Genomic DNA, 282552 nt, shown 5'->3' with positions numbered 1-282552 from the left:
ACGAAGTATTAAAGGATATCAAACACACGAAAATTATGGCGTATAAGTAAATCACAAAGAACAAATCTTCAATATTTTTCTTGAATAAGTATAATGGAAGATTGAAGGGATTGCCGATGAAGGAGATGGAGGATATGGAGGAAATGGAGGAGTGGTGAAGAAGATGAAGTTGATGATATTGAATCAGTTATCTAATTAATCACGCACAAAGAATCTTAATTGACAGAAGAATAATGCAAGATTGTAGGGATTGTCATAACAAGACACTTGACAAAATATCATTTCTATCCTTATATAATTTTTTATGTTTAAAATAATAATACTTAAGAAATTAATGGATCCATTAGATCTTTTAATCTTAAGATCAGATCAGCTAATCCTATGGTCCAAAATCAGCCTGTATTTTTTTATTTAAAGGCATTTTTGTTTTGATCATTTCCCTATATATATATATATATATATATATATATATATATATATATATATATATATATATAGGGTTGCGTTAGTGTGCTAACTGTTAGGATTGGTATACTGAAAAGCATATTTCGAGCATGTTGCACGGATATAATTGCTTGTATACAATAAACTCTACAATCCACTTTTAACCCAAGGCGAGAAGAATTAATTTTATCTCATTGGTGTTTGCTTATGCATTTATAAGATGTTTCTCAAACATTTAAATGTATAAGAAGCAAATAAGTCTAATTCTTCTGCATAGTAGACTGGTCGTGAACGACGTTCACAGAAGGTGACGTAGTCGGTCCTTTGTAGAAGAGAAATAGAATTTCACAACCTAGATAGGCTTTGGCTACCTATCGTGAAAGGTTGCAGTGTCAGTCCGCATATTTCCTTACCTTAGGAAATAAACGACACTGGTGTGGTATAGCACTGAAGGATCTAACAGTTGGGATAAGTCTTTCTTGCTATTTACTGAAAGACGAGGTTTCGGTGATTGTTATTTCTTAATCATTGTTGACATAACATTGAGCATACGATATTGATCATGCACTACTTTGATTTATCAAATGGTGCGGATTTTTCGCAATCCAAGAATCCTGATATCTTGGGTAGTGGTGATCTATGTCTAGAGGTGCTAGTGTTGTTATTGCAATGAATCGTGTGCTAGGTGAGTCCAGTTTGATAATATCCTCAAGAGGTGTTCGAAAAAGGTTTTATTATTCAGAAACCCGGCCGATTGGAATTTATTCCAGAATAATAAATAAAGATTTTGAACTAGACAACTCCTGGAAAAAGATATTAATTAATTAAAGTCAAATAGCATACTTAAATTAATTAATGGATATTTATATCTTAAACACGGGAAATAATAAATTAAAGAGGTAAAGCCCGGATTACTCGTAATTTGGGATTGGACGGGCAGTCAATATTATTATACTATAGTGGATGATAATAATATTCTATTGGACTTGTATTTAATTAGTAAAAGTCCAACAGGTTTGGCCCAAGTCCAACCTCCATGGATCCCTAATCTGGCCCATAATAACTCTATATAAAAGGAGATTAGAAAGAAGATTAAGAGTGAATTAACACATTAATTTTCGTGCTCCCCTCTGGGAGTGGATGAAAAATCAGTTTTTGAGAAAACTGATATTATGTCTTCTTTCTAATCAAGCCCTTTTCGATTCTGATAAGCTTTGCCCACCCAAAGGTCAGATTCTGAGTTCGGGATACAGATTAGAAGATTCGTGGTTGAGTACGAAGATCTTCATGTGGAGAAGGCGCAAGCAATCGTCGATTCTTTGGAGAATCAGATCGGTAATTCTAAACCGTAGGAAATTCATGAACTAGGTTTTAATTCCTTTTACATGAATTGTGTGCGTTCTTGTATGCAATTGATTGTTTAACATGTAGATAATTTATCCCATAATCGGTCAAATAGATCTGTAGATCTGATTTATTTGTTTTTGTATGACTTCCGCTGTGCAAGGGGCACCAAACCCCAACAATTGGTATCAGAGCCAGTTTTTTGCTCTGATTATATGGATTAATTTCACATAACATGCATGATTCTATTCGTGGCTTGGTTGTTATTTTGTTGGTTAAATATAACATAAGAATGAAACATCGCGTCGGTATTACTATGCCGAACCATGTTTATTAGTTGTCAATATTTGTTGATTCATTATTTGGATAATCATAGCATATAATGATGATTAATAGATTGGGATTGTTGGTTACGTAATTCATGTACGTGAATTTGTTTCAATTGTTTCCTAATGGAGAATCAAAACGGTCGCTTCATGATTTTGCGGAGATATCCGCAAGGAATCTGACCAGCGCGTCGTGGCTGAGACTCGGTCAACTCCAGCAGCTACGGCGAGGGCAACTAACGACGCATGTCGGCGGCGACAGCAGTTCAAGTGGGAGCCATTTTTGTGGGCAGTTTCCAGGCTCGGAGGAAGCTGTTGTCGCAGCCACTGCAGAGACGACAACGTCGCATTAGTGACGACGACGCAGCAGCAGGGATCGGGCAGCGGTGGGTACGACGACGCAGCGACAGTCGCGTCGGTATACCGCAAAGCGACAGAAACGAGGCAGCTGCAGTGACAGCAGCGACGACGTCATCCAGCAGTACAACGCCAGAGCTGTGACATCGACGCAACAGCGTCGAAGAGTCCAGCAGCAGCCGCTGAGATGAAAGACGGTCGACGGAGGCAAGAGCAGGCTGTTATGACAGCGGCGACGCGTGCGCGGGTCTTCGCCATGTGACATCACTTTCCAAATTAGTTAGGGTTTCCTAAACTCTTGAAACTAACTTTGGATTTAATTCAAGATATGATTTTAGAATAATATTTGAATATATCTTAAGTGGATTATCTAAAATTTAATTTTTAATTAAATTATGGATTAATTAGATATGTATTCTTATTTTATGGATTAGATAGATTAAATTCTATCTAGATAAATTCTAAATAAATTTGGATGATAATAATTAATTTTATTTTGTCTTATGGATTTTTGTAGGATTTAATTCTATGTAAATAAATCCAAGATAGACTAGATAAATAATTAATTATGTTTGGATTTTATCCTTATTTTATGGATTTGGATAGATTTGATTCTCTCTAGATAAATCCTAGATAAATTTGGATAATAATTAATTTTATTTTGTCTTATGGATTTATATAGATTTAATTCTATGTGAATAAATCCTAGATAGACTAAGATAAATTTTAATTAAGTTTATCCGTATCTTGTAGATATTGATAGATTTATATCTATCTAGAATATATCTTAGTAGATTTGGATAATTAAAATCCATGTTTATCTTTATCTTGTGGATATTTATAGAATTAATTCTATTTAGAAAATATCCTAGTAGATTTAGATAATTAAATGTATCTCTATCTTATAGATATTGATAGATTTGTATCTATCTAGAATATATCTTAGAAGATTTAGATAAGTGTTAATCCAGTATTGTAATTATCTTTTGGATTTAAGATAGATTTAGTTCCATCTAGTTAAATCCTAGTTGAATTATTTAATATTAATTCTATTTTATCCTAATTTTATGGATATAAATAGATTTATTTATATTTAGAAAATATCCTAGATAAATTTGGATAAAGATAATACAAGATAGTCCTTATCTAATTGGATTTTGATAAAATTAACTTTATCTAGAATAAATCTTAATCGATATGATATATTCTAGGTTTCTATTCTAAATAATCTAAGATTCTTTAAATCTTGGAATGATTGGATTTTATCTTCGTCTTATGGATTTGGAGAAATTTGTTTTTATCCTGAAATATCCTGATAAGATTTAGATAATGATAATCCAAGGTCAGTTTTATCTTGAATTTTAGGATTTGATTTTATCCATGTAAAATCTAGAATAATTCTAAGAGGATTTAGATAGATTCAATTCTATCTAGATAAATCCTAAATTAGTTTGGATAGTCATTATCCAAATAAATCGTATCAAATCCGAAATTCCTATTTTGGATAAGATAAGGAATTAATTATTTAATTAAATCTCCCTAGATTTATTAAATAATTTCAATAATTATCCAGTGAGATTAATTATCATATTATTAAATGGATTTATCTATTTATTTGGTGTTAATATGTTTTAAGTGGATTATCTGTCTTATCTACTTATGTGATGATTATGCAAAAATCATGTTTAAAATGACTAAGCGATAATTACAACAGTGCGTTGTATATGGTCTCCATAAATTGGTCTATATATGAAGCAGTTTATAATATTATCGCGACCCACCTTAGTGGGAGCAATAATCCTACGATATAGCAAGTTCATAAGATTAGACTTCTTAATGGTAAATTGTTTAAACTGGAAGCATGTTTCTAATATTATCGCGACCCACCCGAGTGGGAGCCATAATCCTACGAAATTGCAAGTTCATATGATTGAACATATTTATAAGATATCTATGGAATTTTGTTAGTGGCGTGCCACCTTCCCTAGAAGGAGTATCAAAACAGAAACGAAATTCCTAGATGCTAATATTTATGGTTAAAGCTTAGGCAATGTTTGGCGGCCATGCCACCTTAGTGGTCTCTGGACTATTCGTCGGTATTGTGACCAGGAAATTGTTGTAATCCAAATTTGTATGACCTCCCTAGAGGCGTACTTATTTTGGTTGTCACGGTTGCGAGATACATAAATTGTTTTGTGGTTGTTTGCGATTATGTATTAAGCATAGTATGTGATAAATAGTTTTATTTCTTCTCAGCCAAATTCTTAATAATGTCTGTGAACCTTAAAGAAATCAAACTCGAAGGCCAAAATTATGTAGACTGCAAATATTAAATGGATAAGATTCTCATTGCTTAAAACTTAAAGTTTGTACTCACCAGTTCATGTCCTCCGTTTCCTCGACAAAATTCTATAAAGAAAATCCAAGAATGCATTTCATGCATGTACTTGACAAGTTCTTTGAGATAGAAGGTCAAACTACTTTCTTTTAAGTAGTAAGATATGACTTGGTTTATACCGATGATAAAGGGATATCCAATGAGGACGTTGTCCAGATTCTATTGGAACATCCAAAAGAGATAGAATGTTTTGATGAATCTTCTGATTCAGTTACTCAAATAGTTTCTACACTCAGTTCATCGCCAAATGTAATAGGAAGTGATTATTTGAAGGTTGTTACTTAAAAGTTGGAAACCTTCGGCATTGTATTCACTTTATTACTTTTGGAGAAAGATAACATGATAGTTGGCGAATTCATTAAGGTTGCATATTTCCTATGTCTTAGTTCAACCGAACAGAAGACTAGCAATGGAAAGAGGGAAGAGTTGAATTGGCATCAATGAAAGCTATAAAGGCAAGAAATATTTGGTGAAAAGGCAAAGAGAAGATACATTGTAAGTCGGATTGACCTCTTATATAAAGGACAATGACTTAGACAACAATGCAACTTCTAAAGAGAGATCTAAATCCAGTTAGGCAGTTGTTGCAGTGGGAGCTATTTATTTATGCTCACTTTATTATTTTGTTTTGATGTTAGAGATTTTGTTTTATTGGTACAGTCTTGTTTAGAATGAATTTATATTCAGTTTATAAACTCATTTATGATTCTACGATGTTCAATTTCATTTTATAATGCTTGCATTATTGAGAAATGTGGATCGAATATCTATCATAGTACCATAGAAAAACAAATTATACATCATAGTATCTAAACAATATAATTGCAAAAGATTGAGTATAACACCACAGTTCAACTTCTTAAACAATGAATGATAAAGTATTTATGGTACTTAATCATAAGGCCAAGAAAGTACTTAGTAATTGTTCAAACTGATTTTGTCTAACTCAAGTGACTATCGAGATTTTAACAGCTTACTTGTTAAATAGCTTGAAAGTCAGGTAAGTCTGGTTGATGCACAATAAGTTAGAATCTTTTGATGGTTCAAGGGATTCAGAATACTTATAGAGGTGCGACATAGAAAGACTAGCAAGTCTTAATGGTTTATACCATAGGAGACGAGCAATGAGTTAAGATCAGTAGTGGGAGCTAAATCCTAGTTGACTACTCCAAGCATTCTTCTAAAGAATGGGATAGTCATATAAGAAGATATCGAAGTCTCTTGAAGACAAGTTCGATAAGTGAACAGTTTTACTCAATAACACCTTATCATGATGGGATATACGTTGGAAACAACGAGTTATACCTTAAAGAAACTACCATAACATCAATACCTTCTACAACACATGAGTTGTGGACTAGAGGCAAGTTTAGTCCAGCACATCTCAAGGTGTAGACTTATTCCAACACATGTTTTGGAAAAGGTATCCAAGTAATTGGAGTTGTGTATTGAGGTATGTTTTAAGGTTATCCCAAATGATAGAAAATGTACATGTTCTATAATCTTCAAGGCAAGATGGGTGTTTGTTTACACGAATACTAGATTCTTTGATGAAGATTATGTGAAGAACTACAAGCCTAACAAGCATGATAATTCTCAAAATAATGAGAATATCTATTTTCCATCTTAACCAAGAAACTAAGAAAATCAACATTTGTACCTAAGATTGTAAGAGTCATGTCGTAGTGGGAGCGTTCTTTGCGAACATAATAAGTTCATTGGCCTAAGAGAGTCTTTAGACTCAGTCTTAGATCAACTTGAACCTAATCCATGTAACTACAAGGACGCATTGACTCATCAGATAATCATTCTTGATAAGATGATAGATTCTGAATAACAATCTTAAATAGACAAGAATGTTTGCAAGACTTGCGATACTACCCATAGACTATTTTAGCCAGTGGGAGCTAGTGGATCTGCAAGTGTAAACAGAGATCTTAAAAGGCTAGAATAATGGCTGAACAGTTATACCAAGAGAGAATCATATTCTCGCATGCCATTCTGCCTAAGTCGATCTGTATCATATTGTCTATTGTAGCCTACATAAATTAGGATTTATGTACTCTGATTGTCAAGACAGTTTTCTTTAATAGAAGTCTTGAGGAGATCATATGCATGGAACATCTTAATGGTTATGTAATAAATGGCAAGAAACAAGTGATTTGGAAGTTTATGTAGATCATTTATGGTCTTAGGAAAGCATCTAAATCATAGAACATGTGTTTCATGCACGTTGTCAAATCTTTTGAATTTGACCAGTGCCCTTAACAAAGCTACAAGTACAAGAAAGTTGAAAGTGCACTATGTATGGTATTCTTGGTACTCTACGATGATGGCATCTATAAAAGTTGATAAACAACTAAGAGGGTTATCTAGAGTAGGAAACTGGTCGTCTACCCAGTTTAAGGATGATGGATTTAAGATAATCTAGTTACATTCTAAGCATCTATGTCATTAGATTGCTAGAAAAAGAATGTTATGTTTCTTAAAGAATCCTACATATACACAATACTTAGACACTTTAGCACTGAAAATTCCAAGAAAATGTTTTACTTTTCTAGATGAAATTATCTTGTCTCTAGTAAGTGTTTTACGACACTGAATGAGATCAAGAGGAATGAGACAAGTTCCGTAATTGGAAGTCTCGATTATGCTATGATGTGTATTAAGTTAGATATTAGCTTTGCTTTTGGCATAGAAGCTTGATATCATATTAACCATGGCCAAGGACATTGGATTGGTAAAGAATATACTATAGTGCTTGAAAATGACTAAACGGTATGCTCTAGTTTACCAGACATCCATGTTATGCCCTTTAGGTTACATCGACTCGATTTTATAATTGATTGATGATCGAGTTATCCTCTGACTATGTGTTAACGTTATGAGTTGAAAACTGAGTCATGAAGGAGTGTGATTACATCACAGACTCTATCATGAAAATTACAAGTGTAGTTTCTTCGGAAACTGCTAAGGTAGTTATTCATCTCAGTAATTTCCAGATAGCTTTGACCGTGAATCCGAGTATGCCTATGAGTATTATATTTTGTTATGATTACTCTAGCCAGGTGTCTAACTCGAGGGAAACACGATCTGATAAAGCTAAGCAATCACATAGAGATGAAGTATGAAATTAATTAAGGATTAAGTGCACAGCAAGACGTTATGGTTTCCAAGATATCATCAGAGAACAACCTGGCAGAATTTTTCACAAAATGCCTATATGGCAACATGTTTTACACATGAGGTGAAAAGTATGGTAGTTCGATGTATCATGGCCCGAGACCTGCTTAGAGTATAAGTGGGAGAGTTTTGGCAGTGGGTATACTCGAAAGCATGATTTTGAGTATAAGTGGGAGATTGTTAGGATTGGTATACTGAAAAGCATATTTCGAGCATGTTGCACGGATAGAATTGCTTGTATACAATAAACTCTACAATCCACTTTTAACCCAAGGCGAGAAGAATTAATTTTATCGCATTGGTGTTTGCTTATGCATTTATAAGATGTTTCTCAAACATTTAAATGTATAAGAAGCAAAAAAGTCTAATTCTTCTGCATAGTAGACTGGTCGTGAACGACGTTCACAGAACGTGAACTAATTTACAGTAATAACTAATAACTTTCAATTCTATGTATTAAAATTATCAACACAAAGACATAATTATATCAATACAACATGTAAATTTAAATATCAATATGAAGACATAATTTATCAACACAAGAAAGATTGATAAATTTATGTCTTTATGTTGATATTTTTAACATACAAAATTGATATTTAGTTATTAGTTATTACTGTAAAAAGTTAGTATTTGATCACACACCTTTATATATATATATATATATTAGAGAAAGAAATGAGTATATAAAAATAGGATCACATTCTATTTAAGTTTTTCAATCGACTTTCATCATACTTCGTTTCTATAAAGTAGTGCTAGGTCAAAATAGGTCGTTTGATGAGGACAAAATAATACTCCCTTCGTTCCATAGTAATGGAGGCGTTTCTTTTCGGCACGAAGATTAAGAAAAATTGTGTTAGCTGAGTTAAGTAAGAGCATCTCCAATGGTAATAGGCCAACCATAGGCTAGCCACAAACTCCTCCTGCCACGTCATCAGGACTAAAACTTCTTCTGCCACATCATCAGGACAAGCAACTGGACAAGCAATAGGCTAGCCACAATAAACAAAATTATAAAAAACTAATAATTAACAATCACACAAAATACGGAATTAAATTTACGACACAAATACGGGAAAATTCAATATTAATATTTAAATTAAAAAAAGTACATTAATTAAAAAAATTTACATTAATTAAAAAATCTAATGACGTGCAGTCCTCCGCGCCCACAACTCTTCAATTAGATCCTTTTGGAGTCGAATATGAGCATCCACTTGGCGCATGTCGGCATGTGCCTTGAGGCGGCCGACTTCATCGTGAGGTACCCCCCTTCGTACGTTGGGGGCGTGGCTTGGGCCGACTCATTTCACGTTGTTGTTCATTGTACATAAATTAAGATGGAGAGAAAACTCGTTAAAACAAGTGGTGCGAATGAAAATGACGTGCAAATCGCGCATATATAGTGTTTCGAAATTTTTTTAAAAAAAATCGAGCTGGTCGATCGCTCGCCGATCGGGAGCCTGCAATGGCGGCCAGTCGACCGGCGAGCGGATCGGCCAGTGCCTGAGAATCGGCGTCTGCTCGCCGATTTGGCGCTAGCCGACTCCAATGGTTCGGCGAGCGGACCGGCCAGCGCCGGGAATCGGCTAGCCGGTCCGCTAGCCGCCATTGGAGATGCTCTAAAGGGAGAATAAAGTGGAAAATGAAAAATGTAGAGAGATGAAGAGAAAGTAAAGTAGATGTGGAGAAATGTATTGACTTTTATTAAAAATGGAAATGACTCTATTACTATGGAACGTACCAAAATGGCAAAATGACTCTATCACAATGGAGCAGAGGGAGTATTAATTATCTAATAAGTCCAATCACATAAAAATATGAATACTTTTCTATTGAGAAATTGGTCCCTAAAATCATAAATTTTGCCTAAAATTTGGCATATCTCATGTATTTTAAAATTAGTATATAATATCACAAACTTTGCACTTTTTTTTGGTATTTCCCACGACATGTCTATTACTATATTTGACTAACTTACGAGGCTTTTTATTCATACTTGACACGACTAAATCAACGTGGTTTTCAACGTGACTTTTTATCCTATATGTTATGAACTTAAAAAGTGGTTTAAAATATCATAAAAAGTATCACGGTTGCCTACGTAAACTAAGATTTTAATGAAAATATCTTATTTGAGTGAGTTTGGGAAATACCAAATAAGATGCAAAGTTTGTGATATTATAAACCAATTTTAAAATTCATGGGAAATACCAAATTTTAGGCCAAGTTTATGATTCTAGAGACCAATGCCCATTTTTCAATTCCATCGAAATTAATAGAAACATACTCCTATTCATTTAATTCATTCAAAATAACGGCGAACACAACAAAATATTGGTAAGAGATCAATTATTTTTACTATAATTTTCTGATATTAATTTGATAAGGGATGATAATATATTTTATTAATTTACATAAATTTTTAAATTAAAAAAATTAATTAATTAATTAGTGGGCTTAAGCCCTAATAGGGCCATTATAGTACAAATAACATTTAGTTTTAAACTTTTTTTTAACAAAAACGCCCTTTGTGGACAAGGGGGTTTAGGCAGACCCTCAACCCGTAAATACGATCAAAATGTAATGTTCCAAAAGCATGATCTTAGCCCAAAAGTGACTAAGATCTAAACAAGAACATGAAGATGCAAAGTAGAGGTCCCACAAGCCGGGATCCTCCATTCTATCAAGTGGAAAAAAGATGACTAAATACACTAAGGGGAGAAACCAGAAAGGACCAAAATCAACCACCAGAAGAGCTAGATCAACCCACAACTCTACGTCAGAAACTTAAGTTAGGATATCCCAGCTGGTCCATCCTAACTAGCGCAGAGATTGGATCAAAATATGTAAGGGCAGGGGTCTGGACCCCCCTACCTGCCAGAAAATCAGCAGCCTGGTTCCCCTCTCTGTAGATGTGTGAGAATCGAACATGCCGCTGAGCTGTCATGCTCCGGATCAAAGCCATATGGTGTCTAAAATCCGCGGAGCCAAAGTGTCTAGATGACAACAAACTAACCAGAGCCGTTGAGTCCAGCTCTATCCAAATGTGAGTAGAAAGCTCCATAGCCATTTCCAAACCCCGAATCAGAGCCAAAAGCTCCGCTTCAAAGCTCGATGATGCAACTATCGGAGCACAAAAAGCCCGCATAAGGCTTCCGTCAGAACCACGAACCAATCCTCCCTTTCCCGCCGCCAGTGTCGATGTAGAGAAGGCCCCGTCTGTGTTCAGCTTCACCCAAGGTGCATCAGGGGGACGCCATAGGACCATGAGCGACCGCAGAACACGCTGTCTGGGGGAAAAACTAGCACATGCAGATGATGAGTGACCTGCCAAATAACATGTGAATGACGAAAAGGACGACCGCCGTGCTTGCAGCCGTTCCTCTCCGTCCAAAGAAACCAAGCAATCAAACAAGGAACAAGAAAACTAATATGCATGGCGGGAGCCCTCTGGAAAGAGGACCTCCGCCACTGACCTAGTCTAAGTGCAATATCGGTGCTCGTTTGAATCGGTGTGTGCGAAGAAGGAAACCAGGCATCGAAGTACTCCCATGCAGAAATCGCCGACTGACTGGAAAAAAAGACATGGTTGAGAGACTCGACCGAATGAGACCTACAACACTGACACCTAGACGCTAACTCAATTCCCCTCCTCTGCAACTTTTCATCTACCGGCAGCCTACCAAATAGTAACCTCCAAGTGAACACCGACATGGTAGGAGTCAACCCCTGGTTCCAAATAAGACCAAAAATCTCCCTCTTCGGCAGTCTAGTCCGGATGCTCTCCCAGGCTGAGGTCACAGAGAACTCGCCATGGCTAGTCAGACTCCACCGCCTCATATCCTTCGCCCCCAACTCGATCGGCGTGAGTATGATCTGGTCTATCACATCGAGAGGTACGCCAAACCTGAAAGATAAACTATAATGCACGTGTTTTAATGGAATAGTCCGAATTAGATGAAGTAGCAATTAATGTCTTGCGGTTCTATATACTATAGTACTAAAAATTAACTATAACAATTTTTTAAATATTATGTCTTGCGTTCAATATTTTGGTAACCGAAATACAAAGCGAATCTAAAAAAAATACTAATAATATAAATGAAAATTGAGATAGGGAAAAAATCATCATTACCTTCATGGCAACTTCTTTTTTTTCAAAGTCAACTTACTTTGGAATGTGATATTCCATTGCAAAAACATTGATCACAATATTCTTCTTGGTTCCAAAATAACTTAGATCTCGTATTTAGTTTAGTAAATAAGGAGTATGTATTTCACAAAGTCATTGTGATCATTCGTGTCATAATATATTCCAATGTCATTAGTCATTTAAAATAGGTAGTCATTTAAAATAGGAAGTGATATTCCGATGTCATTCGTGTCAACAATCCATGATTGTCAATACAGTTCTTTTCATTCCATAATAATTGGGCATTTCTTTTGGTACGAGGTTTAAGAAATTGATATGTTAAAAGATTAAAATGGAGAGAGTAGAGTAAGAGAAGAAATATAGTATGATAGATGAAGAGAGAGTAAAATATAAGAGGACAACGAATTCGAGAGGTAGACGTTATGAATGATTGATTTGAGATGTTCCAATGGATAAGAAAGTGTTGGAATACATTGATCTTATGGGTTTTGGGGTATTCTAAGAAGCGGGAAAGCAAAAATTCTTGATCACCATCTAATTACTGCGTTGATTGAACAATTGCTTCCGAACACCCATACTTTTCACTTTCCCGATGGTGAGGCCACTGTAACTTTTGAAGATGTCCAAAAGCTTTGGGGGCTAAAAGTGAATGGAGATGTTGTGACGGTTTACAAACCATCACAATCTTCGGAACAATGAGCTAGATATCACTTGGATCTCTTTTGTGTACAACCTGCTGAGGATGAATGGAAGGCCTCATACTGGAAGGCTGCGACACTATCCAAACATCTAAGATTGGAACTAGGTGATGATGGGGATTCATTTGTGTACCTACAACGAGCTCGTGTATATTGCTTGCTTGTTATAGGTGGTTTGCTTGCTCCAAACGGGTCAGACAATAAGATACCACTCTTTTACATGCAATTTTTAGAAGATCCGGATAAGTGTGGTCAGTTGAGTTAGGGTTGTGCAACTCTTGCAATAATATATCATAATTTATGTGAGGCCACGTGTGGTCAAAGGAAAGTCGTGGGAGGCCCTCTGACATTGTTGCATATGTGGGTCTGGGAAAGAATCTCTATTATTCGACCTGAGATGTCAGGTAGCATCGCTGAACCAAGCTACAAGCCATGTGCATCCATGTAAGTTTTGTATGTATTTATAGAATTATACTAGTATTATTTTAAACTTAATTAATTCTAATTTGTATTTTCGTATCTCTTTCTATTGTTTTTGTTATGTGGAGTGGACTTGCTTCAATGATAAGGTCCCCTCAGCATTGCACATAGTATTATAGGGATCAGTTCGCCCGCATGCATGAAAACCAAGTATGTTATATAAATAAATTATTTCTTTCTCTCCAGCTTTGTACTCAATATATTTACTTGTTTGTTGTTTATATGGCAACCGGATGTGAACTGACCCTTGCCCCCTACGTGTGTTGAGAGTCAAGCATGTTGGTCATCGACAATATATTTTTGTTGGGGTTTGGTGCTCCTTGCACAGCGGAAGACTTGTACAGAACAAATAAATCAGACAAGGATCTATGTGACCGATAATTGCATGTTAGAACACAAATAATTCATGCTCAAAGAAATTAAATCCTAAACATGAATACTATGGTTTAGACTTACCGATTTGATTCTCCAAAGAATTGTCGATTGCTCGCGCCTTCTCCACGATGATCTTCAATACTAGACCACAGATCTTCTGACTGGTTCCCGAACTGTATCTCAATATCAGGGTGGGTTGATCTTATCAAAATACTAGGACTCGGATAAAGAAAATAGAAAAATTCCTCACGGATGAGGAGCTAAAAATCTCACGGAGGAGAAAAATCATGAAAAAATCGTCCCCTACTCTTTTTAGGAGTGGACGAATTTTTTCATAAAAATTCAAGTCTATTTTCTGTCTCCTTTATTCTCCTATTTATAATAGTTACATATTGTGGCCCATTTAGAGATCTATGGAAGGTTTTGGATATGGTCTCCCCAAATAGCTTTTTATTAATTAAATTGAACTCACAATTTAATACAAGCTTATATTGGAATATTACGAGCAACCACTACAGAAGTAATATTGCACTGCCCATCCAAATCCGAAATTATAAGTAATCCAGGCTTCCGTTTATTTCCCGCGCTTAAGATAGAAATTTCTATTAATTAATTAATATCTGCTATAGACTTAATTAATTAACATCTTATTAAATCCAAGAGTGGACTTAGCAAGAAACACTTATTTATTATTTATGAAATAATTAAATTCCAACTAGCTAGTTTCTGAATAATAAAAACTTGTTCGAGCTCCTCTTGGGGACATTATCAAACCAGACTTACCAGACGCGCGATTCAACATAATAGCAATCTTAGCACCGCTAGATATTAACCACCACTGCCCAATATATCAGGATTATTGGGTTGCGAAAAACCCGCACCATTTGATAAGTCAAAGTAATGCATAATCAATATCGTATGCTCAATGCTAACGTATGTTGATTAAGAAATAGTTGTTTATCAAAACCTAGTCTTCTAGTAGATAGCAAGAAGACATGTCTTGCTCTTAGATCCGTTCAGTGCTATACCACACCAATGTCATCTTATTTCAGTAAGGCTTAGAAATAATCGGACTGACATTGCAACCTTTCACAATAGGTAGTCAAAGTATATCTAGGTTGTGAAATTCTTCTTTCTCTTTTGCAAAGCATTGCATAGAACCGACCGTGTTACCTTAAAGTGGACGACGCCCACAACCGGTCTACTAAGCAAAAGACTTAGACTTTGTTTACTTCTTATTCATTTAAATGTTCGTAAAACATCTTATAAATGCACAAGTAAACACAATGTAATAATGATGGTGATTCTATTCGTGCGTAACTGCTCGAATAATACCGAATCGGGTTAAAAGTGGATTGTAGAGTTTTTCGTATACAAGCAAGATTCTATTCGTGCTCATTCGTGCCCGAAACATGCTTTTCAGTATACCAAACCTAACAATTTTGCCATATGGTAGAGCTGCATTGTGTAAATAGAGTATTGCGTCAATTTGGATATTCGCAGCCCCTTTTCTACGACATACAAAATCGGTTCCATGTGGAAGGCGTTAAGAAATATGATCGACGGGGTAAAGCTGGGCTAAATTGGACGGAAAGAATACTTACTTTGACAAAGTGCATATTAAAATTCTTTTGAATTACTGGTCTACCGATCATTCAACAACAATGTAGAAGAATGACTTGTGTTGTCTCATTATTTATAATTGATAATGAATTTAATCAACAAATAATAATAGATAACAAACCAAATAAATAAACTTCTTCTTATAAAATGGAAAAATACGGAATTTTATGATATAAACAGCTAAAAACATATACATACACATAACATAGTACAAAAAACATATACATACACATAACATGGTACAACCAGTGAGATCCGTCATGCAAAGAAAATATGGTCACATTCCAATTTGCTATCGTTCCCTTTAATCTGATCTAGAATATAGACATAGGTAATCTTACTCATCCTCTTATGCATAAACGTAAATTGCAGTAGTTCATCCATACCATGTGGCTCTACTAGTTGATGTGTCTGAAATTTGCTTTTTCTTGCTGTTATCTCTTGTCGTTCTTTTTTGTTGTCGTTGGATTACTCAAGTTGAATCGTCAAACTGATCTAGCTGGCCAGATGCATGCCTTCTACCTGCAAAATGGCGGTGAGTGGATCCAATGGAGATTCAGATTGATCAACCTGACTAGATCCGACTTGAGTGAGAGCTCAAAAGCGTTTTCAAAACCTTAATCCACAATACTATTAACTAGTATAGGGAAATAATGATCGATCCCACAGAGATGATGTGTTTAACATTGGTTGAAGACACAAATGGGATGGCTGTTGCCATGCTTCACTACGGTGGGTTAAGTTGAGATTCTTCACTTGAGAGACTAAAATAACTAAAATGATCCACTTGTTAAACAAAATTAAATCTACTTGATCAACTCATCATGTGATTTCTTGAAATGGACAAACAGAATAAGTGGACACTGTCAGTCTCCTGCAAAACGTACGATAAAGTAAAACTTCTCTAACAACTTCATCTTCTTCACAGAATCAATAGAAAATACAAAGCATAAACAGATCTGAACAGTCACAAACAACAAATCTTATCATAACAACTTGTAAATCCAAATCTGCACCTAAGATCTAAACGACACTTACATAAATAAGAAACTAACCCATGATCATGCAGAAATACCAACGCATCTACCAGATCTAAACATCCTAAAACACTTTATCCATAATATTCTTCGCAACTAGACAAAACATAAATCGAAGACTCAGATCCATCTAAATCAAACCGCGACAAAACATTTTTGAGTTAAGATATGCATCATAATAGGAAATCAAACACAGATCAGGGAATTCATGCATAATAACAGAGAAATCCAACGGAAATTGAGATCATAACACTAAGATTACTAAATCTGAAAGTCAAGAGTTTGCAACAAAACGTAAACTAAAGTAGACAAAAGAAACTGAAAATTGTTTCATCGCTCCTTCTCAAAGCGTAATTACAGAGCCAAAGCAAGTTAAGTAACAATAACCAACACCAACACGCTGCTAAGCTAGACTAGACTAAGGACCAAGTGTGTATGTGACAGAATTCAGGAATTTGGAGTAGATTGAGCTGCCTTTTCAGCTCTAGAAGAGAGCTGAATTCTAAGGAGTGTATCTCTGTGTCAATGCATCCCCCCTCCTACTCGCGCTTGACTTCCTATTTATAGAGAGGCGTAGGGCTCTTATCCCTAAGGTACCGTCCTCTCGAATTGTCATTCCTGCCCTTGGCTTTTGGTGGGGGTTTTTAGCTCCATCTTCTATGCGGGACTTCGGCTGGCTCCATTTGATCCCGACTTGATCAGTTCGCGCAGCAAAGCGTCTCCTTTTCCTTCCTCCGTTCGTCCGCCCAACTGATCAGTTCATTTCTTGAATATGGCGGACTTTTATATACACCTGGCTCACATTAGTACGTTAGATTTACAGATTTGAGTGCAGTTTTATCACATAACACATGCATGAAACGAGCCTCATCAGTGTCTAACAAATAATTTTTTTGACAAATTTAAGTATAAAACGCCCATATCCAATTAGACTTAGGCATGTTATCTTTCCAAGAATTGGGCCAAGTAAATTTAAGTATAAAACACCCATATCCAATTAGACTTAGGGCATGCTCACTTTCCAAGAATTGGGCCAAGTAAATTTAAGTATAAAACGCTCGTATCCAATTAGACTTAGGGCATGTTCACTTTCCAAGAATTGGGCAATTCTTGGCCAAATTATGGGAGTTATGATTGTTCACCTTCCACTAATTAATTAGAAGAAGCCTTAAAATTGGGGGTAAGCCCGCCCTGTTCAACAAAAATGGGCAAGAATAGAAATCTTGGGCAATATGTAAGATTTGTTTGTGTATTGGGCTCTCCACCAAGAAATGAACTTGATTTTGCACATTTGCCCATCTTTCCACCTCATTACCTTCCCCACCTTTCAACATTTGGGGTTACTATTTGGGCCATATTTGAATTCAAATCTTATACACTGAATAATGGTGGCTAGAATTATATATGTGTCTAATTCTGCCTCAATTCTTGAAAAAATTTAATCTTAGAAATGTTAGAATTAAAATTATTCTAAAGTGAACAAACACATCCTTATAATTAATAGAGCGTTTTAGGAAATATTCATTACACCACTTTTATGGAAAATATAATCTTTAAACATGAAAATTACTAATAATAAACCGTGTAAAATAAAGTGATTATATGTAAATATTACATTCCTAATTTTTAGTGATTTAATTGTATCCAATTTAGTACTCTCCCGTCTCTAAAAAGCATGAACAATTCCCTGAAAAAGTATGAATATTCTAAATTTGAAAAGTTTACTCTCTAAAAAAGTGGGACTCATTATCCACTAACAGTAATTTTAATCTTTTCTCTCTATTCCTCTCTTACTTTACCAATTATACACTAAAACTCGTATCGAACCAAATATTCATACTTTTGAGGGACGTATCTTCTACCTGATCTTATCTTCTTTTTGAACATATAGCTATTGATTTCTCAATCAAAAACCTTATGCAACCATGTTGGCTTTGGAGGATGATTAGCTATTTGTTGGTGCTAGGTTCCCAGCAATCACAATCTTTTTATGTACTACCTCCGTCTGATAATAGAAATTCACATTTGACTTGGTATGGATTTTAAAATATGTAAATGAAAGTGAGTTAAAAATTTTAGTGGGTTATAAGTCTCACTTTTATATATGAGTGTTATAATGAAATGAGTTAGTGGAATGTGAGACCTACTTACCATTTATAGTAAAAATGAAAGTGGACTCTAACTGTGAGACGGACTAAAATGACAAAAATGAACTCTTATTGTGAGAAGGTGGTAATAATATTTATTTTATTTACACTTTTGTTCGCATTTTTTTTATTTTGCTATTTTTTTCGTTTTCATTTTTTGAACTCTCAGACTGAAACAATTAATCGTAGGTTACATAATGCACTCCATACTCTCTTTGTGGAATATGAAACTTGGTATAATAGCTGTCACCAAGTGCACTCTTCTAGTGCTCACACATATGATTTTGGTCCTTTTGAATTTGCCACAAATTATAATAATTTAGTCGATCTAGACTTAATGGCACAACTACAAGATCTATGAAGTAATAATAATTTAGTCGATCTAGACTTAATGGCACAACTACAAGATCTATGAAGTAGTATTAATAGGACTTGAGTTACTAGTGAATCAGGTATATATTTGGAAACAACCTTATTTTTCAAGATGCGGGTCGTCATAGCCTACACATCAACACCATTAGCAGATTTTCAATGAATGATAAAGAGTTTTCGATACTCTCAAGAATGGTCAATGCGATTTTGCCAAATCAGCTTCCACCGTCATCATTGAGCAAACTTTTAGTAATTGCGTTGTGTCTTAGGTGACAAAAGGAGTCAATTTCACACCAAAATCAGGGAAACCACTATGTTAATGATCTGGCAAAGATGGAAGTGCGAAACAAGCTATAGATTGTGGGACACTTGTGTGGAGAGTGATGGTAAAGATTTTACCCATGATGAGGCCGACGATGCCTAACAATGACAATGAGGCGGTAAGTGACAAGCACAACCGAATTGAAAAAGGTAAGCTAGGTAAGAGAATTATGTGCTCTTTCATTTTTCAACTAAATTGTAGATACATAGACAACTAATTTTTTTTTGAAAAGTAACTATAAAAGTTTAAGTTGAGCTCGATCCATTTTTTCTTTTTCCCCTTTTTGTGTGTTTTTCAACCATGTCAAAAAAGTTTTAAATTTCTTTTCTTTTCTAAAAAAAATCTTTAAAAAATCAGGATTTTCTCTACACAAGAACCTTCAAAACCATCAAAACTATGTTTCGAATCGGAACCGGTCCAGAACTTGAACGCCAAATAACTACACGGTCCGATTACGATTCCATATTTGTCGAAACCCAAGCTAGCAATTCTTGAATTTTGGGCAGTGAATATAAAAATAAAAGATAAAACTAAAAGGAGTTGGTCTGGACCATGTTGTCCTTTCTTGGGGTAAATACATAACTAATACAAAATGTATCACCTTTGTTTCATATTAGTACAAAAAAATTGAAATTGACATAAATCATACAAAAAGTTTCATTCGTGTTTCAATTTAGTACATTCTGTTATATGTGTTTAAACGGCGTTAATTCTTTGTCTATGTGAAGTACAAAATGTTTCATTATTGTTTTATATTGGTACAAAAAGTTTTTTGATTGTTTCATACTGGTACAAAATTTTTTATCATTATTTCATGGTTTGTACGTCGTATAAGGGCATCCGCAATGGGCGGACGATGGCACGCCCGATGGCGCGCATCGTCCGCGCCATTGTGGGTGCGCGCCATAGGGCGCGGACGATAGTCGCGCCCTATACTTCGGTCGCGGAGGATAGCGCGGACGATGGTCATCGTCCGCCCCATTGCGGCTGTCGCGGACGATGGCCGCGGACGATGGCCATCGTCCGCCCCATTGTGGAGGTCGCGGAAGATCAACTGCGGACGATGGCACGCGGTTTCGTTTTTTTATAAATACCGTTCATTTGTAACATTTCATTTCACTCGATTTCATTTTCGAAACTTACATTTACATAATTACTACGAAATGGATTCAAGCCCTAATAGTCCTACGTTTTTTTTTTATTAGTTCAATGATGTAACTTTTTTTATTAAAACTTCGCCGTTTGTTATTTAGACCGTTTTTTATTTACTCGTTACTTGTTATTTGAAAACAGTTAAATTAATTAAACAAAACAATAAAATGATAATGTGGCGCGCCATAGGGCGCACCTAAGGCGCGCCCCACTGCAGGTGGGGAGGTAGGAGGATAAAACTGCTGACGTGGCGCGCCATAGGACGCCTCATTGCTAATGCTCTAAGTAAAAAAATTAACACCGTTTAAACATATATAACGGAATGTACTAAATTATAACACGAAAAGAAATTTTTTGTGTGATTTATATCAACTTCAAACTTTTTGTACCAATATAAAATAAATATGATACATTTTGTATGAGTTTTGTATTTACATTTCGTGGATAAAATCTAGTGAGAGAAGAGCAGGAGAGAGAGAGAAAACTCGCTATCTGAAACCAATTAATTGGATTTGTTTATATTTTTATTGAACTAGGATATTATGGCTTGGATACACTTGCTTACAGGAAAGCGATCAACTCACAAATTCTAATCAGTAGAAGCTGTTTGCGTTGTTAATGGAGACAAATATGCAATCTTCCCTCTCATTTCCGCAATCCACATACATGCCAATTCTTGGTGGCATCGCCGACAAAAGTCAATTCCACTCAATTCTCCTCTCTCTATCCACCACTTGATCACTCTCTTGTGCGCATGACTCACGAATTCCGTTAATTTCCCAAATTCCAATTCCTGAAATCCAGCAGCTAACAGACATGGCCGCGGCGGAGGGGATTGGGAAGAGAGTGCTCGACGAAGGCTGGCTGGCGGCGCGCTCCACGGAGGTCCACTTCACTGGAGCCGAGCTGACCACCTCCCACCCTCCCACCTCCGATCAGCCCCCCTGGATGGAAGCTGTCGTTCCTGGAACGTAATTACGTTTTTCTAGACACTGAATTTTTCTCTTTTCCCACATTTCAATTGTTCTGGTCCGATTGCTTTCATGTGCTCAACATTGACTGTGATCTAACTTGCTTTCACTGGCGATGATAATATATGATTGAGAATTAGATACTGGATGTATGTTTTTCTATCTGCGAAGTCATTTTCGAGTGAATATAGGGTGGTTTTGATTGCAGTGTTTTGGCTACCCTTGTGAAGAACAAGCTTGTGCCTGATCCCTTCTATGGTTTGGAGAATCAGGCAATATTGGATATTGGCAACTCCGGAAGGGAATATTACACCTTCTGGTTTTACACAACGTTTGAGTGCAAGTTGGTATGTCTGCTTCTTTTGTGTTTCGTTTCTTTAATTTAGTTATTTGACCTCATATATTATGATGTTCCTATCTGCCTGTGTGATCTGTGAGTGAATGCCATATAATGTGGCTCCATTCCCATCATAAATCCTTAACATATTCACTTTTCTAAAATAAAAATGGGTGTTTATTTTTCCTGGAAAATGGATAATAATGTGTGTGAAGCTTTTCCTACGCCATGAGCACATGTGTCATGGAATAACGTGGCATTTAGTTACCTTATTAATATCCTTGAGAGATGTACAAGACCGTAGTTCTATATCCGGATGACCTATTTTCTGTAAAACCCAATCACATTTAAAAGTTACCTGAAATAGTGACTCTCATAGTGGAGCACAACTGAACTTTATACTCAGTTATAGGTCATTATACTCTGTTTCTGGCTCGAAGTCTTACATCTAATATTTTTCTGTAGACATGAAGTTCATACATTCAGGTTCTGTCTTATTCCTGTTCTTGTAAATTTATTTCAGTCAACGAATCAACACGTGGATCTAAACTTCCGTGCTATAAATTATTCCGGAGAAGTTTATTTAAATGGACACAAAGTGTTGCTGCCTAAGGGGATGTTCCGAAGACATTCAATTGATATAACCAATATTCTGAATTCAAATGGTAAAAATTTGCTTGCTGTCCTGATTTATCCTCCTGACCATCCTGGAAAAATTCCCCCTGAAGGTGGTCAAGGTGGTGATCATGAGGTATTCCTTGAATTCACCATAACTAGCATTTCTTTAAGGCTATTTAGTTTTCATACTTGTTGGAAATACACTGAGAAGTTGATAGGCCATAATAAGTTTTGAGAAGATTGGGAAGTTAAGAGTTGAATTTTCGGATGAGTTACCTTTCCATTTTGATGTAAAAAACTATTTCTTTGAGTTTCTTTTTTTTTTCCTGCTATTGTATTGCCTGTTTGATTGATTCTTTGTTTCACTATTTCAATGCAATGTACAGATTGGGAAAGATGTTGCAGCTCAATATGTAGAGGGTTGGGATTGGATGGCTCCTATAAGGTGATTGTTTATTTTTCATGTCTAGTAATGTTTCCTTAGTTCTTCTGTCAAATGGAAATTTATTTATTGAAGAAAAGTTCCTCTTCTTTTGGAGCTCTGTTACAGCCATTAGGCAGTTGAATTAGTACAACCATTTCTCCTGTTTCAGTAATTTCATGAAGTTCCTAGTATGTGAAAGGTCCAATCAAGAAGTTATCTCGGATTTTTCAATATTGTGAATAAGTCTTCTAGACTTCTACTAATCTTATCTCAATTTTGGGGGTAAGATAATGAACTTTTTTCGTCTTGTTTTTATATTTCAAATTAACGTATACGCTCAACTAATCATATTACATTATCTTCTTCACACAAGAACAGCAGACACTTTACTCCTCATCTTTTGAAAAATGCAGTGTAGAATGAAGTGAAAACGATATTAAGCTGCTTGTTAGTTTATGTTAAACTTCGGTAAACAAAGAACATAAATTCTTTTTTCTCCTGGTTCATTACCAAGTTCCGTAGCTTCTGCTTTATAAGGTTTCTAAGCTTAATTATAAAGTTTTAGATCCTTGTAATTCATTGGTTTGTTGAAAGATTATATCTATGAACAATGTGACTCTTTTGTTTCTGTCGATGCTTGATGCCCAAAGGCTTAGATTCCTGTTTGATTTTTTTTTCAGAGATAGGAACACTGGCATCTGGGATGAGGTGTCTCTTTCTATTGCTGGGGTAAGCTTTCCACTAAAGTGCATGTAGTGTTTTAGTGATTCATCAATGTTATATTGCTCGACCTTTTTAATACCAGTACTAGATATGAAAATATAGTTTAGTAACACCCTTTGTCTTTGGCTGAGACTTTGAAGTTGGATATTGTCTTTTCCTAAATATGGTAGACATAGGTAATGAGTTCTAATAAGAAATCAATGCTATAAACCTTTTGTTACTGCTGAATATTTTCTATTATTTCATTTTTCGACTCACGCCATGCTTTCATGCAGCCAGTGAAGATAATAGATCCTCACTTAGTCTCCACATTCTTTGACAATTACACTAGGGCTTACCTTCATACAACAGTGGAGTTGGTGAATAAGAGCAGATGGGTTGCTGAGTGCTCTGTGAAAATTCAAGTTGGAACTGAACTTGAAGGGGATATTTTCCTGGTAGAGCATCTTCAGACTCAGCATCTGTCCATTCCTGCTGGATCCAACGTGCTATATACATTACCCGAGGTTGGTTTATCCTTGTAGCTACCAATTTTGCTTTTAATAATCTTCTTTCTTTTCTTGGGCTTCCTATCTTGTAGTACTTTCGTTTTTCTTTTTTTTTTTGTTATCATGATTTGAGAAATTCAGCACTTGGAGTAAATTCCCGTGGTTCTATACTAATTATACTAATTAAACTGATAGAACTTCTTATAATATTGATTTATTTACAGCTATTCTTCTACAAGCCCAACCTTTGGTGGCCCAATGGAATGGGAAAGCAATCTCTTTATAATGTACAAATAACAGTTGATGCGAACTATCATGGAGAGTCTGATTCTTGGAGTCAGCATTTTGGGTTCCGCAAGATAGAAAGTCACATAGATACTGACACTGGTGGAAGGTATTAAAACATCATAGGCTGAGGCAAATTTATGCTTGAATTCCCTTATGTGAACTTTTTGATTGCTTTCAGACTATTTAAAGTCAATGGAGAGCCAATATTCATCCGAGGTGGTAATTGGATACTATCAGATGGGTTGCTACGGCTTTCAAAGAAACGCTATAAGACAGATATTAAGTTTCACGCTGACATGAATTTCAACATGATGCGCTGTTGGGGTGGTGGAATTGCTGAAAGGCCTGAGTTCTATCATTACTGTGACATCTATGGTCTTCTGGTCAGCCTCACTGTTCCTATCTCCTCACTGTCTATTATTTGTTCGCATTCTTGTACTAGTATGTGTGTATTCAGTGTGTGATAGAGTTGGAACTGAAGTAGGACGATATGACAATGGAGATTTTCTTGCAGGTTTGGCAAGAATTCTGGATAACTGGAGACGTTGATGGACGAGGTGTTCCAGTATCAAATCCCAATGGTCCTTTGGACCACGACCTTTTTTTGCTATGTGCTAGAGACACTGTGAAGCTGCTTAGAAATCATCCTAGTCTTGCTCTATGGGTTGGAGGTAACGAGCAAGTTCCCCCGGAAGATATCAACACGGCACTGAAAAATGATCTACAGCTTCATCCTTATTTCGAGAGCTCTGTCAACTGTAAGCATTCTGTGGAGGAGATTTTCCCGATTTCAAAGGATCCTAGCCAGTATCTGGATGGGACCCGTATCTACGTCCAAGGATCCATGTGGGATGGCTTTGCTAATGGGAAGGGGGACTTCACTGATGGTCCCTATGAAATACAGTATCCTGAGAACTTTTTCAAGGATGACTTCTATAAGTACGGCTTCAATCCCGAGGTTGGTTCGGTGGGAATGCCTGTTGCGGCTACTATTAGAGCCACGATGCCCCAAGAGGGTTGGCAGATTCCTCTGTTTAACACGTTGCCAAATGGTTACATTGAGGAAGTCCCCAATCCTATCTGGCAGTACCATACTTATATACCGTATTCAAAACCAGGGCTGGTTCATGATCAAATTTTACTATACGGAACACCTAAAGATCTCGATGACTTTTGTCTAAAGGTATGTGTAATTCTTATGTTACTTGTGAAGATCATGTTTTCTGCTACCTATGTAAATACGTGATTGTCTGTTTCAGGCACAACTGGTTAACTACATCCAGTACAGAGCTCTCTTAGAAGGTTGGACCTCCCGTATGTGGAGCAAGTACACGGGTGTCTTGATTTGGAAAACGCAAAACCCTTGGACAGGTCTACGGGGTCAGTTCTACGATCATCTCCACGAACAAACAGCGGGGTTTTATGGTTGTCGTTGTGCTGCAGAACCAATTCATGTCCAGCTAAATCTGTCTACATATTGGATAGAGGTAGTAGACATTAATATTGATCGTATTACTTGATTTACTGAACGATAACAATGTATGGGGCTCTGTATGCAGGTAGTGAACACCACGTCCAATGATCTATCCGACATGGCTATAGAAGTGTCGGTTTGGGATCTGGAAGGAGCATGCCAGTACTACCAAGTCTTTGATAAGTTCGCTGCACCATCTAAGAGAACGACACCTACTTTTGAGATGAAATATCCGAAGTCTGAGAGCCCCGAGCCTGTTTATTTTCTTCTCCTCAAGCTGTATAAGATGTCAGACTACGAGATCTTATCCAGAAACTTTTATTGGCTACATCTGCCTGGTGGCAATTACAAGCTTCTGGAACCATACAAACAGAGACAAATCCCCCTCAAGATCACTTCTCTGACTTTTATTAGAGGATCCAGGTACGAGGTGAGGATGCACATTGAGAACACATCAAAGAAGCCAGATTCAAGAATCCTACGGCATGGAAACAGAAATCTGGATATGTCACTGTGTCCCGAGAGAGAGAGGGAGGCTAATAAGAGCTTGTTTGGGAAGATGTTGAAGCACTTTTCGCATGAAGACAATGGTGCTGGTGTTGTTGAAATCAGTGGAAGTGAAACTGGGGTTGCCTTCTTCCTTCAGCTCTCTGTTCATGCTTCAGGGGAAGACAAGAAAGACACTCGGATCTTGCCAGTTCATTACTCGGACAACTATTTCTCAGTTGTACCGGGGGAGGTGATGACGGTAATCCTAAACTTTGATGTCCCTGAGGGTGTCACGCCCCAGGTTATGATCAACGGTTGGAACTACCAAAGCGGGCTTACCGTTGGCTAGCTGCTGTTCGAAGCACAAATCATGGATGTTGACATCCTTAGACTATGATCAGAGCAGAGAGTGTTGTATAAATGTGTTTGTACGCCTGTCTACGTTTATGTAATCTGTATCTTATAAGTGTACACTATTAAGGTGTAGAACTAATCATTGTTTCATACCGTCTTATCTACAATACATTGATAGTCTATTTTTTTTGGTAGTAGTATTTTATAATAAAGGATACAATAAGTGAATACTAGGTCCATTTTAACACTGAGTTTTAATATAAAAGTAGATGAAATAGGAGAGATAGAGATAAACAGTTATTGTGATAAAGCAAAGTTGTTGTGATCCAAAATGAATAATGAGTAGTACTACTAGCTAGTATTCAATTCCTTAACAGTTGCGAAATAAGAGCATTGGCAACGTGTCTCATTGCTGGCTTGGACTCGTCTTGCGCTCGAGCTCGTAGAGGAGAGCTGCTATGGAGGGCGAGCAAAATGGCTAGCCATCGCGCCACGTACCCCCCACAAGGAGAGCTGTCATTGAGCGGTGACGCCCTCTTGCTGGCCCGCGAGAGAGCGTCGTAATTTGACTGTTGAAAATTATTTTTGAAAAAAAATTGGAAAAAATAAAAATAAAAATTAGTACTCCCACCGTCCCATTACACGTGACACATTTCTTTGGGGAACAAGTTTTTAGGTAGTGGTATTTAATGGTTAAATGAAGAGTAAAACCTACAACATGGGCTCTAATCCAAGCCCCCTAGCTCAAGTGGTTGAGAAGGGTGGCAAGGATATGGCACCATCCTGGAGGTCTTGAGTTCGACTCCTGGATGGCGCGACTTTGGGATTAATTTCCCTGTGGGCCTATTCAAGGTTGTTTCCTTGAACTTTGGGATTAATTTCCCTGTGGGCCTGTTCAAGGTTGTTTCCTTGAGGCTTGGCAAGCTTTCGAGCCTGTACGCGTCTGAGGGTGGTGGGTAGTCTATCGGGGCTGAACTCGTCGGAGGGAGTGCAGTCTACGAGCCAACATTGGCTAAGCTAAAGTATTCGAGCCACGAGGGACTGTGGCGGGCTAGTTCGCTTGCCGAATGTATCTCGAACTCCTATGTATGAAAAAAAAACATGGGCTCTAGAAGAACAACCCCCGACACAGGTTGTTCAAGGTTGTTTCCTTGAGGCTTGGCAAGCTTTCGAGCCTGGACGCGTCTGAGGGTGGCGGGTAGTCTAACGGGGCTGAACTCGTCAGAGGGAGTGCAGTCTACGAGCCAACATTGGCTAGTTCACGCCCGAACCCGTCGGAGGGAAGCTAAAGTATTCGAGCCACGAGGGGCTGTGGCGGGCTAGTTCGCTTGCCGAATGTATCTCGAACTCCTATGTATGAAAAAAAAACATGGGCTCTAGAAGAACAACCCCTGGCACTGGGAAGATACTTCGCTGTCATTTTCAATAGAGAGTCAACAAGGACCTCAAAAAATTTTGTGGCACATACATGGATGAAGAATTGTGGTACCAAAGCATTACAAGTGGAGCCGACATTGAGGGCCGCTATGATGGTCTTCCAACAAGACACCTGGCGAGCCTTCAAGTGTGACAAACTGACAATACTTGGGCGAAGGTTCAGTTTATCGATTGGTGGGTGATTGGCATCGAGTTCAGCATGGACTCGAGCTCCAAACGGACGAAGAAAAAGACGGATGACCAATACACTTCAAGTGGTGGTGGTGGCCGACCGAGCCTAGCAACGAGGAGGTCGCAAGCCAGTTTGCAGGAGCTGATGTAGGGGGCTCGAGCTCCAATGGGCGACTTCGTCCGATTGGTGTGAAGGCGGCAAATGCAGCTAGGGTTAGAGGCAGGGGATGAGGCGTACCAAGCCACACGCCCCCCTCCACAGCGGTAAATCACCATTTAATGGGACTGTGGTTCGCAACGACAACGACCGACGCTTCTCGTATGATGCGATCCAATTTTGAGCACCCTGCCAAAGTATTGAGCTTCTTAAGACTCAATTGGGACTCCTCCTGGTACCGATTTTTAAATTTTTAAAATTTTAAATTATGAGCACCCTGCCAAATACATTATTTTTAAATTTTTAGGATTTAAATTGTGTATTTTTTTAATTTTTAGGATTTTAATTATGTATTTTTAACCATGAAAATTTTAATTTTTAAGCTTTTAATTTGTAACTTTTGATTTTTTTAATTATGTATTTGAGCTAAAATATTTTTTAATTAATTATAGTTTTCAATTAAAGAAATTAAATAAGAGTAAATAATAGGGATGTCAATCGGGTCGGCCCATCGGGTTTCGGGCCAACCCTACTCGGGTTGCGGATCAATCGGGTGAGCTAGTCGGGTTGTGATTTCTTTCGGGTTATAAAGGTTCAACCCTAGCCTTAAAAGCTCGAGTTTCGGGCTAGCCCAACGGGTTAATCGGGTTGCTATCGATAAAATTTACATGCGATTAATCCAATAAATAGTGATGAAAATTAGTTATATTCATAAAATGTAAAACATTTAATTATGATAAATTTGAGATGTATACTTAAACTCAAACATAAACATGATCAAATAGTAATATTTGAGATATTTTGTGAAATTTTAATGCATGTTTTAGAAATTTATATATTTTTTAGTGAATTTGAAGTTTTAAATATATTTATCAATTATTATAATAATATTAATTTAATATATAATTTTTATATTTAATATAAAATTGAATGTTATTTTTTTAGTTATCTATATTATGCAATTAATCAATAAAGTGTCGACTTAGTAGTAAAAAAATAGAATAATAGAAATTTTATCGGGTTTTCGGGTCTGGCCTAACGGGTTGCAGGTTAATCGGGTGCGAGCTAATCGTGTTTTAATTTTATCGGGCTAGAAATTTCCAATCTTTACCCTATAAACTTGCCGGGTTATTATGCTAGCTCACGGGTTACGGGCTACACTAAGATCCCTGGTTACAGGTGATGTGTATGGAGACTAGACATGCCCATGGTTCGTAAACCGGCGGTTCCGGTTTCGAGAAATGTGGAACCGGAACCGGAACCGAACCGTGAGGCTATTTCACGGTTCCAGTTTCTTTTCGAAAATCGGCGGTTCCGGTTCCGAACCGCCGGTTTTCCAGAGGTTTTTTTACGGTTTTTCACGATTCTGAACCGCCGGTTTCCGACGATTTTTTGCGGTTCCGGCTAGATTTCACAGTTTTCCGACGGTTTTTCACGGTTCCGGTTTGGAACCGTCCAGAACCGGCGGTTACGGCACAGTTTCCGTTCGTAAAATTTGAAACCGGAACCACCCCGCGGTTCAAAATATGGAGGTTCCGATTCTAGAAAAAAGTCATGGTTCCGGTTCGGAACTGGAACCGGTGGTTACGGTTCCGCGGTTAACCACCGGAACCGAAAACCTTGGGCATCTCGGAGACCATAAATTATGAAGAAAAGAGGAGATCTCTTATTGACTAATCAAAACAAAAATATATACGTTGAGTTAATTTTTAATCATTTCATTTTTAAGGGTGACGCTGCATTACTTTGATGGATGAGTGCTATCAGATGCGTTCTCACGAAATTCCGCCGTCCGCCGCCTCCGCCTCCGCTTCCGCTTCCGCTTCCGCTTCTTTCGTGGTGCCGTTCCTCAACCTCTTCTCTCCACATTTCACCTCACACGTCCAAAAATACATTATCTTCCATCACAGATGCGAACCTCATCGAATTGATCAATTCTTGCGGAAGACAAGGCAATATCCGCCTGGGTTCTCACCTTCAAGCCTACCTCATCAAGAACCATCCATCTTTTAATGTCGGAGCTCCACTCACTCGTCGAAATGCTCAGCTCATCTACAACTGTTTACTCCATATGTACTGCAAATGCGGACAACTCAGGGATGCAGTCCACCTGTTCGAAGAAATGCCGCTTAGAGACACTGTCTCGTGGAACTCGCTCATTTCGGGTTTCCTTAAAGTGGGAAACTTGGAAACTGGATTCGGATATTTCAAATTGTTGCTGGGCTCTACTGAATACATGTTTGATCACGCGAGTTTAACTTCGGTGCTATCGGCTTGTGGTGGAAAGGAGTTGCTTGCCATTGTGACGAGGCTACACGCATTGGCGATCCTAAGTGGTTATCACAGGGATGTAACAGTCGGAAATGCCCTAATCACTTCGTATTTCAGATGTTTGTCTCTGGAGTTGGGGATGTGCGTTTTTTATGAGATTCCGGAGAGGAATGTTGTTACTTGGACGGCTGCTATTTCGGGAATGGCGCAGAATGAGTATTATGCTGGGAGCTTGAACCTGTTCATGGAAATGTACCACAGTCCAGTTTCTCCCAATGGTTTGACGTATTTGGCCGCGCTGACTGCCTGCTCTGGACTGCAGGCGCTCATGGAAGGTGCTCAGATTCATGGTGTGGTTTGTAAGATGGGGTATCAGTCGGATTTGTGCATCGAGAGTGCATTGATGGATGTGTATTCGAAATGTGGTTGTGTGGAGGAGGCGTGGCGGATATTTGAGTCTGCTGAGGTTCTTGATGAGGTGTCTATGACTGTTATACTTGCTGGTTTTGCACAGAATGGATATGGGGAGGAGGCTACACGGTTGTTTGTGAAGATGGTGAAGGCCGGAGCCTATCTCGACCCCAACATGATTTCAGCCATTCTTGGGGTGTTTGGCATTGGTGCTTCTCAGAGTCTAGGCGTGCAGATTCACTCTATGGTGACCAAGAAGGGAATTGCTTCGAATGTCTTTGTTTGCAATGGCTTAATCAACATGTATTCCAAATGTGGGGAGTTGGAAGGATCAGTTAAGGTTTTTGAGGGTATGCTTAAGAAGAATCAAGTGTCGTGGAACTCCATGATTGCAGCATTTGCTCGCCATGGTGATGGGCTGAGAGCGCTCGAGTTATACAAACAGATGAAGTTAGCCGGTGTGGAACCAACAGATGTTACATTTCTGTCCTTGCTTCATGCTTGTAGTCATGTAGGGTTACTGCACACAGGAATGGAGTTTTTACAATCCATGGAGAGGACATATGGAATGAGGCCGAGGATGGAGCATTATGCGTGTGTAGTAGATATGCTCGGCAGAGCAGGAATGTTAAGAGAAGCCAAGAGTTTCATAGAGGGGTTGCGGGTGAAACCAGATGCACTTGTTTGGCAAGCATTGCTCGGTGCTTGCAGCATCTATGGCGATGTTGACGTGGGGAATTATGCAGCCGAGCAGCTGGCTCTGGCAGCACCTGATAGTCCAGTGCTGTTTGTCTCCTTGGCCAACATCTACTCTTCTAGAGGGTTGTGGAAGGAACGGGCAAGAACAATAAAGAAGATGAAGGAGATAGGAGTTGCGAAAGACACAGGTGCTAGTTGGATTGAGATTAAGAAGAAGATTCACAGTTTTGTTGTTGCTGATCGAATCCATCAACAAGGCGACGATGTTTACGCTGTGCTGACGATGTTGTTTAGACATATGAGAGATGATGGCCTCTCCACCACTGACCTAAATTGCCCAAGCTCCATTGCACATTTTCCACTAGATTATTGGATGGTTTGTTGTGCATGAAGATGATGAGTTTTGATGCTTGCTGCAGAAAATGTACGAGTTGATTTTTGGAGTTTGAATATAGAGCTTTTGATGGATTTGAAGGAAGAATGCAAAAGCGTTTACTTATTGATCTTTTTGGCTAAAGTGACCAAGTTATTTTCTGCAATGACATTGTAATTTGTGATATTAATCAATCTTCATAAAGAATGACTCATTTTATAAACAATTCAATATGTTAATAGACTCGACCAATTTAGTGCAAGCTTCAAAAAATTTCGCAGTTTTATACATCGATAAAATGAAGTAGATTTTTCAAGATTCACCCTTGCAAACACTAATTTAGGAGTTTGCATTTAAACGTTTAGTATAACAAATAACGAGTACTTCCATTTCGCAACAATTTTATCTTATTATTTCCAGTAGTGACCATTATTTTGAATAAGAATACATATATTGCAGATAATCTGTACGCATTTGGAAAGAAGTTAATGTAGTATCTAAATATTTTGACCTAACAATTAATTTAGGGCCCGTTTGTTACCCATGTTAGGCATAGATAGGCCTCCCTATCTACCCTAATTTCTTTGTTTGGTTGCCATGTTAGCTATCTACCTGACCCGGTTCTTCCATCCCAGAACCCGACTCACGCGAAGATATGGGATGCCAAAACAGAGATAACTCTGTCTCTGGTGAAACATGCGATAGGGATGAAGAAACGCATTGAAGCTTTCGCATTTCACCCAATTGACTTGAATACCCCTTGATTTACTCCATCTCCATCTACTTTACTCCACAATCAACCACCAATTGCTCTTGTTGTTGTCAATTGCCGGTGTTGTTTACGCCCTGGTTAATTACGATTCCGATAAATCTGCGCTTCTCGAGTTCAAGGCCTCAATTTCAGACCCCTACAGAGTGCTTAGCAGCTGGGGTTCCAACAATCCGAATCACTGCTCATGGGCCGGCGTTTCGTGCGGGCCGGGTTCGCGGGTCGCTGCGCTGAATATAACCGGCGGAGGTAATTCTTTATCTTGTGCTCGAATTGCTCAGTTTCCGCTCTATGGGTTTTGGATTAGGAGGAATTGTTTGGGTGGAAATCGTAAAATTTTGGGTAAATTGTCTGCTGCTGTTGCTAAGCTTAGTGAACTCAAGATTTTATCACTGCCTTTTAATGAATTGAGTGGTGAAATTCCTGCTGAAATTTGGGGTATGGGAAAGCTTCAAGTGCTTGATCTTGAAGGGAATTTGATCTCAGGTGCTTTGCTCTCTCAATTTAGTGGGTTGAGGAAATTGAAAGTTCTTAACTTGGGATTCAATAAAATCTTTGGAGGGATGCCGAGCTCTTTGTCAAATTGTACGGGCCTTCAAGTTCTGAGTTTAGCTGGGAATCAGTTGAATAGATCAATTCCGGGGTTTGTGGGCGGGTTTATGGATTTAAGCGGGCTTCACTTGTCGTTTAATCTGCTTAGTGGATCTATTCCAGTTGAGATTGGTGATAATTGTGGGAAGATGGAGCATTTGGAGCTCTCCGGGAATTACTTGACTGGTGGTATTCCAAGAGAAATTGCTAAATGCAGTGGGCTAAAGACCCTTCTCTTGTACTCTAATCTGTTGGAGGAGGTTCTTCCTAGTGAGCTTGGTCAGTTGAGTCAGCTTCAAGTGATGGATGTTTCGAGGAACAATTTTGGGGGCCCGATTCCACCTCAGATTAGTAACTGTACAAGTCTTTCAATCCTTGTATTGGCAAACTCATGGAATCCTCTTCCAAATGTTTCGATTTTAGGTGGTAGTTATTCGATGGAGAAGCTGGCATTGCCTGTTGATTAGTACAATTTGTACGAGGGTACACTCCCTGATGAAACAAAGGCCACACAAGATATTGTCATTCATGGGATTGATTGTATTTGTTGTAGTTTACTTGTAGAATTCATAAACTGGTGGAACAACTTGCTGATTTTGATGGACATGTGTTGGTCCAAATCCAATCCAAATATAGCACTCGCTTTGCTGTTGTGTATCAATAAATGAACTTTGTTTCATGTTTCTGCACTCATTAAGATGAAATTTGTTTCATGTTTCATTTTTCATTAAGATGGACTAATTCAGATTACACAAATTTGTTCATAATGGGGAATGAGGACAATCTGAGAATTATGAAAAATTAATGAGGATAAATTCGTGAATTCATGTGTGTATCTACAGTTTGGCTACCTCATACCAAACAGAGTGTTTACAAACGTGGGATATGTATCTGTACAAACAAACAAATGTATGTGATTACTAACTCCAACCCTAAACATGAGATTGGAGTTTACAATCTTGTAACATATGTTACACCGTCATAGAAAACAAACGAGCCCTTAGAGCATTGGGAATTTGGTATTGTAGTAACTATACTTACTAAAAATGTTTAAGCACAGAAAGGTATTAACGCTGCAACCCGACCCGGCCCAATAAGCTGGCGTTTTCTAACTAGCCGTTATAGTCCAATGGATCCTCTCAATTTCAAAATTTTATGTTTTCAAATTCTAAATAACGCCCTTTTCCGACCGTTTCCATATCTCTTTCACCATTCCTCTCTCTCTTAATCATTCTTTGTGTTCTACCTCTTCGATCTCCACTCAATTTCACAAACTGAGACGTTTACTCTAACTGCGATCATGGACGGTATGCTCTCTGTTCCACACTCACGCGCGCATACACATTTGATTCTCTCTGTTTTTTGTTTGTTTGTTCATCGGATAATTCTTTGTTTTTTACAGATCGAGCTCTGGAAACCCTTTGTTCCAGTTTTAATCAGTGTATAACTCTATCCCGTTGTAATGCTGGTCAGTTTGAAATTCTTTCTTGTATATAACTGTTTCCACATACATCTGGAATTAAGTAGTGAATTTGAACTTGACTCTGATAGGGTTTTATTTTAAATTCTTTTCAGATCAATCGATTGAGTCACCACAGGAATGTTCAGGTATTCTGCTTTTTTTTTCGTTCTCTCCTCTTTCTCTCGACACAAGTTTCAGAATTTGCGAGGTTATCGAATCTTGTAAAATCTTGATCAAAATTTTGGTGAATTTTGCATTTTCCTTATTTTGGGAGATGGATGAAAATATCCATTTTCTGTGCAGTTCAGACTGATAATAATTGAGTAAATTTATTGGAGATCTTCTTTATTGATTAGTGGTGGTGTATTTTTTTCTGGAAATTTATTTTTCTCGACTTTGAGATGTGTCTCAGGATGTGAAGGTAATTGCGATTCAGTGGGTGCCGGTGTTTCTTCTGATGATACTCAGGAAGCATGTTCACAGACTCTTCCAATTTTTCGCAAAATTGAAGGTCTTAGCAACAGACTTCAGGTATATAATTTCTGTGACATACATTCTCTTTAAAGATCTTTCCCCAGCGTCAAGTCTAACGGCTATCACTCCGGTTGCAGAGTATCAGAGAAGAACATGCACGCCTGAGTAATGAAGTAAAGAGCATCACTATTGATTCTTTACTTGGGTCTGAAGCTTTCACTGCTCTTGAGAATCTGAGTGCGTCACCCTTCTTCATCTCATGTCTCCTTAATTTTTGACCTATAATTGACCTTTTGTGTGCTGTGTTTTAATTGATTTTAGGTGTGGAACATGAACTTCTAAAGAATAAGTACCATGAAGAGTGTGATTTACTGAAGAAGAAGTATCTCCAAGAATGCTCGGAAAGAAAGAAGCTTTACAATGAAGTGATTGAACTCAAAGGAAATATTAGGGTCTTCTGTAGATGCAGGCCACTGAAACAAGATGAGACTGAGAAAGGCTCCACATCAGTTGTTGATTTTGACTCATCTCAGGAGAATGAGCTCCAGATGATTTGCTCCGATTCTTCCAAAAAACAATTCAAATTTGACTACGTGTTCAGACCTGAGGACAACCAAGGTAAAGTTGAATAATCCGACCCACTTCTTTAAGCATGTAGATGTGTTTTTCTCAAACTTCTCATAACAATTTCTTTGTTAACTCCACGTGTTCCTCTTATGCAGAGGCTGTCTTTGACCAAACTATGCCTATAGTTACCTCCGTCTTGGATGGTTACAATGTATGCATATTTGCCTATGGACAAACAGGCACCGGAAAGACATACACCATGGAAGGAACTCCAGACAATAGAGGAGTAAACTATCGCACCCTGGAAGAGCTCTTTAGGATATCCAAGGAAAGGAGCTGTGTGATGAGATATGAATTGTTTGTTAGCATGTTGGAGGTCTACAATGAAAAGATAAGGGATCTTCTGGTTGAGAACCCGAACCAACCTGCAAAGAAGTAAGTTCTGATGGTCTTTACTATCTTTCCTTTTGTTTCTTGAGGAAATCTTTTGCATAAGAAATAAACATGATATAAATTGCTTTCATCAGTATTCTAGATACTCTTCATGCGAAATGTTAAACAATAGAAATTGTTGAATGAAGTTGCAAAGCAAAGAAAATCTTGTAAGCAAGTGGAATGGATGGATGTCGAATTTTGCACAATACATAACTCACAATCGTTTTACAAGGGTTAAATTACAAATTCAGTTTATTTTACAATGAATTCATAGGCAATGGATGATGAGTATTTAACTCTTGTGCAAATGCAGGTTGGACATAAAACAATCAGCTGAGGGTACTCAGGAAGTCCCTGGACTGGTTGAAGCTCGTGTTTATGATACAGATGGAGTTTGGAGTCTGCTTAAATCAGGAAGTCAAGTAAGATCTGTTGGGTCAACCAATGCCAATGAGTTCAGTAGCAGATCTCACTGGTAATGATGAGCTTATTCTGTTATTATCTACATAGCTCTCTTTCTTGTTTGTATGCTGCTTAGACTATAAAACAGCTTAACGGACTTGGTGGGAAAATGAGAAGTCTGTTTGACTACAGAGTCATGCAATGTTCTTTGTAGTGGTATTTCTTGTTTTCCATTAACTCACCTTTTTCAATATTGATGCAGCTTGTTGCGGGTAGCTGTAGTGGGAGAAAATATAATAAACGGGCAAAGAACAAGAAGCCATTTATGGCTGGTTGACCTGGCAGGAAGTGAGCGTGTTGGTAGAATCGAAGTTGAAGGTGAAAGACTGAAGGAGTCTCAATTCATAAATAAATCCTTAGCAGCATTGGGAGATGTTATCTCAGCCCTAGCCTCAAAGAGTTCTCATGTTCCTTACAGGCATGACACTATATCTCTACATAATTGTGTATTTTCTATAATTCCAAAGCTGCTTCCTGATCAATTTATTTCTTGGACAAACAGGAACTCGAAGCTTACTCATATGCTGCAAAGTTCCCTAGGTCTGTAAAACCTGACTGTTAATATTTAGCTGTTGTAGTCTCTTGAAAACCTGATTCTTTCTTTCCTAGCATATGGTGGTGTATCAATGCTAAGTTCAATTCCATTGCAGGTGGAGATTGTAAAACTTTGATGTTCGTTCAAATTAGCCCGAATTCGGCTGACCTTGGAGAAACTCTTTGCTCCTTGAATTTTGCCAGCCGTGTCCGAGGAGTTGAACATGGGCCTGCCCGGAGACAGACAGATCATGCAGAGCTTTTGAAATACAAGCAGCTTGTATGATGCAATACTCTTAACCAAGTATTATTCATGCAGTATATGGATGCATTACGAAGTCTTCCAACTAATCTTTAGTTCTTTTGTGCTTGTATTGCAAACAGGCAGAAAAGGTAAAACAAGATGAGAAGGAAGCCAAGAAGTTGCAGGATAACGTGCAGGCTTTGCAGTTAAGGCTTGCTGCTAGAGAACATATCTGTAAAAATCTTCAAGATAAGGTACATATATCTGTAGATCATTAAATCTTTTATTATGCAATTAAGTTGGTCTTTGTTCTGATTAGTTTTTTAACACTCCCCAAAACAGGTTCGAGATCTCGAGGCTCAATTAGCTGAGGAAAGGAAAACAAGGATAAAACAGGAAAACAGAGCTTTGGCCTCGCTTGCTACTCAATCAACAGTAACATCAAACCAAGCAGAGAAGAGCTCAACTGCAGATAAAAAGAAACCACCATTGGGCCCATCACTAAGGTTGCCACTTAGAAGACTCACAAACCTCATGCCACCAGCTCCTGCAAACAAGAAGAGTATGATGTCCTATCTCCCTGCTGTTAGAGAAGACAAAGAAAATGTCTCGAGAGAAAACAAGGGGAAACAAGTTTTGAAAGCAAGACGAGGTTCCATGGCTGTAAGACCACCTCCAGGAACGACAACAGGTCAAGTTTTCCAACCTAAAAGAAGAGCATCAGTTGCAACTTTCCGGCCCGAATCCAACTCAAGCATGGCAACTCCACTTCAAAAATCTTCTTCTAGAATGATGAGGAATGAGCGTGCCATGGGCCGGCAATCATTTGTTTGGGATCCACAAAGAGTTTGGAGAACTTCAAGAGTGTCTTCCCCGTTGCCACAGTCGAGAGAGGCAATAGAAGCAACACCCATTGGCCCCAGAAGTAGTAAATTTAGAGGAAGTCCTCCTTCGCAGGTCCCTGGGTCATGGAAGCCTAAGCATCCAACAGTGGTAGCACTGCAAAAGAAAGTGGTTTGGAGTCCGCTGAAACTGAGAGGCATGAAAAATAAGAGAAATTCTATGATGTCTTGAAGAACCGTGGCCAAATACGACGTTCATTATATCTCATGTGGCTTCATTTTTTGTGCCAGTGTGTAATGCTTCCTGCTTACACTTGCTGGGTTCCATACACTGTCCAGGCATGAGTGCTGCTATACATATTCTTTTTGAAATGCATACACTGACTGCATACTTGTATCTGTTAGATTGCTCTTATAGTATTGTTAGTGGGAGATTAAAAGCATCTTTTGTTTTGACTCCACATCTCCATTGGATAACAGGATCAGATTAATTGCTATATCACCTGACGTTTCATGTTGTACAAACTGATGAATAAATAAATCTATCAATTTCATGAAAATAACACCTGGGGTTGTAGTATGTTCCAAGGGTTGTGTGCTGTTCGCCCAGTAAAGCAGTACAGATAACTAACATCTTTTGCCTTTTTTGTCCCTCCATTCTCCAGATCATAGCTGCAACAATGAAAAACACATTCAGCCATCTTCTTTATTCAGAAATTAGTTTAATCTTGAAAATAAAAAAGTCCCTTTTGTAGTAGAGTTGTCCAAGTTACTAAAATAAATTCAAAGTTGTGATCTAGAAGTGTTGTTGTTTACTTTACTAAATTTGCTTATTTGGTAGACTTATTTGCCCGTTTTCTTCTCTGTTTACTGAATTTGTTGTTGTGAACTGATAATCTGTCTCTCTTTTTTGACTAAGGAACTGTTTTCTTGCTTTCCACATCCATTTTAAAATCTATCCTCTAGCTGCTATTAATTATGCACTGTGGCTGAATGTGTTTTTCATTGTTGCAGTAGATTACTATTGCTATTATGACAAACTCTTTTGTGCTATTACGACAAGGTTTTCTTAGTAGATTACTATTGCTATTATGACAAACTCTTTTGTGCTATTACGACAAGGTTTTCTTAGTATATTTACTGGTATGCTGTTTATTTGTTGAAAAAGTGCTGAGTGTACTGTTCAGACATGATGATGACATCAAATTGTGAAAGAATATATCAAGAAAAATGTTACAAGGACAAAAAACTGCATACTGTGATGACATTGAGAATATATCTATCTGCAACACAAATAACATAGAAGAAAGAAATCAAGAAATGTATGTACTTTCAAACTCTCCGAGGTGAGGAGAATCGCAATGAAAAAGATGAAGGACGCTGTTTCAATCCACTCATTGTCTTCTTCATCATCAACTCACTATTCTGTGGCAAGGATTTTCTGCTTTTCAGTGGCGACACCAGCTTGCTGGCCAGCCTCGAAGGCGAGAACGATCTCCGCAGCCTTGCTGCAGCTGATGACGCCCTCTCAGCACCTCGTGTTGGGGAAATACAAAGAGGAGGGCTTCTGATTTTCACTTGGAACTTGGAGGAGGCAGCAGCAGGTGGAGGAGGAGGAGGGGACTTGATCAAGAACCTATGTGGCGGGGTATGTCGATTTTTTGCAATCATGGGTGACTTTGTCTTGCCAAACTTGTGATGCTGTGATGTGGGAGATGACAGAAACAAAGGATTTGGAAATAGGACAGTCTTCCTCACCCATGGCCTATTCCTTGGTGAGACTCTATTAGCTATGTACCGGCAGTTTTCCTTGTCACACTCTCTGTTCTTCTGCAAGGGCGAGACCTTGAAGTTGATCTTGGACTTGGCTCGTCTTAGAGAAGAAGTCGCGTTGTTTGATTCTTTCTGTTGCACAACTTGCTTCTCCCTCCTTCTACGCGCATGCAGACTGGAGCTCTCCAGGTCCGGCTTCTGCTTTGTCAGTGGTGTTTTTGGCTCGTTGTCTACTGGTTTTTGAGGCTTGGATGACACTGCCTCGACTACATTTCTGGCAAACTGTGTTGCTTGTAGGATTTCTCCAACTGTTTCTCCCAATAGCATTGCTGGCAACGACATTTTGCGCCATTCCTCTGCATAAGTACAATTTTAAAAGGGTGTGAAATGTAGAGACAGATAAAATGAAGTTTTTGAAGGATATAAGGAGTAAGGAGAGAAATAGAGAGAAAGGCATAAACAAACAACCTTTACTTAATGGCAGCTTTCCAGGAGGGGATCTTCGAGATTTAGCATTTTTTAACCTTGAATATGAAATGTGATGTTATTGAAATTCTATGATCTCAAAACATTTAGACTGAAAGCCACAAGCCACGCATATAATTTAAACTAGAAATTTACAAGTGTTGATATGAATAGAAGAAGAGGAGGAGAAAATAGTACTAACCTGAATGAATCATTTTTGCAGCGGGGGCTTGTTGGCATAGTCCCAACTGTGACTGTGTGTTGAAGCTCTTGCAGCCGAGCCATACATCGATCCACCTTAAAATCAAACACACAAACATACATAGGTTTTGTGGTTTAAATATATTGTGAACTCTAAATTGAAACCACAATTCGCTATCAAAGCTACGAAGCAATCACAGTATAAACCCCCTTACAAATGCAAATTACTTTAAATTTTGATTTTCCATCCATCACACATGTTAGTTCAAGATTTTAGGAGTATGTGAATTAGTTGAACATTGAATGTGAAATAGATGGAATTCAATATCACTCTGCCACTTCTTCGACTAAAAATTTGAACATGTATACCTTGTTAACGGTTTCTCGGAGGAGAGTGGGACTGATGGGCGGCGCCACCGCCGCAAGCTTGTGGTGCTGCTTTGGTGGGGTTCGTGCCACCATTATTTCACCCAAATCAAAACGAGGTGAGTTTGGGCTGCTATTTCCTTTCTTCCTCGTTGTACAAGCGCGTTCGTGTCTCTCACTCTGATTATAGCTGAAATTTGTAGAATTGCAATACTACTTTTTGATGTAACGGATACTACTCATAAGCGTCTCCCAACGGTCGGATTCATTGGTGGGAAAGGAGAAACAACGACGTTTATAAAACGTCGATTTCTTTCTCTCTAATTAATCCACTTTGACCGTTTACTCATAAATTAGTGCGCTATTATTGGATTCACCGTTACCAAATTTTAATGTACTAGTTGGTCAAAATGTTTATTTTTGAAATTTGATGAAAGAGCAAAAATACTAAGTATAGAATTTTTTTTACATTTGGACTTAACATTTGAACTATAGCTATTTTTATATTTAAAATCATTTCAAGAATATTAATTATTTTAAAATAAATTCGTATACATATTAATATTATCCGGATAAAATTAAAAAAAACATTGCTAATTATGATAGTTTTATTGGGTAACTATATGATTAATATTCGGATAAAATTTTAAATCAGTGCTAATTTATGATATCTTTTCAAATACAATAAAAGCAATTTATTGACAATATAATAACTGATTTAAACAGGAGTATTTTTGTGGTATATCCATTTTCATCTTCTACAAAAAATGGATTGGAATCAGGGAGGCAATTTGATGTAGGGGTGAGCATTCGAGTTTCGGTTCGGTTTTTTACCAAAACCGATCCAAAACCGAAAAATCGAATTTAGTTCAAAATCCAAACCGAACCGAACCTGAAAAACCGAAAACCGAACAAAACCGAAAAACTGAAAAAAACATATAATATTAATATATATGTAATTTATTTTATTTTATATATACTAATAGGATATATATATATATATAATATAAAATTAATAATATATAGTAGAATATATTAAAAGAATATATATTATATATAATATAATATATTAAATTAATAGAATATATTTATATATATATATAGGGGTGTGGTAAGGTCCTTCGCAACTTTTCAGTTCAAGCTTCAATCAGATCACAACCATTGGATCCTTGAATTAGATGGCTGCGATGATCTGCATTATTACACTATAATGGTGCATTATTAGTCGGTGTGCATTATTCAACTAAAAATCTGCATTATTAAATGACACGTGGTATCAATCTAACCGTCGGATGACAAAATCGTGGGGTTGGGATTAAAAAGAACAATAGAACAAAAGATACAAAAAGGAAATGAATACATCCCTATATATATATATATATATATATATATATATATAGAGTAGTGATCAATGTATAACTAATCTTAAGTGTATAACTAGAGAACAAATCTCAGCCACACATCTTAATGGAACAAATATTATTTATTTTAATTATAGAAAATATGCTGAGGGTAATTTTGGAAATTGCTTTCTTAATTTAAATCTGCGATCAAACATGCAAATCTGCGATCAAATTACTCCATAATCTGCGATCTTTTCTTTCCTTCCAAACTTGCGATCCGATTTTTTTCCAAATTTCGTTCCAAATCTTATTACTTCATTCAAATCGCGATTGAATTCAATTCGACGCGATTCAATTCGTTATTCAATCCGTTCATCGCGATTCAAATCAATCATCGTGATTCAAATCAATGGATTCAATTATGAGGTCGGACGAAGATTATTTCGATTCCGATTCATCAGCTTCGGGCGAGGAAGCTGAGACTTCTAAAGGTAATCATTATTCGTTCAATTCTATAACAATTACTTCACTCTTGTTCAATTCTATAACAATTCCTACTATTTATTAATATACAATATTTTCGTGTATTGTGATTATGAAAACCGTAGTTTTTGTGATTAGATTTATAGTTGTTTCACTGATGTTAAGTGATTATGAAAATCGTATGGTCTTTGTATTATGTTTACATGGTTAGATTTACAGTTGTTTTGCAAATAAGAGTGAAGTGAAATCAGAATAAGAGTGATGTGTTTTGTGAACAAGAGTGATGTGTTTTGTGAACAAGAGTGATGTGTTTTGTTAACATGAGTGATGTGTTTTGTGAACAAGAGTGATGTGTTTTGTGAACAAGAGTGATGTGTTTTGTTAACATGAGTGATGTGTTTTGTGAACAAGAGTGATGCCCTCAGAATAAGAGTGATGTGTTTACATCACTCTTATTCTGATTTTACTTCACTCTTGTTCACAAAACACTTCACTCTTGTTCAGAAAACACTTCACTCTTGTTCACAAAACACATCACTCTTATTCTGATTTTACTTCACTCTTGTTCACAAAACACATCACTCTTATTCTGATTTTACTTCACTCTTGTTCAGAAAACACTTCACTCTTGTTCACAAAACACATCACTCTTATTCTGATTTTACTTCACTCTTGTTCACAAACCACTTCACTCTTATTCTCATTTTACTTCACTCTTGTTCACAAAACACTTCACTCTTGTTCACAAAACACTTCACTCTTGTCAGTAACATCAAAGCATTATGAAGAATATGGGAAAACCAATAACATAGATGTGGAAAAAATGATTGTAAACTTCAAGCGTTCATGAACTATTGTAGAAAACTTCATCAGTGAATTAACAAGTACTTATTTTACATTAATATCTTGTTTACTATTTAATTCACTGTTGTGTTTTGTAAACCACTAAATGATGTGTTTCGTGAAGAAGAGTGAAGTAAAATCAGAATAAGAGTGAAGTGTTTTCTGACCAAGAGTGAAGTAAAATCAGAATAAGAGTGATGTGTTTTGCAAATAAGAGTGAAGTAAAATCAGAATAAGAGTGATGTGTTTTGTGAACAAGAGTGAAGTGTTTTGTGAATAAGAGTGAAGTGTTTTGTGAACAAGAGTGAAGTAAAATGAGAATAAGAGTGATTTGTTTTGTAAACAAGAGTGAAGTAAAATCAGAATAAGAGTGATGTGTATTGTGAACAAGAGTGAAGTCTTTTTCTGAACAAGAGTGCAGTAATCTCATTATTAGAGTGCTGTGTTTTTTACAGTGGTTTGCGTACCAAAATGCCCAGATGAATTGAAACCAAAAATTGGACAAAGTTTCATGACCCTTGATCGTGCATTGGACTTCTACAATAATTATGCTCGATATGTTGGATTTGACACCCGTAAAAAGGGATCGAAAAAGGAAAAAGATGTCACTACTTGGATTTACGTGGTGTGTAGCCGAGAAGGTACAAAGCAAAGAAACAGTAAACAATCTGAGGTGAAACGAAAGCGTTCTTCTATTAAGTGCTATTGTAATGCTAAAGTGTCTTGGAAGTATATTATGGGTGTTGGTTATGTTATACAAAGTTTCGTTGAAGACCATAATCATGAGATGGTTGAGGAACGCCATAAGCGTTTTATGAATTTGAACCGTAATTTGGATTTAGTCCATCAGAAATTCATCCTCGATTGTGTTAATGCAAATATTGGTCCAACTTTAAGTTTTAGCTTACTTAAAGAAGTGCTTGGTGGATTAGATTATGTAGGGTGTACTGTTTTAGAAGTGCGCAACTATAGACGTGACTTTAGAGCTTATGTAGAAGGAGCTGATGCACAAATGTTATTGAATGAGTTGCGAAGGAAGAAGGAGTTGTGTAGTGCATTTACATATGAGTATGAGGTCAACTCAAAGGATAGGATGACACGATTGTTTTGGTGTGATCCTACTGCCAGAAGAAACTACCATTTGTATGGAGATATTGTTTCGTTTGATACGACATACTCCACAAACAGGTATGTGCACACTAATTACTCTTTTGTTAAATTGTTTTCTGAAATCATAACATGAGTGATGTGTTTCTGAAAAAGAGTGAAGTGTTTTGTGAACAAGAATGAAGTGTTTTCTTAACAAGAGTAATGTGTTTTGTGAAAAAGAGTGATGTATTTTTCTGCATGCTTATATTGATGTGTTTTCTGAAATCATAACAAGAGTGAAGTGTTTTGTGAAAAAAAGTGAAGTATTGTCTGAACAAGAGTGACGTGTTTTGTGAAAAAGAGTGATGTATTTTTCTGCATGCTTATATTGATGTGTTTTCTGAAATCATAACAAGAGTGAAGTGTTTTGTGAAAAAGAGTGAAGTATTGACTGAACAAGAGTGACGTATTTTGTGAAAAAGAGTGATGTGTTTTCTGCATGCTTATAGTGAATTGTTTTTCATTTCAGATACTGTATGATATTTGCTCCTTTTACGGGCAAGGATAATCATGGTCGCCCTGTGACATTTGCTGCTGGCCTTTTGTCCAAGGAAAATGCCAACTCCTTTTCATGGTTATTTAACCAATTTGTAAAGTGTATGGGTGTGGCTCCCAAACTCATTGTAACCGACCAAGACTTAGGAATGAAAGTTGCTGTTGAGGAGGTCCTTGTCAATACAAGACACCGGTGGTGTATGTGGCACGTTATGAATAAAGTTGCTGACAAATTGCCAAAGAACATGCTTGGTAGTGAACAATTAAAGAAGGAACTGAATGCATGTGTATGGTCAGAGTTGATAGAACCTGATGCATTTGAGGAAACTTGGCATGCTATAATGGAAAGATATGGGCTGACCAATAATGTCTGGTTTTCATCAATGTTTGCATCCAGAAAATTTTGGGTTCCAGCCTTTTTCCGTGATTTTTCGATGAGTTCGTTGATAAAGACAACTTCTATATCTGAATCACAGAATAACTTCTTCAAAAGGTACTCAAAGTCTCGGGCTAACCTTATGCAATTTTATATGAACTATAATCATGCTCTGGAGACTCAAAGAAGTAATAGTGCAAAGCTTGAATACTATGATTCAACAAAAGTACCTATTTTGCGAACAGGATTGGAAATCGAGAAACATGCATCGACGATATATAGTGGTAGTGCTTATACTGAAATTCAAGAAGAGATAGTATATGCATGTTTCTCTTTGTCTTGTGCAACTCTAGGAGTGTCTACCAATACAGATATTGAAGTATATGACATAAAGGACAAGGATTCAAACTCATGGACAGTGACTTACTCCATTGGTGATGACACCTATTTGTGTGGATGCAAAAAATTTGAAAGACTTGGTCTATTGTGCAGCCATATATTTTGTGTGTTGAAACATAATTTTGTTAAGTTGATACCTGAGAAGTTGCATGGAGGAAGATGGTTGAAGTCACAGTTTGTGAAGCCAATACATGGAGGTTTTTGTGATGATCAAGAAATACACCTTGCTGTGGACAAGAAGAAGATTGCATTTAAAAACTTGTACGGATTATTCATTGAAACAGCACAAAGCATTGAAGGGAACATTGATCAAATCAATGCATTCGCTGCAATTATTGAAGAAGGTAGGAAGCAGCTTCTTGGCGAAAATGTTGTTCTGTCTTCCACACAGAAGAGAGCAATGATTGAGAACTTCTATGGCTCACATGTCCCGAACAATATTGAAGTTCATCCTCCTGAGGTTGTTAGTACAAAGGGAAGTGGAAGTAGGAAGAAATCGAAGAGGGAGTAAGCAATAAAGTTAGCAATGAAACCAGGCCGAAAGTGTGGAAACTGTCATGAGATTGGACACCATGATTCTAGGAACTGCAAAAAGGTTAATGAGAAGTCAAATCAGAGGCAATGAGGATTTGTATAGAAATAGTTCACATTGTAGTATTTTTAGAGTACTAATGATTCATTTTATTACACTTTTGAGTGAATTTTATCTCAATGCGAATTTTTAGAGTACTAATGCTCAAGTGCCAGTAAGTTCATCACTCTTGTTCACAGAACGCATCACTCTTACTGTCATTTTACTTCACTCTTGTTCACAAAACACATCACTCTTACTTTGATTTTACTTCACTCTTGTTCACAAAACACATCACTCTTACTCTGATTTTACTTCACTCTTGTTCACAAAAAACATCACTCTTACTTTGATTTTACTTCACTCTTGTTCATTAAACACCTCACTCTTACTCTGATTTTACTTCACTCTTGTTCACAAACGCATCACTCTTACTGTCATTTTACTTTAGTCTTGTTCACAAACGCATCACTCTTACTGTCATTTTACTTCACTCTAGTTCACAAAACACATCACTCTTACTCTGATTTTACTTCACTCGTGTTCACAAAACACATCACTCTTATTCTGATTTTGTTACACTCTTGTTCACAAAACACATCACTCTTATTCTGATTTTACTTCACTCTTCTTCACGAAAGACTTCACTCTTATTCTGAGTTTACTTCACTCTTCTTCACGAAACACATCATTTAGTGGTTTACAAAACACAACAGTGAATTAAATAGTAAACAAGATATTAATGTAAAATAAGTACTTGTTAATTCACTGATGAAGTTTTCTACAATAGTTCTCAATCATAACATCACTCTTACTTTGATTTTACTTCACTCTTTTTCACAAAACACATCACTCTTACTCTGAATTTACTTCACTCTTGTTCACAAAACACATCACTCTTACTCTGATTTTACTTCACTCTTGTTCATTGAACACCTCACTCTTACTCTGATTTTACTTCACTCTTGTTCACAAACGCATCACTCTTACTGTCATTTTACTTTAGTCTTGTTCACAAACGCATCACTCTTACTGTCATTTTACTTCACTCTAGTTCACAAAACACATCACTCTTACTCTGATTTTACTTCACTCGTGTTCACAAAACACATCACTCTTATTCTGATTTTGTTACACTCTTGTTCACAAAACACATCACTCTTATTCTGATTTTACTTCACTCTTCTTCACGAAAGACTTCACTCTTATTCTGAGTTTACTTCACTCTTCTTCACAAAACACATCATTTAGTGGTTTACAAAACACAACAGTGAATTAAATAGTAAACAAGATATTAATGTAAAATAAGTACTTATTAATTCACTTATGAAGTTTTCTACAATAGTTCATGAACGCTTGAAGTTTACAATCATTTTTTCCACATCTATGTTATTGGTTTTCCCATATTCTTCATAATGCTTTGATGTTACTGACAACATATTCAGTGACTGATGGTTTTTTTCGACAATAATAATGCGCTGCAATACTTTGCTCTCAGTCTTTGGAGTATTCCTTTGCTTCTTGTAGTTAATCCACACTTCCAATCTTGTTCGCGCTCACCATGATAACATTCCAAATGTCGCATCAAAAAAACTCCGCAATCTTCTACATTTGATGTTGTTCTCCAAGGCATTTTGAGCCTTATTATACTCACATCCTTTATTGATTTGGTTTGGTTGTGATGCCCCATTTTTGTCAAATAATGACAAAAATATAATTTCTGCAATATATCATCATGAATATCAGATGTAGTTCACTATAAAGAGAACTATAATTCATTGTAATCACAAAAATACTGCACTGTATATCGTGTATACTTACCACATTTTCAGGTATGCCACCATATTTGACTGTTATGTCCACATCGTCAGCATTCTTTGAATTGTCAATCAGCACTATACTGTTAGTACTAAATCTGAAGCATATGGTATAGTAATGTTCCGCAGCACAAATTGGAAAGAACACCTACATAGATAATAATAATAATTTCAGAATAAAAACAACTAGAGAATATAATAAAGAATCAATTGTGTTCAGTATTTACCAAATCTACGTCGGCCCATTTGAAATACGGAATTTGTTCAACCTCAGTTTGTAAATTGTCACAGAATCTATCAATTATGGTCATGAGGTCGACCCCATCAGGCCGGTGAACAACTGTATACAGCTGAAAAATGAGACAAGTTAAATCTGGATTGAAATAATTCACTTTGTTTTATTCACCCTTGTTCACAAAACACATCACTCTTACTCTGAATTTACTTCACTCTTGTTCACAAAACACATCACTCTTACTTTGATTTTACTTCACTCTTGTTCACAAAACACATCACTCTTACTCTGAATTTACTTCACTCTTGTTCACAAAACACATCACTCTTACTTTGATTTTACTTCACTCTTGTTCACAAAACACTTCACTCGTAAATCTAACCATGTAAACATAATACAAAGGCCATACGGTTTTCATAATCACTTAAAATCAATGAAACAACTATAAATCTTACCACAGAAACTGCGGTTTTCATAATCACAATACTGTTCAAAATTTATTCTATTCTTACCGTTGGGTATGTTGTGAAAAAGAGGCGCCTCGATGAAGATAGGGACCTGTATTCTTCCATGTTATTTAAATAAGAAGCCCATGCACTTATCACACCCACTTCTATTAGCGTATGTGACAACAGTGAACAGAATTCTCTTTTTGTTACCATTATGACATCATCATCATACACTATGGTGTCCCTGTTCAAACATGTGTGTGTGTTAGCACATCTTTTGTATGTTTTTTTTCTAAATCAGAACTATAATATAAATCTTACTCATTTAATTCATTTGTTGTCATAATCCACAAAAAGACTTGTGACTCTTTCAAGGTAAACTTGGTTTTAGCCTTAACCACTCTTTCATGGAATGGAGATTTCAATGCAGCTGATATTTTCTTCTCAGCTTTTGAGCGTATCTCCATTTGTTCAATCCTAGCAGTTTCCTGTCAGGGCAAGAATGATATGAAAACATCACTATATAAGACATATAGTTCACTTGATGTTTGTTAAAAGTGTTGGTGAATGGATGAGATATATCATTGTTTAACACTTACAATGTCTGGATTGTAAACTACTATTTCGGTTGAAGGATTTTTGCCAGATACATTTAACTCTGATTGAACACAATCATCATCAGCATATATCTCCATGCATGCTTCTATTGCAGATGCAATTTGGGCATCCACAATGTCGTCCTATTTTCATAATAAGAAATGAAAACACATCACTATCAACACGATTTTTACTTCACACTTGTTTACAAAACACATCACTCTTATTGATATTTCACTTCACTCTTGTTCACAAAACACTTCACTCTTGTTCACAAAACACGTCACTCTTGTTCAGAAATCACTTCACTCTTGTTCATAACACACATCATTCTTACTTCGATTTTACTTCACTCTTGTTCACAAAACAAATCAATATTATTCTTATTTCACTTCACTCTTGTTAACAAATCACATCACTCTTATTCAGAAAACACTTCACTCTTGTTCACAAAACACATCACTCTTTTCAGAAAACACTTCACTCTTGTTCACAAAACACATCACTCTTATTCTGAATTCACTTCACTCTTGTTAACAAACACATCACTATACACATGCAACACAGAAACCTCACTTAACAATGGAACACATCACTCGAAGCACTTTTTTATACCTTCATCTGTGTGTTTTGTGATGTTGCTTTAGCTACATCTTCATAAAATTCATTTGTCTCCTGCAAATAGTGAAATGTGATATAACATAAGAATAAAAAGTCAAAAAAGTAAATAAATATTATGCATTAGTACAGAACATAATACAAATTGTTTTTAGTTCACTCTGAATCAAATGTCAAGTGTTAAAGTTCAACAGACCACAATCAAATTGTTTAAAATATCCATGGTTTCTATTCCAAATCTTGAACTTACTGGTTTCTTTCCCAAGTTAATATCAGGGAAAATTGTTGTGCCTTCATTCACTAATTTGCATTTTTCATCATGGATTTCCATCAGTTTTTCCACAAGCTGAATCCATTCTGGATCATCTTCTTGATCCTCTTCCATAGCTTGTGTCATGTTTTCAATTGGCTTAGAAACAGCTTGGTCCCCTTGATCAACCTCCACACCAACCATCTTTAGTGCATTTATAGCTGCAACTTTGAAGCAATTGATGTCATTGGTATTTGCTGGAGCAACCTTTATATACCTCATCATTTTACTAATCGCATCTGCAGCCTCCCTAATTGAACTTTTAATTTCATCAGACGAAGGAACTTGATCAGTTGAAGGGGGGCATCATCAGTTGAAGGGGGGCATCATCAGTTGAAGGGGGGGCTTCAACACGTAAAGTTGCTTCATCAGTTGAAGGGACAGAGGTAGTGACAGTTATTGAATCCTTGTTGGCATATAAAGATTCAATGGAGACAGGATCAATGATACTTTCTATGCTTCCTCTTCCAATGGTGCCTCCATTATCAAATTCCATCTGTCCTCTCTCCTTAAGAATGAATTCTGTCCAGTTACGGACAGTTGGGAATCTTCTAACCACCAGTCTTGTTCTGTAGACAACCCTATCTACATAGCATGCCTGCAAAAACAGATCAATAATAAAATGCATTACAAGGACTTCACTCTTATTCTGATTTTACTTCACTCTTGTTTACAAAACACTTCACTCTTATTCTCATTTTACTTCACTCTTGTTCACAAAAAACTTCACTCTTATTCTCATTTTACTTCACTCTTGTTCACAAAACACTTCACTCTTGTTCTGATTTTACTTCACTCTTGTTCACAAAACACTTCACTCTTATTCACATTTTACTTCACTCTTGTTTACAAAACACATCACTCTTATTCTGATTTTACTTCACTCTTGTTTACAAAACACTTCACTCTTATTCTCATTTACTTCACTCTTGTTCACAAAACACATCACTCTTATTCTCATTTTACTTCACTCTTGTTCACAAAACACATCACTCTTGTTCACAAAACACTTCACTCTTGTTCTGATTTTACTTCACTCTTGTTCACAAAACACTTCACTCTTATTCACATTTTACTTCACTCTTGTTTACAAAACACATCACTCTTATTCTGATTTCACTCATGTATAAAAAACACATCACTCTAACCATGCATTTACTACTTAACCGTGAAAAACATCACTCTAAATTTGATTTTACTTCACTCTAAGCATGTTTTTACTTCACTATAAAGGAGTGGTTAAAATAGAAAACTCACCAAGAGGAAAGTGATTGGTCCAGTGAATGGGGTGGATTTGTTCTTGAGTTTCCAGCTATCATGTGCTGTGATTAGCGTATCCAACACGTAGCTGCACCAATTGTACTGCCTCACATTTGAAATGTTGCCAATATCGTCCAAGATACGGCCAAGAAATTTTCCGTTGGCAGTTGGTGAGATCAGAACATTGTCCAACAGAATAAGAAATATTTTCTTAAACCACTCACCACCTTCTAGATCACTATCAAGCTGCTCTTGCAAATCAGCTGGGGTTATTGCTTTGTTCTTCTTAGCATTGACAATGGTCTTCATCACATCATTCATTTCATGCTTCTTTTCTCTTTTAATCATCAACTCTCCTCTTGGCAGTCCCAACGTAGCATACACATCCTCCTCAGTGATGTGTAATGGTTGATCATCAACAAGTTTTATTCTGGAGCAGTTGTCATGATTAAAATTTTCAAGTAGTGAAAATGCCATGTCAGCAGGAATACATCGTATCTTCAAATGCACAAGCTGTCCGAAACCCATCTCTTCCAGAGCAGCTTTTTGTTTGGAGTTCATTTTCTCAATGGCATCAACCAAAACTTTCACCCCTATCTTAATGACCAATTTAGGTCTTCTGATTTTACAAGTAATAGCTTTGTCACTCTTCGCTTTAGCCTGTTTCTTTCTGGCAGGCATTTCTGGTTTGTCGATGCATTGTGACCTCCCACGCTTTGAGGCTAAATACATACAAGATTTTTGATCAAATTCGTGAATACACACTTAATATAGCTCAAAATTATACATTAATAACTATGCCCAATACATAAATAATTACATAACTCACTCTCTGGTTTCTGCATACCATTTTTCTTTTTTGACCTTATTTCGGCAGAAGTTGTTGTTCGAAGAACATCCTGTTGATTTATTGTGCTTATTTCAGTTGTACGTGCAGCACTTTGTTGCAGTCTATCTTCACGCATCTTAGACCTTTTTTCGGCTGCAGCAACTTCATGGATATGAGGAAAAAAATCAATATAGCAAAAAATCAGACACATCACACTTGTTCACAAAACACATCACTCTTATTCTGATTTCACTTCACTTTTGTTCATAAAACACTTCACTCTTGTTCACAAAACACTTCACTCTAGTTCAGAAAACACATCATTCTTGTTTACAAAAGGCATCACTCTTGTTCAGAAAAGACTACACTCTTGTTCAGGAAAAACTTCACTATTGTTCAGAAAACACATCACTCTTGTTACAAAAACACATCACTCTTATTCTGATTTCACTTCACTTTTGTTCATAAAACACTTCACTCTTGTTCACAAAACACATCACTCTTGTTCAGAAAACACTTCACTCTTGTTCAGGAAACACTTCACTCTTTTTTGCAGAACAACTATAAATCTAACCATGTAAACGTAATACAAAGGCCATATGGTTTTCATAATCACTAAACATCAGTGAAACAACTATAAATCTTACTACAGAAACTACGGTTTTCATAATCACTTAACATCAGTGAAACAACTATAAATCTAAACACAGAAACTACGGTTTTCATATTCACAGCAAACGAAGATATTGTATATTAAAATTAATAAATAGTAGGAATGACTCACGGTTCGAGCCTGAGTGAAGTGAAACGGAACTTCCGGTTGTTTTTTTCTTTGTTCGTTCGAAAGCTACAAAGAATACAAATCTAAATCAGATCTAAAATAAAACCTAGAAATGATTGTTAATCAGTAGGAAACTTACTTTTCGAAAAATCCTTTTGATTTGTATCCATTTGTTTGACAAAGTAGATGATGCTGACGAGTTGAATTCGGTTTAATCGGCGACGGCGACGGCGACGGCTTGAATGCGGTTGAGTCGGCGATTCGGATTGAACAGAGGAGAACGAGAGAGACGAACTGAATCGGCGCGAATTTCTGAATGACTAACACAATTTTGGATTTAATTCGATGGTGTAATGACAATAATACCCCTGACTTGTTATTATGGAGTAAATTTGTGATTGAGGGAGCTAATATCTCATTAAATTCGAAAATTAATATTAGCCCTTGATTTTTTTGATCTTGTGGCTATTATTTGTTCTCTAGTTATATGGTTAAGAGGTGTTTGCCATAGATCACTACTCTCTCTCTCTCTCTATATATATATATATAATTCGGTTTTTCGATTTTTTTCTTCACCTGAACCGAATCGAACCGAAAAACTGAAATTTTTGTATTTTCAAAACCGAACCGAACTGAAAAATCGAACCGAATTTCAAAATTTCAGTTTGGTTCGGTTCGGATATTCGGTTTCCGGTTTTCTTGCTCACCCCTAGTTTGCCCTAGTTTGATGCACTAATAATCTAATATACTTTAGAGTAATACCAAATTATGCATTGCGTTTCAATGGATCGCAAAATTTTTAAGATCGCAAAATTTTTAAACATGTTACTACCATTTTACTTTTTACAGTATATTGAACTTTTTTTTGAGAAAATGCACGAACCAAATAATCTTGCTATTTTAAAATTGGGTTTTCGGAAAAAAAAAATAAATGTAGTACTACAAATTTAAAAGATTAGATTTTTGGTTTTGCGGAAAGTGTCTAAATTACGCCATTTTTTACAATTATTAAGCTGGAAGCTAGAATCACGTAGGTCGGATCGTGAAAATGAGCCGCCGCGGCGGTGGCGGAGACGGCGGCGGCGGCAGCGGCAGCGGCAGCAGCAGCAGTCTAAGTTCAGTGTTCTACTCGGATGAGTACCATCCTATCCAAGCCGGAAGCATTGACGGAACCGACATTCTTCCCCACGACAACGGCGTCTACAGAGCTCTCCTTTGCTCCAAAGCAGCCCTATGTAATCAAATTCACCCTACCTATTTATAATTCATCTCATCGTGCCCGATATTAGGTTTTCGCTCTCCAATTTAAATCGTTCTTGCAGATGACCCCTTCGGCGACCCAAAAGTCACCGGCGATCCTTATTGCACCCTATTTGTCGGCCGTCTCTCTCATCTCACCACCGAAGACACTCTGCGCAAGGTATTTCATGTTGTTGCTTTATTGAATTGGAAGTTTAAATGTCGATTTGGCGTTGCTGTGCAATAAGCTTGGGTTCTTCCGTCGGTCCCCTTTTTCAGGCTATGAGCGACTTTGGGCGTGTCAAGAACTTGCGGCTGGTCAGGGACATAGGTACAGATTCCTTTCATTCAAATTTTAGTTTTTTTGTTGCTTTTTCAAGTAAGGGAAAGCGAATTTCTGGCTAAACTATAATCACTTTTCAGATTTACTAGGCATCTACGAAATTTGATGAGCAACTATATGCCTCTAGTACTTAAATTCCATTCCTTGGTTTCTTAATCTTGGCATGTGAAATTGCGTCTCTCTCCTACTGAACTGCTACTAGGCTTCTTTACGAAGCAATTCAATATGCTGGCTGAATAATCAGGTTCATACATCAAACTTAGCCTTATCAAATCAGCTGGTTGTTTTGCGACTAGGTAATCGAAATATCGTATAACTGTAAACTACTTGGTGAGTGTCTTATTTGTGTTCATAGAAGATTACTAGGGCAATAACAGATAGAATGCTGGCATTATCTAAAGTAAGAACTGGAATCGTTTTTTCTAGGATGGATGAACTCTATACTTGGACTTGCGATGTTCTTTATTTATTATGTGCTTCTTTGTTTCTATATTCCACATAAATAACCAGCTCACTGTAGATTGTTTCTCTTCAGTGACGGGTGCCTCACGTGGTTATGCATTTGTTGAATTTGAAACTGAGAAGGACATGCGTCGAGCATACAAGGTGCATGACTTTTTCTCTATACCATCCTGGTCTTAGTTTGAGTTCTTTGGATGCCCATTTCTTTTATATGTGTGTGTGTGTGCGCATGCGTGAAGAGAGCACCTCCAAGTTGCCTGAATCATTATTCTGTATCTTAGTGGTTTTCCTCAAACAATCACCACATGCAGGGATAAAAATAGAACATTGTAGTAACCACTAACCCAAAGCTTTTTTACATGGGGAAAGAGAGATAAAATTAGAACACTCAAAACGTTCTTGAAAAACTTGGATGCTATCATATTAGTCAAACTGTGTGGATCCTATGTGTGGATTTGATCAATATTCATGGTTGATAGCAAATGTATAGTAGTCAAACTGTCCCACAACATTATGTTCATTACTTCCTTTGTGATTTAGTGAGCTAGCTTATTTTCTTTTATATGTAGGACGCTCATCATACTTATATTGATGGTTCTGAAATCATAGTTGATTACAATAGGCAGCAACTGATGCCTGGTTGGATTCCGAGAAGACTAGGTAAGCCAAACCCTTTCCTTTGCTGTGTTTTCTATTCTGGGAGCTTGACTGTACCTTGTTCGACAGGTGGGGGTCTTGGTGGCAAAAAAGAATCAGGGCAACTTCGATTCGGAGGACGAGAAAGACCATTCCGGGCTCCACTGTATGTCTATATTTGCCTATTTTTGTTTTGTACTATTAGTCATTGTCAAATAAAGGGTTATAGGCATGCTACACCTCCGTTTGCTAAACTCATATATCCTTAAGTTTGTGACTAAATCTTAAACATACTTTTGGTGAGAAAACAGGAGGCTAATTCCATTCGATGACTTAAAGAGGCTGGGCATACCACCACCACCCGAAGGAAGATATATGTCCCGCTTTCAGGTAAGCAAAATAAGGAGCTGTGCACAGATGGTGTCGTCCGTGTGTCCATTTTGATTGAAACTTTCGTTATTTACTACTACTATTTGAATTAGATCCCATCTCCACCGAGAAGGAAAAGAAGTGGCTCCTCTGACTTGGATGAGAGAAGTAGGTTGGAGAAGCACCACAGACACGCTGGACATTCTTCTTCCAGGCGGTCAGCATCGCATGGCAGAAGTCATGTGGACGGAAGGAGAAGCTGATTGGCGGTATGGTTGGATCCATAACTCTCTCTTTTGCATTATGCAGCATTTTAACGAGTGGTATAACTGGTTCTACCCACCCCCCTGTAAAATTTGAGTGAATAGTATGTTTTGACGCATATCCTCTCTAAATTTCGAGTGAATAATATTTTCGATTATTTTGTGAGGCCGAATGCAATTAATTTTGATAATCTTGGTATTTAAAAAAGTTTCATACTCCCTTCCATTATAAGGGAGTTGTGTTATTTCTTTTTCGTACTTATTTTTAAAAAATAATATTATTAAATAGTTAAAGTGATAAGAAAGTATTAGAGTACAACTCCTTTTTGGTCCAAAACATATGGTCAAATTACGAATTTTGTCCATAACATTCATTTTCAGGTTTTCGGGTCCATAACGAAAATCGCTCTCGGTTAGGTCCTTTTTGGATGGCTCCGTTAAAATACGCAAGTCAATCGTTACTTAGCAAAAGTTTGACTAAATTAAACAAAAAACTAGATTATTAGTGACTAAATAATTTGCTAATTATTTTCTTAAAAACACCAATTATCTTTTTTTCTTAAAAAACACTAACATTTATTAATTGTATTAAAAAATAAAAAACACTAACATTTTGTTCTTATATTACTCTTACTCTCTTTCTTCCCCAAACAATCAGCGAAGAACCCTAATTCTTCGTCTGGTTTCCCCCATCCTGCAACACACCGACAAACCGTTTGAAATGCATCGGTCGACTTCCAGCGGCAATTCCGGCGACAACGGCGGTTGGCGCGATCTTCGATTTAGGACCCTGCGCTGCTTTTGTAAGAAGCTAGCGGTACTCCGAATCGTCAGTAGCGACATTAATCAAGGCGAAGCCTCTTCTTCGTCAACCTTAGTTGTTGCTTCTGATTTAGGGTTGGTTTTAGCATAAATTAATGAAAACATTGAGGCTGTAGAGTTGATGTTGGACGAAATTAAAGCAGAAATGAAGGCAAAATTGGAGAAATTAGTGTATGTTGTTGTATATGCTCTATGTTTTGTAGTTATTGTTGGGTTATTTTGTATGGTGAATTAATTTGATGAAAATCCTAGTTTTGTCTGAATTTTGTATTTTGAGTTCGATGCATTTGCGAGCTAGCTTGCTTGCTTCTTCTTCTTTGGCATTCGAACATGTTCTTGTTCGAAATTGGGTTTGGAATTTGGGGCATAAATATGCAAAAAATATACATGCGAAAGCCATCCTTCATATTCATAAAGTACTTCAAACTGGTCCTAAACAAACGTTACGTTACTTGCAGCTGGTTGCATCTTCACATACCGTTTTGTCTGAATTTTGTATTTTGAGTTCGATGCATTTTTGAGCTAGCTAGCTTGCTTCTTCTTCTTTGGCATTCGAACATGTTCTTGTTTGAAATTGGGTTTGGAATTTGGGGCATAAATATGCAAAAAATATACATGCGAAAGCCATCCTTCATATTCATAAAGTACTTCAAACTGGTCCTAAACAAACGTTACGTTACTTGCAGCTGGTTGCATCTTCACATACCAAAACAAAACAACACTCAAATCCAAAAACCAACAATCCAGCAACAGGCAAGAAAACCAGCAAGTATTCATTGTATATGTTACATGGCAAAAAACCGATCACACTAAATCAATCTGTTTTCTTCATCAATCTGTTTTCTTCCCTTCTTTCTTCTTCCGAGTGAGTGAGGATGAACCACGTTTCTTGTTGAGAGGGTTAGAGGACGAGGCACCGCCTTCGGGAAGCATGTTCGCGATCGTACTTTGACAACATGCCCTATTGTGTCCCGGCTGGCGGCACAAACTGCACTTTGGTAGTTCCTCGGCACGATTCCACTTCTTTCTCACAGTTGGCTCTACAAAACAATAATCAATGAATCAAGCTAATTTTGTGAACAGATTATATCACAACAAATAAAAAAACTCAGAATTCAAGAAGAGTCAATGTTAGTGAAATACCATTAGGCGCATCGGCAGCATCAGTGGCTTGGGGACATCTCCTCTTGTTGTGTCCTTTTTCACCACAAAGACATCCTTGGCCACAGGTAGAAGTACTCCAAACCACTGACATCTACCCCCCGTTTCTCCAGAGCATCATCAACCTCCAGTTTTGACCACTTGTCCATATCGCATTTATGAATGTAATCACACTCACCATTTACATAACGCTTTACACCCCCTTCCAATGTCTCCATAACACCATTGTAGTGGATCCTTGTAGTGAATGTATCATCTGTAAGCAAAGGTGTCAACTATAAGTAAACAATAAAAACATAAAGTGGTCCAACATTTATACACAACAAACCCTATTAGTCCAACACATATCAAGACAAAAAAATTCATCTATGTCGTCTGGTTTCCCTACAACCAGACCATCCACTTGTTTTCCCCACCACCAATTCAATCTATATTCGGTGGGACCACACTTACATACATATTCTATGGGACCACAATTCAATCTATTCCAATTATTGCAAACCCTAGTTTTTTACATGCAACGAATAACTCATATGCTCATTTCGAAACTAACCTTCTCGAAGTGGATTTCGAGGGCGTGGAACTGGAATTTCAAATGGCGGCTTATCTCTGAGGATTTCAACTGGCGAACTCAAATTGGATTTCGAAGAAGAAGCAACAACCTTCTCATTTGGAGGAAGTGGCGGCTTAAGAGAAACCGAGCGGTCGAGTCTCATCTTCGTCCTCCTCTCTACTTTGGGAAAATCGGCGTCAGTCGGAGGTCGTCGGTCAGCCTTCGAAGAATTAGGGTTTGACATAGACCCGTCGTTACCGGAATGTAGCTCCACTTCGACTTCCGCGACGGGGCTAAGGTTCGACGAGGCCAACCCACCTTCGAGACTAGGGTTAGCTACACACGAACCATGACCCTTCTCGCCTTCATTCTTAGGTTCAGGTGGGTTTCGCGACGGCGATTCCCAACTCATGGCTGGAACAATGGTATATCGCTTCGAATCGCTGGAAGATCGCCTAAGAGTTGGAATGTATCGCCCTGAAAGTGAGAACGACACTTTGCCTTCTTCTTTTGAAAATGAGAGTTGAAGGCAGATAATTGGTTTTTAAGAAAAAAAGATAATTGGTGTTTTTAAGAAAATAATTAGCAAATTATTTAGTCACTAATAATCTAGTTTTTTGTTTAATTTAGTCAAACTTTTGCTAAGTAACGGTTGACTTGCGTATTTTAACAGAGCCGTCCAAAAAGGACCTAACCGAGAGCGATTTTCGTATGTTATGGACCTAACCATATGTTTTGGACCAAAAAGGAGTTGTATTCAAAGTATTATAAGGGAGTTGTGTTATTTCTTTTTTGTACTTATTTTAAAAAAATAATATTATTAAATAGTTAAAGTGATAAGAAAGTAGAATAACATCCGCATTAACAATAAAACAATAAAAAATCAGGTATATAACATCCAAAATAACAATAAAAAATCAACATACGACGAGTTATAATAATTCACAATTTACATCCCAACTAAGAAAAAATACATAAGATTAAGTAATATAACTTATATAAGTCTCAGTATAAGAGTCATAGTAATTCATAATTTACATCCCAACGACCAAAAAAAAACAAAAAAAAAAAGATTAAACAAAAGTCTCACTATAAGTGAAGAAAATAGTAAAAGCCAAAAGTGGTCCTCAACCTATGACGATTTTATAATTTTGGTCAAGAACATTATCTTTGGAATTATTTGGTCCTTCACAATTGAAAATGGGTCGTATTTAGTCCTTTTTGAACAGCACCGTTAAAAATTGACAGTCAGCGACAAAATTATGAATTTTGACTGGATTATAGCTTAAATTAGAATATTTAATTATTTTTTATTTTTTAAAGATAAATTAAATTTCACTCTCTCTAAACACTCTCGTTGTTACTTGCACCTTATGTTGGAATAAAATTAAACTTGATTTTTAGCAGAATTATCTAGATATGATAAATACCTAGATATTTAGGAGAATTCCCTAGATTATAGATATTATGTAGAACTCTCTAGAATGAGTAGGTATTAGAATATTTAGATATTCCTAGAATGTTGGGAAAATATCTAGATTTTTTCGGAATCTAGTAGAGAATTCTAGAATATGAAATGAATGTCTATAAATATGAGAGAGTTGTAACATTGTGTACAAGTTGAGAACTTGAGAAGTTTGAGAAATAAAGAGTGTGTCTTACTTTCCCCACATCACCACTCCAAAATCATTTCCCATATATTCCACTCATTCTCCTCTCAAATACTTCCTCCAAACTAAATTACTCCTCCAACATATATCTTATATATTCCAACAAAGTGGTATCAGAGGCATAAGTTCCTACCTATAGTATGGCTAACTTGTCGTCGTTCCAAGTCCCCATGCTCAATAAGAGCAGTTTCGATAATTGGAGTATCAAGATGAAAGCGTTATTGGGAGCCCACGACGTTTGGGAGATCGTGGAGAGTGGCTACGAGGAGCCGCAAGACGAGACCGATCTATCCCAACAACAAAGGGATAGATTGCGAGATGCGAGAAAGAGAGACAAGAAAAATCTCTATCTCATCTAACAAGCTCTAGGAGACGACGATTTCGAGATGATCTCAAGTGCAAGCACTGCCAAAGAAGCGTGGAAGAAGCTCCAAATCTCGTGTGTTGGTGCGGAGCGAGTAAAGAAGTACGTCTTCAAACTTTAAGAGGAGAATTTGAGTCTTTACATATGAAAGAGTCCGAATCAATTTCGAATTACTATTCAAGAGTGTTTGCGGTGTCAAATCAAATGAAAAGAAATGGTGAAAAATTGGAGGATGTTAGAATCATGGAGAAAATATTGCGCTCTCTAACCCCTAATTTTGAGCACATAGTAGTTACAATAGAAGAAACAAAAGATTTGGAGGAAATGACTATCGATCATTTATTGGGTTCGCTACAAGCATATGAGGAGAAACAAAAGAAGAAACAAAAAATTGTGGAGCAACTTTTAAAGTTGCAAGTAAGCCCAAAGGAGAAAGAAGAAAGTTCGGGCAATGGTGGTGGTCGACAAGGAAGAGGTCGCGGACAAAGACAAGATCGTGGTCGTGGTCGTGGTCGAGGATATGCTCGTGGACGTGGTCGGGGATATTTTGCAAACAATGAAGAAAGAAAGGAGTCCCCAAGTATAGGACGAGGAAGGAGCAACCCACAGTCGAGGTACGATAAATCTTCAATAAAGTGTTATAATTGTCATAGATATGGGCACTATGCTTCCGAGTGCAGAGACACAAAATCAAAAGTTGAAAAGAAGGCCAATTACGTGGAGAATACGAATGAAGAAAATGGATGTGTTCTTCTAGCTTATAAAGGAGAAGCTGGAAGAAAAGATAATATGTGGTACCTCGACACAGGAGCGAGCAACCATATGTGCAGGAACAGGAGCATGTTCGTGGAGCTTGATGAATCAGTAAGTGGCAATGTCTCCTTTGGTGATGAATCTAAAATTCCAATTAAAGGAAAAGGCAAGATTCTAATTCGTCTAAAGAATGGAGCTCATGGTTTCATTTCTAACGTATATTACGTGCCCAATATGAGAAATAATATACTGAGTCTTGGACAACTCTTAGAGAAAGGTTATAACATTCATATGAAAGATTATAGCCTTTCAATAAGAGATGGAAAAAATGATTTAATAGCAAGGTGCCAATGTCCAAGAATAGAATGTTTTTATTAAATGTTCAAAATGATGTGGTGAAGTGTCTTCAAGCATGTTATAAAGATAAGTCTTGGCTATGGTATCTTCGATTTGGGCACTTGAATTTTTGGTAGCTTAAAATTGCTATACGAGGATTACCGCCCATCGAGCACCCCGATCAACTCTGTGAAGGATGCTTAGTTGGGAAGCACTTCAGAAAGCCGTTCCCAAAGGAGTCGAGTTCGAGAGCTCATAAGCCATTGGAGTTAATCCATGTAGACGTGTGTGGACCAATCAAGCCAAGCTCCCTCGGTAAAAATAATTATTTCCTACTTTTCATTGATGATTTTTCAAGAAAAACGTGGGTATACTTCTTGAAGCAGAAATCAGAAGCATTTGACGCTTTGAAGAAGTTCAAGGTGCTGCCGTCGAGAAAGAAAGTGGTCTAGAAATCAAAGCAATGAGGACCGACCGAGGTGGAGAATTCACATCAAGGGAGTTTCTAGAATTTTGCAAAGAAAGCGGAATTCGGCAGCTACTAACAGTCCCGAGATCCCCCAGCAGAATGGAGTGGCTGAACGCAAGAACAAGACCGTCGTTGAGATGACTCGAAGCATGTTGAAGACGAAGAATTTACCTAAAGAGCTTTGGGCAGAAGCAGTGACGTGCGTCGTGTACCTGTCAAACAGGTCTCCAACAAAAAGTGTCTGGAGAATGAAGCCTCAAGAAGCCTGGAACGGGAGAAAACCAGGAATCGCCCACTTGAGAGTGTTCGGGAGCAAAGCCTATGCACATGTACCAGATCAGATGAGGAGTAAACTCGACGACAAAAGCAAGCCATTCATCTTCATCGGGTACGACTCTAACACTAAAGGCTATAAGTTATATGATCCAACTTCGCAGAAAACCATGATTAGCCGAGATGTAAGAAAGAGTATGGGATTTCGGCACGGACAATGACTCCACCTTCATACCTCCATTTGGAGATCAAGGAACAATCGAGCAGGTGACAGAGGTGCAACAAGAACAAACAACTCCACCTACATCTCCTACATCAGTTGGAGGCTCGCCACTCTCTTTCTTGAATGAAAGAGCCACACAACGCACGCTAAGCTTGGATGAAGTGTATGACGACACTGAAAGGTTAGAATATCTCACCTTATTTTGCCTATTTCCTGATTGTGAACCAGTTAGCTTTGAAGAAACTACGACAAGTGAAAATTGGCGAGTCGCGATGGATGAAGAGATCAAAGCCATCGAAAAGAATGACACGTGGGGAGTTGGTGACACTACCAAAAGGACACAAGGCCATTGGAGTCAAGTGGGTGTATAAAATCAAGAAGAATTCCAACGGTGAAGTTGAAAGATATAAAGCCTCGTCGCCAAAGGATATAGGCAAAGAGCTGGAATCGACTATGACGAGGTATTTGCTCCTGTCGCTCGGTTATAAACTATTAGACTAATACTCTCTCTAGCAGCCCAAAGTAGATGGAAGATATATCAAATGGATGTGAAGTCGGCTTTCTTGAATGAGTTTCTTGATAAAGAAGTCTACATCAAGCAGCCTGATGGCTACGTGGTGAATAGGGGTGGGTAGGTACGGTATACCTTACCGAAACCACCATACCGTATACCTTACCGTAAATTCGGTATGCGAAAAAATCATACCTTTATCTTACCAAAATATTCGGTATACCGAACTTCGGTATACCTTATTTTCAGTATGGAGAATTTTCATACCGATATCGTACCTCATTTTCGGTATGCCGTACCAAAGTTCGGTATAGCATACTTTTGTGGTATACCTTACTTTCAATATCAATGAAAATTGAATATTTGAGTTTTTATAATACTATTTATATTTTATAGTAATTTAAATAATATACGGGGTATTAAATACTAGTATATTTTATTCATATTATATGATATTTCACAATAAATTTTATAATTTAAAAAATATAAAATACTTTATATATTATTATATTCATATTTTACGGCATATACCCTAAATTAAGGTATATACCGAATTTCGGTATGCCGCGGTATATAAAAATTCATACCTTTACCATACCGAAATATTTCAGTAAGGTATCATACTGTACCGAAAATCACGGTATACCAAAAATTCGTTATTTTCATTATTTTTTCGGTATTATAAGACCGGTATTTCGGCATTTCGGTATTTTTCCCCAGCTTTAGTGGTGAATGGCCAAGAAGACAAAGTTTTGATGTTGAAGAAAGCCCTATACGGGCTAAAGCAAGCACCGAGAGCATGGAATACCAGGATCGACAAATATCTTGAAGATAACGGCTTCACCAAATGCCCACATGAGCATGCGCTCTATGTGAAAAGTAAAGGAAATGATATCTTAATAGTGTGCTTGTATGTGGATGATCTCATTTTCACAGGAAACAATCCAAGCATATTCAAGGAATTCAAGAAGGCCATGACTGAAGAATTCGAGATGACAGACATCGGGCTGATGGCATACTACCTCGGAGTAGAGGTAAGGCAACGAGAAGATGAAATATTCATCACACAAGAACACTATGCAAAGGAGATCCTGAAGAAGTTCAAAATGGAGGATTGCAAACCAATCAATACACCGGTGGAATGCAGGGTGAAGCTATCAAAGAACGATAAAGAGGAAAAGGTGGATCCGACACTATAAAAGAGCTTGGTTGGAAGCCTACAGTACTTAACTTGCACAAGGCCGGATATATTGTATGCTACAAGGCTCGTAATTCGCTACATGGAGAATCCAACCACTACTCACTTCAAAGCAGCTAAGAGAATACTCCGATATCTCAAAGGTACGATCGACTATGGTCTATTATATTCAGCTACTAACGATTACAGGCTTGTTGGCTACAGTAATAGTGACTGGGCTGGTGACACTGATGACCAGAAGAGTACAAGTGGATATGTGTTCTATATGGGAGACACTACCTTCACTTGGATGTCTAAGAAGCAGCCCATTGTCACATTATCAACCTGCGAAGCCGAATATGTGGCTGTCAGTGTTTGTCATGCAATTTGGCTCAGGAGTTTATTATCGGAGCTCGGGTGGCCACAAAATGAGCCAACAACTATTTATGTGGACAACAAGTCGGTCATTGCATTATCCAAAAATCCAGTGTTCCACAACCGAAGCAAGCACATCGACACCCGCTACCACTACATCAGAGAATGCGTTGCAAATCAGGAGATTCAAGTCGAGTATGTGAAATCGCAGGATCAAGTTGCCGATATTTTCACAAAGACCCTCAAGTACGATGACTTTATCAAAATCAGGACGTTGCTCGGAATGACAAATCAAGTTTAAGGGGGGGTGTTGGAATAAAGTTAAACTTGATTTTTAGTAGAATTATCTAGATATGATAAATATCTAGATATTTTAGGAGAATTCTCTAGATTATAGATATTAGGTAGAATTCTCTAGAATGAGTAGGTATTAAAATATTTAGATATTCCTAGAATGTTAGGAAAATATCTAGATTTTTATGGAGAAAAAATCTAGATATAAAATATTAAAGAATCTAGTAGAGAATTCTAGAATATGAAGTAAATGCCTATAAATAGGAGAGAGTTGTAACATTTTGTACAAGTTGAGAACTTGAGAAGTTTTAGAAATAAAGAGTGTGTCTTACTTTCCCCACATCACCACTCCAAAATAATTTCCCATATATTCCACTCATTCTCCTCTCAAATACTTCCTCCAAACTAAATTACTCCTCCAACATATATCTTATATATTCCAACACCTTAAATCTACCCTCCCGCCGCCGCTCATTGATCTCTAATGGAAGCAAAGTCGGTGCACCTTAAATCTACGTCCTGTCACTCACGACCCCAACAACAATGCCCAAAACTTGCCCGGAGTCCATGCAATTTCATCCTCTTTAACTCCCACACCGACCAGCCCCTCGCGCTGTGAACTCAAATTTCTGACGACACAACGCACTTCATCCAAGAAGAGGAAGGCGCTAGACTCCCCCTTTATGTGGCCGCCTCTCACTCTGATCTCAGTTCGCACCATCGCCAGCTCCGATTTTCGGTTGGTCAAAGTGCGGTCTTGCCGGGGCTGTCGCCGCCTTCCATCTCTATCTCACCTTCGTTGCTTATTTCCAAATTAAAAGAGAATTGGTCTCCACAATTTAAATCTCCCCCAAACAGAGAACCCAATTTCTCCTTCTATCTTCAATTTCTCCGTCTCGATGTCGTTTCTAAGATAATCTATTTTGTTTTATTTATTTGTAGTTCTTGCCTTTCTGATTTAGATGTTCAAGCATTCAAGAAAAAATTTGGAAGAACATTAATGATTAACTATTGGGACTTTGAACCAAAAAAAAGAAGGCGCGGCCAGAGAGAGAGAATTAGACATATAAAAAATAAGAAAAAAACTAAATATTCTAATCTAAATCCTAATCTAGTCAAAATAATTTAAATAGCAGTTGACAGTTAATTTTTAACGGTGCTGTTAAAAAATGACTAAAGCCTGCCCATTTTCAATTATAAAGGACCAAATAATTCAAAAGATAATGTTCTGGACCAAAATCATAAAATCGCTATATGTTCAGGACGATTTTTAACCTTTACTCGAGAAGGAAATAACATGCAACTATGCCAAAGCGTCACAAGTCTATAATATCAAAAACCCATAATTCAATTCCATCATTCTTCATTTAATCATATTACTTGGGGTGCCTAAACATTTACTCCTCCAGTGAAGCCAGAAATTTTATATCGTTGGATCTGAATTTCAGTATATATTTATGTGTTTGGTGTAGCCGAAAATTGCCGGAACATGCACAATGGAGAGTTGAAGGAGATATAGATTAATAACGAGGAAAAAAAATATTAGAGAATGCATAAAAGAAACTATATATTGATATATTGGTTAATGTTAGAAAATAAGGTGTAAGTAAATTAGAAAATAAGACTAAAAATTGGATATATTTAAATAAATAGCAATTCCGAGTAAAACTGTTGGAAATAAGAGTGTAAGAATATAGAACAAAGACTCATATTAATATATTATTCATGTCCGAATCTCAAATGCAATTTCATATAGAAATCGTAGGGTTCTAATTAATTGCAAAGTAAGTTGTAAATGATCCCAAAAATGGATCAAAGATTAGGTACTTAAAATTAAGAGTAAAGGCCAAAATTGGTCCTAAACATATAGCCATTTTACGATTTTGGTCCTAAACATTATCTTTTGGATTTTTTGGTCCTGCACATATGGACATTTGATCATTTTGGTCCTCCGTCAATATTTCCGTTAAAAACTAACGGTCAACATTATCTTTTGGATTTTTTGGTCCTGCACATATGGACATTTGATCATTTTGGTCCTGCACATATGGAATTTTGATCATTTTGGTCCTCCGTCAACATTTTCGTTAAAAACTAACGGTCAACGGCCGATTTTTGACTAAAACAATGGGTTGGGTCGGGTCGTGTTTGGGTCGGGTTTGGGTTATACGTTAAGAAAAAAATAATAATTTCTTAAAATCTAAGCATAATATTTTCGTTAAAATCTAAGCATAATATTCTTAAAAAATTAATTAATATTTTTTAATTAATAAAATTAAAGTATAGTATTTTTGAATTAATTTTTTCATGAATTTGAAGAAAATATTATGCTTAGATTTTATTAAAAATAATTTTTTAATTATTTAATTTTATTATATAGATTAAATATTAATATACTTTAATTTTATTATTTTGATTAAAAAATGATTATTTTAATTTGGTAATTTTTTATTTTATTGTGTAATATCATGTTTAAATCGTATAATAACATCATGTTTTAGTCGTTATAATATTTTTAATCAACAAAAATAACTAAAAATTAAAGTTTTATAATTTTTTAATTAATAAAAAATAATTATTTTTTTTCTTAACGTGTAACCCAAACCCGACCCAACCCATTGTTTTAGTCAAAAATCGGTCGTTGACCGTTAGTTTTTAACGAAAATGTTGACGGAGGACCAAAATGATCAAAATTCCATATGTGCAGGACCAAAATGATCAAATATCCATATGTGCAGGACCAAAAAATCCAAAAGATAATGTTGACCGTTAGTTTTTAACGAAAATGTTGACGGGGGACCAAAATGATCAAATTTCCATATGTGCAGGACCAAAATGATCAAATGTCCATATGTGCAGGACCAAAAAATCCAAAAGATAATGTTTAGGACCAAAATCGTAAAATGGCTGTATGTTCAGGACCAATTTTGGCCTTTACTCTAAAATTAATAATCCAAAAGAAACAATGGTGTGTGGAGTTGAGGATGAAAAGATAAGATTAGGTATGGAATTAATTATATTTTATTACTAAGAGGGAGTATATATTATATATAATATGTGTAGAGTGAAAAATGGCGATTCGAAGACGTGTGAGGAGTTGAGGTGTGTAGTTTGCATGGACGCAACGTGTTGAAACCTGCCGCTTCCTTGCAATCTAGTTTTACTTGACAATCCTTTTCCCATTTTCAATTCTTGATTTTCTGCAACAATAACTTTGTCTACTCAGAATTTTTTGACAGCAACAAATGGAATGTTTTGGGACTCGTCTTGTGCTGCTTCATGCCTTCCTCTTGCTCTTTTCTGTGCAAGTACGCTCTGATGGTAATTAATTCTACTCCCTCTCTCTCATCCGCAGAGTGAGTCAATATATTTATGCTACAATTATGATTTAGTGTTTACTACTCGTGATTTTGTTTCTACTGATATTGCATTCACTCTCTCGAAAAGAACTACTCCTTCCCCTTCAGTACATACGTTTCTTTTCATCATGCAATTTAAGAAAAATTGTGTTAAGTTTGTTAATAAAAGGAAGAATACTACAGTAAGAAATGAAAAAGATAGAGATGGAGAGTGAATAAAGTAATAAATGAGAAATGTGTTGACTTTTACTAGAAAAGAAAATTACTCCACACTTAGACACCACTATTGCTCAACGGAGGAAGTACTGTATTTTAGTTTTAAGTGGAACATCTTTAGCAAATCATCTTCGAAGGCATGTTTTGATTTTCCCAATCTTCAACATGTGTTTAATTGCATATTCGATGTACAACAGTACAAGTAGTACTTAAATGATGCACAAAGTTATGATGCTATACGAATTTATCCCTTTTTTGTTTTGTTTTGTTTTTTTCTTTTCAATTTAAATAAATGTTATTAATGAGTAATTTTAGTGTGTTTATTTCAATCCAATATGAGCTTGGGTATTAATTAAGATAGAATAAATGTGGACATATATGTGCAGAAGAGCAAGACCTACTACAAGGAATCAACAGTTTCAGGACTTCAGCCAAAGCTCCGGCACTCTTGAAGAACGACAAGGCCGACTGCGTGGCTGATGAGATAGCAGACAAAATGAAGGACAAGAGCTGCACGTCCAGCACGGGGGCGACCATGCAGTCGCAGCTCATGTCGGACTACCCGGCCGTGCTGAGCAAGTGCAAGGTAGACGTGAACACGACAACGGAGGGGATGATCCTGCCGGTGTGCGTGCCTAAACGGACAGCGACGCTGGTCCTAACAAACTACACGCAGTCTCAGAACGCAAAGTACTTGAACGACTCCAAGTTCACCGGGGCAGGAATAGGGACGGAGGACGATTGGACTGTCTTGGTGCTGACCACGAACACTCATGGAGGTAGCTTTGCCAGCACAGCTTATCGTTGTGTAACTCGTTATTATGGCCTGTGTATTCTCTTTTTACTTTCTCTGGCTTGTGTGTATTAATGGAGTTGAATAATCTGTATTTGGTGAAGTAAAACGTTGCATGTACCGTACGCACTCTAGAGAATAGCATTTCAATTTCTAGTTTGTTGTTTTCTACATTCTCTAATTCCTTACTACCAACCCAATGTTTCTCCGACGTTGTATACTTGTTGTTGCCACGCCACCTTTAACTGAGAATCTTGTAATTCACAATGCATTACAAAAACGACACAGTTTTTCGAGCACAGACTTCCGGCTTGCTGCTCTGTGTCTTTCAAGCAAATTGTGAGCAACAATTAAACAAAATACAAATTGCGATCAACAGTAAATTAACTCCGAGAACTTTCCGAGTGCAAAAGGGTTTATATAGCAGTGATGTATATTTGTAAGCAGGAGCAGGTCACAGTAAAGGAGAGAGGGTAGGGCTTAAGCCCATACCAAAATAATTTTTTTTTGGTTCTTTGTACTTGTATATTTTTTGAAATTTTTGGAAAATTGTCTTAAGCCCTTACTATATGAATGCTGTAGAACTGAAAACTGGATGATTATTGGGGCTTAACATAACCTGAAAATGAAAAAAGTTGCAGGAATAAACGTAACAATGGTACTATATGAATGCTGTAGAATTGAAAATTGGATGATTAGTGGGGCTGAACATAACCTGAAAATGAAAAAAGTTACAGGAATAAACGTAACAATGTCACTACATGAATGTTGTAGAACTGAAAACTGGATGATTAGTGGGGCTGAACATAACCTGAAGATGAAAAAAAGTTATAGGAATAAACGTAACAATGGCGGACGCTAAACGGGGAAGAAGAAGACTAAGTCATTAAACATGACTACTATAATATTATTTTATACTTTTCCATAAAATGACGTGTTATTTTCCTTAAAATGAGCCTTGTTTGCACTTTGCAGTATTAAACTAGTAGTATTAGTATTACACATGTTCAATTTTCTTCAGTTTTCATTTTACTTCTAATTCAATAAAGTAAAATTTACTATTTTTAACAATTCATTATATTATAAAATTGAAAATGCTAAAATATGCTATGCGCTCTGCATTGTTAAATTTTATTTAAGATTTTGTGATACAAAGTAGTATTAACTAAATCGGTTCAGTTTACTTATTTAATTTGAGTTTAAGATGAGTTTGAGTTGCTAGAATTGTTTAAAATTTGATTTAAGTGCTATTTTGCTTCTAAAGTTAAATGTGAATTTTTTGCATTTGAATACTATTATTTATATTTTTATCCTCTAAAAATAGGCTAATTTTGAAATGGTATGCGTTTTAAATTTTAATGTGTAATTGGCAAAAATAAGAGATTCATAAAGAAAAAGTTATTAAAGCATTGTTATAGAGAATGAGACACATCCCATTAAAAAGACAAAAAAAGTTTCGTTATTTAAAGATGATCTAATTTTAAAAACGACCAAAATAAGTTATTTTAAAGGACAAATGAAGTGAAATTTACATATAGCGTAGCCAGTGTTGCGCGCCTAGGAGGGCAGCGTGCTTTGGGATGCGGAGGTTTAAGGAACTCGTCCAGCTCCCTAACCTAATGCGGCACCGGGTTTGGACTCTACCACTGAGCTAATAGCCCGTCGTGCGAGCCTCCCACTGGGGGCCCACTATGTCAAAAGCGAGAGAAACCCCATCCCTCTCTTTCCTTTTTTCGCCTCCATGTCCCCACACGGGAGACCTCTCTGAGACTAAGAGGGGTAGATGGGCTGTATGGCTTCTTCAATTTCTCGATAAAGAGAAATATGACCAACAGTGGTTCGAATGTATAGAACTTACTGAAAAAAATATTTATGGTAGCCCTTACTAAACCCTAAAAAAATATCTGCGTCTGCCCTTGTTTGTAAGCAAACACATAAAAGGGCGCATAGCGATATTTGTCAGAAAATATGAAAAGGGTATCGCGAAGTTTTTCGAGCGTCTTATTGCGAGCAACAATAAATAAATCCTGAGAACTTACCAAGTGCAAATAAGAAATGTCAGAAACTATGTACTTTCTCTGTTTTATTACAAGTGACACATTTATTTTTTTCACGTATTTTGAAAAAAATTATATAAATAGTTAAAGTGGAGAGAAAATAAATATGTCACTTGTAATGGGATGGAGGGAATAAAAGTGTAAAACGGTGTATGTAGCGATCATTTTTCGAGCATCGCTAAGGTGCTCGGAAATAGTTTTGATGTGATTAGTTTCCATGAGAATTTGTGAGGCGTTTGAAATTAGAAATTAGGTGCTTGGAGTTGGAATTTTGCAAGCACCAATTTCGAACAAACATTTTTAGTAGACGAGGTGAAGAACTTCAGTCAACAATTTCTACAAACGAGAAGTGCAATAATAGATTATGTATTTTGAATTCAAATGAAATGTATAAACCAATTTATTTACTTTATGTCATTTTTGAATTTTTGTAATGTATTTATTTATTTGATAATAGTACTAGCAAAATGTATCCAAATATAATTTAGAAAATTGGCGGCCGAAAAATACAACTTTTCAAGCATTTTTGTGCTTAAAAAAACATGATTAGCGAGCACACCAGAATGCTCAAAAATTGTGAGCACAATGTGTGCTCGTAGACGCTGATACGTGCACAAGATACTCACTACTATCCGTGATCGAAGTGGAATAATGAAATATACTCTCCAAATTATGGAAATTGTGTTAGGAATTCTTGTATTCATCTAATGAGCGCAGCGGAAATTGCAGACAAGAATAACAGATCTAGATTCATAATCATATTGCAAGTTGAGCACGTAATACACAACGGAACTAAATCTTACTTGTTGTTGTGCTTTCTTCTACGATTGTGTCCTGCAAGTTGAATCCACTACTATCGAGGTCCACGTGTATTCTGATCCGATGCAGGAACAATTCCTCGGTACAATCGTTCTATAGAGAAAGCTAGGAAATCTCTGTTGAACGTAGCGCCGCTTTTCTCTCTTAGAGAATTAGGTTTTCTATATTTTGTGTTCTCTACAATAGAGGATATATATAATAGAATAATTGTAACATTGGACCAAGCCCAATAGAATTATTTCCTATTAATCTAATCTAGCCCATTAATCTTTCAATCTCCCACTTGGACTAGCATTAGATGTAATACACAACTATAACATTGTACCCTTGAGCGGATCATAATACACATATAGTGTGACCCTTTAGGCCCCCATTATCGACGACGATCTAATCGAAGTCTGCACAAAACTCCTAGACTGCGTTGGCAGCGTAGCTCGATATATGACGGACGTTTACGTGAATTCGGTAAACAAGCCTTTACACAAAGTTTATAGTAATATCCTTTCATTCACGAACCACCCGATTGAGCCTAAGATTTGTCATGTGTCATCCAAATAGCTCAATCACTTTATCTCATCTTTATTAAATGACCCATTCGATCATATTCAATTACTTTAATTGAATATATCTTTGCATTGGCCAATGACTTAATGGTCAAGTAATATAGAGAATTTGAGTGTTCTCTCGAAATTCTAATCGAGGAATGAATCTCATTCTTGGCTCAACTACCATTTCCATTTATCTTATGATGTACCCAACACAAGTCCGTGTCTCAATCCTCCTTTGGGAGGCAAAGCATTGGACAAGATCAAAGCACACCACTCAACAAACAAAATGTGTAATGACCTCAGATCCAAGGACTATTACATACTTCATGTACTAATAAACTGTAGACACTTAACAAAACAGTTTAATAGTAGGGTATACCAATACTCTCCAAAGTATACCATGTGTCCATCACGAGTATCTAATATCTCATAGTTGTGAGAACAACTACATTCTCGAAGAATGTGATGCAAACCCCATGCTAACCTATAACATATCATCAATATCTCATTCTTGATGATCATTGGTTAGGGCTATTTTAGAATTATACTATATCATTAATGTCTCACACCATTAACGACAGTCATAATTCAAGGGAACAAATATTTAGAATAAAATCAAACATTTAACACAATTATTCCAATAAGTGCACAAAACCCATAGAAAATGAAATTTTCATATAATGTGATCAAGTAATATTGTCTCAACACAAAATGTTTCTAAGACATATAAAACTGTAACTCCCACTGATTCAAAGCCATCTACCAAGATGCTTAACACCTAAGCTCTCAAAGTGCTTGTTGTGTTTTGCTATACATAACGGTTTGGTGAAAGGATCAGCCAAATTATCATCAGTGGGTACTCTTTCTAATTTTATGTCGCCTCTTTCAATTATTTCTCTGATCAGATGATATCTTCTGGGAACATGCTTGTTCCTGTTCGTAGCTCTGGGTTCTTTTGCTTGCGCAACAGCACCAGTGTTGTCACAATACAAAGGTATTGCACTATTGGCACTCGGAATGACACCCAGTTCTTTAACGAACTCTAACAAAGCAACAGCTTCTTTGGCAGCTTCAGATGCAGCAATATACTCGGCTTCGGTGGTGGAATCGGCAGTTGTACCTTGTTTGGAACTATTCCAACTCACTGCTCCACCATTGAGGAAAAAAACATATCCAGACTGAGACTTATAGTCGTCATGGCCTTTTTGGAAACTAGCATCAGTGTACCCAGTAACTGATAACTCTGGTTGTCCACCATAGACTAAGAAATATTCTTTAGTCCTTCTAAGGTACTTAAGAATAGTCTTAACAGTTTTCCAATGTTCCTCACCGGGATTTTGCTGAAATCTGCCTGTCATGCTAAGCGCATAGGCCACATCTGGCCTAGTAGAAATCATGGCATACATAATAGATCCTATAGCCGAAGCATACGGGATCCTTTTCATGTTGTCTCTTTCTTTGTCATTAGAAGGACAATCCTTCTTCGACAATACAATGCCATGTCCCATAGGAAGAAAACCTTTCTTAGAATTCTCCATTGAGAAGCGCCTTAGCAACTTGTCTATGTAAGTGGATTGTGATAATCCTAACATCCTATTTGGTCTATCTCGATAGATCTTAATTCCAAGGATGTAGGAAGCATCACCCAGATCCTTCATCATAAAGGAACTAGACAACCATTCTTTCACGGATTGCATCATGGAACGATCGCTTCCCATAATTAAGATGTCATCAACATATATGATGAGGAAGACAACGTTTCCATTCTCGCGTTTACTATAAACACATGGGTCCTCTTTGCTTCTGACAAAACCAAACGATTTGATTTTTCTGTCAAAACAAATATTCCAACTCCTCGAAGCTTGCTTAAGTCCATAGATGGACTTATTTAGCTTGCACACTGCATTCGGCCTTTCTTTCGATACAAAACCTTCTGGCTGTGTCATATAGACATCGCCTTCTAATTCTCCATTGAGAATGCGGTTTTGACATCCATTTGCCAAATGTCGAAATTGTAGTATGCAGCAATTGCAAGTAATATCCTAATGGACTTGATCTTAGCAACTGGCGAAAAGATTTCATCATAGTCAATGCCTTCGCGCTGACTATAACCCTTTGCCACTAACCTAGCCTTGTAGGTTTGTACTTTGCCATCTGCATCTCTCTTCTTTTTGAAGATCCATTTGCAACCTATGGGGTAAACCCCATCTGGCAAGTCAACTAGTTCCCAGACTAAGTTGAAGTACATCGAGTCCATTTCAGATATCAAGGCTTCAAGCCACTTCTCTCGATCGGTGTCCGACACCGCCTCGGTATAGGTCTTAGGCTCATCGTCGTCTAAATCAACTTCATCATCTTGGTTCTCAACCATTAGATTCAGTCTCTCAGGTGCACGACGAATCCTTCTAGGCCTATTGAGTTGGTTTTCTTCTGGTTCAGGCTGTTCATTCTGTATGTGAGAAGGTTCAGGAATATCACTATGATCTTCTTGAGGTAGATGTGATGCAACTATTGTATCATCTTGTTTTTGATGCATCTCATTGTCTTGAGGTGGTCCTTCGAGAGTCTCTCTAAGGTCCTCTCTAAGAGTAATTTCCCCCCCCCCAATAGATCATCAAAAACTCCCACTGAGTTATTGTCCAATCCAGTGGATAATATCTCATCCTCATTGTTAACTTGTGGTTCTTGAATTTCTTCAAGATCTACTGTATTTTGACCTTGTTCCTTGCAGACATAACTGTCTTCAAGGAACGTCACATTCCTTGATGTTATCACCTTGTGATTTTCAGGACAGTAGAAATCGTATCCTTTAGTTTCTTTAGGATATCCCACAAAATAACATTTCTCACTTTTAGTTTCCAATTTATCAGTCATTTGTTTCTTAACAAAAGCTGGACAACCCCAGGTCCGCATATAGTTAAGACAAGGCTTTTTGCCATACCATAACTCATATGGTGTTTTCTCAACTGATTTAGAAGGAACTCTATTTAGAATGTAAATAGCCGTTAGTAAAGCATGACCCCAGAGAAATAAAGGGAGACTAGCTAAACTCATCATGGATCGAACCATATCTAATAATGTTCGGTTTTTCCTTTCAGATACTCCATTCATTTGTGGTGTACCAGGAGGTGTCCAGTCTGACTGAATTCCATGCGATTTCAAGTAATCAAGAAATTCTCGGCTCAAGTATTCCCCTCCTCGATCTGATCGAAGAGTTTTGATACTTTTCCCAAGTTGTTTCTCAACTTCACACTTAAACTCTTTAAATTTATCAAAGGCCTCAGATTTGTGTTTCATAAGATACACATATTCATACCTTGTCAAATCATCAGTGAAAGTAATGAAGTACGAATTACCACCTTTTGCTTGAGTTGGAAACGGTCCGCACACATCTGTGTGGATCAACTCTAGCACACCATTAGCACGCACCCCTTTCCCAGAAAGTGGCTTATTAGTCATCTTTCCTTTGAGACAGAATTCACAAGCACCATATGATTCAAAATCAAATGAATTTAGATAGTCTAACTTTCTCAATCTCGCTATTCTTTTCTCATTGATATGACCAAGTCTACAATGCCAAAGATAAGTAGCATTATCCGTATTACATAGCTTAAGTCTTTTATTTTGCACATTGAGAATATTCCGTTTGTATTCAAGCATATATAATCCATTCTCTAAAGAGGCATTTCCATAAAACAATCCATTATTAGAAAACGAACATCTGTTGTTTGCAAAATGGAATGAAAACCCTTCGATGTCCAACATCGGAATGGAAATAATATTCTTTGAAATAACTGGAACAAAATAACAATTATGTAAATCTAGTCTATGTCCTGAGGGAAGATCTAATCTATAAGTTCCCACGCGTTCGGCAGCAACTTTTGCTTCATTTCCAACACGTAGGTCTACTTCCCCAGGCCTCACTTTCCTGCTGTCAATTAAACCTTGCACATTATTACAAATGTGTGAACCACAAGCGGTATCCAATACCCAGGATTGTGAGTTATTCATAGACATATTTATCTCAATGACAAACATAGCTGAGCTCCCACTCATTGCACCTTGTGCCTTAAGTTTTGGGCAGTCTCTCTGCCACTCCGTGAAATTTGACCTAGTCAATTTGTTTATTTCCATCATACACTCATAAGATAAGTTTGACATATTATCTGAACAGAAAATAAAACGAAAGCAAATCAGAAAAGCATGCAAAGATCACATTCGCATCACTAATCAAACAAGGGCTTATTGTATTGATTAGCTCCCACTAATTTTGACATATATTATGTCCCCCAAACATAAAATATGAATTTATATCAAATATAAATTTTAGTGGTCCAAGATCCAAGTCTATATTATTGCAGCCCCTGCTTTGGCTGATCACTACAATAATATCACAAGGTAGGCCTCCAAGCCAATTGCAACAACTATTTTGCAATTCTTGGTTTATTAATCCAATTAATATGCATCCATAAATTATTTAGGTCGCTTTGGCGTCACTAAACAATTTAAGCAAGTCAACCCCATCACACGATGCCAACCATGCATCTATGAATGAGCCTAGGCCTTGTAGATTTAGAGTAAACACTTTGGCGTAAAACTCGTGGTCGAAAAGGCTAGGAACATCAAACAATTATGATGGGCGATGCGTTTGTTTCAAAACAAGACTTTTATTTTATGGGGAAAAGTGTGATACTAGTTTTGTGAATATAATATCCAATATTAAATTTCAAACAATTACTGGGCGCCGCCTACCCAGACATAGTATAACACGGACTACAAATACTGGGCGCCGCCTACCCAGACATAGCATAACACGGACTACACATACTGGGCGCCGCCTACCCAGACATAATATAACACGGTCTCTAACTACTATAGTTAAATAAATAAGCATAAATCAAATAGCATGCTTATCACATAGGATATCAAATAATGCTCAACAAATAACATCAAATTTTATTCACTAATTAAATGTGGATTTAATTATATTAATTCTAAATTAATATAGAAATAAATTTATCAATCTAATTAATAAATAAATAACTGAAACTATAGTTCAATAGTCTAACTAATGAATTATTTTATGTAATTGCAATTATTAAGTTACGTATGGATAAAAAATTTTGGGCCCAACTTTAAAAGTAAATTTGCAAAGCCCAATTTCCAAAGTAAGCGTAACCCAACCACTACTCTCCACTGCCTTTACTCATCTTCTACTCCAAGAGTCAAGACGACAAACAGCTACCGCCAACTATTCTCCGTGAAACAGAGATCAATCGTCGCCTCTAAGGAGACACCGGCGACGGAGCAGCGTCGGGAATGAGAAAAGCACGGCCAGACTCGTCCAAATGATGGGTCGAGCCTCATGCTTCCTCTGACGCCAAGCGCCATGCTTTCTCTGCACCTCGCAGTACATGCCTTCGCTGTCGATTCAATTCCCAGTGAGTTTGATGAAAATAGGTGGATTTCTAAAATCCATAATTTTCTTTAAAATCCGAAACCCATTTTGGTTCAAAAGATTTCAAAATCAAAATTAAAACCTTTCCAACCATTATAAAATCCGAAACATGTTTTGGTTCAAAACCACTTTTGATTTCAAATATACCACTTTTGATTTCAAATATAAATGTTGGTTTCATATTTAAAATAGAAAAGGATTCAAGATTACCTTTAAGATATTTTAATGAAAACTGGCGAGTTTGTTTTCGACAATTTTTAAAGCATCACAACATGTTCAAAACATCATTGGACGAATTTTAAATATAAAACTTCATAGTCTGACTTTAGTTTTGCAACAAGATTTTCACAAACCTTTAATTCGATTATTCTAAATTTACGAATTAAACAACAATTTCAAAATATGAAATCTGATTTCATTCCACAGATCAAGTCACAGTTTTAATTTAAAAAATTACTCCACAAATTATTAGACTACAAAAACAATTATGAATCGAGCCCTGGGCTCTGATACCACTGTTAGGAATTCTTGTATTCATCTAATGAGCGCAGCGGAAATTGCAGACAAGAATAACAGATCTAGATTCATAATCATATTGCAAGTTGAGCACGTAATACACAACGGAACTAAATCTTACTTGTTGTTGTGCTTTCTTCTACGATTGTGTCCTGCAAGTTGAATCAACTACTATCGAGGTCCACGTGTATTCTGATCCGATGCAGGAACAATTCCTCGGTACAATCGTTCTATAGAGAAAGCTAGGAAATCTCTGTTGAACGTAGCGCCGCTTTTCTCTCTTAGAGAATTAGGTTTTCTATATTTTGTGTTCTCTACAATAGAGGATATATATAATAGAATAATTGTAACATTGGACCAAGCCCAATAGAATTATTTCCTATTAATCTAATCTAGCCCATTAATCTTTCAAATTGCTCCTCAATATCTTTGCTTAGATAGGGGTGGGCTCATTAAGGAATTAGGGAAATTGATCCTCCATCTCTTAGACTTGGATAGGGGCTTCTTAGATCAATTATAATCCATTTTGTAGATGCATTCAACATCGTTAATATAATTTTGTTAGTATGTTATTAGAAGTGAGATGCTACTCAGTTATTAGTACATCACATGCACTATAGTATAAGTTGTGGGTATAATTACAATTTGTTAGTGAATGATAAGGATTCCAAGAGAATTATCGGTGGCGGTGGCACTGGCACTGGCACTGCCACCGCCACCCATCTAAATCTCATTCCCGACGTCGGACCCTGCCGACGTGTCCGCTCTATTCATATTCCTCTGCCACGTTTTCATCCTAATCCCTATTTGCACCGCTCCATCCCATCCCCCTCTACAAATTATGCTCTTCTCCCCTTCTTCCTATATCCACACTCACATTCTCCTCCACCCTCCCACCTCTTTCAAACCCCACAATCTTCCAAAACCACCACGATCCATGGCCTCCGGTGACAATCAATTCCCTCCCCAGAAACAGGATGCTCAGCCAGGAAAAGAGCACCTCATGGACCCCACCCCCCGCGCCGCCACTCACCACTACAAACCTGCCAACAAGCTCGTGGTTCGTATCCTAATCTATCCATCATAGATATTTCAGATAAATCAAAATTGGTTTGATTTTGTTTTGCAGGGGAAGGTGGCCTTAGTGACCGGAGGGGACTCCGGGATCGGGCGGGCCGTGGCGCACTGCTTCGCTATGGAGGGCGCCACGGTGGCCTTCACCTACGTCAAGGGGCAAGAGGACAAGGACGCGAGCGACACGGTCAACATGCTCTCCAAGGCCAAGCACGCCGACGCCAAGGACCCCCTCGCCATACCCACCGATCTCGGCTACGACGACAACTGCAAGCGCGTCGTCGATGAGGTCGTCAACAGCTTCAGCAGGATCGACATCCTCATCAACAACGCCGCCGAGCAGTACGAGGCCGGCTCCATCGAGGAGATCGACGAGCCCCGCCTCGAGAGGGTCTTCCGGACCAACATCTTCTCCTACTTCTTCACCACAAGGTCCGTGACCGTCCACTTCATTCCAAATTTAATTAACCAAACCAAATCGAAATATTGAATTGGTATTTGCAGGCATGCTTTGAAGCACATGAAGGAGGGGAGCTGCATCATCAACACGACGTCGGTGACTGCGTACAAAGGGAACCCGAAGCTGCTGGACTACACAGCGACCAAGGGGGCGATCGTGGCCTTCACGCGGGGGCTGGCGCTGCAGCTGGTGCAGAAGGGGATACGCGTGAACGGGGTGGCGCCGGGCCCTATTTGGACGCCTCTGATTCCCTCCTCCTTCACTGAGGATGAGAGCGCCAGCTTCGGGAAAGAGGTGCCCATGGGGAGGGCGGGGCAGCCTCACGAGGTGGCGCCCGCCTACGTGTTTCTTGCTTGCAACGTCGATTCGTCTTACATAACTGGCCAAGTCATCCACCCTAATGGAGGATCAATCGTCAATGGTTGATCCGATCAACTGCTTTTTTGGCTGCTACCTTATATACCGCTTTATATATATGTACGTGTGTTGTAAGATGTGGACTGTGATGCAACTACTTATAACAAATGGGTTTCACCTAAATAAAGTTTTGTATGTGTAGTTCGATCTTTTGCTTTTGACACTTGCCAGATAAAATACTGTTACCTACATATAAAAGCTTTACTTATGTGAAACCCGGTTTGCCAGAATCACACTGAACACTGTTTCATAGTCCATCAGATAATACTCTTCTCAATAAGTTACTGTCGAAATTTCAACAAGATGAGTTCAGAAAACAGAACAGGACAACGAATTATAACTCGAACATCACCACAAAAAGAAAGTTGCACAAATTTACTATGATCATTGATCAAGGTTTTAAGAAATTCAAACAACCACAAGAATCTATCTACTTTCTCTCTTTAGGTCTAATCTCAATCCCTTGTACAATGATGCCACCCTTCCAGTTGCCGCCCTTGACCTCCATCACGCTCACCTCCAGCTCTCCATCTTGCCCTTCAACAAAACACTCTCCCAATTCTACCTCCATCCACCCATCGCCTCTCTGCTTCGGGTACTCAGGCTCCTCTGGGAGCATGGCTTCCGGGTTCCGCATTTGAGTTAAGCGGTGGTAGAACAACCCTACGCGTCTCGGTACGAGCTGGTACCTATGCCTCTGCGCTCCTCCTGGATCCAAACAAACACTACGTTTCTCACTTTCACTCCCACTCACTTTCACATAACCTTCTGCAGATTGATGATCAAAACCATGTACCCTTGACTTGCAAGTGAACACAAGGTATGCTGCATAATTAGTGTTCACAGATAGCATGTTCATCTCTATTTTCCCCCTTATTTCGAACCAGCACACGTCGAGGAGCTCTGCCACCTCCGGAAACCTAATACGAATGAGGGTAAGCATCGCCCGTTCAGCGAAAAGCCCAATTTTGGGTTAACTGATAGTTAGAGGCATTTAACTAACTACCTGGATTCAGGGAGACTGATAAATTGCCAGTATTGAAGAGTATCTCCCCACACAATGGAGAGGTCCCTTGCAGATAGCATGTAACATTTCTTACCACTGAGCTTCTCCAATTGAAAACTCTGTTCAGTGATACAGAGCAAGCATGTCAGATGCAACCACCAAACAGCAATAAAACTTGATCTAGCTAAAAGGCCAAGCATGAGAAACTCAAAGTCCACAAAAAAAATGCAGTGTTGCAGAAATTGTAACCTAGAATTTCACTTAGGTAAACCCCATCAAGAGACCTAGAAAATTTTCAATCAACCACAATAAATTGGTGTTAGATGCAAATGAAATCAATCTGAAACAGAAAATCGGAGCTCACTCGAAACAGAATCCAAAAATCACAAAAATGTGAGTTAGTAGTTCTCTTCGCCTAATAATTAGAAATCCTGATGAGGATGTAATCATTTTCAAACATAGATAGCAGCGAAATCGCACAGTTAAGAAAAATTGGAAGCGCGATAGCATAATCCAGCAGATGATCATATCAAAAACTTGGAAATCATCGCACAAGTCCAGGCACGTAATTGCATCCAAAATTGAATCATGTTAAACGACAAAAAGTGAGTGCGACAAAAGTCGAAGAACAAATCGACATACCTTGCGGGCATCGTCAATGAGAAGGGGATGATCGCAGAGGTGGAGATAGAGATCCTTTTTGGAATGAAATTTCGAAAGCAGTGAATCGCAGCCGTCAAGAGCGCGGGAAATTATGTGTAGATAATCGGAGGGAAGGAAGCGGCCCCAAACGGCGTCGGATTGGGAGGCGGATCGGAATGTGGAAGCGACCGCCGACAGCCGGCAGACGTCCTTAGGGCTGGTGAGCGACAGCGCGGTGGCTATGCAGTCCTCGGGGAGGGCGTAGATGTCATTCGAACTCTCCACCGCCATATCTCTTCTCTTCTCTGTAGATTTTTGTAGAAATCGTGCCAAATATCTTCGTGCAGTTACTCAAACGATGCCACCGCTGCATATACTGTATATATAGAGAGAGACATGGAGTGATGAACTTGGGCAGACATGTGAAGATAATATTTTAAAACATAATATAATAATATTGGAGAAATTGGCTAAGTGAAATCAATTTGCATTTCATTTTTTGTTACATTTGCGATTTTACGATCCCGATTTCAAACAGGGTACATTTCTATTGAAATATTTACTATATTTGATAGAAAAAGAAACCAACTCAGCCTAAGCCTGCTTAAATAAACAATTATAATAATATCAATCAAACATAAAATATTTATATAAGGTAGAAGAAATCAAGTTGACTTTCTAGATGACAGTATAATCCGTAATTAAAAAAAATTGCGATGAATAATATTAGACGCCTACCTTCTAAACTAAGAAAAAGAAATTAACCTTTATTCGAATTAATATTACTTCGACAAGAAGTCTTGCACTAAAAGTCTAAAATAAATTTTAAATTGGTTGAAATTAATTTTGATTCAATTGAATTGGAAGACAGTTGGCAGATAAATTAACCATCAAGTTGACTTTCTAGATGACAGTGTAATCCGTAATTAAAAAAATGCGATGAATAATATTAGACGCCTACCTTCTAAACTAAGAAAAAGAAATTAACCTTTATTCGAATTAATATTACTTCGACGAGAAGTCTAGCACTAAAAGTCTAAAATAAGTTTTAAATTGGTTGAAATTAATTTTGATTCAATTGAATTGGAAGACAGTTGGCAGATAAATTAACCAATTTTGATTCAATTGAATTGGAAGACAGTTGGCAGATAAATTAACCAAGCATTCCATTTCTAGGTAACTAGGATTAACACCCGTGCTATCGAGATATAAGAGTTTCAAAATATAAATACAAATTTTAAGGAATATATAGAAAATCACATCTTAAAAATGTGAAGATAATGCAAATTAAACAGTCTACTATGTCTAAATGCAAAAGTTCAACAATAAAAATGCAATATGCCTAGAACTAAAAACCAAAAATCAATATGTATTATATATTCCTTGTAAAATAAAATGAGTATATAATATATTAAAACCAAAACCAAAATCAATATATATTATACATTTTGATTTATGTATATATTGTAATAATATATTGCATATTGCCTAGAACAGGTTACTTGGTTTTTCGGTTTTTTTGTCGAACCGAAAAATCAAAAATTTTATATTTTCAAAATCGAACCGAATCAAAAAATCAAAAAAATCGAACCGAATTTCAAAATTTAGGTTTGGTTCGATTCAGATATTCGGTTTTCGATTTTTTTTTGCTCACTTCTAGTACCCGGGCCGCGAGCAAGAAGCCCATCAACAACTCCAACGCTATATGATTGAAGAGATTTGGGCAGGTAACCATTAATGCGTATTTGTATTTTTATAAAGTTTGTTTCTCGTTGTATTTTTTATAATATTGTAATACAACGAAGAGTTTAGTACTCCCTTTATCCAACTTAAGATGACACGTTTGCCTTTTTTATTTGTTACAAATAAGATGACATATTTCATTTTTTAAAAACTTTCTCTCTCCAATTAGACATCCAACCACTTTTTCTCACTTATATTAAAATATTCATATTTCTTTTTCTCTCTATTTTAATAAGTACACCCAACCACTTTTTCTCACTTCTATTAAAATTCTATGCCGGCCATGAAATATGTCATGTTAGTCGGGATAGAGGGGGTAATATATTATTTGGGTATTTCGTTTTATTGTATTTTATAAAGCAATAAACAAAAATTACAACAAATAAACAAAAGAAATGGAGATGGACTGATGGATAGGGCAAACTTTTGTACGAATATAGGTTGGATGATAAATTGTTGACGTTGCAGGAGGAAAATGGAGATGGGTCGAGGGATAGACTGTGATCATTGTGAATTATCTAATTTTATTCTCTCTCCTCTTAACTTACAAAACAACACTTACATAAAATCTCGTGTAAAAAAAAGAAATGCTTCATTTTTAGTGCGACAAAAAGGAGTACGTACTTCATTAAAACACAATTGTTTACAATTTCAAAGATACACTTAAATATTACTCCTCCGTCTAGCATTAAGAGTCTCGTTTGAGCTCAGCATGAGTTTTAGAGCATCCACATCCGTGCTCTTGCCAACGAGCACGGATGTGGACTCGGACCCACTTTTACTCTCTGCTCTTAGGCAAGAGCACAACACCCACATCCGTGCTCTTTCGCAAGGACATGCTCAAGGGTCCCACCATTCTATTATTCAATTTAAATAAAAACATTTCCACAATATTAAAATGCATTAAAAATAACTGGAATAATATTACAAATTACAAAAAATTAAAAATTACATAATTAAAATCCTAAAAATTAAAAATTACTAGGGCTGGCAATTTTTGATACGACACGATAACACGACACGGACCGGCACGAAATTAACACGACACGAACACGCACGTTCAGAATTTGGGTCCTTATAGGGTCGACCCAATAAGAACACGAAGATAACGGGTTGGGTCGGGTCGTGTTTGGGTCGGGTTTGGGTTATACGTTTAAGAAAAAAAATTATTTTTTATTAATTAAAAAATTATTAAACTTTAATTTGTAGTTATTTTTGTTGATTAAAATATTATACTTTAATTTTAATTAATTAAAAAATATTATACTTTAATTTTAATTAATTAAAAATACTATACTTTAATTTTATTAATTAAAAAATATTAATTAATTTTTTAATTATTTAATTTTATTATATAGATTTAATATAACTATACTTTAATTTTATTATTTTGATTAAGAAAATAATTATTTTAATTTGGTAATTTTTTATTTTATTGTGTAATATCATGTTTAAATCGTATAATAACATCATGTTTTAGTCGTTATCGTGTCGTGTCAAGCTAACTTACTATCATTAATAGAGAGTTGACTTTTTTCTGGGTACACAATAACACGCACGAACACGACACGAACCCGTTGGGTTGGGACACCATAAGAACCCGATGATTTCGGGTTGGGTTGGGTTGGGACACGATTAGGTTGGGTCGATAATGGGTTGACACGATAACGACCCAACCCGCACGATTTGACAACCCTAAAAATTACATAATTAAATTCATAAAATTAAAAAAACCCACTACTCATGGCCGAATTTCGCCCAAATGGATGATGAATGTATGTATTTATAGATGATTTTGGGATTAATTTTTTTAAAAAAAATTCAAAAAAATGGTAATAAAATCTGTATATTTTTGAGAATCCAAAAATATTTTTTTTTTAATTTTTGGTATTATTTTTTATTTTTTTTTTTAAATGCCAACGGCCAATAGAAACGCGCCACGTCGCCCTTCTCGCTGGCACGGACGTGCTCTTAGCTAAGAGCAGCGCCGTGCCAGCGGCAAGAGCGCAGCACCGTGCCTCTGGCACGGACAGACGGACAGCGGTGTGCTCTCCGCTGTGGATGCTCTTAAGAAATAAGTATAAAGGAAATGGGTAAAAAAAATAGTGAAATGTGAGACCCATTTTTATATATTACTTCATAGTTTTATACTCCACATGTCTCATAAAAATAGAGACTTTTTTTCATTTTGGCATGTCACATAAAAATAGTTGTTTTGGGTAATGTAAGACCTACCTACCATTTATAATAAAAGTGAGTCGAGACTTTTAATGGCGGACAAAAGAGAGTACATTTTTTAGCATTATATCCATCAAACCTAAAGAATTATGTACATTGACTCGGGTATCATAGCCATGCAGTTAATAGCATTATACTGTAGGTCGTTATAGATGTATACAAATAACATTTTTCGTGCAAATTTATTTATCTTGACAAATGCAATAGAGATTTTGTTAGAATCCTTGTAAAATTACCTCTAATTTGATATTATATGATATTCAAAAAATTGATTTACATTAACAGATTTAAATAAATTTTAATTTTCTGTGATTTTAAGGATTGTCAATTGTCATTAAGAAGTATGTAACATTAAAGATTCGAAAATTTGACGGCATTATAACAACGTATTGAGTGCTTTATATACATTGCATTAGGACATTATTCTATATATACCACCAACTCTCCAAAAATGATTTTTATTGTTGGTGTCTCAACTAAAATTATAGTATAGAAATAGAAGCTTCATAAAGACAAAAGATTAAGTTAATTTGTCTTTAATTTAGGGACACATTCTTTTGCGTCATAATTTGTTATTTTTTTTAAACTTTAAAACATAAGTGATTGTATCTCAATTTTTGTGTCCCTAAGAGATAAGTTTTTTATAGTGATATAAATCTATTTTTGAGTGAGATAAAGTTAGTGGAATATAGGGTCTATTACCTAAAGTAATAAAAAAATATAATTAAGAGACGAAAATGACAAAATGAAAATTTAATTGATAGACTAAAAGAGTACATGATACTCCAATACAAACAACATACATATTGTAATAGTAATATGATTATATGAAATTAGAGTCAATAGAACAAAATAAATGTAGAAAATTTCAAACATCAAGAATGAAATTCTTCAGAACAGGATACAAGGCTCGAGCAAAGGACTGATCAAAGAACTCAATCCCATGAGATCCTCCCTCTCTAAAATCTTCCACAACCACCACACCTTTCCCTTTCAACCATTTGGCCAACTCCATTTGACGATCAATCAAGGAGTCACCTTCATAGCCTGACACCAAAATCCTCCACCCCTCGCTCACAATCTTATCCACCTCCACCAATCCCTTATAAGGATTCGAGAATTCATGGTCACGATTAGCCCCAATCGGCAGCGCCAGATCCCACAGTATATCAGCCAAATATAACGGGATTATCTCATCCTCCGCCAGCCGGATCTCCGACGCCGTCCGCTCCACCCCGCCTAGGAACGGCTGGTGCAGAATTAGCCCTCGGATCCTCACCGGCGCCAGCTCCACCACGCGCCGCGACGCCTGCAGCCCCACGCGCAGCGCTATGTTACCGCCGGCGCTGTTGCCCATGATGTAGCAGTTGGAGAGGTCGGCGTGGTCGTTGATCCACTCGTCGCCGGATTTGAGCCACAGCAGGGCCTCCATGCAGTCGTCGTAGCCGGCGGGGAGGCGGTGCTCCGGCGCGTTGCGGTAATCGACCGACACCATCAGCGCGTTGAGGTGGAGGGCGATGTCGGAGCAGAAGCTCTGGAAGAAGGATGAGGCTGCGCTGGCCACGATGAAGCCTCCGCCGTGGAAGAAGAGTATGAGGGGAAGCTTGGTGGAGGATTGGATTTTGGATCGGGGGAGATAGAGGCGGGCCCACGTGTTGTTTTGTGGGTTGATGGAGACGTCCTTGGTGAGGATGGGAACTGAGATTGGTGGATCGGGGCAGGCCGCCGTGGAATCATATATGGCGGCGATGCGTGTGAAGGAACCGTCGGAATTTTTTATGAGGCCCAGACTGGCGTAGGGATCGGAAATGGCTTGCGTCTCTGACATTGTTACTTTGACTCAACGTGTTGGAGCTCTCTCTATTCTAGTCCAGAGATGAGATATATACATCTGAATCATCCTACACCGCCGTTTTGTGCAATTAATTCCATTGCCGAATTTTACCCCCACCGGTCATAACTAACAATTTTAAAATTTCTAAATAATTAACGGTTTAACTCAGAAAAATTAGGCATTAATGTTAAATCAGATAATTAGGCCAAAGTCGGAAGATAGCTAACACCTAATACGCACACGATGCTTAAAAGGCAATTATAAATTAGGTACCCAAGTCATTCATTACTGCTCAACCTCTCAAGAACACAAGATTTGCAAGGGATAGAAATGAAAAAAGGCTTTTTTACTTACAATTCTTTCGAGCCAAATATAGAATGCAACAACAGTTTAACAGTTCGTACAAGAAAACACTGACTAGCATGAAAAAGCTATACGCACGGACACAGAAACAAGATGATAGAATGATTGGATCTGCAAATCATTATTTGAAGATTAAGATACAGATCATACATTTTCGTGTTGATTCTGGGCTGTATGTTAAGAAGAGAACCCACTAAAGCTAATCTCCATGCCTCTTCCACCAATTCCTGCAATCAAACATTTGAACCCACATTCTTCTAGCTCTCTAATTACTTTGTCAACCACTGTTGCTGCTAATACTAGGTCATCTAGTCATGGAATTCACTTTAGGTACTTGGAAGACATCAAACAAAAATAGGAAAAAAAAAATAAAAACTCTGGATGGTATAGCACATAAAGATTGTGAACAATATAACTAATCAAACAATGAAAAAGAATAGCACAAGCAAAAAGGATACGGGTAGGAAGTAGTGTGAGAACACAGCCTCCTCCACCAGCTCCAGTTAGTTTAGTGGCTAGCTTGTATTTTAAAGTAGTTTTGATCACAGTCTCAATGGTGCTATGGCTGACCCCCATGCACTGGAGTAACCCCTGATTCATCTCCATCAGTTCCCCTAGTTTTTCCTCCTCCTCTGTTATAGCAAGATCATCAGAAACTGGTGACTGGATGATGCCAACCACCTCATTGCTAATCGAATCAACAGCTTTAAAAACAGAGGTCATGGCACTACCATGCCTCGCTGCCCTTTCTGACACACCAGCCACCAATGCTTTTGTATTTCTTCCAACTTTCGTGTTAGTAACAAGCATCTTCAAAGGCATATTCGTTTTGATATGTGTGAGTTCGCCAGACCTAAATTTTACTATGTTCCCTGTAATAGATTTTGTTAGCTGAAATAGTCCAAGAAAAATTTCCCAATGTAGCAAGTAATTTACCATTCTTCAAAACCAGTATGAGGTTCTTAAGTTCCTTATAAGGAAGCATATCTCATATACAATCAGATGCTACAAGTCATTTTTTAGCTATGAAAACATGTGTAACAAATAAATCACCCATTCATTTAACTTCTATTCTATGCATGCCAGTTTCAATCCTTTTGAAGTTCAAATATTAAAAATACTATCACATATTCCATCCTTAATACTTCAGATAGTGGTTTTTCCATTAATTATACTCCCTCTGTGCCACCATATACGATTTGCATTCCTTTTTGGAACGTCCCACTTAAAATGAGTCATTTCCCCTTTTCGAAAAAAATAGTAACACATTTACACTTTTCAACTTTATTCTCTCTTCACTTTTCAACTTTATTCTCTCTTCACTTTTCAACTTTATTCTCTCTCATACTTAAATCTTTAAATATCATTTCTTAAATCCCGTGCCCAAAAGAAACGCCTTGCTTATAGCGGGACTGAGGGAGTATATATTTATCACAATAAGCATTTCAAGCAGTTTGACTGAGTACATAGGCACTCATCATACTCTGTACCTAAGACAACAGTCAATCAATTGCTTCTTCAATACCAAGTTCTTTATCATCTTAGTGCTGAAGGAGTAATAAAGATTGAGGATATCAAAGGAGAATGTTTACATACCAAAGGTGCTTACTGTATTGTCTATACCAGATGGCCTCCCATGGATCATCTTTTCACCTTCAAATGCCCATTTGTTTACCAGATCTAGTTCACTCTCCCCAAATGTTTGCCAACCTTGATGGCTAAAATCAAGTTTTGAAGAATCAGATAGTGAAAGGAGGGCAGCAGACAGTGCTACACAAAGGGCAGCAGATGAACCCAAGCCAGAACCTAATGGTAGCTCAGAAGTCACAGCAACTTTAGCTGGCTTATCACTGATAACGAAAAAAAAAATTGCAACTAAATTAGATGCAGCATATTCATGCTTAGAATAAGTATTAGAAACATTATAGAGCTCATTTGCACACCCATGAATCGATGTATATAGCCAAAGGAAAGCTGAAATTCCTGAAGCAAGTCCAAGCTTAGCATCTGCTAAATTTAGTTCTTCAACTAATGAAGCAATTGCTTTTGAGGTCTCTAATGAACACGATGAAGGCGAGGAAGCAGACTTGATTCCCAGTTCAGGCAGAACTGCCTTAAGCTTTCCAACTGGCCAAGAAAATTCCAAGTCCACATCCTTCAGCTGGAGTTTTAGTGCGTCTTCGTTATCTAGAATAAGTATTTTGAAAAGTGAGAGAAGGAAAACATAAAAATTACTACTAGCATATAGTTATATTATCAAAATAGAACAATAGGTAAGCTGTTAATAATACTACCATCGAGAGCCTGGATTCCATGATGGTGATACATATTTTTCAGCTATATCGATCGTGTAATTCCTCCATGAATCAATACCGAACTTCAGATATACAGTTCATCAACTGATTGATTAGGAATTGGAACTTTAATCATAAATAAACGAGGAAGCTCTTAAACGTAGATTGTGAAATTGATCATGTATAGCAGCTAAGAAGTAACAACTGAGCTGATTTCCACCAGTTACGGCCGCGTAAACCCCCAACAAACACAGCACATGAGTTCAACGATATAATCAAAGTAAAAATGAAGGAAAATCAATCCGAAACGAACATTTAATAAAAATTAGAAGAAGTGAAGCAAAGTACCGTGGGGAGTGGGGAAGCGAAGGGAGACATAAGTGTAGAGATCGATGGCGGCGGCGACGGCGGTGGATCCGTGAACAACGGCGTGCTCGCCGGCGAGAATGATTTTCCCAGGCGCTCTGGCTCTGACCTCCATGGTCATGGGGCTATTTTAGGATGAATGACCTCACCTAGGGATTTATTTAGCAGCAATGTGTGTGTGTGAACCAGTGAATGGCGGGCGGGTGGGCGGGCTGACAATGGCGGAGAATTCCAAAAGCGTATGATGTCAACTTTGAATGAGACAACTTTTGGGTAGGTGGGGTTTGCTCTCACTTTATTACGCGATCAATTCCTCAAATCTCATTTCCACAAATCTTGAATCTCCGTTCCGCAACAGGTAAGACAGAAAATAGAAAGTAAATTAATTAAAGTATTACTATTATTGAAGAACTAGTGTTATCACTCGTGCTATGCACGGGATAAATGATTTTCAAATAATAAAGATATATTAATGGCTAAATATATTAAAATAAAAAGTTAGAGTGGAGAATATGAATATAATAAGACAAAGGATAAATTGGAAATATGCTTCCATTCCAGAAAATGTAATAAGACATTAGAAAAATGTGTTATAGTTGAATAAAGGAAGCATATGGTATATAACACTTTATTAGATGTATTTATATCCTTATACTATATATTTGGAAAACACAAAAGTAAAAAATTCTGTATAAATTTGATCATGATAACATAGTACTCCCTCCATTTCGCCGTTATTCAAATGTCGTAAAAAAAAAACATAGTTCTCCCTCCGTCCACTATAAGCGATTAACATGTTTTTGGGGCATCCCACTGAAAATCTATTAAAAGGGTAAATGACTCCACTACTATGTAATGTACCAAAATGATAAAATGACTTCACTACTATGAAACGGAGGAAGTAGTTTTAAACTAAATAAAATATGAGTGTTAATGAGTTAGTTGAGTGTGAAGTCCACTACAAAAGATGGTAAAAGTAAAAGGTGACAAATTTTTAGGGACAAACAAAATGAGAATAAGTGACAAATTTTCAGAAATATGGACAGTAGTATTTTTTTTATAGAATTTTAGTAATTCAAGAGATTTGGTGTCTTTAAAGAATTTTCATAAGTTAATATATGAAAATATAAACACAATTTGCAAACAATTGAGTATGTATTAATAACGAAATAATTTTACTTCCAGGTATTAATTACTTTGAATTTACGTTAGATAATTTATTTATAATTAAGTTTCAATTATATATGCATCTTTCAATAAAATTTAGAAGGACCACTTTTCTATAAAACTACTCGAATTCATCAAGTTAAAGATTTATTTTACTATATATAACAATTTCCAATAATTATACCTATATTTTTAAATTAAAAATCTAATAAAAGGCAAAATAATAATATACAAATTTAATTACAAAAGAGAATTTAAATTAAAAGATATTATCATTATATTTAAAACATAAATATAATGATAATATAGCCATAACACCCAATTTGGAACTCTAAATTTTTATAAATTTTTAATCATAAAATTCATCACAAATAAAGCCCAAATAATACACTCCTTAAACTGAAATACCAACACAAATAAAGCCCAAATAATACACTCCTTAAACTAAAATACCAACACAAATAAACCCAAATAATAGTACTCCATAAATTAAACCCTATATGAAAAAGCAGCGCCTCTCCCCCCAAATCGGCGCTGCACTCTCTCATCTCCCTCTTTCTCTCTCAATTGGAGGAATTGACTCGTGCATCGCCACCACGCCGGCAAGCCCATCAACCTGCATCGCCGCCACGCCTTCCGCACTGCCTCGCCGCTCCTCCATCGCCCTTCCTCTGCCGGTCTCCTTGTCCGTACTCTTGCAGAAAATGACGTCCGGCGATGAGGGAATAGAGAGAGTTGTGCCTTAGGGTGTATTGTAGAACAGCAGCTAATTCTCCCAACACCCACTCCGCCGGTCTGCTCGCCCGGAGAAGACAGCCGAGGACGCGGCTGTCTCGGAGTTTGATCCCCGCCGCTGCTGCTACTCGCCATCATCAAACATCGTCGTCTCCTGCAGCAGGTCGCTGGTCCGGATTCGTGGGCAGCATCGCGCAGCCGCAAACTCGCAGCCTTGCCGCCGATCAGATCTTTTCACCTTCTTTTTCTTCTTCTCATCTTTCTCTCTAATTGCATTGAAGTATTGTTATTTGTTTCTGTGTTGGGATATATAGAGATTTTTCTCTCTAATTACATCTTTATATAGAAATTTTGTAAATAGTTTAAAGATTGGCTGGTACATATACCTGCAAGATTACAGCTTTTTATTTCTTGAAAATCGTCGCACAGCTGTTATTCACTCAATTTTTCTCTCTTGGAAACTGCTGAAAATATAGGCTGCAGTATAAAAAAAATCAGAAAATAAACTCCAAATTTAGCCAACTGGATTTACCCAAAGTGCCCTCTCACATACTGTAATTTTTTCCCTCCAAAAAGGGTAAATTTGTCTTTTCATTGAACTGACACTTTAGATTATGATAGATATGTCTCGGACATTACAAAAGAAGATTTTTTTAAAATTATAAAATGTATATTTATATTGAGATAAATTAAAAAGAAAAGAATGTATACTCTTTGTGGCACGGGGAGAGTACTATTTATCACACAACTCTTATAATCCCCCCATACACTCCCACTCATAGAATAGCCTATTATTAAAAAGTGTATTAGTAATTTAGTACTCCTCTGTTCACTAAGGAAAGTGTATTAGTAATTTAGTACTCCTCTGTTCACTAAGGGGCGTACGGTTTGCAAGATTGTATTCGGAATTAAATTTGCAGTATGTTTGATTTATGAGATTCAATCCCACAACTCAATATTAGATGATCATAGGATAATTAGTCATAGCTAACCTCCTATGACTAAAATAATCTCACAACTCAATCCTAGATTATATCTTGGTATTATTTTATGTTGGAAACCGAACATCACTTAAATGTTATCCACATTTAACTCGGCACGAGTTTTAAAAAATGTGAAGAACAAAAGTTGAAAAAATTAGTGGAATATTGGTCACACATTTAAATATGAATTTCATAATATAATATGAATGTAATGAGTTAGTGGAAAGTGAAGTCCACTTACTAAAAATGAAAAACAACGAAGTGGACAACATTTTATATAAAGACTGAAATGACAAATGCTGACAACATTTAGTGGATAGAGTGAGTGCTAAAATTTTTATTATTAATAAATTTAAGTTAAAACCTCTAAAATTACTAAATTAAAAATTGAACAATACATAATTTAAAATCATAAATTATTTCTAAAATAATTTTCTTGTAAGTTGATAAAGCATATTTTGATGTTTTTCTTATTCACATCTTATATCTTATCCAAGCTATTTGTTGTGTGTTTTAGTTCCTATAGGACGACTCTCCAAGATCAGGGATAGGGGAAAAGTGCAGGTTTTGTTCCATCGCGCCATTCAGATTGATGGATGATATCCCTGCCATTAGAGTATTGGCTTAAGGTGGAGACTTTGCTTCTCTGCGTGCCACTATAAACCTTATTTTATCAATTTTATCTTAATTCCCTTTCCATACCTATTGTCCATATTTTTATAAGACTTACTACTACTAAATATAGTCATTGTCCTACATTTTTGTGCAGATTGATAATGATAATGCAAATTTGAAGACATCCTCGAGCCATAATCACGCCCAACCCCAAGTGCCAACTTTTGCTTCATCTCATTGTACATTGAGGCAACGTTCTCTTAGAAAAACTTGATACTTTGGTTATGCCAAAGGTTGGATTTTCATAACATCGACGAATATTCTTGCCACCATTTTCGTCTCCTCAATCGTGTGTTTGTTATGTCTGCTTCAGCCGCTTTCTTCCCCTTTCCTTTCGATAGAGGTTCCATGTCAGAGACTTCATAGTCATCGACATTCACTCCCGACAATTAAAATGGATTGTTTGACCCTGTCAATGGACACGACATATTGTCATCCCGTCTCAACGCTCCTATTAGTTGGTTTGGTCGGATCTCTACCATTTTGCTGAACATACTTTTCAAACTAATTGAAGATATTTCCGAGATAGAAAATGGTAAAATTGTTTTCTTGAATAAGATGCCACACATGTATTTATAAATAAAAATTGGATTTAATACAAAATGTAGAAATCAAGGAATAAAATATGTCTGGTCAATGAATTTTGACCAAATAATAAATGTGACGAGACATCTAATTTTGTGAAATTAAATGATATAGCGTCTATCTACATTTTACGCAGATAAATGTAGTATATTCACTTTCTCAAATCCGATTTCCGATGAGTGAGAAATAGTGGATTAAAGTTGGGCATGATTAGTTTTTAATTAAAGCTTGGAGTTTGAGTTTAGGGAATAATTAACTAGTGTTAATTATTCCACATAGGAGAAGTGACACATCTTTTAATGTGCTTAAATTAAGTGACTTTATGTTACTTAATAATTATAGTGGACCAAGATGGGTGAAAGAGCCCACACGCCCACCGCCGCCCGCCCGAGCCCGTGGTCGTGGTCGCGGTCGCGGACCTCGGGCTCAGGCTCGGTCTCGATCTCGATCTCGGACTTGGACTTGGATCTTGGCAATTGGTCTTTGGGTGGTCTTTGGGCTCGGGTCTGGACCCGTAGTAATCATTTTAGACCACCGCTGAGTCAGCAATCCAAGTGGCTTGACACATCGTAAAGCGTGGCACAGTCAAAGCCTACACGGCTGCCACGTGAGAAATCCACACGCTCCACACGCGGAAGGCACACTCCTGCCACAAGCTTGTAACTGCTGACGGTTACGAATGAGCCATGATGAGCCTTCATGGCTTGATTGACCCTGCATGATGAGCCACACTCCTGCCACAAACTTGTAACACGCTTCACACATCATTCACAAGCATAACAACATAAGCTCTCTCCCTCTCTCTGCATTGTTTTTCTGTCGAAAGCTCAGCCCTCTCCTCCATCCAGTTCGTCGGAGCTCTGTTGATTGTGATGCTCCTTCACCAGAGACGTACCGTTTTATCTTTGGGGACGACAAGCCAAACCGAGAGCACTAACGGGGCGTATCTCGTCTTGCGGAAAGAGGCCTCCTCGACTCGGCTAAACCACTGCTCACGGTAACTGTTTCGAATTTCTCAATTGTAATTTCATTTCAGTTTCCCCTTTTGTATTCCTTATTTTGGATTGTATTACGCTCGGTTGTATCTCTTGTAATCCTAGAATCCAACAATTGCAAGACGAGATAACTTGCCTTTGAAGGAATTTGGACTATAAACTGAACTTAACACTTTCGAAACTTTTAACACCTTTGCTGGAGATGTCGACTGAATCTAACATCGCTGCTGCCACCACCACCGTCGCCGCCATTTCCTCCACCATGGCGACCACTGGACCTGTTAACACTTCGTCGATTCCCTCGATGATGCCCACTCCCGGGCTCTATCCATCTTCATCAACAACGCCTTGGGAGTTTGTTAATCCCCTTGTGCCCACTGGTAGATCCACCTTGAGTGGATCGGTTGGTTCCACTTTTAGTGGTTCATTTGAATCCTTTAATGGATCGAGTGCTGGGGCCTTCGGGTCTCACACGAATGCTAAGGCCTTCGGGTCTCACGCGGGTGCTAGTCCCTTCGGGGCTGGTACGACCATGGCGGGCTCTATGCCCAACATGAATGGTGGTGGCTCTATGCCCAACCACGTTGATGGCTCCTTCGGGGGCAACGGAATTGGTTCCTTCCATGGACCAAGTGCGGCACCTTTGGCACCAAGAATGATGCCACCTGCCTAGAAGCCACCAAAGTTTGGAGGATCTGACTTAAAAAGGTGGTACCAAAAGATGTTGTTCTACTTGACAACATTGGGCGTCGCCAACTTCCTCACGGAAAACGAGCCGCCCGCGCCAACCGATCAAGAGACCAGGCTCGAAGTCATGGCGGACTATGAAGCTTGGAGAAAAGGAGATTATCTTTGTAAAAATTTCATTCTAAGTGCTTTAGATGATAGTTTGTACAATGTATACTCCGTTGTAATCACATCAAAAGAGATGTGGAAAAGCCTAGAAAGAAAGTATAGCATAGATAATGCTGCAGGTACTGAACAAGTTGTAGCATCCAAATTTATGGACTACAAGATGGTCGACTCTCGACCCACCATGGAGCAAGTTCAAGAGCTCCAATGATCATCCACGCACTAGTGGCTGAAGGGATGACCTTGCCCGACAAGTTCTTAAGGTGCACGATCATCGACAAGCTTCCTCCTAGTTGGAAGGACTTCAAGAGCTATCTCAAACACAAGCGAAAGCAGATGACCCTTGAAGACTTGATCGTGAAATTGCGCATTAAGGCTGATGTGCGCAAAAGTGACCAAAAGGCCAAGGGCTTTAGCCCACTTGAAGCCAAAGCCAATCTGTTGGAGCGGGGCGATCCCTCCAACAAACACCCTCGCCCTAGTGATGGATATATTTCGAGCTTTTATATCAATGAATTAATAACACACAAGTAAATTAAATAGCTCTAAAATTACAACTTTTCTGCAAGAGTACAGATGCAGTTGTAGTAAAAGAGTGTCGATCCACAGGGAGGCGTATGATTATTTAACAAGATTTGACAAGATTAATAAACTAAATTTAGAAACTAAAATACGGAAATAGGGAAACTCAAGAGATAAAGAACATTGCTCCTAACAACTTTCGGATGAATCACTATTGTATTGATTCTATATTCAAGTTCATAAGCTATTGAGAACGATGTATCAATTTTACACTCTAAAAGTACTGAACATACTTAAAGAATTATAGAACTAGTGCTAGCGGAACACATAGTCACAAGTACCTACTTATTAAACTAATATTCCTGTGGAAGCGCGGTAAATACTAGACTAAGTTCTCAAGCCAACAAATATTATGGTTAGCTGAACACTTAACACATAAACATCTTCTCATAAAACTAAACTCCCACGGATGCGTAATAAGTATTAATTCAACTTCGAAGACTTTTTTACATCAATATTCACTTATGCATTCATCTCTGAACAAGGTAAAATTCACAAGTTTTTCATCTAAGTTTTCATCCAATTTCCAAGTTAAAGAGACATTAGAAAGAGGCAATTAATATACTACATTTGATGCATCAAAACATAGCATATGTAAAATCCGAACCATGGATGAAAACCAAAGCAAATGATTAAATATATAATCTCTACAATAAATTCATCCTACTAATGTTAGGAGCAATGAAGAAAAATTAGCCACACATGCTAATGAAGAAAAAACCGTAAGATTAATGGTGTTCTCCTATAGCCGGCGGTAATCCGTCTCCGAGATGATGAAGATTGGATGCCGGATCCTCCTCCCTTCTTCTTCCTCTTCTCTTTTCTTTTCTCCAATTTCGTCTTCGTCTCCCAAAAAACCTCACCCAAAATCTGCTGATTTTCCCTTTTTAATTCCTTCCAACTGCCGAGAAACTGCAAGCTTGCAGTTACAAATGAACTACCCGGCCTGGTGGAATTTTACAACAGACAATTCACCCGGTCGGGTGACAGGAATTCGAGCCCGTCTGACTTCGCATTGCTTTATGGACCTCACCCGGCCGGGTGGAATATTACAACAGAAAATTCACCCGGTCGGGTGACAGGCATTCTTCTCCATCTGGACTTCTCGCGTGTTCCATGGTTGTCCAACTTCTCTGGCAACCTCATCCCATTTCCATTCACTCCATGTGCTAAGGGCACATGTAAAGCTTGCTCCATATCCTCAGTTAAATAGCACTTACTGTTGCTCTCTATTTTGGGACTGTAAACAAAAAACATCCGCGTATAGAAAGCAATTATCCAAGCTGCAAAATATCTAAAACAATATAAGACACGAGGAGACAATTAATGGCTAACAAAGGAACAGTGATTTAGAAGGTCGGTGAATTTAGAAGTATCATTATTACGGCTAATTTCATATGCACTTTATGTCGAATGAGAAATCATAAAACGTACCCCAAAACACGAATTGATGAGTTATATTTTACATAAAAATGTGTAGTCTAAAGGGGAAAATATAGAAAATATGTTTCGCATCAAATACCCTCAAACTTGAGTTCTTGCTCGCCCTCGAGCAAGATTCATCTTAAGCACAATAACTCAACAAATTCTAACCCACAAGGTTTAGTTCAAAGGTTTTCATCACAAAGTATCAAGTAAGGACGTGAATGACAAAATCTAAACCCCCAACAATTCCAATCAAGATTTCCCACTCTCAAGAACCATCACTTATCAACATAGAACTTCAAGTCAATGTGCATTTCAAAGTAAGTCCAAGCATAAGATCATACAACTCAAACCGTCGTCATTGACTCGTCAAGCATTACTAATCGCACAGACTCGCGGATTTCAAATCAAACTTCTTTAACTCTACCAAGCTATTTACAAAACATCCACAGTGCATCAACAATAAGGTCCAAGGTCTTAATTCAAGGTTGTAATGGGGCTAGGGATGAGGTAGGATAAATATGGATAGTGAGCTCAAAAGCTACACATTTGAGTGCCAAAGTCTTTCCTCCTACTACTTCCTTCCAAAGAATCAATCAATATGACTTTACAACCAAACTTTCACTCCCCCAAACTTGAGATCCATTCTAGACAAGATTACATCTTAAAAATAGAAGCTCTATCTTTATTTCATCAAACTTTATTTTATTTTTTTTTCCAAAGGACCTCGACTTTTGCAAATTTGGAGGTCGTATTTTTCTCTTTTTTTCTCTAAGAACTTCATTCTCAACACCTATACATTAATCAAGTCTCAAAATGTCTACACTTTTACAAAACACCACCCAACACTCAAAACTCAAACAACAAAGCTCAAACTTGTATTTAGCACCCAAATAGTAGCAAGGTCTATTGATGAGACTAAAATGAGGCTTATTTAAGTAGCTAAGTGATTGGCTAAGTGTTTACAAAAACAATAGGGAATTAAGCTCAAAGTGGCTTCTAGGGGATCATTTGTTGGACTAGGCATGTGATCATTTGGCCATGGAGTTCATCCTAGTGCCTTATCCTCCCATATCATTAACACAAATGAATGCAAGCACTTCACTCAATAAAGTAAATCAATCCAAGATAATTTCCACAAGACATGTGATTTTCATACTCTCCTCAACTTAAGAAATCGGTTGTAATCACAACATGCTCTTTCAAATAAATTCATGCACAAATTCCATCCATCCTAAGCTTCAAAGATCAAGTAAAATCAAGCAAGATTTCCCAACCAGAAAGCCGAAGATAAAGCATGCATCCGTCAATTACTTGATTCAAAGCACCTTTATCATACAATACACCCAAGAAACATGCATAAAAATCATTGAAACTCAACAAAACCCCCCAAACTTAAATGCTTCATTGTCCTCAATGCATGCAAAGAAGAACATAAAAAGTAAAGGGATAGTGGACTCCCCCAAACTTGGCATGATGTCCATAGTGCATCGGGTGGGAGGGTGGGTGTATATTCCTTTGCAGGTGTACTTCCTCATAAGCTCCAATGTGAGTCATATCTCCATGTTGCTCCTACACAAAAAAAACTAAAATAACATTAAAAAAAAATACTCAATTCATTAAAATACATCGAAGAAAAGAATTGAGTAAACAAAACCCTCGATTTATTAAGAGAAAATAATAAACTAAAAACTCATTGGGTTTCCTCCCAACTAGCGCCTTTGTTTAAAGTCGTTGGCTCGACTTAGTCTTCTAGCTACAACTCTGAAACAAAAAATAAAATGTTAGAAAACTATACAAAAATAAAAACAAAAAGAATTCTAAATTAAATAACCAGTTGCCTCCCCGGCAACGGCGCCAAAACTTGATGGATATTTTTCGAGCTTTTATATCAATGAATTAATAACACACAAGTAAATTAAATAGCTCTAAAATTACAACTTTTCTGCAAGAGTACAGATGCAGTTGTAGTAAAAGAGTGTCGATCCACAGGGAGGCGTATGATTATTTAACAAGATTTGACAAGATTAATAAACTAAATTTAGAAACTAAAATACGGAAATAGGGAAACTCAAGAGATAAAGAACATTGCTCCTAACAACTTTCGGATGAATCACTATTGTATTGATTCTATATTCAAGTTCATAAGCTATTGAGAACGATGTATCAATTTTACACTCTAAAAGTACTGAACATACTTAAAGAATTATAGAACTAGTGCTAGCGGAACACATAGTCACAAGTACCTACTTATTAAACTAATATTCCTGTGGAAGCGCGGTAAATACTAGACTAAGTTCTCAAGCCAACAAATATTATGGTTAGCTGAACACTTAACACATAAACATCTTCTCATAAAACTAAACTCCCACGGATGCGTAATAAGTATTAATTCAACTTCGAAGACTTTTTTACATCAATATTCACTTATGCATTCATCTCTGAACAAGGTAAAATTCACAAGTTTTTCATCTAAGTTTTCATCCAATTTCCAAGTTAAAGAGACATTAGAAAGAGGCAATTAATATACTACATTTGATGCATCAAAACATAGCATATGTAAAATCCGAACCATGGATGAAAACCAAAGCAAATGATTAAATATATAATCTCTACAATAAATTCATCCTACTAATGTTAGGAGCAATGAAGAAAAATTAGCCACACATGCTAATGAAGAAAAAACCGTAAGATTAATGGTGTTCTCCTATAGCCGGCGGTAATCCGTCTCCGAGATGATGAAGATTGGATGCCGGATCCTCCTCCCTTCTTCTTCCTCTTCTCTTTTCTTTTCTCCAATTTCGTCTTCGTCTCCCAAAAAACCTCACCCAAAATCTGCTGATTTTCCCTTTTTAATTCCTTTCAACTGCCGAGAAACTGCAAGCTTGCAGTTACAAATGAACTACCCGGCCTGGTGGAATTTTACAACAGACAATTCACCCGGTCGGGTGACAGGAATTCGAGCCCGTCTGACTTCGCATTGCTTTATGGACCTCACCCGGCCGGGTGGAATATTACAACAGAAAATTCACCCGGTCGGGTGACAGGAATTCTTCTCCATCTAGACTTCTCGCGTGTTCCATGGTTGTCCAACTTCTCTAGCAACCTCATCCCATTTCCATTCACTCCATGTGCTAAGGGCACATGTAAAGCTTTCTCCATATCCTCAGTTAAATAGCACTTACTGTTGCTCTCTATTTTGAGACTGTAAACAAAAAACATCCGCGTATAGAAAGCAATGATCCAAGCTGCAAAATATCTAAAACAATATAAGACACGAGGAGACAATTAATGGCTAACAAAGGAACAGTGATTTAGAAGGTCGGTGAATTTAGAAGTATCATTATTACGGCTAATTTCATATGCACTTTATTTCGAATGAGAAATCATAAAACGTACCCCAAAACACGAATTGATGAGTTATATTTTACATAAAAATGTGTAGTCTAAAGGGGAAAATATAGAAAATATGCTTCGCATCACCAAGTCAAAAGGATAAAGGGAAGGGAAAGTAGCATGCAAAGATATTTGAAGACGAATGCTTCAAGTGTGGCAAAACTGGCCACTTTGCCAAGGACTGCCGCAGCAAGAAGAAGAAGTCGGCGGCCCACGTCGTTGAGAAGGAGTTCAAAGACTTGGATGAAAATGACCTCATTGTTGTGGTCACTGAAGAAGTTAACCTTGTTGATAACAAAGGTGGCTGGTACATCGACACCGGCGGTACTGCTCATGTCTACTCAGATAGGAGCAAGTTTTCCTCCTACACTGCGGTTGAAGGAAGGAAGATCAACATGGGGAATCAAGCATCGTCCGAAGTTCTCGGCATTGGCAACGTGATTCTCCTAATGACGTCTGGCGTCGCTATCACTTTGAAGGATGTACTGCATGTCCCGGACATCCGCAAGAACCTAGTGTCAGGATCAATACTAGTTAATAAGAGGTTTAAACTTGTATTTGAGTCTGATAGGTTTGCATTGTACAAGTTTGGAAAGTCACTCGGAAAAGGTTATGCAACCGATGGACTTTTCAAGTTCAGTGTGGCAACTCGCAGTGTTGCAAAGCCGTTGGCTAATAATAATAAAGCATATACTTCCTCTTACTTAACTGAGTGTTCAAATTTGTGGCATTGTAGATTGGGACATGTAAATTCAAAAGTCATTAAAAGATTAGTGAATTTAGATTTACTAAAGGCTAATGAAGTGGATACCCAAGATAAATGTGAAATTTGTCTTGAAGCAAAAATGACTAAGTTGTTGTTTCACTCGGTTGAACGAAGCACAAAATCCCTTGAATTAATTCACACGGACGTATGTGATTTAAAGATGGTGCAAACTAGAGGTGGTAAAAAGTACTTTATCACTTTCATAGATGATTGCACAAGGTATTGCTACATTTATCTTTTAAGAAGTAAAGATGAAGCAATAGAAGCGTTCAAAAATTATAAGAACGAAGTTGAGAATCTACTTGGGTGTAAAATCAAAACGATTCGAAGCGATAGAGGAGGTGAATATGTAGCCCCGTTTGAGGAGTTATGCAACGCAAGTGGTATAATTCATCAAACAACTGCTCCAAATTCACCACAATCTAATGGTGTTGCAGAACGCAAAATTCAAACTCTAAAAGAGATGATGAATGCACTGCTTCTGACTTCAGGATTACCACATAACATGTGGGGGGAAGCTGTTTTGACAGCCAACTATATCTTGAATAAAATCCCTCTCAAAGGAAAAGATGTTACTCCTTATGAGTTGTGGAACGGAGGAAGTCATCCTACAAATACCTCAAAGTGTGGGGGTGTTTGGCAAAGGTGATGGTTCCTCCGCCCAAAGAAGTTACAATCGGACCTAAAACGGTTGATTGCATCTTCATTGGATATGCACTTAATAGTAGTGCATATCGATTTGTTGTTCACAAGTCTGAAATATCGACTATTACAGTAGGAACAACAATTGAGTCAAGGAATGTTGTATTTCTCGAAAATACATTTCCTTGCAAAGACAAGAAAAAAGTCTTAACCAATTCTGAGACAAGAATTGAAGTAGAAGCCACTAGTTCTAAATCAGCGGACGAGGAACCTGAATCGCGCAAGCGTGCAAGGCCTGATCCAAAGGATACATGACTAAGACGTGGTAGTAGGGTCAGAACACCAAAAACATTTAATCCTGACTACATTGCTTTTATGTTAGATGAAGAACCGACATCTATAAAAGTAGCCTTCGATGGCCCAGATGGGCTACATTGGAGAGAAGCTGTTCAAAGCGAAATTGATTCAATTTTGCTAAACCACACTTGGGTGTTGGTAGATCTACCTGAAGGTGCGAAACCTCTAGGTTGCAAATGGGTACTTAAAAGGAAATTTAAGGCCGATGGAACAGTGGATAAGTATAAAGCCCGACTAGTAGTAAAGGGTTTTAAACAAAAGGAAGGACATGACTTCTTCGATACCTATTCACCTGTAACAAGGATTACATCTATCCGAGTGCTTCTCGCTATTGCTGCATTGCACAATCTTGAGATTCATCAAACGGATGTATAGACCGCGTTTCTAAATGGTGAACTAGAAGATGAAATTTATATGGAGCAACCCGAAGGGTTTGTAGTACCTGGACAAAAGAAAAAGGTATGCAAGCTCGTAAAGTCTCTATATGGATTGAAACAAGCGCCATTGCAATGGCACTTGAAGTTTGATAATGTGATGTTATCAAATGGATTTAAAATCAACGAGTGCGACAAATGTGTTTACATCAAGAGCACTAATAACGGCCATGTTATAGTGTGTCTATATGTTGATGATATGTTAATCTTGGGTAGCAACACTCAAGTAATTAACGATACAAATGTCATGTTAAAGAGAAACTTTGACATGAAAGACATGGGTCTAGCCGATGTAATTCTTGGAATGAAGATTCTAAGAACGTCTGATGGAATCATCTTAACACAATCACATTATGTCAAGAAGATATTGAATAAATTCAAAGCATATGATGACGCGCCGGTTAAGACTCCAATTGAACTCGACGTTCACTTGAGCAAGAACAAAGGCGAGCCCGTTGCACAAGAAGAGTACGCACGGGTCATCGGATACATTATGTACTTTACTAATTGCACTCGACCTGACATTGCTTGTGCCGTGAACAAGTTGAGTCGTTACACGAGCAATCTAAGCAAGGAGCATTGGAGAGCTCTCGTGAGGGTTTTGAGATATTTAAAACATACTCAAAATCATGGGCTAAACTTCTCGAGATACCCCCATGTACTTGAAGGGTACTATGATGCAAATTGGATATCCGACAATAGAGACTCACTTTCAACAAGTGGATATGTCTTTACTATTAGGGGTGGTGCTGTATCGTGGAAATCCACAAAACAGACATGTATAGCCCGATCAACAATGGAATCGGAGTTCATTGCCTTAGATAAGGCTGGTGAGGAAGCCGAGTGGCTTAAGAACTTCCTTGAAGATATTCCATGTTGGTCTAAACCATTGTCACCGGTGCTGATCCACTGTGATAACCAAGCGGCTATTGGAAGGGCAAACAATGGCTTCTATAATGGTATGTCTCGACATATACGTCGACGACATAACACCGTGAGACATTTGATCGCAACAGGGGTGATTACAATTGACTATGTGAAGTCAATAGATAATCTAGCGGATCCGCTAACCAAATGGTTAAACCGTGATCAAATGAATAAGTTGCTAGAGGGAATGAGTTTGAAATCAACAAACTAAAGAATTATCATAGTGGTAAACCAACCATGATGACTGGAGATCCCAAGAACTTAGTTCAAAGGGACAACTAAGCTATGAGAGTTCATGAGAAACACTCAACTATATCTATTCCCTATAGAGCAATAGAGTGTTGGAAAGCTTGCCTAGTGGTGAGGTTAAGTCTATGACTTTTAATGACTCCTAAAGGATCTCGAAGAGATTGAGTTCTCAAGGAGACCAAGTAGGGCAATATACTCGATTAGGAATCACCTATATAAGTATAAAGTGAGGTCGCTTCAAATAACACACTTATGAACCCAAAGTGGTGTCCAAGGCCGCAAAGGACACAAAACGTGAGAACGGATGAGGTTGAGGTGTTTAAGCGTTAACACCACTGTCTCGGTGCACGTCGTGGGGAATTAGTTCAAAGCATCGCGCTACTAAGCCGCCTGTGTATCCGATAGTGTCAACTATGGAGGGTTCAAAGCCAACAACTACCTATCCTTATGCTTATATACCTCTCGAGGGTTGAGCTTGTGTCTGCATGCATATGCATTTGGCTATTTTCACTCATGTGGGGGATTGTAGAAATCATGGAATAAAATATGTCCGGTCAATGGATTTTGACCAAATAATAAATGTGACGAGACATCTAATTTTGTGAAATTAAATGATATAGCGTCGATCTACATTTTACGCAGATAAATGTAGTATATTCACTTTCTCAAATCCGATTTCCGGTGAGTGAGAAATAGTGGATTAAAGTTGGGCATGATTAGCTTTTAATTAAAGCTTGGAGTTTGAGCTTAGAGAATAATTAACTAGTGTTAATTATCCCACATAGGAGAAGTGACACATCTTTTAATGTGCTTAAATTAAGTGACTTTATGTTACTTAATAATTATAGTGGACCAAGAGGGGTGAAAGAGCCCACACGCGCACACGCGCGCGTGCCGCCGCCTGCCTGAGCCCGTGCTCGTGGTCGTGGTCGCGGCCTTGGGCCTCGGTCTCGATCTCGATCTCGATCTTGGACTTGGACTTGGACTTGGACTTCGATCTTGGCAATTGGTCTTTGGGCTCGGGTCTGGACCCGTTGTAATCATTTTAAACCACCGCTGATTCAGCAATCCAAGTGGCTTGACACATCGTCAAGCGTGGCACAGTCAAAGCCTACACGGCTGCCACATGAGAAATCCACACGCTCCACACGCGGAAGGCACACTCCTGCCACAAGCTTGTAACCGCCGACTGTTACGAATGAGCCATGATGAGCCTTCATGGCTTGGTTGACCCTGCATGGTGGCTTGGTCTATAAATAGGCTAGCCATTCCACTGCATTTCACACATCATTCACAAGCATAACAGCATAAGCTCTCTCCCTCTCTCTGCATTGTTTTGCTGTCGAAAGCTCTGCCCTCTCATCCATCCAGTTCGTCGGAGCTCTGTTGATTGAGGTGCTGCTTCACCAGAGACGTAGCCGTTTTATCTTTGGGGACGACACGCCAAACCGAGAGCACTACCGGGGCGTATCTCGTCTTGCGGAAAGAGGCCTCCTCGACTCGGCTAAACCACTGCTCACGGTTACTGTTTCAAATTTCTCAATTATAATTTCATTTCAGTTTCCTCTTTTGTATTCTTTCTTTTGGGTTGTATTACACCCGACTGTATCTCTTGTAATCCTAGAAACCAACACAAAAAACAAAAAACAAAAATTGCACCCCTTCGTCCGAGCCCAACTCTAGACCTTCAATTGGGAGCAGTTTTGGAACCCGCACGCGGACAATTAGAAAAAATTGAGATTAATTGCTAATTAATGCACATAGTTTTAATTTAAATCCCAATACTTATTACCACGGCCATTTTGTTCCCAAATAGCACACTTGAATTGAATGAGCATACGAATGTCCACACTTTGATTAGTTTGTAGTAGTAAATAATATTATCAACTTTGCCGGCTTCAGCAAAATTTAGAAGTAATAAATAATTTGATCATTCATTTTATCTTCATATTTGTATTAGAATACCAAGTGTTGTATATATAGCATTGGACTAATCAATTCTGATTACAAATACATGTATTTTTAAAAATAAATTATATGGTTCGTGAACTAAATGAATTAAAAAGAATCGATTATAGGATACGCAAATACGAAACTAATTACAAATTTATTAAAATCCTTACACGTGTCTTACGAATTACACCGGAGTATTTAGAATTTTCATTAGCCAGTTATGTTAAGGGCTGCATGCACTTTTAGAAACAACCAATGTACCCAGGCCCATTAAATTTGGCCCATTAAAGAAGGCTACTTACGCCCATTAGGGCGACCAACACAACTCTGAATAATAAAATTGGTTAATTACCAGCTGCATGCAGTCAAGTTAGAGAGATGCATAATTTAATTGGTTCCCTCTAATTAATAGGTCAAAGATATTTAATCATTATGAGAAGATAAATGAAAGATTATTATTGACGATTAAAAAAAAGAGGTAAACGTATAGAAGATTAGTTGATTATAATTAAAATGAATGACTTAGTGCATGGGTTGGAAAAATTAAATATTTAAGAATTTGTTATTGGGATATTCTTATAAAGATGTGTTACTAGGCGTACTAATTTTGCACACAATACGAAAATACGAAACAAACATATAAGAGTGCCGTAATTTCATAGTATAAAATCTTATCATGTCGTTATTGTGTCGACATGATAAGACTACAATAAATTTGTATAAAATATTACTCCATGTTAGTGTCTTTATGATGTCAACATGATACGACTACAATAAATTCGTATTAAGTTTTATGTTTTGAAGAGTCCATCTAAAGTTGAAAAGCATGTTTAGTTGGGTCATTTAAGTATCATTCTCAGTTATACCAAACTCACAAATCGGCCTTTCAAATGGCGAAAGCGTGGTGTGCGAGAAAGATAGAGTTAAAGAAAGGGAGAAGTAAAGCATGGGATAAAAAAACCAAGACGAGAAAGAAGAAATGAGATGGAGTCGCCTTCAACCAATTCACCGAAGAGGGGAGCCAGCAATGACGTCGTTTTGAGAGATAGGGAAGCAAATCTCAATAGTTGGAAGAGAGTGAAGAGAGAGCCGTTTTTGAATTTAGAGTGAGAATTTTTTCATAGATAAAATGGTTAGTGATCACAAAATCATTGATTTTAGACCTAGTCCGGTTCCGCCTCCCACCGAAACGAAACCAGCAATCGCGGAGGGCAATACATCACAAATTAATACTCCCTCTTACCTAATGAAGATGACTCACTTTTTTGAATAACACGAGATTTACGCAGTGTTATTGTATATATTAATTGAAAAATAATAAAAGTAAATATAATAGTGTTTTTATTTTAAAAAAATGAGTTGATTTCGTTGGGTAACTTTAAACAGAGATAATATTATGGAGTACGTAGACAACTAAATATATTACTAGTATTAGTAAATGACTAATACCTTTTCAAAGTAAACCACGATGTTTCATGCGTAGTAGCTAATATCTTACACATGGGTCAATGATCAATAATATACCACCACCGCACCACACACTAAGAGAAAGAATAAGTCGCTAAAAATACTTTAATTGCTTCAGCTTAATTCGAAACAATTAGAAAAAATAATTAATCACTACTACTATTATATTTCTTTTCATAGTTATTAACTATTGATCAAGGACAGGATGCACAGCTATACATCCACATTTCGAAGATCCGGATGAGATATATTGTTATTGTTTTTTATGATTCTACTATGTATATACATGCGCCTTATGTTAAAAAAAATAAAAGTTTGATATTCAATTAATAAATTTCATGCAAATTTTTGTTTAGTACTATTATTTTTTATACAAACACTTTAGTTTGGTGACCTTTTGAGAAATTCACCAAGGATGTTTATTTTTCAATCATACACATGTGTTGCTTAATTTAAAAATTAATTACAGTTAAATTATGTACTGGAGTACTATCTTTGTTTGATGATCTCTGTGTTATTTAATCAATAAGTATATATATATATATATATAGGGATGTATTCATTTCCTTTTCCTATATTTCCTCCTTTTTCCTTCTTAATATCAGCCATTAGATTAGAGAAATGGACGGTTAAGATCAACATTGGGTAATTAATCCCGTGTTGCATTATTTGTCCTATTTTGTGCATTATGAGGGTACAATAGTAATCTAATAATGGCTGGAAACCGCTACGAATAATGCACCACATGGTCACGAGTAATGCATATAATTGCCTATATAATGCACAATATGTGAACTGCAATGCATACGAACAAGATGTGCTGTGTTATGATGTTTGACACACGTTTCTTGTTTCCCCTAAGGGTTTAATAAGCTTAGGGGCTAGGGTATAGTACGTAGACATGTATGTAATCTTCACATGGTAACGAGTAATGGATATAATTGACTATATAATGCACAATTTGTGACCTGCAATGCATACGAACAAGATGTGCGGTGTTATGATGTTTGACACACTTTCTTGTTTCCCCTAAGGCTTTAATAAGCTTAGGGCTAGGGTATAGTACGTACGCATTAATAACAAATTATAAAACGATACGAATAATTCACCAAATTGTCACGAGTAATGGATGTTATTAACTATATAATGCACATATGAACTGCAATGCATACGAATAAGATGTACCATGTTATGATGTTTGGACACACGTTTCTTGTTTCCCCTAAGGGTTTAATAAGCTTAGGGGCTAGGGTATAGTACGTAGACATTACTAAATGCACGTATGTAATCTTCAATCCGTTGATTAACCCATATACACAATACCTCTAATAATGCATAATATACTGAGATAATGACAATTAACAGCTACATAATGCACTACCTAAACCAAATAATGCACATACGTATATTCCAATAACAACAATTTGTTAGTAATGTCTACGTACTATACCCTAGCCCCTAAGCTTATTAAACTCTTAGGGGAAACAAGAAACGTGTGTCAAACATCATAACATGGTACATCTTATTCGTATGCATTGCAGTTCACATATTGTGCATTATATAGTTAATAACATCCATTACTCGTGACAATTTGGTGAATTATTCGTATCGTTTTATAATTTGTTATTAATGCTACGTACTATACCCTAGCCCCTAAGCTTATTAAACCCTTAGGGGAAACAAGAAACGTGTGTCAAACATCATAACACAACACATCTTGTTCGTATGCATTGCAGTTCACAAATTGTGCATTATATAGTCAATTATATCCATTACTCGTTACCATGTGAAGATTACGTACGTGTCTACGTACTACACCCTAGCCCCTAAGCTTATTAAACCCTTAGGGGAAACAAGAAACGTGTGTCCAAACATCATAACATGGTACATCTTATTCGTATGCATTGCAGTTCATATGTGCATTATATAGTCAATTATATGCATTACTCGTGACCATGTGGTGCATTATTCGCAGATACCAAAATGTGGCAGTTACTTTTCTGTCAAATGGCAATAATAACCATGTAATGCATACAACCACCTTCTATAATGCAACACGGAACCAGTTTTATAGAATCAATCTAATCCGTTGATGCCTTAGATCTAACGCGTAATATTAAGAAGGAAAAATGATCTAAGATGTGAAAAGGAGAATAACGCTCCCCTATATATATATATATATATATATATATATATATATATATATATATATAGTGGCGGAGCCAGAGATTTCATAATGGGGGGTCCAAAATTAAACTTCAAAAAAATTACATAAACTAAATTATAAGGTTCAAAATGTAAAAGTCAAATGCAATCACATCATAACATTTGTCTTCTATTCTTCATCTTCTGAAACCGCTGCATAATAGTTTCATTGGTAACTTTAACAAACACATCCTTTTCGATGTAAGGAACTAAGCAATCATTCAATAGTTGGTCTGCAATGCTATTACGTAGAGAAGTCTTGATGATCTTCATTGCTGAAAAGGCTCTTTCTACTGATGCAGTGGCAACTGGTAAGATCAATGACAACTTAACTAATGAATAAACCATTGGAAAAACTTCATGTTTCCTTGTAGAAACCATCTTTTGAGCAAGACCACTGATTCCTGATATTTGTGAAAACTTTTCATCTATGCGCACATCGAAAATAAAGTTCTCAAGTTGACTTTTAAGCTCGAACAAAGCAACTTCAGAAAATTCAGAAGGATAATACCGTGCAAGACGAAGCAGCTTCTCCAAATCAAATGCAGAAAATAATCTTTCTTAATCTTTCTTTCTTGCGCCAGACCGTAAATCCCCCTGATACAAAAGCATCTTGTCCATTTCCGTGGAGTCTTGAAAAAAGATAGCAATATAAACAAAAAGTTGCTTCCTTTGTAACACTATATTCCAACCAATCCTTAAATTCATCAAACCAATGTGAGACAAATTTAAGTTTTCGATTTCCATCTACTGTAGGACGAAAATCATGATTACGTGGTTGACACGGACCTTTAAGTAAGTAAGCTCTGCGAACTTGTTCTATTAAATTTGGTGGATAACTCATTATATCAGGTCGTTCTCCTGGATCACTTGGAAGATTCTCTAAATCAACCTTACTTTTATCTTCATTCGATAATTCTTGAGGTTGAAGAAGTGAAGGTTCAACTGATGAAGAATCAACGGAAGAAAGTTTCTTGAAATAACGATCCATATACCTACAAAAATAGTCAACACTGATTAAGTTCAAAATATTTGATATTTTCTGTATGCAAAACTATTAACACACACATCAAATAAAGAATTGGAGTTATAAAATTCCAACCACAGAACCACCGTAGTCCGTAGCCATTGAATTACATAAGCTATCTTCTTTCCCTCCCTTTGAATTATTATTACAGCCAAACAAAAAAACAACCTATGTAGAAAAATTAATTGAATTATATTTGAGTTTTGAATATACCTAGTTCTAGTTTACCAGATTTCAGACTTGGAACGGCAGAATGAATACACTAAATTCAGACTTGGATTGGATCGGCAGAATGAATACGCTAAATTAAGAGGCACGATTCATATATATTTTACTGAAACCTATCTCTAATATTATATTTATTATAAATTATAATTATTGTGAAATTACTAAAATACCCCTAAGTTTTTTAAGAATTAGTAGGGGATCATGGGCCCCCCTGGCCCCACCCTCCCTCCGCCCCTAAATATATATATATATATATATATATATATATATATATATATATATATATATATATATAGGGTTTTGATCTATGCAAAACTAGATTTAAATACAGAAACGCAGAACAATATCATAATTAGGTCACTTTTAGGTCATAATTAGGTAATTTTTAGGTCATGCTAACAAAGCATGACCTAAAACGATCTTAGCATGACATTAAACCCAAATATTATAATATGACCTAAAATTGCTTAATTATGACCTTCCGTGTTTTTGGTTAATTATTGACCATTAGATCATCTAATCCTAGGGCCAAGATTTGGTCTGCATTTCTAGATTTAAACACATACTTATTTTGATCATCTCCCTATATATATATATATATATATATATATAATAATTTACAGTTAATAAAAATGGATGGTTTACTTCAGTACTCATTCCTATATAAGTGATCCAAGTCAATATTGTTCATTGAAGTCGAAGCGACTCTACGAGTTTGAAATTGGCTAATTTGATAATGACTTAGACCAATATAATCCAAGTCACTTCAAATTGTCCAAGATTATAGTGCCACTCACATAATTTAGCTACGTTAACGTGTTCGATTGCTGACCTACAAATATTTGTCGCAAGTACTATACAATATTTCTCACCTATACATAGTTCTCAGTGGCGGACGCAAGAATTTTTGTTGGTAGGAGCTTTATTATATATTAGCATTGTCTTCGAAAAATAGTCTTAATTGTGAACGGAACAAGTTTTAAAGCGTATTAGTTACGTCACATAAATAAAGAGAAATAATAGGTAAAATACAAGAGAAAAAGAGAAAAATTGGTGAAAAAGTTTCCATAAATACAAGTGACAGTGGACATACCAAAACAACAAATAAGGCAATTTTTCGTAAAAAGATAATGAATTATTTTGTCATTAATTGAAAAGAAAAAAAGGAAAATTTAATTAATGAAAATGAATTTTGAGTTTACTTGGATTATTTATAGGAAAAAAGGAAAAAAAATACGGTGATGAAGAAAATTTAGAATATGTTGAATTTAGTTAACACTCTTAAATAAAAGTAAATTTTAAAATTTTATTGCACTGTAATTTAATTCAGTAGAAAATAAACACACTGACATTAAGTAGAAAAAATATCAGCGGGACACATTTTACAAGAAAATCTTAAATATAATATTAATTATAATTTATTAACTTCGTTTTGGTCGAGTGATCTTCTTCCTCCACGCATTTCAATAGCCGTTGTTATATTTCTATCCTATGCACATTTTTTATTTCTTGATTGTTCAGCCCCATTTCCATACAACTTCTGATGGTTTAGTCTTAAATAACAATATTTTGGTAAGGGCTAAGAGATAAGTTTTAGAATTTTTGAAAATTTTAGTAATAGAAAAAATTAAAAATTAAAAATTTGGGTAAGAGCTTAAGCGCTCCCCTCCTTGAACGTGTGTCCGCCCCTGATAGTTCCTATACAATATTTGAGTGCGTCTCTTTTCTAGTTACATAAGTAGAAAATATTAGTACTAGTATTTATTTGAAAATAAACAAATTCTAAATTAATCAATTCATCAAAATAAATACTTAATAAATTAACTCGAATCGTTTTTATCCATTCATTGTATCACGAGTCAAAGCTTAATGAATTTTGTGCCAATTAGTCGCTTTTAACAACGTAACATTAAAATAAGATTAACAATAATTACGATTTCAAGAACCCAATTGCAATGCAACAAAGTAATTTACACAAAAGTTTAGAAAATAAATGAGATGCAGCCTGAATAAAAGTGCAAAAAAGAAAACATATTGGTCCATGAACTTTGGTAAAATTTTGGTATTTCCCATAAACTTTGAAATTAATCTCAAAAATCACAAATTTTACATTTTTTTTGTTATTTTCCATGACATGTCAATCACCATAACCAACAAACTTCCGTGCATATTTTATTCTACTTGACACAACTAAATCAACGTGATTTTATACATAGCATTTTATCACACTTGTCACGAACTTAAAAAGTAATCTAAAATATCATAAACAGTTTACGGTTGCTCACGTATAATAAGATTTTTTTCGAAAATATCGTATTTGGGCTGCCATGGGAAATAACAAATAAAATGTAAAGTCTGTGATTTTTTAGACCAATTTCAAAGTTTATAGGAAATACGAAAATTTGACCAAAATTCATAATTTTAGGGACCAATATCCCAAAAAAAACATACTAAGTCAGATCGTAATCTTAAAAATATTATAACTGATGCCTTCTCTCTCTCTTTTTTTATCTATAAAGAGGTTTTCTGACTTGTGTATGTATATGTAAATTGATCTTTAGATATCCAATCAAATACCCTGTAATGATCATGCATTATAGCTAATTTTGTGGTTGACGTGCTTGAACTAACATTATACTATCATTGTTACTACTGCACTTACTATATTAATTAAAACAATAATTCAGAATATATAGATTCCTCATATAGCAGCAAAATACTTACTCCTCATTTTACTTTAATCTGTGTAATCATAGTTAGCTTAATCATTGCCAATAAAAACGGACCTAACAGCCAGAAATTTTCGGCGAATTTTAAGGTTGTAAGAGTAATTAAAATGTGATACAGTTTTCTATATATTTTATGATTGATATATTATGTATACAGCTTACTAGCATTGACTAAGACTAAGTAAACCTACCAATTATTCTCTACATTTGTTAGTATGTTTGTAAGATAAGATTATATGTCAATACACGGCATAAAGCTAGTATGAGATTATGAGTACAACATGTTTATTTTAATATGCTTAAATTAATATGAGCTTGATCACAACACGATTCAATGTTAACTAAATATTTTTGTTTGGCCATTAAAAATATGGTATTAACTTTTGTTTAAATCTTTACATGATTAGGATTGAATCAACCTATCTTTTACACTTCAACTCATCAAAATAAGATTCCAATAGGTTATAGATGCCGATGTTATAGCTTATCTCAAATCAAGTTATTTTAATGAAGAAATAAATGAAAATGTTCTGGCCCATTTCTAAATCTTGAAAAATCAAATAAAAGGGTTCCAAATTACAAGCCGAAACGCGTAAACATAAGGTCATCCGCAACGCTGTCTCTTATCCGTCTCTTAATCGTCTCATCTCTTAACTATTCATGGGTCCTACTATACTTTTCACTCCATCTCTTAACTAAGAGACAGCACCTACAACCCTTCATCTCTTATCCGTCTCTTAACTGCAACCCTTCATCTCTTATCCGTCTCTTAACCGTCTCATCCCTTAACTATTCATTCAATTTCATTTTTTATTTTTATTTCCAACAAATTCAATAAATAAAAACACACTTCATTAAATAAAATAAAATTACAACTTAAAATCCTAAAAAAATAATAATAATTAAATTCATGGCAAAATAAATAAAAAAAGATATAATTTAAAATACAAATTTATAGAAATTATAAAAACTACTCCGCTGGCGAATCATCCCCTGAAGGCAGTAGCGGTGCACCGAATGGAGGCGGAATACCAAGTTGTCCTGCCAGATACACAATGCCGGCATGATGGGCTTGATATTGGGCGGGCGTCATCTGGGAAGTGTCTGCCATCGTGGCGGTGAAGTACATGGACATTAGGGAGGAGGGCGACCCTTGGGAACCCGCCTGGCTTGATTCGTCTTGGCCCCTCCTCCCTCTACCCGCCTTCGCCGCCTTGGTCCCTTGCGGCCGACGGCGCACACGGGAGGACCCCCCTGTATCGTCTGCCGTGCCCTCAACCTCCTGCGAGGAAACCTCTTGTGCAGCGCTGCCTGAACCGCCCCCACTAGACGAGTATTGGCCGCCCGCCGTGTGCTTTGTGCGTTTCGAGGTCGAGCCCGTGCTGGACTGGACACCGCCAGCCCACCTTTCGACGTCTTTGACGGCCTCCCAAACATCGACATGTTTGAATTCTTTGTCGTTGCCGTAGAAATAGACTTGCAAAGCCGATCTCAGAATGTCGGCTCCAGTGGCTCCGCTTTGGTAATGAGCCGCTTCATTCTTGTAGATGCTGCATAATTTTTTGACCTCTCTGTCGACTCGGTCAAAATGACTTCGGAGCATCTTCAATGTGAGGCGGCGGGACCCCTTCGGCTTAATCTCGTTGTAGGCCTCGGTGACCTTTTCCCAAAAGCACTTCTGGGATTGTTGATTCTCGACGATGGGATCGTACGAGACGCTGGTCCAAGCGATGTACAGAGCCATCGTGTCCTTGCGGCTGTACGGATGACGACCTACATCCTCCTCCTCCTAGGCCACCTTCTCCTCTTCCTCCAAGGCGTCGAATGCCCTGGAGCATCCACCGCCTTGTCCTCCTTCCGGATTGGGTTCATCCGAATAATCCTCACTAATTTGGGATAATCCCTGCGAATACCTCGGGGCGGAGGGACGAGCGTATGCATCCACATCAAAAATGGGGTGGTTGGTACCCCGCCAGCGTCGACGAGCCTTGGGTGCCCGACGTCGACGAACCGGAACCGGAACTGGAACCACCCAAGACATTGTACATGCCCCCCAGTCGCCAAACGCGTTGATGTCAAACCCACCGGAGCAGCCAGAGTTTCCGTCGTTGGACATTTTGTGATAAAAATTGGAGAGGTTAGATGAATATTGGAGAGGAAATGAAGATGATTTGGGAAGAATAGATGTGTGTTTGTGTGTATAATGAGGATGAAATAGGAGTATTTATAGAGTAAAAAGAGAAAAAGAAAAAAAAACTGTCGAAAACGGTAACATTACCGTTTGAATTTTTAATTTTTTTTTATTAAATTAGAATTTAAAAAATGATTTATTGCGTCAGCGTGGCGAAGCCCACTCGCGGACCGACGAGTGGGCGTCACGCCTAGCGCCTGCTCGCGCCACGTCGCACGGGCGCGTGTCGGTGGAACGGGCGTCTCGGCGAGACCGGGAAGAGATGGGACGCTGCAACGCGTCTCGCTGCCATCTCGTCTCAGAGAGACAAGATACGAGACACTCGCGCGACGCGTTGCAGGTGCTCTAAGAGTGTGAAAGTCATAAGTGTAGTAAATTAATTAAGAGAATGACAAGCTTTACCGATTTACACGTGACACACACATGTAGAATGAAAAGCGAAAAAGCAATAGGAGTAGTAATAAAAGGCTATATAAAAGTCAACAATTCATCCAGAAAAATCTATGAGAGCATCCACAATGGCGGCGAGCGGACCGGCTAGCCGATTCCCGGCACTGGCCGGTCCGCTCGCCGAACCATTGCCGCCGGCCAGCGCTAAATCGGCTAGCGCACGCCGATTCTCGATCGCTGGCCGATGCGCTCGCCGATCGGCTGGCCGCCATTGCAGGCTCCCGATCGGCGAGCGATCGGACAGCCGATTTATTATTATTTTTATTTAATTTTCGAAATAATATATATACGCGATTTGCACGTCATTTTCATTCGCACCACTTGTTTTAATGAGTTTTCTCTCTATCTTAATTTCTGTACAAGAGCAACAACGCGAAATGAGTAGCGCGGGTGGTAGTCGTGGTGGTAGTGGTGGGGATGCTGAGAAGTACGCACGGCGAATGAATGAAGAGTTGGAGGCCTATACGTCCCGTGAGATAAACCGAATGATACAAAGGGCCTTACAGTCGGCGGTACCTCGACCTCGACCCGTTGTCCACCGTCGAGCAGTGATTGAGCGGGATCACGTAGTTGCACATCAGCGGCTATATGAAGACTACTTCGTATCGGAGCCGCGGTTCAACGCCAACCTTTTCAGGCGGCGTTTTAGGATGAGCAGGGCCATGTTTATGCGTATTGTTGACGCTTTGGAGCGTCGATATATGTGTTTCCGCTTCAGGCACGATGCGGCTGGCAGACCCGGCCACACACCTATTCAAAAGTGCACTGCGGCAATCAGGCAGTTGGCCTACGGAGGCGTGGCAGACATGTGGGACGAGTACCTTCACATCGGTGAGGCGACTGCCCTTGAATGTATGAAGTATTTCTGTTAGGGCGTGGTTGAAATATTCTGTGATCAGTACCTTCGAAGCCCTAACCCCGAAGACTGCCAGGAGCTGATGCAGATGCACGAGGAGAAGCATGGGTTCCCGGGTATGTTAGGCAACATAGATTGTATGCATTGGGAGTGGAAAAACTGCCCCACTGCCTGGAAAGGGTTCTACACGACCGGCTACAAGGGAAAGAATCCCACGATGATCCTCGAGGCCGTAGCTGATTACCGGCTGTCGATTTGGCATGCATATTTTGGGGTAGCCGGGTCGAACAACGACCTCAACTCGTCGCCCCTTTTCAACGAGCAGTGCCACGGCGCCGGTCCGACCATCAGTTTTATCGCCAACGGGAACCAGCATGATATGTGCTACTATTTGGAGGATGGGATATACCCTAGGTGGCCCGTCTATGTGAAGACGATCAGGTGCTCATCAGATGAGAGGAAGGCCTACTTTGCGGAACGGCAGGAGTCGGCGCGCAAGGACGTGGAGCGCGCATTTGGTGTGCTCCAGTCTCGATGGGCGGCAATTAGGGGTCCAACGAGTTTGTGGCATGTCGACTGCATTGCTGATATAATGTACGTCTGTATTATCATACATTGTCGAAGATGAAGGTGTACAACTGACTAGTTGGGCTAACGACGATAATGAAGCCGATCCAAGCCACGGGGTGGCCGCCCCCAACGTACTAAGTGGGATACCTCAAGATGAAGTCGTCCGCCTCCAAGCACATGCCGACATGCGCCAAGTGGAAGCTCATATTCGATTCCAAAAGGATTTAATTGAAGAGTTGTGGGCGCGGAGGACTGCACGGCGTTAATTTTTTTTAATTATGTAATTTTTTTTAATGTACCTTTTTTTATTTAAATAAATTTATTGCATTTTCCCTTATCTGTGTCGTAAGTTGAATTCTGTATTTTGTGTGATTGTTATTTTTATAATTTTGTTTATTGTGGCTAGCCTATGGCTAGGCTATTGCTTATCTAGTTGCTTGTCCTAATGATGTGGCAGGAGGAGTTTGTGGCTAGGCTATGGCTGGGCTATTGCCATTGTGGATGCTCTGATAGTTAAAAGTGGTAGTAGTTGGTGCAGTTGGTTGAAAAGACATTTAAATGAAAAACTGACAGTATAATTCTTTATTTTTTTTATTCTACATCTTCTAAAATACTACTAAAAATTTATTGGACCAAATGATTGTCCAATATAATTACAGACAATAGCTTCCCAAACAAGATTGAAATCTCTGTAATCAATCTACAAATAGAACCAAACCAATCTAAAAAATAAAACTGCAACACACTACAATCGCCGGCGCCGGAAGGAGAGCCGACGAGGCTTAGCGGTGGAACAATGAGGAAGGACGGTGGCGCAGCGTGTGAGGGCGGCAAGGCTGAGGAAGGCGGGGAACGGCGGCTGAGCGAGCTATGCAGTGCGGCGGGTTTGGAGGAAGCAAGTGAGCGGCGAATCACGGTGGTGGACTGCGAAGCAAGGCGTGCCGACGAAGTGTGCCTTCGAGGTAAGCGGAAGGAGGCAGACGGGGCGGGTGGCGGCGCATGGCGGAGAGAGAGAGAGAGAGATCAAGGCTGAGGAAGGTGGGGAACGGCGGTCGGGCGAGCTATGCAGTGCGGCGGGTTTGGAGGAAGCAAGTGGGCGGCGAGTCACGGCGGTGGACGGCGAGACAGGCGGTGGGCAGCGGTGCATGGCGGCGAATCACTGCGGCACATGGCGGCGGAACATGAAGGAGGCAGGCGGCGGCGGAAGGAGTAGGATACCGTTGAGGGGGAGAGAGAGAAATGATTTAGGGTTTCATGGAGTATTAGTTATTGTATACTAATTGGGCTCTAATTTTGGGCCATTAATGTGTCATATAATTTGGATTCTAATAGTGTAGTGTAGTATACAAATAATGTTTTTTTTAATTAAATACTAGAATTTATGTTAAACTCTATTATTATTATTATTACACTATAAAGCTAGGTTCTATTTTAGACTTTAATTTATTGTACTTTGTATATATTTTTAAAATCAAATTAAATTTGTATATTTGAATATTTTTTATTATTCTTTGGTATATTAAACATATTTTTAGAATTTTTAGAATTTAAAATGTTTCATTTATTAGGAAGACAAGATACGTACATTTTTTTAAATCTTTATGTTGTTTTGAATTCTTTTTTTTCTATAATTTCATTAATAGTATAGAATTTTATAGTTGATATTGTTTCAAAGAAAATAGAGTTTTAATTTGGGGTTGGACCATGTGTACATATTTGGAGTATTACTTTATTACATATTTTTTTACTGTTTAGTTTACTGAAATTATTTAAAATAAATATAAATTTTATTTATGTTTAATATTCAAGTCTTATAATTTATAATTATATTTATATTTAAATTACTAAAGATAGTATACCTAGTTAGAATTGAGTTGACTTTGATTTATTCTATAACATAGTACTCCAGTATATTGTTATTCAAGATATTTACTCATATTGCGTGTATAAATATTATCTATTGAATTTAAATTTGGCTAAAGTGAATATATTAATTGTGAAAACTTTAATTATGAAAGAAAAGGGGTAAAAGAAAGCAAGGCTGACAATTTTTTTATCCAACACGATTCTGCACGAAGTTAACTCGATATGAACACGTACGTTTAGGGTTTAGGACCTTATAGGGGTCGACCCAATAAGAACTCGAAGATTTTGGGTCGAGTTAGGGTCAGGTTTCGGGTAGAGTTAGGGTCAGATTTCTTATGCCCCGTGCATAGCACTGGTAATACATGGTTCATTTATTTTATTTTATTTTACTCCACTTAAAGTTTTTTTTTTGTGTCCATCTCTTTTTTATATACTCCACTTTCATAAATTAAAGTTGTAGGCATCGTTTGCTGAATATGAAATATTTCATTTATAGTGAGTTGGGAGGAGTATATTTTTCTTTTTGTTATTGTTTATAATGTTATTAATTGTTTATAATATTATGAATACTTAATATAATTAACGCATATTCTTAATCATAAATCACATTATATTCTTGTCATCCTCTTTTTTTAATCTATTTACCTTCAAATTTTTCTTTATTATTCGAAAATCATTTGTCCCATGCATCGCATGGGTGTTGACACTAGTGTGTGAAAAACTAACACCGGCCTTGGAAATCCACAGAAAAGTTGGAGCAAATGTTGACTTTTCTTTTCATGTACTGTACTGTATTTTAGTTACAAGTGTACTTCTCCAACAACAACCAATATAGAGTTGAACAATTGAACTTGATGCCACATCTACTCCATTCGTTCCTTAATAAGAGTCAAATTTTGATATTTCGATCGGTCCCATAATAAATGTCATATTTCACTTTCACCATAAATAGTAGGTAAGTCTCACATTCCACTAATTATTTCACTCACATTTTATTATAAAATCAATATAAAAAAGTGAATCTCGTATTCCACTAATTTTTTCAGCACATTATTTTTTACATTTCTTAAAATTCATGACCACACTAAATGTGACTCCTATTGTGTGACGGAGAGTATTACATATGCACAATGCAGATGTAGAAAAAAAAATATGTTAGAAGATTTATTAAACATATTTTCTTATAGTCAAATAGGTGTATATGTATATTAAATAAAAAAATATTATAATAATAATAATAATAATAATAATACTATATTTAGTGCATTTTTAAATTAATTCAGAAATAAAATATTTAGATGAGGGCTCTCAATTAATGCTTATTATATGGCGCTTAACAAATCAATTCTTGTAGTAACTAAATGGTCAAATATATTTTTCTCAATCAAGAAAGGAAATGCTGAGAAGGAGATAGTAAAAATAATGTGATTAGGGTCACTCGTATAATATGGCCCTTATTTTAAGGCATTCAGTAGATCAATTCTCTTACTTAGAGCATTTGCAATGGTGAGCAGGACGGCATCCTTTCGTCTGTGTCAGCGGCACGGAGACGTGGTTCGCTGCTGCGCTCGCGCCGCTGGTACAGCGCTGCTCAATGCATCGAGCACGTCCGTTCCAGCGAGCAGGTGATGTGGCCGGCGCTGATTGGGCAACGGCATAGCCGTTGCATTTGAATTTTTTTTAAAAAAATAACCAGATTTTAATTAAAAAACCGATTAAAAATAAAAAAAATAATTTTCCACTTTTCAAAAAAAATATATCCGTTTTCTACCCACTTTTAATCTTTTTTTAATTTTTTTCCCCCAAAAATACATATTTTCATCTATAAATACCCCAACTTTCACATCAAAAAATTCACACCACACTACACAATTCTCATCTACATTCTCTCATTTTAATTATATCTTTTTTATTTTATTTGTAATTTGTAATATTATTTCAGTTTTTTAATGAATTTTAATATTATGGAAATGTTTTTATTTAAATTGAATAATAGAATGGTGGGACCCTTGTGCTCGTCCTTGTGGAAGAGCACAATTATGGGTGTTGTGCTCTTGCCTAAGAGCAGGCAGAATCAACGAGCACGGTTGTGGGTGCTTTTAATATTCTATCTCATTTAAATATTTTTTTTTTCAAATTGATCTTTATTTAATAATAAATGGCGCCAACTCCAAGCGAAAAAAACTCCACTCGCTGACTTTTTACGTTGTGTGTAAAAAAAACGGTAAAGAAAGAGAAGAGAGAGAGAGACGAAGGTAAACTGTAAAAAGGCAGGTGTAGAAATTCGGGTGGGGAAGGAAGGAAGGAAGGTTCTCGGTGGTTGTGTAGTGGTGTGGGAGGAGAGGGCCCCACAAAATCGCCTACATTTTCACCAACTGTGTTTTAAACTATGAATTTGACAGAGTCGTGTCCCCGTCAGCTTTCGATGATGATGACCGCCTTCCTCTTCTACAATACACTCAGTATTTGACTTCCCCCCCCCCCCCCCCCCCCCCCCGAGGTACAATACGCCTCTCCAATCAATCTATATATTTGTACATATTCCAGATTTGTTTTCCTATTCACCGCTGACCCACTGTCAGTTTATCCGATTGGGGCAGGGTTACTTGGTCTATCAGTAGCTATGTTTTGTAAGGATGTTTTGCTGATTCTGTTTGTGTGCTGGATTAGTTGTGGGGGCGCTGATGCGTACGGCCTCTTCGGCTTCGATGTCCACCACCGATACTCCGACACCGTCAAGGATTTCCTCGACGTCAGGGGCCTCCCGGAGAAGGACAGCCTCGACTACTTCGCCGCTATGGCCCACCGCGATCATCTCTTCAAAGCCCGCCGCCTCGCCACCACCCCCGCCTCCTCCCCATTCCTCACCTTCTTCGGCGGCAACGAAACTTACCGCCTCTCCTCTCTCGGATTGTATGCCCTTTTTTTTCATTTTTGATTGCTTTATCATCTTATATGCTATTCTAATTTGATTTTATGAGGGCCAATTCTTTCATTTGCTACTATCTATCTGCCCTTCAAATGGGAGGTGGTTAGGATTTTGAAGGATTGCACCGAATAGAATGATAGCGCGATAATGTCGAATTTAGACACACACGCTCTTCACTTTCACTAGATTCACGAATCAGCCGTTGTAAGAATAGCATCTTTTCTTTGTGGAGATTTGGAGTATTCATGACTTGGTTACCAATTTCATGCTTAATTAGTCAATTTGCTAAGTTCAACTGCTGCAGTTAGAGTTTTAACAATCAAACTAGTAGTAGTTTGTAGTGATGAGGGGACACAAGGCATTCTGAGCTTAATAAGAAAGTTCCAACAGTTCTTTTTTTTATTGTTTGAATGCTTAGTAGGTGAGCTACAGCTTTATCTTGAAAACTGCTGATGCAACTAACTATGATAGCTTTTATATAAATATTTAGGAGAGTAAACGATGTATAGTTCAAGTTGTTCAACTGCCTCTTTTTTTCTACAGAGTTCATATTTTTCAATTCTTAGTTTCATTTTAACAGAATTGCTACAATGATAGCCAGTGTTGTTAGGGTCGCGGGGCGCACCGGGTCGATGAGGTGAAAATTCGGGTCGACGAGTCGATGGGGTCGAGAGACCCACAAAGCTAGGTTAATTTTTTTGCCTTTTAATATTAAATAAAATAAATATACTGCTCTAATGTTTATAATATATCAAATAATATAAATGTAGACGCAATTCATGTGAATAGAGATAAAATGGAAAATAGAAATGATCAAAATATCAAAACAATTCATAAGTCATAACACAATAAATAATTAAAACCATTGTCTGAAAATATCAAAACAAAGGAATATATGAAGGGTGGCAGCAAAAGATCTTTGAATTGTTTATTTGTTTAGGAGTGAAGCGGCCGAATTCTAAAGTGTAGAAAGTAGGTTTGAAAAGTTTGATGTGGTGCATGCATATATATAGAGAATTGTGATTGAGAGAGTCAGAAAACATGTGAGAGATTTGAGAAAATCAGAGATAGCATGTGTTTAGGGCGACCCAGGCGACCCACTCGACCCAGGCGACCCAGCGGTGACCCTGTATCTCGATCAACCCACCCATGTTGGGGCGGTGATGGTCTCGACCCAGGCGACCCGAGCGACATTTTGACAACACTGATGATAGCTCTAGTGATAAAATCAGGTGCTTTGTTGCTCTTTTCTTAATTTTCCATGTCTTAACGATTTTGGTGTCTCTATGTGTATTTGCAGTTTGCACTATTCACTTGTTTCTGTGGGTACCCCGGCTGTGTCATTTCTTGTGGCACTCGACACAGGGAGTGACCTATTTTGGTTACCATGCGACTGCACGGATTGTGTACGTAGCTTGAACTCGACTTCAGGGAAGGTATGTCATTCCGAGTATTCAGAAATATCCACTTCAACATTATTGATGTCGTCCGAGAACGGAGTCTTCAGTGCTCCGTAGACGGCGAATCCGATATCTCGTCGGTATGGAGGAGATTGAGTTCTCCTGTGATTCCGGTACCGAGGAAGAACAGGAATATGTCGGGGTTGAGGATTCTTCTTCCTGGAGGACACGGCACTACTGCGGTAGTGACTTTCATGTCTGGATGAGGAAGGAGAATCCTCCGTTTTCGTCTTCGGCTCTTGGCTCTTTTGCAGGAAGGCTAAGAACTCATCCTGCTTCTCAGCCAAGAACAGCTTGACAGCCTCATTCAAATCAGGCTGCTGGGAAGACTCAGTGGGACGATTTTTGGAGCGGCCTGTTCCTTCGCCATGAGAACTGGTGGTGGATTTATCCCTAGGCTGTTTTCCAGACCTATGGGATGGATTGGCTTCCTCCTGGTTCTCACGGGCAGGAATACGGGTACTCTGCGATCTGGTATGCATTTTTTGGGTGGAAAAAATGGATCAAAAATTCGCTTTATCACAAATTTTGTTCTCTGGTTCCCACAGACGGCGCCAGTGATGGATCCGCGAATTTCTGATGTTAGTAAAAGCTGGTAGAGAATGAAGATTATGACACAAAGAAATTACGTGGTTCGATTTACTGAGGTAAATCTACGTCCACGGGAAGAAAAGTGATGGATCCGCGAATTTCTGATGTTAGTAAAAGCTGGTAGAGAATGAAGATTATGACACAAAGAAATTACGTGGTTCGATTTACTGAGGTAAATCTACGTCCACGGGAAGAAAAGGGGGCAGAGTTGTATTGCTTGATCTGTTTTCTACAGCTTACAAATACAAACTTGCTATTTGCTATATGGTCTTTTATCTCTAGAGAGCTTAACCTTCTTCTATCTGATCTAAGTTCTATTTATATCTTGAACTAAGATCGTGGCTTGCATCACCACCCTAAGTCGTGGATGTCGTGTAGGTCATGGCCTAAGATCGTGGATGTAGCGTAGGTCATGGCCTACGATCGTGGCCTGAGTTGACACCACGTGGTAGTGGGTGTGTTGGACATCCTGTATGGGTCCACTAACTCCTTGTTCGGTCGAATACTGAGACCGAACTGCTTTGGTTGCCGATCTGAGAGTAGAGCTTGATGCCGACCTGAGAGCAGAGCTTGATTGGATGGCTTTTACCGAGCTGTAGGCTGAGGCCGAACTCTTTGGTAATGCCGAACTCATACTCCTGCTTTGGTTGCCGATCTGAGAGTAGAGCTTGATGCCGACCTGAGAGCAGAGCTTGATAGGTTGGCTTTTACCGAGCTGTAGGCTGAGGCCGAACTCTTTGGTAATGCCGAACTCATACTCTTCCTTGGGCTTTGGGCTGATGGGCCGTCATTGCTGTTGGGCTTGTTTAGTACGCACCCCATCAATTATCATATTCAAAACCTACTTCCAGAGAAGTTGTGATCATATTTAACTAGCCAACCTTTACCTACATCAACATTATTGCCTAATTCTTCCCGCTTCTTGATTTGCAATTGCATGCATATCTCGCTTGTCATTGATTTTACTTTATTTTAATGGATACAGAGTGTGGAACTCAACATATACAGCCCAAATGTATCATCAACTAGCTCACCCATTCCCTGCAACAGCACTATGTGTGGACGGAGACGAGCATGTGCTCTGAGGCGTAATGCTTGTGCTTACCAAGAAGTGTATCTCTCCAGCAATACTTCAAGTACAGGGATCTTAGTTGACGATGTTTTGCACTTGGGAACGAATGAAAATCCTCAAAAACCCGTTAGCGCCCCAATTACATTAGGGTACATGTTTCTGTTTATCACTAGACTTGCTCATACTTGAAAATATTTAAAAGCTCTTTTTTCACTGAGACTATTTAATTTTTGACAGTTATTTTGTATTAAAGCTTTAGCATGTGTCCTCGTTACAGATGTGGAATAATCCAAACCGGTGATTTTCTTGATGGTGCTGCTATCAATGGTCTATTCGGACTAGGTTTGGACAATATATCGGTCCCTAGCATCTTAGCCAACAAGGGGCTCGCAGCAAATTCTTTCTCGATGTGCTTTGGAGGGCGTGATGGAGTTGGAAGAATTTCTTTTGGCGACAAAGGAACTCCCGATCAAAAAACAACTCCTATCAATGTTGATGAATCATCACAGTGAGCAGCCGAATCTGTTTCTGCAAAACGTGCGTTGATTTATCCTAGTTTCAGCTCCTAATCTTGCAATCGATTTCTGCAGCCCTAGCTATAATGTGACCGTGACAAATCTTGTTGTGGGAGGAAATTCCAGCAAGATCGACTTCTCAGCAATCTTCGACTCTGGCACATCCTTTACATACTTGAACGATCCAGCTTATTCTGTTATCGCAGAGGGTGTAAGTTATATGCTATATCCGATACTACCATATTTCGGTCAATCCTTTTTTTTGAGAAAGTCTTGAAATAATCTCTTCCTTTGCAGTTTGATTCTCAAGTAACTGAGCCACGTTACCAACCGGAGAGGAAGCTTATCTTCGACCACTGCTATTCACTCAGGTCAGTTGATTTAGTCGACAACTTCCTGGGATACTCTACGTTTGATTTGTGGTCGTCCCTTGCCTCATTATTTCCATTGCCTGCAGTGCAACTCAAGATAGCTACTATGCTCCGGACTTGAACATGACGTTTAAGGGCGGAGCCTTATTTTATGTCAATATGCCAACTGTCGTGATTCCACGACAGGTGAGAAATCTACATTACATTAGATAAATTTTATGGAATTTTCTGTCAAAAAATTCTAAAAACTTTACTCATTTCCAGGGTGGATATGCATTTTGTTTGGCTATTGTCAAAAGTGAGGATATTAACATCATTGGACGTAAGTATATTGGAATCCTATGAGTCTCTGTTGCATATTTGCATTTAGCTCTTCGCGTTAAACAAATAAATCAGCGCGTTTTTTTCTCTAAAAAAGAATTACACGTTTTAAATAGTAGAAGTGATGTCTTTTTCTTCTGACATTAACACTGCCTCAATTGTGCTGACGAACTCTATAAATTTTTGCAAATCTCAGAAAATTTCATGACTGGCTACAATATAGTCTTTGATCGCGAGGAGATGGTCTTGGGGTGGTCGGAATCGAACTGTAAGTTTATTTTATCATTCGTGCAACACTGCATATATTTGAACGGCCACGAGCTCGATTTGATAAGCATTTTCGACTGCTTATCTCAGGCTATGATAATGCTAGTGGGTCAAACACCCTACCTGTAGGCAAAGGCAACAAAACAAGTGATGCTCCTGCTCCTTCCATTCTAAACCCGGAGGCCACGCCCGGGAGCAAAAATCGTTCTTCTACATCATCTACACCGCCACCGCTGCCAGCAGGGCTGCCTATAGGAAATGGAGCTGCTCAACTCAGTTCCATCGCTAACGGACTTATGATGGTCATCGCTTCGCTGTTTTTCTACCAATTCCGCATTCTTTCTACATGAGATATGCCAACCAACTACAAGGTTTTTCAGTCCCTTTCTGAGTATTCTGTTGACAAATATATACCACAGATTAATTAGTTTGACAGATTTTGTCAATTATTTGTTCTTTTTTAATTTATGTATATAGAAAAGGGTTTGGACTTCAATAATTATACATGTATAATGGATGGAATTCTGGGATGCTCTTAGAGCATTTTGTTTTTTCCTTTCACTATTGTATCTATTCAAATATTCTTGTACTATAATAATACTACCATTTTGTTTTGTTATTATTATTATAGAAAATTTGGTAAAGTATTATAGACATAGACCTCATGCTAGGACCATGGCAATATATGTGACTGAAAGGTCAAACATCTGCTTTCATGTAGTAACTGATAACCAAAGTGATTTCCGCCAAAGTTGAAACTCCTTTAACAAGAGCATAAAGGATAATCATCTATCTTCAGCTTCATCTTCATCAAAGATGTACAAGTAGGGCACAGCAGGTGTAGTAGGTTGACGAGTTTCCTTCTTCTCACTCTCTTCCCAACCTAAATGCTTAATGTACACTTGATCAAAAGCATCCATGTTGAGCCCTGATGCTACAAACACTTCTAACTCTTCTACAAATCTCTCTGTTCTCCCTGTCAAAAATGGCCTCACCGCATCCGAAACTGCTACTCTAAACTCTTCTCGTGCCTTTTCAGCTGTGATGCTTGTCTTTTTCGACCAATCCCTGCAACAATCAACGATGGGAATCATCCTGCAAATCACCTTGAGAAATTAAGATGCACAATACCTTCTTAATGAGTCGATGACACCAAGTACGTGATGCATGATAATGTCGGTATCCTCCTCCTGCATATGGAGATGTATACTCTCTCAAGGAACGGATAACAGCAGCAGTAACTAGGGAACCTAAAAACTAACTAGGAAGCATAAATCCATGTTCCTTTTCAGTTCCAAACAGTCTACAATCTTTATTTTCTTTATTAATTCATCAGTTAAGCTCCTACAAATTTTAATTCCAACTACTCAAATCAATTAGAGTGGTGAATTATACTCAATTCAGTTATCAAGAGAAGATATGGATGATATAAGATTGTACCTGCATTACAGCCTGAATTTCCCTCCTTAACCAGTCAGCCAGGTAATGATTTTGCCGTAGATACTTACGAAACTTCCAGTAAAGTGAAACCTGTAATTTTTCAGCAATATCACCTGCACCACATAACCCGGGTTTGTTCTCAATGGCTAATTTACCAGATTCAATAGAGCAATTGAATTATTAAAAAAAAAGAACCTGAGTCAGTGTAGTAGCATTTCAGCCTATATCTGTGAGCTTCTGAAAAGAATTCACTGTGAAACCAGAATAAACAATTGAATAATTTGCAGATCTCAAAGATATAGCCTCAAACTAAACCAATTCCACCATACCTATTTTCCAAACTCTTGCCAACATAATGCCGTTGATAAGAAATTCCATCATATCCACAAATAATGGAGAAATTCTCTCTCTGAAGTAACATATAAAGGAATATAGTATAAGGCAAAAAAAACAGACCCGGAGAGGAATACAGTAGCTATAAATTGCCATGGCTAACTGTAAACAAATACATATAGTTGGCAGTTTGTCTCAATCTTTTCTTACTGCCATATTCAGGCATTTGATATCACAAACTAAAGAGAACCTTATGAAAGATACATACTCCTATAAACTTAATAAACTCCTTGACCTAGGCAAAAATATCGACAAGCTGGAAAGCAAAACTATTGTTTAACTACGCAGCATCAGTAGTTTTACCTTGCTATCCCGATTAAGATTTGCTAAAAAGACTGTTGCATCAAATAGGATTTCAGTTCCATAGAAGTGAACACAAAGTATCAAGGGTGATGAAATTTGTTACAGAAACTTTCACACGATTTAAAGACAATCACATCAGAAAATGTACATAGAATATAAATTAATATCCTTGATCAACTAATACCATTATCTAATGTTGAAATAGTACTACATTGAAACCAAAATATAAAGCTTACCTTGCACAGAGGACAAGTCATTGTTGAAGATGTACAAGATTGCACACGTGCAACTATATTGATCCATTTAACTATGCAGTGATAGCAAAATTTATCTGAAACAGTTTAGCTTAAACATCAATGGATAATTGAAAACAACAGTATATCTTCTTCATTGTAGATAAAGTCTCAAAGCAGCATATTTATGAAGACAGCTTAAACTAAAGGTTTAGACAGCAGACAGCGTCTTGCAAGAACTATGAGAGATTGTAAATGCTTCTGAATTTCAAATTCCTTGTTGGCTTCTTTCTATTTTCCATTCCTAAAAATCGAATCATCACTTCTTCCAATTAAAAAATAATAATACGGAGAATAATTTGATCGAATTGTGTCACGAGCAGCTCATAGGGAGGGCTCAATTCAAGAAGAACAATCAGAAAGTAATTGCAAATCAACCATGGGAATAAAACTCGAGAATATGAAAAGGAACAAAGAAAACGAATGTGAAAAAAATGAGTGGAAGAAAAATAAAAATTGAATAAATTGAGGAATAATAACAAATAGCAGGGAGGCGTACGGAAACACTGATCCAAATAGGATTCTTGAGTTGTTGGGGAGAGGCAAATAGGGCACGGGTCCGGGCTCGGGCTCGGGCCGGAAGAGGAACCAGTCAATCTTTCTTCTTCAGCCATCTCACATCACTGTTCGATCGGGAGCGGGAGTCGGTAAGAGGGAAGTTTATTTCAATCCGAATAAAACCGGTGTGGCTGGCTCACCATCAGATTACATTAATTTAGATTAATTCTTAATTTCATAAATTTGAAATTTGATTTGAATATCAAAAATTTATAATTTTTTATTAAAATCAATCTATTTTCCTTGTATTCTTTTTCAAATCATTACCAATAGAGGATAGTAGTAGGATGCAAAAATCCAACCCAAATGTTATGTTAGTTTCCTTGACATGATATGACAAGTTCAAAAAATTATGTACTTGGAAATATGTTCTGAGCATAAAGGGATCTTTTTTCATAACAATAATTGAATCCTTGATGAATGATCAGTCCGTCCAGCACATCACCGTTTCTTCATACCTCAAGACCTTTGCAGTTCAAAATCATATTCTATTTAGGTCTGCCCAAACCTCGACCACAGCAAGATGTGTATTTTTACAATCATTGCATCTGCATCTGCATCTGAACTGAACAGCAACATCCTCTCATGAGTGCCTTTCCACAGAACCTCATCCAGAGGCTCTGTGCTATCACAAGCGTGCTTTCCACCGGAATACATAGCTGTCAAGGCATTGCTCATGTTGAAGCTGAGACTACAATCGAGATCAATCTCGACCGTGTGTGTGAAGGTGTACAGCCACATCAGAGAGGATGGTGCTCGCGCTTATTTCAGAAATATACTCATACCAACCTCAAAACTAAGAAAGAAGCAGCTCATATACATAATGCATTGCGCAGAGCCAATGTCAACTCAAGTAATTGGAGTAGTAATAGCCATTCGCAAGAAAAATACTTTCTTCATATGAATTTCACCATATATATAGCTAAGACATATTATTACTACACAAAAAGTATATTGCATGGAACAAGATCCAACTAAAACTAGAGTCACCTAGCCTAAAACAGACATGCCACAGAGATCTACAAAAAGCTTCTTCGGTCACAGAATGCAACATGTTCTCCATTCATAATCATAACCACACCAACTCTCAATTTTCCGCCGTTTTTCAATATATCATCGTGCCTCTGTTCCGGCAATTTTCCAGTTCTTCCCCACTATAATCTGTCCTGCGTCAGTGCTATTCTTCAATGGCTGTATCAAGTAGAAATGTATCCAAACAAACATGTGCGTGTGTCGTGTGTGTGTACGTAACGACATACTGGTTTGGAATCAAACAAGGGTATTCCATCTTCCAACACTCTGATTCTGATGAAAACACTTACAAACTTATAATTCAATAAAATGCTTCAAAGATTTTTAAGAAATCAAATAGACATGTCGACGCCAAATATAGCCAAATTCGCATAAGCAGTCCCAAAAGGTCTTATTTTCTTCTTGCACACTGCTGCAAAATGGGGCAGACCCTCTCTTAAATAGCTTCACCCTCAGTTTCTTTGACCCAGAAACAGAAATAGTAAACACAGATTGCTAGCTTCATATGAGCTAAAAGTGATGAATTGCGCCTTAAGTAAATCACTACAATGTTTATCATAAGAAAATACTTGTGAAACTCATTTAGAATATATTTAGCTTTAAGGAATACTAGTGTTTGGACACAATATCAATTCAAAGAAATCATCAACCATAACTAACCATCAAACTTGTATAATCACTATAGACCTCCAAAACTTGAAGCATGAACAGCATAACACACAACGACAAAAGAAGACATAGCATTTGCACATTGCCCAAAAATCATCTCAATTATCAATAAATCCCTCAAAATACTCTTCCTTTTCTTCTTCTTTTGGGGACCTTCTTCAAGCTCCCAAAATTCTTCAACCACACAGGAAAATCGGCCTTAGTGGAGACCAACCCCACTAAAACAGCACAGCAGCAAAACCCAAGAATCCAATCCCTAGCCCCTCTTCTCCACCCTTCCACAGAAAGCCCAAAAAGCACTAACCCTAAACCCCCAAAGAAGGCATCAGAATCGAATGCCAATTCCTTGCCTACAATCCACCACAGTCCCACCGCCCCGAGAATTACCAAAATGCCCACCAATCCCAATCTCGTCTTCCTCCTCCTTCTCCAACCGTCAGACCCGCCCCGTCCGAAGCCGCTCCAGAACCCGTTCCGCCCTCCGTTTCCCGCTCCGAATTCTCTCAGAATTGAATCGACGGGCTCCGGCAGAATCCGGAGCTGCGACGCGATGATGTAGGCCGATTCCAGCATTAGCTTGCCGGATTTCGTGATCATGCCATACCTGTTTCTCCTGTTTACAGCGCATACAATTGCGGTTTTCCGCGTGGCAAAAATGCGATTGCGATGGATCGGATAATTCAATTTAGAGTGGTTGGAAGGAATTTTGACGGAGTGATGGAGAAAATGGGGATCGGAGAGGAGACGGAGAGATGTCTGCATAGTTGCAGCGGCTGCTCTTTGCGACCGTTGTTACATTTGCCAAAGACTTTTTTGAAAATTTCGGAAAATTGGTAGTAATTTTTAGAGGACTCGAATTTTGCGAGTTTTTTCACCAAGTATTTTATGCGGAGTGGTTTACATGTTGGAAATTGGGCCCGCCTTCACCCTCTTTCAAGTGTGAAATGTGGATATGGATTTTGAATGCGATGGGCTGCTTTCCAATTAGAACGAGACAATAAAAACAACACAATAAAATTAGGACAACAATAGCCACTAAAATCGCAATGAACACACAAATTATGATAGCATTAGCAATGGGGGCCGATCAACCGAGCCCATGGTCTGCCCCGAAGAGGGGCAAATCAACGGCCCTCCCCCAATTGGCCGTTTCATCGGCATGGCCTATCCCATAGGGTCAATCGATGAACTCTCATTGTGGTGATAGGACCGATGATCGACACTATCATGTACTAATTTTTATTTTATTTATTTATATTTTTAATTACTTTTAACCCTCTATATACCTACATACCACATTCTTTACTTTCACCCCTTCTCACTCTATACTTCTTTCCTCTCTCTCGAAAATGAATTCTGACAACTCTCCGCAAAGTTCCGACGATGGAAGCTATATCGAGAAGAAACAGGCGATCAGCTTAAGATGGACATCTGGAAAACAATAAGCAAGATGAAGAGAAAATTGGGTCTGGATTCCGACGACGACGCTTGAGTCATTATCTTCTAGGTTTTTATCTTTGTTTTTTTAGTTTGTTTTTTTGCCTTCGTCCCTTAAATTTTGTCAAATTTTTTTATTTTCATCTATCCCACAAAATTTGTCACATTTCACTTTTTAACATTTTTAATAGTAGATCTCATAGTGCACTAACTAATTCACTCACATTTTATAATAAAACTAATATATAAAAGTAGGACTCAGTCTCCGCTAACTCTTTCAACTTACTTTACATTACATTTTTTTAAAACTCATGCCCAATCAAAATGTGATAAAATTTGTGAGATGGAGGGAGTATTTTTTTTTTAATGTAAGATGCTTTTTTCAAGTAAGTACTAGCATGTGAAATCGGCAGTCAAGGGGGCATCAATAGGTAATGCACGGCATGCGTAGTGTAGGCACTCATTATGCACGCCGTGTAGTTAGCTAACTCCTTCCGTTGCTATTGCTCCAAATCTGCCATTCATCCTCGAAAAAACTGTACACATATTTAACATACATAGCTATATAGAGGACCAATGTTTCACAGTGCATCATTTGATAGCATCGCTAACATGTAAAATACGCTAGCATTTTCATTTTATCATATCTGGTGCATTAGTTATTATGATTGTGATCATCAAATTTGCGGGAAAAAAAATGCAACTTAGAGTCGACCAATTGTAGGATTAAAGATAGCTCTACTTTTCTAATAAGATTCACACACACATAGATAAAGATGAATAGGCACTAAGCTAAAATACAACTCCTGGCATTTTCATGTTTATCTCGAGCATATACGTGAAGCAACCATTGATTCTTTTCCCAAAATTTTAGAAAGAGAAGGCTGCAATGAGTAGGCTTACCATCATGAAAATAAGGTAAAGGCCAACAAGGCAGAATCCCCAGAATCTAGGAACTCGAAATCGGTTCCACGTTACCACCAACAAAGATCCCATCAAGCTCAGTATCAAGAACACAAATGCAATCACTATACTCGTGTGAAAATGAAGCTTATACGCTTTTGGGTAAACATTTGCAGTCTGTATCACTAAACCTGTTCCCAGCCCAAAAAGCATGTTGAACATAGGCCCCGCAAAGCACCCCGCCATAGCCATTGCTGGTTGCCCAGCTTTAGCAACAGCCACGTCAGCAACAAGATCCCCAATCGAATTTCCCCATGCCAGAACAGTCAATCCCAGAAGTGCAGAGGGCAACTGCAGAAGCATGCCAAGTGCTGCAAGGCAGTTCAGCAACTCACCAGCCACCGTGGATATCCAAAACACGCTCATGACAAATGCAACAACCACGGAAGAGATGCGCTCGTTTTTGGGTGGCTCTTTTTCTACTATGTAATGAAGAATAGCTAAAGAGCTGCTTCCACATAATACCACTAACCAAAGAGGAAATTGGGTGTTTGAAATAAGAAATTTTATGGGATGGTCTAAGGACATAAATGATTTGCATGAGTATAAGAGGGCCAGTGGACAAAGAGCAATGTTGGCTGATTGGTAAAATCGGCTCCATTTGGATGGTGAAGTTTCCGGAACAGTTAGTTTTAGAAGTACTGAGACTGGAACTTCCCATATTCTTGATATCTACAAGAAGGACAGTCTTAAGTCAAAAGATTGGAAATCCGAACAATATAATCTACAATAAAGAAAGAGAGCCTCAAGTCAAATGTCGAAAATCCGAACCAAAGCGTGTAAGATCAGAAACCTTAATTATGTAGCTTTAGCTACTAATACGTGTACCACTGAACTCAAAATGCCCAACTGCAATATATACTCAAACTAGCTAGAGATATCATCAGCATTCATACATTTGATTCTATTACCATATTTTCTTGAGAGTGAATGTTTTTTCCAATCAAACTAGAAGTCTAGAACATAGTCATCAAATTATTTAGCAAGGGATAATCTTTGAAAGTGTAATAACATTCAGAAGCTAGAGCAATTTTTTTTCTAATTTTAATTTATATAGCAGAACTGTAGCAGCACTATCCCATTCTCAAACCCATTAATAGTAGCATGGTGACAAAAAATAATATGGCCATTCTAGCATCATCAAAGTATAATTATGCATTTGAACTTTAAGAGGTTGTATCATACCTTAACAGAGAATTTCATAATCAAGGCTCAAGAGTAACAAAGGAAAAGAGAACCAGTCTGTTAAAATTGATTGTATAACTATAAATAATCACATGATCTGAGAATTGTTCAACATAATAGGATCTAGAGCTCCCTTACGAAAACATACTCCTTGATGTAATGATGACTAGCTAGTAACTTCTAGACTAGGAAAATTACCAAAAGCTTCAGATAATGAGAGAAAGATAGCTTCAGGATTAGTTGTTCACACATCACATGAAGAAGCTGAAGCAGAAACTTGAGCTATTGGTTGGGTGATAAATGCATATCAAATCTTAACCAAAATGATCATCAGAAAATAAATGTCCATTTCTTTGTTCACTTATAAAAGTAAGCAGCTTTAGTAACTAATACAGTCACGTGATAGAATATCTTCTCAGGAAAAGAACAGCACATGCAGGGCAAAAAATGTCAGAGCTTAAAACTTCCTACAAATTCCTTTAAGGTTGAGATCTTTTCTTAAAGTACAATAACCTGGACTTTAGGGCAACCTAGCACAAAGAGTCAACACTTCATCAGTAAACTGCAGTCATGACTTCATACATGTCTTACTGTCAGTTTCCTCAGAATGGATGCATCATATAACATTGCAGTTCTGTTCTCAATCACAGAATCAAATCAAACAGATGCCTACAGAAGAAAAGAATAGTGAAAATTTGCAATTGACTACTCAAATGCCAAAAAGGATACTTATCATTTCATGAGTGAACATGGGAAATTATGGCCTCAAGAAGGAAGTTAGATTACTATGAAACTATAACTAATTGCCTTGCCAGGGGATCTAGAAAATATAGCCATGAGGATACTAGCTTAACAATACCATACATGTAGAACAGCGAGTGCACCCAAAGCATGCACTACGATAAAACATATAACGCGTAGTTTGACAATTCATGTAAAGCTAAAACAGTACCAACTTTTAATTAGGTTCTCTTTAAATTGACAATCACAAATTGACAATCATATAGCCGAAATTGATGAGAATGTTCACAAGGAAAAAAGTTAACCACAAATATGAAGGAAAACAGAATTTCATGATCATAGAAAACTATCACAAGCATCTCATAAAATCACAAATGCAGGACATAATATATAGACCAGATTGTGATAGTATACCTTGTCATAGGCTTCCCAAAACCCGAAACTCATCCTCCTATCGAGGTCATATGGAGCTATCAACTCCCCGACTTCACAATCAACCACCTGATTTTCACGATGCTCAACCAACCCCAACTCTCCACCATCATCCCGTGAGCTCCTACTCTTCTCTCCGGCAAGACCATTATACCCCGAATCCATAGAAAACACAATCCCAACAAAAAATATATAAAAAGCAACAAAACCAACAGCCTGCCACAAGAAGATCTCAGCGCTCAAGTAAACATAGAAGAGAAAAAACGAGGCAGTCAAATAGAACATCACATCCCTAATAAAAGGAGCTGGATCGACCGCAAACGGCGCCGCATAGAGCGCAACGAAGCCGACGACAAAAGCCGAGACGAATGTCCCAGCAGAGAGAATCGCACCGAACCCGGTTCTAGGCTGCCCCCCTCTAACAGCGGCCACCGACGCAAACACATCGGGAGCGCCATTGCCGAGAGCTAGCAGTGTCACGGCGCCCATCGACGGGGAGAGCTTGAGGTGGGCGGCGAGCTTGGTCACCACCACGGAGAAGCGATCTTGGGCGGTTTTCACTAAGATGTAGAACTGCAGGAGCAGAATGAGGAGGAGGAAAGAGACAGAGAGGAATGGATTCCCACCAAAGAAGCATGAATTGAGAGATGAGTAGTTGAATAGGCCGTCGGCCGCTGTAGTGTTGGAGGGCGAGCATTTGGAGGTCGGTGTGAGCAAAGATCTGTGGGGGGATAGCTGGGGTTTTGAGGGGTGGTAAGGAATTGAAGTGTGAGGGAGGAGGAGAAAGAAGAGGATGGTGGTGAGGAGAATGAGAGGGATCACGGTGAAGTTGAAAATCCGGCGGCACGCGGCGGCGGCAGTGAATTTGAAGGCCATGCCATTCTAGATTTTGTGCACTCATTTAAGCACTCTAGTGTTTGTGATTTTGCTTCAGTAGATTGACTTTAGATTACACTAATTTTTTAACTAATTCTTCTTTTCTTTTTACTCTGCTTCTCATTTAACGCGTTTTGTTTCCGGATCTGTGATCTCCAATGTCTCACAAACACGTGTACATTCATATCAGAAAATATTCATTAATATAAGATGGTATTCCCAATTAATAAAATTTTGACATATGGAAAGCTGAAAATTAACAAATGTAATCTATATCTACTCCAAATTTTAAAACAGAGAAAATGTATATATACGTGCATAAAAACTCAAAAAAAAAAATACTCCATAACACTAATGATATTCATAATAGTTTACTTAATTTAAATAATAGGAGTAATGATTATATAATTTTATAATAATCATTAATCATTTTAAGTCAAATTATTTCACAAATCTACTCACAAATTATTATTCTGACTATTATATTATAAAGAATACCTCCGTCCCATTAAATATGCAACATTTGCTTTTCGACACGGGGATTTTATGTTGTGTTGTTTTGTGGGTTAATGAAGAGAGAGTAAAGTAAGAGAGAAGAAAAGATAGAGGGAGTATTGTTTCTATTTTTAGAAACGTTTCATTTTTAATAGGACAGACCGAAAATGAAAACGTTTCATTTCTAATGGGACAGGAAGAGTATATAAATATTTCATAGTTTTAAAAATTTCTAAAATTTTTACATGCTACTGTGAAAATATTAAAAATTAAAATTTGTTGATTATATGGTAACAAATTTTGAGAAAAATTTCCATGTTTTAGAATTATAAGTAGATTTAGACACTACTGCGAAACTCATGCACCAACTTAGCCAATCACCTTTTCACTTTTCAGGGTCAAAGATAATCTTAAATTACAAGTTCTATAAGTAGTGAAAAATCCACAAAATTTGCTTCTTTTTTTACTTTTAACTCCATTGCTCATCACCTTCTTTAAAAGCTAAAGTTAACCAGAAATGGAAAATTTGATCATCTGTAGGCCTGAGGCAAGCGGAAGCCGGTCATCACTATTTTATCAGCAAACATCTTGCCGGTCTTCGGCATAACATGCCAATGCAATGTCAAGTTGAAGTTTTTACCACGTAGATTGCTTCCCTATATCAAAAAATAGGGAACCAGCTCTGGTTAATCTTAACTAGGATAACACCTCAATAACCAAAGTAAAAGAGACGAACTCACTTGATCAATGAAACGATACTTGTTAGTAGTGTGAATCCAATATTTTGCGTGCTCTTTGGAAGGAATAATACCATCCCACAAAGAGACCTACAAAAGAAAACATACATATCCTCGTCACCGTAAAGAAATAAAAGTGTGGTCTTGCGCGATAACCGATAAAGGCCAAGACATGAGAGAAACAAGCACTCCCTTGGAACCAGTAACTCAGAATGTCATCAATCTATGACAACTATATTTTATAAACACATTGATCACAAAGGAAAATCCAGCTAACAGCAGCCACTTACCTGGTTTAACGCATTTTTGGGGGTTTGATATTCAGCCGCTAAGAATACAAAGACCTACAAAAAAACAAGATGAATAGTTCATAAACTCTGAGTTAACTTTAACAGCAACAAGTAGTTGGAAATTCTGTAGCAAACTATGATAAATTGTGCCTAAATTAAGGAGCTAGCACTTGGCATTGTGTTTTTCTAGCTTGGAAATTCTGAACCTATGAAGAACAGAGATGCACAAAAACATAATTTGGGAACAAGTTGGAAGTAAAAATAATTGGAGGTGTCTAGGTAATCCTCATGCTCCAGTACCTTTACATAGCCTATATAGTCAAGCAATAGTAGAGATTATGCAGATAAAGTCATAGCAACTGAACTGTGCAAATGAATACATGATAAAAGGGTAATGCTAAACCAATCTTCATTATATATAGGAGACAGAAAATAAGATACAAGTCAATCAAAGCTGACGGTTAAAAAAGACGAACCTGCTTTGTGTTCCATGTAAACAATGACTCCAAATTTGCTGATATATTCAGAGTCAGGCTAACCTGCATGATGTTGAAATCTCGTTAAACAAAAATGTAAATTGTTTCTCAAAATGAAAACAAGAAACTGAGACAATTTTAATTTCTATAAGCACAGGGCATCAAATATTGCACTTGTTTATCAATTTATAGATCATCTGATCAAGTCCACAAACCCACTAAATAGAGGTGGAGCTGATGGCAGGCGGCCCATGGCTGGAAGAGGAGAGCCAAAAAAATTAGTCTTAGAGATAAAAAGTCCCTAAATGTACTACTTTTACTCCCATTATTTTGGCTGATGTAATGTTCGAATTGGGGGAGCTAAGATGATAGTTACGAACAGGAAACACCACACAAAGCGGCCAAGTGTGAAGATGAGCACACATTCACCAAGCAGCAAAGTAAGCCTTCTTTAAAACTCAACTAGCAGCCAAATCAAGTTCTCTTTTGATTTATATAGAAATGCATATGCATCATTACTGGCGTCTTATTGACAAAGCTTGGATACACACATTCACCAATCATGATCTTATTCATTGTGTTAAGAAAAACAGGTTCAGCATCACAAGGTAAACCATTATACCAATATTAATTATTAAGATATCAAAGATGCATCATGGTTTGGATGTCAATGTAATATGTAAAATAGTGTATAATTCACTTTATGAAATAAAACTTTCAGGTTAAAAACCTAAAACAACCTGAAACTGCTTTCTCAACTTTCACCTAAAAGTACAAGCTTAAAATGTAGAATATCATATTGGGGAGTGGAAACTGGCACTATTGTGTCTCATTTAATAGTAGACAGCCTTTCTGTATCAAAAAGTACTATTCCTGATATGTTTTAGAAGACTTGTTGAGAAAATTGCTCCCACCATATTAAGTTAAGTGATAACCTGCTCCATCAAGAGTGAGATAGGAGTATATAGGATACTTGACGAGTCATTTCCACTTAGGCTGGTCCTAATACATGAGCAATGGCTATCCCCTTGCAAAAATTGGCGACTAACTCATTAAGGATTCATTCATCTACATGTTAGCGTGATAGATTTTTACAATAAAGAAACTTATATGTATAACTAAGTCCCATCTTCTTGGGAAGCTTCATAGTCTAAAAAGGTTGATCCATGAGTCGTTGAGAATATCAGGCCTTTTATTTCAAGGTAAATCCATCTAGACTTTCAGAACAGGTTTTTCATAATATCTACTCCAGATTAATCTTTAGGATCCACTAATTTTTCTGACATTATTGACAAGAAAACACATGAAAATGGAGATTGGGTGTGGAATTACAGGTTGACAATAGGACTACAATTGCATGATCCGCTTAAAATAGCTAGACCTTTTTGTTGGACAAAAGCTGAACATTTTTATAGCAACAAAAGTCTAAATTTCGAAGTCGAGCGTCAGTTTCTCATTTAGAGACAGATCAGTCCACGCATTAGACAAGATTAAAGAACGATAATAGGTAATTCCTTCAATCTCTACTAAATTTAGCAAAAATCTAAAAACTATACTCCGAAATGAAAGAACTACCTCATCATCACCGTCCGGTTTCTTCTGGAACCAATTGATATTCAACACCTAAAACCCGCACGGATAAAAAAAATCAGGGCCAAAACAAAGAGAAACGCGAATCCAATCAACTAATGTAAACACACGAACATCCAAATTAAAAGTTAACCTGGACTTCGGAGGTCGGCGACGGCGAATTGAAGTTGTCGGAGACAGAGGCCATGGCGCACATTAGCGCGAGAATGGTGATGGAGAAGGTTAGCATAGCGTTAGCTCTGTAGCCGAACGAGTGCATGATGATCTTCTGCTTCAAATTTTGGCGGTCCTTCACAAAATTGAAGAGCAAATCTAGAACAAAATGGGGACTCTGATCGCCGGAGAGTGGTGGGGGTTATGAGTTGTGACTTTACCACATTTATATTTAACACACTTTTATTGCACTTAATAATCTGATTATCGGCGTCATAACTAATATTTTCTTGATTTTCTTCATTAGGACAGGACATGGTTTTCTCATAAATTCTGATTTTGTTCTGAAATCTCGGAATTTTGGATTCCACTAGATTTGATTTTTTGAACTTATTAGTACTAAAATTATAACTGGAGTGAAAAATGCAATTAATTTTTAATTTTTTTTTTCGGTGAATTACAATGAATATGATAGTAAATTCTTAGAGCATGTGCATCAGTGCTCCATGCTAAGGACGGCGTCTGTGCCGTCGGCGTGACAAGCACCTACTCGCCGTTGTGCTCTTGCCGACGGCACAGCCCTGCTCGATGCATCGAGCACGTCCGTGCCGCTGAGCAGGGCGACGTGGCGCGATGGGATTGGCCAACGACATGGCCTTGGCATTTTCCTTTTTTTTAAAAAAATTGAAATTAATTAAAAATTGTTTTTAAATTAAAAAAAATATTTTCCCACTCCCCAATAAATTATATCCGTTTACTCACTACTTTTAATTTATTTTTCATTTTTATTCCCTAAAATTCACATTTTCATCTATAAATACCCTAATTTCCACGCAAAAAATTTCTCACCACACTACACAATTCTCATCTAAATTCTCTCATCAATTCTCACTCTTGCAAAAATATGTCCGCTCCGGCGATCACCCCTCCAACTCCCGCGGATGGAACCACGAATGGTTCGGCCCAACACCATTCCCTAGTTTGGATACGGAATTCTTGCCCCCTCCTCAAACCCAAGGTTCTCAAATTTCGGGTGGCTACCAGGCTTACCCAGTGGACGAGCAAGATGCCCCTGATGGGCGATACAGGTGGGCACCCGAACAAAGATCGGGAGGGACCGGCTCCCAAACTCGGGAGGACAACCCCAACGCTCCTCCTCCTCCTCGTAGTGTTTGTATTCAGGGTCGTGCCGGTGACCCTCACGTCCGCACCTCGTACACTCCGGGAGAGATGGAGAAGTTATTCAAAGCCTATTTAAAAATCTCCGAAAATCCGGAAACCGGCACGAACCAAACCGGGGATAGGTTTTTAATGTATTTTTATATTGTGGAAATGTTTTTAGTAATTGAAGTATTTAAATTGAATAATAGAATGGTGGGACCCTTGAACATGCTCTTGCGGAAGAACACGGATGTGAGTGTTGTGCTTTTGCCTAAGAGCAGAGAGTAAAAAATAAATTAAAATGGATCCGGGTCCACTTCCTTGCTCTTACGAAAGAGCATGGATGTAGATGCTCTTATGTCTTCCTCACTCAAATATAATTTCGTGTTTTTTTTCTTACATTTCCTAAAAAAATTATTGCTTAATTTTAGGTTATTGGATTTCTTATCACTACCCTTCTACATATCTATCGCATTTACAACTTTTTTCCAAATATACTTGTTCGATTTTCAATTCAGTTTTCATTTAATTTTAGTTACCTATTAACCACACTAAAATCCAATTGTGCAAAGTTTATAGTAACACCATCCACAATAGGGACGGATGTCCCGACGGACATCCCAAAATACCTCCTGCCACGTTATAATGACATCCCACAGCACTGTCACGTTATAAGAGATATCTCACTCCACAATAGCGGACATCATCAAGGACATCCCGGTGGACATCTCAATAATCAAAATTCACAAATTCACCAATATGCAGTTTTATGGAATTAAAATTTTGACATGAATACGTGGAAAACTCAACCATTTTATTTTAAAAAAACATACATAATTAAATAAAAAAACACATAGTTCAAAAAAAATACATAGTTCAAGTTTAAAAAACATCCCAAAGCTTCGACACACGCGGCCCCCGCCTCACTCCTCGACGTCCCCTTGGCCAGACCCACCGGTACTCCCGGGCAGGGGTGCGAGACCCAACTCGCGCCTCATACTGTCGATGACCCCCTTCAACATCTCCTTGTATAAGGGGTCAGTCGTCTCCCGTCACTTTTCTATGGTGTCGAGTAAAGTATGATTGTGTTGCATGCGCGCGAGGTGGGTGAGTTCGGCATTGTCCTGGCTAGGAGCTGTCGATTGGACCTCGTGGGACCCGCTGGCGCTTCCCCTAGCCGTCCGCATCGCGGTCTTTTGCCCAATCGGGCAACGGCGGAGGGAGAACGATGGAGGGGTCGGGATCTCGGCAGCGGCTTCGGGGAGGTCGTGGGAACCGGCACTGCTGCTGTACTAGCCGGAGGCGTTGAGCTTCATCCGCTTCGGCCAGCCAGTTTCAACACCCGCACGAAACTTGGCGGAATCCTGCAGCACAAGATAGACATCCCAATATTTGAAGACGTCGAACTTCTTCTTCTTGTCGATGAACTACTGCATGGACAAACTCTTCACATCCTCCATGGACATGCCGTTGGTTGCCATATGGACGTTGTTTTCGTAGATGCCGGAAAATTGGGTGAGCGATCTCCTCAGCCGCTCCCGATGTTTTCAGCATTGCTCTCCACCGTGAGGTTTCCCACCTGTCGGGCTGAATTTGATGTAGTTCTGGCTAATGCGCCACAACATCCTGTCGATAGTCTGGTTAGCCCCGATGTAGGGATCCTCGACTATACTCATCCAAACCTTTGCCAGGGCGACGCACTCCGCCTCGCTCCAGACGGTCCTCTTTCCCTCGCCGGCCTCCTCCTCCTCTCCCTCGTCTGCCGCCTCCCCTCGTCGATGAGGACACGCGAGGACTCACTAGTGCCCTTGCCCTTGCCCTTCCCTTTGCCCTTCTTCTTCGACTTCCCTACCGCCGGTGGTATCTCAATGGGAGACTCTCTGATCGGAGATATCCCCAACTCCTCTAAAGAGAAAGTCTCAATGCCGGTGAGCTGAGTCTCAAGTGGAGTACTTTGGGAATCACTAGAAAATAAATCCATGTAGGAGCGATACACATTGTCCCAGGTGATTGGGGGACCCCCACTCTGCCACCCCCCGCAACAGCAGACATGCCCTGCATCATACCGAGCTTCATCATCCCAGGCATCATTCCTCCCATCACGGGCATCATTTGGGGCACCATCCCTCCACTCCCCCCGGGCATCACCATCCCTCCACTCCCCCCCCCCCCTCGGGCATCATCATCCCTCCACTCCCCCCGGGCATCAGGGGCATCGTCCCTCCACTCCCCCAGGGCATTTGGGGCACCATCCAAGGGCACATATTATAGTACCCGTCCATCATCGCCGACATTTAAGGCATCATCACTGCCATTCCGGGCATCATCTCGGGCATCCCTGCAGTTCCGCCGACATTTCCCCCCACCTCCAACGGGGAACGTCGGCGTTTGTGACTTGCTCGTGGCGGGAGAATCGCTGTCATGCTCCATTTATCTTCACAAGAAATGAAAGTAGAGAGAGAAAAACTCGTTAATACAAGTGGTGCGAATGAAATGAAGTTCAACGAGCTGTATATATAGAGTTTTTTAAAAAAATCAAAAAATGGGACGTTCGCCAGGACGTCCTTCGTGTCACCGCAATAGCGGAGGTCCCGACGGACGTCCTCTCACAACCGCGAACGACCTCTCGTCCGCTAGGGACGTCAGCGTCCGCCTCTTCCGCTGCAATAGCAGACGTCCCTGACGGACGACCGGCTCGCCAGTCGGACGTCCGCTATTGCGGATGCTCTAATGTTTTAAGAATTCAAATGTGCGTTATGATAATACTATGATCAAATCCACGTGTGTTTTAAGTTGTCATTTGAGGCCTGATGCAATTGTACATTTGGAAAAATAACTGTTTATTACTTAAATAAATGAACAAAAAATTGGTCTATATTAAGTGTATCAATTGAAATTAAATTTAAGAGATGATGCATGAAATACAGTTCTCACTTGTCAAAGTACATAAAAAGAAGATACTACAACAAAGATGAGAGAGGTCAAAATTCGGATCCAAAATCCTAAACAACCTGTGAATATTTTTATTGGAGATCAACCCTAAAAAGAATTGTTTATATTCTAGTCCCATGGCCAACCCACACTTCCTAAGCAAGTTGTGCAGAAAGAGAATACACTCTGCTCACACCATAGCTTACCATTATTTTCCTAATTTAGCCTTCCTTTTTTTCCACTTCTCCCTCTACTCAACAACCCAAGTTGCTCTCAACTGCTCTTGTCCTTGCCGCAGCACCTTCAAAAACCAAACCTACATCAGCAGACTCCAACATGACCATATTATATCACATGTTTCGATTCAATGCAGTGTTGTTAGGGTAGCGGGGTGCCCTGGGTCGATGAAGTGAAAATTTGGGTCGCGGGTTGACGAGTCGACGGGGTCGAGAGACCCACAAATCTAGGCTAATTTTTTTGCATTTTAATATTTAATAAAATAATATAAATGTAGACACAATTCATGTGGACAGAGATAAAGTGGAAAATAGAAATGATCAAAATATAAGAACAATTCATAAGTCATAACACAATAAATAATTGAAACCATTGTCTTGAAAATATCAAAACAAAGGAATATATGAAGGGGAGCAGCAAAATATCTTTGAATTGTTTATTTGTTTAGGAGTGAAGAGGCCGAATTCTAAAGTGTAGAAAGCATGTTTGAAAAGTTTGATGTGGTGCATGCATATATATAGAGAATTGTGATTGAGAGTCAGAAAACATGTGAGAGATTGAGAAAATCAGAGATAGCATGTGTTTAGGACGACCCAGCCGACACACTCGACCCAGGCGACCCGAGCGACCTGAACGACATTTTGACAACACTGATTCAATGGCGAAAAAGAATATGCAAATAGAAACATGGAATGAATAGTAGTACTCTCCCACGAAGCTGGAGAAGGAAACGGCCAAGTACTTCTTAGAAGACTCAAGCCAATATGAAAAGTATAAGACTGATTATTTCGAAACATGAACTGTTAGCAACTTTTTAAGTATCAAACTACAAATTCATTGTGGATTTAGATCATTACATGATGGGTCCCCATAATGTCTTGTCACTTCCTGGAAAATTTCAAGACTATTCTAAAGACCAAAAATGAGAAAATATACTGGATGTAGTAGTAAAGAGTAAGAGCAAAGTCCCGTTCTATATTGAACAGGAAGCAACACACAACATAAAATAATTCTTAAGGATCTTCTTTGGAAAAGAAAATATCATTATTCTTAATCTAGATGAGTGAGACAACAAAGGGTGACAGACACCTATAACATCCATCAATCTAAGCTACTGCCTGATTCAGATAGAGTGCTTTTGTTTAAGGTATTGCATCCAAAATCAAGTTGAAAAACCAAACCAAGCAATCGAGCATAAAAGATGAAAAAACCTAGTACATTAGATCCAGACCAACAGTTTATCATCCAACATCAGGTATTAAGAACAAATACTTTCCTAACAACTTAGGCCAATCCAATAAGAAGGAAATAAATTCTGAAAGCCACTATAGCAAGTCAGAGCCAATATTTGCAAACTAGTTTAGACTTTAGAGATTGAAACCTTTATGCAATTGGTCTTGAAAATTAGACTTTGGAGGTTTGTAGCATAAATATCCAAGTTGCAATTTAATTGTATATCCTAATAAATTATTCATTAAGCATGGCCATATTTTTCTAATACTCCCTAAAATAAGAAAGTACCTCTTGTACAACTTCTTAGAACCACAGGGGCAGGGTGAATTTCTACTTGTTTTCCCACTTTTCGCCATGTTTGATCTAGCAAGATCCAATGCAGATGATCCCATCATTTTCTGGATCTGCAATTATTAATACTAAACATATGAATAAAATAGCACATTTGATGAATCAAGAAAAAGAAGCCATGGGTAAAGGAACAACAGCATTACAGAAATCAACATTCAACACCTTGCCCCTTACTTTATAGAATAACATAAATCAAACAGATAAGCACCTTATATGCAGTATAGTCAGTATCAGAGAGATCATAAAGTTCTTCTTTGTTCTTATGCGGCCAGCACCTAGGCACCAAACAGGGGATATGCAACAGGCCCCTGTATTCCTTACTACTAATATCTTACTTACTAGTTCACAATACTTTTCTACACATAAAAGCATGAAGTTTCTTGAATGTAAATTAATAAAAATAAAATTATGATATTAGAGTCTATTTCAAATAACAGATGGCAGATGGGCACTCTATGCATCATATCATGGCCACCTAGTTTAGATGGTGCATAGCATTGCTGATAATGGCAAATGTTGGTGGACTAAGCTCTGCCTAGGCTATTTTACAATAATGAGTATATTTGTTACTTGACACTCAGTAATGCATGTTTACTCTACTTCATGTTTTGTTTTATTTGTGTCTTTGTTTGATTCAATTACAAGATTAAATTTTGCTTTGCTATTTGCTAGTTTCATTTCTTTTTGGTTAACTCTAAGAAACAGACACCCATGATACCATAAAAATCCATATACTATGATTTAACTCTCCATTGCTAGTTCTAAAAAAAAGATGTACTCCTCCTTATCTGAGACCCTACTTTATTTAGAATATCTACAATTATCACTCACTATGTTCATCATGAAATCATTGCTGAAACCAGCATATATTCAAAATTCTGTTTTTCTACAGTCAGAGGCCAAGTAAACAAAGAAAGTTTCAAACTTTTCATTAATGGTCAAACAAATGTAAGAGAAATCATTAAAATTTGCCTCAAATAGTAAGACACAAACAAACTAATTATTATCATAAATAATAATGTCCGAGTTGGCAAATCATACTTTCTCCTTCCCTCAAGAATATGCACTCTTTCCTTTTTAGTTTGTCCCACAAGAATATGCACTTTCTAATTTTGGAAAGTCTTTTCTCTCTAATGAGGTGGGACCCATTCTCCACTGACAATACTTTATTTACTTTTTACATTAAAATCCGTGTCGACCCCAAAGTGCATATTCTTTGGGGACGGAGGGAGTACTACAGAGTACAGACAATTAAATAGATTTAGTCCATACTTATATTTTCCCATCCATTATCTATAAATCACTAAATCAGAGCTGTTAAGAATGATCATTTTTCACAAACTGATAGCCTGCTTCGAATTATGTTCAAATTGAAGATTTTTGTTGATACAAACTTTTTTGCTGCATAGACTGCATGTAAAAAGTTATGTCTGTCAAAGTAAATTTGGTCCAAGAAACTTGAATGTGTCTACATTCATGTAGATCCAACCACGTAGAACTTCTATTTAGGGTTAGAGCAGTTAAATCACTCATGAACTTTCCGATCAATGAAAGATTCAATAGCAGCTAATAAAAATGAAAAAACATTGTGCATTATGATGAGCACCTCGGACATGCTCTTTGGGACAGGTTTGCCTTCTGCTTGAAGTTGTTCAAGCTTTGCCTGAGCTAGCTTGGCCCACGTAAACTTAGCTAAGGTATTCTCAACCTCTGCCAGCGTGCAATTACATTGTTTTGCTGCATCCTGCTTGTGCTTGGTTTGGATGTTCTACAAAGAATATAAAGCCAAATCAAAAGTGAGACACCATTAATGGACCACCAATTTACATAATTCTCAAACAGCCTTCAGGGATAACCCTTTATGACCTAATTTAGAGCATTGAAGTCTAAGTATGAATATATAACTTCATCCCTTCAACTTCTGTACACTTGACATTTTGAACAAAAAATATTAAAATAAGTGACAAAAAGTTAGTAGAACTCCTATACAAATCTATCAGTTCCATGAAGAGACTATCTGTTAGAAAGTTCTAAAGAAACAAGGGGAAAACTGACCAGCTCAAGTAGGCTTCGACAAAATTGAAAAGTAGAGGTTTGAGGTTTCTATGCTAACCAACAAAGGAATAAGGAAACCAGTATCTATTCATCAGTAAGTCTAGCTTTATTCCCTACTCCCTAGCAATATCAACAGAGCTTTCCAAGAAAAGAAAGAAAATGAAAAAGAAGATTGTTAGTCTATAGAACTGTGTACATTCTAGGAAAAAACTGCTGAACCAGCTCAAGTAGGCTTCGACAAAATTGAAAAGTAGAGGTTTGAGGTTTCTATGCTAACCAACAAATGAATAAGGAAACCAGTATCTATTCAGCAGTAAGTCTAGCTTTATTCCCTACTCCCTAGCAATATCGACAGAGCTTTCCAAGAAAAGAAAGAAAATGAAAAAGAAGATTGTTAGTCTATAGAACTGTGTACATTCTAGGAAGCCTGAATAAGCAAATGCATAAAAGTGGTTCTTCTCCATTGAAAGCTTTCAGAAATAAATTTATGAAAGCACTGATCATTCTATGACTGGAGTAAAAGATTTGGAGCTTAAGGATCATTTTCTGATTTAATCTAGAAACAGTCGAGTTTAAGGAAGTCAAATGAAGGCCACACCCAAGCACGGGTCTTCAAATGAAGTTAATTTCAATAAAATTCTATGAAAAAAAAGAGGAATCTGAGGAACAATTTCAATGGCAGGTGTAGTAATTCATGTAAAAAACATATGAATTAATCAGGAAGGAACCTCCCCAGTATTATCGACACCGCCTAGGTATCGAATTATGGCCTCTTGTTTCTCAAAGGCGTCGTTAAAAGTGGCCTCACTGCTTCGGCCAACTACGAATTGCTTCATAGTCCCCAATTTCCTAGCCTTCCTCATCTCCTCCGCAAATACTGTAGGCATATTACAGATAAATAACAAGATCTGTATTTACATAAACACTAGTGCTGATTAAGAGGGGAAGTACTCACGAAGAAGGGTGAACGACTGGGCCGATTGGGAGGGTGGAAGTTCGATCTTCTGGCCGGTAAGAACTCCTTTGACCTTGTCCATCCATGAGAAGCTGAGATGCGGCGTCGTAGAGATGTGGCGGAGAGTGGACGAAGAGAGATTCCGGCGGAATGGAGATGAGAGAATTGATCGGAGCATTATGTATTATGTTCACAATGCATACATACATTGCTCCGGTTTAAACTTTAAAACCCTTCTTCCCCTCTGGGGTTTAGGTATTTATTTTCTAAAATAAATTAATAAACTAATGATAATACATCCCATAATAGATTCCATATTTATATTGGATTTTAGGAGATTTCTTTATATATTAAATACATAAAAAAAATATTATATTTATTTATATTAATACGGAGAAAACGTGACATATTTTATGAGACAACAAAAAAATGAAAATATAACATCTATTATGCACGAAGAGAGTAATATTTTTTGAGTTAAGCAGAAGAAAAATAGAATGAAAAATATAATAAGAGTGTAAACATATTACTAGTCCTATTTTTTTATTAAATACTCTTTCCTTTCCTTAAAAATAAATCACATTTGTTGTTTTGGAATGTCCTTAAAAATAGACCAATTCTATTTGAGGAAACTTTTTTTTCTCAGCTCTTTATTCACTAACAATACTCTAATAATTTTTTTCTATTTCTCTCTTACTTTACCGATTGTGTATTAAAATATGTGTTGTTTTAAATGTAGTGTATTTTTAAGGGATAGAAGGTTTAAGTAGTTCATCTACAGTGAAACAATAATGTAAGATGGAGAGTAATTTTTATACGATTTGTATTCAAATTTTGAAATAAATATTCATTTATACGATTATTATTTAAATTCATGATAGATATTAAACTCGATTACATCCGTAATGAATATGCTAAATTATTCTTATGAGTTTTAGGATTTGGTTTTCAATTAATTTCATTTTAGTTTGAGGCCAACTTAGCCTATTATTAAATGGGTCTAATAAGTCTACACTTCAATAACCATAGCAAACCCTTTTTTTAACGCAGACAAAGCCTGAGAACAAACTAAACTATCTAATATAAGAAACACTTATTCTATCATGCAACAACCAACTACGGAGTTCCATATGGACTATTTCTAACACATGCATTCCTCAATTAAACCTATAAGCATAACGTGACATAAAGTCAGCATCAAAATTTCCTTCTCTATGCACATGTTGCATCACCACTGAATCAAAATCCTTCAATAACTCTTGTAACTTGTGCACAATTGTCCGACAACATACAACATATGGATACATGAAGGAGCACCATAGCAACCTTTTACTTCAAAGTAGTGCCACCACTCATGGGATGTACGGATACGAACCAAATAATTTTTACTTACACATTCTTAAAAAATTAATAAAATGGGAAACAATATTACTATGTAGTATTTAAAATCATAAATGTATAAATCAGTAACACTTATTAGACAATTAAAAACATATACTCGTGCTGTTTTTAATAAAAATAGAGTTATTTGAGACTATACATAAAAAATAATTGGACTATTTTTATTGGTGAGGAACCCAAAATGGAAGGGGTTTTGATATTTGTGAAATAGAGAAAGTAAATAAATAAATTAAAAATGAAAATAGCATAAACATGTGTAGATTAATGTACAATGCACATGCATATTCAATGTCGAAGGTTTCGTTGCAAATACTGTAAACAGCGGCGGATGCAGGTGGGGTCGCGCGGGGTCGGCCGACCCCACCGCCATCCCCGGAGAACCGCCGGAAGACTCCTCCCAACAGCCCCCGACCCCACGGCATCCGGAACTCCGCCCCACGATTCATCCTCAGACCTCAAGCAGCGCAGCTTTTCCGATGACTTCAAGCAGCGCAGCTTTTCCTCGCATTTTAAGTGGCTGAAGATAAAGAAATTAGTGTATTGCCAGCATTCGAATCAGTGCTTGAGAAGAAGAGGATAATCAGAAGAGCCATTGAAGAAGCAAAAATTCCTTATACTTATGTGTGTGTGAATTGCTGTGGAGCTTACTTCATCAACTATTTGCTCCACCCTTACCATCCCAACAACTAGGAGATCACGGTCTATGGCGACGGCGAAGCTACATGTAAGAACTCGTGCTGGTTAATCCCGTTTTGTGTCCCCAATTTTGAGTGTTTTGCAAAAAAATTTATTTATATATGCTTTAACATGTTTGGCTTAGGTTTGGGCTTTTTATTAATTAAAAAAATACAATCAAATACTTTTCTTTTTAACAATTTTATCTTTATATAAGTGTTTAAACTTTATTTATAAATAAGAATTCTCGGTTTCTAGTTTATTGATCATCTTTTAATCATGATTTATTACTTTTTAGTTTTATTTTTTAATAGTTTATTGATTATCTTTTAATCTTGTTTTATTATATTTTACTTTTATTTTAAACTAGTAGGAGTAGTAACTAATAAAATTTTTATCTAGTTTTAATAAATATAATAATTACTTTTGATCATTGATTTTAATTACTTTTCATTTAGATTAATGGATACATTTCTTTTATAAAGATTTTGCGCTTTCATCTGTTCTTCTAGTACTAATATTGAACACGAACAACGACTAAAAGATATATTCATAGCTATTTCCAATGAAATAACTTTAAGTTAGCTTCAAAACATGAATACTTGTATAAGTCAATTATCGTGTTTAATATAAAATAGAGATATTTCGTTTGCAATGTATTTTTATTACTATTTTATATAATTAAATATTACTCCTTAGTTATATTAATTTTCTCGTCCGACCCCACCATTTTTAATTCCTGGATCCGCCACTGACTGTAAATTTACGGAAGCAGCTGCAAAATTGGCAGTAGATTTTAGAAAATGGTAGTACTAACTTTTTTGTAAATCCCTCTTTAAGTATCGTAGAGAGAGAAGACAATTCGCTCACGATATTTGTGCTGCCGAATTCACAAAATTGCCGATTTCAAGTTTCCAAGGCACTAAGAACAAGTTAAGCCGTTTCCGATTGTGAAATTCCCTTTCCGTCGACGAAAATCGCGGAAATAACAGCTTTGTGACGGATGGGGGTTCCTGCGTTTTACCGGTGGCTGGCGGATCGGTACCCTCTGTGTATTGTGGATGTGGTGGAGGAGGAACCAGGTCGGGATGAAGGGCCTGTTGACATATCAAGGCCAAACCCTAATGGCATTGAGTTCGATAATTTGTATTTGGATATGAATGGTATAATTCACCCTTGTTTCCACCCCGAAGGCAAGGTAGCTTACTGTTTCCCCATTGAAATGCCATTTTTACAACGATTTCTTATGTCATTTGGTTTACTGAATCATTGTTCATGTATAGATTGTTTGGCTTTTCAAAAGGTATTATCAAGAAGGTAATAATCATGTATGACTTGTACTCCTAATATACAACGTTACAGAGTAAAAGTTAGTATCGTTTGTGTCTTTTTTTTTTGAACATGCCTCACTATGCGTTACCGTATCCAGACTTCTGTGATTATTATAAAATACTCCTACTAAAATTGGCTGCAGTAATATAATCATGAATTAAATGCTAGACAAATAAAGGCTGATTCCTGTCTTGATGTCATCTCTAGAGATTGCTTTCTTTTTCTAGAGTCAGGGTAGTAGAATTTCATGTGGCAAAGACTGTCAATAGTTTAAACACGTTACATCATTGAATATATTCATATCATTTTAATAAAGTTTACTTTGGAGTCTGTAAATTTGAGCTAGTCACATTACTTGGATGTGATGCTTTTGGCTTTTAATATGACAAGCCTGACTGAACAAACTATTAAACTCACATGATAGTTATCATCCCAGAATGAAATTAAATTAAAGGACTGCAATATACTGTTTACTTTATTCTCACTCTACTGTGATTGCAAACACATTCTTCTTCGCTATAAACACTGCCACAACCTAATAATTGGTTCCTCTTACCGCAGCCTGCACCTGCCACTTATGCAGATGTATTTAAATATATCTTTGATTACATTGACCATGTTGTATCATTGGTTCGTCCAAGAAGGCTCCTTTATTTGGCAATTGGTAAGCCTAATATAATAAGATCTCTACTCAGTATCAAACATAGTACCAATGTTCTTTCCTTTCTACAGATGGTGTGGCTCCCAGGGCTAAAATGAACCAGCAAAGGTCTCGTCGTTTCAGGGCTGCTAAGGATGCTGCTGCAGCTGTATGTATCCTGGATTTTATGTACTTAAGTAAACTTTGATATTCATGTTAGAAATTCAACCTCTGTACCCTATTTTCTTATACCAGGAAGCTGAAAAAGACAGGTTGAGGAAAGAGTTTGAACTTGAGGGGGAAAAACTATTGCCAAAAGGAAAGACTGAAACATCCGATTCAAATGTTATCACCCCTGGCACTCCATTTATGGCTGTCCTCTCTATAGCACTTCAATACTATGTGCAGTCAAGGTTGAACCGAATTTCTGGATGGCAGTTTCTCAAGGTTTGTTTGAAAATATCTTACAGGGTTTCCTGGTTGTATCTCAAGATGAGATGAATCCTTTTTGTGGAGTGATTCTTTCTATTTGCTTTTGGGTTATATTTTTCGTTTTCAGGATGACATGTCTCTCTTTATTTATTCACAAGGCATTGAATATTTTTGAAGGTTATTCTTTCTGACGCTAATGTTCCTGGCGAGGGTGAGCACAAAATTATGTCTTATATTCGTTTACAACGCAACATTCCTGGTTTTGATCCAAACACTAGGCACTGTCTATATGGACTGGTGAGATTTGAGAAACATTTAGCTTTTTCTTTCTTGTTCTTCTCTTTTTCTTCTTACCTTAATGTTTGTTTTGCATTTTGACAAGACATTCATTAATATATATTTTAAGTAGGATGCTGACCTGATCATGCTCTCACTAGCTACTCATGAAGTCCACTTTTCAATACTGAGGGAGGTTAGTTGCTATTGTATCTGAACTAAATGAAAATCTCTCTTTTCTGCGGAGGGAGGTTAGTTGCTATTGTATCTGAACTGAATGGAAATCTCTCTTTCACCTTATGTTGCAGGTGATTACTTTTCCTGGGAACCAGGAAAAATGCTTTCTCTGCGGCCAAGCAGGCCATCTGGCAGCTGAATGTCGTGGGGGAGCCAATGGTGATGGTACAAAGTATGCAGACGACACTCCCATTCACAAGATGAAGTATCAGGTTACATAATTGAAGGCTTAGTCAAGCTCTTTTACTCTTATTGTTTCATTGTTCCTCCTGATTTGGTCTCTACGATTGATTTTTATTGTGGTACTTCATATTTTGTTGCCAGTTTCTCAACATCTGGGTTTTGCGAGAATACTTGGGATATGAGCTGAATATTCCAAATCCTCCATTTGAAATTGATTTCGAGAGACTGGTGGATGATTTCGTGTTCTTATGCTTTTTTGTTGGCAATGACTTTCTTCCTCATATGCCTACATTGGAAATTAGAGAGGTATATATGAATTGAATCTAATGAATACATTGCTCTCCTGTGGACGTCAAGCTTGTCAACTATATCTATTATCCTAACTCAGGCATTAAGTGCAGATTCAATCAAATATGCTCTGTGACATATTACTATATCATCTTATCTTCCTACACATGATTTATTTATCAATCACGTGCCGTGTTCCCACCATTAAGTTTTTTCGCTTTTATAATTTTTCAATCTGCAGGGTGCCATAAATTTGCTCATGTTTGTATATAGAAGGGAATTCGCTGCAATGGGTGGTTATCTTACAGATGCTGGTGAGGTAATCTGATTAGATTAGCATTATTTAAGCATGTTGCAGTAACACATGCACTTCTAGTATATTTGCATCCAGTGCTAGTCGATGAAAATACACAGTTTGGAAAATTTCCACTGTATGCGTTTGACCCCCTCTAACTCTCCACCTGTCACTTTCCTGCTACTGGGTTAATGCTGCCACCTACCCTGTCTGACCCAATGCGCTAGACCACCTACGTTTCCATTCAATAATGTCCTTGTGATGGTTATGATATTATGATACATCATTAACTTCTTTTTCTGAATGTTTCTCTATACTTGCTTATAAGTATCAGACGTTGGGACATGCCTAGGGGTCCAACTTTGCTAGTTTTATGTTCACGGTATTGTTTTATTATCTATTGAGGTTAAGGTCTGAACCTTTCTCATTGCTATTGGTATGGATCTAATGTTTCAGGTTTTCTTGGACCGGGTCGAAACTTTTGTTCAGGCAGTTGCGGTGCATGAAGATCAAATTTTTAAAAAAAGAACCCGTATACAGCAGGTAGTTAGTTCATTTTCTCTCACCTGATAATAAGGCTAAACTTACGTAAAAATACGAGATACTTGGAACTGTTACAGAGTTGTCAGACTCATGACTGAAAGCTGACAATACAGTTTTGTAGATATCAGTTTATTGAGTCCCAGTATTTGCTGATCTAATTTCCTGGATCGTGTAACCTGGTTTGAAATATGTGGTTTTCGAGCTTGAAGTTCCAGATACAATGTTGGATCTCCTCCTGTCCAACTTATTCTAGCCATTAGCAAAAGCATGTCATTCTTTTGTTGCCTTTACCTGCAAAGACATAGATGAAACAACTTCACACCTTTTAAGTACTGTTGGATTGCTACTTGGATATTTTAAGTGGCTTATTCTGAAAATATGAGAAGTTTAGAAGGCTATAACACTTTTTGTTGGTGTTGCTGGCTTCTCTAAGAGAGCAGTTACTTAATGATGTCCCATATCATTTTGATAAGCTAAAACTTTAATAATGCATGCATATGGAAGATACTCTCTGTCCTTTTTTAACTACAAGATGATACTCTCCGTCCTTTTACTTTCTTTTGAAATTAGCTTTCTTATCTATTTGTTTTAAAGTATTCTTTCTAGTTAACTTATGAGCCATTCCAATAACTTCGATACGATGCATTGGCATTTCCGTGGTTTTACCAGGCATATGAGAATAATGAAGAGATGAAGCAAAGAGCAAGGGGGCAGGCTAGTCAAAATCCTAATGCTTCAGCTGGGGACAAGGTACTTCCTATCTTCAGAGTATTTGTTTTTGCTCGAACTTTGTATTTTATTTCAGTTCTTGACTGGTGACTTGCGCTGGTAAGATTAGAGGCATGGTGCATTGCCTGTGATGTCAATGTCAGAATACAGTATGCTTTAATGCCCTGTTTTGGTCTTAACTACTAGTCTTACATGTTGATTGTCTGTGTTTTCGTCCTCCCTCTTACCCTCTCCCTCATGTTCAATGTCAAATTACTGTTTCCCAATATGTTAGTAACTAGCCAAATGATAATGCATCAAATATCGATAAATCTCATCACAATTTTGAAAAATTTAGAGACAAATTGATTCTTATCTCGTACTCATTTAGTTAGGACCTATCTGCAGAATTTAAATTAATAATAAATAATAATAAAAATACTCCTGTAAATTTTGTTAGAATTCACACTTTTATAATAGTAAAAGGTGTACCATAAACAATGTCATACCCAATTATAGATCCTTTGGTTATAATGGAATTGGATAGTACTAGCAAATTAATTGCTGTGCTATGGAACATCGAAACTACCAATTGTCATACTTGTAACATGGGCACTATTATGAGATAATTGTGAATTCGAAAGACAATCTTGTCCTGATTTATTGAAGATAGTGATTCGCGTGTCCATAACTGGATCGTAGTTTTAATAATGTCCCAGCAGTTATATTTTATGTTTAGCAGAGGTCTGTGATTTTATCAATTATTCTTCTGTTTGCTATCATGTGTTCTCCACTGGTGTTCGGAAATTCAAAATATTTTCTTTTTGTTGATTCATCTGTTTGCATGCATCAAAGTAGTGGCTTATATTAATATTATGGTGACTTTTTTCTCACTAACAGGTGAAATTGGGGGAACCTGGATATAAAGAAAGGTATTATTCTGAGAAATTTGGCACGTCTGATCTGCAGAAGATTGATGAAATACGATCAGATGTGGTAAGTACACCTATCATATAATTTCAGTTCTCTGTTACTTTGTTTAGCTTCAGTTGTCACTACTCTTTTCACTATAAATCTACAGAAGTTTATATTTTAAATATTGCAGTAAGCATCAATAGCTCCATCGACAACTTTACAGTTGGTTTTCTACCAACCCGCGAACTCTATAGATTATTTCCCTATTGGCGTTAACAAGCTATATAATCTCTTTAAATTTTCTGTATAATATTGCATTTCTTTTTATTTTCATATCCTCTTCTTCCTTGACAATTTTCAGATTTTTTTCCCTTTCTTATTCTTCTTTAAATATTGTGCGAAAAACATAAAATCGTTTAATCCAGTGGAGAAGGGGATCAGTTGCAATGTGTTTTAAGAGGTTTAATTGCTTATGCTCATCTGCATTTATGAATCACCAACATCAACATTTTTTCAAATGTAAAGCTGACTTCTTCTTCTAGGTTTTGAAGTTTGTGGAAGGGCTGTGTTGGGTTTGCCGCTATTATTACCAAGGTGTCTGCTCATGGCAGTGGTGTGTTCTTGTGTTTCCCTTTATGATATAACAGTTTGTACAGTAAAAAATATACTACATTTTAATGCAACTTTGCACTTTTGGTCCTTTTATGTTGTTTATTACTATAAAACACATCAAATCATTGTTTCGGTAATCCTTAGCTCTTGATAGGAAGATATGGAAAATTCGATGTCAGTGAATTAATTCTTACCTGGAATACTGTGCCAATGGATTATTAAGGATGTGAAGATTTTAATGTCATTTACTTGCATGATGCATTCCAAAGTAATACCAATTGTACTTCTCCCTCCCGAATCATGTACACTTTGCCCTTTTGATATTTTTTTCTCCAGGTACTATCCATATCATTATGCTCCATTTGCATCTGATCTTAAAGGCTTAACTGATTTAGAGATAACCTTCTTCCCAGGGGAGCCTTTTAAACCCTTTGATCAATTATTGGGAACCCTGCCAGCTGCGAGGTACTTTCACCTTTTTTACAGAGCGCTGATCTGTTGATTTGCCTCTCATTATTTTCTTCTTTGTTGTGTTTCCTCAATGTTGTTTCCTGCACACAGTTCTACTGCTCTGCCTGAAAGATACAGAAGGTTGATGTCTGATCCTGCATCACCTATTGTTGATTTCTATCCAAATGGTAGTCATTTGTCTGTTGAATACTGCCCTTTTCCTTATACTCCGTATTATGTATTTTGCTGACCATACTTTTTCTTTTCTTGTGGCCAGATTTTGAAATCGACATGAATGGAAAACGCTTCGCTTGGCAGGTATTTCATATGATTAAAATATCGTTTGCTTTGGTGACCAGTTGTATCCTTTCTACTTAACCAAAAACTAATGTCTTTGATTTGCTGAAATCTCAGGGTGTTGCCAAATTACCATTCATTGATGAGAAGAAATTGCTTGCTGAGACCAAGAAACTTGAGGAAACTTTAACGGTCTGTACGATTTGCATCCATTTGTCTCTAATAACTAGCGAATAATCTATGAACTGAAAAGAAACAATTAGTATGTTGAACAAATAATTTAATTTTGAACTGAAAAGCTAGAGATTTACATATGCTTACCCTCTTTGTGTAGATCTTGCATGAATAATTAGTGATTTAGAGTACAATGCTACCTCCTTCCACAAAAAAGTCTTAGTTGTGGAAGGCACAGGTTTTAAAGCAATATTTGTAAAGTAAGAGAGATAGAGAGAAAAATTGGTTGAAGTGTTATTAGTGGAAAATGGAGCCCACCTCATTAGATATAAAAAAACTTATAAATAGATAGATACTACTAATTTCTGTGGATGGCCCAAATAGGAAAAACATGCCTTTTTTTCATGGATGAATGTAGTACTTTGTGACAGCAACAATAAGTTGGATGAATATAGTACCATGCTACGTGTTGATACAATGGCTGGAAAATGAAAATGCTGAGCCATCTTCCGTTTTCACTTAGGAGGAAGAGCAATTTCGAAATTGTGTCATGTTCGATTTGTTATATGTTCATCCTCGTCACCCTTTGGCAGCTCAAATAACCATCTACTATCGTTTTTCTGGCCTTGAAAAATCCCTATGGCCTGTTGATGCAGTTGTGAGGTTAATCCCTATCTATTATGATGGAACTTTCTATACATCAGTTTTCTGCAATGTTGATTCTTTTCTATTGTCTGGTTGTTTCAGTGCTGGAATGAATGGATTTTTGTGGTTAACTAAAAGGAATGACTTGAAAAGGAATATCCCTTCTCCAGTCTACGGTTTGGAAGACATAACAAACAATCAAGCCTTGTAATTGATATGAGCCCTTCAACCCAATTGTTTTTGCAGATTACTGAACCGGACCCTGAATGTGTGTACTGTATTTTTTTCAGAAATGCGACATATCTGAATCCAGCACCGCATGCCCACACTCCAAAACCTCCTGCTGGTGTAAATATGCCTGTACAGGTATGATTCAACTTTTATGTCCACTTCTCTTGGTCATAGATGCATAGGCTGAGGCTCCATTTGGTTTTAAAGATGGGGAACATCATTGGAGAGAAACTGAAATTCTAATTTGGTTGCAGAATTCTTTGAATGCCAATTTCTACTTAGAGAAAAATTTTCTTTGAGTTCTGTAAAGATAACAAATTCATATTGGAATTATGGCATAACTATTTTTCTTGCCATTCAACCATCGCTATTTATTCCACCTTAGCCATCTCAAATTGCTATCTTTCTTTTATTCTCACTGAACTAATTTTTATTTTATTTTATTTTAAAACATTATGTTGACATTATAATTGAAAAAATGAGCAACAAAGTTGAATTAAATTGAGAAGATGCGATCCACACACCGGAACTCGAATTTGGACTGCCAAACGTTTTCTGTCGAGTTGCACTAGGGTTTGATGGGCCAAAGTGTGTGTTTACCGTTGTGCAAGCATCCACTATCATGCCAAACGTTCATCCCCTTGTTCCTTGTTTGTATTCATATTTCTTTTTTTTTGGCATAGGCATGAGTTGGTCAAATGATGGCACAGTTTACTTTCTCTTTTCCATGCTGTAACTAATTTCATATTTTAACTGCAGACAGTTAAATCGTTTGACATAAAACCTGCCCCAACATTATGGCATGAAGACAATGGGGGAAGGCACCAGCTAGGCAAAGAAAGGTACTACTACTAATTTATGCATGGACAGCAAGGAATAGTGATTGCTGAAAATATTTATTCTGAGAGTTGTACTTTTGTAGTACATAATATTCAGTTTCATTCAGTGGTCTCAGGGTCCCTTTCTTTGCTTTGAGCTTTAGATTAGCGAACCTTAATTCAAAATACCTTTTCGGATCTAAGGAAATAAGTACGTGCTGCTCTTGTGACTGGTTTAGTTCTCTTATCACGCTTGTCTGTATCGTATGTGCTCCACAGACCACAGGTTTCTAGGGCGATGTCTGGTCCTATTTTGGGAGAAGCTGCTCATCGCCTGGTTCACAATACGTTGAAGATAAAGTCAGATCGCTCAAATTCAATCAATTTCCATGGGAATCATGTTGCCAACAGGATGAGGCCAGCTGGACCACCTGGGTATGAAATGGGAGTCTCAGAGATCCAAAATTATCCGAACCATCATGCATCTTATAGGCCAAGAGTAGCCGTGCCATCTGGGTATGGCCGATATGGTTATAACGAACAGGGATATTACACCGACCCAAACTCTTTGAGTGTCCAATACAGCCCTCACACTCTGATGGGAAGTGCTCGATACGGTGGGGCCCCAAATAATGTGCAAAACAATAGGCCGATTTACAACGCGCAAGACAGATATTCATATCACGAACAGCATCATGACCTTAGAGGCGGCATGTCTGCATTAACTATAGAAGGTGGTTCTTCCAAAGGCAGGTCACTTGCAGGATCTTCTTCAAGATCGTCGAATTCTTTTCAGATGCCACATACCGCTGCTCAACTCTCACAGCAGACAGGTCCATTTCCATCACCACTTCCTAAATGGATCGGTAAACATCTTCCAGACGGGGCTACAGACATGTATTATACGCAACAGACTTCAGTAGCAGTAGGGCAAGGGGGACACCGTTATCAGGTAAAAAATAAGACTGGCGCAGAACGTCGCTGATTCACAAGTCCAACAGTGATCTCCAAGTAAGAATGTTGTAAACTGAATATGATAAATGCCAATGCGATCTAGTTAGACTCCGATGGTAATGCACCTGAAATCAATTGGAGGTGCACAAATGTTGTTCCTTTTGTTCTGAAAATTTTCAAGTAAATTATAGCGATCGATTAAAGAGTAGACACAGGTTTAGTGTAGCATTCTCTGTAGTGGGAACGATTTTTAAGTTTCCCTTTCCCATCTGTCTAATTCCTGTTTACTGTTTAGCCTAAACAAACTACTCTTGCAGTTATAAAACAATGTTCTTGGATCTTACGAAACCGTTTCCAACTCTCTTCTAATTCTTGCTAAATCGGGTTAAAAAAAATTCGTCCTTGAAAAATATTGGTATGCATCTATTGATGTAGAAATTTGGCAACTGTCATATTAATATAGTTGAAAAGATCAGAGTGCCTAAAGTAAACACATTTCTATTACTAAAATTATAGATTGTTAGTTAGCTCGACAAGAGATATAACAATTACATGATAATTCTATACATATATAACTCTCAACATTCGGTCGTCTTCAAACCTAGCTGACAAATCCACAATTTTCCCTAATGGTCTTCTGCAACATGTATTATTACAAGTGGCTCTGAAGACGTTGCCTATTGTTCCTCTTCGGGTTCTTCCTCTTCCTGCAGAAGGTTTTCTCTGTTGTCATGTGCCCAGAATCCACGCACGTCAATTAGCATGCTTGCAACCGTGCCGCCCTGCTTGCAAGAGAGTAGATCGGCTAGGGTTATTCTCAACGGGTCAGCTGGTTTGACCATATCCCAGATTTCATCCCTCACGTCCTCAATACAAAGTTCATAGTTGCCACCTTCAATCCATTTTTGGTGAACATCCCTGTTCCACATTGGAGAAGATTTTAGTATCATTCAATATCTATTATTAACGACATAAATTACTGGAGAAGATCCAAAGCTCGGTGTGCATGTGTCTGGCAACTTGAGACATGTAGATCGTGCTCAAGAGCTACATGCAGGAATTCCAGCAGATTTTTGTAGGAAGTTTGTATCAGGAACATTCAGAACTCTTGATGCTACCCCTCTTTACTTCCGTATAAATTTTTTCCTTAAATCAAGACGAGCATAAAAAATACTATATTCCAAAGACTTCAGCAACAACATGATTTAAAAACCAAACCTGAATAATGTGTGGATATCAGCAGTCGTGAGGAATCCCCGCCCATTAAGATCAAGGCATCTAAACAAATATGTTAGTCCTTCTGGAGTATCTTTATTCTCTAAAGCCAGAACAAAGTCGAGAAAACTCTCAAAATCCATCTCGCGAGCATTACCATTACCATTCTTTCCACGCCGGACATGCTCATCAAACACTGATAAGAATATGATAACAAAAAGTTTACAACCAAAACAAATCATACATAAATATGGCAAACAAATACAGCATAGTTGGAGCTCATGTAATGGTAATAAAATTTATATCCGGTTTTTACCAATTAGAGAAGTAGGGGTATTGGAGCTCATGTAACTGTAATAAAATTTACAATATGGGATATCTTTTCTGTTTAAAACCAGCTTTTGAGTCTTCATTTCTGAAGTGGGCTTTGAAAATACTAACTAGTTTCTGATTTTAACAGATGCTGGGGTCACCGAATTGCATATTAAGGTGGACAAGATTCATTAAAGAGGTATTACCCACGGAGTATCATATCATACAATGTCATTTGTCTTCACAGAATCTAAAGGGTTCCTAGAGAGAGAAGCATGAATAGTAAGAATGATGCTAACTTCATAACATGTCGAAGAGTGCTGAAAATGTGAGGCAATGATTTGACATTCCAAACAACTGTAAAAAAGTATAATTGACTGCAGATGGGCGAAATTTATCAACTGAAAGAGGTAAATTTTTGGTATTTGTCTTTAGGGGATACAGTTGGTTCCTACCTCTCTCAATGAAAATATCAGTCAATGTCCCATCAGCATAATCTCGAAGTTCCTGTTTGCTCAGTGATCCACTCGCATCTTTATCAAGAGCAAGGAACATATCTGCAAGGACCAATTCCAGCAGTTATATGGAGTAATATTCTAATAAAAAAATCTGAAGTAGGCCACCTACTACTATCAAGGAATCAAAGCCAGTTTCCCAAGATCAGAAACAGGCAGTCAAAAGGAAACTTACAAATTTGCAGTCTATAAAACTGTTTAGAAAAACTTAATTCTGGAGGAAGGAGAAGAATGACCGTGGAGAAGTTCAAGCTACTGGATGGCTTTTGTTCCTGTTCATAAATGAACAGAGAAACAGGAACTGGAGATGGGCTTGGTATTATTTTTATGAATTCAACAAGAAAATTCTCAGCTTTGATGAAAGAATCTGACATTACACAGCGAAAAGAACATTCAACAATACCCATCTACACAAGTATTTGAATTAGTTTCATTAAAATCTCACATTTGCTAATACTTATATGTCAAACATAGTATACAGGAAGTTCCTAAAATTTAAATATGACTCGTATAAAAAGTAAACAACACTAGTAACAAGAGAAAATTACATTTTTTTGGCAAGAAAAAAGACTTGGGAAATTAACACTTCCGAAAAGAAAATTAACTATACCAAGAGACGGATAATGTTAACATTTAGCACTAAGAAACTAACTCTACAAAGTAAATTTAAGAAAAAAATAGGGCTCAAAGAACATTACTTAAAGTGTGAAGAATATTTATGAAATATAGAGAAAGGTCAACGAACAAACCACATATGCGTTGAGCAGATGTCAGTGAGAACCAGTTTTCAGCTTGCTCAGTATCAGTCGCTTCTTCCTCACTTTCCTATTGCACATACAAGATCAAAATAATGTGATATGCAAAGCATACAGGGGATGAAAAAAGAGTAACAAAATGGCTCGAGACACTCCAGCTTTTTAATGCAAGGAAGGTAAAAAGATCTAAAGACTTCAATCTAAATTCTGGAGGCAAATTCCACACGAAACGGCTACTTTCAAGGCAGATTTTTCAAATAGGAGTTTAGGCCTTAACCTAGATCAAACTGGTACATCAGGGATTGAATTGATTTCAAATAATACTAAAAAAAGAATACCTGATGTAGTTCCATTAGCTCTTGAAGGCAATTACTAAGGAGGACTTTCTTTATGCATGCCTTTCCTGATATCACAATCAGTATTTATATTTTATATGTATATTAGACAGGGACAACTCTACAAGCAAGCCAACTAATAGAACTGAAGCCAACCTCGTTTATGTGGATCACAAAAGAAGAAGAATTTATGGGCAGCTATGCGACAATACATCTGAATAAAACCAGCAGGCATGTCCCTCAACTGCGCCAAATTGGGAATAAGACCTCCTATGTAATTCTCCATTTCCTATTTCATATAGAAAAGGGATGTTAGCACATTTGAGTTTGTACTTTGTAATTAATAATTAATTCCAATCAAAGCTTCAACAGTACAATCAACATACATAAGGTTGAAGAAAGCCATCTGAATCCTCATCGAGCTCACTCATATCAATTCTTGCTTGAGTGAGAGAAACCTGGACATTAAGAGATCAAGCATTATTTCATAATTGGGAATCTTTGCATACAAGCATCTCAGGAGTCAGGACGTGGTCTCATCATTTTAATATTCGTACGGATGTTACTGAACAATTCCTTGCCCAAAAGAACTCTCGACTGAAAGGTATCCATATTAACAGACTAACAGTTCAAACTCATACGGTAAATAGTGATAGAACTAGCGGAAAATAAAAGCGATTTCAAGTGAGGCTGACAAATATGAAACTTCCAAATGTCAATCTAGCAAGAACTATGTATATTATGTTTTGAACTGTTGATTTGGTTGCATTTTTCCATATAAAGGTAAACAGAACCATAACAAAGACACAATTAAGGTAAACAAAACCATAACAAAGACACAAGTTAATATACTACACATCTATATGAGATGGGGAGGGTTGTACATATAAATGTTCGGTAGAAACCAAAGGAGCAGAAGCTTTTACCGTGCGCATCACATAGAGGTAGAAAGGGAGGATGGATATTCGTCCAGATTCATCTTTCTCAAACTTCATGAAATTTGAGGGGCTGAAAAAGCGTCGACATTTAAGGCCTATCTGCTCTGTACATACCGAGGCTATGTGGCAGAAGTCTTCATAATTCATCTAAACAATTACAAAAAGAACCATATCTCAATCCAACTTGTTACAGAAATATACAAGCATCCGATTATCCGATGCATAGAAGACAGAAACCTACAATTCAAATATAAATGTACAAAATGCAGTAATGGAACAAAATGAGGAAAACCCCGTCGAAAGCCAAACATACAAAACTAGAAAAAGAAGTCATGATAGCAGCAATTGAGATTCCACAGTGCAGATGCATGCCAGATGATGTCAATTATTAACAGCATATGGTTAGAACCCGAGTCCTTGACACTATCAAATTAAAACAAGATCACTTTGAGACATTTCAACCAGGCAGGATCAATATTAAGTGCATGTGCAGCTCATATTTACTTGATAGTGAGTATGTGATGATTAAAGTTCCAAAAACTGGCATTTATGTGATCAAAGTTCATACTCATAACTATCTAATCTCAGAAAAAAAACAATCAATAGACAAGCACTATTACATAATAGTAAGGACGTGTTCACTTTGTCGGTAATGGCAAGATTTCGATTCAAAATTGGCATTTCATGCGTTCGCTTTGTTTTAAATGAAAATTTGAAAGCCCGTGTTTTTGGGCAAGGCCCGCACTATTCATCTGATTTGGTGCAATTTTATATCACACTCTTTTGGTGGTTTATGGTTTTGGAGTGTAACAGTTCTTCAAGATTTGTCGGCAAAAAGACTATCGAGTCCTTCATCTACCCCTCTCCACTCCCCAAAATATATCTTCTAGATGCAGGATGAGTCTATGAGAGAGTATAATCGAGATGAGAGGCAAGGTGAATATGTGGTTTTGGAGCCGGAGGTCCGGCACTGAGAACCAACCGCTCGTGATGCGTTCGCTGGAGGCGGGCATTGATGATGCGATTCCGGCGACCGGTCTTGTTGAGGAGTGGAAGTATAAAAAGTTGAGTGGAGATGGCGAAAGCGTGCGCAAATACGGAGAAGTTGAGTGGAGGCAGAGCTCCGGATATGCTGCGAGATAGAGCGGAGGCGGAGCTCCGGGCAGATTTAGGCTTATTTTCGAGTTATTTTGCAGGTCTGCACTCAGGTCATTCTGGTTGGGGTGCTGATTGTCATCGTTGATGAGGACTTGGAGGGCGGGATTGGGGAAAGGAGGCAGCGGATTGTATTTCTGGGTGGGTTTGAAATCGGAAGAGATGCATTACATATGGAAAATTTCACCAAAACACAAACCCCTTCTTCAATTCAACAAAAAGGGAAGCCACGATTCCTTCCAATTTCAAAACTTTCTCCCTCTTGATAATTGATCATTTAATTCAACAGCTATGTTTCTTGAAATTATGAAGGCGTGTGTATATATTGTATCGATATATGGAAATGGGGATTTAGTGTGTGTGAGAGGTGAAGAAGAAGAAGAGATACAATGAGAAGAAGAAAGGGGCGGAGAGTGCGAGGAGTTAATGGTGAGATGAATATGAGAGCAGAGGCGACCGGCCGCCTTCAGAGGTTGGGTCCCTATGCAGGAATTGAGTTGGGATGTCGATAATGATGATGAGGAGGAAGATAATGGTGAAGGCAGGTGTTGAAGTATGTGGAAACTGCCCTCTGCTGCATGGACCAATTCTTGATCGCGATTATTGATGAGTGGAAGGAGGGTGAGGTTAAAGTGGGAAGTTTGTTAAAATAGCAGGGATAAAACAGTCTTTTACTTGTCAACAGTGATGTGTGAACAGTAATTCGGGTCCTAATCTAGCACCGAAATCTTGAATACTAAACACAGACTTTGCTCACTATATCTCAGCTCAACAGTAGCTCAAATCTTGACGGGCCTAAATCTTGTGAATAGTGAAACAAGTAAGGTGAACACGCCCTAAGAGTTAAGAATCTATTTGACATACTGCAACCTCAGCAGTTCTTTCACTACGTACATAAACATTTTAAGTATCTGTCATAATGAATGTCTGGTGGTCCTAATGGATAACTCCATGCAGCAAAGGTTGAAAGAATAATGCTTTGGTGCTCCAAATATACCAGAATAGAAACATTTACTAACTGTCCTAGGAAGAATATGAATGTAAACAAGTACAGTAGTAACCTTTTCAGCACCAGTGGCATCGTCGATTACACAATTTTCCCTCAGGCAAACCCACATAGCATCCAGGTCATCGGCATTCAGCAAAATATCAGATTGTTTCTGATTGCAGGAAAGAGCGAATTTCAGTTATACATCAAAAATTAAAGTCAAGCAACCCATGATAGAAAAAACAGCTGATTATCAACTGTACTTTAAAGTTTAAACATAACGCCCCAAGGACATCTAGGCACGCTGATACTGATTCTCAACGCAAAGAATGCTAACATACTGAAACTAAATCACATCTACATGCCGCAAAACACAAAAATTCAAATAAAATACCTTGAGAAACCGATACTTGGCCAGCCTCTGGACCCTATGACTGATAGAACCTTCTTCAGGTTTCTGAAATCGGAAATGAAAAAAACAATTACTGCAACATAACGCCAAATTTGTTTACTTTTATGTTTATTCAAAAAAAAAAAAAACCTTCTTGTAGAAGCTGGGAATGGTTCCAGCTTCAGCGTTCTTTTGTTGCTTTGCTTTGAATATGTCGAGCAAAATTCTTTTCGTCTCTAGTTCTGAATAATGATTCCGCATTTTCAGTGTAGGTCGAAATTATGAAGGAAAACAAAGCAAATACGGAGTAGTAGATACGCACCCATAAGGGCTTCGGATCCGAGGCCGGCGCCGGATCCAATGAAGCGGCGGAGATTACGAACCCAGAGCATTGAAGACGCAGCCGGAATCTTCCGCTGCGTCGATGCATCGCCATCGCTGGACCCACTATACATCTTCGCCTAATTGCTTAAGCCCTCTCTCTCTCTCTCTGCTCCCAATCTTACCTCACCAACAATACAATGTCTGCTAAAACTCCTTGTCGTGATCGTGGGTAATAATGTAAACTTTCAACTTTATTCTGGACTATTATACAATTACAACTATTTTAGGGACCTTTCTATAATATATACAGAACTTCTTCTTTTTTGTTGTGTGTGTGTTTGTACTTTGTAGACTGTAGGAGTAGTATACTCTGCTTTGTAGTATAAATGATTTGAGTAGCATTTTGTTTAAAAATCTTTTGAAATTACTGTTTTATAAAATGAGTTTCATATTAATTTGAAGGGTGTACATGACTCTACAAATATAAAAACCGCACACTGTTGATTTTCTTATGACAATTTTATTGCAATCAATATGCGGGAAAGGTATATCATTTAGTTTAAATTTAAATCCTAAACTATATTTGCGTTATTTAAAATGTACAAAATATGATACTCCATATTTAATTAAATCTCAAACTATTCGTTTTGTATTTAATTAAATCTCAAACTATTCGTTTTGTATCAAAAATATCAAGCACCCATTTTTCGGTCTCTGAAATCTCGGTATAATTCATCGACCATCATATGTCACTGTATACTTTCATTTTTATTTTTAAAATTACTTGAGACAAAATGATGTTGTTTAATACTTTAAGGTCATTCACAATAGTACGGAAGACGGTTTCCACCATGGAATCAGCTGGAAAAATTGATTTCAACTATTTTGTGAATATATTTTTCCATTTATGGGTTATTTAATTATTTACAGTGTTATTTAATTATTTTTTACAAATTGGATGGTGATTAAAAAATGAAAAATAAAATTGAGTTGTGATTGAAGATATAGTAAGAGTTTTGGCTTATCTCATAAATTGAAGGGAATTAATGACGATGTTGAAGATAATGGTGACATGATAGAACTATGATAATAAATGGAGTGGGGAATATTGATGGCATAAGATCTTGATTTCTGTTCGGTATTTGTGTTATTTTAATTTATTATGCTCTCATGGGTAATTTTAAGCTTGTTTCTCTTCTTTTAATTCACTAATTTTCTTAAATTGCTAACTCTATTTACTATTTTTCTTAAATTGTTAACCCATCAATGCAGTACATTAAAAATGTCAATAATGACATTGAAATATCAACATAAACATAGTTGATAGTTGAATATAATGTGTAGACATTGATATTTAAAATGTCAACGTAATTGTTAATTTGCTAATTCCTCAACGCAATTTATATTGATATTTTAATGTGATCGTGTTAACATTTTTATATACACTACACTGATAAATTAGCAATTTAATAAAAACTAACATTATAATGCACCACTTGTACTCCTTGTTTCACACATTAAATATTTAGGCCGTGTAATTTACATTTTAACATAATCCATCTACTATGGAACTGGACCGGGAAAATTGCCTTCAAATCCAGCCCAATAACTATGAAATTAAGCCCACACTATTTTCGGGTAATAATGCAATTTTATATTGTTTTATTTTATTTTATTTTATTTTTGTCTATAAAATAACAATAAATAAATAAATACAAGGGAATGGGAATAAGAATAAGAATAACCAAGTAGGCGATAATAAATAGGAGTAGTGGCTTCTGATAAATTCATTTGATTATTCCAATTTGTTGAATAATCCATCACAAACTTGTATCACGTTTAGATCTCATTAATTAAACTAATTAAAACGCAAATACTCCAAATGCTAATGAGATAATCGTAGTTTAATTAGAGCATCAGCAATGGCGTGGAATTCCCCGCGGAATTCCCCAAAACACCTCCTGCCACGTCATACGGACTTCCCACTGCACTGTCACGTCATAAGGAATTCCCACTGCACAGTGGCGGACATCCCGAAGGACAACCCAAAGGACTTCCCACAATTAAAAAAATTCACAAATTCACAAATTAAACAATTTCCGGAAGTAAGAAATTTACAAAATTAAATAGTCGACACGAATACGGAGAAAATGCAACCACTTTATTTAAAAAAAAAACATATTTCATTATAAAAAAAATACATAATTACTAAAAAAAATTACATTATTAAAATAAAAACCGGCTTCTCACTCCTCGGATTCCCCGCCGCCATCCCCCCGCCGTCACCGTCCGACATGTCTCCGAACGCCAAATCGCGCCGCATACTGTTGATGAGGGGTTTAAGCGACCGCTTGTAATGGGGGTCGGTCTATTGGCGCCATTCAACCATTGCACGTAACAAGGTTTCATGTACCGTGATGCGGGCGAATGAGGGGTTCTCGGGATCGTTTTGGGCGGGTGCTGCCGATTGGGCCTCGGCAGCACCGCTGGTGCTTCCCCTCGCCATCCGCGACGCGGACTTTCACCCAACCGGGCGACGGCGGCGGGCCGACGATGTGGGTGTCGAGAACTCTGCCTCGGCGGTGGGGAGTTCCGCGAAACCGGCACTGCTACTGTACTCTCCGGAGTCGCTGATCTTCGTCCACTTCGGCCAGCCAGATTCAACACCCGCAGTGAACTTGGCCGAAGACTGCACCACAAGAAACACCGGCCAATATTTGAATTCCCCGAAGCCCAACTGAGTGTTGGGGAACTGCTGATGAGACATGAGCTTCACATCCTCGGCAGACATGCCGCTGGTTGCCGAGCGGAGGTTGTTTATGTAAATGCCGACAAATCGGCTGAGCTGCCTCTTCAACCGATCCCACTGTTTCCGGCATTGCTCTCCGTTGTAAGCCTTCCCCCCTAGCGGTTTGAACTGGAGGTAGCTTTGGCTAATGCACCACCACATCCGGTCGATGTGCTGGTTCGCCCCGACGTAAGGATCCTCCACTACACTGATCCACGCCTTCGCCAGCGCGACGCACTCGTCCATGATCCAGACGGTCCTCCTGTTCCCGCTGGATCCTTCCCCCACCTCAGCGGCCCCCTCCTCACCACCGTACATCGGGATGCCCCGTCCCCTGCCTCTCCTTCGCCCTGGCATCCCCCTCCTCACTGTCGCCGGTGGTGCGTCGGTGGGAGAATCTCGGATCAGAGAAAGCCCCAACTCCTTGAGTGGGAACTTGTCATTGCCAGTGAATTGAGTCTCAAGAGGAGAACTCGCCGGGTTGTCCATTGACAGTAAATCCATATAGGGCTGATAGACGTTGTCCACCGGTGATTGGGGGACCCCCTACCTACTCCCCCCTCGCAGTGACATGCGATCCCTGCATCATCCCGGGCATCATCATCCCCGGCATTTGGGCATCATTCCCGATATTCCAGGCATCATCCCCAGCATTCCGGCACTCGCCCCGGACATCTGGGGCATCATCCCATACCAATGCTGGTACATGTTGTAGTACCCGGGCATCATTCCCGATGGCATTTGAGATAGGGGCATCATCCCCGACATTCCGGCAGTCCCCGGCATTCCGGCAGTCTTGCCGACGGGAAAATAAGGCACCGGTGACTCGTTAGGGGCGGGGGAATCGCTATCGTGGTGCTCCATTGTTCTTCAAAAGAAATGTATTTTTAGAGAGAGATACTCGTTAATACAAGTGGTGCGAATGAAATGAAGTTCAACGGGACGTATTTATAGAAAATTTAAAAAATATATTTAATGCAATAAATGGGAATTCCGCGCAGACGTCCGTGGGAGTCAACGCAATGGCGGACGTCCGCGCGGTGTCGCGACGGAATTCCGCGTAAACGCCGCGGAACTGCGGTGCCCTCGGCGGAATTCCGTATCCGTGCATACCATGCACAATGGCGGACGTCCGCCGCGGAATTCCGGCACACCGGTCGAAATTCCGCCGCGACGGGCGCCATTGCTGATGCTCTTATAGTTGTTGTGATCCATAATACTTTATACACATGTACATAAATATAAGGTAGCCATTGCTGATGTGTTGTGATCCATAATACTTTATACACATGTACATAAATAAGGTATATACCTGAAAAAGCTAATAATACAAGGCATAAGCCTGCCACTGCCACCCACTGTATACTAACTAAAAGTATGAATGATTTAGTATTTTTTCCCCACTTGCCGGATTAGTTAAATGTTGGAATTTTAGTGTATTAACACTTTAATTCTGGTGAATTAATTCGGTTGATTCGGTTGAACCTTTTCCTATTTTATTCTGATTTTGGTGACAACTGCTTTGGCAGTTTAAAACAGTTATTAACTGTTTTGGATCAGAATTCGGATTTTGGTGGCAACTGCTTTGGCAGTTTAAAACAGTTAATTAACTGTTTTGTTATGGTTAAAATAGATGACAGAAATGAGTAACACAATCAAAGAACTTAGTCTTATCCGATCATTGATTTTGATACACTCAAAATACTTGATCTGAAAGTGTTCTACACGATTCTAAGTTATCCAAGCCATTCTAATAGGATTTCCTAATTCTATTTAACGAAAATATTCCCCAACAAAGATCAAGTATTAGAAGATGACTGGACATGATTCTGTTAGAGATATGACTGCAAAATTCACAAAATTGGAGAAGTTTGAAGGAGTGGATTTTCGAAGATGGAGAAAGAAGATGCACTTCTTGCTTACCACCCTGAAGGTTGTTCATGTTCTCACCACCACCATGCCTGAATCTGCAGAGGATGAATCCCTAGAATAGACAAGAAGAAGGAAAAAATGGGAAAATGATGACTATGTGTGCAGAGGGCACATTCTTAATGGTATGACAGATTCTCTTTTCGATATTTATCAAAATGTTGAATCATCCAAAGAACTTTGAGATTCTCTAGAGTCTAAATATATGGCAGAGGATGCCTCTAGCAAAAAATTTCTTGTTAGTAATTTCAATAATTATAAGATGTTAGATTCTAGGCCAGTGATGGAACAATACAATGAATTGCTAAGGATTCTTGGACAATTTCAACAACACCAGATGCATATGGATGAATCCATTTCAGTTTCTAGTGTCATTGATAAATTACCCCCCTCTTGGAAAGACTTCAAACACACTCTGAAGCATCAAAAGGAAGAACTTTCCTTGGTGCAACTTGGTTCTCATCTCCGGATAGAAGAGTCTTTAAGAACTCAAGAAATGGAAAAGAACAAGGAAAAGGGTGTTGCTATTTCATCTTCTGTCAACATGATAGAAAATGGAAAGAAGTTTAAAGGGAAAATGAAAATGAACCAAGAAGAATCCTTTGCCAACAAGAAACAAAAGTATGTCTGCTGGAAGTGTGGGAAACCAGGCCACTTCAAGAAAGATTGTAGGTCTGGAAAGAAAGGGTTCAAGACTGGGACAAGTACCAGTGGCTCCAATCCTGGAACTGGTGGATCTAAGGATCCCAATGTACCTCAAGGTATGAATATACTTAATTCTAACATTTCTATTCAGAATTATGTTTCTGAAACACCAAGTTCATTCTATGTACAGAATGATGAACTCACTTGGTGGGTGGATTCTGGGGCTACAAACCATGTATGCAAGGATAAAAGATGGTTTACATCTTTGCAGATGATCTCTGATGGATCAGTGATCAGGATGGGGAATAGCTCTAGTGAATCAGTAGAAGGAATAGGAAATGTTAGACTTGTGTTTACTTCTGGAAAACAATTGTTGCTATTAGATGTATTGTATGTTCCCACTATTAGAAAGAATCTAATGAGTGGTACTGTAATAAATAACCTAGGCTACAAACAAGTAATTGAAGCAAATAAATATGTTTTATCTAACCATGGTGTGTTTGTTGGTTTTGGTTATTTATGTAATGGAATGTTAAGATTAAACATTGAATCACCATTTGAGGATAAATTTGTTTATGTGATCACCACTAATGAACAATCAACTTCAAATCTGTGGCATGAGAGGTTTGGACATGTTCATTATAAAAGACTTATTGAAATGTCTAAAAGTAGCCTAATCCCTGCCTTTAATGTTAGCAAAGATAAATGTAAAACATGTATGTTAACAAAGATAACAAGGCAACCATTTAGTGATGTTGTGAGAGAATCAAAACTGCTGGAGTTGATTCACAGTGACCTCTGTGACTTTCATTCAACCCCATCAATTGGAAATAGAAAGTATGTCATTACTTTTATTGATGACTCAACTAGATTTTGTTATGTATATTTGCTGAATTCTAAGGATGAAGCCTTAGAGAAATTCAAAGTGTACAAAACAGAAGTTGAGGTACAAAAGGGTGAATGTATAAAGGTCTTTAGGTCAGATAGGGGAGGTGAGTATTATGACCCTCATTACTTTGAATCAGTAGGAATAATTCACCAGACTACTGCCCCTTACACACCACAACAGAATGGAATATCAGAGAGAAAGAATTGAGTTTTGAAAGAAATGGTTAACTCTATGCTCTCATATTCAGGACTAAATGAGGGATTTTGGGGGGAAGCTATGTTACTGCTTGTTATCTTTTGAATAGAGTCCCAAAAAAGAAAAGTAAAATAACACCCTATGAGTTGTGGTTTGGAAAACCTCCAAACTTGAACTATCTTAAGGTATGGGGCTGCAGAGCAGTGGTAAGACTTAATGATCCTAAAAGAAGGACATTGGGTGAAAAATGAATTGACTGCATATTCATTGGATATGCAAGTCATTTCAAGGCTTATAGGTTTTATGTTCTAGAACCTAATAAATCTGTTTCTGTGAACTCTGTAATAGAGTCAAGGGATGCAATCTTTGATGAGAATAGATTCACATCTATCTCAAGGCCTAAGGATTTGGTTTCAAATTCTGAAAACCGATTGGTAAGCTCTGAACAACAATCAGAGGAACCCTCAACCCAACATTGGGTTAGAAGGAGTGTTAGGCCTAGGACTCATAGTAACCTGGATGAGGGATTTCAAATCCATCTCATTGAAGGATCAAGGGATGAGTTGCAATTCCAATACCCCTATTGTTTTATTATTGAAGAGGATCCCAAGACTAATGTGAATCTTAAGGATTCAATAAACATATGTTGCCCGGATTTGTTCTTGCAATAATATCCAATAACCAAAACAAGAAATATGACAATAAAAAGATGGAAAAGAAGAAGAAGATGATAAGTGTTATGATTTAGATTCAAGCTCAAGAAAGAAAAACCCAATGGCTACTTTCACAAACAAAAACCTAATGGCTCCACCAACTAGCAACACAAGAACTAGCAAGCATACCTTAACAAATAATCTAAGCCCGGCAATAGATTAAATGCAACCACAAGGGATTTTGGATAAATCTTCAATGATGAAGATGGGTGCTCCAATGGAGTCTTTGTTCTTCAATAATGTTCAAAAGTGCCCCCACAAAACCCTAGACATTGGTATTTATACAAGGGACTAAAAGTGCTAAATAAAAGAGACAAAAAGAGTCCAAAAACGCAAGTCGCGCAACACGCCCGGTCGGGCGTTTTGGCTCATGCAAAACGCCCGGTCGAGCGAACTTTCTGGAATTCGCGACCAAAAACTGACAGAATGCCCGGTCGGGCGTTTTCCCCTTGAAAATCGCCCGGTCGGCCGATTTCTCTGGAATCCTCTAAAAGTACTATCTTCGTCTTCGAAAGGGCTTCGCGTGAGTATCTTAAACGCCCCAATCGGAGTCCGGATGAGAGAGTTATGACCATTATATGAAAGTCGCGCAGTGAGGGGCAAATGACTCCATAAGAAATGTTTGGACGGGCGTCGCTTCCATTCCCTCCCCCCACGAGGCCTTGAGCACCTTGACATGTCTCCACCCTCTTTTCGGACCCCAATCAACCCACGGCCCTCGACATCGTTGTATTTTATGATTGTGAATACCCGGATTCACATCATCCTCTCCTTCTTTGTGAAAGGATTTGTCCTCAAATCCGGTTCTTCGATTTTTCTTTGGGACACTCGGGTTCACATCATCCTCTCCTTCTTTTGAAGGATTTGTCCTCAAATCCCGATCAAGTACACCTACAAAATCGAGCGAGTCCAAATCAAATATCATAGTACAATACAAGAGGTTGATTTCACTTTGGAACCCAAAAGATATTTCACAAACAAGGAGATGGTTCTCACAATCACAATCAACGAACCAACTTCCACTATCACATTCAAAAACGAATTTAGCAATGAGAACAAAGGAGATCTCAATCTTAAGATTATTTTCTTGAAGCTTACAAGGAATTATGCCAAATATAGAATCAAGTTTGTCAACATGATGCTTACTTAATTGCTCCAATACTTTGAAGAAGTGATCATTATTATGAGAAGAATGTGACCAAAAATCATTGTGCATAGCATGTAGGGTATGCTCAACACAAGACATGTGAACCTTGTATAACACCACATGAATCTTGTAAAACATAATATCAATTAACATAAGAAACTTATAAAAATAAGTCCCTCGCAATTGCTCTAACAATTTCAAGACATGGGCACACACATGGGAACAATGCATTACTATGACTTTAATCACAACATAACCCACAAAAGACATGTGAGTGGAAAAGTCCTTCACAAAACAACCATAGAACATCCCAATCCCATTGAAGGGTCTAACCATTTTGCAATGAAAACATAGCAAATACCAAGTTCTAAAGTCATCAACATTCTCATCCACATGTTTATGAAACTTAAAATTGCGAATAAGTGAAGGCTTAGACATCTTAGTATGCAAGGAAGTCATTTCATCTTTCAAGTTAGAATCCAAAATCGAAATAACATACTTATCAATGCTTGGATTTCTCAAGAAGGGGTCAACATAAGATGAAAATATGGACTTGGTATTCAAATATTCAAGCTCTTGATGCCACAAATCACCAATGACAAAGCTATCATCACAAGCCAGCTTTTCAAAATCAATCTTATTCACATGTGTCACTCTTGAATTTACAAACTCATGCTTTAAGTACAAGATAGGCTCAACATGGTTCAAATCAATTTTGCAAAGCAAGTTATTGTCCAACACATCAATCTTATCTAAGCACTTCAAAGAAACATCACAAGGAAGCAAGGATAGTGTACTTGAACCTTGGGCAATGAGTTCTTCGACTTGCTCTTGTTCCTCTTGATCATTTTTCGGTGAGGTAGTTTCCAAGCCATTTGCATCATGATGTCTCACTTCCATGTCTTCAATTTTACTCACTATAAAAGGCTCATCAACACAAAAAGAAATATAAGAAGTGTTAGTGGGTAAAAGTTTATATTTCTCACCAAGGGCAAAAAGCAAAGGATTATCTAGTGCCCACCCAAGGTTGACCTTATAATCTAACAAGCCACTTTTTTTTCTCACATGCTTGTAGTTTTTCTCTCTTGATAGCTTTGATTCACACTCACCCCCACCACTCTCTCTTGGCTTTTGCGGCTCACATTTTTGCCTTTTCTCACACTCTATTGGCTTTTGAAGCATGCCCTCACTCTCTAGCTTTTTCTCTTTCTCTCGATCCTCTCTCAAGTGCTTGTTTCCATTAGCAACCTCATGTAGCTTTGGTTCGGTGTTCAAGATTTGAAGGGCATTCAACGGTTCACATTCGTCTTCGGCTTCCACTATGCTTGGCACACCATCATTGAAAGTTGGGTGTGCGTCTTCTTCATATATGGCCGTAGACTCTTTTTCATCGTCACATTGCTCTTCATTTTCGTTGGCAATAAAATCCACCCTATATTTGACACACTCTTTAACAATGCGATTAACATTGTCACGCTCACTTTGAATCAAGCTCTTTGAAGGAGGGAAATTGGATGACAACCACGACGAAACCTTCGTGTGATAGCTAGGATGAGATAAGTCCACCTTCTTTGGTGGGACACTTCTTCCGCTTGTGCCACAACCATAATGTTGAGAGTTTGAGCTCTTCCTTGCTTTACTTGAGGTTTCTTCCCCCATTAGCCACTCATGCACCTTATGATGACCATGATCCCTCATCCCCCTAGAGTGTGACTCTCCATGGAACTTTAGAATTCGTTCCCTTCTACTCCCTCTATCAAGTCCATCATCATGGTACCTTGAGTTGTAGCCACTCCAATCATGTCTCTCTCGGTCACTAGGTGCTATGGAATGGTTATGCCTAACTCGATCTCTGAGGAGGGCTATATCCTCATGAAAAGTCGTAAATCCTCCTTGCATAGCATTCACATTGTCCCGCACCTCGTGCATCTCCTTCATGATTGAGGAGAACATCTCTTCGATAGTAACATCGGATGGTGAGGCAACTTGATTTATAGGCGAGTCATGCCTAGAGTTCACCATTTCAAGTACCTACAAAACAAATTGCACAAGACTAGGGACAAGTCCCTTTTGTTAGTAACACAAACAACCCACACACCCAAGAATGGAGATTTTAGTGAAGAGCTCACTTCCCAACCCACAAAGCATGTCCCCAATTCCCCAAACTCACACCCAAAATCTCTCGGAAGGCTTAGAGATTTAGTGGCTAGATACTCTCTCTCACTTGCTCTCGACGATGTAATCTCAAGGGTTGCACAAATAGCACAAACAAGATATACAACTAGGCAAGTGAAAACTAGTCCAAGAAGCCACAAGATAAGTGAAAGTAGGGTGCTAGGCCAATGGGACAAATCAACAAACAATTTGTGTGCACAATTTCACCCAACAACAATAGACCCAACAATTGATTCAATTTTGGTCTACAACTTTGGAATAATCAATTTGGCATACCCAACAATATGTATACCGATTTATAGCTAAAGCCCGTGGATATATTTTGAAGTATCACTTTTTTTTTTCTTTCTTTCTTTTTTTTTGATAAATTTCTAACAATTACAAGAACAAGAACCAATGGCTCTTGATACCAAATAATGTGAATCTTAAGGATTCAATAAACATATGTTACCCGGATTTGTTCTTGCAATAATATCCAATAACCCAAACAAGAAATATGACAATAAAAAGATGGAAAAGAAGAAGAAGATGATAAGTGTTATGATTTAGATTCAAGCTCAAGAAAGAAAAACCCAATGGCTACTTTCACAAACAAAAACCTAATGGCTCCACCAACTAGCAACACAAGAACTAGCAAGCATACCTTAACAAATAATCTAAGCCCGGCAATAGATTAAATGCAACCACAAGGGATTTTGGATAAATCTTCAATGATGAAGATGGGTGCTCCAATGGAGTCTTTGTTCTTCAATAATGTTCAAAAGTGCCCCCACAAAACCCTAGACATTGGTATTTATACAAGGGACTAAAAGTGCTACATAAAAGAGACAAAAAGAGTCCAAAAACGCAAGTCGCGCAACACGCCCGGTCGGGCATTTTGGCTCATGCAAAACGCCCGGTCGAGCGAACTTTCTGGAATTCGCGACCAAAAACTGACAGAACGCCCGGTCGGGCGATTTCTCTGGAATCCTCCAAAAGCACTATCTTCGTCTTCGAAAGGGCTTCGCGTGAGTATCTTAAACGCCCCAATCGGAGTCCGGATGAGAGAGTTATGACCATTATACGAAAGTCGCGCAGTGAGGGGCAAATGACTCCATAAGAAATGTTTGGACGGGCGTCGCTTCCATTCCCTCCCCCCACGAGGCCTTGAGCACCTTGACATGTCTCCACCCTCTTTTCGGACCCCAATCAACCCACGGCCCTCGACATCATTGTATTTTATGATTGTGAATACCCGGATTCACATCATCTTTCAAAGAAGTCATGTCATCGAGGGATGTCTCTTTTTGGAAAGAAGCTATAGATGATTAAATGGATTCTATACTCCAAAATAACACTTGGGAGTTAACTGATTTACCCCCTAGTTGCAAAACATTGGGGTTGTAGATGGATATTTAAAAGAAAGAAGAAAGTTGATGGATCCATAGACAAGTTCAAAGCTAGGCTTGTCATTCAAGGATTTAGACAAAAAGAGGGCATAGACTATTTTGATACCTATGCACCTATGGCTAGAATATCCACTATCAGATTACTAGTGGCTATGGCTTCTATTCATAAACTCATCATTCACCAAATAGATGTCAAGACAGCCTTCTTGAATGGTGATTTGGATGAGGAAATTTATATGAAGCAGCCTGAGGGATACACCTTACCAGGAATTGAACACAAGGTGTGCAAGTTGATCAAGTCATTATATGGTTTGAAACAAGCACCCAAGCAATGGCATCAAAATTTTGATGATATTATTTTATCAAATGGTTTTCTTCTCAATCAGGCTGATAAGTGTGTTTATTCAAAGTTTGATAAATCTGGTAAAGGAGTCATTATTTGTCTTTATGTGGATGATATGCTTATATTTGGTACTAGTCAAGACCAAATAGATGAAACAAAGGAGTTCTTATCATCTAAGTTTTCTATGAAAGACTTAGGTGAGGCCGAAGTCATATTGGGGATTAGGATCAAAAGAGAAGCACCTAACAGGATTTCTATTACACAATCTCATTACATTGAGAAAGTATTGAAGAAGTTCAATTATGGAAATTGTACTTCTGTAAGTACTCCCATAGATCCTAATGTAAAACTCTTGCCTAATAAAGGCAAGGCAGTTTCCCAATTGGAATACTCTAAAGCAATTGGATGCCTGATGTATGCTATGATCAGCACTAGGCCTGATATAGCATTTGTTGTTGGAAGGTTGAGCAGGTTTACTCATAATCCAAGCATACATCACTGGCAGGTAGTGAGGAGGCTATTCAAGTACCTCAAGGGAACCATGAACTATGGTTTGTGTTATTCTGATTTTCCTTCAATTTTGGAAGGATATTCGGATGCAAGTTGGATAACCAATCTAGAGGATCATTCCTCTACTAGTGGTTGGATTTACTTGCTGGGAGGTGGAGCCATCTCATGGGCTTCAAAGAAACAGACTTGTATCACAAATTCTACAATGGAATCAGAATTTGTGGCACTTGTTGCAGCTGGAAAGGAGGCAGAATGGCTTAGGAATTTGATATATGAAATTCCTTTATGGCCTAAGCCTATATCACCTATCTCAATGAGATGTGACAGTGCTGCAACTTTGGCTAAAGTGTATAGCCAAGTTTACAATGGGAAGTCTAGACATTTAGGTGTCAGACATAGCATGGTTAGGGAGCTGATCACTCATGGGGTCATTTCAGTTGAATTTGTTGGGACACAACAAAATCTAGCAGACCATCTAACCAAAGGCTTGGCAAAAGATTTAGTTATCAAATCTGCTAAAAGGGTGGAGCTTAAGTCCATCTAATCTTATCTGTTTGGGATACCCAATTCCCTTCTAACTTGATGTTAGATGTGGAATTCAATGTGGAAAGCCTAAACATGTGAGATTGACACATGTTCAAACCATCCGAGGTATGTGTATTATTCTGTCAGTTCAAAAGAGGTTGAAGCTTTGCTTCTTAATAGTTTTTTGACAAATTGCTTTGGCATGACAAGATGAAAAACTACCTATATAAACATGGAATCCAAGTTGTTCCAATAAAGCTCTGGACTTAGCCTTATAAATGTTTATTGAAGGATATGGACACTAGACTTGTTATTAAGGTGTCAGGTTTAGATTGATTAGTTGGAAAGTTATGTGTATCTTAAGACTGATATTCAAAGAAATTGTAAGAGTTCAAGTCTTAGACCACTCGAATATTTGTACATTAATATACTAAAATGGAAATTCAATCCTTGTGATATTTTCATTTATGCATAATTTTATTTTCTGTTTTGTTTATTTGATCATTCTTATAACACTAAAATAGGGGAGGAATGTTGGAATTTTAGTGTATTAACACTTTAATTCTGGTGAATTAATTCAGTTGATTCGGTTGAACCTTTTCCTATTTTATTCTGATTTTGGTGACAACTGCTTTGGCAGTTTAAAACAGTTATTAACTGTTTTGGATCAGAATTCGGATTTTGGTGGCAACTGCTTTGGCAGTTTAAAACAGTTAATTAACTGTTTTGTTATGGTTAAAATAGATGACAGAAATCAGTAACACAATCAAAGAACTTAGTCTTATCCGATCATTGATTTTGATACACTCAAAATACTTGATCTGAAAGTGTTCTACACGATTCTAAGTTATCCAAGTCATTCTAATAGGATTTCCTAATTCAATTTAATGAAAATATTCCCCAACATTAAATGCATTAAGTTGCGGATTACGATTTTTTTTTTGTAAAAAATGGGATATATATAATTAAAAGCACAAATCATGCAGAATTACTTGTGGAATGTGCCTAATACATTTAATCAGTTTAATATTTTGATGGTTTATACAACACCGTATTCTAAATTGTAACCGAAAACAAATATTAATAATCCATTCGTCCCATTCAAGAAGTCCACTTTGCATTTTTAGTTTATCTCATTTAAAATGTCAATTTTCTATATTTAAAAATAAATTATTTCCCTTTTTCTCCCAATTAAAATATTTAATTACTTTTTTTCTTTTTTTATTCAATCTAACAATTCCTTTTAAAATTTCGTGTCACTCAAGAATGTGGATGTCTTGAGTGAGATAGAGGGAGTACTATTTATTGTTTGTGTTATATGAATATGTAAATTCATTTGATTTAATGAAGAATAGAGTAGTAATTTTGTGAGATGGAGCAAGTTCTTCTAAATTATGTTAAATCTTAAATATTTAGACGGGACCATCATTATCTCATAGTACTTCTTATGCATAGTCTAAATAACGATATTAGTCAGAATCGTCAAAATTGGCCTAATGCTTCCTCACTACTGTGCCAACCTTGGGCCAAATAAAATAAAATAAAATAAAAGTTACAATTAAATTTGAGATGGGACATAATTTGAACAAGAAAATGAGACAAATCAAATGTTTAGCTGAGAAGTTTCTTTTCAAGAGAAATTTGGGATAAGAGAGCCCACATAATTAAGTCACCAGTCGCCGTCCACTTGCTAAATATACACAACCCAACCTTCTAAATTTCAAAATTACTATAATTTCATCCATTCCATTTATATAATTTCATCGATTCCATTTATAAGTTACCATCCATCACTTTACAATTGATTCGATTCAGATATTCACTATTTGTATCTTATGTAGTTTAAAATACTATTATCAATTAGTCATTCAAATGTTTAATCTTACGAGATCATTAATTAATACTCTCTCCGCCCCATTCTAAGTGAACCATTTTTTTATGTTTTACTTTAAATGGCACATTTCTAAAAATGATGACATTACTCAAACTACTTTCTTCACCTCTCGTACTTTATTCTCTCCACTTAATTCACAAAACAACATTACATAAGATCTCGTGTCGGAACAGAAATGCTCCACTTAAAATGGGACGGATGGAGTAATTATAGTACTCCACCGCAAATAGTCTAGTGTGATAAGGAAAACGGCGGGAAAATGTAAAAGTACATGATTAAATTGATTATTTTTTTATCAGAATACAAGGAAATAAGATTAACATAATCCATGATTTCAGTTCTAATTAAAGCCATCTCAATTTTGTTACTCTATATATTACTTCATTCGTCCCGCTTTAGCAGTCCCAGTCACTTTTAAACACTCATTTTGTAAAAATGATAATAAATAGTTAAAGTAGAGAAATGATAAAGTAAGAGAGAGAATAATGTAGAGAAGAGTCTTATCTACGTTATTCTCTCTCGTACTTTACTATTTCTCCACTTTAACTATTTATTTATCATTTTTATAAAACGAGTGCTAAAAAGTGACTGAGACTACTAAAGTTGGAGGTGGGAGTATTGTTTTTATACTCCCTCCGAAACAATACTCCATCCATCCTAAGATAGTTGAATCGTATTCCTTTTTTTTACTATCTCAACTTTAACTTTTAACACATCAATTTCTTAAATTTCATAAAAAAATGGTCCACTATCTTGTCCCTAGGACAGAGGGAATAGTAGTATTAAAAGCACATATTCCATTCAACTCTACTCAACGAAAATTTCACTTCCTTGTAGTCGTATGTAATGTTTCGTCACCACTACTGCCTCTCTCTCTCCATAGAATATTAATATATATTCACCAGCAGTATATATATGCACACAAACCTAGCTGCAAAAACATTTCAACACCCATAACCAAAACGAAGGAGCAGCTATTCTTCTTCATCTTCCTCTCGCAGGCGGCAGCCCAATCGGGCCCCACCCCGGATAAAAATCCCACCATGTACACCCGCTTCACCCCCTCCATGGCCGTCATCATCTCCATCCTCGTCGCCGCGCTCTTCTTCATGGGCTTCTTCGCCATTTACATCTGCCACTTCTTCGACTCCTCCTCCGGTGGGCCCAGTGTCAGCCGCCGCGGCACCCTCTCCCTCCTCAGGGCACGCCGCCCTGCCGCCCGTGGGCTGGAGGCCTCGGTGATCGAGACGTTCCTGACTTTCTCCTACTCGGAGGTGAAGGACCACAAGGTCGGCAAGGGCGCGCTCGAGTGCGCTAGTCTGCCTCAACGAGTTCGAGGACCACGAAACGATGCATTTGCTCTGCAAAAGCGACCACGTCTTCCACCCCGACTGCATCAACGTCTGGCTCGCTTCCCACACCACCTGCCCCGTCTGCGGCGCCGATCTCGTCCCCCAGACCGGCTCCGAACCGGTCCAACCGCCCGACGATGCAGCCGTAATAAGTCAATCGAGAGACAACGACCAGCAGATTGTAATCCAAGCGGATGAAGAAGAGCCAAACCCGAGTTTCGAGCTTTCAAACCGGAGGCCAAAAATGGTCGGTTTGGGTGAGTTCCGGTCGCATTCGACCGGGCACTCGCTGGTCCAACCGGGTGAGAATCTCGACCAGTTTACTCTGAGGTTACCCGAGGGAGTGAGGAAGGAGGTGTTAGAGGACCTTGCAAAGATCAAGTTGAAGATGGAAGCAAGGCTGTGTGCATTGCAGAAGTGAGTGAAGTTGGTGATCACGTAAGAGTGGAAAGAGCACAAGACATGGTCAAGGCAGTACCTCTGTCAGCTAGCACATGTCAGAAAACTGTCGTGGATATCCCCAACAAAAGTAAGGACCACAAGAGTACTTGGAGAGACATTGTTGTTAGAGGTTTGTTAAAGAAGAAAGCTTAGCAATTCAGTTATGATTAAGTGCCAGTAATTCGTTTGTACAAAGATTAGTGAAGTGTTCTAGATCCTTCCTAGTCTAGCTATAAGTGTAGAATGTGTGCAACACAATCATGATCAATGAAACAGTGAAAAACACATTCTGCATAACTTGTTCATTTTACAGTTTAAGCTTTCTTTTATGGAATTCCTTGTTTCTTTTCATGGTATCAGAGTAGGATCTTAGTGATCATGTCTCTCCTACCCCATTTGCTTTATTTGTATCTTTCCCAAAATGGCAGAATCAAACGATTCCAATGCCACATCTATTCCTTTAGCCATTTTGCCTATTTTCTCTCCGCTACCACCTATCTCAGTCAAGCTAACTGATGGAAATTTCTTAATGTCAACAACAAGTGGATGTTGCAGTGTGTGGTTATGGGCTGGAGTCATTTCTCAATGGAGAAGCAAGCCCGCCGCCTCAAATGGTGGCAGATCCAGTAGGATCTTAGTGATCCTGTCTCTCTTACCCCCTTTGCTTTATTTGCATCTTTCCCAAAATGGCAGAATTAAACGATTCCAATGCCACATCTATTTCTTTAGCCATTTTGCATCTTTTCTCTCCGCTACCACCTATCTCAGTCAAGCTAACTGATGGAAATTTCTTAATGTCAACAACAAGTGGATGTTGCCTTTGTGGCATGGCAGAGGCAAGACAGAAGGGTGGTTGGATGGTTGATCTCATCTTTGTCAGAGGCTGCTCTTTATCTTGTTGTTGGACTCAGGTCAGCAAAGGATATCTAGGGAGCACTTGAGACCAATTTCGCCAGCCGCTCAACAGCCAAAGTCATGCAATACAGACAGCAAATGCAAAGCCTTAGAAAAGAAGGACTCACAATGAGTGAGTACATAGGTAAAATGAGAACCTTTTTTTATCTTCTTAGCTCAGTTGGATGCAGGGTCTCTGATGGTGAACAAATTCTGCATATTCTTGGAGGTTTGGTCAAGAGTATGATCCGGCAATGTGTGCAGTTACATCTAGATCAGAACCTTGGGCAATTGGAGATGTCAGTTCCTTTCTTCTTAGCTTTGAGTCAAGAATGGAGACCACTCGGGCTAGCTCCTCCAGCACGAAGGGATCTCAACCTTCTCTCCACTTAGTGCAACAACAGTCTGGAATCAAGGAAGACAATCAGTCCTACAACAGCAAATTTCACTCAGGTGGAGGTAGAGGTGGATCCAGAAATCAAAGAGGAGGAAGATGAGACAACAAAATTGTTTGCCAACTTTGTGAGAAGCCAGGTCACGCAGCAGCTATGTGTTGGCACAGATTTTAACAAAACTACACTCATCCTCAAGTCCAGTTCAGAGGGACTCAGCCCCAGCAACATCAAAACTACTTCAATCCATTTGTTCACCTAGTTCAATCAGTGCTTAGGACTCCCACAGCCAATTTCTCTGTTGGGAATCAATCTGAGTTTGCTTACGATTCATTTGTCTCAACCAGCTGGTATCCAGATTCTGGAGCAACCCATCATGTCTTAAATGATCTTAGCAACCTCGACATAAGCTCGGAATACACAAGAGGTAAATCTTTGGTTCTTGGAAATGGAGAATTTGTTGCTATAGCTAATATTGGTGAATTTGTTCTAAATCCTCATTCCTCTCATTTTTCTAGAAAGCTTCATCTTAAGAATCTCCTACATGTTCCCAATATTACCAAGAACCTCCTTAGTGTCTCACAGTTTGCTAAAGATAACTCAGTTTTCTTTGAATTTCATCCATCTTTTTGTCTTGTTAAGGATCTGTGCTCTAAGGAAATCGTCCTCAAGGGAACACTTGAGAATGGTCTCTATCATTTCCTAGTTGATCATTCCCAAATCAAGAGAAGCAATAGCTCCAAAATCTTCACTTCCAGCCAAGAAGTTCTTGCTATTCACTCTGTTACTCTGCCAAATTCAACTTCTAGTAGTAGTTCCAGTTCCTTTTCTGGTCTAGATATAGCCTTGTGGAATAATAGACTAGGCCATCCTACTCTAGATGTTGTTAAAAATACTTTGAATAGTTGTAACATTCCTTTTGTTTCAATGAATGATCAATCACTTTGTCATCCATGTTCTGTCTCCAAATCACACAGACTGCCTTACTCTCTTTTTACCTCAGTCTCTACTTCTCCTCTTGAAATAATTCACAGTGATTTATGGGGACCATCACCTATTGTTTCCAGAAATGGTTTCTCTTATTATGTCTCCTTCATTGATCATTTTTCAAGATTTACTTGGATATATCTTCTGAGACACAAGAGTCTCAGAAGAGTGATGTTCATGTTGTTTTTAAGCAGTTTAAGACCATGAGTGAAAACCTCTTCAATTCAAAAATAAAAAACTTTCAATCTGATTGGGGAGGTGAACTTCAAGGCTTAACTACTTTTCTGAAAGATTGTGGGATTTTACACAGAATTTCATGCCCCTACACACCACAACAAAATGGGTTGGCTGAGAGAAAAGATAGACATATTTTAGAAACTGGCCTAGCTCTCTTGGCTCAGGCTTCACTCCCTCAACACTTCTGGGATGATACCTTTCTCACTGCTGTGCATCTGATCAATCGCATGCCCTCAAAGATCATAAAAAATATGTCTCCTTTTGAAAAATTACACTCACATAAGCCTGATTATTCTACCCTTAGAGTCTTTGGCTGCTTGTTCTATCCTTTCACTAGGCCATATAATAAAAACAAGCATGATTACCGATTAGTGAGGGCTACTTTTTTGGGATATAGTTCTTCTCATAAAGGATTCAAGGCATTGCTTCCTGATGGAAAAGTGATTGTCACAAGAGATATAATCTTTGATGAATCTACTTTTCCATTTCAGTCCCAATCTCCTGTTTTTGGTCAACAATAATCTGCTCAGTTTGCTTCCCCTACATCTTTTATTCCCCTTACAGATCAACATCTCTCATATCACCCTCCACCACCACCCTTTCCGCCTTCTTTTAATCCCTCAGCATCTCCCCATCAGCCACACTCAATTCCTTCCTCCCCTACCTCTGATGCTCAGAACAATTCTGAACATTCTGATGCTCAGAACAATTTTGAAAATTCTCATTCCAACATCCCTTCTGATTCTTCTCAAGCCCCATCCTCTTCAAATTCTTCTCATACTACACCTTCTACTCAAAATCAGCATACTCACCACATGACTACCATATCAAAAGTTGGTATCCACAAACCAAATTTTTTTTCTCTAGTTATCTCTTCTCATTTGATTCCTAGATCTGCCTTAGAAGCTCTTCTTATTCCCATTTAGAAGGATGCTATGCTTGATGAGTTTTTAGCCCTTCTTAAGAACAAAACTTGGATTTTAACAACTCTTCCTCCATGCAAAAATCTGATTGGTTGTACTTGGGTTTTCAAACTCAAATTCCATATTTATGGTGCCATTGCTAGACACAAGGCACAGTTGGTTGCTCAAGTGTTTTCTCAACAACCTAGTTTTGACTTTAATGAAACTTTCAGCCTAGTGGTCAAGCCCACCACAATCAGATTGATTCTTACTTTGGCAGTGAGTTTTAGATGGTCCATTACTCATTTTGGTGTGAATAATGCCTTCTTGAATGGTGATATTGAGGAGGATATTTACATGAAGCAACTTGTGGTTTTGAGCAAGGTGGACCTCACCTAGTTTGTAAGCTCAAGAAAGGAAATATATGGCCTCAAACAAGCATCAATGGCCTGGTTTTATACAGTTCACTTTGTTCTGCTTTCCCTTGGTTTTACTCAATCTAAGGCTGATGCTTCTATATTTTTTAGACAGAGAGGGGATGAAGTGATCTATATATTGATTTATGTTGATGATATGCTAGTTACAGGCAACTCCACGTCTTCTATACAGAAACTCATCTCTCAATTAAACTCTCATTTTTCTTTAAAAGATCTTGGGGAGGTGAGCTTGTTTCTTGGAGTTGAAGTAATAAAGACTGATCAGGGTGGACTGTATCTATGTCAGTCGAATTATCTCAAAGATCTTCTAAAGAAAGCAAAAATGACAGAAGCTAAAGGCTGCCCAACACCAATGGTTTCTAATTGTGAACTTAGCAAAAACATTGGGGAACCAGTTGCTGATCCTAAGCTATATAGAAGTATTGTTGGAGCTTTGCAGTATGCCACTATCACAAGGCCTGACATCAACTTTGCTGTGAACAAAGTGAGTCAATATATGGCATCACCCCTGGATGCGCATTGGAGAGTAGTGAAGAGAATTATGAGATATCTTTCTGGAACACTGGATTTTGGAGTTCAGATTCACAAGTCAAGTGGATTGATTTCAGCATTCTCAGATTCAGATTGGGCAGCTGATTTGGATGATAGGAGATCCATAAGTGGATTCTGTACATATTTTGGCAGAAATTTGATTTCTTGGTGTGTGAAAAAGCAAGGTGTTGTAGCAAGATCCAACACAGAAGTTGAATATAGAAGTTTGGCTATGGCGGCTTCTGGGGTTGCTTGGCTTGGCTCAATTCTTGGAGAGTTGAAGTTCAAGAGAAGTTCAAGTCCAGTGATTTGGGTGGATAATTTGAGTGCTATTGTTTAGCATCAAACCTAGTGATGCATGCTAGGACTAAACATATAGAGTTGAACATTCACTTTGTGAGGGACAAAGTTTTGGGAAAGGAAACTGAATTAAGGCATGTGCCCACTGCAGATCAAATTGCAGATATCTTTACAAAGCCTCTGAGCAGGCAATCCTTTGTGAAGCTTAGGGAAAGACTCGGAGTGGTATCCTCAGCCTCACTCGGATTGAGGGGATGTGTTAGAGGACCTTGCAAAGATCAAGTTGAAGATGGAAGCAAGGCTGTGTGCATTTCAGAAGTGAGTGAAGTTGGTGATCATGTAAGAGTGGAAAGAGCACAAGACATGGTCAAGGCAGTACCTTTGTCAACTAGCACATGTCAGAAAACTGCTGTGGATATCCCCAACAAAAGTGAGGACCACAAGAGTACTTGGAGAGACATTGTTGTTAGAGGTTTGTTAAAGAAGAAAGCTTAGCAATTCAGTTATGATTAAGTGTCTGTAATTCGTTTGTACCAAGATTAGTGAAGTGTTCTAGATCCTTCCTAGTCTAGCTATAAGTGTAGAATGTGTGCAACACAATCATGATCAATGAAACAGTGAAAAACACATTCTGCATAACTTGTTCATTTTACTGTTTAAGCTTTCTTCTATGAAATTCCTTGTTTGTTTTCGGGAGGTGATGGACTGGGCCACTGGGCAAAGCTGAACCGGTCCACAAGTCTTGCGGCCGGACTAGAAATGAGAGAAGGTAGTTTGAGGAAAGGATACCGGACCAACGGAGAAGAGGGCAGCGGCCGGGCCGGGAGGTTCAATAGGCAACTCGAGCTGCCCGGTCGAGGAGCGAATGCGGACCGCTGGGCGTTTTTCACGAGAGGGATATCGTTCCGATCGCCGAGGGTGGTGGCGGACAGTGGTGAAGGATCCACTTCGAAGAGGAGCGGCAGCAAGACGCCGGTGAAGATGCCCTAGTTCAAGTTCTTGGAGCCGAAGACCGACGGGGATGACAATCGGCCATTTTCTGAGCCGCCGCCGGTTTAGAGGAGTTGATTAGTCAAAATTTGGCCATGCAGTAGGGATAGGTTCAGTGGGGCCCGCAAGGGAGAAAATGTGAAATTAAGCTATTTTGATTATTCCATCGGAATCGGATCTAATATCTCTTTTTTTTTAATTTTTTTTATTTGATTATACTTGTTTACCGTTAAGTTCCCTTATGGGTGGGAAGAGGTAAATGACTTTTTTTTGTTTGTTCAAAATTTTATCTATTGTTATGTACGGTTTTCTAAAGCATAAAATACTTTTTATTAACATGTTTTTATAGGGTATTTGGGATCTAAGATTCTAAAAGGGTCGTTACGGCGACATTTAACCAATAGAAGAATAAGTAACTAATTAGTTTAATAAACTATGTAGGAGTACATGAAAAAAGATCACCCGAGTTTGAAAATTATATTGACCACATATGGACTAGCCTAAAAACAATTATTTGAATGCTATGACTACGATATAATTATGGATGTTAGTGTCAGTGGTCAATTTGAAAAGTAATACTAGCAGTACTTTTACTTTTAGTTTGGGTCGGTATTTCATTATACTATTAAATATTAAATGGAAAAATGTCAAAACATAAAAAAATACTAAAAAATTACATCATGAAAATTTACCCTGTTAGGAATTAGTATAAAAAATAATTACGTAGACAAGGTATTTTGAAAGAGAGACAAAGAGCATAGGCAATTTATAAGTTTCCAGTTACAACCATAATTTGCCATTCTCCTAAATCAAATCAATCGTCCTAAAACATGGTGGAATTGGTGATCTCGTTATTCAGAAATCATATCTTTAAATATTGCGGAAATCGAATAGAATAATTTTCTTTCAAGGAAAAATACCAGGACACTATTTTCACAGGAGCAGAATAATGGATGTTGGGTGGAGTCATTAATTAATTTTGGTCACAAATAAATAAGTCATTGCTATTTAGGTCAGTTTAAGTGGCTTTAAAATTTTCGTTGCCAATTATACTTAGTCATATCATTATGCGTTTCGGTGTTTGAAAAATCATCAATTTTTTTTTCATACATGGAAATTTATAAGTGAAAATTACTCGCAACGTAATCTTGCATTATTATCCTATTCCTCTATCATTGATGGAGAAGAGAAAAAAAAATAGGAGATCTCCTTATGTAGATGAAAATGTTCTTTGGTTTTTATTTTTCTTATTTTTTCCTAAATACTTAGACAAATCACTTTTGAAACCTATTTTAGTAAACATATTATTAAAAAAAACAGTTTTTTTCTGTGATTCTGATTTATATCCCTGCAAAAAGATTTATTTATGACGATATAAAAAGCAAAAAGATGATGATTGCGGATCATTTGTTTTTGGCAGCAAATTTTTCTTGTATACTTAATGCTTCCAAAAACAAAAATATTCCCTGTATATTAACAATTGGTTTTCATGGCCGATCAAAACACTCAAGAAATTGTTCCTATCCGCCGGTAAGCTCTAACATTAATGAATTAATTATGCCCTTTTTCCTTTGAATGTAAATTTTTTTCCTAATATTATTCTTAGAGATGTTGGTTAATATTTCTTAATTTTACGATTTGGTTTTGTTGTAAAACAAAGTATTTTCGATATTGGTAGGCTTTAATTATTATAATTTTTTTGAGATGCAGGAAACATGCAAAAAACCCTTCTATAGGAACACCAACGTACCAAAAGTTTTCATTTTCATTCCCTTGCTCTACTTCTGCTCAAGGTAACGTTACCATCTAAAATGTTATTTTTTCCCTATTCATATTATCATTTGAACTAATTTATTTCATTTTTCTGTAGACTTGAGAGCTTATGAGACAGAGCAAAAAGACACGAGCAAGGAAGCCGTGAAATATGAGACGGAGACAGAGGCAGAGGCAGAGGCAGAGGCAGAAACGAACGTGGTGAAATACGAGGAAAAACCCCCGTCAAAGAAATGCGGTAGCAAGACCTCGTGGGGGTGGAGAAGATTCGTGAAGCTTTGGAAGAAGAGCCCCATCAAGAGAATACCAGTGCCTAAAGTTGTCTCAAGAAGAATAAGCAGAAATTTTAGGCAAAATAGTTTTGACATTGATAGCAGCCCCTTCAAATATACTTGGAAAACTTTCACATATCCACAACTCAAAACTGCAACCAACAACTTTAGCCCGGGTACGCTAACAATATCAGTTTGTTGATTCATTAATATCAGTAGAGTTTCATTAATATCAGTAGAGTTCTCATATATTGCTACTCAACTATATGAGTATTGTATTAATGAAAAGTGTTTATTAGAGAACTTGATTGGGAAAGGAGGCTATTCTGAAGTATACAAAGGGTGTTTGGCAAATGAGGAATGTGTAGCAATCAAGAGGCTGAACAAGGGAGTGCCAGAAGAGGATGTGTTCAATTTCTTATCAGAGATTGGAATCATTGCACATCTTAATCATCCAAACACTGCAAGAATGATTGGATATGGAGTTGATGGAGGAGCATTTCTTGTTCTCCAATTATCACCATTAGGCAGTTTGGGTGCAATGCTTCATAGTAATACCCTTTCCATCAATTCAATAGTACTATTAAAACTATACTTTCACATTTAAATGATACTAACAAATTATTATTGTAGATTCGGATACAAAAGTGGAGTGGAGCAAGAGGTATAAGATAATGCTAGGGGTAGCAGAAGGCCTACATTATCTACATGAATGTTGCGAGCGAAGAATTATTCACAGAGATATTAAAGCCGATAACGTCCTTCTATCTGAAGATTTTGAACCTCGGGTAAATAATTCGACGTTGCTTTAGTATGTATGTTGTACATTGATGAACTAATTGGCTACATTGTGATGAAATAGATTTGTGATTTTGGGCTCTCAAAATGGTTACCCAAACATTGGTCCCATCACAATGCCACCAAGTTTGAAGGCACATTTGGGTGTGTACGTATTTCATAATTATAAAGTATCAAACTTACATACTATTTCCTAGCTAGGTATTTTATGATTGAAATAATTGGCAGATACTTGGCTCCCGAGTATTTTATGCATGGAATCGTTGATGAGAAAATCGATATATTTTCATTTGGTGTTCTACTCTTAGAGCTCATAACCGGGCGTCAAGCACTGGATGAGTCCAAGAACAGCCTTGTGCTTTGGGTACCTTATATCATTTTTGGTTTCACAAAAAAAAGAAAAAAAGTGTGATTGTAATTGCAAAATGGTAAATGTGATGTGTAGGCAAAACCATTGCTGGATAAGAATGCAGTTGAGGAGCTAGTTGACCCAAGTTTGGAAAATGAGTATGTTGCAGAGCAAATGGATTGGGTAATTTCCACTGCCAATTTGTGCATTCAGCAAAGTCCAGTTCTTAGGCCTCAAATGCACCAGGTACATTATTGCATATATACAACCATTTCATTTTATATTACATCACTATTTAATCAAATTATTGATAGGTGATTGAACTATTAAGAGGGGAAAGTAATGAAAAACGAGGGAGCCCAAAAGGAAAGAAGAAGCAGGCGTCGCATCAGAGAACTTACTCTGAAGAACTTTCTTATGTAGATGAATACAACTCAACTAAGTGCTTGATTGGTAGATAGGATAAGGCCAAGATAGTAGATTTATCATGGCTTGGCTTTGGCTTAACATATGTTTGGTAGCCACTATATTTATTTGTATGGCCTCATCAGAAAATGCATATTTTTTGTGATATGCTATCTCCCAAAAAAGGTTCGACTAACTTCTGAGTCAGATATCACATTCTTTACTTTAATACCCTTTCCCCATTTTTGGGCTTTGTAGGATAGTATGATTAAAAGAGAATGGCTGCGAGCAAAGGAGAAAGAAGCTATAAATTCTAAGTTCTTCCCAATTCATTCTTGATTTCCGTTTTCTCCCATCATTCACGATCACGATTCATGTGCATTCTCAAACTCTGTACCAAAACACACCTAAGTAAGTTAGTTTAGTTGTTAATTTGCCTATAATTATTATACACTTTAAAAATGAATAAGTACATTGTCTTGATGCATGTGTTATCATCCTTATTTTGTTTTGTACATACATGTATGATCATCCCCCAACACCTCGTTCCGCTTAATCTTGTCCAATGCTCGTGTTATGGATATGGGGTGCTTATTTAGTTATACTATCTTGGTTTAATTGAATTGAAAATATCGATTGACCAATTAAGGATTTGTCTCGACCATGAAACTGAAATCGAACCAATGTGGCGGTCAATTAGTCAGATAGCTTACTTGAACCGAATTAAAAAGTGAATATAACTTGGTCCAAATTTATTGTCGTTGATATCAATTTCCACGTTAAAGCTAATCACTTGATCTCTTCTAAAAACATCTCAAAACTTTTAGTACACAAAACTCTTTTGATTTAAATTGTTTTTCAAAAAAATATGTACTATACTATTAATGGTAAATTTTTACGTGGTATGTATAGACATCATAATTGTATATGTTCAAACCAATAAATTTGATAATATGTTGTATCACTATTCATACACTTTTGAAAAATAGTCACTCTTTCCTGGAAATTGATATATTTTACATTGTAAACTAGTAATATGATTGATTATATCGTTAGTGTTAACATACAATTTACAGTGCTCAAAATTGTTTCCAAAGCATTACATAAACTATAAAAGTTCTCTATAACTTCTAAGATTTACCTTTAATTTGATAGTATTTAATTGAGTTATCGATAATTGCCTAACCAATTACATGCAGATGGCCTAACAATATTGTTAGTAAAATTTATTAGCATCATTGATATATTTCGATATATTAATATTAAGAAATACTATTGGAGTTGGAAAAATATTGCTCCAAAATCAGATCACATTTGAAAATCGAAATCTAAGCTCGATTGATTTCGATCTATCAACACACACAGACTCAAAGGAGAGAAAAGTAGCGAACATGGTGAGAGAAGTATCGGAAAGCTGTGTGGAGAGTTTGTTGGCGGAGATAGTGCTGTCGTATTGCTCAGGCTTCTACGCCAACAAGCCCGAACTCGCAGCGCGGAGGATCGAAGCCATTGACTTTCAGGTCGGTCACCAATTAAGTGAAAGGTCAGTTGATATTCTTCGAGGTTGTTAGATTCCAGAAATGTGATGAATTGATGTCCAAAGTAGGGAATTTTCAAGGATCGTGAGATTTTCAGAATTTTGATGGAAATCATCCTATTTTGAGGGGTTTGTGCAACCTGGGTGTCGATTTCGACTCTTGGATACTTAAATCATGAGAATGATCTTAAGCTAATCAAGTTTATTATCGTTTTCGTTGAGCTTATTTCGTATACCGGAAGTGTTGGTATGGGGAAAATCGGGTTTCTAGGGCACTTTACCTTTAAAATTACAAAAATGTACTCATTTTATTATCTATTCCATATATGGGAAAAACGCCAATGAAGTTGGCGTGTTTTTAAGTAAAAACGCCACCCGTATTGGCGTGTCTTCACGTAAAAACGCCAACATAGGTGGCGTTTTATATTTGTGTCGTATTTTGGGCGTATTCTCTCCAATTACAATTACGTTGAAACACGCCAACTTGGATGGCGTGTATTACTAGAAAACGCCTTTGGAGTTGGCGTGTTTAAGGAAAGACGCCAACATAAGTAGCGTGTGTTGAAGGAAAAACGCCAACATGAGTGGCGTGTTTTTACAGGAAAGACGCGAACAACAGTAGCGTGTTTAAGGAAAAACGCCAACCTGAGTGGCGTGTTTTAACAGGCTGATATACCAGCCTCCTCTCCCAAATCGCGAAAACATCACAGCACACACACTTCACGATTTTCTCCAAGCAGCGCCAATCTCCGCGAATTCGCCCTCCATTCATCAATCGGTGCTATTCTTCCCCAAATTCATATATTTTCTTCTGTTAGTATGCTTATCTTTTACATTATTAGAGTAATTGTTGGATAGTTAGCTAGGGTTTGTAATGGGTTGTGAATTGAGTTGAAATATTATGCATTTTGGAATGTTTAAATGACGTTATTGTTGATTATTATGTTGGATTGTTTGGGTTTAAGTGAATTTGTATATAAATTTGATTATAAACCTAAACCCTAGGGTTGTTATAGCTAAAAAATTGGGCAAATTGATTTGGTTTATGTGGGTTTTGGTTGATGTATATTGTTTAGTTTGAATTGTTAATTTTGTTTATATTGTTAGGTTGGGCAATTTGAAATTGGGCAAATTGAAATTGTTAGGTTGGACAAATTGTTAATTGAAATTTTTAATTTTGTGTAGGTGAATTGTGTTATGATTTTGGATGTGCAATGTTGTGTAGGTGAATTTGTGTATTGTGAATTATTTGATTTTGGTGTTCCATTTTGTGAAATTGGATTAAATTGTATCTAATTATAGAAATGATTTATGTTTGGTAATTGTTTAATTTGGATTATGAATTTTGTGTAGGTAAATTATGGCATCATCTTCAACTTCTGGTCGTCGGCTTGCATGTGGTCCTGCGGATCCTTCTGTATTGTATTTTCAGAGACAACACGTCTCTAATAACATATGGGTAGGAGTTCCTTCCGAAGATGTACGCTGCCGACGATATGAAGGAATAATTTGGAATATTCCCATACATCACCGTGTTTTGGCAATAGTGGACCAGATGTGGTTCGGCGGTATATTGAGGTGTGGTCAACCAAAGGACATTGACCACCATCTTATCACCGCTTTGATTGAACGTTGGAGGCCAGAGACTCACACGTTTCACTTCCCAGTCAGTGAAGCGACTGTGACATTAGAAGACGTGGAGGTCTTATGGGGCCTGAAAGTTGATAGAGAGGTTGTGACGGGTTACATCCCCCCGACGGAAGCGAGATATTGGAAGGACAGATATATGGATTTTCTAGGATTCATACCGGACGCATCCGAGTTGAAGGAAATGGCTTTTAAGCAGACAAGCTTATCGCGTCAATTGAGGATTGAGCTGAATGATGAGCACGATCACAACATATATGCTCAGCGGGCTCGTATCTATTGTCTGCTATTACTTGGTGGTCTGATGATCCCGAACGCCACCGGAAATAAAATTCCGTTCTTCTACCTGCAATTTTTCATGGATATAGAACGGTGTTCTACCTATAGCTAGAGTGGTGCGACGCTTGCTTGCTTGTACTACAATTTGTGTGAAGCTGTCGTTGCTAAGAGGACGGATGTCGGGGGAGCCTTAACTCTGTTACAGTTGTGGGCTTGGGAGAGAATCCCATATATTAGACCGAGGATGCTAGATCCCGTGCATACAGACTATCTACCATGTGCAAGCGCGTAAGTTGTTCACTAATTCATTTTTTAAGCTTAATGTGCATCAATCTTCGTGTTATTCGCTCATAATTTAAATTTTTTAGATGGAATGATCCGGCGTCATATGTAAAAGCACCCGGACATTGTATTGAAAATTTCCGAGATCAGTTCTCCATGATACATGCCAACCAGGTACTTCATATACTTATAAAATGTTTTTTGTTTATTGTTTTTTATTGAAATTAATTTGAATAAATTTGTGTCACATGTAGTTTATTTGGAGGCCTTATCTCCAATGGGAGTTGCCGGAAAGTTGTGATGCTGGTCGTCCTATATGGATGTCGATAACAACGCTTTTTGCTGGAATCTGGCTGAGCCACACCTGCCACACCGAGTGTTGCGCCAATTTAGGATTGTCCAACCGTATATCCCGCAACTCCCCCGGTTCCACGGTACTGATTTTGCGAAACAGGATCGCCGTGGAAAATCTGGTCGGAATTGGGTTGAATGGCACGCCAATTATATACAGGAGTGGGACAATAGGCACTTTTTGGTGTGGACTGATCTGGAGTACAGTGATGAGCCTGTTGCAACCGAAGAATATATAAATTCACACACCACGTCATACTATCTGCAATAATGTAAAACACAAATAAATATGTATTATTTTTACATTCATCATTATGTAGAGTCAACCAAAAAATTGACAAAATATTTCTATTAAATACACTACAATATATATTATCATAACAATCCATTAAATATTGGTAACAAAATTAGATATACTACAACATATAATAGCATAACAATTGGTCAAAATATTTCTATTAAAATATATATTATCATAATAATCCATCAAAATATTAGTGTGCCCATAACAATTGGTCAAAATATTATATTAATTACACTAAAATATATATTATCACAACAATCCATCAAATCCATGAGTCTAAAATTTGATATACTAACCGATTAGAAGGACTAATGTTTGGAAGAATGAGCAAAAATCGAAATCTCCACGCTCAAATCCACCACCGGGTCGACCCGAGCAAGGGTTTCCTTAAGGTTTTTCCGCCTTGGGAAGGGTTTTCGCGTTTTGGGGAGGGAAAGTGTTTAGGGTTCGCGATGTTGGGGGAGATCTGATTGGTATATGGTTCAACAGAAACACGCCGACCAGGGTGGCGTGTTTTATGATAAAAACGCCGATCTCATTGGCGTCTTTTAGTTGAACACGCCAACTACATTGGCGTCTTTAAAATTGAACACGCTAACACAGTTGGCGTTTTTTCATATAACACGCCAATTGAGTTGGCGTTTTCTAACGTAGCTGTATTTGGAGAAAATACAGCTAAAATACAACGAAATTATAAAACGTCAATGTTGTTGGCGTCTTTACTTATTGAAACGCCAATGCGGTTGGCGTTTTTCCCATATATAGAATAGATAATAAAATGGGTAGATTTTTGTAATTTTAAAGGCAAAGTGCCCTAGAAACCCGATTTTCCCTGTTGGTTAGAGAGTGAGGTGATCGTTTCAATAAGTCCATTTGCTTGAAGCAATATTGGATCACAACTTTAATACGGGCGCCTAACATCCTTCAGTGATACTAGTTTAATTCATATGCAGCATTAGTCCTCTTGATAATGCCTTCCTTAGCTCCCTAGTAATACATGACCCTAATGTATGATTTCAATGTGGTCATTTATGTAAAATCTGCTTAGATAATTGTTTAATTTGAAATAGTTCGGTATCGTATGGGATCTAATCAAGTTTTCTACAGAGTAGTTCAGGTAACCCAGATTAAAAAAGACGTCTTTGACTCTTGGTAAATTTGACACTTGTATTTCTGCAATTGTTAGATAAAGATCCTACCTATACAGGGCATGACCATGCATATAATGGAAATGTGGAATATATTCCTACATCATGGCATCGGCCCTGGCTTAAGTTTCAAATTCAGAGCTCATATATCTGTAGCCAATCTTTGCAGCTGACTCTTTTTATTTTGCATATGGTCACCTATAAATAGAGAGTGAATATTCTATGAGACTAAACATGTTAAAGAGTAAAGGCTACAATTTTGTGGAAAAGGGAACTGATAATTTTATTGAAGGAATTCGAATGAAGGAACACTCCTCATAAAGAGGCCTACAACTGCGTCGTCCACAAAAATGATCGCCTAAGGATGATTCTCATCTTTCTAGGTTTACATGTATTTATAGACTCCCAAGTCAGCTGAATAACGAAATACATGAAAATAGGAACTAACAAACTACTTAAGCTTTCTTCCTTAATCTTCTCCAGCCGCCTCCTCATTTCTCTCTGCCGGCCAAACAACCCCTTTCCCCGCGCCTGTAAACTCTCCAACTGTTACCCGTATCAAAACATGTATCATGTGGCTTGCTCTCAGCCACCTGGGAATTCTGGACACATTGCTTGTTGAATGAGGTTTTGTTGTGACAATATGGTCCAGATTAGTTCTAAGACTTGAGTACCATCTTAACTTCATGTATGACATATTGTCCTTGTACTTTGATGTTAGTTAGTGGCCAACGGAAATATATCTCATATAGTAATGCATAATTACTAATTATGTTTGAATGTCATTGTCTGATACAAGATGAATACCAAACACGGATTTCTAAAAGGGAAGGATGTGTAATTGACAGACTGAAGTGGGGTTCTGATTTCATGGCTAATTGGTTATAAACCAAAAGATGCATAGGGTGGAGCAAATTGTTTTTGAGACATACAACTATTCTGCATCATCTGAACAATGCAATAGGATAGATATTTAACTTTAATAAATGCATTATATATTGATACTTGATAGAAAATGTTGGAAGTTTAACAGATTTAGGGGGGATGACTCAAATTAGCCTATTTTCTGCAGCATATCAGTTTTCTTATGTGTCATATATCCTACTACTTGAAGTTGAAGAAAACAATACTAGTGTATGATAATTTTTCCACTTCACACGCTGAGTTAAGATCATTATTTATCTTATCTCAGTTCGCATTTTTCGACTAGTCATTTCCGCGTTATGGTTTTTCTTTCTTTTGGATTCAGCACAACAAAGTCCTTTTTGAGAGAGAACTTTCTTATCCAAATACAGAATGTTTTGATTTACATATTTTTCATCCTCAGCCTTTCAATTTCCCACTTAGGTACACAATGGATCGACCAAGGTTCACCAATAACCTGGAGGCCATCAAATTTATCTGTAAGGACTTTTTGGTCCGAACTCTTCAAGAAACAGATAGATAACTTGAAGACAAATCATAGAGTAAGTACCAGAATTTGGGACACAGCTTCACAACTCTTATGCCAAAATTGATGACATAAACTTAATTTTCCTCTCAGGGTACTTTTGTATTGCAAGATAATCGATTTCGATGGCTAGCACATATTTCTATTGACCCATTAGTTCAAGCATCTGGCAATATTCAAGATCCTTCAGCAATGGCAGAAAACAAATTAGCTCAGGCTACTGGAATGCACCTATACTTTCCTTGTGGAGTTATAAGAGGAGCACTTTCAAACTTGGGAATAGAATGTGCAGTTTCTGCAGATATATCCTACCTCCCAGCATGTGAGCCTATTACCTTAATTACATATAATAGTTTTAGCTGTATATAGAGGGCGAAGTTAATTGTTACATGAATGCTCATGCTTAAATGATGAAGTTGTGCCATTCATTACCTTTACTTATCAAAAACATTTGCTCTTATTTCAAAAAACTCCTGAAGGTTTAGTGTTTCACACTTCCTTGACATGATGCACATTGTCAGCCCTCACCCTGTGATGCACTTTGCCAGGCCTTTCTCGAGCCTCTATAATCCTCCAGTCGTTGTGTTGGTCTATCTGATGTGCAATCCATGTTGCCCTCTGTGTTCTTATCTTCTTTCTTTCGTGTTTCTTTGGGGGAAGTTTATCTGTATTACTTATTCTGAGGCAAAACATTGTCACACTTGACATTTCTGTAAGTTTCTAAACTTGTATGCTTTCTCTTCATGCTGGTTCTTTCGTTATCCGATTAAAAGCCTGATAGTCCATCATAAAGGGCCGGAGATGCTGGTTGGTGCTGTGTTAAAACTTTTTTTTTTCATTCTTACAGTTGGAGATCATAATCTGTAGTATACCACCTACCCCTTCTTTGTGTTAGTTATGCATGACAAGTTGTCTTATTTACTGGATTGATGTTAGAAAACTTGTTATTTCAATCTGCTGTGCTATTCATTACCAGACTTTTGGTTTTGTAAAGTCTACAGCTGTGAATTTTTGGACAGATGCGTACTGATCTTTGCAAATTTCCATGTTAATAGTATTAACTTTTTTTCCTGCTTTTTTGAGCAATGGACTCGTAACATATTCAATTAGTGGAATTGCAAATATTATAATTCTAGTAGATAACTCTCCTTTTTCTATTTATACCGGATTCTCTTGATTAATCTTAACAAATATAACGAGTTTTGAGGAGCTTTTGAATTTGAATCTTCTGAAAAAGGAATTTACTACTGCGATGCAGTATTATTTAGATCAGTATGTCGACCAGTTACGCCCTGATTTATGAAATACAAGTATTACTTTATGTGTGCGTTGGCTTAGTGCTTCAATTGCTATTACCTTTAAAATTTGTTTATTTACAAATAAAAAAAAGTCACCATATAAATTGAAGTCTACTAAGGGAAACATTCAAGTGCGGAAGAAGATAAATAACTCAACAGTTAAATCAAATGACATGCCACCAGAAATGTTTTTCGACATTACTTATTCATAGATGCTGTGGTCCTGTATAAAAATGTTCCTGTCACTAAACATTCTAAATTTATAAAAACAAGAATTCACCGTAATGGCAGTGGTTTCTGAGATGAAATTCTGCTATACACAGACATGGTCACATCGCAAGGGTTTTGCCGCCTTCAATTTCTAAGCTACAATTTCACCTTATAATGAATCCCATTGCTACAGAGCAAAACGAATCAGAGGTACAAGTCAGTCACAAGCTGAGTATCAAACCAAAATTCACTTCTCTAGTTCTGCAAAGGCTGGAGTTCCTGCTCTGCTACAACCGAATCAACCGGTTTGTACGGGATTTCAGCCTGGCTCTGCTTCCTCCTCCAGATAAACCATCCCCCAGATGCCAGTAGTCCAATTACAACCACTACAGAAAATGCTATGACCAAAGCCAAGTAATGCTGTTTCCACCATGTCCTAGAAAAATGCAATCATACTCATATTTAATAACAAAACTTTGATTGTAAGATTCTGATAGTCTTACACGATGAAAACAAGTACGGAAAAATGAATGATACCACTTAGTATTATTAATACCATAATATATTGTTCCACAAAATAATCAAAACTTAAAATTTTTTAAATACATGCAATAAGAAAAACTTGAAAGCGCAAATATGACCGAGTGTGACCATATTTCAGTACATAGATAGGAAAATACTATCCTCCACTAAAGACATGAAAATCGTCCTTAACAATTTATAGAAAAAGAAAATTGCTGGAGACTAATTTTCCTTAGCAAAAAGAGAATTGTCATGCCTAGCATTAAATGTAAAACAATAAAAGAACATTTCAATTTACCTCTTAGGTGGTGGCTCCATGCTCCATTCAGACAATTTGTAGCTTCCAAAACTATCAGGGACATGCAACTGATTTCCACTCAACCTGGATAAAATTTTCTAACAAAAGATAAAATGATGTTAATCTAAACGGTGCTAGCACCTTATAACCAAAATGATGAAAATCATACCATAGCGGTACTATTGGAGATATAATCATCAGATTGTGCTGGATAAATAGCCCATTTTAACAGCGTCACATTCCCCCCAGAAGTGTAGTTCGTCAACTTAACCTGTTATTGCACACATCTCAAAGGTAAGTCACAATGTGAATGTCGCTGGGTTAAAATGCAAAGAATATTGTAGTAAAGAGTTCAATTTTAAAAAGAAAACAGAAAATCAAACTCAGTAACTGTACTCCGTATTAAAGTCCTAACATATCAGCAATTTTTATTGATCTACCTGAGAGGGCTTAACGTCTAAATCCTTTCCAATTGACTGAACAAGTTCTGGGATGTGAGGCTTCAGCTCTGTGTAGTTGATGGTCAACAACATAGAGAATTTTATCAAGCCAATTTTAACATCTCCTGCACCTCAAGGATACCAAATGTTAAAGTTATTAAACCATTTTAATTTGGCTCACACAAAGCGAAAATAGTAACATATTAAACCTGGAGTCTGGGGTTGAGGGGGTCCAGTTGGGGCAAGTTTAGGAGCCATGCCCGTGGTTGAGTCCACCTCATCCGTGTCTGAAGGAAGATGTGGTGAGGCAGGCGACAAGTGAAGTCTCTCCCATAACTCGGAGCAATTGGTTTTCCAGAAACCAATCTTTTCATGCTCACGGTCATACGTTACAAGTGTATTCCGGACAATTATACCTGCCATAAGAAGAGATAAGATATCCATCCTTCAACTTTCAAATTTTGACTACAAGATAAACCAGACAGTACCTCCCAATGTTATAAAATAGCGGATATGGTGGCGCCGTGGCGCTATGGCATGGCGTTCAGTGGTGGAAACGCCATAGTACCATGTCGCTGCCATAGCACCGCCATATCCAACATTTGACAACATTGCATGTGTACTGTATTTAGGAATGGGGCATTATGCAAGAAACATGGAGGTTAGAGTTGTATTTTATACTTAATTAATTGTTTAAAGTGTTTTAAATGTTATATTTTAATTATTTTCTAATTTCTGAATTATATTATTTTATTTATTTAATTATTGACCGCCATATCCGCCATATCCCTGTGGCGGTTTTTAGGCGAACTGCCATAAGCCGCCATACGAGATTGATAACATTGGTACCTCCCAAAAGAGTGGTTGACTCTTTTCCATTCTGGAAGATCCCAAGACAGTATGCACCATGGATCTTCGAGTGCTGTATTTCAGAAGAACAAGAATCAGTGACCATAAAATCTGACTCTACTTAAATGCTAAGCACAGCGAATATATTATGTTATTGATTGTGCATCACAGTACTAAAAAGGATATGGGGATAAAATGAAGAAAAGGACTTTACCCTGAACAGATAATTTTCGGGGGCCAACAACAGCTTTTGTCCATTACCAAATACCATTTCAGCGGATGGAAAAGCTTTTGAAAGTTGTGCAGCATCACTGGAGCAATATTGACATTTAACATCACAAATATAAGTGGCAGGAAACTTATACTTCCTCCGTTCCACTAAAGATGACCCACTTTCCTTTTTGGTTTGTCCCATTCAAGATGACCCATTACTATATATGGAAACACCTTTATCTCTACTTTATTCCCTCTCTCTTACTTTACTCTCTCCACCTAACACACAAAATAAAACTGCATAAAACTCCGTGCCGCCCAAGGAAGAGGTCATCTTCCTTGGGACGGAGGGAGTACTATATAGCCAATTCCACAACAAAAATCACATTACCTTCCAGCGCCTGAGAAGCAGATATCATTATAGTTAGGGTCAGGCCCTTGTATTCTTTTGAGGGATTGGGTTTCCTTCAAAATCTACATGCAAAAATGGGAGATTAGCTAAGACATGTCTCTTAGGACTTCCAAAAGCAGTATAATCCACAAAATGAATATTACAGCTGCTTTAAAGGCCTCAAATGCAGCTTGTGGAAGATAAGCATAGGTTGTGCCACTATCCAGAACAGTTCCATGTTTGCCATCAAAAACCTTGGGATTTAGGGGCAGCTTTTTCCCAGCAACACGAATCTCATTCAGCTCTATATTGTAATATGGACTGTTGCCATCCCGAAACTAGAGTAAATGTGTGAGATCTATCAAGTGTACTTGTTAGGATAGAGCCTAACACTCAGTTGTAAGTCTTCCGAAGCGTACCTGCGAACAGGGTCGGAATTTGAAAAAACCATCTCCTTAGGGGAGGAAATTCCTCCAAGAACCATTGAACCACCACCCACATCCATTCCACCATAGCATAACGAGAATGAATCACTGATTACACCTTTCTCAACAAGCTGATCCACGATACTAAGATCTCCACGGCCTAAACCCATTATCCCATCAGCATGTTGGCTGTAAAGATCCCCTGTTTCCATATTCTCACATCCAAAAGTAGCTCGTTGCGGTTGTAGATCACTTAGATTGCCAAATGAAATTATGTCTACTCCCAAGACCCCACTGCTCGAACTCATTTCAGCATACTGTCTTTCATAAATACATTGTTCTCTATCAGTATCGCAAGTGCAATCAATGTTGCACTTTAGAGGTTCATATGTGATTGACGATTCCGGTTGGAACTTCGGATCCTATTAAAGAAAGAGAATTTCAATCAAATTGGGTAAAAGAATACAAACGGTGTAATGAGATTACTTGTTCATAAGAAAGTGATATAAGTACAGTAAACAGAAAAGATACAGTCACCCAAAATAGTATGGATTATACCTAAAGCACTACTGAATCATTAAGTAAGAAAAAAGAAGGTAGTCCGTACCCAAAACGAAAAGAGAGGAAAATAGTGTCCAATAAACTGAAAATACACATGATAAAGTGCACTGATTTCACACAGACAGACCTATATGCTTCTCAATGGCTCAATCTAGTGAAGCTATGATTTTCTCCCCTGTTTCTCTTTCAAGTTAGCTACACCTTAGAGCATAAACCACATAGTAAGACCTATTCATCCGCTCCCTCTGCCCATTTTGTGTTATTTGATGGGAGCATAATTCAATTCATCAGGTGGATCTCAATGGCTAAGATATTAACAAATCAATGTTGGCCTTTAAATATTTGAATAGATGCATAGTAGTAAATCGTTACAGAGAAATACAGATTACCGCAACAGTATTGTTCTCGCCTTATTCTGCAAGTTGACACATATTATCATTTACCAGCTATAATGACCAGTTAAAGTTTTGATTGGTATAAATTAATTACCAGATTTATTTCCCACAATACAATAAATAGATTGAAATTCGAAAGTAAATAAGAGACGCGCTGCAATCGAGCAAACAAACGGAAATTTTGAATCGCAAAACAAAGAACTTAGAGAGAAATTGGGGGGGAGCGAACCTGATGCTTTCCACACTGTTCACAAGTGGCGCAAGGAACATAAGTAACAGTGCTGCCAGTATCAACTATGAGGGCGAAACGCTGCGGCGGAGTCCCGATCCAGAGCCGAGTGGTGTAATAGCTGCATCAGAATCGATCAGATATCCGAGATCGGATCCGGCATCGCAAGAGAAAATGTGAAATTGAAACAGAGAAGAAGACGCAAACCCGTTAAGGAGGAGATCGTCATGGAGAGGCATGCGAGCATTGGGGATGGTGCTTGCGTGGAGATGGCGGCGGGCGAAAAAGTGATCCTTGACGCGGTTGGTGGCGTGCTGCTTGAAAAACAGGGGCAAGATCATGGCGTTGCCTCTGGTACTGGTGTTATTGACGAATGTAATCGAATGGTAATCCGGAGAATTCGATCGAAATTCAGCGGCGGAGACGGCGGTGGTGAAGAAGAGGATGGCGAGAGTCAGTACCCAAGCCATTTTAGGAGACTGGGGCGAGGCCACCGTCGATCGGTAGCGCTGCAGCGGTGGTCAGCCGGCGGAGAGAGGGGAGATTCAGGTGAAGTTAAAATGGAAGAGACTTTGTGAAGTTATTTTTTTCTCAAGCTGACTTTTATTTTTGAGTTTGTGTGTGTTCTCGAATTATGGAGTATAATTTCAAAGACTTTGTAAAATTATGATAATTATCAAATATTCAAAGATAGCTTTTGTAAGCTACGGAGTAGTATTTTTTTATCCAACGATGGATACATATAACATGTGGCATTTAATAATTTCTATTTATTTTTACTCAACAATGACATACTAGCATTTGAAAGATATATTTTTACTAGTAGTACATAGTTATAGAAACTTCCACAATCATAAAATCAAATTTATGATACCGATCATCTTTGTTTTTTTCTGGAAATTAAATATGTCAAATATCAATCATCTTCATCAACGTTATTTTTTTATTTGTTTCACGTTGACGATATTCATTTTCAATCTCAATTTCTTCACATGTTCGACGATATTCACTCACTAGTGTCGTTTCTTCACATTGCTATTCAAAATAAATCTCCAATTCTCTATCTCCATCAAATCGCAATTTGATGGACGTGGGTTATAATTTTGGAGGTGATTTATATTTTATTTTTATTTTATGATAATATGTAGTATTTGATATAGTTTTTATTAACACTAAAATAAAATTGTAAGTGAACAATATTAATTATAGCTAATGGTATGTATATGTAGTATCATTTCCATGATTAGCGTCTAAATAATGCAACATAAATCTCATATACTTTCCCGTTCATAGATTTTAAAGGTTGTTTTGATTAATTAAACAAAAATAAATAGTAATAATACTAAAACTAAGAAAGTAAATAAATAATGAAAAGATCAAATAAGCAAGGAAATCATAAGTTGTTGATTTCATAACTCTCCTGCATTTCTAATTAGTTAGTTCAATGTTTACTTGTCTCAAACATTACTATGACTATCACAAATATAATCATAAACCTCATTTTAAGTTTGTTTTATATTAAGGCTGAAAATTTCAACCCGTCACAATAACGATAGCTCAATACAAACATGCATAAAAATGTTTGGATCAATCCTTATTGGGTTCACCCGTGAAAAATATGATAATTTCATATTGATTTGGGTTGGATTGATAAACACTTGATGGAGAATTATGTGCTAGATATAATATGTTCAATAGTATAAAATAAACTTGATAAAACCCTCGTGGAGAATTATGTCTACTTCAGCATTCTTTGAATCCTTGTCTTGCTTTGCATGATAGATCTCGGAGCTCCCACATGATTTGTGAATGTATTGATGAATAAAAATATGGTGTTGAACCTTGAAATCCGGGCCCTAAATTCTTATTTATTCATTTTATATTTTAGTCTAGTGATACGAGTCTAGATTACGACTAAAAAGAAAATTTTTGGGTCCAGAGCAAAAGAATCTTGTTCTGGTAGACTAAGGGCATTAGCAATATTTTGGCGCGCCACGTCAGCAGTTTTATCCTCCTACCTCCCCACCTGCAGTGGGGCGCCCTAAGGCGCGCCCTATAGCGCGCCACGTCATCATTTTTTTAATATTTACAAAATCCATACGAATTTAAAAAAAATAATACATTAAAATACGAATTTCATAAACTTCATTTCATTTAATAAAAATTAATACATTACAATGCCAATTAAAAAAAACGCAAACTCAGCGACGACGGTTACGAGCCCACACTTCTTCAATCATGTCACTCATGAGCTGTGCATGCTCCTGTTGGTTGCGTATTGAGGCCTGTCTAGATAGAACCTCTTCGAAGCCTAACGGTAACCCTCTATCGGGTGTGTCGGTCGATGTGCCGGAAGAGCTAGATGCACGGTCGTCTTCATTCCAGTCGGTGATGCTTCCGCCTTCACTCTCGACTATCATGTTGTGCATGATTATGCACGCATATATGACATCGGCGATGACTTCCTTGTACCAGAAACGAGCCGGCCCTTTCACAATTGCCCACCGTGATTGGAGCACCCCAAATGCCCGCTCGACATCCTTCCGCGCCGCCTCCTACTTTTGCGCAAATAAAACCCTCTTCTCACCAATTGGGCAGCTGACCGTCCTTAGGAAAACTGGCCACCGTGGGTAGATGCCATCGGCCAAGTAGTACCCCATATGGTATTGGCGTCTGTTGGCAGTGAACTCGATGGTCGGGCCGTTACCGTTACATTGGTCGGTGAAGAGGGTGGACGAGTTGAGGACGTTAATGTCGTTGTTCGACCCGGCTACGCCGAAGTAAGCATGCCAGATCCAGAGCCGATGGTCAGCGACGGCTTCGAGGATCATCGTCGGGTGGCTGCCCTTGTATCCACTTGTGAATTGGCCTCTCCACGCCGTCGGACAATTCTTCCACTCCCAGTGCATACAGTCGATGCTCCCGAGCATCCCGGGAAACCCGTGCGCCCTCTCGTGCATCTGCATCAGACCCTGGCAATCAGTGGTTGTCGGCTTGCGCAAATATGTGTCGCCATAGGCCTCTACTATCCCCCGACAAAAGCTCTTCAGACACTCGCGGCCTGTAGTCTCCCCACAGTGGAGGTACTCGTCAAAAAGGTCCGCCGTGGTGCCGTATGCCAACTGACGAATAGCAGTCGTGCATTTTTGCAATGGTGTAAGGCCGGGTTTCCCGATGTCGTCCTCTCGAAACGTGAAGTATTCATCACGTGAAGACAATGTACGAACAATGCTGAGAAAAAGGTACCTCGACATTCTAAACCGGCGGTGGAAAACAGTCGGGCCCCATCGCGGTTGATCGGCAAAATAGTCTTCAACCAGACGTCTGTGAGCTTCCTGGTGGTCGCGTCGGACATACGACCTATGTCGAATAGGCCAATGGACTTGCTCAGCCGCCGCTGCCGCCGCCTCCTTCTCGCGCTGCATTTGCGCATAGCATGCCGCCATGGCCTCTTCAACGGCTGCATCTAATGCTTCGTCAAGCGAACCACCGGATTCAGACGAACTAGAACTATTGGTGTCGTCGCCGAGATTCATTTTGGTTGGATGTAGAGAGAGAATATGTAAAGAGATAGTCGATATGTTCGTATGCACAACTGAATGAGAAACGAGATTTAAATAGAAAATCAAAACCGGGTGTCATCGTCCGAGTCGATCGTCCGCGACCTCCACAATTGGGCGGACGATGGCGCGGACGATGACCATCGTCCGCGACAGCCGCAATAGGGCGGATGATGGCGCGGACGATGGTCATCGTCCGCGCTATCCTCCGCGACCGAAGTATAGGGTGCGACTATCGTCCGCTCCGCGCCCTATGGCACGCACCCGCAATGGGCGCGGACGATGCGCGCCATAGGGCGTGCCATCGTCCGCCCATTGCGGATGCTCTAATACTACTTTGATGCGATCGCACTTTCCTAATGATAGAATAGTACGAAAAAACGTGACTTATGTAAGATTAAAGAAGATGGAATACAAAAAGGACGAAGAAAACAAGAATCTAACAACATAACTTAAATCCTTAGCCCGAAAAATAGATGATGCAATGAGATAACTCAATCTGAAAGGATTGAGTGAGAGTTAAACAACAATACCATAATATCATAAGTAATAAATTCTTACATCATCTGTTGTTCTAACAACGTAACCGAAGCAATGAGAAGAGTTATATGGTGCCATGCATGAAGACACCTCCTCCTCGGACATGAAGACACCTCCTCGGACATGTATTAATTAGATCAATTAAAGATTATACTTTTTATACGTATGAACTAAAACAATTTAAAATTTACATTCCATACGCATCTCTATCTCAGTACCGTCACAATACCATCTCATCCATTAACTATTCACAGCATCACTGCACTTTTTACCTCATCTCTTAACCATCTCATCCCTTAACTATTCATCCTTTTTTATTTTTATTTTTCAACAAATTCAATTAATATTTCACTGAAATATTAAATTAATACTAATAATTTCATAAATTTATTAAAATCCATGGAAATTACATCATCGGGAAATACGAAACATATATAATTGAAATCATAATATTACAATTTATTTTGAGCAATGAAATACATAGCAACGACTTGTGCAAACCCACGACGTTGGCTTCGGCGTTGTGAAGCATGTTCGGCCACGTAGATGGCGTTGAAATTGCGGCATTCCTTCCACACCCGCTGATGGTGATTCCGAAGCATGTTCAACGTGCGGGGATGATGTGAAAGTGTAGTGTTTGTGTGTGGAAAAAATAGTGGAGGAATTGGGTTATTTATAGATGAATGTGGGAAAAAAAGAAAATAAAAAAATAAAAAAAAATCTGCAAAAAACGGTAAATATATATATGTATATATATATTTTTAAATTTTCAGATTAAAAAAATGATTAAAAATCGCTGAAAATTGACCCCACTCGCAGAGCCAGCGAGTAGGCGTCACGACCCAACCGCTGCTCGCCAACATGCTCTCGGCGGAGGGATACGGGACGAGACGGAGTGGCCGCATCACTAGCTCGATGCAGTCTCGTCTCACCGAGATGAGACCGAGACAACATCGAGTTGCCACTGTTGATGCTCTAATAAATCAATCTAAATATGACCTAATTGATATTGATATCTAAAACTAATCTTCGTATCTATTAGAGTTTGGTAAATATGACCTAATTGATATTGATATCTAAAACTAATCTTCGTATGTATTAGAGTTTGGTATTTTTTAACGCTACCCTATATTTAACAACTTATATTCATGTGGACCTACTTCTACTTTTTCTCATTTCTTTTATAATTATGTAAACAAAATCAGTTGGGTTACACTCTATTGTTGAAAATAATTTTCGGAAACACAAAAGCCATGTTTGGTTGGCGGGAGAGTAAAGTTGACAGAGAAAATGATTCATAGGAAAATGAATCCCGGGAATATGATTCCCAATAACTTTATTTTCCTGTGTTTGAAAAATATCAAGATTTTAAATTTTATATTTGATTGAAACATCAAACTGAAAATATACTTATTATATTTTATTTATAAAGAACAACAATAATAATAATTTTAATAAACTATTAATTACAAATAATAATTATTATTATATTATTATCCATCACAATATATAATAATACAATTATAATTATAGTTACATGGAGTATTATAATAATAAATATTATATTATTATTATTATTATTGTTATTATTATTATACTTACAGATATTATAATTAAATAAATTTTATAATATAAAATTTTACTACGATTTTATTAATTAATTATTAATTTATAAAATAGTAATTAGTATTTATTACTATTATATAGTAATTTATATTATATAATTATATTTTAATTATTTAATAAATTATTAATTATTATTATGATAATAACAATTATATATAAATATTATAATAACATGGTTATAATTATGATAGTTTTAATTATAGTTATTTATTATATTGAAATTAAGTATGATTTATAATTTTAAATTATTTTTAAAATACTGTAATTAATAATAATAATAATAATAATAATAATAATATATTGCATTAAATATGTAAGAATCCTAAAATTGAGAAAAAGAATACCTAAGAAAAGTTAGGATTTAGAATCCTGGAAAGTTGTACTAACTTTCCTTGTTCTCAGGATTCTGATTACTTTCCCAGTTTGATTAAAAATCGAAACAAACACAGGAATTTAAAATTTAAGTAATCAAATTACTTTCCCAGACAGAATCCTGGCAACCATACATGGCTAAATTGGAAAGCGTTAAAAGTAATAAAGAAGAAGTATATATTGAGGTAGGAACCTTGGATTCTTCAACCCAATGCCATAAAAATAAATAAAAACCATTCAACTCTGGTCCATTAGCAAAATGGTGGTAATTATGGGGGAGTTCAGACAAGTGTTAACTCCTCCAATGTGACGGCAAGAGCATTCCGTAGAGCCACCAGCTCTTCTCCTGCGTCGCATATGTAGGCCGAAGCTTGTCTACCCGACAGTGTTGCTCCTTCCATGCTATCGATGTAATCCTGTTACACAATATCAGATCCATCAAAACTATGATTGTAAACAAGCCAAACAACTCGCATCTGGATTATGTGAAAACCTTAAGCTCAACACTAGCTAGCTCTTGAGCAGCCTCGTTAACTGAACTAGCTTGAAAATGCCAAATTTATCTAGCAGTAGCATGTATATATAACCGAATTGTAGAACGAATGAGGCTAACCTGTTTAGTGTAGGAGCCAGCCAGGAAGAAGTTCTTGATTGGTGTCTTCTGGTCTGGTCTAAATGGATCCTTACCTGGCCCTTCTCGATACAACGACTGTGCAATTTTTACAACGGACGACCAGGTAACCTCCAGACCTTGTGAAGATGGGAAGAGCTCCAAAACCTGATATCAACAAATCATTATCAGCAGGGGCAACATGATAACAAATATTGGTCATGGCTTGCCAAAAGCTTCATAAAGCATAAAAGACAATTGAGAGGTTAAAAGCCTAAAAATAAGTATAATCAGAGTTTGGAGATGTCACCTTAGTTGCCAGTGAAAAATCATAAACCAGTTGCTAAAAACATAGCACTTTTACCTCCCAATAGTCAATGGTTTCATCTACTAGACTAGTAGCATTTCTCAAAAGAGCCAAGCAGTGGAAAAGTAGGCAGCCTACCTGCTTTGACACTCTCCGTATGATTTCCTCATTCGGTAGACGCATGTAAGGGTCCCCAGGAGTTAGTACACATCTATTAACAGACAACATAGTGAGCCAATGCAGAAACCATACAGGAAAGAGACAACTCAAGGTAAGTAGCATTCTCTTACTGAAGCAAGGAGCCTTGGCCCTCGAGGTAATAATTCTCTGGTGACGAGAGGGCAAGGTCTGCAAAACATGAGAAATCTGCATCCGGAGTGTAAAGTAGGTTGTCCAGACCTGCAGCTTGCCACAATTGCCTGAACATCTTAGAGTTAATAGTTTGACAGAAAAACTGAAGATATTTGAAGAAAAGAAACTACGCTTGCCGTAGAAGCAGATGATAGATAACGCTCACCTTGAACGTTCCAAGTCCCTTAGCTCCGTTACCCAACCATTATATCGCAGTTGCACTGTAACAACGGGTACTCCCACCAATTTATAAATATTGTCAAAGAATTTCGAGTCCCTCCAGCTTTGGGGAAGTAACCTTTTAATTCCGGGGATATCACAAGCTGCAATCACAAAAGGTTCCGGAGTTTATCCAGCAAGAAGAAAAAAGAGAAAAGCGAAATAATGGCATGTTCATGCCCACTGACCTGCTACATATACATCAGCTTTTATGATTTGCTTTTGAGTAGCCTGAATTATGAAAGACAAGTTAATTAGAAATCAAGACGGGCGAGTACTATATACTCACACAAACAAGTTAGGACAGGGTGAAATAAATTGTCTGAATAGATGTGTGAACCTTGGACATGGCAAGCCCCTTTACATATACACTTCCATCAGCAGCTTTATCGTATAGGATTTCTCTGCATCCCCACCTCATATGGAACCTAAGATGGGAAACAATAAAAAGAAATTAATCTGTCAACCAACCCAAGAACTGTAGGTACATATATAACAACCAGGATGTATTTGTGGTCACCTGCCACCCTTTGCCAAGATATAGTCTTTGATAGGACCACTCAAATAAACATCTGGAGAACCTTTAAGCATGCGAAGTAGGGAGGCCTCGGTTTTAGTAGCAAAAAGTGAAAATATAGTGAGCATACAGCGTGCACTAATATTATCACAGTCGATGAATCCCAGGGCATAAGCAACAGGATCCCACATCTTCTGGATGCTCTTGCGAGTCCCCCCTTTAGACATGAACCAGTCCGAGAAGCTAATCTGTTGTAGTATATTACAAAGCAATTACTAGAAGCCAATATACCAATGAAAGGATAAATTAAATGCAACTACATAAACTAATAAAACAAAGTATACATAACCATTTCGGATTCTGCTTTGCTGACCCGGAGTGAAATAGGTTTATATCACAAAATGAATAATTATTCTACTTTATCCCTCTGTTGTTCACATTTTATTACCTCTAGAAACCTTAAACTTGTGCACCTACTCTTGATATGCAACTTTCTCACAAACTTCACAGATTAAATAGAAAAGAGGCTAAGGAGAGAGAACACGAACATTATCTAGATCCCGTATGTCCCGCATAGCTCCATCTGGATCAACAAGAGCCCTTACAACTGGACTAAGGGCGAGTGCCAGTGCGTTTCTTGCTTTATCATAAGGCTGCACATAACAGGGAAATCACATTATTCTTTAACTGCAAAGACAACAACATACAGAAACCATAGCTTTTTCCTTGAACTGCCTACTGTCAGTATAAATGTAGCTAAAATCTGAAAGCTCTTTTCACCAAGACACGTAATCATGATCAGAGCTAAAAACAACCTAGATGAGATACTAATATGCCACACAATGCTAAACTATAATATTGTTCCTTCAGTGAAACAGACAAACATGCAGCACGCATTGGGTACCTCAAGCTGATTGGTCGTCAAGAATGCGCTTATTCCATGAAGTGGCGCACCAATTGGTAAGCGGAAATCAAGTTCTGCAATTGGAGATGCAATGAAATCAAACATGCGATGTTTTATATGATTGCACAACCCCCTCCAATTGCAAGTTTGTTTTTGCTCAAAATATGAACTGACTGCTTATTTATTAATTGTATTCATCATACCGCCAATTTCACCGCCTTTGTTGACAAAAGTGTGAGTATGATCCTTCACAAGCAGATTTTTCTCACCTCCAACCTGTGAAAATGTTGGTAACAAATAATCAGACCATCACATAAAACATGATTGTCTACTCCCTAACCTATTTGTGATTTCAGGAGGTTCACTTCAGATACAGTTATGCAACCTATATCAAGAAAATCAAGCAGACATCCATGTTTTTTCCAACAAGGATGAGAATGCTGGTTTTACCTTTTTCAATAAACGAAACAGATTGTTGTAGCATCCAAAGAAAACGTGCAGTCCCATTTCAATATGATTGCCCTTTTTGTCTACATAAGAACCAACTTTTCCACCAATGAAAGACCTCGAGTCATATATATCGACCTGCATTTGTATCCACAGCTCATAAAATCATACATACAACTATATCGACCTGCATTTAATTTACCTCATGGCCTTGGTCCAAAAGCTCCACTGCAGTCGACATGCCAGCAAGCCCAGCTCCGATAATCGCCACTTTTAGCTTCGGGCCGCGGTAATGCTCAGGTTCTGGTGGAAATAAACCTTTTGGAGCTACAAGACAAAGAATCCAATTGAGACGAACATCATAAAAAAAACTACGACAAAACAAAGAATCAAGCAAGTCCAACACAACAAAAATCAAACTTGATAAAACCTCCAAAATTCGAAACCAATTCTGAAAGCGATCAGCAGCTCAATTTCACCTACCATTAGTTCTCATGTCGGAGACATTGGAGTCCAAATCAGAGCGGATTGTGACCCTGCGGACTCTATTGAGCTGTTTAGCAGATGAACCGATACGGAAACACGACCGGTTCCCATTTGCCGGAGGGCAAAGAGAAGCGGAAGAAGCAGCCATGCACCACACCAACTCCTTCTTCTGCTGCTGCAGCGGATTGATATAGAATAGGAGGAAGAGTGAGGAATGGTTATTTGTAGGTGGAATCGGAAGAGAAGAAGATGCTGATGGTGAAATTTGTGTGGAGTCGAGGCCGAATTTAGAGCTTCTGTTATTTGCTGGTGCGTTGTGTATGAGTATCTGTGTATGTATTTTTAATTTTGGCTGTTTTCGACACCGCCGTGACTTTTTCCATGTATTGGCCGTTTATTTGTAAGTCAATTTAACGGTCAACTGCAATGAAATGATACTAATCGTTAATGTTTTTTTATTGAAACTTTAAAGCTCACCCTCTCTCCTAGACCAATTTATGATCCTTCCCAAGGCTTATATTGATGATATACTACAAATCACCTTGTAATTATATCTGCAATTTTCTTGTAAATATGGAGTACAGTATAATTTTGTTTGAAAAATAATTACACATTCTTATTGAATTTATGATTATTTTTTATATATAATTTTTAATATCTCAACATTTTATAGCACTAATTAAAATTTCCTTCACTCACGATTTCTCGAATGCATTTCTGTTCTTAAAAAGTTGGTATCACAAGAATTCACGAAACTAAATAATCCAACTATAGTTCTTGGTTTTAAATTTTTCAAAATTTTTGAAATTATAAGTATATTTTCAAATTTCACATTTCATAAGAATATCAAATTTCAATACTGAATATTCACAAAATAATCAATTTTCTCAAAATCAAAATCCAACATTTTAAAGAAATTCTCACATTTGAAAAAATCATTTGAATTTTAAATGGGTCGTGCATCGCTCGAAGATTGACACTGTATATATGTAATACTATCTCCGTCCATGATAAATAGTCTTAGTGGTTGACAACACGGATTTGAATGTAAAATTTGTAACGTAAAAGAGAGATGGAGTTAAAAGAATAATTAAAATATTATTAGTGGAAAATAAGTTAGAGAAAAAAAATAAGACTAATTTTCATAAAAGAATATAGTGTAAGTAGTATTAATTGGTTCTTTATTAATACTATAATACTGTATGAAAAATGAGTTTCATTTTTTGAGAATGCTCATGTTTCCCCACAAGGGTGTTAGAGCATCTCCAACCGTGCTCTTAGCTAAGAGCACGATTGTGGGCCCGGTCCCATATTTATTCATGTTTTATTCTGTATTCTTAGCTAAAACATGCTTTTTCACTGTTTTATTATTCAATTTAAATACTCAAATTACTAAAAACATTTTCATAATATTAAAATATATTAAAAATCCGAAATAATATTACAAATTTCTTAAAAATAAAAAGGTAAATAATTAAAATCATAAAATTTTAAAACTGCATAATAAAATCCAAAAATTATAAAAAAACACTACTTGTGGCCGAATTTCGCCCAAAGGTGTTCGACTAGATAATGTTGATAGTATGCTTGTTCTTTTTGTTGTGCTTCCAAAATCAATCGGTCTACATCGTTCGGATCCATTTGGTGAATTGTATGAAGAAATATGAGTGAAAGATAGCCTGATGTAAAAAATGGGAGATGAATAAAGATGATTTGGATGAATTGGGGATAAAATAAAAGATAAAAATTCATTAAAATTTGAAAAAACGGTCATAAAACTGCTCTATTTTTTGGAAGTGGAATTTTTTCTGGAGGATTTTTTAAGAAAAAAACATTTTAATGGATTAAAATGTCACCGGCCACGCATAGCGGTGATTTCACTCATAGTACTACACTAAACACTGTAATTGAGTCTCTTTCTATATGTGAGAGCAATGTTAACCCAAAATTTTAAACTAAATATAATTATTTCAAGTTTTTCAACCATTTATATAATTAGAAGGAGAAATAGAAAGACGACATTTGCTACAAAAAATAAATTTCTAGTACTAGTATTCTATGTCCAGGGTTTGGTGTAAACATTACTAGTATAAGTTATAGGCTTCCCATACTAAGTTTAATTTATTTACTTAGAAACTAAGTATAGGCTGTAATTAAACTCAATCAGCTAAATTTGTCATCTGTAATCGAATTAGGATTCGCATAATTCCGCACCAAGGTTTAAATTACAGTTTATGATTAATACTCCCTCCGTCCCACTTTAGGAGTCTCATTTGAGTCGGACACATGTTTTAAGAAAGTGTTTGAGTGTGTAATAAACAAATGTTGTAGTGGATGTTGGGACTCACTTTTAATTGACTGTGTAATAAATATATGTTGTGCTGGGTGTTGGGACCTGCTTTTAACATTTTTTTACTAACTTTGTAGGCATTTTTTATTATTTTATCTCAACCGGGACTCCTAAAGTGGGACGCCTGAAATTGATCAACCTGAGACTCCTAAAGCGGGACGGATGGAGTACTTAATAAACATAATAAAATTCACATAAATTATTTGTCAAAAATTAAATCTCCTTTTCTCACTTTTCCACACAATTTGCTGCAAGGATATAGACCCATATAATATGATTCACGTGTCTGCACGGAATCACAAACAAGCTTAACAATGTTCGCTACATGAATCTTCCAATTCTAGAGAAATATAATTAGTTCTTATTAATTATAATATCCACCATTAGACAATACTACTATTGTTTGTTTGGGAATGTCCACTATCCTCCAATCCACCACATGCACCAGCAATGCAAAATTGTTGCACTTTCCGAAAGTAATGCGCCAATATAATCAGATAGTTAAAAAAATAGTTCTTCCCACCTGAAAAAAAAATGTTTTTAATTACAAAATGTCTTGATTTTTCAATAACTAGCCCGTTAATCTAAGATGATCCATTACGAAAAAAGTGTTTACTATCGAGTGATTTCTTTCCAATTTCTATATTGAAAATTCAATGATAATTTACATGTACTATACATATATTCCTCCCAAGATTATTTATTTCCATTGAATTTTAGGGCCATACACTCTCTCCTTCATTTCCCACCAAAAAATAAAAATAAAATGACTATAGATAGAACATATGCATAGTTGGCAATTTTCCTACCTCAAAAGACACCCTATATAACCAACTTGTCATGCAGCCATGCAAATTGTATATATATGTTGGTGTCCAAAGAATCACATTCCAAAATCGAGGAAGAAAAAGTGAAAAGATGAACCAAGAACAACCAAGCAAGCATGTTCAAGACACAATTAAGGAATTGAATGCTCAAGAAGCGGCCACCCATCCTCAAACCTCCTCTCCTAATGCTCATAGCAAGGCCGTCGCTAGCCAGAAAGAACCCGTTGGCGTTCAGGTATTATTTTATTTTATTTTATTTTATTTTTTTGTAAAGAAAGCAGGCTAAATTCTTTTGTTATTCAAGGGGATCGAATCAAGCCCACTAGGGTCACGGACAGAGCAGCGAGGGGAAATCACCATCGGCGAAGCACTCGAGGCAACTGCTCTCACAGCCGGCCACCGCCCTGTTGACTACAGCGACGCTGCTGCCATACAGGCCGCTGAGGTCAGGGCCACCGGCCGTACCAATATAGTACCCGGCGGTGTCGCTGCGGCTGCTCAATCCGCAGCTACTCGTAACGCTCGGTTGCGTAGTGACGAGGAAAAGACCAAGCTCGGAGAGATTCTTTTGGTCCCTCCTCTTTCACTCTCATCAAATCAAATCATACTCATACATTCAAATATAATGACATATACTAATGCATTGCATGCAGGGTGCGAGTTCAAAGCTTCCGTCGGACAAGGCAGTGACACGCAGAGACGCAGAGGGAGTGATCGGCGCTGAGCTGAGGAACGATCCTAACCTCTGCACCCGCCCGGGTGGCGTAGCGGCCTCCATCGCCGCTGCAGCCAGGCTTAACCAAAGCAATGCTTCTAATAATAATCAAAACAAAACCAACAAGTAACACAAAACTTCTAATTTAGCCATCATTTACAAACTGCAGGTGGCCTAAATATGTGACAAAGATCATAGTTGGTTTTCTTTCAAGGGATTGTGTATATATTTATTGCTAGTATTATTTTTAGTTTCGCTTTATTTGATATATGTAGTGTATATACACGCCATCCTTGGCTTGTTCTTCTTCCTTTGTTCATCACTTGTGTTTTCAAGTTTGTATAATTCAACATTTTTCTATGCATTGACTAATTGTCATTGAGCTTAATATGTACAGTTGAATAAGAAAATGTGTGTGTCTTCTGCTTAGTAGTACTACTGTTTATGAGCTTTTCAAATAAACACATGTTGACAAACCAGTATCACAAGAAATAGAAGATGAATGATAGGTAGCCGGAAACAAGAGATGGTTGCCTTGCCACCACAAATATATACTACATTATTACAAGGCCTTTGGGCAAGACCAGACTTATATAATATATCTGACGACTATACTATACAATAATGCCACAGTCCAAATACAGATTATTTTCCACTTGGGAATCTTACTTTTTCTTTCTTTCAACCATTTTCAAAGATATATATTTACAGATCAAAATCACATTCACTAGGACACATCATTTTGCTATACTCACTTGCGCAAATGAAAAAAAAAGTCTTAAGGTGTAGAATTTACTTGTGGTTGCTCTACATGTGAAGAAACAACAAGCCGCTGCAAAGGCTTTAGCGCCACACAGAGCTGGGCAAAAGAGGGTCGCAAATTCGGATCCCTGGCATGGCAACAAGCCAAGTGGAAATAAGTACGTAAAGAGATAAACATAATGAAATATTCACAAATACGTACGTTTGCCAACATTCCCATATTATCCTTCCAACAAGGGGATCAACATCTTTTGGTATATCAAGACGACGGTTTTGGAAACCTACTGCACCTACAACTTGCATAGGATTCATTCCGCTCCAAGGCAATTTGAGTGTTGCCAGTTCCCATAGAATAATACCGAAGCTATATACATCACACCTGTCAGACACTCGCAGCAGGTCAAAAGAATGGCTTGAACTATTTTTAGTACTTCAAAGATGTGATAACAAGTTAAATTTGTCTATTACTGCATTGTTAGTCGATCATTTGGCCACCAACTATACACGAGATTAAGATTAGCTATTTAATCGCTATGTGGTCACCAAAGCAGCATAGAACATCACATATTGGATATGACTGCAAATGTAGAAAGATAATAAGAATACTTACTTTTCATTTGAAGGCTCATTTCGAAGAACTTCTGGAGCCATCCACTCGGGCTTCACCCCAAAAGTCAATAAATACAACAGAAAAATGTCAGGTAAAGAACAACATATACTCCACTTATCATATACTACTAACATTGATTGCAGAAAAAGGTATCATTAGCTAGGAAGAAGCTCACCGTTCCTGCAGTAGACTTAGATGACAGAAATGTATTGTGCTTCAAGCGTGACAATCCGAAATCACCCACCTGCATCACATTTCGTATACAACTAAAACACCCAGCCACCAAAAATAAAGACCTGCCCATGGGCTTTGATTTATAAGAGATTACTAGACTTTGAAAAAATGATAAATTCAAGGGCTTGAACTGAATTTATACAATTTGAGATGAGTATGTAATCCACAAGATGGTATACCTTGACATTCCAGTTATTGTCCACTAAGAGATTAGGAGATTTTAAATCACGGTGGACGATTGTCGGTATACTTGTGTGTAAGCAGTTCATGCCTTTAGCCTACAATATGACCTCCAAATATTTGTATTGACAAAAATAGGAAAATAATGTGAAAAACATATCCAAGTTCGATATCTGTACCACATCCAGAGCCATTTTAATCCGCCTCTTTTCATCAATTTGACAATGAGGGCGATGAATGATCCGGTACAAGCTTCCACTGGAAAACAAAAAATGATATAGGAGGACTGAGGTCCACTGATATGATTACAAGAAAACCTGATCCTTAATGGTTAAATGCTAAAGCATAACATGATATACAGGAATAAGGAACAACTACAGTTGAAGCAACATACCGAGGCAGAAACTCAGTAATGATGGAAAGGTTTGGTGGGCGAGTCACTGCCCCCATAAAAAGAACTACGTTTGGATGGCGTAACCTACGCATTATCCGTACCTGAAATACAAAAAGCACATTTTGTGAAATAATATAATAGCACACAATAGTTATTACATACAGCTTTAAGAAGAAACTCAGAGGGTAGCAGCAAACAGAAAGGTGACTTGGTAACATCAGAAAGGTGACTTGGTAACATAACCAATTGTTAACTCTATGGAAGTTTACAATGTCTATTCATGTCAAACCATTGAGGAACAAGAAATGCACAGGAAAAACATATTGCCATTCATGATGTTGAATATGCTGTAAACTGAATACAATCCAGTAATTGGTTACACCAGCATAGGTAATGATTTTGACAACTTCTGTATTTTCTTCAAGGAGTTTTTGTGTTGGGTGGAAGGCAGTGTACAAGAAATTTTAGTCAGTCTTCAGTAGAAGATATGCTCAAAATCCTTTGGGGGTATCGTTGCACTAATCTAACAGACCAGTCTCTCTCAACTGTATCAAACATTTCAAGTTTACAGGAAAATCAAGGAAAGCAGGTCCTTACTTCTCTCTTGAACTCGTCCAAGGCGGCACCTGAGAAATCTTGGTCAAGAAACTTCTTCACAGCAACTTCCTGTTGACAAAACAATCCAGATTCAGGGTTCAATATGTTCAAAAATGACTTCACTGTATATCTACCAACCAGAAAGCTATTAGAAAAAGTAAGGGGTAGATGCATAAATTCCGCCCCTGCTATACCAACACTACAGAGAGACCTATCAAATTATATGCCAATGTGAGGTTTTACAAAACAGAGGAACATACTTGTATAAGTTGTATCCAAAAATCAATTATCTCAACAAGGGGGAATGTATTCACAATGCTTAAACAGGTCTTAACAATTACTACAATCAAGCAAGGGTTATTATCAAGCTATTAAGTAACAAATTTTCTGTGCCCCAGAGCAAACCTGCCTGGTCTTGTCTTATTAGACCTAAATGGGAATATGTCAATATATGTTTCTGATAGTTGAAAAAGTTCAAAATGATATCGACAACTTACAGTGCCATTCCAATCAGCATGGTAGACCTCTCCATAGGAACCTGAATAAGGTAGTACACAGTGACTAGACATAAATTATACATATGAGGAAAATTATGAAGGATGCCTACAAAACTTAGTAGATGATACAGAAACAAAGAAGAGAGAAGACAGAAGGAGCCAGTACCCCAAGCATTATGATGATGATTACAGTTTTAGGAAGTGCAACCACAGCCCAGATCACGAGCACAAAGAAAGATTTCATAGATACTTAAAACTTAAGGCATGTAATGTTGCAGCAGATAAAAAGTGGTAGACAACTACATTACCTAGTCCAATCCTTTCACCTAGGACAAGGTCTTCCCAGACGATTTCACAATCAACAACATCATCAATCTCTGTATCAGCATGGTTAGTACCAAGATTGAGCGAATTGCTAGAACCTTCATTTCCCTTCATTTTCATATTTGCCATGCTTAACCTGTCTGGCAAAATTTTCTTTTCCCCATGCAACCTAGTTATGACATTCTCGCTATCTCCTACTTTAGCCTCTTCATTCTTAACGATGTCCCTATCCTCCCTGAGATATGTTTCACTATTATTCAAACTAGAATCTTTCCCTGGAGGCAATTGACCATGTCCACTTTCACCAGATGCTGACATAAAGTTGTTATTATGTGTATCATCACGTCTATCTGCAGAATTAATTAAGGATTTTTCAGGAAACTTAGAGGTTTTGGCTGGTGGTTTTGAACTTGTGGAAAGGACTGATGGTGGATTTCCTTTCTTAGTTCCTGCATTGTTCTTCCCGGATGATCCTTCTAGAAAGCCAGGTTCGTTTTCTTTAGGAACGTCATTCCACGCATGCCGATTTTTCCACATCAAGGGTGAAGGAGGGCGGCCACTGATAAGATTATTCTTTGAAAATTGCATTTTTCCAGCTTCATTTGAAATATCATTCTGTACAACTGTTTTTCCAGATCCTTTTATTAGGAAGGGATTCAGATCAGCAAAAAGATTTTTTGGGTCATCAGCAGTTTTTGGGCTGTATGGAACCACATTTACATTTATCCTGGCACCATCACTAACTAAGTTTGGTCCACGGTCCCCTTTATACAATGAACTTCCAATTCCCTGAGACACACCATGGCCCGACTGATTAGCAGAAGGCACATTGTCATTAAGTCCAGAAGTCCCTACTCCATCATTAGCACTAGCATCTGTAAGAAGTGCTTCTGGCTTCCAGGATGTAGCACCCAAAGGCAATTTATATCCACCCAAATAACCAGGCTGAGTTGATGAAACTCTAGGGTCTGCACTGGGAAGCCTGCTTGACTGTGTACTGTACGGCTTCAAAGGAGTATCCCTTCCACTAAGAGCATCGGCAGGGATTAGTGTCCCAGGAGCTCCCATGAGATCAACCAAGCACTCACTGCACCAGAAAAATGATTTACTTCAAGTAATACGTAACAGGAAAATATGTAATGATTGACCGATAAAGTATGCAAGCCACATTAGCATGCCTAGGAGTATAGTGAGTGGATGATATGGTAAAAGCTATTACATGTGAGATTCAAGAAGAATATTCAACCATACACATGGTTCTTTAACTGACAATAGATTTATTCCAAGAAACAAGAATTTAACCCCTCAACATCGTTAACACTTACAGATGTTAAACTGCCTGTGACTCGATGAGCTGACCCAAATAACATGAGAATTCTAGGGTTAGGTGCGCAATTGTCTCAGCCTATTTAATGTGAACAGAATATCGGCCCTTTTGAACAGGAGCTTATTAATACCTTCCCTAAACCAAAGATTAGCCCATTTGACTTGTTTGAGTCGTCCAATAGTGGCCCATTTAACTACAAGCCTATAGGGTTTATGTTCACAAATTTATAACCCATTTTAACTGAAGTGATTACTCAGAGCCTGTAAGGTCCAAAGTGCTATGGCTGGCTTGCTCTAGATTAAAAGAAAGAGAATGTGCACACCACAATTTTCAAGATTTCCTGAGTTGAGAAATACAAGAGGCTTTCCCTTTACACAATATAGTTTTCAATTAGCTATAGTATCACAAGATTTACAACAAATGTTTCTCTTTTTCATAATAAACCGGTCTTCAACATTATAAGAGACGACAGGTTCATCTCATCGAATCAGGATTTAAACAAAAGAATCATTATCTAAAATAAATACTCCCTCCGTCCCAAGCTACTTGCTCCATTTCCTTTTTTGGCAAAAACTTTATCCTTTCTCTTCCTTTATTCTTTCTTTCTCTTTCTTACTTTGTTCTCTCTTCATTTAAGCTTTAAACATCAATTTAAACTTCGTGCCCAAAATAAATGCATCCACTAGCTTGGGGTGGAGGGAGTATATATTTGATATGTTACCTATCATCATGTAGCTTTATGATGTTAACAGCATCATCCTCAACACCAGTGTAATGACTACCCTTCACTAATCTGCAAGGTATTCCAACACTATCAGCTAACGCCTGCATCCAAAAAAATAAATAAATAATGGAACAGCTCAGATGCAACAAAAATTTTATATCATTATAGCATAATAAAGGGTCTTGAGCACTTCCTTTTTGCCCTTATGAACAGTATAAAGCTTTCGAGTTGAACCTATGCAAGCCTTTCAACAAGAACAAAGAATCCATTATTTGAGTGGAAAAAGAAACCTATTATGTCATAGCTAAATCCTTGACAAAAACTTCACTGTCATACTCTGGAAGAAAGGAAAATCCATTCGCTAATTGCCAACCTTTCAATCCAAGTTGTTATATAACTGGGAGATTATATGCATTGACAAAGATTGTTCACATCTTATTACACAAGGAAATCTAGAACAACCAGACTTCATGGTACTTGCTAGCATCTTAGATCACATTTTAGCTAAACGTGGGAAAGACTTTCCAAAGAAAGTATCTGCGAGTTCAAATTAAGGTTATATGCTCTAGTTTGTAGGTAATTAATGTTTATAGCCTACCTTTGGCTGCATTATGAAGGCTTCTCATGCCCTCATCTAGAGAATGTTCAGAAAATGTTGAATACGTCTTTAACATCCAACTTCAGAAAATTGTGAACCAGTCTAATATAAAAACTGCCTCAAGTACGATCTCACAATTCCACACATTACAACTATCTTGATGAGAGCTTGGTGAAGACAAACTAAAACTAATTCAAAGAAAAATAAAAGTGGATCTACTAAATTTCTTAGAAAATGTACTACTGAGTAAAGGTTATTTTTGGATAAAGCTGTATTTACTTATCAAAGAAAACAATGTGGCATTGAGTCTCAGCCTCTATTTTTTTTCCTGACGAAATTATTTGTTTGAGTATGTAAATAAATTGCAAATATGATCCAAGTAATAAAGGCCCAAGTTTTTTTTGGGTCCCAACTCCAATAGGATCACCATGCTTTGTTAGCCCATACTGCTCCAGAAAAAAATCCTATTGTTAAAAAGAGAAATGCCTCAAGGAAGCCAGTATATGACCTTGTTTTTGAACCTTTGGCCTTGCATTTACTTCATCCCCAACTCCAGCACATGCCTCTATAAGTCACTCGTAATTTCACCAGCATTTTCTGTTCCTAGATCCCGCAGACCCCAAGCAAGTATCCTGTCACCAAACTACTTTGGTGCATCATTTTCACCTCAAATCCAAAATCATTTTCACCTTATTTTTTTTAAGAGCAGGCAAAACATTATAGAAATCCAGAAAAATGTGTTGGGTCAACAGCTAATAGCTTCTAGATGGTGTGTTGTTTTAGTGTTTTACACAAATCCTAAGGTTTCACACTCCTGACTTTCTAAAGCAATACTTTCTCCTCCTATTTAACATTATAGTTGAATTCAAAACATTGAATCAGAGTTCAAGTTCACCTAAAAAGAAGGAAGGGAAACCTTTTCCTTTTTTAAGCCTAAAAAGAGCGCCTAAAAGACTTTTTCTAAAACAATCAGCAATACTTCATCTACCTATGCAATGGATATGCACCACATGTCACTTATGACTTATGTACCGCCACAGGAGGTATACCTGCCATTGGTATAACAGAGAATAAAAGAGTAAAATAATACTTAAGAACTTCATCTTGCCTTGAAAAGCAATGCTCGGTGACGTGAAAGGCCAATTCTTAAGGATCCAATAGGCAGCACACTGGTGTGGAGAGATGTTCTCAACTTCATACTTCTTTCAATCCATTTAGCCAAAATGACATTCGCATCACGTACAGGACCACCTAAATGTTCTGTAACAAGTTCAGCCAGTCTCAGTATGAGCAGATTGATCTCAGATGTAGGGCAGTCTAATTCAATGCAGTGTGCTATCTGCATCAGCTCCTCCAAAGCTGGGTCTATTTTTCTGTTTACAATGACAACCTCATAATCAGAGGCCCCAGTATCGCTTTCAAGATCTGTAAGAGAAGGCATGTTCCCTCGAGATGCTGGATCAGAAGATAGATTATATACATCATAGAACCCATCCACCACTCTCTCCTCAAAGTCGAGGACACCAAAATTCTGACAGGAGATGAAACAAACACAAGTTGACATCACAAAAATGAAGTTCAGTTTTTTTCCAATTTAGAATAATTTTAGCAGTAAAAGAAATTATATATAAAATTCAAGAGCCAAACAATACAATGAACTATAAAAAAAGGCAATTGAAAGCATATAGGATCTGGACAGAGGCCTTGTATTAAAGCCAATGATGTGCTCCAAATTGAGGCCGAAAAACTTATTCAAAGCATAAATTGTCGCTTAGCACAACTACGATTGCACATATTGTTCAAAGAATGGTATATTGCTTGCATTTTAACATATAGCTCTACATAGCAACCAATTTCAGTTTGCCACTTATACCTCTTATTGTACTAGATATCAGTGGTCTTGTACACAGAGGGAATGTTCGGTTTGCAAGATTGTATCTCTGGATTAAATATGTAGGGTGTTTCGTTCATGAGATTGAAACCCACAACTCAATCCAAGATGGATAATCATGTAATAATTAGTCATAGCCAACCCCCTCCAACTAAAATTATCTCACAAATTAATCCTAGATTATATCTTGGTACTATTTCATCTACGAAACCGAACACCACCAGAGGCCACTATTTATTACCAGGGCCATGTTCTTGAGGTCAAAACCTATGACAGGGGTGGAATATTTTAACTTCCCAAACCTGGTCTTTTCAATTCAAACACTTATAAGAAAATGTGTTTGTTTTATTTGTTCTATCAACACTTTATTTTAATCATACATTACCATTACAGAGAAAATTACCATCTAACCTTTTATCTGTTGATGTTAATTAATAACTACAGTGTAAAAATATGTCTCAAGCTCAATATATTACAGTAATCATGCTAACATAAAAAATGTTCACCACTTGTCAATATTTACTTACTAAAAACAAAACTAACAGAATGCAAAGGAAACCACCAACAGTGAAGCAATATAATAGGAAAATACATCATATATCATGATCATCCCTAAATCAGCCATTCGACCTAAATTGTATATCGTCCAAAATGACACTAGTATATTATGTTATTTGGTCTCTTGTGATGTTCTAAAAGCACTGATATGTTCATCACAAACCTCAATGACCTCATATAGAACTATACCAACCATGCAAAATCTCATCAATGATCCCAAGATTCATTTGTGTTGATGTTGCACACTTGCATAGTTGCATTTTGGTGATGTTGCATATCTGCTTATACATATATTGTTGAACATCTTATTATGGCATGCAAGACCAGATTTTCTTCTCTATTCATCAAGAAATGGAAAGAAAACAAAGATAGCAAACCCAAGTTTTTGACATATCAAAACACCATAAGCTACAGCCCGTGTTGCCATGATCCGGTAACTAAAAAGTATACCGAAATCAATTGGCATAGTAAATCTTCAATCCACATACATCAGTTGGGTTAGAGACAATTAAGAGTCGCCTGAAAGCTTAGTATATCAACACAGCAGTTACCCTTCTTCCTACCCCCACTTCATCAGAACAAAAGAACAAACCAGAAAAAAACACCTTTAAAAGTATACTCAGATGAAAAATCAAAAACAAAAAATCATCCACAAGGATTGTATTTTTAAGAGCAACGAAGTATAAATTCAAAAACTGGTCTTTAGTAAATTAAATTAACAGGTTGATTGAACCTTTCAAGTCTCGAAATGATCGCCATCCGGATTATGAAATTGGACACATATTTTCAAGGGCGCAATTAGGGTCAACAACAAGTAAAGCGAACTAACCCAGTAGCGGCGGGACAACAAATCCGCAGCAGCCTCGCCGCTATCCGTGGTGCGGATCGGGGCCTTTTCTGGGTCAATTAGGGCCGAGTCCTGGCCAGATGACGACACGCTCAGAGCTAGCGCCAATTGGACCTGGTACTCCTCCTCGGAGGCATAATAATCCTGCTGTGTGTGGTGCTGCAGGCTATTACTACCCTCGCTGGCAGCATCACCACTACTGGGAGCAGCTGAGACGGCGGGGGTGCTGGTGGATGAAGCGGCGACGGGAGAAGAGGAGGCAGTGCGATTATCGGGGATGGGCAGCGACTGAGGTGGTGGCGGTTGTTGAGGGGTCTCGTTGGAGCGATTCGGGTGGTGATGAAGCTTCTTGAAAATGTGTTTCATCTCTCTCTCTCTCTAAGCTGCTTGCGAATTGTTTAGAAAATGTGAAGCGATTACTGTAAATGAATGGTAGTATTTGTCAAAAGAAGAAGAAGAAATAAATTAGGCGCTCAATATTAAATTGGAAATGTTCAATTGGGCTGGACCGGCCCGAGTAGGTTAAGACCCAACTTGGCACATGCTTGGGCCGAACTTTTATTAACATTTTTGCATCCAGCCCAGCCTTAGTCTTGTTTTTATGACATGTATTTATGTAACATTTTGACTTTGTAGTTCACTAAAATTTTCTTTTTCTTGCGTGTTAATTTTATAATAATCTTGACTCACACTAAACATAATAGTAATTCGTTTGTCCATGATTAGAATTCACATTTTTATCTATTGCAAATGTTAAGAAATATAAGTAAAAAAGATTGAAGAATATGAATCTCATTTTTATATTATTAGTTTTATAATAAAATACGTTACCGTTGTTGAATTGTATGGTTCAGTTACTATTTGTGAAATTAAAAAAAGGTGAAAAGAGACGCTTATTATGGATAAATTGAAATATAAAATATGAAGTAACTCTTATTGTTAGACGGAAGGAGTACTATTTATATGCTATCACATAAATGTGTAATTAACGTGTTTTATTTCTTTTTTTATGTGAGTTGAGTGATATATATCAATCACTTAAGTTGACATATAAATATCGATTTTATATTTTTAATCAATTTTAGTATAATAAAATATACACTAATAAATACATAAAATCATCTTACATCCGAGTATCAATTGTGAGAAAATAAATCTAGGGCAATGATGAGAATGATGATGTTTCACAACGACAATAAGCGACAAAAGAGCATTCGACTATGACTTGGAATTCCACCATGTCCATAGCTTTGGACCCCACAGTACTACTCCTACTATATAATTTTACTATTATTGTCTTAATTATAGATGTGAGCCTACCCTAGAGTCCAAAGCTCCTAATTTGCCCACTCCATTTGGTTACATACATCTAATAATATTTGAATTAGTATCTACTCGCATGTCATAAATGGGATAAGTGAGAAAATTGAACGTGATCAATCGGGATAAGTGAGAAATTTAACACACGTTTATTAATTCAAAATCAATGAGACCAGTCATTATAACTTTCATTTATCAATATTTGCAATTAATTTGTTGCAAGGCTAAAGTCCAAAAATTATCCCAATATATGGTATTTTATGAATTTAGTCTAGAACATTATGTTTGATATATTTGTATCCTTAATTTATAAATTTGATCTATTTATTTGCCATTTCCGATAGAACCGTCAATAATTAGTCAAATAATTGAGTAATTTTTTAGTATAATAACACCACAAAGTTATAAATTATATATATTAGAATTTTAGTATGTATATAAATCATATTTTTATTTTACATGTGTTATGTGATTCTTTTATATCGATTGTGGAATGAGATAATATATGGATATGTAATTGATGCAATTGTTATGTTTCACATATGGTATTGAAATTATTTGAATCATTGGATTAAAGAAGATATATGTAAGTTTGTGACAGTCTTGCCCTAAGTTTTATATTAATGGCAATAAATATACATGTCATATACAATGATAATGGACCATCAGATCAAAGAAAAAAATGTGACATCATTTATTTAGGTAGAAGTCTCTTAAATGGACATTCTAAGTCGACTCGGTCGGGTGAGATTTGTGTCTCAAAGCACTCGTCCATGTAGAAACTACTGAAGTTTGCGATGAGTTTACCCGAACAGGTAGTATAATGGTGCAATTTTACTTGACCGGGTGAGTCGGATGGATTTTAGTGCTAATTCCCACTCGGTCAGGGAGACTCATCTATTGCTCTCTCGGCGTTCATTTCTTCGCTACTTTGCCCGTTTTCACTTATTTTCTCAATACATTCTCAACAAACTCGTTAAATTAACAAATTGCTACATAATTGATTGAAAACTCAAGATGCAAGCTATCAAACTAGACAATATGCACAACAATCAACTAATAAGACATCATTATTGTTTCATGCAAAGGAAAAATATGATAAATATTTTTTCAATGACGTAAAAAAAGCATAAGAAAATAAACAATACTCTACAACTACTAACTCATATCTCACCTACGCAAGATGCCCTAACAAGTAGATGCATTGTTATTTTCTCTCACTCTCAGATGTATAAAGTGACGTATATACACTTAAAATCAAAGTAACATGCAATGTTTACCAATAAACTCTACTCATGTATGAATGTAATCCAAAAATCAGAAAAGTCTTTAATTCATCTTATAATGTAGGCTCTATAGAATGTAGATAAATTTAAACTAAGTGGCATAAATATCACATAAAAAGGTGATCAAGCTTTAGTTCACAATAGATCACAACACTAAGTCATTAACCATATCAACTCAAATTTAAGAAAATTAGACTTTGTCGAATTCTCCCCTTTCTTACAACACCATTTATTCTTGTCTTTTTTCAATCATTTCTTCTTTTTCTCAACTTTCTTCTTCTTCTTTTTCGCTTTCTTTTGCTCATTTTCCACTATTTTCATTTTTTCTTTCTTTTTTAAATACATTTCTCTTTTTAGAATTCCTTCCTTGTGCCCCATCACAAGTAACACTATAAGATATATTTATCTGCTGTCAAGGTTCAGTATAATAAAGTTGTTTATGTGCAACATTGGCTTATTAAAAAAAATAGACTTAAAAGCTAAAAAGGGTTATGACTAAAGGGTCCAAATGTGGATTAAGATTAAGGGGACGAAATTTTCTGAGTATGAATAGTGATTTCTCTGTCTATTTTCTATTCACCTATTTATTAAGTTATGTTGGACTAATCAGAGATTTACTGAGGTTTGGATTTGAGTCACACCTATTTGGCTTTTAATTATTTAAATTGTGCTCCAATTTAATTCAAGTTTAAATAGAATATTATTATTAGTCACTACATTAAATAATATTGATTTATCATCCAAATCCTAAATCATGAGTATTTCAGGCTTCCTTTTTAATTAATTATTTCTCGCACTTAAGATATAAATAACTACTAATTAACTAAAGTCTGCTATTGACTTAATTAGCAACATATTTTTTCAAGTGGTCTAGTTTAGTGTTACCTACGGATTATCGACAGATAGCAATCTCTCGTAACACTGTTTACCGATGGAAAAATAGAAATTACCGACGGAAATTTCCGACAGTAAAATTGTCGTTTTATGTAGTGGAATATGGACGTCGACTTTTTATTCTAGTGATCAATATTTAGTTGTTGTTATATATTAGGATGGTAATAGCACTCAAATAGGACTCCAACCTCAATTTATTAATTTATTACTCCCTCCGTCCCACAATAATTGTCACTCTCATTGTGGACACGAGTTTTAAGAAATGTAAGAAAAAATTGATTGGAAAAGTTAGTGGAATGTGAGACCATTTTTTTATATTGATTTTATAATAAAATGTGAGTAAAGTGAGTTAGTGTAATGTGGAACCTACTTACCATTTATGGTAAAAAATGAAATGTGATAACTATGGTGAGATAGACCGAAATGAAAAGGATTGACAATTATTGTGGGACGGGTGAGTATTAATTAGTCATATGATGTATAACCCTGATTAGTTATTCCAAATATTTATATATGATGCATAACCCCGATTATATATGCTAATTAGTTATATGTCGTGATATATTGGTAATATGGTGATGTGGTAGTCGATGTTATTGTGTTTGATGATATTTTAATCACTATTCACTAACATAGTTCTAAGTTCGTAATGCTAAGCGGGGCTATACATCATATATAACTAATTAGGCAATTAGCATATTAATGTTTGATCATGAACGTGGAAGAGTGGTGTAGCTCAGAAAATGACTGCTAAAAGATGATGATATTGATTTTGAATCAACTTCCATTATATGACATTATTGTTGTTTTCTGGGGCATTATTCCATACTGATTAGCTAGGAGCAATGATATTCAAATTACTGCCTATAAAAATAAATAGTCCGATAAAACATGATAAAAATAGATTATCGCATAATAGACCATCTTGGCAAAATCAACAGTTCAATAAAACGTGTAAAAAGGGCATATACTGTGAATATTGAATATATTTGCATATAAATATAAATTTTGGTAAGATAAATGTATAATTTTTACTCATGTCAAATTTCGGTACAATATACGACGATATGACAATTTTAGTATGGGTAATCGTACTGACCCACCCAACTATTGCATTGCTAAAATTGATTGGCATGGTAATAAGGAAAATAAATTGCATTAATGGCACAAAGTAACAGTCTTTATTGTGAAATTAACTGTATTAGGAAATTAAATATTTTTTTTATCATAAAAACTAAAAATATTACTACATTGAGTGTATAAATTGAATTCATAATGAAATTAATTTGGAATAAATAACTCAAATGTCATTCCATTGATCAATACATTCAATTCAAAATACATACATAAATACAGATACTATACACAAAATGCTACCTACACACAAACTACACACTGCACACACATGAAACACATATTGTGTGTGTGTAATGTGTGTTGTGTGTGAGTACAAATTCTTCAAATTCAATTTCATATAAATTACTTTATTTTACTAAACATAGAATTCAGAATTAAATTAGATGTCAATTCATTTAATTCAATTTCAAATAATTCTAAGTTCAATTTCGTATACCAAACGGACCTTAAAAGCTTTCATTTTCATTTTCATTTTCATTTTAAACCGACTCAAATATTTTTTGATCAAACGAGAGATATACAAGACTTGAATTCTGACATTGGTTTAAATCGATGGCAACAATGGCTCTCTTAACGTGTACTAATAAGGGGAATTGGCATGAACATAGGCGTATGTTGATTAGTTCCTTTATTTGCCCTCCTTTTGAAAAATTGACACTTTTTGGCACCAAAGAAGAAAAAAAACAGAGAGAGGAAATTACAGAAATCCAGGGCACCATGCAAAGATGCCTCTTTCCCTACTCAATAAAACAACTTTGAAAGAAAGCATAGCCTCATCAGACGTGAATTCTTGATTCCTTGCTTTAGGAACCCTTTGCTTCCCTTTCTTTCTCTTTACTAGTATGTATATGGATTGGTGCCTAGTAGTCAAACTATATCTAGTATAAACACTACCCACTTGGTATTAATATCTCTATATAGCCTCATCCTATATATAATCATTTATAATTGGACATAATTCAAATATACACGTATGTACTTGTAAACAAATACTCCCTCTGTTCCTTGTTAATTGAGATGATTCTTTTCGACACAGAGATTAAGAATAGTTTTTTAAGTGGATGGTGAATAAAGAGAGAACAAAGTAAGAGAAAGATGATGAGAGAATAAAGTAATAGAGATGGTAACTTTTTGTCAAAAATAGAAATGACTCAATTAACTTTGAACTTCATAAAATAGTAAAATAACTCTATTAACATGGAACGGGGGAGTTACAAATATTCACTCGATCCATAAATGCTCTCCATTCGTGCATGATAGGGTATAATATGGTTTTCAAATGAACTCCTTATACATTGCTTTTTCAGAAACATAATTCTTGGATCATATAATAGTTTAATTAATTATATCATGTGGAAGACTTAGATCATGAAAAAGTGATGCTTTACTGATAATGTATGGTTTGAAAGTTAATAAAGATGTAATCGAAGCAATGATGCAGATTGATGGGATAAAATCAACAGTTCAATAAGTGGGCATTATGCTCTTATATATATGTATATAAATTTCCATTTATATTGGCTTGTATATCAATGATGGGTGTAAGAAATCATGATTGTTCATGATCAAACAAAATGAGTCACACCTGCTGCTGTCTCTAGATATATTAGTATATTTTTGTGATGCAAATACAGAAAAGGGACTGGTTGAGAATTGTACTGTCTGATCTACAAGTTTCCATGACATAATAGTAGTGGGCTTTTGTTAGCCCTTTGCAGAAAAATTTCATGTCATTCAAGGCCAACAGCACCTTGCTCTTTTCCAAGTCACCTTGTCCAAACGAACCAATGATTCCACAAATAATTGTGTCCCTCCATGGATATAATTCATATGAATGATCTTGCTTCAAAGTTTTTGCTTGGAGGGGACTCATGTCAACAAATTCATGAAAATGACTCTTCAATGTGGGCCCATCAAGATTGACATAGACATCTCATGAGGGCTTGCTCCTGTCTGTTGAGACTTGAGACAATTAACTCATGACAAAAAACCATATTTACTTGCACCTGTGTGTGTGTGTGTGTTTGGAAGTTTTGATTAATGATACAAGAGCACTCTTTTCCATGTGAAAGATAATGGATTTATCTTTACAAGTGGAGATCAAAAGCAAAGATCTCTCCTTCTCTCTCTGCTTTTGCTTTTTCAGCTCTCCCTTTAGGACTATTCCATCTTCTATTAAAGCTCAAATACACATTACTATAGTGAACATTTGGTCCCATTCGTGAAGGACAAATTAAGGAGGGAAAGAATAAAGCAGAAATTAAAAGAAGAGGGGAAGAAAAGCTTTATTGGTTGCTTCTCCCATGCAATCCTATTCATGCTAACACAATTAAACATTCTTACAAAAAAAACATTGTAATCATATAATAATAATCATCATCTTTTGCTTCTACTGTATGTTGCAGGCACATAAGCCATCTTTTCAGCTGTGGGAATTGCAAGAAAAAAAATGCTTACTTTTAATATAAACACTTATACATCAAAGTACACAAATTTTGTGTCATCAGCTGCTAATTAATTAGGTTTTTATGCACAATTTTCACAAATAATCTTCTGGGATTTTCTGTCAGTAAAATCCTCTCAGCCATTCCCCAAAACCTTTTTTCTGATTTAAATAAGAAATAGACCAAAAACTCCCTAAAAAAGAATATGTAGAAGAAAATTTTGGCAATGCTCCTTGTAAGGGTACAGACTACAGAGTGTGAGAGCCATGCAGAATCTGGATTGAATGCAGGAAATGGTCCCAAAATTCAGATATAGTATACTTTTGTTTTCATGCATTGCTAAAATACACAAAACATTAAATTACTGAAAACTTTAAAGCAAATCCACACATCTTTCAGCTGTCATTTTCATTACATGGGGTCAATGATATACTCATATGCAAGATGAGTATCTTTGTAATAGTGGCATCAATTGATTACATCAACCCCACCATTATTTATTTATATTTTTACATAGATATCAATGAGGAAGACGACCATGGTTATGATATGTAAGTGCAATTTCATCACCTTCCACTCAAAGTGAGAGAAAAAAAGCAGAGGAAAAAACTACTCCATATTTTTGATATCTCTTCGTTTAAAGAAATGAAAGTGTGACAATGTAATTCAAATAAAGAAGAAACAAAGTGAGAGAGAGAGAGAGAATCAACTTTTGCTTTTAGTTTCTTCATAATCTCTCAACTTTAAATTTCACCTTCTTTCTTCTTTTTCCCTTAGGCGTAACCTCTTGTTTAAACCTCTGCAAAAATAAAATTTCTGCCGCAACCAAAATTCGAACAAAGATGAGCTGATGATCAAAGCAAAAGAGAAAAGGCGAAGCTTAGCTTCTTCCTTGAAGTTGAAGTCTCTTTTTGCAAGATGATTGATTCTTTCCCTCTATACAAACTTCAACACTTTCATATCCCTCTGCTTTCCATTTCCTACACTTCCCTTGAACCATTCCACACAAAATGGCGCCCTTCATTATCCTACTAATTATAGCCTCACTCGCAGACTCCTCCGTCTCCTCCACCCTCATATCGGACTTCCACGCGCTGGTCTCGTTGAAGCAAGGATTCGAGTTCCCAAACTCCGGTATCAGCGCGTGGAACTCCTCAAACCCCACTTCAATCTGCTCGTGGAGCGGCGTCCAGTGCCTCCACGGCAGAGTGGCATCGCTCGACCTGTCCAACATGGCCCTGTACGGCTCCGTCTCCCCCGACATTTCAAGGCTCGACAGGCTGGAAGAGCTCTCCATCGACGGGAACAACTTCACCGGAGAGATCAATCTCGAAAACATGAGCTCCCTCCGATTCATAAACATCTCCAACAACCAATTCAGCGGCGGCCTAGACTGGAACTACTCCAGCCTCCCAAATCTCCAAGTTGTTGATGCTTACAACAACAATTTCTCCTCTGGCCTACCTATTGGAGTGGTGAGCTTGAGGAACCTCAAGCACCTCGAGCTCGGAGGGAACTTCTTCTACGGAATAATACCTCCGAGCTATGGCGAGCTAGCCGGATTGGAGTACTTTTCACTAACGGGAAACGATCTGCAGGGGAGGATTCCTAAGGAGTTAGGCAACCTCACAAACTTGAAGGAGCTGTACCTAGGCTACTTCAACGTGTTCGAGGGCGGGATCCCTCGAGAGCTTGGCAAGTTGACGAATCTCGAGCATTTTGATCTATCCTCGTGCGACCTGGACGGTTCAATCCCTCCGGAGCTGGGGAATCTCGAGTCACTGGACACATTGTTCCTGCACGTAAACCGGCTCACAGGGCCGATCCCGAGGGAGCTGGGGAACCTGACGAGGCTGGTGAATCTCGACTTGTCTCTGAATGCGCTGACAGGGGAGATCCCATACGAGCTGATAAACCTGAGGCGGATCCGGCTGATGAATCTGTTCATCAACAGGCTGCACGGCTCCATCCCGGACTTGGTGGCTGAGTATCCCGAGATGGAGACGCTGGCGCTGTGGATGAACAACTTCACTGGGGTCATACCGAGGAATCTCGGACAGAATCAGAGGCTGCAGATTCTTGATCTGTCTTCCAACAAGCTCACCGGTACTGTTCCTCACAGTTTGTGTGAATCTGGGCAGCTCAGGATCCTTATTCTTCAGAAGAATTTCCTTTTTGGCTCCATTCCGCAGGAATTAGGCAAGTGTTTGAGCCTGGTGAGAGTCAGGTTGGGAGAGAACTACTTCAATGGCAGCATTCCTAGTAGCTTCATATACCTGCCTCACCTCAACTTTCTTGAGCTGCAAAACAATCTGCTCTCTGGTACCCTGTCCGAGAACACCGACTCATCATCCAAGAATCAAAGTAAACTGGGGCAGATGAATCTCTCAAACAATCAGCTTTCCGGGGCGTTACCGTTTTCCCTCTCCAATTTCTCATCCCTCCAAATACTATTGCTCGGAGGCAACAACTTCTCCGGCCCCATACCGCCTTCTGTGGGAGAGCTGCATCAGGCCGTGAAGATTGATCTAAGCGGAAACTCTCTCACAGGAGAAATCCCTCACGAAATCGGAGAATGTCTACATCTCAACTATCTAGACTTGAGCAAGAACAACCTCGCCGGCCCGATCCCGCCGGAGATATCCAACATCCGAATCCTCAACTACCTAAATCTATCACGGAACCACCTGACAGACGCCATACCCCAATCCATCGCCTCCATGAAGAGCCTCACCACCGCCGACTTCTCCTTCAACGACCTCTCGGGGCAGTTCTCGGTGTTCAACGCCGGCAACCCCAAGCTTTGTGGCTCAACAGTGAAAAACCCCTGCAATGCCATTGCCACGGGTGGCGCCTCCGTTAAATCGCACAACGCGTTCAAGCTGGTGTTCGCGGTGGGGCTGTTGGCGTGCTCGCTGGTGTTCGCGACGGCGGCGATCGCCAAGGCCAGGTCATTCAAGAGGGGCGGCGGGTCGGATACGTGGAAGATGACAGCGTTCCAGAAAGCGGAATTCACGGCGGCGGAGGTGGCGGAGTGCGTCAAGGATGGGAATGTGATCGGCCGGGGCGGGGCGGGGATAGTATACCACGGGAGGACGGGAAACGGCGTGGAGATCGCGGTGAAGAAGCTTCTAGGGTTCAACGGCATAAACAGCCACGACCACGGGTTCAAAGCAGAGATCAGGACGCTGGGGAATATCAGGCACAGGAACATCGTGCGGCTGCTGGCCTTCTGCTCGAACAAGGAAGCGAACCTCCTTGTGTACGAGTACATGAGGAACGGAAGCCTGGGGGAGGCGCTGCACGGGAAGAAGGGAGGGTTTCTGAGCTGGAATCTGAGGTACAAAATCGGGCTTGATTCCGCCAAGGGCCTCTGCTATCTCCACCACGATTGCTCGCCCTTGATCGTGCACCGCGACGTCAAGTCCAACAACATTCTCCTCAACTCCAACTTCGAAGCTCACGTCGCGGATTTCGGCCTCGCCAAGTTTCTGGTCGACGGCGCCGCGTCGCAGTGCATGTCCGCCATTGCTGGCTCCTACGGCTACATTGCTCCAGGTACACAAACGCTTTCATTCTAAGAGGATTCCAATTCCAATTCCAATTCCATGTGTTTGCAGAGTACGCGTACACGTTGAGAGTGGACGAGAAGAGCGACGTGTACAGCTTCGGAGTGGTGCTGCTGGAGCTGGTGACGGGGCGGAGGCCGGTGGGGGAGTTCGGGGAGGGAGTGGATATCGTGCAGTGGGTCAGGTGTTTGACGAAATGCCGCATAGAGGAGGTGAGCCGCATCCTGGATCCGAGGCTGACGGTGGTGCCCAAGGATGAAGCCATGCACCTCTTCTTCGTCGCCATGCTCTGCGTGCAGGAGGACAGCATAGAGCGCCCCACCATGAGAGAGGTCGTGCAGATGCTCTCCGAGTTCCCCCGCCGCTCGCCGGACTTCCACTCCTCTTCTTCCTCCACTCACCACCCCGATCACAAAATTGGAGTATGACTTTTTAGTCTTTAGGAACACAAATGATTTAAAAATAACTTTTACTACTTTTTTGGGGTCTTTTCTGCATTTCGATGATTTTTATTCCCTTAAGTGTTCCTTATTTTTACGATTTTATTTTTGGTGCGTCAAATAATTAGGTGGAGAATAACTGATTAATGATTATGTAAGTACGGAGCTTGTATTCGTAGTTAGTGTGTTTTAGTATTCTTGTTTGTAATAGTGTACACAGGGTAATGCATTAACCATTTTTGGGGGTGAATTACATATACATTTTTCGTTTCTATCATTTTTCTTTTTGCAGAATGATATCAAAACTAAAACTTCATTTGATACTACGGAGTTGGAGGTGTAGTTGGAATTACAGACAGTGGCGGACACACAGCCAAGGGAGGAAGGGCTTAAGCCCTCCCCAAATGTTTTTTTTTGATATTTTGTACTTTAAAAAAATTTAAAATTTCTGAAAAATGTCTTTAGCCCTCACTAAACTATAGTATATGAAGTCTAAAATGTAAAAGATTGAATAAGAAGGAGGGGCTGAAGTTTGAAATTGCATAAGGAAGTTTAAAAAAAATGGCTGTCGTGTTGCTGCTTGAGGAAGAAGATGAGATAAACCATGACTAATTAAATTAATAATAATAGTAAAATTAGCAACTGTCAAGTCCCTTACCTATAGGCTACGCCTAGCTATATCATGTGTTCTACTTCTATTAGTACTTACTTTTTAGTGTATTAAAATTGTTCAATTGTTGCACTGTAAGTTAAAAATGTACCGGTACATGTTACTTATACTCATATGAGTATACATTAAGTTTATATGTTTATAATTTTGATTCATTATTCATTTTTAAATTTTGAAAACATTTTCATCACATATTACCCTACTAACGATGTGGGTTCCACTACGACTAATATTGTTTCAACTAGTTTATCAATTTTTGTTTCATACTACATCAATTTCACTTTAAAACTCGTTTTGCCACATAATTCTCTATTTTTAAAAGACGAAAGAAGTGTATGTTAACTAAAAAAAATTACTGTACAGCCCCTGCCATAAAATATTTCTGCGTCTGCCACTGATTACAGACTTCATTTCCAAATTTAATATTTAGGAGTATAGAAAATATTTTATTTTAAAATTAAATTACAATTCCAATTCAATTGCAAATAGTTATAAATCTATTGAGTATGAAAAATTACGAAAGACCTAGTCTTTTGTCTTCATAAGAGTAGATAACATACTTGATACTACTAACTAATGGATAATTAGATATTTAATACGAAAAATGATTTACTTAAAGAGAAAGTCTCATAATACTTGTAATTTCAGTTTGAATGGAAAGTCAATGTTATATCTTTAGTGACTGATAATTTAGACTTGAATTAAATTCTAATTTAGTGAAAGTCTAAATTGTGGTCCAGATCCAATTCTTCATAGATCCATGACCTGGCTCAAAATACTAACTCTGTAGTCTATATAAAGAAGACAAGTCTGAAAGATAGAAGACTACATCTTCATAAGTTTCCGATCCATGATATAAACTAAATTGGAATTGGAATATTTTACCAAATAAAGAATTTTGTATTGATTTAAAATTCAAATCAATTCTGTAAACTTCTCATTTCAATTTCAGTTTTGTATACAACATCATGGAATTTGGACCTTTGAATTGAAATTGGAAGCTCTGTAGGTTTTCACTACGTAATATTTACAGTTTTACAAAACATAAAATAAATTTATTCAATTTGATTTAAAGATTTACATCTGATGGAGTACGTACTAAACAAGCCCAACAACAGTAAAGCCCATCAGCCTAAAGCCCAAGAAAGAGTATCAGTTCGGCATGACTAAAGAGTATCAGTCCGGCATGACTAAAGAGTTCGGCCCCAGCCTACAGCTCGGTAAAAGCCAACCAATCAAACTCTGCTCTCAGGTCGGCATCAAGCTCTACTCTCAGATCGGCAAAAGCTGCTCGGCAATAATTCAGCAGTTCGGTCTCAGTATTCGACCGAACTAGGAGATAGTGGACTCATGCAGGATTTCCACCTCCACTACACCCACGATCTATTTAGTGGTGTCAAGCAGTCTTTAACTCATGCAGGATAGTGGACCCATGCAAGATCGCCACGATCTCCACGACATCCACTGCCTAGTAAATAGTGCTGCATGCCACGATCTTGGTTCAATGTATAAATAGAACCTAGATCAGATAGATAAGGTTAAGTTCTAAGAAGCTCTCTAGAGATAAAAGATCAAATAGCAAGTCTGTATTGTAAGCTGTAAGAAAACAGATCAAGCAATACAACTCTGCCTTCTTTTCTTCCCGTGGACGTAGATTTACCTCAGTAAATCGAACCACGTAAAATCTCTGTGTCGTGATCTGCATTTTCCTGCATTCATCACCATCAAAAATTCGCCGATTCATCACTGGCGCCGTCTGTGGGAAACAGAGAACCAAATTTGTGATAAAGCGAATTTTTGACCCTTTTTCCACCCCAAAAAAAAAAATGCATACCAGATCACATACTACCCGTAATACCGTTCGTGATAACCGTGAGGAAGCTAGTCCAGCTCGCAGGTCTGAAAAACGGCCTCGGGAGACATCTACCTCCGGTTCTCACGAAGAAGGAACAAGCCACTCCAGGAGTCATCGCACCGAGTCTTCCCAACAGCCCGATTTAAATGAAGCTGTCAAGCTGTTCTTGGCCGAGAAGCAGGAGGAGTTCTTAACCTTCCTGCAGAAGAGCCAACAGTCGGAGAAGACAACGGCGGATTCTCCCTCCTCCTCCAGACATGAAAGTCACTACCGCAGTAGTGACGTGTCTTCCAGGAGAAAGAATCCTCAACCCCGACATGTTCCTGTTCCTCCTCGGTACCGGAACCACAGGAGAACTCCATCTCCTCCGTACCGAAGAGATGTCGGGTTCGCCATGTACGGAGCATTAAAGACTCCGTTCTCGGACGATATCACCCGAACTCCTTTGCCGCGGAACTACCGGACACCGTCAATGACTTATGACGGGTTGGTGGATCCTCATGACTTCCTGGGACGCTATCAGTATAATATGGCGAACCAGGGGCTCAATGAGGTCCATATGTGCAAGCTGTTCCCCGAGCTGCTCATCGGGAACGCCAGAAGGTGGTTCGACAGCCTTCCTCAAGGCAGCATTAGATCCTACCGAGATCTAATGGATGCTTTCCACAGGAGGTTCTTTCAGAAAGCGGAAGCCCGGATCACTTCGGCTCAGCTGCTTTCTATACGTCAAGGTCGCGACGAAAAGATCAGCGACTTCATGACGAGATTCCACAAGGAATGCCTACAAGTAGATGATCTCAACGATCTACTTGTCATTTCGGCATTCCAAAATGGAATCCTGCCCGGAGCTCTCTACAGAAAGCTCGTGGAGTGCGGTCCGCAAACAGCTCAAGAAATGTGGGACATTGCGGACCAGTTTTCCCGTGCGGATGAGGCAGACCGTCGAAAACGGTCTTTAGACAGCTCATCCCGAGAAGAGAAAAAGAAGCCCGATCAAAGCGGCCAGGTGCTTCCTCGCCGAACTCCTTTTGAAAGAATTCAAAGGGCACCGGTACAAGGCAGATTGGGGCCACGTCTCAATCCTGAGAAGCCGCCCGCTCAGTTCGTACCATTAAACAAGTCAAGAGCGGAAATTTTCGAACTACATTCCGATATGTTCGAAAAACCAAAGCGGATGACGAAATCAGCCGCGCGGCGACCTCAGGATCAATATTGCTCCTTCCATCAAGCCCACGGTCACGATACCGAGGAGTGCCGAAATTTGGCTGCAGGTATTGATGTTCTTGTGAAAACAGGAACGTTAAAAGAATACCAAAGCAAGCAGCCGAAAAAGAACAAAAGGCAGAGAGGTGCGAACTGCAATCCTCAGGATCCGAAAAGGCATGAGGATCCCGAAGACGACGACGAGCCGCAATATGATGGAGTAATCCAGACTATTGATGCTCTCCCTGCCGGGAAGACTAAGTCGTCTCTAAAAGCAGAACGCAGAGGTTCCAATCAAGAGGAGCCAACACATAAAAGGCTGAAGAAAGACGAAGTGATTACATTTTCAGATGCCGATCCCGTCCCAGCCATCTCTCCTCACCAAGACGCTATTGTCATTCAAGCCGGAGTGGCAAACAAACTGATCCACAGAGTATTTGTGGATACAGGAGCGTCAGTCAGCATTCTTTTTAAAGAATGTTTCGATAAAATGGAAGTGGATCCAGCTCGGCTCAGTCCGGCTCCACTTCCTCTGAAAAGTTTCGCCCAGGAGGACACCCGCCCTGAAGGTATTATCAGCCTTCCGATCACGGTGGGAAAAGCGCCTACAAGCTCCAATACGATGATCGAGTTCTTTGTGGTGAAAGCTCGGTCCCCGTACAACATCATCCTGGGGAGAGACTGGCTCAACACAGTTCGGGCCGTTTGCTCTACTTATCACCTCACCATCAAGATCCCCACTAAAGGTGGGATAGCGGTCATCCGAGGTGATCAAAAGAGAGCAAAAGAATGTCTGCAGATTGCGCTTAAAAGTGCCGAGCAATCAGTTCGGCACCATCAAGCATAGCAATCACAGCAACCGGAGTCAGAGGCAAGCGAGATGACCGAAGTCACTTCAGAGCCGAACTCAATGACCGTTCAGTTATACGAAGATGATCCATCCAGAACGGTCAAGATCGGCTTCGCAGGAACGCCTCTACTCCGGAAAAAGACCATTCAGCTCCTCAAGGAGTACAAAGATGTCTTTGCATGGTCTCCGATGGACATGACCGGAGTGCCCCCCGAGGTAATCACTCATCGATTAAATATTGATCCTTCAATCCGGCCAGTAAAACAGAAGCAAAGACTCTTTGCGGCAGAAAGAAGCCAAGTCATCCATGACGAAGTCCGCCAATTACTAAAAGCGGATGTACTATTCGAGGTGAAATATCCTTCTTGGGTGGCCAATCCTGTGATGATCAAGAAAAAAGAAGGAGGATGGCGGATGTGCATAGATTTTACCGATCTAAACAAGCACTGTCCTAAAGATTGCTATCCCCTTCCGAATATAGATAAAAAAGTAGAAGCTTTGATCGGCTTCGAAATTTTCTGTTTTCTTGATTTATACAAAGGATATCACCAAGTGTTAATGGATGAGAGTGACGCTCCGAAAACAGCTTTCATTACCGATTTCGGCATTTTCGCTTATAAAAAGATGCCATTCGGTTTAAAGAATGCCGGAGCCACTTATCAAAGGATGGTAGACAAGCTTTTTCGGCACCTAATCGGAAAGCAGGTTGAAGTGTATGTCGACGACATAGTTGTCAAAAGCAAAAGCACTTCGGAGTACGAAGACAACCTCAAATCCACTCTCGACGTGCTCCGAAAAGCCAACCTCAAACTCAACCCCCAAAAATGTACCTTTTTGGTAGATTCGGGAAAATTTCTGGGTTGTTGGGTTTCAAAGGACGGACTCAAGGCAAATCCCTCAAAAGTTCAAGTTATTCAGAACATGGCGATGCCGAAGTCCATACACGATGTGCAAAGACTAACTGGATGTCTAGCCGCATTGAATAGATTCCTTTCCCAAGCAGCCGAAAAGCAACTGCCGTTCTTCAAAGTGTTAACAAAGGCACCAAAGTTTGAGTGGGGAGCCGAGCAGAAAAAGGCTTTTGACGAGCTCAAAAGATATTTAGCCAAGCTTCCAATTCTCTCTGCTCCAACAGATGCCGAAGTGATTTTCTTATACTTAGCGGCATCCGATCAAACCATTAGCGCGGTGCTTGTACGAGAAGAAGGCCTAAAGCAGTTTCCCATCTACTTTACAAGCAGAGCATTAAGAGGTCCAGAAACAAGGTATCAACCTCTGGAAAAAATTGCTCTGGCGTTAGTAAATGCAGCAAGGAGACTGCGGCCATACTTCTATGCTCACAAGGTATGCGTCTTAACCGATCTGCCTCTTCGGCAAGTTTTGACCAAGCCAGAAGCATCAGGCAGAATCGCCAAATGGGCCATAGAGCTGGGAGAACACTCAATCGAGTACCTACCTCGGAAAGCCATCAAGGGACAAGCCTTGGCAGATTTTCTTGCAGAGGCCAAGTTCGATCAAGCAATCCCTGTCATTGCCGAACAGAAAAATTCTGCCAATGCCGAACTAGCACAGCCCTTGGAATCCGAAGAAGAGCCGCCGGACTGCTGGAGCGGATTCGTAGATGGAGCTTCGAATAAAACGGGAAGTGGAGCTGGTATTCTGCTTATCGCTCCCGACGGACACGAGGTAACCTACTCACTTCGGTTCCTATTCCCCACTACTAATAATGAAGCCGAGTACGAAGCCCTCCTGGCCGGACTCCAGTTAGCGCAAAGTCTGCTCGTCAAATCTCTCAAAGTCCATTGTGATTCACAAGTCATAGTAAATCACATGTTGGGTACAAGTGAAGCTCGTGACGAGAGAATGAAAAAGTATTTGGACAAAGCGCAAAGCATCAGCCGAAGTTTCTCCTATTTTCGGATAATCCGCATTCCCAGAGCGGAAAATAGCCGAGCAGATACCTTAAGTAAGTTGGCCTCAGATCCGAGCTCAAAGGCGGAAGAATTAATGCATCGAAGCATTGATGAAGCCGAGGTACATTCAGTATCCAGCTCGCCGAACTGGATGACGCCGATCTTGCAGTATCTGGATCAAGGACAATTGCCCGAGGATAAGAGAGAAGCTCGGAAGATCACGTGCCGAGCACTTCGGTACGAACTTCATGAAGGAGTCCTCTTTAGAAAGTCTTACCTCCAGCCGTTATTGCGGTGCGTAGGACCAGAAGAGACGGACTACATCCTCAGAGAAGTTCATGAAGGATCGTGCGGTAGCCACATCGGAGCCAGAACTTTAGCTAAAAAAGTTCTAAGATGGGGATATTATTGGCCAACCTTGGTACAAGAAGCAGTGCAGCTCGTCAAGACATGCCCGAAGTGCCAAATCCATGCAAATATCCCAAGGATGCCGCAGACCAATCTATCCACTATGCAAAGCCCTTGGCCTTTCATGCAATGGGGCATAGACATAGTGGGACCACTTCCTCAAGCTCCTCGGCAAATGAAATTCCTTATCGTTGCCGTGGACTACTTTACGAAGTGGGTGGAAGCTGAACCATTAGCTACGATAACGAGCTCGAAGGCATTGGAATTCGTCTGGAAGAACATAGTGTGCCGATTTGGCATACCCCACATCCTCATCTCGGATAACGGGACTCAGTTCACCGACAAGACGTTCAAGAATTGGTGCCAAGAGCTGAATATTCAACAGCGGTTCACTTCGGTCTCTCATCCACAAGCAAACGGACAAACGGAGGTAACAAATCGTATCCTGGTGAAAGGGTTAAAAGCTCGGTTAGAACAAGCCAAAGGACAATGGGTAGAAAATCTCCCTCAAGTCCTATGGTCCTACCGAACTACACCCACAACCTCCAACGGTGAAACTCCGTACAGTCTTGTGTACGGCACTGAAGCCGTGATTCCGGTGGAGATCGGCATACCCAGTCCCCGAACTCTAAATTTCTCAGCAGAAATGAATGACGACGGACTAAGAGCCGAGCTAGATCTTGCCGAAGAAAGAAGAGAATTGGCATGCATAAAAGCAGCCAAGTACAAGGAGCAAGTAGCCCGGTATTACAACCAAAGGGTGAAGAAGCTGCAATTTCAAGTGGGAGATCTCGTCTTGAGAAACAACGAAGTAAGCCGAGCAGAAAAGCTGGGCAAGCTCGAACCCACATGGGAAGGTCCGTATCGGGTGTCAGAAGTCCTCGGCAAAGGGTCTTACAAATTGGCTCACATGTCAGGAGAACAGGTACCCCGAACATGGCACATTTCCAACCTCAAGAAGTTCCATTTGTAAGAGACAGTCCGGTCAGTCAGTCTTGAGTCCTGTTTGGTCAATGTGCTTTCTTTGGTTTGCTTGGTCTTTGTTTGTCTCTGTGCGTTTTTGTCTCTAAGTGCTTTTTATTTGTCTAGGTGTGTTTTTGTCTGTCTATGTGCGTGTCGTCTCTTACAAATGTTACTGAGGTATCTTGTTCTTCGAAGGCTGATCCCCTTCTTAGAACATATACAAGCCAACGATTGTGAGTCAAAGCTTCTAAAGAGGATACAAGACCACAATTCAGCTTAAACAAGCAGTTCGTCTAAAACGAGCTGCAATAAGCCAACGATTGTGAGTCAAAGCTTCTAAAGAGGATACAAGACCACAATTCCGCTTAAGAAACAAGCACTTCGTCTGAAACGAACTGCAATAAGCCAACGATTGTGAAGTCCAAGCTTCTAAAGAGGATACAAGACCACAATTCGGCTTAAAAATCAAGCACTTCGTCTGAAACGAACTGCAACAAAAGTCTGATTCACGCGATAAAACTTGCCTGAATTAGGACAAGGGAAAGTCCGATCCACGCGATAAAACTCGCCGAATTAGGACAAGGGAAAGTCCGATCCCCAAATTAGGACAACGGAAAGTCCGATCCGAGCGATAAAACTCGCCAAATTAGGACACAAACCAAGTCCGGTCAAAGAAGAGTTCACTTCATCAGACCGAGGACAAACATCAACTTACCCCGTACCTTTATTCAGAATGCCGAAGTGATTCACTTCGCTTTTCGGGGGGGGTAGTGATGGAGTACGTACTAAACAAGCCCAACAACAGTAAAGCCCATCAGCCTAAAGCCCAAGAAAGAGTATCAGTTCGGCATGACTAAAGAGTATCAGTCCGGCATGACTAAAGAGTTCGGCCCCAGCCTACAGCTCGGTAAAAGCCAACCAATCAAACTCTGCTCTCAGGTCGGCATCAAGCTCTACTCTCAGATCGGCAAAAGCTGCTCGGCAATAATTCAGCAGTTCGGTCTCAGTATTCGACCGAACTAGGAGATAGTGGACTCATGCAGGATTTCCACCTCCACTACACCCACGATCTATTTAGTGGTGTCAAGCAGTCTTTAACTCATGCAGGATAGTGGACCCATGCAAGATCGCCACGATCTCCACGACATCCACTGCCTAGTAAATAGTGCTGCATGCCACGATCTTGGTTCAATGTATAAATAGAACCTAGATCAGATAGATAAGGTTAAGTTCTAAGAAGCTCTCTAGAGATAAAAGATCAAATAGCAAGTCTGTATTGTAAGCTGTAAGAAAACAGATCAAGCAATACAACTCTGCCCTCTTTTCTTCCCGTGGACGTAGATTTACCTCAGTAAATCGAACCACGTAAAATCTCTGTGTCGTGATCTGCATTTTCCTGCATTCATCACCATAAAAAATTCGCCGATTCATCAACATCTAAATGCGGTTATATGAGATTACATGCTAGAAATCACGTTTGTAAGCATATAATCACACATATAACTGAATACATGCTATAATACAATAAATTTACTGTAGGAATTCAAATAATTGAATTCGATTGCCTCTTCAATTTGATCTCAACTACAAATCTTTTGATCTATTCTCTTAACTCGGAATTGACCTTTGTGCGAGCAAAGCTCGTCAAAACCTCAAACACTAGACAAGAATTAAAGACGGAAAACCCTAAATTTTTGAAAATTTTCTCTCTCGATTGAGGGGGCAAAAATTTCTGGCTGAAATTTTACGAGGACTTAGTCTTATGTCTTCTATGCTTGACGACAATTTCCCCATCTTCAAAACTCTCGTTATACTTTCACGGCACTACTCCAATAATTTTAATATTTTCGATAACCATCCAATTTACAAAATTAAATAGTACTATAAATAACAAAATCATTCCATTAAAAATTACTACCTCCGTCCCGAAACTATTTCCATTTTGTCATGTTCCTTAAAAATAGAAACTCTCTAAACTTTCTACAATCCATTAACACTACTCACACTGCTTGCTTTTTCTCTCCATCTCCTACTTTATTCATATTTCTCTCCATCTTTCTTATTTTACAAATTGTGCATTAAAACTCGTACCGTTTCTAAAGTTTATATTTTTCAAGGATAGAGGTAGTATAAAGTCAAATGTGTTGTTTTTTTATAGAGTTTGAAAATTACAAATACCAATCATGGGGTGTGTTATATTGCTAACGCATTCCTACATTACTAAATATAACTAAATGATAGAGATTGGATCATGAAATCAATGCACAAGATCATTCATTCATGAGTATCAATACAATACACATAAAATGACAATTAGGGTTATTAATATCAATTGATCAAAGTTAGTTATAACTAACTTTTAAAAACATCTACAAATTTTAAATGATTATAACTATATCAATTTAAATTATATTTTACACACCTTATATCAAATTAAAGATAATTTTATAAGGATTCTAACGAGATCTCAATTGCATATGTTCCGATGTCAAAAATCGAATTTTTTTTAGATTTTTCGTATTTTTGAAGAAGCAGCTCAGTGTCAATGTAGCTATCATAATATGTCAATATAATACATATACAATGTCAATGCTAAATTGTGTTGACATATTCAATGAATCGTATTGATATGTTTAATAGACTATAGTGACACTTGATCCCAAACCCTAATTTTGATAGTTTTCTTATTTTTTAAATTTAAATAAAAATTAAACGAAATTACACATGACAATTTATATGCTACTAGATTTCTACAAATCTTATGGTTTTAAATTAGTTGTAGTTAGCAATTAAAGAGTGGGTTAACAATTGATCACTCCCCTACAAATCATTAATACAAATCATCACATAATTAAAAGTCTAAAAATGATACTAGTATATTTAAATTTCAAATTTTTATCAAAAAATTTATAATTTTCATAAAAAGTTATTAAAACAAGCGAAATCTAGATTGACTTAGTCAAAGAGAATTCAATCTTTAACGAACAAAACAATAGAAAAAATGAAGGAGAAACTCCCTGTAAGTCGATCTATCATCAGTAGGGAAGAAATCCAGACTGACTTAGCTCTCCCGGCCAATAGATCGAACTATTTACTTCCTTCCCGACGATTGAGGAGTGACTCTTTGACGCTGATCTAGAAAGTACCACCTTTAAGCACAATCTGGATCACCCGATCTTGAAAGCAATCTGTCTCAAAACCATGGTTTAGCGGGGCTTGGTGGACCAGAACCAATCAGTTACATCTGAAGGGTCATACACTCCCTCAAGTTATCCCTGAACATAGGCCTGGCAGGACCCGCCATAGATAGCGATAGCGATAGATAGTGATGGTTGTTTAAGTTCGGGTATTGGGATCCCTCAAGTGATCCCTGAAAAAATTAGATTTAGTCAAGATTGAATGTTGCATTCATGATTTGGTTGGAAACTGATGTTGATATTAAACTATTACTGTTTGAGTCCATTAGAGACATCCAAAAAATTGGAACACTATATACAAAATTAAATGTCTCGTGCACAAGATGACATGCATAACTAAAGAAATATATTATTATTAGTGATAAATCACCTAATTACATTAAAAAAACTAATTATAGAAGGTAAGCCTCTGATGAACCTGGACTGGAGTTCAGATGGTCCTAGGCCTGTGTTTATAAAATTGCCCAATTAGAGCTCGTCTCAACTAATGGGCCTGGGTTGAGCTGGGTCGGGCCAGACAGGCCTTGTTGACAATTCAGTCCTAACTTAGGTGATTGACTTGTTTTTTATTTGGAAAATGAGCTCAGCCCAGTTGACAACTCTAGTCTTAATTTAGGTGATTGATTTGTTTTAATTTGGAAAAATAATAATTATTAAATGAAAGAGAAAGTAAATTAAGATAAAATAATATAGAAGATGAATTCCTCTACATGATTCTCCTTGACTCAATGTTAGTAATATAATACAAGTTCCCATCAATTAATCATGTTCCCATCAAATAATATAGAAGATGAATTCCTCCTCTACATGATTCTATGAAGAACACACATGTGAATTGTTCATTTTATTTATAAATGAAATTGGTAAGGTACGTCTAACAATGTTTGAGTTTTAAATTACGAACTGAAATAACTACATTATTGAAAACGATTACTATTTGTAATTTTGACCAGCAGAAAATATCTTAGTTTTAAGAAAGAATGAATGATGGATTGATTGGAGAATTCGAAAACAACTTGTTCCCTTAAGTAGAAAAGAACAAATACGAAATATCCATTTTAAATATTTGCGCATTATTTTTAAATTTAAATGGAATCTCTCGATCCAACGGCTCGCATTACTCCTCTATGTAATCGAGAGAGCCGTCGGATCTTTTAAGGGTTTAGTTACATCCCCCTCACTCCCTACGCTACGCCTCCTTCTTCTCTCTTCATTTCCCGCAGCCTCTCTACTCTCAACTGGGAAAACCGTTTCGCTGATTCGTATATTTGACGGCGGTTTCCCCAATTTGTGGCTGGACCAAATTTCAAACTCAATTATAGGTGCGTTTTTATCCTTTTTCTTGCCCTTCTTTGCTATCCTTTTCTTTGTATGGTGCCGATTTTGGGCCTGCCCTCCAATATTTTGAACGCAGAATGGATCTCGAGTTGCTTTCTGCTTTTCAAGTTTCATGAGTTCATCGTGTTAAGCTTCCTGTGCATTTACACTGTAGAGGGCAATCTTGCTTCATGCATACGGAAAATGATATATGAAGCTAAAGATATTTGAATTTTCACCTTCTTCTTTCGCTTTTGGGTTTTACCTTCCAAATCTCAGTCACGCTTCATCGATTCATTCTTCTTCAAATCTCTGAATTTTTCCGCTTATTGAGATTGATTTATCTCGGTTTGGCTCAAAAATTGCTAATTTTCTGGAATACTGCAATATCTTATGGAATCAATTCTCCTGCAGCATAGATATTTATTCTCTATGTGTATGCGCTGTTTAATACTACTACTATTTCTATCTCACATGTTATGAATTGAGGCCACTATTAATCTCTGGTTTATTTGGATTTATGCCTTTTGTTTGGCTCTTATGGATTTGTGGTTATACGTTAGAGGGAATGGCTTTCTCCACTTGTTGCTATCAGAAGTTAAAACTGTCTCTTCGATTGGTTGTCTCTTCAACCAAGTCAAAAAAATTTCAGGAGTTCCCGTGGATATCCCATTTCTTATGGGTGTGCTCCCCCATTCCCCCCATGATAGTTGAAAATATCATTTTCTTGTATACACATTAGCCACGTAGAAGTCCTCTCACCCTTCTCTATTTTATTTTATTTATTAGTTTGGTTAGTAAAGTTGAGTCTCTTTTTCCATATACATTAATATTTAATATCTCGGAATTTCTAAAGAGGCAGAATCTTGAGTGTCTTTCTTGTGAGAGAAGAATAGCATCTCCCTTTTGTTAGGGGGTATGGGGTTTCCTTTTAATTTCGATTATGTTTCATTATTCATCAAATGTTCTGAGTTTTGAAAGAACTTAATGTTTGGCTACAGGAAAGGTAAAGTGAAGTGACTATATAAACGTGACTGACTCCTTATCTTGCAATGCTTATGCAATTTTTATCAGCTTGCAAAATAAGTATGTGCCGGCCACTTACCTTTTTTTAAAAAAATTGTTGTTTGTTGCAGGTCAACCGTTAACGAGATAATATTGGAGTTTAATATGGCCGGAGAAAAGAAAATAGAAACATGTATGTCCTTTTGGTTCTTTGGTCAATGTTATCTGTAGGAATGTAGTATGACTTCTATTGTGTAGTATTAAGCCATACCATTGTGGTGCCCATGGCTGAGTTTTGTCATTATGTGTGCAAACTCTCACCGTAGCGTTGGTGCAATGTTCTCAACTACTTGAAAATTTAACTGTTTACTTGATATAATGCTATATGCATGAAGAAAACTGATTGTCACTTCCCTGCAATATTGGTATTTCCTTGAACGTTTTAGTCTTGTAAAAATTTGATTTGGGTTGCTATGGACATGTGTGATCAAATTCAAGTATAGCTCGTATTAAACTATTAAAGCTTCTATCTGATTACTTTTTCTTGCATGCAGATCAGCTAAACGCTCCTGCTGCAAAGTCTGAATCGTCAATCAATATACCTGATAAAGATATGGTAAGAGTTGGTTGACTTTGGTTTATTTCATTCTGAAACTAGCTTCTCTTATTTGTTTTAAGACATCCTTTGTTGTCATATGATACTTCCTGATACTTGTGTAACATATAGTACTCACGTACAACATCTCCTTTTCCTATATCTCTTCTTGTATGTGCTCGTTTCATCCCTTGTTGAAAAGAAGTAATGTTGACCCTCTGAGCTCCTTTGTTACTTGTTACTTGTCCAAGAGTAGAAGCAGATGCACCTTCATCACTGGAATGGTGTTTTCATTATTCATGATTGTTTGTGTTTGAACTGATATTATTGCCAAGGTTGCTTAGTTCCTCTTGTTAGACATTTCAATCATATTCATCTTCTCATCATGTTTCTTCCTTGTTTTCTTCCCTCAGTTGATTATTTCAGCTCTCAAAATATACTTATACCAGAAAAATTTCTGACAGCATTACAACAAAACAGCAATACCATGATTATGGGTTCTTCACAAATAAATTTTCAAGGGGATTGGACACGAATTTATTACCAAAATCAGGGATTACTAATGTGCAAAACAACTTTATATCTGTGCATATTCTTTTTTCCTTCTTGCGCTCGTAATAGTTGAGATGCATGCAAATGGTTTTGCAATATATGATTCTATGATAATGGCCTCATGTGAATCTGAAATTAAATAAAATGTATTCTATAGGTTTCCTATATTGAGAACACTATTGTTTTCGTAACCTGAGGTCTCCTGTTTTCAGGTGAAAGATGAATTTCCGTCGGAGCCTGTGTCGTCTGTATCTGCTGGGGGCAATATTGTATCTGGAAAAAGTGCAACAGCTCAATCTGTAAGTTCGGTGCAGGGTCCCTATTATCCACCTACCAGCTGTTATGATTATTATTATCCGGGTAACGTTTTCATCTTCATCTGGAATTGAGAACAGTTTATATCTTATATCATAATTGTATAACCCATAGTATTGATATTTCCAACCAAAATAAATGATTGCTTTCTTTATATAATATAAATACTATAGTGCAGGAGTTCTGGTGAATAATAATAGTGTTACATCACGCTATGAAAATGTTTAGTTTATCATATTAGTCAAGGTTGTGGTCATTTATACAGTAATATGGTAACGACGTTAACTAGTCAGTGTTTTATTTGTAGAGGTGCCAGTGCCACTTTATGAGGTTTAATTCTATGATTAGGTTGCCATATGTGATCTCCTGTTTCTGTTTGTAGCTACTATCTAGAACTTACTGCAATCTTTGTAAACCTTAACAACTCAATTGATTCTTGGCCATCAGAATGGGGAGAGCCTTTGGGGTACTGTAATGGTTGGATGGATGTTTTTTCCTTACAGTTGATATATGTTTAGCTGATGGTTCTTGTAAATCAGCCTTTAACTCAATCCAATATTTTCCTTATATTCTACAGGATACAATGGGAACTTTACCCAGTCTGATGACAAAGGTTTTCCTAACAACACTCCTGGTGGTTCTTATGCGGTATGCTCTTTGTGGTGTGCTTTCTTGATTTTGTAAATTCCTGTTTTCCTGTTTGTACTTCATTACATATTTTTCTTGGATATTACTCCTTGTATGATGATTCTCTGACTTACCAGGGCATCCAGCAGGATAATGCTTCACTCCTGTATTATGTTCCTGGCTATGGTCCATATTCAACTGGTTTTGTGGGTGTTGATGGAAAACAAGCATACGCATCATCTGAATATCCTTGCTCATATGAGGCAGAGGTGTTTCCATGCTATACATATGATTCGGCCTATGTTGGGAATGGTTCGTCCAGCAATAAAAGTGGCTCTCTAAAATCTGCAGGCACTAGTGGCTCTGGGAGGTCCAATGGCTTTAATGTTGCCAAAACTCATAGCAACCTCTCAAGTAAATCTTCAGCTTTACCTTATAATTACAAAACCCAACAGCCAAATTCTTCGAGCTCTGTCTATCAGAATCAGTCTCTTCATCCATTGAACAAGGTATTGTCTTAGGATCAATGTATTTCAAATCCAGCTGCTTATTTCGAAAATTGACCATCACATTTTAACATGGAGAGGAGAAATGGATGAAACTACTGTATGAATTTTTTTGTTTGGAATCTCATAATAGCAATTTTGTTCCCAAGTTAACTTTGTAATTTAAAACTCATTTGGCCTAGAATAATTTGGTCCATTGAATTGTGCAAACATTATTTGATTTTGTATTCTGGCTTCTGTTGTGCTTTATATCATTGCTGTCATGTTTGTTCTTATCCTGGTTTTTATTTTCTTGCAGTTTGGTGCTGGTTTCCAGTCATCTGGCCTCATGAGAGGAATTCAGCCTTCTGGAAACTTCTCTTCATTTAATAGCCGGAACCCTCGTCCTTTTCCGCAATATGGTCAGGTGAATTACCAGTCGAATGCTGGTTTATGGAACAACTACCGATCCAGGTCAAGAGATAATTTTGGCAGAAGTGGAGAAGTCAAAGCTGCGAGTGAACTAACTCGTGGCCCAAGGGCTGACAATAAGAATTCCTCTAAGTCGCAAGCTGATGTCGAACAACTGGGTTTCGCAATTGATAGAGATAAATACAACTTACATGAGTTTGAGGCAGTGTATGATTGTGCAAAGTTCTTTGTGATCAAGTCATATAGCGAAGATGATATTCACAAATGCATCAAATATGATGTCTGGTCAAGTACTCCAAATGGCAATAAGAAGTTAGATGCTGCTTTCCGTGAAGCTGATGCTAAAACGACAGAGGCAGGCAAAAAATGTCCAGTGTTCCTATTTTTTTCGGTGAGCTTGTGTTCCTTTATTAACCTAGTACAAGAAGTTAGTAGGTGCTGTTTTTATTGGCCACATATCATTTATCTTCTTATAGTCATGCTATTATTATTGGTCATATAACTTTTTAAATCTTCTTATAATCATGTTTTTTGTGTTCTCTATTTAATTTTTCTTTTGTATCTGGTAATTATGAGTCACAAGATTTGTGTTGTGTACTTCAGGTGAATGGAAGTGGGCAGTTTGTCGGTGTTGCTGAGATGATTGGGCATGTTGATTTTAGCAAAAATATGGACTTTTGGCAGCTTGACAAATGGAATGGCTTCTTCCCATTGAAGTGGCACATCATAAAAGATGTCCCCAACACTCAATTGCGACACATTATCCTTGAAAACAATGATAACAAGGCTGTTACTTATAGCAGGGACACTCAAGAGGTTATATTTCCTTTTACCGGAATTCAATTCATCATTACAAGCTTGTATTTTGGTTGATCCTGTTTAACTCTACTTGTTTCTTGCAGGTGGAACTGAAACAGGGCCTAGAAATTCTAAGCATTTTCAAGAATTACTCTGCTAAAACTTGCGTACTCGATGACTTCAATTTCTACGAAAATCGTGAAAAGGCGCTGAAAGCAAAGAGGAGTGGTGCACCTGTTTCTCAAACCAATGGCTTTAGAAACAATGATTATGAGGTGAGCTTTTGTGATATGCACATGCTTAAACTTATTAATGTCGATGCAAATGCTTTACTTCGAACTGATATTTAATGTACAGAAGCACTCTGGAGATTCTGCCAAGAACAATCAGTCAGATACTTCATCACTTGTTTTGCTGACTGAAAACCTTTCGCTCGAGACTCAACCTCTGCAGAGTAGTATATGAGCGCGATCAGTTAGGATAATATAGGGGGGAGGTTGATTTTCATCAGTTTTGTTAGGTAAGTTTTTCATTGTTTTCAAGATTACTGATTTTTCTTAAATCTTTTTAGTGATTCGAGTTTGGATCTTTGTTACGTTTGGATCTATCTTGATTTTTCATTGGCAACATTAATTCTCCGGATTTTGTTTACACCTACCAAGTGAGGGAGACTGTTGAACAGCTGTATGCTGAAGATCAAATTCATTGAGTAGTTTCACATTTAACCATGTTATGATTTTTCTCTTTTACGTCTCTCTTCTATAGAAGTGCTTGGAGCATGTAATTAACGCAAATGTCCAGAAACACAACTATTATAATACTACTATTTTACTTGCATATTGCATATTTTTTAGGTCCCAACATTATAAGATATGCGCTGTTGTGTGCTGAAAAATACTATCAGGTAAACATTCAAAAGAAATTATAATTGCATAATTTGATGTAATCCCTCTGTATACAAATGATGTCTGTAATTTGCTAGGCTTTAATACAACTGTTGTTCCTCAAGGCATTTTCCCAATAATTTTAAATATGATTAATACGTTTTCTAGAAAAATAAACATAAATCATTTACAAACAAGTTTCGAAATAAGATTTGAAAATTTGTTTTATTTATTTCTAGAAAGAAGGATAAGAGTGGAAATTCGAATATAATGTATTAAAGATATAATTATATAGATGTCATTAACTGAATTTATATATAGTAACAAGTAGTAGTAATGTTCTTAGTATTTGACGCATTTGCACATGCTTAAACTGGTGACACCGTATCCTGGTGCATAACAAAGTACTACTACCATGCATGCTAAATATAGCAATTAAGTGCTAAGGGTATTAGCAAAAGGATCAGAAAATAGAAGAGATATTTACAACAACAATATACTATAGGAAGATTTAAATTGAATGTGCAACCCTGCGACCACCGTAGTACAAAATGATCTTATCATAAATGAGTTGGTATCGATTGGCTCTGGACCAATTTTAATTTATATCACCCGTCATAATATCTCTGGCTGGCTTGATAAATTTCTGACTCCAATCGATTTTAATAAATTATTGACTAATACTATAAATTATATCGAGACATAACTAAGGGTGTGTTATAATGTTAACTTGTCTAAAATTATTAACTTACTAACTCATCAACATAGTGTATTAAAAATGTTAGTACCATCACATTAAAATGTTAACACATATTTGTGTTGACATTTTAATAAACTGGGTTGACATTTAAATATTAATGTCAACACAATGTATTAAAATATCAACTTAAGTTTATGTTGACATTTCATTATCATCGTGTTGACATTTTCAATACACTATATTGATGAGTTACCAAGTTAGCAACTTAAGAAAAGTTAGCAACGTATCATACTCCGATCTGTGTACTAATATTGATTATAACAAAAGATTTCTATGTGCGGCACGCATCCACCACCCCATTGCCTCTCCCCTACATGGAGTTCATATAAATATGCTTCATATTCTTAGGGATAAATTAATGATATTTAATTATATTTTAGCTCTATAAATAAATTTATAAAATATTACTCCATAATTATATTATAGGGTTGGGTCGGTACTGTGTATACCTTACCACAAATTTTGTATGAGAAAACCATATCTTTACCTTATCAAAATTTGCAGTACATCATATTTTCAGTATGACGAATTTCAATACTGATACTGTACCTTATTTTCGGTATACCGAACTTTCAACATCAATGAAAATAGAATATTTGAGTTTTTAAAATGTTAGGATTTAGATTTTATTATATAAATAACATATTAAATATATTATACTCCATATAATTATATTTATATTTCACAATAGACTTTATAATTTAAAAGTATATTAAATATATTTATATATAATTATATTTATATTTTTTTGATACAATAAGACTGGTATTTCAATATTTTTCTCTACCCTTACTACACTTTCATTTGGAGAGAGTTAGACTACTTTTTTTTATGCATTAACTATTTTATTGAAATCTACCCTTACTACACTTTCATTTGGAGAGAGTTAGACTACTTTTTTTTATGCATTAACTATTTTATTGAAATATTTATACTTCAACTAAGTATTTATCAAAAGTTTTCAGTAATTTTTAGTTTTTTACTATAAAGAGTACTCCATATATTTAATTGACATGTTTTGGATGAAAAGATTTGATGCGGATCTAGTTCGCAATACATCTCTCATTGATTATTAATTTAATTATTGGTGGGACACTAAATCTGAAGCCTAAATAAAATAATCATAGTTCAATTTTAATCATTTTATCTATCAAAATAGTACTTGGAGTATAAGTACTATTTTTAAGAATTGAACAACTTTACTACTATTAATTAATTATTTATTAATTGTATACAAGAAATCAATTGAAAATATATTTACATTTCATAATAGTCACAATTATTGTATAGTATTAAAAATTTGAAAAAAAAATAGATTTCAAAACATACCTGCATAATAGGTACTATTAGAATAAATTACTAGTAGTATATTTATTTGAAATCTTGTCCAATGAATTTAGATATGTGATGTATGTTTCTGTTATGATAAGGAGGAAGTAATAATCTTGAATAGTAAATTAAATCCTATTCCGACTAGTAATAAGTTCGGCATTTTGATATCTTTTGGAAAATATAAATAGTCGAAAATAGAGATCAAATCAATCAAGCAACCACTCTCTCAACAATGGCGATTAGATCTTCGTCTTCACTCCTCAGGCTCAAATCCCCTCTCTCTCTCCTTCTCCCACGAGGCGACGCCTTCCTCTACCTCTTCGCCCTCCTCTCCATCTTCTCTCTCCTCCTCCACCACCTCACTCCCGCCGCCGCTCAACCCCACTTTGAGGGATTCGACGCCGATGAAGACGACGATTTCGCCCTAGGAGAACCCAAATCCGAGGAGTTCATCCGCTCCTCTCCTCCTCCGATTACTCTCTCCACCTCCACCCCTGAGTCCCACCACGGTCCTCCCGACACCGATCCCTCCCAGATTCAATCCCCGCCGTCCGATCAAAACCCTAAGCCCGCTTCGTTTGACTACTGGGATGAAGACGAATTCGAAGGAATCCCGCCGACTGAACCTATCACTGAAACTACTGCTGCTGCTGCTGCTGCTGCTTCTGAATCGGATCCGGTCCCGAGCTCCGAGGATTCGGTTAATGATCTGAACTCGGATGCCAAGGTGCCATGGAAGATTACCTCGTTTACCGTTGAGATTGCGTGCGTTTCGTTCCTAATCGTGTTTGCCATCAACTATTTCACTGGGAAAAAGGAGAATGAGAATCTGGCTTTGGCTTGGGCTAGCAAATTCGCAACCAAGGACTCGATCTTCGACAAGAATTTCAGCCTCTTGGGAGTCGGAGAGACGGACGACTCGCCGCTGCTGTTGCAGGAAGGGAAGAGCGTGTTCAAGTTCTACGCGAGTGGCAGGAGGTATTGCTCAGGATTGCTGGCGACGATGGAGCTCAAGAGCCGGCACGATTTGATTTCGCGGCTGTACAACATGGTGGTGCCCTGCAAGGATGAGATCACGTTTGAGGTTTACATGAATGATGACTCGATGGATCAGGTGGTGTTTGCTATGGCCAGGAAGAAGATGGCCAAGACGATGCAGAAGGAGCTGAGGGATCTGCAGAGGTTCGCAGGGCTAGTCAATCCCCCGAATGGGAGGAAATGGGTGGCGGATGAGCTGCAGGTGGTTTCAGAGTCCAAGGAAGTTGCTACCGATTTGATCACTGATGCTGTGCTTGATCAGGTATTTTTCTATATGCATTATCACTTCAAACTGCAGTATTTATTTGGTGACGGGTTGCTAATGTCAACTCTTATATGTTCAATGATTTTGAAATTTAGCAACTCTTCATCTCATGATAGTGCAATGGGATTTTCGTATTCAGGGTTTAGCGAGATTTTTCTCTAAACTCTTAGAATGAGCTATATTGCTGTTTTGGTAATAACAATGGATGTAAGTATCATAACACCATCGTATAATGATTAGGACTTGGAGATGGAGTAGAGTTTGATTTGCGCAATAAAAATAAAAATTAGTCTAGTTGTACCACACTGCCATACACTATGCATCATGCTATTTCATTGGCATTGCGGTGAAAGCGAAACTGTTGGAGCTTTGTTCATAGTATTAAGTGTTGCAAGCAGTTGTGTTTAGTTAACCGGTAGATGTCTTATTATGATTCATAAATTGACGAGCTTTGACGCTTTGGGGATATGGTAAATAAACTAAACCTTATGTTCAATCTTGCCTAATTTTTGTTTATTTCCAAACCCAAATATGTTTGTTGTGATATTTGCACCAATGTTGTGGCATCTTCGTGCTTGGCATTTGTCTGTTTGATGTGTGAGATGCTTTCTCTTTCTCTCTTGATACTTTTTATCTATTGTCTTGTTGTCATGCCTTTTATTCTGTTTGATAAAGAAGTTTGTACATCCTTTTGTATTAGTACATGGAAAAGGAGGGTCTGGACAAATAAACCTCCTCTCTTCATGAGCGTAAAGTAATACACTAATTGGAATTAATACAGGTTTTTGGCGACAAAGCTTTTGAAAAATTTGGAAAAGGTTTCATCTCAATGCATTTATCGGATCAACAGCCGGGTTCAAGCAAAAAGATGCTCATATTTAAGTTTGCTCTCCCTGATAAGAATAACATGGCTGATATGACTCGTTTGGTTGCTCTTGTACCTTACTACATTGACCTGATTGGACGATACAAGCTCAGTTCACATGTAAGTATAACATCTTATTCGGTATGTTTTCAGTATTGTGGTTTAAAGGGTTACTTAGTGAACTACGGATTGTATGCCAGGCTCGATCGAAAACAGAAGCAGCCAGAGCAAAGGTTGCCCAGGAGCTGTACAAAGAACTTCAGTATGCGAGACAAGACGCTTTGCAGAAGAAGAAGGCCGAGCAGAGAAAGAAGTTGGAGGAGGCCGAGGCGAAGCTGAGTGCTGAGGCTCTTCGCAAGAAGGAAGCTAAGGACCGTTCTCGCCAAATGAAGAAGGCCATGCCAAAAATGAAGATGACCAAGGCTCATTAGATCTGAAATTTCAGCTTTAGACAATATCGTTGTCGTTTACATTTGGATTACGGCTGTCTCCAATGACTAGAAATTTTTCTTACATGTATGCCACAGTCAGTTTGGTCTTTTTTCCAACCTTGATACTTTCAATGATGCTTGATTGTAGCAGTTGCACTAATCCTAATATGATGTAACACCTAGGATCGTCTTATTGGGAAAAAGGTTTTGATCCATACCACTTGCAGAGAAATGGAACTTATATGAGGACTAGTAAACATAAAGCATCATCTTTTTATTTCGTATTATTGTTTTTGATGAATGGAAACTAGGATCTATTGTTATTGTTTTTGATGAATGGATTCTGATTAAAACAAAGTTAAATTAATATAGTAATAGAATTTGCTGACTAAAAGAAGCATCGAAGCTTGGTAGTCGTCTGTAAAACTGATGCTATGTTTTTATATCTATCTCATGTGTTACATATGAATACAAGCATTTGAGGTGCAATTTATAGGGAGGAGAAACGAGCTTGAAATCTTTTTCTGAAGAAAACAGACACCGCAGAGCCCACGAGTGGCCAGGTAGTAAGGAAGGCAATGTAGGCCAGCAGCCACAGAGATGTCCGATTCTGACGAGAGAGTTGATTCAGGCGTTTCATCACCGGAGCAACAATAGTGGCCATACCTTGATCAGTATTTGGTGGCTGGTTGAGTTCAACATGGATTCTGTCTCCTGATTTATTTTGTTCTTGGTGTTCGACTTGTGTTTCATCGCTTACTCCACCAACCATGCCGTCTTGACAGAGATGCACGTAAGGGGCTTGATCGATGGATGGCTCTCCAGGGTTGACGGAGGGGACTGAAATCTGCAACTCACCACCCAAAAAGATGCTACTTGATCATTCATATTATAGAATAAGTAACTATCTTAATATATGAAATCATGGATGATATAGATTATTTTTGCACCAAACTAAAACCAATCAGCATATAATAACATATAGAATGAAGAAACAACTTCTCTTTCACCTCTATTTCCCGGGGACTGGATTGCAGAATACTGAAAAATTCATCCACTGCCCTTACCCACCTACAAAGGGGTAAATCAAGTAAAAAAGAAACCAAACCCAACTAACTACATTTTAAAGCAGTTAATTCAGTTGAACGTAGTTTACCAGACACTTGTTGCAGTTAACCCTTCGAAAAAAGGTAAATGCCCTCCATGTTCTGTTGTAGCTAACACAACGTTTTTATTTAACCTGAGAATAATTTTGTATAAGAACAGGAAACAAAAAGGCACAAGGATCCTTGTTAACATTGATTCCAAGAAAGTTTTCTAACAAGTTTGGGGTAGTTTCTCTCTTTGCCAATGTCTCTGTCTATCCACACTTTAGAATCATTACAAATGCAATTGAAAGTTGATTAATAGTTGATGAGCAGACTATATACCTGCACTCATCCCATGGAATAGCTTCGCGTGTACATATAGGATCATCTAAAGCACTGATGCAAAGAAGGGGCACCATTACACTTCCCACAAAATTAGCACTGCTACAACGCCTATAGTAGGTATCCACGGTCTGAGGAAAACCGTGAGATCATTCAGTCCTTCAACATTGGCTACAAGAAGAAGAAGATGATTCCGAGCATGGATTATTACCTCATAGTTACCAAGAACACGAGTTGCTGCATCATCAAAGTCCCGAACTGAACGTGACTGTAGATGTGAGGTTTAATCATGTTTAATCATCTTCATTCAACATAAAGCAGAATTTGCCAATGAAGTTATAGAATTCATGATAATTTTGGAACTCAAATGGTTTGAATGCCAACAAGTGTGTTTATGAAATCAAAAGGTACCTTTTGAACGCCTTCCCAGTTTGAAATTCGAGAAAGGACAGCTTCATGCCTAGAAATTTGCACATAGTGAAATGTTCAATTAAAGAAAAAGAATGAACGAAGATGAGCTAAGTTGATGACATACATTTGGGCATAGTCTTTCAAGCCAACCGCCAAAGCTTTGTTGTAAAGCCTCTGTATGAGTTTGCGGTTCATAAATCTGTCACATATCTGGAAAATGACAGGGAATCCAATTTAGATTTTCCTAACAACAAACATCATCACGGTAACAGGAATGTAAATGTTAAATACATTGTTCTCTTGGACAACTGATATGGATTACATAAACAACTAAAAAAAAGATGATATAAATAAAACAAACAAATTATCACTAATGATATGCAAAATGAAACAGATATGAAATGACAAAAAGCAAACAAAAATGGTGATAAGACACATGTACCAACCAAAAGATCCCAAGGTGAACAGATTGCGGCAGCTCCAACCACTGGAGCATTCATTCCCTCCTCAGCAAGGTATTTTATCTGAAACCACAAGTGAGTGAGAAATACGAACTAGCGAGATGCAAGGCCTAACTGCACAAAAACCATTGAGCAATGACTTTCAAAAGAAGCTCAAGGCAGGTCACTGGTGTATCATTCATGATTTAACCGGACGCATATTTCCGTTGGTTTGTTAAATCGTGACTTATGCAACTAGAACGTGCCTTTTTTAACAGACTTACTCAAATATTGACATGTAAGAACTGCACAGTTGACATATTAAATGCAAAATTAAGAGCCAGAATCTGTTCAACTTGAACTATTGTGATAGATGGCAACATATGTACATGGGTGTATTGACCCTCTTCGAAGAACTCCTAAACTGATTAAAGTATTTAAAAAATGTAATATTCTCTTTTAAAAGGGGTCTAATGGATCCTTGCAAGGGAAATCCATATACTGTTAAAAGAGCACAGCTACAAAAATATACTATCAATTTCTATTCTTACAAAAGTATAGAGCACAAGTATGTTTACCAGCATGTTAGCACCTATGCTAGTGCCAACTACATATAACGGAGCCTCGGGGTATTGGCAGTGAATATGGTTGATCACATTTCTTATATCCTCTGTCCATCCACCATTGTAGAAGCAGTCCGACTGTAAAAATATGTAAGTCAGAGATGTTTTCAACATTGAAAACTACATGAACTGTTTAGACATAAGAAGAACTATTTTATTTAGACATAAGAAGAACTGTTTTATTTTCCATCCAAAATAGATGTAATATAACTTTCACCTAATATATTTGCCCCTATAGGATTAGCCTACTGAAAGGATTTTGGGTATTTTTATGTTCCTTTCAAGGGATCACGGTACTCAAGCTCCGGTCATATTTCTATCTTCTCTGGATTTTGTCTTATTTATTCAATAATTACAGTCATCAACTGAATATGAATATTTTATTACCATGCTGTTATCTAACTATAACAGATCATCCAGCTTACTATATCTGAGTGAAAGATTAAATCGAATCTAAAACGAAACTAAAAAGTGGTGCAGAACTTCAAAGTAATTTAAATCCAAAAGGTATTCAAAGTCAGCTAGTCTAAGAGTAACATAGCGAACATAACAATATGGTTGCTTACAGCTATCAGTATTCAAATGCCAATACTTACAGTAATCGATACACCACCTAGTCCCCGATGATTGCTTACAACAACGTTCCATCCTCGTTTAGCCATAATGAATGCCAGATGTTTAACATACTGCGTAACAATATTATCAGAGATCGGGACGGCAGAGGGATAGTACAAGAGGTGAGTGTGAAGTGTTAGACAAGCCATGAGAATGTAATATTTACCTTGAAAAACATAATGAAAATGAATGAATTCGAAGAGGACATATGGTGGTTATACAATTGAAATTAATCAACTTTAGGAGATAAAAATGAAGGATGTCATATCAGCCAATGCAAGAAGATGGATGAATATAGAAAGGTAATAGTCTACTGGCCACCGTACTAGCCAACAATATGCAACTGGTTACTATGGTAGACAACATAGGATGCCTACAAATTAATTCAATAAATACCTTATATTCTCTTGTACAATATATTTGTCCACTTTGAAGACTAAAACTAGTGATGATATCATTGTTTTCTAAGTGGAAATGAGCTTCATATTGCACATTTGGAAGAATGCAAATCAGAAAAGTAGAGTATGATTTGATTTTACTGTTTAGGTCATTATGATGCACCCAACAAACATGCCACCAATCAAAATTTCAATGAAACATATAATCCAATTACAATGACAAAGCTACTTTTTGGCTGATGCATTACACCATGAATGATATGAGGTAGATAACTTACAGCTGAATCAGATGCACTTGTCAAACCAGGAACAATAATTAAGATGGGATTTTCACCGTCTTTCTGCACAGGACCATCAACTTGAAAGGCTAGCCCCTTAACTACAACGATCAATCAAAGCAAAGCGAGTTAACCAGTATCATATGAGGTTCCTTCATTGTGATATGTCGGCTAGCCTAAGATTAACATATCGAACAAAACAATACCGCATTACCTTGGGCATTCTCCACCCAATCCAAAGCTAGAGTTCCACCATCAGAGGTCATAAAAATGTGCCTGCATAATGCATCCAATCAGTTCAAACATAATTCCAACAAGTTCAAACACTCAAACATAACTATTTCTTTATAATTAAAAATCTATTATACAGAATATTCTAACCAATTATGCACATTCTCACCTTTTGTAACTGACAGCCGGGGGATTTCCAAAATAATGAAGAAAAGTTGTCTGAAGATTTGGACTGCATAACCATGGAGTTGATAAATACCTATTTTGAAAGAAGAACAAAAGCACAAGTGTTAGCTGCAAACACAATACAACAAAGTGCAGAATCATCAAAAGTATTATTCTGATACCTTCCATGAAGAGTTTTACACTTGGAAACGACGTCGCGGTAGAGTTGAGAGCAAGTATCGATATTCAAAACCACCGGCTGCCCCCTGAATCCGGTGAACAGGTCTTGCAGGAAATGAATCTCGAGAAAATTGTAGAGGAAAACGATTAAAATCAACGAAAATCCCAATAAATGATGAGTGATTGGTATCAACGAAGCCGCCGTGAGCACCATCTCTAACGGAGACTCAATCGCCGTTAACTCCGTCCTATTTATTGGTTCCATTGTCGTCGCCGATTAATCGGTGATAATGATATGCACACACAGTCACACGCAGTGCGTGTTTGGGTGAATTGACAAGGAAGAAAGTAGTTTTGTCAGGTAATTTCCCCCAATCATTTTTCAGAATCGCTCAGTTGACTTTGTTTTATCCAATAGATATCTTACACGTAGACGAGGAAAATATAAATTAATGGTACTTGACAGTTGACAACCTAGACACAATTTGCCGTTGCTGCACAGCCGCAACAGCGCCAGCCATCAACGGCTTAACCTACCAAATTCGCCCCTCATGAGAATTTCTTTTAAAAAGAATAAAATAAAGTAGTCCTAAACATATGACATTTTTATGCATTACGTTTTGAATTATTACCTCCTACACATTTGAAATCGGGCCAGAATCAGTCTAAAATGTACAGCAACGGTGAACGGCTGTTTAGCAGTCATTTAAGCATTTTAATTAAAATATTTAATTATTTCAAAATAAAAATTATTAATTTAAAAAAAAAAGTAAATTATCACTTTTATTTCTCGATTCATCTTCTTCCTTCTTCCTCTTTCAGGCACGCAATGAAGTAAATTAGCACTTTTATTTTTTTTATTTTTCTTTCATCTTTTTCCTTCTTCCCCTTTCAGTGACGCAACGAAGAACCCTAGGTATTGCAGTGACTCAAGTTCAACAACAGTGAAATTGTGCCTTTTATGAACCCTTCCTTCCATGAATGCTTCAAGATTTAGATTAAATTGCTTTGTAATGCACCGAATTTGAAGTGATTGATTGCTTGAGGTAAAAAAATAAGGAATGCGGATGGAATTGATGTGATGAATTTTAGGATTTTTCTACTTTTCCTTCGATTTGGTCGATCGATTCCGATGTCGTCGGCTTGGTTGATTTTTATTCGGTTTTGTCGCCAGAGCCGTTATTGAGGAGGAGAAAGGAGGCGCAGGCCAGGGCTAGGATGAGCCTGTCGAGGCCGAGCTAGGGGCAGTCGCCGGGGGATTTGGATTTGGCAAAGTTTTGCTCGGATTTGATGTATTTGACGGCGGTGATGGCGAAGGAGAGGCCCTGGGCGAGCTAGATGCCGAGGAAGACGACGATGGGGATGGGGATGAGGTTGTAGGTGAGGTGCATGAGGCCGGTGAGCCGAGAGGAGGGCGGTGGAGGTGAGGATGCCGACGGCCATGACTTCGGGGAGGGCGAAGGAGGGGTTGGAGTATTTCATAGTATTTGATTAATTCATTTTCTGTATTATTATTTTACATTTATCTATACATATATAAAAGTTGAGTTTTGGGCCACATTTAGAATATTTAAGAATATTTGGCTAAATTTTGAATATTCTGAAATGACATTGGCCGTTACAAATAAAGTTAATTGACAATCTAACCATTAATAGAATTCAGTCATCTATGTATAGATTGCATCCGTTTGTGATTGGAAATCTATCTAACTATAAAATTTATTAATTTTGATGTGGAATAATTCAATTAAAAATAAATTTAATGTATTTTTAATACATTTCTGGAGTAATCTATCATTATCTATAACCATATATAAAAGGGGAATTTTGAAAAAACTAAAAAACTAAAGGAGTTTTGAAAAAAAAATACTATATACCATTGAAATTATGATAAAATAATATTCTCAGTAGCTTTTAGTAGTATTTCACTATCAATGTAGAGTAAAGGTTTTTTCCATTCTAACTATGAATTGAATTCACATATAACATGTTGGATATAGATATAAGTAAATTTTAGAAATTACATATGAATATTAAATTACTTTCACCAACTAATTATTGCAAAAAAAACGTAGCAATACATTACCACTTTGAAAAGTTTTTTAATTCTATTTATTGCAATATTGAATGCATATATATTTTAGCATGCGAAAGGTTTGTCTAACGTGTTGGTAATGAAAAGTTTCTTACGACTGCCATAATTATTGAAGTATGTAAATTCTTGTGATAATTGGAATAACTGAAATGGATAGTAACCGAATCAAAACACAGATCAAATATAATTGAGAGTTGGCAAGCACCACAAAATAGGTGAATTAAATTAGAGTTCTTTCCTCTTCCCATACAATAACATTATTTTGCATATTCCTCTACATTCCTCATAACTTTTGCATGCCTATATATATAGAGACATATTCCACTTGTCCAACAACCAAGTACATCATGAAAACCATGTCATTCACAGAGACATTAAGCCGGAAATATTTTTGCTTGATCAAGAGGTATGGATTAACAGTTATTTATATGCAATTTTATTGCTAAAACATGTTATTAAGTCATATATATGTGCTAAAACATGTTATTAAGTCATATATATGTGTATACAGTGCAAGTAAATCATAAGGTTGGTTTTTGTCGCTGTGACAACACAAGACTTGGCAAACATAAATTCATCATGCAAATTACATTCACAACTAATTAAGAACTGTGTCTACCGATTGCCGCTGCAAGATAATGAAAATTGATTTAGCATTTCCTGATGTTTCAAAAGAAGCTAAAGATCTCATTAGCAGGTAATTTTCCTTCTCACTTTCACATAGGGTGCATGACAGTTTCTTTACTTTTCTTCGCTTCTTGATTTTGTGGCCTTTTTGTGCAGCTTCTCGTGAAGGATTCGTCGAAAAGGCTGTCCCTGAGAAGATCATCGGACATACTTGGATAGTGAATAATAATAAAAGGAGAGTTCTTGAGGTATTTATGAAAATGTCATTTTAGTTGAAAATTTATAATTTTATTAAAATTATTTTTATCAATGCATTCAACATTGTTTAATGGATTCTGTCATATGTACAAAACATGAATTCTCATTATTATTGTGCATAATTAAAAAGTCTTTTCTTCTTCCACACATTTAGGGAATTAATTTTCTCTACTTCTTCCAACTTCTTGCCCACTCTCCAAAAAGTTCATCGCAGTTCTCCTTGCCATTGTTACTGTTTATATACCTTCATGATCAATTCTTTTTTGGATATTGAAACGTTGGGTAGAAGGAAAGAAGGAAAAGCTTTGAAACTCACCTGGAAGAGAAAAGAAGTCGAAGAAGATGAAGAGACTCGAAAGGCGCCGCTAATATTTTAGATTATGAAATTACTTTAGAGGTGATATGGAATTCATGGGCATGGACCAAATAAGTTGGGCTAGATAATTAGCTAATGTAATTGGTTAGATTGTAGTAATTAATTTTTAAAAATGCGTTTTACATTTTATTATTATAGTATGTACCATATTCCAATGTTTACATATGATTTAATTTATGTTAAAATATTATTGTAGTATGTTTAGTGGATTACACTTTAATTGTCAAGCTATGTAATTTTTATTGAATATATATTATATTTAATATATAAATAAATTATAAGAGGTTTTTGAATTGAATGGGAAAAAATTGGAAAATGAATCAAAGATATTTGAGAAAATTAAATTAAATTGTGATACAGTTTTGGTGTTTGATGTGGGGTATGAATTATTGTGGGTATTGCACGACTCAAAATGAAGTAAAGTTACGTGTGAGACGGGTTTATGGCATGGGATGTGAATGGTCTTAGTATAAATGAATGAAATCTTAGTTACTAGTATTCTAAAATCATGGACCATTACACTCATATACTCACTACTGTTGCGTGATCGAGTCTTTTCCATTGTATCAAAAGTTTTAAATATTAGATAATAATGTTGTGTAATATTTAATTCACAATAATAATGACGATAATTAATTTTTTTTAATTCAATCAAATATACTATGTAATATAAATTATACTACCTAAATTATTAGTCCATATAAATTTCAATTATTTACAATGATATTCATATAAAATTTTATGAGTTATAAAAGTGGAGTTTTGGGGAAATAAAAGAATGTCATTATGATTTTAAAAAAAATAAAATTAAGGTAGCAAAAAGGTTTTATTTATTTTTTTGATAATTATGAGAAGTAAAATGAAAAGGTTTTTGAAAATAAATTGAATGGAGAAGTGGAAGCGAATTTATTTTGAAGATAAATTGATTACCTATTTAAACTTTGAAGTTAAATAGTAGTACTAAAACGCATCTATAATATTAAGTTTTTTTATTATTGTAATAATATGGGGAAGTAGAAATGAAAAGGTTTTCGAAGGTTAAAATATTTTTTGGGTTCGCGTAACTATGGAGAGTAGTGAAATGATTTTAGAAGAGAAGATGAAATGCTTTTGCTAAGAGATCTTAATATCTTTTTTTTAATATTAAAGACGGTCTTTTAAAGTTACATTTTGGGGAGCTTTACATCACATTTTTTGAGCCTTCGTATATGTATTCCAGTCCTTCTATTACATTCCTTGCACTTGTCAAACACAATTATTTGATTAGATAGAATACAAGTATAGTTTCAACAAAACACTGCTTCGGCTCCAATAAATAATACAATTGGGTGAATAGATGTTTGGATGAATGCAAGCAAGCATTTTTTTTACCATTCACATAGCCCTATTGTAAAGCACTTTCTTGATACGAGCATATAAACATATTTACAACTTAGATTTAGATAAAAAAAAACCTCTACTATCAATAAGGATTATCAAGTAGGCCGACCCAGTGTAAAATATCGAATATAGATCTAAAATCTCCAAAATAGAATAAGTGATCAACAAAGTAAAATTGAACTGGGATGAGTATATTTTAAAGTTAAGGGTTTATGATTTAGGTTTCAAGGTTTGGGTTTTTAGGGATTAGTGAAATTAGTGTTAGTAGATTTATATGTGCACATTTGTAAATACAATCATTATATATACTATGAGAAGTCCTAAAAAATCATTATATACTATCATAAATTTTATGTATTACAACTTTATTTTAATAGAATTGATTACTTTTGTAAAATGTATCATTGTATACATTTATATTATTAAATACTCCACATTTATAATTTTAGAACCATATAATGTTTCTTATTTCATATAAGTATTTCATAATTTAATATAAATAAAATGGGCCGTGCATAGCACGAGTGTGATTATAAATAAAGTTTAAGTAATGATTTAGCTGCTAATAATCTCACTTAATTGGGTCAAAACAGGCTTCACTTCCATTCAACTTTTTTTAACGGTTTCATCCATTTGGATTGATTCTGGTCCGATTTCAAATGTGTAGGATGCAATAATTCAAAACGTTATGTGCAGGACCAAAATCATAAAAACGTCATATCTTTAGGACCACTTTTGGCTTTTACTCAAAAGAATATATATGAGAGAATAAAGTTTGAGAAGAAAAAAATATATAACATTTTTTATGAGACAAATGAAAAATGAGAGTGTGACATTTATTATAGGAGGGAGAAAGTATCCTATTTGAGACTCTAAAAATGGAATTGTTATTTTTCAGGTGTAATTTCTTTGAAAATATTGCTATTCTACCTAGGTTTTTGTCTTCTATTTGAATTACTATCAAATACTCTAATCATCTCATTCTAAATGACACATTTTTCTTTTGTTTATGTCCAACTTGAATTGACACATTTTCTAAAATAAAAACATCAACATATTTATTTATTTTATTTTTATTCAATTTATAAAATAAAACTGCGTAAAATTTCATGTTAAAGAAAATGATCCACTTAAAATAAGACAGCGGGAGTATTAATACTATGATAGGATATGGGCTTCTTTTTCGGCGGGGAGTATTAATACTGTGGCTTCTTTATCGGCCCAGTTTTAGGTTTATGGGTATCAATCTAGCATGTTAGGTTTCGGCCTCGCTGGGGATTATTGTTACATGTTATACTTTAAATTTCCAAATATATACTCCCCATCCTTAATAAATTTTTCATATTTAATTGGCACTAGTTTTAAGAAATTATTCTGACATTATTGAAAAAATAGGAGAAAAAAATTAACGAAATGTGGATACTAGTTTTATATACTTCCTCCATCTCACTGCATGTGATTGATTTTTATTCAGCACGTAATTTTAAAAAATGATATTTTTTTAATTAAGTGGAAAGAATAAAGTATGATAAATGATAAAATAAGAGAGATTAAGAGTTTTATTTTTAGCTAAAAATGGAAATCAATACTTCGTAGTTGGACAACCAAAAAAGGGAAATCAATCACTTGGGATGGGATGATGGAGTATTAATTTTATAATAATTGTGAGTGGAATTAGTTAGTAAACATGATGTCTATTTATAAAAAATGACAAAAGTGAAAATACGATAATTAGTGAAAACTAAATGAAAATGATAAAATGAGACAATTACCGTGGGTCAGATGAGTATTTAATTTAAACATCTCGCCATCACTTTATTAAAAAAATATGCAAATCTTGCAATTTTTTACTACACTAATATTTCAAATGTCATGTATTGCATATACTAATTAAATAAAAATTGTGATTAATAAATTGAAGCAAAATTAGAAGCTGGTCAGAGACTCAGAGTTATGGAATCCACAATTCCACATAGAGGTAGGAACTCTTGAGTGTGCACACACAATGGTATGATTTGCTTCTCACTCATTTTGCTTTTTTTTTTGGAAATTACAAATAAACTCCTAGAGGAAATTATAATTAATGTCAAGAGGGCTCAAACTCGGCATCTCATACAATAATGTCTAAATTCTTTGCCGCTAGAAAATTATAACTGAGACATTTGTTGTGCTGAAGTCGATGGTTGACTATAGGCATTTTCTTTGAGGTTCATTTTATAATAAAGAATATCTTCAATGTACTCCACTATTTAAGTTCAGAAAGATATGTTTCAATAATTTTTTAAAAATTTGAAATGTAGAGAAGAATATAGTATTACAATCATAGCAAAGAAATGGCTTGAAGAATATAGTATAAATGCGGTATGGGTGAGATAAGCAAAAGTATGCGCACATGATTTATATATTTATGCCATTATAATAATTAAAACATCGATAAATTTTGTTTTTTTATATGTTACAGTGTCATTTAATATTTCAGTAGTTGGATTTTGATTATGTATTTTCATCCGACATAGTAGCTCTTTTTAATTGCTACAAATAATATAAGAGCATCTGCAACGGTGGACGGACGTATGACTACAAATAATATAAGAGCATCTACAACAGTGGACGGGCGGCATCCGTCCGTCCGTGTCAGCGGCACGGAGGAGGTCGTCCGCCGCTGCGCTCGCGCCACTGGCACGGCGCTGCTCGATGCATCGAGCACGTCCGTGCCAGCGAGCAGCTGACGTGGCGTGCTACGATTGGGCAACTGCATAGCCGTTGCCTTTGAATATTTTTATTATTATTTTTAAAAAATTCGGTATTTAATTATAAAAACTGATAAAAATATATATATTTTTCCAAATCTAAAAAATATGGCCGTTTTTTTTGCTCGTTTTTCTGTATTTTTTTGATTTTTTCCTCAAAATCATCTATAAACAGGGGCGGACACACTCCTTGAGAGGGTAGGGCTTAAGCCCTTACCCAAAAAATATTTTTTTGTTTTTTCTATTACTATTTTTTAAAAAAAGTTAAACGTTGTCTTAAGCCCTTACTATATGAATGCATTTGAAGATCAAATTACTAAAAACTGAATGAATAAATGGGCTGAATTTAATTTGAAATTGAAAAATTGCAGAGCAAAATTAAATACTATGGCGGTCGAGTTGGCCAGGAAGAAGACTAACTTAAAAAACGTTACTAACATAATATTATTATATTATAATTAAGCACTCCTTATAAAAGTGCCGTGTACTTATATTTTAAAAAGCGTGCCAAGTACTAGTATTTTAAAATAGAATTGCTATCATTAATGAAAGTTAAAATGCATTGATTAAAACAAAAGTGCTGCACTAAAAAGCCATGTCAATTACGTAAGCAACTTTAAATTCATAACTTGATTTTTAAAAAAACAAATTCCAATAATTTATTTGCAAAGCAACTTCTTCATATACAATATTATTTAAAAAAATTCCCATTAAATTTCCACACAAACTCAATAACTTGATCTATCTGGCAGAGTATTAATGTGTAAGATAAGTTTTTCCTACTTATTATTCTTTTCATTTTAGTTCAATAATGCACAAAACTTAAAAAAATTTTACAATTCTGTATTGAGAAAATTGAAATTGTGAAAAAATATAGTACTAGTTTATATTGTTAAATATCTATAGAATTTTGTGATAAAATGATTGAATTTTGTGTATTCCATTTGAGTTTAAGATATTTGGAGCAGAAATTTTTTTTTGCTGAACTTTGAGTTTGAACCGTTCGAGTTAAAAAGTTTGAATTTGTTTTCCATGTTATTTATCCACGTTTTAGCTACCGTATTGTAATACAATATTTTAATTTATGTTTTGGTTTAGTTTTAGTATAAAATATTTATGCTTTTTATTGTTGTATTTTATTTATTTATTTTTGCATAATTACTGATTTTTTATCTATATAATATAATACAGTATAATACTCCCTCCGTCCCGTGCTACTCGCACGTTTGCTTTTCGACTCGTCACAAAGTCCTTACACTATTTATAATTTAAGTTAGAATTAATGCATTTAATTAATATGTTAGTTTAAGTTAAGAGCTCTTTTATTAAGTGATGTCTCATTACACCTAAAATTCTTTTTTAATTACACAAAAAAATCAATCTTAAATTTACGGCCTAAAATGAAAAGTGCGAGTAGCATGGGACGGAGGGAGTATAATATAGTAAAAATTTTTATATTCAGTGGAGCCCTTATTAAAAATATTTTCTGCGTCCGCCCCTGTCTATAAATACACACATTCATCATCCATTTATCACATCAAATCATCTTTAATTCATCTCTCATTCATAATTTTCATACAACCTATCTTCACCTTCATCTCTCACTCAAAACCTCAAATGGATTTCACCCATCTTATGGCGGAAGCGGAGCGCGAAGAACAAGAATACTACGAACAATATCGTGCCGCTTATGAAGCATATGTCGCGGCGAATACCCCCGCTCCTCCTCCTCAACGAACTAGATCAACTCGCTGCTACATCCATCGTGACCGGGAGGGAGCCCATGAAAGGCTCGTTGCCGACTATTTTGCCGACCAGCCGCGGTTTCCGGCAGATTACTTCAGG

The 282552-nt window shown here is 37.5% G+C and overlaps 31 protein-coding genes, 1 long non-coding RNA gene, 1 other non-coding gene and 2 pseudogenes across 47 annotated transcripts; 19 read left to right on the top strand and 16 right to left on the bottom strand.

Moving 5' to 3' along the window:
• Positions 1-20955: 20955 nt before the first annotated feature.
• Positions 20956-26765, top strand: LOC121798907 (mannosylglycoprotein endo-beta-mannosidase-like). Of its 2 annotated transcripts, XM_042198165.1 has the most exons (11): positions 20956-21388; positions 21597-21735; positions 22249-22476; positions 22730-22788; positions 23448-23496; positions 23766-23996; positions 24203-24372; positions 24445-24649; positions 24781-25449; positions 25526-25753; positions 25826-26765. In XM_042198165.1, exons 1-11 carry the CDS (start codon positions 21234-21236, stop codon positions 26576-26578), a joined length of 2886 nt encoding a protein of 961 aa, XP_042054099.1. In that variant the 5' UTR covers positions 20956-21233; the 3' UTR covers positions 26579-26765. The 2 variants fall into 2 exon arrangements, with proteins under 2 accessions (XP_042054099.1, XP_042054100.1); XM_042198166.1 differs by lacking the exon at positions 22249-22476.
• Positions 26766-30063: 3298 nt separating this feature from the next.
• On the top strand, positions 30064-32307 carry LOC121798119 (pentatricopeptide repeat-containing protein At3g05340-like). The gene has a single exon (XM_042196963.1). The coding sequence runs from the start codon at positions 30102-30104 to the stop codon at positions 32118-32120; it is 2019 nt and encodes a 672-aa protein (XP_042052897.1). The 5' UTR covers positions 30064-30101; the 3' UTR covers positions 32121-32307.
• Positions 32308-32639: 332 nt separating this feature from the next.
• On the top strand, positions 32640-34141 carry LOC121797618 (LRR receptor-like serine/threonine-protein kinase RPK2). Its single transcript, XM_042196254.1, has 2 exons — positions 32640-33120; positions 33358-34141. Exon 2 carries the CDS (start codon positions 33435-33437, stop codon positions 33927-33929), a length of 495 nt encoding a protein of 164 aa, XP_042052188.1. The 5' UTR covers positions 32640-33120; positions 33358-33434; the 3' UTR covers positions 33930-34141.
• A 514-nt stretch (positions 34142-34655) lies between these two features.
• LOC121801628 (kinesin-like protein KIN-14S) lies at positions 34656-39042 on the top strand. 2 transcript variants are annotated; one of them, XM_042201161.1, is made up of 13 exons: positions 34656-34769; positions 34865-34930; positions 35038-35070; positions 35337-35455; positions 35536-35635; positions 35720-36016; positions 36121-36400; positions 36714-36875; positions 37065-37280; positions 37365-37402; positions 37513-37676; positions 37781-37894; positions 37983-39042. In XM_042201161.1, exons 1-13 carry the CDS (start codon positions 34763-34765, stop codon positions 38712-38714), a joined length of 2328 nt encoding a protein of 775 aa, XP_042057095.1. In that variant the 5' UTR covers positions 34656-34762; the 3' UTR covers positions 38715-39042. The 2 variants fall into 2 exon arrangements, with proteins under 2 accessions (XP_042057095.1, XP_042057096.1); XM_042201162.1 differs by having other exon boundaries at positions 34661-34769; positions 34865-34903.
• Positions 39043-39659: 617 nt separating this feature from the next.
• LOC121798973 (probable microtubule-binding protein TANGLED) lies at positions 39660-41521 on the bottom strand. Its single transcript, XM_042198260.1, has 4 exons — positions 41291-41521; positions 40923-41017; positions 40724-40779; positions 39660-40611 (listed from the first exon to the last, which is right to left on the bottom strand). Exons 1-4 carry the CDS (start codon positions 41381-41383, stop codon positions 39815-39817), a joined length of 1041 nt encoding a protein of 346 aa, XP_042054194.1. The 5' UTR covers positions 41384-41521; the 3' UTR covers positions 39660-39814.
• Positions 41522-43018: 1497 nt separating this feature from the next.
• LOC121800739 (protein FAR1-RELATED SEQUENCE 5-like) lies at positions 43019-44888 on the top strand. Its single transcript, XM_042200248.1, has 3 exons — positions 43019-43121; positions 44412-44783; positions 44860-44888. The coding sequence occupies exons 1-3, from the start codon at positions 43040-43042 to the stop codon at positions 44886-44888; spliced, it is 483 nt and encodes a 160-aa protein (XP_042056182.1). The 5' UTR covers positions 43019-43039.
• Positions 44889-45704: 816 nt separating this feature from the next.
• LOC121800738 (protein FAR1-RELATED SEQUENCE 5-like) lies at positions 45705-46886 on the top strand. The gene has a single exon (XM_042200246.1). The coding sequence runs from the start codon at positions 45705-45707 to the stop codon at positions 46884-46886; it is 1182 nt and encodes a 393-aa protein (XP_042056180.1).
• Positions 46887-53108: 6222 nt separating this feature from the next.
• LOC121800544 lies at positions 53109-54029 on the bottom strand. Its single transcript, XR_006050538.1, has 3 exons — positions 53982-54029; positions 53846-53908; positions 53109-53223 (listed from the first exon to the last, which is right to left on the bottom strand). It is a non-coding gene; the product is annotated as an uncharacterized LOC121800544 (long non-coding RNA).
• Positions 54030-54803: 774 nt separating this feature from the next.
• On the top strand, positions 54804-57312 carry LOC121801614 (U11/U12 small nuclear ribonucleoprotein 35 kDa protein-like). The gene is made up of 8 exons (XM_042201141.1): positions 54804-55077; positions 55165-55262; positions 55361-55412; positions 55960-56030; positions 56456-56546; positions 56613-56688; positions 56834-56912; positions 57005-57312. The coding sequence occupies exons 1-8, from the start codon at positions 54891-54893 to the stop codon at positions 57152-57154; spliced, it is 804 nt and encodes a 267-aa protein (XP_042057075.1). The 5' UTR covers positions 54804-54890; the 3' UTR covers positions 57155-57312.
• An 8257-nt stretch (positions 57313-65569) lies between these two features.
• On the top strand, positions 65570-66142 carry LOC121800737 (secreted RxLR effector protein 161-like). Its single transcript, XM_042200245.1, has one exon. It carries the CDS (start codon positions 65570-65572, stop codon positions 66140-66142), a length of 573 nt encoding a protein of 190 aa, XP_042056179.1.
• A 3238-nt stretch (positions 66143-69380) lies between these two features.
• LOC121800736 (uncharacterized GPI-anchored protein At3g06035-like) lies at positions 69381-70578 on the top strand. Its single transcript, XM_042200244.1, has 2 exons — positions 69381-69456; positions 70097-70578. The coding sequence occupies exons 1-2, from the start codon at positions 69381-69383 to the stop codon at positions 70576-70578; spliced, it is 558 nt and encodes a 185-aa protein (XP_042056178.1).
• A 10045-nt stretch (positions 70579-80623) lies between these two features.
• LOC121798903 (NADPH-dependent aldehyde reductase 1, chloroplastic-like) lies at positions 80624-81993 on the top strand. The gene is made up of 3 exons (XM_042198160.1): positions 80624-80961; positions 81031-81407; positions 81480-81993. The coding sequence occupies exons 1-3, from the start codon at positions 80743-80745 to the stop codon at positions 81859-81861; spliced, it is 978 nt and encodes a 325-aa protein (XP_042054094.1). The 5' UTR covers positions 80624-80742; the 3' UTR covers positions 81862-81993.
• A 215-nt stretch (positions 81994-82208) lies between these two features.
• Positions 82209-84111, bottom strand: LOC121798904 (putative F-box protein PP2-B12). The gene is made up of 3 exons (XM_042198161.1): positions 83501-84111; positions 82859-82977; positions 82209-82772 (listed from the first exon to the last, which is right to left on the bottom strand). Exons 1-3 carry the CDS (start codon positions 83789-83791, stop codon positions 82283-82285), a joined length of 900 nt encoding a protein of 299 aa, XP_042054095.1. The 5' UTR covers positions 83792-84111; the 3' UTR covers positions 82209-82282.
• A 4108-nt stretch (positions 84112-88219) lies between these two features.
• On the bottom strand, positions 88220-89309 carry LOC121798902 (carboxylesterase 1-like). Its single transcript, XM_042198159.1, has one exon. It carries the CDS (start codon positions 89307-89309, stop codon positions 88350-88352), a length of 960 nt encoding a protein of 319 aa, XP_042054093.1. The 3' UTR covers positions 88220-88349.
• LOC121798901 (mevalonate kinase-like) lies at positions 89247-92585 on the bottom strand. 8 transcript variants are annotated; one of them, XM_042198152.1, is made up of 6 exons: positions 92321-92584; positions 91622-91865; positions 91275-91528; positions 90137-90550; positions 89829-89977; positions 89247-89382 (listed from the first exon to the last, which is right to left on the bottom strand). In XM_042198152.1, the coding sequence occupies exons 1-5, from the start codon at positions 92457-92459 to the stop codon at positions 89856-89858; spliced, it is 1173 nt and encodes a 390-aa protein (XP_042054086.1). In that variant the 5' UTR covers positions 92460-92584; the 3' UTR covers positions 89247-89382; positions 89829-89855. The 8 variants fall into 8 exon arrangements, with proteins under 8 accessions (XP_042054086.1, XP_042054088.1, XP_042054085.1 ...); XM_042198154.1 differs by having other exon boundaries at positions 89303-89441; positions 92321-92585; XM_042198151.1 differs by lacking the exon at positions 89247-89382 and having other exon boundaries at positions 89647-89977.
• Positions 92586-125156: 32571 nt separating this feature from the next.
• LOC121798898 (aspartyl protease family protein 1-like) lies at positions 125157-130798 on the top strand. Its single transcript, XM_042198148.1, has 10 exons — positions 125157-125563; positions 126880-127015; positions 128616-128851; positions 128980-129210; positions 129293-129428; positions 129515-129588; positions 129675-129774; positions 129853-129910; positions 130106-130177; positions 130267-130798. Exons 1-10 carry the CDS (start codon positions 125274-125276, stop codon positions 130524-130526), a joined length of 1593 nt encoding a protein of 530 aa, XP_042054082.1. The 5' UTR covers positions 125157-125273; the 3' UTR covers positions 130527-130798.
• Positions 130799-130951: 153 nt separating this feature from the next.
• On the bottom strand, positions 130952-133303 carry LOC121798900. Its single transcript, XM_042198149.1, has 7 exons — positions 133105-133303; positions 132549-132643; positions 131946-132025; positions 131812-131867; positions 131617-131729; positions 131308-131366; positions 130952-131244 (listed from the first exon to the last, which is right to left on the bottom strand). Exons 1-7 carry the CDS (start codon positions 133217-133219, stop codon positions 130962-130964), a joined length of 801 nt encoding a protein of 266 aa, XP_042054083.1. The 5' UTR covers positions 133220-133303; the 3' UTR covers positions 130952-130961.
• A 1678-nt stretch (positions 133304-134981) lies between these two features.
• Positions 134982-135626, bottom strand: LOC121800734. The gene has a single exon (XM_042200243.1). It carries the CDS (start codon positions 135624-135626, stop codon positions 134982-134984), a length of 645 nt encoding a protein of 214 aa, XP_042056177.1.
• Positions 135627-137005: 1379 nt separating this feature from the next.
• On the bottom strand, positions 137006-140564 carry LOC121798897 (cation/calcium exchanger 5-like). Its single transcript, XM_042198147.1, has 2 exons — positions 139605-140564; positions 137006-137936 (listed from the first exon to the last, which is right to left on the bottom strand). The coding sequence occupies exons 1-2, from the start codon at positions 140496-140498 to the stop codon at positions 137172-137174; spliced, it is 1659 nt and encodes a 552-aa protein (XP_042054081.1). The 5' UTR covers positions 140499-140564; the 3' UTR covers positions 137006-137171.
• A 798-nt stretch (positions 140565-141362) lies between these two features.
• On the bottom strand, positions 141363-144465 carry LOC121798204 (signal peptidase complex subunit 3B-like). Its single transcript, XM_042197081.1, has 6 exons — positions 144220-144465; positions 144072-144119; positions 142497-142559; positions 142021-142074; positions 141734-141820; positions 141363-141649 (listed from the first exon to the last, which is right to left on the bottom strand). Exons 1-6 carry the CDS (start codon positions 144343-144345, stop codon positions 141524-141526), a joined length of 504 nt encoding a protein of 167 aa, XP_042053015.1. The 5' UTR covers positions 144346-144465; the 3' UTR covers positions 141363-141523.
• A 3802-nt stretch (positions 144466-148267) lies between these two features.
• LOC121799341 (protein translocase subunit SecA 1-like) lies at positions 148268-153370 on the bottom strand. The gene is made up of 5 exons (XM_042198667.1): positions 153163-153370; positions 152936-153084; positions 151759-151920; positions 150090-150205; positions 148268-148632 (listed from the first exon to the last, which is right to left on the bottom strand). The coding sequence occupies exons 1-5, from the start codon at positions 153338-153340 to the stop codon at positions 148605-148607; spliced, it is 633 nt and encodes a 210-aa protein (XP_042054601.1). The 5' UTR covers positions 153341-153370; the 3' UTR covers positions 148268-148604.
• Positions 153371-156057: 2687 nt separating this feature from the next.
• Positions 156058-165611, top strand: LOC121798894 (5'-3' exoribonuclease 4-like). Of its 4 annotated transcripts, none has more exons than XM_042198143.1 (22): positions 156059-156436; positions 157132-157234; positions 157303-157379; positions 157466-157657; positions 157820-157939; positions 158052-158114; positions 158227-158367; positions 158480-158644; positions 158868-158945; positions 159378-159464; positions 160134-160214; positions 161073-161168; positions 161630-161700; positions 162036-162164; positions 162261-162337; positions 162427-162467; positions 162564-162638; positions 163144-163283; positions 163368-163472; positions 163556-163631; positions 164256-164338; positions 164594-165611. In XM_042198143.1, exons 1-22 carry the CDS (start codon positions 156242-156244, stop codon positions 165297-165299), a joined length of 2901 nt encoding a protein of 966 aa, XP_042054077.1. In that variant the 5' UTR covers positions 156059-156241; the 3' UTR covers positions 165300-165611. The 4 variants fall into 4 exon arrangements, with proteins under 4 accessions (XP_042054076.1, XP_042054078.1, XP_042054077.1 ...); XM_042198145.1 differs by adding an exon at positions 156522-156555 and having other exon boundaries at positions 156310-156436; positions 163144-163472; XM_042198142.1 differs by having other exon boundaries at positions 156058-156436; positions 163144-163472.
• A 135-nt stretch (positions 165612-165746) lies between these two features.
• LOC121799012 (probable serine/threonine-protein phosphatase 2A regulatory subunit B'' subunit TON2) lies at positions 165747-172406 on the bottom strand. Of its 2 annotated transcripts, XM_042198316.1 has the most exons (13): positions 172195-172406; positions 172023-172114; positions 171876-171938; positions 171555-171653; positions 169327-169485; positions 168787-168858; positions 168557-168689; positions 168404-168468; positions 168060-168135; positions 167486-167677; positions 167251-167352; positions 166487-166679; positions 165747-166186 (listed from the first exon to the last, which is right to left on the bottom strand). In XM_042198316.1, the coding sequence occupies exons 1-13, from the start codon at positions 172325-172327 to the stop codon at positions 165946-165948; spliced, it is 1620 nt and encodes a 539-aa protein (XP_042054250.1). In that variant the 5' UTR covers positions 172328-172406; the 3' UTR covers positions 165747-165945. The 2 variants fall into 2 exon arrangements, with proteins under 2 accessions (XP_042054250.1, XP_042054251.1); XM_042198317.1 differs by lacking the exon at positions 167486-167677 and having other exon boundaries at positions 172195-172404.
• Positions 166273-166388, bottom strand: LOC121801671. The gene has a single exon (XR_006050615.1). It is a non-coding gene; the product is annotated as a small nucleolar RNA snoR104 (small nucleolar RNA).
• A 13145-nt stretch (positions 172407-185551) lies between the features above and the next one.
• LOC121800733 lies at positions 185552-194984 on the top strand (annotated as a pseudogene).
• Positions 194985-196222: 1238 nt separating this feature from the next.
• Positions 196223-198593, top strand: LOC121800036 (receptor-like cytosolic serine/threonine-protein kinase RBK2). Its single transcript, XM_042199584.1, has 9 exons — positions 196223-196330; positions 196511-196593; positions 196671-197021; positions 197145-197396; positions 197479-197633; positions 197708-197787; positions 197872-198007; positions 198089-198238; positions 198307-198593. Exons 1-9 carry the CDS (start codon positions 196290-196292, stop codon positions 198451-198453), a joined length of 1395 nt encoding a protein of 464 aa, XP_042055518.1. The 5' UTR covers positions 196223-196289; the 3' UTR covers positions 198454-198593.
• Positions 198594-199788: 1195 nt separating this feature from the next.
• On the top strand, positions 199789-206173 carry LOC121800472 (annotated as a pseudogene).
• A 679-nt stretch (positions 206174-206852) lies between these two features.
• On the bottom strand, positions 206853-211868 carry LOC121798893 (aspartic proteinase 36-like). The gene is made up of 12 exons (XM_042198140.1): positions 211434-211868; positions 211227-211347; positions 210036-210463; positions 209781-209937; positions 209617-209699; positions 209227-209323; positions 209013-209085; positions 208373-208579; positions 208164-208288; positions 207893-207994; positions 207724-207821; positions 206853-207339 (listed from the first exon to the last, which is right to left on the bottom strand). The coding sequence occupies exons 1-12, from the start codon at positions 211694-211696 to the stop codon at positions 207159-207161; spliced, it is 1935 nt and encodes a 644-aa protein (XP_042054074.1). The 5' UTR covers positions 211697-211868; the 3' UTR covers positions 206853-207158.
• A 5536-nt stretch (positions 211869-217404) lies between these two features.
• On the bottom strand, positions 217405-221489 carry LOC121797720 (zeta-carotene desaturase, chloroplastic/chromoplastic-like). Its single transcript, XM_042196406.1, has 14 exons — positions 221163-221489; positions 220882-221006; positions 220683-220817; positions 220436-220508; positions 220233-220306; positions 219877-219981; positions 219332-219576; positions 219152-219239; positions 219000-219042; positions 218759-218915; positions 218532-218660; positions 218380-218452; positions 217938-218102; positions 217405-217740 (listed from the first exon to the last, which is right to left on the bottom strand). The coding sequence occupies exons 1-14, from the start codon at positions 221311-221313 to the stop codon at positions 217606-217608; spliced, it is 1698 nt and encodes a 565-aa protein (XP_042052340.1). The 5' UTR covers positions 221314-221489; the 3' UTR covers positions 217405-217605.
• Positions 221490-224433: 2944 nt separating this feature from the next.
• Positions 224434-225486, top strand: LOC121798892 (late embryogenesis abundant protein 47-like). The gene is made up of 3 exons (XM_042198139.1): positions 224434-224577; positions 224647-224913; positions 224996-225486. Exons 1-3 carry the CDS (start codon positions 224434-224436, stop codon positions 225185-225187), a joined length of 603 nt encoding a protein of 200 aa, XP_042054073.1. The 3' UTR covers positions 225188-225486.
• An 81-nt stretch (positions 225487-225567) lies between these two features.
• On the bottom strand, positions 225568-235020 carry LOC121798891 (serine/threonine-protein kinase EDR1-like). The gene is made up of 13 exons (XM_042198138.1): positions 234583-235020; positions 232413-232835; positions 230704-230807; positions 228640-229742; positions 228332-228372; positions 227835-227903; positions 227238-227338; positions 227023-227101; positions 226843-226941; positions 226605-226673; positions 226430-226479; positions 226022-226198; positions 225568-225947 (listed from the first exon to the last, which is right to left on the bottom strand). The coding sequence occupies exons 1-13, from the start codon at positions 234964-234966 to the stop codon at positions 225836-225838; spliced, it is 2811 nt and encodes a 936-aa protein (XP_042054072.1). The 5' UTR covers positions 234967-235020; the 3' UTR covers positions 225568-225835.
• A 7224-nt stretch (positions 235021-242244) lies between these two features.
• Positions 242245-245967, top strand: LOC121798889 (leucine-rich repeat receptor-like serine/threonine-protein kinase BAM1). The gene is made up of 2 exons (XM_042198137.1): positions 242245-245239; positions 245302-245967. Exons 1-2 carry the CDS (start codon positions 242692-242694, stop codon positions 245676-245678), a joined length of 2925 nt encoding a protein of 974 aa, XP_042054071.1. The 5' UTR covers positions 242245-242691; the 3' UTR covers positions 245679-245967.
• An 11954-nt stretch (positions 245968-257921) lies between these two features.
• On the top strand, positions 257922-263712 carry LOC121798888 (YTH domain-containing protein ECT3-like). Of its 2 annotated transcripts, none has more exons than XM_042198136.1 (10): positions 257922-258071; positions 259203-259264; positions 259626-259687; positions 260431-260578; positions 261111-261181; positions 261310-261669; positions 261965-262468; positions 262681-262893; positions 262980-263150; positions 263233-263712. In XM_042198136.1, exons 2-10 carry the CDS (start codon positions 259237-259239, stop codon positions 263338-263340), a joined length of 1665 nt encoding a protein of 554 aa, XP_042054070.1. In that variant the 5' UTR covers positions 257922-258071; positions 259203-259236; the 3' UTR covers positions 263341-263712. The 2 variants fall into 2 exon arrangements, with proteins under 2 accessions (XP_042054070.1, XP_042054069.1); XM_042198135.1 differs by having other exon boundaries at positions 261298-261669.
• A 2344-nt stretch (positions 263713-266056) lies between these two features.
• On the top strand, positions 266057-268665 carry LOC121798887 (uncharacterized protein At5g49945-like). The gene is made up of 3 exons (XM_042198134.1): positions 266057-267151; positions 267936-268139; positions 268220-268665. The coding sequence occupies exons 1-3, from the start codon at positions 266084-266086 to the stop codon at positions 268448-268450; spliced, it is 1503 nt and encodes a 500-aa protein (XP_042054068.1). The 5' UTR covers positions 266057-266083; the 3' UTR covers positions 268451-268665.
• Positions 268666-268797: 132 nt separating this feature from the next.
• Positions 268798-273645, bottom strand: LOC121798885 (embryogenesis-associated protein EMB8-like). The gene is made up of 14 exons (XM_042198133.1): positions 273224-273645; positions 273046-273135; positions 272860-272921; positions 272646-272746; positions 271951-272040; positions 271310-271432; positions 270738-270815; positions 270416-270501; positions 270292-270340; positions 270092-270148; positions 269881-270011; positions 269607-269690; positions 269461-269521; positions 268798-269297 (listed from the first exon to the last, which is right to left on the bottom strand). The coding sequence occupies exons 1-14, from the start codon at positions 273484-273486 to the stop codon at positions 268941-268943; spliced, it is 1632 nt and encodes a 543-aa protein (XP_042054067.1). The 5' UTR covers positions 273487-273645; the 3' UTR covers positions 268798-268940.
• Positions 273646-282552: the final 8907 nt, after the last annotated feature.

Source organism: Salvia splendens, chromosome 4 (assembly GCF_004379255.2).
Source record: "Salvia splendens isolate huo1 chromosome 4, SspV2, whole genome shotgun sequence".
In the NCBI taxonomy this organism is placed as follows: domain Eukaryota; kingdom Viridiplantae; phylum Streptophyta; class Magnoliopsida; order Lamiales; family Lamiaceae; genus Salvia; species Salvia splendens.
This window is presented reverse-complemented; position numbering and strand designations above follow the sequence as displayed.

What these genes read in the sequence shown, in the direction of transcription:
- LOC121798885 (XM_042198133.1), bottom strand. Translation starts at nt 273,486, where the DNA reads ATGGAACCAATAAATAGGACGGAGTTAACGGCGATTGAGTCTCCGTTA. An exon ending in GCATAGGTGCTAACATGCTG is followed by an intron (nt 270,816 to 271,309) that starts GTAAACATACTT and finishes TTGTGGTTTCAG; the next exon opens with ATAAAATACCTTGCTGAGGA. An exon ending in ACTGGGAAGGCGTTCAAAAG is followed by an intron (nt 270,149 to 270,291) that starts GTACCTTTTGAT and finishes TCACATCTACAG; the next exon opens with TCACGTTCAGTTCGGGACTT.
- LOC121798897 (XM_042198147.1), bottom strand. Translation starts at nt 140,498, where the DNA reads ATGGCCTTCAAATTCACTGCCGCCGCCGCGTGCCGCCGGATTTTCAAC. An exon ending in TTTGGGAAGCCTATGACAAG is followed by an intron (nt 137,937 to 139,604) that starts GTATACTATCAC and finishes TCCTTCTTGTAG; the next exon opens with ATATCAAGAATATGGGAAGT.
- LOC121797720 (XM_042196406.1), bottom strand. Translation starts at nt 221,313, where the DNA reads ATGGCTGCTTCTTCCGCTTCTCTTTGCCCTCCGGCAAATGGGAACCGG. An exon ending in TGTTTCGTTTATTGAAAAAG is followed by an intron (nt 220,509 to 220,682) that starts GTAAAACCAGCA and finishes ACATTTTCACAG; the next exon opens with GTTGGAGGTGAGAAAAATCT. An exon ending in AGGGGCTTGCCATGTCCAAG is followed by an intron (nt 219,043 to 219,151) that starts GTTCACACATCT and finishes TTCATAATTCAG; the next exon opens with GCTACTCAAAAGCAAATCAT.
- LOC121800734 (XM_042200243.1), bottom strand. Translation starts at nt 135,626, where the DNA reads ATGCAGACATCTCTCCGTCTCCTCTCCGATCCCCATTTTCTCCATCAC.
- LOC121798119 (XM_042196963.1), top strand. Translation starts at nt 30,102, where the DNA reads ATGAGTGCTATCAGATGCGTTCTCACGAAATTCCGCCGTCCGCCGCCT.
- LOC121798973 (XM_042198260.1), bottom strand. Translation starts at nt 41,383, where the DNA reads ATGGTGGCACGAACCCCACCAAAGCAGCACCACAAGCTTGCGGCGGTG. An exon ending in TGCAAAAATGATTCATTCAG is followed by an intron (nt 40,780 to 40,922) that starts GTTAGTACTATT and finishes TTCATATTCAAG; the next exon opens with GTTAAAAAATGCTAAATCTC. An exon ending in AAAGCTGCCATTAAGTAAAG is followed by an intron (nt 40,612 to 40,723) that starts GTTGTTTGTTTA and finishes GTACTTATGCAG; the next exon opens with AGGAATGGCGCAAAATGTCG.
- LOC121801628 (XM_042201161.1), top strand. An exon ending in GTCACCACAGGAATGTTCAG is followed by an intron (nt 35,071 to 35,336) that starts GTATTCTGCTTT and finishes GATGTGTCTCAG; the next exon opens with GATGTGAAGGTAATTGCGAT. An exon ending in CCGAACCAACCTGCAAAGAA is followed by an intron (nt 36,401 to 36,713) that starts GTAAGTTCTGAT and finishes GTGCAAATGCAG; the next exon opens with GTTGGACATAAAACAATCAG.
- LOC121798204 (XM_042197081.1), bottom strand. Translation starts at nt 144,345, where the DNA reads ATGCACTCGTTCGGCTACAGAGCTAACGCTATGCTAACCTTCTCCATC. An exon ending in AACCGGACGGTGATGATGAG is followed by an intron (nt 142,560 to 144,071) that starts GTAGTTCTTTCA and finishes AACATCATGCAG; the next exon opens with GTTAGCCTGACTCTGAATAT. An exon ending in CCAAAAATGCGTTAAACCAG is followed by an intron (nt 141,821 to 142,020) that starts GTAAGTGGCTGC and finishes TTTCTTTTGTAG; the next exon opens with GTCTCTTTGTGGGATGGTAT.
- LOC121798891 (XM_042198138.1), bottom strand. Translation starts at nt 234,966, where the DNA reads ATGAAACACATTTTCAAGAAGCTTCATCACCACCCGAATCGCTCCAAC. An exon ending in ACAATAACTGGAATGTCAAG is followed by an intron (nt 226,674 to 226,842) that starts GTATACCATCTT and finishes AATGTGATGCAG; the next exon opens with GTGGGTGATTTCGGATTGTC. An exon ending in ATATGGGAATGTTGGCAAAC is followed by an intron (nt 225,948 to 226,021) that starts GTACGTATTTGT and finishes TTGCCATGCCAG; the next exon opens with GGATCCGAATTTGCGACCCT.
- LOC121799341 (XM_042198667.1), bottom strand. Translation starts at nt 153,340, where the DNA reads ATGCTCCGATCAATTCTCTCATCTCCATTCCGCCGGAATCTCTCTTCG. An exon ending in GTGTCGATAATACTGGGGAG is followed by an intron (nt 151,921 to 152,935) that starts GTTCCTTCCTGA and finishes TATTCTTTGTAG; the next exon opens with AACATCCAAACCAAGCACAA. An exon ending in TCTAAGAAGTTGTACAAGAG is followed by an intron (nt 148,633 to 150,089) that starts GTACTTTCTTAT and finishes TGGTTTTTGAAG; the next exon opens with GTGCTGCGGCAAGGACAAGA.
- LOC121801614 (XM_042201141.1), top strand. Translation starts at nt 54,891, where the DNA reads ATGAGCCGCCGCGGCGGTGGCGGAGACGGCGGCGGCGGCAGCGGCAGC. An exon ending in ACATGCGTCGAGCATACAAG is followed by an intron (nt 56,031 to 56,455) that starts GTGCATGACTTT and finishes TTTTATATGTAG; the next exon opens with GACGCTCATCATACTTATAT. An exon ending in GATATATGTCCCGCTTTCAG is followed by an intron (nt 56,913 to 57,004) that starts GTAAGCAAAATA and finishes TATTTGAATTAG; the next exon opens with ATCCCATCTCCACCGAGAAG.
- LOC121800738 (XM_042200246.1), top strand. Translation starts at nt 45,705, where the DNA reads ATGGGTGTGGCTCCCAAACTCATTGTAACCGACCAAGACTTAGGAATG.
- LOC121798898 (XM_042198148.1), top strand. Translation starts at nt 125,274, where the DNA reads ATGTTTTGTAAGGATGTTTTGCTGATTCTGTTTGTGTGCTGGATTAGT. An exon ending in CTGTCGTGATTCCACGACAG is followed by an intron (nt 129,775 to 129,852) that starts GTGAGAAATCTA and finishes ACTCATTTCCAG; the next exon opens with GGTGGATATGCATTTTGTTT. An exon ending in GGGGTGGTCGGAATCGAACT is followed by an intron (nt 130,178 to 130,266) that starts GTAAGTTTATTT and finishes TGCTTATCTCAG; the next exon opens with GCTATGATAATGCTAGTGGG.
- LOC121799012 (XM_042198316.1), bottom strand. Translation starts at nt 172,327, where the DNA reads ATGTATAGTGGGTCCAGCGATGGCGATGCATCGACGCAGCGGAAGATT. An exon ending in ACCTCTATGTGATGCGCACG is followed by an intron (nt 168,859 to 169,326) that starts GTAAAAGCTTCT and finishes CTTAATGTCCAG; the next exon opens with GTTTCTCTCACTCAAGCAAG. An exon ending in TTGTGATCCACATAAACGAG is followed by an intron (nt 168,469 to 168,556) that starts GTTGGCTTCAGT and finishes TTGTGATATCAG; the next exon opens with GAAAGGCATGCATAAAGAAA.
- LOC121798901 (XM_042198150.1), bottom strand. Translation starts at nt 92,459, where the DNA reads ATGACCATGGAGGTCAGAGCCAGAGCGCCTGGGAAAATCATTCTCGCC. An exon ending in TCGCTTCCCCACTCCCCACG is followed by an intron (nt 91,866 to 92,320) that starts GTACTTTGCTTC and finishes TACTTATTCTAG; the next exon opens with ATAACGAAGACGCACTAAAA. An exon ending in CTATATACATCGATTCATGG is followed by an intron (nt 91,529 to 91,621) that starts GTGTGCAAATGA and finishes TTTCGTTATCAG; the next exon opens with TGATAAGCCAGCTAAAGTTG.
- LOC121798889 (XM_042198137.1), top strand. Translation starts at nt 242,692, where the DNA reads ATGGCGCCCTTCATTATCCTACTAATTATAGCCTCACTCGCAGACTCC. An exon ending in CTACGGCTACATTGCTCCAG is followed by an intron (nt 245,240 to 245,301) that starts GTACACAAACGC and finishes ATGTGTTTGCAG; the next exon opens with AGTACGCGTACACGTTGAGA.
- LOC121800736 (XM_042200244.1), top strand. Translation starts at nt 69,381, where the DNA reads ATGGAATGTTTTGGGACTCGTCTTGTGCTGCTTCATGCCTTCCTCTTG. An exon ending in TGTGCAAGTACGCTCTGATG is followed by an intron (nt 69,457 to 70,096) that starts GTAATTAATTCT and finishes ATATATGTGCAG; the next exon opens with AAGAGCAAGACCTACTACAA.
- LOC121798894 (XM_042198142.1), top strand. Translation starts at nt 156,242, where the DNA reads ATGGGGGTTCCTGCGTTTTACCGGTGGCTGGCGGATCGGTACCCTCTG. An exon ending in TTCACAAGATGAAGTATCAG is followed by an intron (nt 158,368 to 158,479) that starts GTTACATAATTG and finishes TTTTGTTGCCAG; the next exon opens with TTTCTCAACATCTGGGTTTT. An exon ending in GGAACCCTGCCAGCTGCGAG is followed by an intron (nt 162,165 to 162,260) that starts GTACTTTCACCT and finishes TCCTGCACACAG; the next exon opens with TTCTACTGCTCTGCCTGAAA.
- LOC121798887 (XM_042198134.1), top strand. Translation starts at nt 266,084, where the DNA reads ATGGCGATTAGATCTTCGTCTTCACTCCTCAGGCTCAAATCCCCTCTC. An exon ending in CTGATGCTGTGCTTGATCAG is followed by an intron (nt 267,152 to 267,935) that starts GTATTTTTCTAT and finishes GAATTAATACAG; the next exon opens with GTTTTTGGCGACAAAGCTTT. An exon ending in GATACAAGCTCAGTTCACAT is followed by an intron (nt 268,140 to 268,219) that starts GTAAGTATAACA and finishes ATTGTATGCCAG; the next exon opens with GCTCGATCGAAAACAGAAGC.
- LOC121798893 (XM_042198140.1), bottom strand. Translation starts at nt 211,696, where the DNA reads ATGGCTTGGGTACTGACTCTCGCCATCCTCTTCTTCACCACCGCCGTC. An exon ending in GACGATCTCCTCCTTAACGG is followed by an intron (nt 211,348 to 211,433) that starts GTTTGCGTCTTC and finishes ATTCTGATGCAG; the next exon opens with CTATTACACCACTCGGCTCT. An exon ending in TTGAGGCCTTTAAAGCAGCT is followed by an intron (nt 209,700 to 209,780) that starts GTAATATTCATT and finishes TTTTGCATGTAG; the next exon opens with ATTTTGAAGGAAACCCAATC.
- LOC121798907 (XM_042198165.1), top strand. Translation starts at nt 21,234, where the DNA reads ATGGCCGCGGCGGAGGGGATTGGGAAGAGAGTGCTCGACGAAGGCTGG. An exon ending in TGTCTCTTTCTATTGCTGGG is followed by an intron (nt 23,497 to 23,765) that starts GTAAGCTTTCCA and finishes GCTTTCATGCAG; the next exon opens with CCAGTGAAGATAATAGATCC. An exon ending in GTGACATCTATGGTCTTCTG is followed by an intron (nt 24,650 to 24,780) that starts GTCAGCCTCACT and finishes ATTTTCTTGCAG; the next exon opens with GTTTGGCAAGAATTCTGGAT.
- LOC121800036 (XM_042199584.1), top strand. Translation starts at nt 196,290, where the DNA reads ATGGCCGATCAAAACACTCAAGAAATTGTTCCTATCCGCCG. An exon ending in TTTGGGTGCAATGCTTCATA is followed by an intron (nt 197,397 to 197,478) that starts GTAATACCCTTT and finishes TTATTATTGTAG; the next exon opens with ATTCGGATACAAAAGTGGAG. An exon ending in AGAACAGCCTTGTGCTTTGG is followed by an intron (nt 198,008 to 198,088) that starts GTACCTTATATC and finishes TGTGATGTGTAG; the next exon opens with GCAAAACCATTGCTGGATAA.
- LOC121798888 (XM_042198135.1), top strand. Translation starts at nt 259,237, where the DNA reads ATGGCCGGAGAAAAGAAAATAGAAACAT. An exon ending in CTCTTCATCCATTGAACAAG is followed by an intron (nt 261,670 to 261,964) that starts GTATTGTCTTAG and finishes ATTTTCTTGCAG; the next exon opens with TTTGGTGCTGGTTTCCAGTC. An exon ending in TTAGAAACAATGATTATGAG is followed by an intron (nt 263,151 to 263,232) that starts GTGAGCTTTTGT and finishes TTTAATGTACAG; the next exon opens with AAGCACTCTGGAGATTCTGC.
- LOC121800737 (XM_042200245.1), top strand. Translation starts at nt 65,570, where the DNA reads ATGGAGAATCCAACCACTACTCACTTCAAAGCAGCTAAGAGAATACTC.
- LOC121797618 (XM_042196254.1), top strand. Translation starts at nt 33,435, where the DNA reads ATGCCGAGCTCTTTGTCAAATTGTACGGGCCTTCAAGTTCTGAGTTTA.
- LOC121798900 (XM_042198149.1), bottom strand. Translation starts at nt 133,219, where the DNA reads ATGGCTGAAGAAGAAAGATTGACTGGTTCCTCTTCCGGCCCGAGCCCG. An exon ending in CTATTTGGATCAGTGTTTCC is followed by an intron (nt 132,644 to 133,104) that starts GTACGCCTCCCT and finishes AAACTGTTTCAG; the next exon opens with ATAAATTTTGCTATCACTGC. An exon ending in GGCAAGAGTTTGGAAAATAG is followed by an intron (nt 131,868 to 131,945) that starts GTATGGTGGAAT and finishes CTGGTTTCACAG; the next exon opens with TGAATTCTTTTCAGAAGCTC.
- LOC121798892 (XM_042198139.1), top strand. Translation starts at nt 224,434, where the DNA reads ATGAACCAAGAACAACCAAGCAAGCATGTTCAAGACACAATTAAGGAA. An exon ending in AAGAACCCGTTGGCGTTCAG is followed by an intron (nt 224,578 to 224,646) that starts GTATTATTTTAT and finishes TTGTTATTCAAG; the next exon opens with GGGATCGAATCAAGCCCACT. An exon ending in AGCTCGGAGAGATTCTTTTG is followed by an intron (nt 224,914 to 224,995) that starts GTCCCTCCTCTT and finishes CATTGCATGCAG; the next exon opens with GGTGCGAGTTCAAAGCTTCC.
- LOC121800739 (XM_042200248.1), top strand. Translation starts at nt 43,040, where the DNA reads ATGGATTCAATTATGAGGTCGGACGAAGATTATTTCGATTCCGATTCA. An exon ending in GGAAGCTGAGACTTCTAAAG is followed by an intron (nt 43,122 to 44,411) that starts GTAATCATTATT and finishes TGTTTTTTACAG; the next exon opens with TGGTTTGCGTACCAAAATGC. An exon ending in GCGTTTTATGAATTTGAACC is followed by an intron (nt 44,784 to 44,859) that starts GTAATTTGGATT and finishes TTTAAGTTTTAG; the next exon opens with CTTACTTAAAGAAGTGCTTG.
- LOC121798902 (XM_042198159.1), bottom strand. Translation starts at nt 89,309, where the DNA reads ATGTCAGAGACGCAAGCCATTTCCGATCCCTACGCCAGTCTGGGCCTC.
- LOC121798903 (XM_042198160.1), top strand. Translation starts at nt 80,743, where the DNA reads ATGCTCTTCTCCCCTTCTTCCTATATCCACACTCACATTCTCCTCCAC. An exon ending in AACCTGCCAACAAGCTCGTG is followed by an intron (nt 80,962 to 81,030) that starts GTTCGTATCCTA and finishes TTTGTTTTGCAG; the next exon opens with GGGAAGGTGGCCTTAGTGAC. An exon ending in TCCTACTTCTTCACCACAAG is followed by an intron (nt 81,408 to 81,479) that starts GTCCGTGACCGT and finishes TGGTATTTGCAG; the next exon opens with GCATGCTTTGAAGCACATGA.
- LOC121798904 (XM_042198161.1), bottom strand. Translation starts at nt 83,791, where the DNA reads ATGGCGGTGGAGAGTTCGAATGACATCTACGCCCTCCCCGAGGACTGC. An exon ending in TCATTGACGATGCCCGCAAG is followed by an intron (nt 82,978 to 83,500) that starts GTATGTCGATTT and finishes ATCACTGAACAG; the next exon opens with AGTTTTCAATTGGAGAAGCT. An exon ending in ATCAGTCTCCCTGAATCCAG is followed by an intron (nt 82,773 to 82,858) that starts GTAGTTAGTTAA and finishes CATTCGTATTAG; the next exon opens with GTTTCCGGAGGTGGCAGAGC.